This window comes from Cervus elaphus, chromosome 28, assembly GCF_910594005.1.
Source record: "Cervus elaphus chromosome 28, mCerEla1.1, whole genome shotgun sequence".
Lineage (NCBI taxonomy): Eukaryota > Metazoa > Chordata > Mammalia > Artiodactyla > Cervidae > Cervus > Cervus elaphus.
In genome coordinates this window covers 21,673,518-21,935,538 of record NC_057842.1, presented here as the reverse complement: position 1 = coordinate 21,935,538, position 262,021 = coordinate 21,673,518, and the positions used below count along the sequence as shown (strand labels likewise).

General features: G+C 36.6%; 1 protein-coding gene across 2 annotated transcripts; it reads left to right on the top strand.

Annotated features, from left to right (window-relative positions):
- Positions 1-134,632: 134,632 nt before the first annotated feature.
- LOC122685184 (pleckstrin homology domain interacting protein) lies at positions 134,633-255,452 on the top strand. Of its 2 annotated transcripts, XM_043889747.1 has the most exons (40): positions 134,633-134,950; positions 135,085-135,143; positions 135,278-135,307; positions 135,501-135,560; positions 150,710-150,860; positions 150,958-151,056; positions 169,521-169,681; positions 181,549-181,770; positions 182,042-182,142; positions 184,162-184,232; positions 185,628-185,728; positions 185,826-185,866; positions 186,612-186,710; positions 187,495-187,648; positions 188,058-188,192; positions 200,085-200,213; positions 201,268-201,493; positions 202,784-202,921; positions 203,666-203,849; positions 206,912-207,029; positions 212,154-212,294; positions 214,827-214,903; positions 217,567-217,798; positions 221,339-221,458; positions 222,665-222,772; positions 223,281-223,405; positions 223,534-223,616; positions 229,021-229,132; positions 229,313-229,374; positions 231,481-231,636; positions 233,964-234,084; positions 236,573-236,698; positions 239,558-239,627; positions 240,038-240,091; positions 240,346-240,495; positions 243,693-243,845; positions 244,470-244,633; positions 245,088-245,347; positions 245,900-246,097; positions 249,939-255,452. In XM_043889747.1, the coding sequence occupies exons 1-40, from the start codon at positions 134,911-134,913 to the stop codon at positions 250,574-250,576; spliced, it is 5,469 nt and encodes a 1,822-aa protein (XP_043745682.1). In that variant the 5' UTR covers positions 134,633-134,910; the 3' UTR covers positions 250,577-255,452. The 2 variants fall into 2 exon arrangements, with proteins under 2 accessions (XP_043745682.1, XP_043745683.1); XM_043889748.1 differs by lacking the exon at positions 245,900-246,097.
- The last annotated feature ends 6,569 nt before the right edge of the window (positions 255,453-262,021 follow it).

The window sequence follows — 262,021 nt, the reverse complement described above, 5'->3', positions numbered from 1 at the left end:
AAGAACACTGGAGTGGGTTGTCGTTTTCTGCTCCAGGGGATCTTCCTAACCCCGGAGTGGAACCCACGTCACTAACATATCCTGCATTGGCAGGCAGGTCACCTGGGAAGCCAATAGTAAGTTACATTCATGTTAAAATGCTTTCCCATTCGTTGAGAATTTCACAGTTTTTTTTACCCAAGTGACCACATTTGGAAAAGGAGTTGGCCTAGGTGTTATTAGAGCACTCTCTAGGCTAAGAAGTAGGAGAGTGTGTGACTTACTCCACGCCCTCAGGAAAAAGAACAATCCGGACATGAACCTGATCATTTGAAATGCATCCGCCTTAGTCTGTTTGAGCTGCTATAACAAAATAACCACCAACTGGGTGGCTTATAAACAGCAGAAATTTCTTTCTCACAGTTCTGGAGGCTGGAAGTCTGTGATCAAGTGCCAGCAGGATCGAGCGAGGCCCCCCTCAGATCTGAGACTTCTCACTGTGTCCACACATGGGGGAAGGGGCTGGGGGTCTCTCTTATGCACTGATGCCATTCATGGGGCCTCCAGCCTCATGACTTAAGCTCTTCCCAGAGGCCTCACCTCCTACTACCATCATCTTTGGGAGTTGGAATTTCAACATAGGAACTTTGGGAGGACACAAACATTCAGGCCATAGCAGTGTCTTTCTGTTTCTGGAAGGACAGAGGAGCGGAAGAGCTGTTTTCTAAATGCAAATTTGTTTGTTTACATTCCTGAGAAGTTGGGTAACTGCATGAACACCCCAAGAAAAGCTGAAATCTGCGGATTCCTCTTGGATGAAAAACTGGAGAATAGTTATTGCTTGTGCTGCTCTGGGGCTCTTGCACAAAGGCTGTTGTTCCTGGGGCCTTCCATGCTTTTCTCTTATCAACTAAAACAAACTCCCTCCTCCGAGGTATAGTTTCAGGACTCAGAACTTACACCTGTGTCATTGTCCCAAGTTTGGCATTAATCTCCTGCAGATAGGAACCATATTATATAGAGGATAATCTCATGTATAGTTTCTGATTATGAAATGTACCTTGACTGATGAAGGTTAGATATGCCAAGAACTTTTACCCTAAAGGAAAATAGCTGGTATCCTATGACCACTTGACAAAAATATTTTCATCATGCAGTTAATATACAGTTGAAGTACATTTCTGGCTAGCTTCCAGTTCTGAAGTGAAGTGTAAACTTCATAGGTTTACATTTAATTTCTAAAGTGCTGCTGGTGATCTTTTAAAAAAAAAAAAATTACAAAGACATATAAAGTCGAACTCCTTTTTCTCCTTTATATCCCCCACAGATAATCACTGTCCATCATTTTCCCTATTTTACTGTGTGTATATGTGCATATATAAGCACTTGTGTGCACGTGTACATATGTGCATATAATTTTAAAAGAAGGAATCATACTATGCATTCTATTTTTAATTTAATTCAACCAATAGGATATAAAGACCATCTCTAACAGTGCAGCATCGCCAGTAGTGCTGCAGTAACCATTCTTGTACACAGAAAGTTTTGCCTACTTAGATACTTCAACTCAAATAATTTCCTAGAAGTGGAATGTCTGAATCAAAGGGAATATACATTCGATGTTCTCACTGTTGTCGAATAAGTGGTCCCTATCCACTTCCATCAAGAGCATATAAATGCCATTTCTTCCTGCGTTTGTCAGCACCCTTATTTTGGTTAGTCTCATAAGTGAAAAATATGCTGTACTGTTTTAACTTTTAAATTTGTTACTAGTAAAACTGAGCATTTCCTATGTTTAACATCACTTTAATTTCTTCTATGAATTGTGATATTTTTCTCTTGGGGCATCAGTGTGTTTTAAATCCTTATTTGCCATGGCCACTGCTGTCATTCCGTTTAATTCAGACACAGAGGGGTTCTGTAGGCCATTGGTGTACGTCTCAAAGTTATGGGTATTATTACTAGCACATGGAATACTGCAGAGCAGACCGCCACCAAAATAACACAGGAAGCCCGCATTGCTTCCCAAGAACTTGAAGACCTAAGGATAAGCCAAGGGTATGAGTGTGCTGCCTGCAAATGCAGTGAAGGTTTGGGAATCCCATCCACTGCCACATTGCTTACCCCTTCAGTGAACGTACACAAGTTAGAAAAACAGGTGTCCTCCAAAATGCTTGTTTGTGTTCTGCGCTGTGCTCAGTTCTGTCCAACTCTTTGCAACCCCGTGGGCTCTCACCAGGCTCCCCTGTCCTTGGGATTTCCCAGGAAACAATACTGGAGTGGGTCACCAATTTCTACTCCAGGGAAAACGGCAACCCATTTTCCCAGGCAAGAAGACTGGAGTGGGTTGCCATTTCCTGATCTAGGTATCGAACCTGTGTCCCTTGCATCTCCCGCATTGGCAGGCAGATTCTTTACCACTGAACCACCTGGAAAGCCCACTTGTCTGCCTAACCTGCTAGAAAATCATAACTCTTTGGATGTACGGTGACTTTGAGTCAAATCACATGGCCTTATGGTTGAGCAGTGCGCTGCTTGTCCAGTTCTAAGGGGTAGTCCTAAAATTCTCCCTGAGGCCGGCCCATGGATTGTGGTGGAATAAGAGTGGGCTTTGAGAAGCAAGTGGCTCTGTAATTCTCATTTTTATGTTCTGTGAAAAGATCATGTGAACTGAAAAGATACATCAGATACATCAGCCCAACAGTAGGTGAACTGTTGTATAACATCTTGGGTGGACGTTAAAATGATTAAGGATTTTGAAACAGCTTTATGAAACGAAAGTTTTTTTCCCTGTCATCAAATTTTAGGAGATGTTTTTCTCAGCTAGAGGTACAAGTGCTGTCCTTCAGGTTTCCAATCCCAGCAGATATAAGGAGGCCATCTCAATTTCTAGATGTCACCTATGCTAATATATCTCTTTGAATGCCTCTCTCTTAATTGTGAGCTCTGAACTTTTATTATTTTCTATTATTTTATCCAGAACACATATGTAAAATATCTTGCAATAATTATAATGATTAAGATAATAATTATAAGTAGCCACAATTTATTTACTACTCTGTAATAAGCACTTTTCATAAATTAATTTGGGAGAAAATTTGTGAATTCTTTAAATATATTAACATGATGCTCCTATGCCTCAGTAAAAATGAGCCTTTTTTTTCCAATGCCAAATCGAGGTTCAGGCTCTTTTAAAACTGCAAAGGGAATTTGGGATTATACATCTCTCCCTTGTATGAGAAGAGAAAGTGAAAGCTGGTTTTAAGATGATATTTATGAGTAAGCTTCATGACCTTGATGAGGCAACGGTTTCTTAAGTATGAGATTCTAAGCACAGCAACCAAATAAAAAACTAGATAAATTGGACCTCAAAATTTAAAACTTCAAGATAGGTACAATTCACAGAATGGGTGAAAATTTTTACAAATAATTTATCTGATAAGGACTTAGTATCCAGAACATGTAATAAAAATTTTAAAACCCAACAATAAACAATTTTAAAATTTTAAATGGGCAAAGGATTTGAATAGACCCATCTCCAGCAATATGTATCAATAGCCAATATTTAAATAAAGGGATGCTCAAAATTATTAGGGAAATGCAAGTCAAACTCATAAGGAGACAATACTTTGCAATCACTAGGATAACTTTTAAAAAATTGAAAACAAGTGTTGGAGAGCACCTGGTGAAATTGAAGCCTTCATTTGTTGCTGGTGGGAATGTAAAATGGTGCAGCATCTTTGGCGAACAGTTTTGGAAGCTCCTCGGAAAATGAAAGAGTTACCAAATGACCCAGGAGTTCTACCCCTAGGTATATATACCCAAGAAAATTGAAAACATATTCACTCAAAAACTGGTGCATGATATTTTATAGCAGTATTTTTTATTTTCCCAGAGTGGAAGCAGTGTAGATGTCCATTCATTGATGAATGAATGAACAAAATGTGTGTCACAGTGGAATATTATTCAACCATATGAAAGGATGAGGTACTGATACATACTCTCACAAGGATGAACCTTGAAAACATCATGCTCAGTGAAAGAAGGCTGTCACAAAAAAAAACAATTATATGATTTCATGCATGCAAAATGTCCAAAACTGACAAATTTATGACAGAAAATAGATTTCATGGTAGGTAGTGGGAGGGAAGAGTGGAAACTGACTGATAATGGAAACAGTTTCCTTTGGGGGAGATAATGAAAAGGTTCTGGAATTTTTAAATGGTTGTACATGCTTGTAACTATACTAAAAACCACTGACTGTACACCATTAAAAATGACATTTATGAGGCTACTAAAAGCACAGGAATTCAGGAGGTCACCATTGCTCACCTATGTGAAGCCAGCCAGGTCATTTAACTTTTGCTTCTCAGTTTCTCATCCTGAAAATAGAGATAATATCTGTTCGACAAAGCTGTTGGTGGTGAATGAGATAGTTACTGTGAAATCACGTAATGCAGTGCCTGAAATGCAGTAGATTTTCCATAAATGCCAACTGAATGGAAATTGGATGAATACGAATGGGCCTTGTAGGTGTGGGCTGGTGCATATATCAGGTATGTCTGTCACAAGTGGTCTGTCTTAGGTCAGTGTGCAAAAGAAAAAATTATGCTTCATGTCAAAGGCAATATAATATAGTGGTTAAGCTTGTAAACTCTGAAACCAGACTGCCTAGGTTCAAATCCTGTCTTTCTTTCTTACTCTCCATGTAACCATGGATAGGTTACTTAGACTCTCTATACTCTGCATATCTTACAGTTCCTGTCTATAAACGAGAATAAAAATAGTTCAGTTCAGTCGCTCAGTCGTGTCCAACTCTTTGTGACCCCATGAATCGCAGCACGCCAGGCCTCCCTGTCCATCGCCAACTCCCGGAGTTTACTCAAACTCGTCCATGGAGTCGGAGATGCCATCCAGACATCTCATCCTCTGTCATCCCCTTCTCCTGCCCCCAGTCCCTCCCAGTACTTACTTTATTGAGTGTTAAAAGTGTTAAATGATACAAGGTAAGTGTTTAGGAAGTATTAAGAGTCAAACCATGCAGCAGGTGAGATGTTAGTCCCTGGGTGGCCGTGACCGTTGTTCTTTCACCTTTGTCACGTATGGTAAAGGCAGAGTAAATACTTGTTGAACTCAATGTGGTCTTCAATAAACAGAAGAACCAAGCTCAGGATTTTATCATTGCTCTATGTGTCTCCAAATTAAGCTAATTGGACAGTGCAACCCAAACATATGAACCACAATTCAGGCTCATATTTTGGAATTAGTGCAAAAATTAAATCATCTTTATTTTGTGTGACTGTCGCTCAGTTGTGTCCAACTCTTCGTGACCCCATGGACTATACAGTCCATGGAATTCTCCAGGCCAGAATAATGGAGTTGGTAGCCTTTCCCTTCTCCAGGAGATCTTCCCAACCCAAGGATCAAACCCAGGTCTCCCACATTGCAGGTGGATTCTTAACCAGCTGAGCCACCAGGGAAGCCCAAGAATACTGGAGTGGGTTATCTATCCCTTCTCCAGCAGATCTTCCCGACCAAGGAATTGAACTGGGGTCTCCTCAGTTGCAGGCAGGTTGTTTGTATTTAAAGCCTTTTAAAATCCAGTTTTGGGCTTCCCAGGTGACGCTAATGGTAAAGAACCTGTCTGCCAATGCAGGAGACATAGGAGACGTGGGTTCAATCTCTGGTTTGGGGAGATCCCCTGGAGGAGGACATCGCAACCCACTCCAGTGTTCTTGCCTGGAGAATCCCATGGACAGAGGAGCGTGGCAGGCTACAGTCCATGGGGTTGCGAAGAGTCAGACACGACTGAAGCAATTTAGCACACACGTACGCAGGCACATAATAACTTTAGGAACATCTTTTTTGGTTGTGGTACTATTCTTGGGACAATACCAGTTTGACCTGTGTACTCACATTTTCTTTTTTAATTTAGACCCAACTTGACTTCTCTACAAAAATTACACCATGTTCTGTATAATACCTTTCTTTCTAGATTACAAATTGCTTAACAACTTAACAGGAAATATTCACATAGAGATAAATACACCTAGACCTAGGTTGATGGGTCTCACTGAGTTGCTTGAAGCAAGATTATCGACTCTGAAGGTGGGAAGAACCCCTGAGATCATCTTACTCCCTTCTAAGGAGGTTTAAATCCCCTTTACAACATGACAAAGAGTTTCTTAGACTTACTGAGTTCCTTCAGTCTTGACATTATCACTCAAACAGCTCTGTTACAAAGTACTTTCTTATTGTTGAGCTAAGAACTGTATCCTTGTGGGTACCTGCTCAGTCGCTTCAGGTGTATGTGACTCTTTGCAATACTTTGGCTTGTAGCCCACCAGGCTGCTCTGTCCTTGGGATTCTCCAGGCAAAATCACTGGAGTGAGTTGCCATGCCCTTCTCCAGGGCATCTTCCTGACACAAAGATTGAACTCACCACTCTTAAGTCTCCTGCATTGCAGGTGGATTCTTTACCCACTGAGCCACCTGGGAAGCCCTATCCTCGTACCTGCCAACTATTGATGTCAGGTCTCCCAGGATCAGGGACATAGAGAGCTAACATTCTTCATCCAGTGACCCTTCAAGTGTCTGAAGACACCTGTTGCATCCCCTTGGAAACACTTTGGTTTCTCGAACTCCTCTATAAAGATAGGAGGAAAGATCTCTTTTTAAAATATAAGGTACTTAAATTAGTCTCATAAATTCAGACTGATTGAGAAATGAGAGCAGAAAAATTTTAAAACAATCGCATTAGGCCTAACTATGAAATGCCTATCTTATTTTCTCTTTGGACCTTCAAAAACAGCAATTTCGCATGATTCAACTGATCCTTTTCCTCAGTCTTTCTCCTTTGTGGAAATTTGATTTAGTGTGTCTTCTATGAATTCATCCTGATTTGTAATAAGTATGTTTTCAGGACAAAGGACATATCAGGGTTGCACCAAAGTCTGTCTTCCACGTTCATCTATTCATCAAAAACATACTGAACATCTAAACGCTGGGCATTTTGCAAGGTATTAGGGATGCAGCGTTGAGAAGGTCATTGTCCTGATCTTACGGAGCTCAGAGTCTAGTGGGGAAGCTAACATTATTAGTTACTTAGTAACACAAATGTGTATTTATAAAAGCCATTACTGAATCCTAACCTTTTCCACTGTAAAACCTTCATATAATTACTCTAATGGATTTCATTTTGAGAACAGATTTTAGTCACAAACAAACATACATAAAACTAAGTAAGTTAATTTACTGAATAGCACTTTAAAATATTATTTACCTGGTTGCTGTAGAGCGCCTATGAAAAATGACTCCTTGGACTTGGGATAAGTGTTTAACTGTATTTCCAGGAAATAATTGATTTTGAATAATACTTCCTGTGGCTCTTCCACTGATGTCTTTTTGGGCTGGAAGACTCCAGCCCATCACTCAATGACCTGTGGAACTGGAGTGATTTGAAAGGCAAAACGGAATTTGGGGAGAGTAGAGGATGGGAGGAAGGAAACTCAGGTGGAACTGACCTGGATGGGTACTTTTATTTTTAGAGCCAAGTCTCCTTTGAATTCCAAAAGAATTGCTTTTTTATCTGTGAAAATTTTAAGGTCTTTTCATAGTAGGATCTAAATCAGGATAAGGTAAATGTTTACAGTATTCATTCATTCTTTTTGGTTGAATTCAGCTTGAGTAATTGGTAATGAACAGTGCTCTTAAAAACTGGTTTACTTAACATATACAAAGCCCCCAAGAACTACATTTAACCAGCAATTGCTGAGCTGCTGCTGTGTTCTGAGCACTTTGCTAAAGAATTGATAACAACCCAAGAAGAGATGTAATTTGGGGCTTCATTCTTACGAGTCCAGACAGACCTTTGGCCATATACACTTCCAGGTTTTTTGTTTTCTTTTCTTTTTTTTTTACCATGAGTTGAATAGTGATTAATCAAATTGTGTAAAATCTTCAGTTGATCAGTAGCTGTTGAGTGGCTACAGTGTCCCCATGTCCAAAGACTTGGACACTTGACTGATCTTTTCAGTCACAATGTGTTGCTTTGTCCTTTTGCATTCTTAGAGCACCTTCTTGACCTATATTTTATACTGATTCCATTCTGTCTGATACTATAATACCATAAAAGACTCCAGGGTAAAAAATCAATCATTATATATGTGTGCAATTCAGTCTAAAAAAGACTCTAGGAGACCAGAGCAGGGAACCATTTTGAGTAACTGTGGAAGGATTATGGTGGATTATGCACATATGCTCCTGATGTTTGAAGGAGGTCTGGATGAGTCTTGAGAGTAGAAGGAGAACTTGTCAGATGGGAAACAACCTTTACAAGGCTGGAGGGAAGTACGTGGAGTCACATCTGGAGTAGGTTCATCTCCTAAAACCATGTTTTGGGTACCCAAGCAAATAGATTTCACTGTTTCCTGCTTCCATTTTTTTCTGCAAAATGATAGGTTGGGTTTGATTAATGGCTTTTTAAACCATTTTTCAAAATAGTGCATGCTAAGTCGCTTCAGTTGTGTCTGACTCTTTGCAAACCCTTTGGACTGTAGCCTGCCAGGCTCCTTTGTTCATGGATTTCTGCAGGCAAGAATGCTGGAGTGGGTGGCCATGCCCTGCTTCAGGAGATCTTCCCGACACAGGGGTCAAACCCGCATCTCCTACGGGTCCTGCATTGCAGGCGGGTTCTTTACCACTGAGCCACCAGGGGCAGTAGGACACCAAGACTTCTTTTGGATGCTGGTGAGAGAGGTAGAGCCACCCTCACAGCCATCACCTCACTTCTTTGGGCGGCTCCTAAGGCTCGTTGGGTGAGCCCACAGGACGCGGTTTGAAGACTAATGGACCAGGGGAATCCTAGAGGCCTGAGAGAGAGTTTGACTCCTCCCAGCTATCAGTGGCACAGTTAGTGCAGGAAAATGGAAAAATCCCGTGACTGGAGGAGAGGGTTGCTGGTGGGAAGCAGAGAGAGTTGGAGCTGGGCCTGGCACACAGTCAGCACTAAGGAAATGACATGTCAGTGTCCGTGGGAAGGTACTGTTGTAGGCTGGGAATGTGCTGTCCACGTGGTCAGAGAGGCCTTGAATTGTGGTCACCAGTGCTTAGCTTTGAGACATGGAGCCACCCTAGATTCTTCCATGGGGGATTGACAAAATGAACACGGTATGCATTTTCCTTTAATTAGAATGTAGTCTGGATATGACATATTATGGAACTATAGTTAGTTTTCTAAGGTAAAATATGGTATTGTAGTTATTCTTAGGAAATGTGTGGTGTGCTGCAGTTTTTTGGTTTTGTTTTTTAGGGATGAAAGCATGTGAGAGCTGCAACTTATTTTCAAACAGTTAAGATATAGAAATATAACTATATCTACATCTGAATTGTTTGAAAATAAGTAGTGTATATAGTATATATAGTGTATATAGCATATATATACACTATAGTGTATATAGTATATATATGGGGCTTCCCAGGTGGCACTAGGGGTAAAAAAATCTGCCTGCCAAGAGACCTATGCAGGAGACCTAAGAAACCATTTCGATCCCTGGGTCAGAAAGATCCCCTGGAGTGGAAAGTGGCAGAGAAGGAGGACAGAGGAGCCTGAAAGGCTGCAGTCCATGAGGCTGCTAAGAGTCAGACACAACTGAGCACATAGTATACATATAATGTTTATGTACATATAATAATGTATATAATATATGAATATATAATGCATATATAATACATATGAATATATAATGCATGTATATACAATGTGTATTATATGTATTCACCCACTTGTACACATGTATTTATCTACATGGATACTACAAATATGGCAAAATGTTAATTGTTGGATCCAGTGGTGGGAATACAGGTGCTGCTTACCTTGCAACAGAAACATACCTATTAGGACAGTACTTAATCTCTGCCAGTAGAGAATCTGGCCTAGGTCTCTGGCTTCTGAGGGGCAACCTTTACACCTTTGGAATTCTGCAGTTGATACTAGTGTCTTTGATATTTGGGGTGAGCCCCCGGGCCACGTGGTTCTGGTCCAGTTTGGGGGTGGGGAGAATGGAAACCAAGTTCAACCACAAGGGCAATCAATCATCAAACACGCCTCCATAGTGAAACCCCAGTAACACCTCTGCACATCAAAGCCTGGTGAACACCCCAGGCTTGTAATACTCCCTGTGAATTGTCAAGCATCAGTACCAGGACTTGAACACTTCCTGAGGACAATGAAAGCTTTGCCTTTGGAACCCTCCTAGGCTCTTCCCTAGTGGCTCTTTAGCAGGTTCTAATGTGTATCCTTTTTCATAAACTGTAACCATGAGTGTAACTGCCTTCAGTGAGCTCTGTGAGTCTCTCAGATTTATCCCATTATCAAATCTGGGGGTGGGGGTGGCTGTGAGAACCCCCAAAGCTGCTGTTGTTCAGAGGTGAGGTTGGGGTCAGAAGTGGGGATTGTCTTGGGGACCCTGTCCTTAGACTTTGCAATTTGGCTACCTAGGGCTCAAGCCTTTACTTTATACTTGTGTGTGAATATTTAATACTCCTAACATGAGCATTAATGAGTTGTGATGGGGCCTTCTCTTTGCCTGTTTTGCAGATTAGAAAAACTTAGGAACAGATAAGTCCCTTGTCCAAGGTCATGCAGTGAGTAAATGGTGGAACTGGCATTTACCCCTTCCCAGGCTGCACCAGAGCTTGTACCTCTTGCTAATAAGGAAGCAAGTTCATCTCAGGGAAATCAGTGAATAGAATTCCAGAGTAGGTAGGTCCAGGTTAGATCCTGTCTCCTCCATTCTTTAACTACAGTTCTGTACAATAATAATGGACCTTTAGGATAAAGACCCTAAGGCATAATAAGACAGCAAGCCCTGAAAGAAAGTTTCAGTGATGTTTAATACTACACACTTTGTTTGCTAAGGTCATTAAGTGGACTAATTAATTTTGTAAAGAAGCCCAAGAGTTTTAACAGAATGGGCTTTCTCATAAACTTCTCCCTTGTCCAAGTAACGAGACCTCCACATTCTCTAGCCATCCTGGTTAACAGGAGGCTTGCTATAAAATGTCAGTGGCATGGAAAAAATGCTTTAAAGAGAGAGCAGTCCCACACCTCTCTCTACTAATTGATAGTTGACAATAATCCAAATCAGAATGGCATGTTCTTCAGAATTCAAAAATAAGGGTGGTAAAAATTTCAATACCCTAAAGAAAGTATATGAGGGAAGAAGATTTAACAAGTGAAGCTCCCGAACTTCTTTTGCAGGAAAGGTTTAATTTTAACAGGCCACAAATGTCACAATTTTGCAAGCACGTTGGTAATTTTGTAAACCCAACTAGCTGAATGTGCATTAAATTTTAATCAAATCGTCACAAAAGCTTCCAGATAGATGGTACTGTATAGATGCAAGCAAAAAATGTGAATGACCCTCTGCAGTAGTCATGAAGTTGGGCATTTGCTCTTTGAATATGTGCATTGATGTGTGAGCAATGCCCTGACACAGGTTGTGAGGGTGCTATTCTTCCCTGGCCACCCCCCAAAAAGCCTGGAGGTAAGCAATTCACTAGTGGGGGAAAAATTCGGCAATGCCAAGAGCACAGTAAAACAAGAGAAATCCAAGAGATTAAATCTCTGGTGCTGCTTTATTCTGCTAACGTGAGCCTGATGGCGAATGAATCTCTAAGAGGTTTTAGTTTGGGCTCTTCCGTGGGATTCCTAAAGTGGCTTATATTTCACCTAAGACAAAACGAAACCAAAAAACCCTGCAACTTCAAACATTGTGGTTTGAGATAATGCTATGCTCTGATCTCATTTTCCAGTTTTTTTCAATGATTAAAAAAAGTCATTTTCCAATTTTCTCAATGACTAAAAACTTGGTTTCAAATTTTCTGTTTTCCAAATTGTAGTCATTTTCCAATTTTTTTCAATGATTAAAAAAAAAATTCATTCCAAAGTGTTACTAGGCACAGTCCTAAAACCTTATGTAGGAAAAAAAAAAAAAACAGAAACAAAAAAAGAAAAGAAAGGAAGAAAGAGAGAAAGGAACCACCACCAAAGGAAATAGGAAATGGTATTTACGTGTTTCCTCATCTATTAAATAAGAATAGAAGTGCCGATCTCATAGGGCTGTTATGAGGATTAAATGAATTAATATTTTTAAAAGTGCTTAGAAAAAGTGCTGGTCATGTGGAAAACTATATAATTTCATTTAATAAAAATGTTTAAAGACAAATGAAAGAATCTCTGCGGGCACCAATGGAATGAAGTGACCGTCGGAGAAGCTGCCTTTGTCTTCCGTAGAAGTGATTAAGTACCACGAGGCAGTTCTAGAGGCAGAGAGAATTGAGGTGCAGCAAGGAGAAATGTGTTTCCAGCAATTCTTAGCTACGTGCGTTATTCCTGGGTTTATTTTCATAATATGAGTTTTTGATTCCTGTGTACTTTGAAGTTTGCCTCAAGGGAAAAAGTTGAATTGGGACTCTTTGTGACCAGAATCTTTTGGCCTGGCAGGTTGGCGCCTTCAACTGTTTCTCATGCCAAGCCTGGGAGATTCTGTTCCCATTCCAAAAGCTGACAGGAGCTTCCTTGCAATTTTTTCTGAAAGAAATGAATGAGACTAACTCCAACAGATTTCTGCCTTTATGGACCCTTAACTAGCCTAATTAGCTTGGTGAATTAGCAGTGCGAACGCCAGAATACACAGTGCAGTGGGCCCAGCCCGGGGGGTGGAGACTCAGGAGGCTCCCGGATCGCGAAGCAGGAACCTTCCCGCAGCTGGCCGGGGATGCTCACGAAAGGCTGCGGTGAAAAGACTGCAGAAAAGCTGCTGCCATCTTTTGGCTGAGTCCACAGGAATGTGGATTTTGAACTTTGAGCCATGCAAAATTATATTTATACCCAGAAAAGACTTCGTAATGCCAACCCTAGTGAGCGCAAGATATTACATCATTTACACTTTGGGACATAAAAAAAGAATTTTAAGGTCGTTTGCAGTAGCTCTTTTCCATCTCCAAAGGGAGAGGGGGAAGACTGAAAATGGAAAATGGCATTAAACTGTGACAGGAGGGATCCAAGTCTCATACAAAGAAGAACCTCAGGCCTTCAGTTGAATAGTTGTATTCAACCCTATCAGACCCAACCGACTTTGTATAACAAATATTTGTTAACATTCCTTTTACTGTCCTGAGCTAAAGTTCACAGACTACACCACGCCTACAGGCATTCAAAAGTTAACATCATTGGTGGGATTGTAAACTGGTGCAGCAACTATGGAAATAGTATGGAGTTCCTCAAGAAATTAAAACGTGAACTACCATATAATCCTGCCATTCTACTTCTGAGTATTTATTTGAAGGAAATGAAAACAGTATCTTGAAAAGATATATGTTCATTGCAGCATTATTTACAATAGCCGAGATATGGAAACAACCACTGTGGGATGAATTGATAAAGAAGATGAGGTATATTAAAATGGAATACTATTTAGCCATAAAAAGGAATGAAAGCTTGTCATTTGTGACATGGATGGGTTTGGAGGGCATTATGCTAAGTGACCCTTTTGGAAGGAAAGTTATGACCAACCTGGATAGCATATTAAAAAGCAGAGACATTACTTTGCCAGTGGTCATGTATGGATGTGAGAGTTGGACTGTGAAGAAAAATGAGCGCCGAAAAATTGATGCTTTTGAACTATGGTGTTGGAGAAGACTCTCGAGAGTCCCTTGGACTACAAGGAGATTCAACCAGTCCATCCTAAAGGAGATCAGTCCTTAGTGTTCATTGGAAGGACTGATGCTGAAGCTGAAACTCCAGTACTTTGGCCACCTCATGTGAAGAGTTGACTCACTGAAAAAGACCCTGATGCTGCGAGGGATTGGGGGCAGGAGGAGAAGGGGACAACAGAGGATGAGATGGCTGGATGGCATCACTGACTCGATGGGCATGAGTTTGAGTAAACTCCGGGAGTTGGTGATGGACAGGGAGGCCTGGCGTGCTGAGATTCATGGGGTCGCAAAGAGTTGGACACGACTGAGCGACTGAACTGAACTGAACTGAACTGATGCTAAGTGAAATAAGTCAGACAGAGAAAGACAAATACCACACAATCTCACTTATATATGGAATCTAAAAAACAAGACAAGTAAAACCAACAAGAAAAACCAAAATCATAGATAGAGCAGATTGGGGCTTCCAGGGTAAGAGTAATTTGGGAATAGGTCAAGGGGTCAAAAGGTACAGTTTACCAGCCAGCTATAAAAAGAAAGTAAGTCTTGGTAATATAGAGTACAGCATTTGTGTTGCATATTTGAAAGAGAGTAGATCTTAAAAGTCCTCATTACCAGAAAAATGTCTGTGATATTATGGTGGAAGGACACTAACTAGACTTACTGTGATCATCATATAACACTGGATACAAATATAGAATCATTATGTTGTGCACCTGAAACTAATATTGTATGTCAATTATACCTCAGTTTAAAAAAAACAAAAAATCTTGGTAGACTGCTCTAACTGTAAAATAAAGAAGGATGTAAATCAAAGTCATTTATGATGACTTATGTATTTCAATATGTAAATGTTTGGGTGTGACTTCACAAGAAGATATAATAAAGTATAGATAGATGCATAAAATAAGGTCATATCTAAGAAAAGTAAGACGTATTCAGTGAGTTATCAGCATTTTTCCTTTACACTTGAGACTTTAAAATAGGCGATAAATATGTTTATTTCTAAGCTTGGAATCACAGCGATGCAACAGCTGCACTGGCATCAGAGATTCAGATGCTACAAATGGCGTTGCTCTTGCTGATGTGATTTCCTGAAATGGTGCACAATGCTTGTTAAAGTTTTCAAACTAAGCACAACGGTTAAAACTGTGCAAAAAGCAGTTAGGATACTCAGTGTGTAGATGTCAAAACAGAGTTAGATTCTAGGCTCAGAAGCTTATAAACAGGAGTTTTTTTAAAGTCCTGGACTTTCATGTAGAAAAGTGAAAGTCCAGGTGGACACGTGAAATTCATGAGAGATGCAGAAACAATGTGACCTTGTGCAGGACGATTTACATGTGGCAGAATGTCTGGCATCCCTGGTTCCTGCCCGGGAAAGGCCAGTCCTCCCCTGGGGACCACCCTCACTGTCCTCCCTACTCTGGCCGGCCATTGTGACAACTAATAATGTCTCCACACCCTGTGAAGCAGAGTACAGCCCATCTTAAGATGCACTGCTCTGAAACCCCAGTCGCCTCCCCTGCGAAGTCAGGGTGAGAGGTCAGGCCCCGAGGGGTGAGGTCTGTGCTTTTCCTTGGGAGTAGGATGGAATGGGTGGTTTGAGATCCCAGATAAACTTCCTTCTCTATGTTTTTCCATTCTGACTTAAAAATTTTAATTTACAGTAGGTCCCCTACATACGAACAAGTTCCACTCTGAGAGCGCATTCATAAGTCCAATTTGTTCATAAGTCCAACAAAGACAGCCTCGATACCCAACTAACACAATTGGTTATATCATGCTGTACTGTAATAGGCTTATAATACTTCTCACGCAAATAAGACATAAAAAACAAACACACAAAAAACAGAACATTTTTAATATTACAGGATAGTACCTTGAAAAGTACAGTAGTACAGTACAACAGCTGGTATCCAGGGGCTGGCATCAAGTGAGCAGGCAAGACGAGCTACTGACTGGAGAAGAGGAGGCAGGAGATGGTAGAGCTGAGGGATCCTCAGGGGCAAGCTACAGTCGCACTCACGCCTGACTTTGATAGCACAGATTCTGGTTCCTTGCTGGATTCAGTTCTATCTACCCTCTTAAAAAAAAAAAAAGAAACTCTCCAGTGATTCTGGGTAGTAGCACGTTCACATCTTTGAAAGTTCACAACTTTAAGATTCCTGTGTAGGGGACTTACTGTACATTGTTGTTTTTAAACAAATGCTTTAAAAGTCAAGAAGTCTAGTCTATTATTTTAAATAATGGATTTTTTTTTATTGAAGTATAGTTAATTTACCAGTGTTGTGTTAGTTTAAGGTGCACAGCAAAGGGATTCAGTTATATGCACATACATACAGATATTCTGTTTCAGAGGCTTTTCCATTATAAGTTATTACAAGATATTGAATGCAGTTCCCTGTGCTATGCAGTAGGTCTTTGTTGTTGCTCTGTTTCATTTATAGTAGTTGTATGTGTTAAGTCAAACTCCTAATTTATCACCCCTCCCACACCCCAACCCCACTTTCCCCTTTGGCAACTGTAAGTTTGTTCTGTATGTCTGTGAGTCTATTTCTGTTTTGAAAAGAACTTCATTTGTATCATTTTTTCAGATTCCACTTAGAAGTGATATCACATATTTGTCTTTCTCTGTCTGAAAAGTCAAGTAGTCTTAACAGTTTCCTGCTACACACACACGACCCCAAGCCCTCTCCCCAGAGGCATATATTCTCAGATATTTTCTCTCATATTTGCTTCCATAATTCTAAATAATGTGCTTTCCACCCCTACAATGTGATTTCTAAAATCATAATCATTTTAATTACACACTATATATAATAATATGTTGGAGGTTATTCAAATAATTTGTAATCATAAATATTATCTATTGGCTTTCAAATAGGGAAAATAAACTTTCAGAACATGTTTATAGCAGATATTACACCTAAGCTATTCTAATATAGTGTTTTAGAATTTACAAGTGAGTTTACACAGACAGTTATCATGTGACCCTTGCAGAAGTTTTGAGAGGGATATCGTGAGTAAAAGATAGGATATCGTATGTAAAAGGTAGGAAATGGGAACATGCCATAGATAAGTGACATGCCCAAGACCACACGATTGTAAAACAGCAAAGACAGGACTAGACCCCAGGCCGTTTGCTTTCTTAGGCTGTTTTTAACCTTGCTTTGACTGCTGAAGTGTCATGTCACTATTCTGCTTAGATTCCCTTCTAACAAAAACTCCTTTGAGGTCTCGTTCCCGTGGTGCCTTCTTCCTGACACCTTTGGTGATCTTCCCCATGCAGGTCTTTTCTCTGAGCTTCAGTGCCTCCATCTTGGCACTCATCACAGTAACTCATTAGGTGTCTTTTTCACACTGCTCTAAGCAGTTTCCCCCTCCTCTTTCTGTCTGCAGAAAGGTCATCAGTTGGAAGTTGTGGCATCGTCTGTGCCCGGCTACACAGACAACCAGGACAGAACACCTTCCCTCCTTCCAAGACCCCAGCTGGCAAACCTGTGATCTACTCTCTGAAATGGAGACAGGACCAATGACTTCAGTAGGAAAGCTACACAGAGACTCATGTCTTCTCAGATTTGGCTGCTTTGCACTTCAAACTTGAAAGATTAGACGAATCAGACCAAAAGAGACGCATACAGACAAACCCAATTCACAAAATCATGAAGATCCTGCTAGGGGACTGAAGTTAAGGGGAGGCCAGTAACAGTCTTTTCTTACAAGAACAGGGATGGAACATGAGTTTTGGTGAATGGAAGTGATGTATAAGTAAGGCTAACTTTAATCGAGGTGGGAAATGGTAACTCTATGAATGGGCATTTTTTCTGGAACAATATTGAGTAGTTTTATTTAGTTATTTTATTTTGGCTGCCCTGGGTCTTTGTGGTGGCCTGCAGGCTCTCTAGTTGTGGCACGTGGGCTTAGTTGCCCCACGGTATGTGGGATCTTAGTTCCCTGGCCAGGGATCAAACCCACGTCCTCTACATTGGCAGGCAGATTCTCAACCACTGGACCACCAGGGAAGTCCTCTTTAGTAGTTTTAATAATGGAGAAAATATCATTGGCTTTCTAGATGGTCAAGGAGAAAGAGGGAGAGGAACAATGAAAGTGATCAGGTTAGCAGCAATATGGTGAGAAAAAGGAGTGGGATTTAGCACTAAATTAGTAATGGACATGGACTTAAAGGGGGTTGATGAAGTTATCAAGTGCTGCTGAGAAATTATGAAGGAAAAGAAAAGAGACAGTTTTGCAGGGGGTGAGTGATTCTTTCATTGCCCAGTTGGGTAAGAAGTAATGGTGAGGAATACCTAGGATTCACAGTGCCTACTGCAGTATAGTGCATAGTGCATAATGCCTAGTGCAATATTGATAGTGCATAACATATACTATGTACGTAACACATAACATGTTATACCCATGAAAGGTTACACCATAAATGCCATTGAAAAGTGTTTGAATTGCCAGCCTTTCTTTTTCAACCTAAGAAGGAAAACATCCTCATTAACTTTGATAAATAACCACAGTTATGAATAAATAACTGTGAAGGGGTAACCTATTCCTGCAACCAAAGAATAGGCTCTTGATTTTTATCACTTGCCATACACCAGACACAACTAAGTGACTGAGCATGCACACACATACCCTCTGAAGGCTTGTATGAGCCAAGATCAATACCTCCTACAAGCACCTCCTTCCCATGAAAAGACCAGATTTGATGTACATGATTGAATTAAAAACTGGGGGAAAAGTAAAACTGTCTTTATTCACAAACAACAGGATCCTGTATATAGAAAATCCTAAGGGAAACACACACACACATACACACAAACTGTTAGAACTAAGGAGAAAAAAATAAACTCAACAAGATCTTAGGATGCAAGATCAATATACAAAAATCAATTGTATCTCTATGTACTAGCAGTGAACAATCCAATATGTTCTAAAACTGGGACTTTTGCAATGGTTGCAAAACTTGGTTAACTAACCCCAAAAAAATCATTTTTCACTTGAAATGAATATATTTTATGACATGTAAGTTATTCCTCAATAGTTTGTTTTTTTTTAATTGGGAGATGTCAAAAATCAATAGAAGGGTTTTTTTTTTTGTTTTTTTTTTTTTCATAAAAAGAGGACTTACTCATTATCTATTCCTGATTTCTATGTTGTAGTCTCTTGTGTCAAGTACTCAAGCCTTGAGGGGTGAAGCCTGGCCTGGGGTATTTCTAGGTCATACCTGAGTGGAAGTTGAGAGGTGCAAGCATCATAAACCTCAGCACTGACATCAGTGGGCAGGACTTGTTTGTTTGGCAAGGCACTTACGAGCCTGATCACACACACAAAAAAATCAAGGACAGTTCTGAGAGGTTAAGATCGGTATTCCCTGGGGTTGGATTGTACCCTAATGGGACAAGAGGTCCTGGTTGTTTGGAAGGAAATCATATCCTCGACTTCTAAGACACAGTCAGCTGTTTGTACCGGAAGAAAAGCTATGACAAACCTAGACAGCATATTAAAAACCAGAGACATCACTTTACTGACAAAGGTCTGTATAGCCAAAGCTATGGTTTTTCCAGCAGTCAGGTACAGATGTGAAAGTTGGACCATAAAAAAGGCTGAGTGCCAAAGAATTGACAGTTTCAAATTGTGGTTCTGGAGAAGACTCTTGAGAGTCTCTTGGACAGCAAGGAGATCAAACTAGTCAATCCTAAAGGAAATCAATCCTGAATGTTCATTGGAAAGACTGATACTGTAGCTGAAGCTCCAGTACTTTGGCCACTTAATGCAAAGAGCCAACTCACTGGAAAAGACCTTGATGCTGGGAAAGACTAAGGGCAGGAGGAGCAGGGGGCGACAGAAGACGAGATGGTTGGATGGCATCAGTGACTCAGTGGACATGAATTTGATTGAGCAAACTTCAGGAGATAGTGAAGGACAGGGAAGCCTGGCGTGCTGCAGTCCATGGGATCACAAAGAGTCGGACACGACTGAGTGACTGAACACCAGCAAGGGGTCTTGACTTTGACAATCAAAGTGAACAGAACGCACAACTCTCAACATTTGGCTCTTCACAACTCCAAACATCTTTGCACACCAAGTTGAAAACACAGTCCTGAGCACCTACAAAGGATCTTTGCAGAAAATGTAAATGGCACATTCAGTTACTGAATTCCTACCAATGGCCCTCTGCCTTAGGCTTTTCAAAGCCCTAGACACTTTTAATTCAAATCACATTTGTAAACATAAAACATTCCTAGGAACAACTGTAAGAATATTTAATACTTTCATGAAGAATGTGTAGTTCCTGTTTAGAAATATCATGAAAACCATCAGTGGAGTAAATTTACATTCTGGGCTCAGAGACAAAGTTTTCAGATATAATCTCTCATTCTCTGGTGATTAAAAGAAACAGGTGCTCAACAAAAAATTTCTCTCTTCTTTCTTTAATGCAACAATGCAATTCATGAACTGATTCTATGCCATTAGGCCTATATTTAAGCTTGGTTTTGTTATTTTTAAATTTTTTTGTATTTGAGAACTGTTGAGAGACTTATGATAAATACAGTAATTCTTTGTTATCAGTCATATTTTAGGAGTACTATGTTAGCCAAATACTCTGGTTCAAAGAGAGTTGACTATTTGCAAAGAATAATAATAATAATTATACATATATGTGTGTGTGTGCGCGCATGCTCATGTGTGTGTACTAGGCTTTGACATAAACTTGTCCTAATATTGTAGAAATGTTGCAGGAAGGGGAACCCCTCCCAGGGCCTGAAAATGGGCTCTTGTCTAACCTCAGAAATGAATTGTCCGAGGAGACACATGCTGACAAAGCAAGAGATTTTATTGGGAAGGGGTGCCTGGGTGGAGAACAGTAGGGTAAGCGAACCCAGGAGGACTGCTCTGCCATGCGGCTCGCAGTCTTGGGTTTTATGGTGATGGGATTAGTTTCCGGGTTGTCTTTAGCCAATCATTTTGACTCAGAGTCCTTGGTGGTGCACGCCTTGTTCAGCCAAGATGGATGCCAGCGAGAAGGATTCTGGGAGATGGTCAGACATGTGGTGTCTCCTTTTGACCTTTCCTGAACTCTTCTGGTGGGTGCTGGCTTATTAGTTCTATGTTCCTTACCAGGACCTCCTGTTGTAAAACAACTCATACAAGTGGTTACTATGGTGCCTGGCCAAGGTGGGCAATTTCAGTCAGTGTGCTCCCCCCGCAGAATGATATTTTATTGAAACTAACATCTTATCTGTGGTCACAAGGAGCAGCTCATAGATTTTCTGTGCCAGGTATCTTGCTGAACATTTTGCTTACATTATGAACTTTAATCTTCATAATAAATCAAAGAAACATGAATTTAGGAATAATTCTTATCCAAAGCTGTTAATAAAAGTTGTAGAAAGAATCTCGCCAGAGTCTACCTGGTTCTAAAGTGTATCCTTCCTCTCTTTTACATGACATCTTGCAATTCTTCTTTTTTGAGAAAGGATGTAAGATTGTCAACATGTCAAGTTCACCAAAGTTGTCAATGTGAAAATGAATGGTTATACAATGTCCAAGAAAAGCTAGTTGACTATGCTCTCTTTTATCAAAAAATTATCATCATTATTATCACTGATAACAAATATTTGCTATTCACTGCAAAAGTCATGAAACTTCTTTTAATGATATTGAATTGTGAAAATTCCTCAAACATGGCAAGTCAATGGCCACTTTGGATTTAAAAAATGAGCTCAATAAGAAGAGCAGCAAAAGGAAACAATTCTTATAGCTTTAATACAAAGCATTCATTAAAAATGTAATTTATGAAAAAGGCTACTGAATGAACTTCACGATGAAATAATGAATGTTAAATTAGGCTTTTTAAATCTCAAAGGAAGTTGCAGAGTAACCACATACCATACTGTTATATTTCAAATTTTCTTCTTTTATGTAGCATTTGTTTTAAGAATAGTCCATTATTCATCTTTAATGGGCATCCAAAGTTAAATAAACTGATTTTAAAAGAGGGTTTTAATAAAATACATCCGTTTCTGATACATTTCTGTCTCCAACAGTGTCGTTACAGAGTCCAAGAGCTAAAGAGTAATTTGGGATTGTGTCCTTTTAGGACTAGGTGAAATTGCAATCATCTATGTGATGGGGTCAGCACAGGGCCAAATAGCTTCTCCTGAATTAGTGTGTAAAAGGCAAATTCATTGTGTGACTAAACTCCACTTTATTTGCTGCTAGATGACACACAGCTAGAGTGGGCAGAGGGCCTTTTTCCAAAGCAGACCTTTTTCCAAGGAAGCCACACAGATAGCCAACCTGCACATGAAAAGATGCTCAACATCATTAATCATCTGGGAAATGCAAATCAAAAACCACAGTGAGATATGACCTCACACTTGTCAGAATGGCTATTGTTAAAAAGACTAGAAACAACAAGTGTTGGTGAGGCTGCAAAGAAAGAGAAGACTTGTGCACTGTTGGTGGAATTATAAATTGGTATGGCCACTGTGGAAACAGTGTAGAGGTGCCTCAAAAAATAAAAGTAGAATCACTGTATTAATACAATCCAGCAATTTCACTTCTTGGTATTTACCTGAAGAAAACAAAACCACTAACTCAAGAAGATTCATGCACCCCTATGTTCATTGCAGTCTTATTTAAGATAATCAAGAGGTAGAAGCAACCTAAGTGTCTATCAATATGTTGTAGGAAGGGGGACCCCTTCCAGGGCCCGAAACTGGCTCTTGTCTGACACTCGGAAATGAATTGTCCGAGGAGACACATGTGCTGACAAAGCAAGAGATTTTATTGGGAAAGGGCACCCGGGTGGAGAGCAGGAGGCTAAGGGAACCCAGGAGAACTGCTCTGCCGCGCAGCTCCCAATCTCGGGTTTTATGGTGATGGGATTAGTTTCCAGGTGGTCTTTGGCCAATCATTCTAATTCAGAGTTTTTCCTGGTGGTGCACGCATCACTCAGCCAAGATGGATGCTAGCGAGAGGGATTCTGGGAAGTGGACGGACACACAGTGTCTTCTTTCGACCTTTCCCGAACTCTTCCGGTTGGTGGTGGCTTATTCTGTGCTCCTTATCAGGATCTCCTGTCATAAAACAACTCATGCGAAGGGTTACTATGGTGCCTGGCCAGGGTGGGTGGTTTCAATCAGTGTGCTTCCCCTAACAACTCCCCCCTGAGAGACTTCATACTCAAGATATTTCTTGGGAATTGGGGCGGAGGTCTCCTTCTTCTATAACTTCTTCCTGCTGTGCATGGGCGTAGGCCTACCTAGCAGAGCAGAAGGCTCTCTCTACCTAAACTAAGTTGGGGTGTTCCACATCTGAAACCAGCTTTCACCCTTGTAATAACAGCAATTTAGTTTGAAACTGTTGGCTCCTCTCAGAGATGAAATAGACAGGGACCAAACAGAAGACCTAACAGGATGGTCATCACTGGTCCCCAGAAACAGGGGGCAACATTTGGGGTGAAGGCTGCAGGGTTTGTGACTTTTTTTTTCTTTTGATTGGTTGGTGGTGAAGCAACAGAGCTGTGCTCTAAGAATCTTGTGTTTAGTCTGAAGTTACCATCCTCCACCTGGGTGGGGCTCCACTTCTGTAGAAGAACTCAAAGACATTGTTATGCATATTTCTTTGAGTAGGAACCAGGACCCTGTCTCAAGGCTGAACCATCATTTGATTGTTTCTCCTCTGTTTCTGTATCCCCTCCCTTCCCTGATTAGCAATTGTTTGAATTCACCCTTTGGAACTCAGGGAAGGTCAAGGAGGCTGAATGAAGCCTATATCCTACAGATAAGAAATGGAGAACACACAACAGGTCTGTACTCCAGAGCCCCACAGAGTCCTGCTCAGTTTTAATTTAGGGAACAGGGCAACTATGACTGTGATAACTTCCTGTCAAAATGGGGCATAGGACTGCCTCAGCTTGGAGAATAGACCTTGAATTGGAAGTATTCCTGAGTTCCAAGTTCTAGATCTGAGTCTTGTATGATTAAAATCTCTATCCCTTGGTCTGCCATTTTGGTGTAACAGACGCAATTAGAAGTAGTTGGAGGAGTGAAAACTGGAATTTAGTAGACAAAATAAATCTCGTTTCTTTTTAGAAGAATAGGCCTGAAACCCAGTCTGGACCTGGCACTTTGGGGAGACTTGTAGCCAGGTAGCCAGTTGCCTAGTTTTATAAAAAAGTAAGGTTGCAGTTACTAGCTTCCAGCAGACAATGTTTTGAGAATGGTGGCAGCTAAGCCTGACACGACTCTGAAAACTCAAGTGTTTAGCAATACAACGTCTAATCTGAAATTACACCCATAATATAATTTCTCAGGATATCTGGGAAATAGTTATTTCCCAGGATGTCTGAACCATAGCTACTCTATTTTGACTTTTAATTGTAAACTTTTTCTTAATAGCTAAAGCAGATTTCACCGTTAATGATGTCAGTGTTTCTCTAGGTTTGAGAAGATGCAAGAATTGGGATTCATAAAATCTTCTCCTGAAAAGATCTATCTGAAGGCCTGTTCTGCCAGTTTTTTTCCCCAGAGTACAGAGTGCCTCATTCCTGATTTTCACCCTGAACTCCTTTCAGGGGAGATGAAGGTCAGCAGTTGCAGTGGTCATGATTTAATCTTTGTAGATGTAGATGGCAAGTGTCAGTTTTCAGTTGGCAGAGCCCCTTTTTGCTCATAAACTTGACCATGATTCTGATGGGGGACATTTCATGACCATTTTATCCCATGGTGCTGAGAATGTCCATTCTCAGGTTTGGAAAAGATTTTGTCGACAGGCCACTCAATGTGCTGTTACTGGACTATGCCATAAAACAGTATCCAAAATCCTCTGGACCACCTGTCTTACTAGCCTCTTGGTCCAGGAAAACATTCCCTCTTGTTGCTTCTTCCCATATCTAGGGTTACACTGTTACCATCATCGATCTCACGTGGAACTATGTATTATCCTATCAGAGGCCTTAGTCACACATTTGGCAGTGTAAGAAACAGCAATTTTGTAAAACAGGTGAAATACAAATAACATAGCCAGCAGTATTAGTAAAGTCACAAGTAAGACTTAAGAGCTTCCATTAGATGTAGCCCAGTATATCCCAGGTCGTCTGACTTAGTATACTCTGTACGAATCTTTATCTTCCAGGGAAATTATACATTGGCACCACCGTCTATAAGGCACATAGCCCAGTTTTCTAGTGTTACTAAACTGATTATCCTTAGTATGATTTAATTGTTTCCAACACAGAGGAGACTTTAAACCTAAATTACCATAGCCTGGTGTTATCTATATAAATCCATCCTATAATTGTGGGAGATTTTTTCCTCCTTTGCTGAAACTTTGCTTGTTGCTCTGATTGAGCTTGAGTAATAGAAGAAAGCTCAAATTTATGGCCAGAGTCAGAGCAGGCATTATTAATTGGCCTAGTGAGGGGATCCCATCTAGTAATATCACAGTGACCTGAATATGACTATAATTTTATTTTTTTAAGTAAATTTTCCCAGGGCCAACCAGTTAGAGCCTTGTAGTAGAGAAATTTACTAAGGTAACCCAGAACTAGACACAGGTAATTGGCCACAAACCCAACAACTGGATTGATTTCTAAAACTAGCATAGGACCAGGCCTATGATAGAAAAGCATTTGATTTACATGCAAAGGTCTAAGAAGTCAAGAAAACATTATAAATGATCATACTAATCAGGTCCAGCATCTTGGGCAAGGAGTCTACCTCTTAGGTTGTCGTCTTCTCATCCTGGTGTAGTGTAGTTTCTCCTGATAAAAACGTCCTTCCATCCAGGTAGTCCTGGTTGCATGTCGTGAGGCATCTGATCTTCATCCAAAGATAGATTACTGAGATAAGCTTCAGAAACAAACTTAGAATGTTCTTTAAGAATTCAATTAAATTTTACATTAATATCACATTACAGCAAAGAACTATCTAAGAAATGAGTCTTACTACCTCCATTGGTAGACCTCCAATAACAAACTGGGATTTAACATTTATTGAAACATCTTTTTCTCCCTAAAATTACCCTCATTTTTATCAAATATAACCAAATTAAGGCTAGCTTGTTTGCAAAATAGGTCTGTTCTCACAATTTTGGTCTGATGATTTATATAACCATAATTGGTCATAGATTTTTTTGTTTTGCTGAATCATTTATAGACTCTCAGACTGAACTTTTAAAATAAAACAGGGCTGGGAAACTCACACCAAAGGCTTCTCACAGATTTTGCCTAACAAATCTAGGTGAATTCTTCCCTTTTTAAGGTCTCAAAAATTCCTTGAGATTTTTGTACATGTTAGTGAGATAACCTTCCTAGGTCATTTGATAAACTTACGGGAAACCTAAGAGTTTCAAATTTCTGGAGGAGTCAGATAGAGAGAAAATATAATTTTTTTGTTTATAACATAAAATGTTACCAAATTATTTTCATAATTAGTTTGAGAGGAAGGTTTTCCCTACTCCTGGAAAACACAAGATTCAAACGTGTAATTTTTCAGATAGAAACCATGAAAGTTAAAGCATATTCGCTGGTTCATTCAGTCCTTTGTTAACTTTTGTGAAGTCATCAGGTTTTTCATTAGAATACCAGGACATATCAAAATGTTAAGAACTCCATATTAATTTCTAGGATATCTATATTAGTAATTTTACCATACATTATAACATGAGTGGGTTTATTACTCATTTGATAATCTTTTTCATGTAATTTAACCAACCAGATAAACACAGTTTAATATTTCTCTTTGGGATGTTTCAGGGGCCCTCTGAAGCACCTCAAAGTTAGCTAGAGGTCAAAGGAACTTCAAAAGAATTTGATTTAGGAAGTTTTATTGAAAAGATCAATTAAAAGCATTTAGAACATTTGGTCAGATTTAGTCAATGTTGATGGGGGTATCATTTAGCTTGTTGATATGTCACAATGCGCGTAAATACCAAGGTTCAAGGTCTAGTGAAAGTCAGCTCCATCATCTTGGACCTAGTTGGCTCTAACCAGTTTTCTTGTGGCTGTGTCATTCCTAACAAAATCCATTTATCTAACTAATTGTAATCCAATTTTAGAAAATCCTGATCATGCATAACTCTCTTTAGTATTTTTTCATACCTTTTTTTTTTTAACTGAAAACACACTTCCTACTTTCCTTTAGCAACCAAGAACTAACTTTTATATTAGCGTTTTATAGATTGGTGAGCATAAATACCAGTGATAATTTCTAAAACCCTTGCTTTCTTAGAACATTTTAGGATGGCACCAAACATTATTCATTTATAGTCCCAAATCTCTTTAGTTTTTCTGTAAAAGGAAATTAGTGTTTAGTAGTAAATATTTAAAAATCTTATTTTATTTGGAAATGACCTAACTATTCGATAGACTACCAACACTTAGCACACTTAGTACAACCCTTAGAAATTCAAGTTATGCCAATCTTGAGAGACTATTTTAGACAGATATTCCTAAAGAATAATTATTCTTGATAGAGTTTATATATAAACTCATATCTCATTTACATTTTTTTAGACGTTTCTTCACTCGAGGTAATTTCCTTGTTGACAAACTTGTAACAGATATAATATTTAACTTACATTAAACCGAGGTACAATGAAAATATTCTACTTGATGTTAATTACTCTAAGACATGTCTATAATAGATAGGTCAACAAACAAACATTAATATCAGGTATTTAATACTGAATATTTCCCAGTTCACATGAACCTGAAATTTATTGTTTAATTTAGAATTATTTGATTTGTAAGCACTTACCTTTCTTAAAGCTAATTCAATAGAGCTCATTTACAAATTAACCTAAAAAATATTACCCAGAGACAAAGGCATACCAAGACATATTTAAACAGACGCAGTGCAAGATCTAGCTTCATTTTCTAAGTTTAGTCATGAATTAGATATTACAATATAAAATTTACTAGTTTATAAAAAAAGTTGAAATAAATAAAAATTTTTATTTTTTCCCCTTTTTCCCTCAGTCTCAGGAGTTAGAGATGGTCTAGATAAGTGTTCCTGAGAGCCCTGGTCTCAAGGTACAGGGAAAGAAAATCAAGTTCTAACAAAATGGCGGCAGGTCTAAACCAAATGGTGGCCAAACAAAGCAAAATGGCCATCAAAAATCACGACACAGAATACAGAGTTAAAACACACACATATAAACCTAGCAGTCCTCATCAGACACTCCCTTAAATACAAGAATACAGTCTTTCAGAAAACCTTCTATAGAGACACAGAACTTCAGATGTCTTCAAAGATTTCAAAGGGAGGAAAGGAAGCCAGGTTGAAAGAAGAAGGGAGAGGAGGCGGGAGAGGGGGGCAAAAGGAGTGGCCTTACAGATATCTCCTGCCACCTGCAGATACCCAGGCATTATGGGACTTTACCCTGGGCCTCCAGATAAGGGAGGACTGGAACTCGGCCCTACCAGAAATCAGAACCAGAATTCGAATTCTCTGCCAAGAGGAGGTGATCAGTCTCAAATCCTCAGCTCAAGCTGAGGCCCTTTGACCAGATTCCTGCATCCAGAACCAGGGGACTAGAAAAACAGGGAAGGATAGGAAGGGCTAAGGAGAGGAAAGAGAGAGGGGAGGGGAGAGAGGTCAATAAAGTCTCTTGTTCCTTCCCAGTTGGGGCACCCTGGCCAGTTGTCTGCGTCAGGAGGAGACGAGGGACAAAAGGGTCCCAGTTGCGGCCGCTGGGTCTGGTCCATTGGGAGGCAAGCTGGCCCCTGAGTACCCCAAGTTGTCAGGATGTCAGTCTCAGTGAAGAAGAGTCCCCACCAGAGTCGCCATTTGTTGTAGGAAGGGGAACCCCTTCCAGGGCCCAAAAGTGGGCTCTTGTGTAACAGTCGGAAGTGAATTATCCAAGGAGACACATGTGCTGACAAAGCAAGAGATTTTATTGGGAAAGGGCACCCGGGCGGAGAGCAGGAGGGTAAGGGAACCCAGGAGAGCTGCTCTTCCACTCGCAGTCTCGGGTTTTATGGTGATGGGATTCATTTCCAGGTGGTGTTTGGCCCATCATTCAATTCAGAGTCTTTCCTGGTGGCGCACGCATCGCTTAGCCAAGATGGATGCTATCAAGAGGGATTCTGGGAAGTGGATGGACACGCGGTGTCTCCTTTCGACCTTTCCTGAATTCTTCTGGTTGGTGGTGGCTTATTAGTTCCATATTCCTTATCAGGATCTCCTGTCATAAAACAACTCATGCAAAGGGTTACTATGGTGCCTGGCCAGGTGGGTGGTTTCAATGAGTGTGCTTCCCCTGACAAATAGAAGAACTGATAAAGATGTGATATACACACACACACAATGGAATATTAGCCATAAAAAGAATGAAATCTTTCCATTTGAGACAACATGGATAGATCTATATGGCATTATGCTAAGAGAAATAAGTTAGACAGAGAAAGACAAACACCATATGATCTGACTTACATGTTGAATCTAAAAAATAATATAAATGAACAAAAGAAAATGAAACCAAACTTAAAGATATAGAGAACAAACTGGTGGGTGCTAGAGGTTGTGGGACTGGGTGAAATAGGTGAAGTGAATTAAGAGGGACAAACTTCCAATCAGAAAATATATGTTATGAGATATTATACATCATAAGAAATAACATCAATGATACTGTAATAAAATTGTATGGGAACAGATGGTTACTAGATTTATCATGGCGACCATTTTGTAATATATTTAAATATTGAATCACTATATTGTATATCTGAAGCTAACATAATGTTGTAGGTCAACTATATTTCAATTTTTAAATAAATGATTTAAAAAACCCAACAAGGTAAATCAGGGAAGAGTGAGTCTTCTAGTAAAGATCATTTTTCCCTTTATAATATGAAATAAAATCCACTTAAACATGTATTCCTAGAAAAGTTCTTAGATTTTACTTATTCATAATTGATTTGGGTATTAGTAGATGTTATTGAGATGATGTTTCAGCCTGTAGAACAAGGAATATATAGGGATCCAACCTCAGATGAGTCCCCATTAACTACCAAATTCAAACCTAAATTTCAGAATTTATTACTAAAAGGTGACAAGGAACCTCTTCCAGAGACAAAGAAATCAGCCCTCCAGAGAGCAACAGAAAATAGCTTTCATCCACTTAGCCAAGAGAGACATTATCAAGTCTTCACCAAACCCATTTTACTTTCTTTCCTCTTGGGCCCCTTAGCAGTTAGGCTGGGGCCATGTGAGTTCCGGCCAATGGAAATTAAGAGGTAGTAACAGCTAACCTAAACTTTCTGCTACAGATCTTCTTAACAAAGGCAAAGCTCAGTCAAGGAAATCTAGCCTCTGGACAGAGGCAGACCAAGTTGGATTTGTAGGGGAGTATGGAAAAGGGCGTTAGTATTTAGATAGCTAATTTCATGACATTTTACCTTCCTTCTTCCCATCAACACTGGATTCTTCACAAAAATTCATTTAAGAGTTGCCATTCCCAGACTTCCCTGGTGGTCCAGTGGTTAAAAATCTGCTTGTCAATGCAGGGGACATGGGTTCCCCTGGTCTCATGGCTTCCCCATCCCTGGTCTGGGAAGATCCCACGTGGTGCAGAGCAACTAAGCCCACGCATGCGCCACAACTACTAAGCCAGCTAACCACAACTGTTAAGCCTGCGAGCTCTAGGACCCACGCCTTGCAACAAGAGAAGACGCCACAGTGAGAAGCCCAAGCCCTGTAACTAGAGAGTAGCTCCCACTCAATGTAACTAAAGAAAGCCCGCTCACAGCAAGGAAGACCCAGCGCAGCCAAAAATAAATAAGTAAATAAGAAGAGTTGCCATTCTCTTTGTTTTGCTTCTACTTTTCCGGTGAAGAGCAAAGCTGAACACAGTATTGGTGAAGGGAAAAAAGAACTAACATGGAATCAGAGAAAAGGGACCCCACTTGAAATTGCTGGACCCCTTTGATAGTTCCACCCCTGGAAAAGTAGACCCTTCCACTTGCTGAAGTCAGATCACTGGGATCAGCCCTCCCCCAACCACCTTGGGTGGAAGCAAACTGTGTAGAAGGGCAGCAGAGAAGAAGACTCATGCTCACTGTTCTGGGGACCACCTGGCCGTCACTGTGACATACGCTGGTGACAGTCCCCTTCTGTGCACCAACAAATATGAATAGGCTGAACCAGATTTCACCTCCCTAAGAAGAAAACTCTAAAGCCCTTTAAAAGCACCATTTATATACAATTGCAAATATGTTTATTGTGGATCGCTTTTAGCTGTTCATTAAACCAAATTCCCTGGGGCCATTTTATGCCTATGCTTTGGAAATTAGTCCTTGTTACTTTATGTAATTGAAAACAATAAAGCTAAGTGCCTGTTATACTCTTCTGTAATTTGAAACAGGGACTCCCCACCTCCTATCTCCAGGCCCCTTGATGGCCTCAGAGGTAATGAGGGGGATCTGTGCATTATTTTCATGATAGCAAAAAACCTTTCAGAAATGGGAAATTTAACTTAAAGCTGTATGAGCTATCCGTGTGTCAGGTTTCAGTCTTTTGACTGAGATTACATCAGCTTAGGACAGTAATTTATTGTCCCAGAGAATAATTGATTGATAATTGATTATCTCGTGCTATTTGGAAACCCTGAAGTACAGCCATTTAATGTCTTTGATTAAAATAAATGGGTTAGTCACCAATAAAACTTTCATAGAGAACAAATTTTAAGAAATAATCTCTATGTGGAAAAAATGATCAGTTTAAGAATCTGTCCACCAAATGGAAATATAATAATCCAAATGTACATGAATAAATTAAATGTGATATAACTCTACAATGGAATACTATTCAGCCATAAAAAGAATGAAATACTGATATGTACTACAACATGAATGAACCTCAAAGAACCATTATGCTTAGTGAAAGAAGCCAGTCACAAAAGACCATATATTATATGATTCCATTTATCTTGAAATGTGCGTTAGACGCAAATTTTTCAATACAGAAAGTAGATTCATGGTTACCTGGGGCTGGGACGGAGGAGAATGAGAAGTGTCTGTTATTAGGTATGAGATTTCTTTTTGAAGTGAAGAAAGATTTTGCTGATGGTTGCACAACTTTATATAGGCTATATTAAATCATTTAATAATACACTTAAATGGGTGAATTTTATGGTGTATAAATTGTATCTCACAAAAGCTATTAACATTTGTCAGAATCATAAATTGAACTCCATAACTTTCCATTTGACTTTACACCACATTTGTCTGAATTAATGGAATCTTACAGCCTGAGAGTAAAGTTGGGTTCTTGAGAAAGAATGACAAAAGCAAATAATAACTGTATGTCTTGCCTTGGGGGAAAAATGCTGGAACCCTAGCCTTGTCTCCCCACACTCACAGGATCCTCTCCTGCGCCCTGTTTCTTACTCTTGGCAAGAGGCTGTGAGACCAGCCTGTGGTTCAGGAACTGTTTGTCCTAGTGCTCCACCCCCATAAAGGGCGCAGGGCTTCATAAATCTCTTCCACGCAGAGAATAAGGCCCAGGGCCCTTCAACCACACTGAGGCCAATCCTCCTCCTCGAAAATTTCTGTTGCTCTCCCTGAAGCCAGTTTTATCTGGCACTAGATCAGCATCTGTGAAACTTTTTTGTTTTCACCCTTTGAGGCATGTAACAAATTTCTACCAAAGTCATCAAGACACACAACAATACTCTCCTAATGATGTCATAAGTCGATTGTGAAAATTTCAGAAAATATATGAAACTATAAAGAAAAAAAATACAGCCATTACCTAATAATACCTTTGAAAAAACATTTTGGCATGTTTCTCTCTAAAATTATATATATCATTTTCTTTACCTAGTGGAGAGCACACTGTAAATTCATTTTTGTGGCTTATAGAAATCATATAACTCATCACCTTGTAGGCAGTAACTGCTGAAAAGACTAGCATCAAAAGTACAAAGCCTTACAACATTTGTGCTGTGGACAAAACTCACTCCCAGCTTAATTTTATGCTTTTCTATTCAGATTTCTTCTGTCCTACTTTCCATCTTCTCTTATTTCTATATTTAATCTTGTTTTATTATATGTATTTCTATAAAACATTCTAAAGGCTTTCCAAAATAAATAGTTTTTCCATCATAACTATTTCAAGTGTACTTTTTCAGTAGTGTTAAATATATTCACGTTGTAATCTTGCAAAACTGAAACTCTAGACCCATTGAATAACGCCCATTCCCTCTCTCTCTGTCCTCTGGTGATCGCCATTCTACTTTGTGTCTATGAATTTGATTATCCTAGATATCTTGTACATTTCTCCGGTGGTTCGGCAGCTAAAAATCTGCCTGCAATGCAGGAGACCAGGGTTTGATCCCTGGGTCTGGAAGATTCCCTGGAAGAGGGTGTGGCAACCCACTCCAGTATTCTTAGCTGGGAAATCCCCTGGACAGAAGAGCCTGGAAGGCTACAGTCCATAGGATCACAAAGAGTGGGACACAACTTAGCACGCACGCATGCAGATATCTGTTATAAATGGAATGATACTGTATTTGTCTTTTTTGTGACTGATGCTATTGCAAATAGAATTGCTTTCTTAATTTCTTTTCAGGTTGTTCATTGTTCAGGTATAGAAATGCAACTGATTTTTGTGTCGATTTTTATAGCCAAAAACTTTGCTGAACTTGTTCATTGGTTCTAACTTGTTTTGTGTCTGGATTCTTTAGGGTTTTCTACACAAAAGATCAGGTCATTTGCAAACAGGAATAATTTTATTTCTTCTTTTCTGATTTAGATGCAATAAAAAACTTTTAAAATAATAATTGTTCTCCTGTTTGAGATATAATTTATCTATCATACTGTATTTGTTTTAGGTGTACAATGTAATGATTTGAAACATGTACATACTGTGAAATAATTGCCACAACACAAATTTGGTTAACATCCATCACCTCTCATAAGTACACATTTTTTCTTGTAATGAGAACTTTTAAGATAAACTGTCTTAACAGTTTTCAAGAATACAATACAATATTGTTAACTATAGTCACCCACTGTAGATTACATCCCTAGAACTTATTTATATAACTAAAAGATTATTCCTTGTAACCACCTTCACACATCTTCCCAGCTCCCACCTCATGCTTCTGGCAGTCACCTATTTGTTCTCTATATCTAGTAGGTCGATACAAAAGTAACTGCAGTTTTATATCATGAATTTTAAATCATTATATCTAAGCTCAAACATATTTTTATTAATCAAAATAAGAAACATTACAATCAACACAGTTTTGCCAACAAGAAATAAGTTTGCTTATTCCTGTAGCATAAAAATCCGTTCTTTGGGAATCAATTAAATCTTGGAAAGCATTTTCTGCCTCTTGGTGGGTGTGGAAGTGTTTTCCCTGCAAAAAGTTGTTGAAATGCTTGAAGAAGTGGTAACTGGTTGGCAAGAGGTCAGGTGAATATGGTGGATGAGGCAAAACTTCGTAGTCTAATTCGTTCAACTTTTTAAAAAATTATATTTATTTATTTTTAATTGATTGATGATTGCTTTACATTATTGGTTTCATTTCTGCCATACATCAACATGAATAGCCATGTGTGTGTTACTTGCTCAGTCGTGTCCCACTCTTCGTGACCCTGTGGACTGTAGCCCACCAGGTTCCTCTGTCCATGGAATTCTCTAGGCAAGAACACTGGAGTAGGTTGCCATTCCCTTCTCCAAAGGATCTTCCCAACCCAGGGATTGAACCCAGGTCTTCCACATTGCAGGCAACTTTTTCACCATCTGAGCCATCAGGGAAGTGCCATAAGTGTACATATGTCCCTACCCACTTGAACCTCCCTCCCACCTCCCACCCTTTCCCACCCCTCTAGGTTACAGAGTCCCAGTTTCAGTTCCCTGAATCATACAACAAATTTCCATTGGCTATCTGTTTTTACATATGGTAGTGTATATGCTTCCATGCTACTGTCTTCATTCAACTTTTGAAGAGTTGGTTGTGTGACATGTGGTTACACTGTCATGAAGAATTGGGCACTTTCTGTTGACCATAGCCAGCTGTACATTGTGCAGTTTTTGGTGCATCTTATTGATTTGTTGAGCATACTTTTCAGAAGTAATGGCTTCACCAGGGTTCAGAAAGCAGTTGTGGATCAGACGGGCAGCAGACCACCAGACAGTGACCGTGACCTTTTTTGGGGGCAAGTTTGGCTTTGGGAAGTGCCTTGGAGCTTCTTCTTGGTCCAACCACTGAGCTGGTTGTCCTCGGTTATTGTATAAAATCCACTTTTCATTGCTCGTCACAGTCCAATCAAGAAATTGGTCATTGTTGTTGCTAGAATAAGAGAAGATGACACTTTAAAATGATGATTTTTTTTTTATTTGCCTTGCTCAGGGGGCACCCACTTACCAAGCTTTTTCACCTTTCCAATATGCTTCAAATGCTGAGTGACCATAGAATGGTCGATGTTGAGTTTCTCAGCAACTGCCCACGTAGTTGTAAGAGGATCAGCTTTGAAGATTGCTCTTAATTTGCCGTTGTCAACTTCTGATGGCAGGTCACTAACACTTCTCATCTTCAAGGCTCTCCTCTCCTTTGCAAAAGTTCTTGAACCACCACTGCACTGTACATTCATTAGCAGTTCTTTGGCCAAACGCGTTGTCAATGTTGCATGTTGTCTCTGCTGCTTTACGACCCATTTTGATCTCAAGTAACAAAATCGCTCAAATTTGCTTTTTGTCTGCCATCATTTTCATAGTCTAAAATAAATATTAATGTAAAATAAGCAAGTAATAAGTCATTAGCAAAAAAACATGAAGTGATAAATGTGCATTAAAATGATGTATAACATAACATCTATTGAGAACATATTCCAATATCAAATGACAAATTTCAACAGTGCAAAAACCACAATTAAGTTTGCACTAACATGAGTTTTTTTTAGATTCCACATATAAGTGAGATCATACAATATTCATCTTTGTCTATCTAATTTATTTCACTTAGCATAATACTGTCTAGATCCATCAATGTTGTTGAAAATTACACAATTTCCCTCTTTTATAACTATATAATATGCCATTATTTGTATATATCACATTTTATTTATCCATTTATCCATCGATGGACACTTATTTTGTTTCTGTATCTTGGCTATTGTAAATAATACTGCAATGAACTTGCAAATGCAGATATTTTTTCAAGATAGTGATTTCTTTTCCTTCAGATGTATAGCTAGAAGTGGAATTGCTGATCACGTGGTAGTTCTGTTTTTAAGTTTAGGGGGGAAATTCATGCTGTTTTCCACAGTTGCTATACCAATTTGCCTTTTCACAAGCAGTGCACAGTGTTACCTTTCCTCCACATCCTCGCCAACACTTGCTATCTTTTATCTTTTTGATAAAGCCTTTCTAACAGGTGTGAGATGCTGTCTCATTGTGGTTTTGATTTGCATTTCCCCGAAGATTATTGCTTTCTCCTTTTCACATACCTATTGGTCATTTTGTGTGTCTTCTTTGGGAAAATGTCTATTCAGTTCTTCTGCCCAGCAAATATAAGAAATATTTTGTAACCATTTGTAATTACCACATATGAGTTCATCATCCAGAACTGCCATAACTGACACGGACATTTCTCATTCCTCTATTGTTGGATATTTAGATTGTTTTAAATTTGTATTATAAAGAACAATATTCCAATGCATATTTTTATGTATAGTTCTTCAGTCGTATTTAATATTATTTCCTATGAAAGAGTTTAGAAGTGGCACCACTGAGTTAAAGATTATGAATATTAAGTCTTTTGACACATTTTTTCTCATTTCTAAAAAATTATAACTCAAAAATTATTTTTTGTCTTCTAGAATTTCATCATTTTTATTGAAGTATAGTTGATTTACAATGTTGTGTTATAAGTTAAAAAATATTACTCAAATAACATTTGAGACACATTATATCTATCTTCTGAAAATTTACATTACATATGATGTTTTAAAATGGTGTGAAATATCTCATACATGTGGCTTAAAATATATTAATACATGAATTACATTTTTTATAATATTGAGCTCTTTTTAAGTTTATTTTTAATTGAAGGATAATTGCTTTACAATATTGTGTTAGTTTCTACCATATACCAACATGAATCAGCCATAGGTATACATGTGTCCCCCCTCTCTTGAACCTCCTTCCCACCTCCCACCACATCCCACCCCTCTAGGTTGCCACAGAGCACTAAATTTGAGCTCATTTCATCTGATGATGGACAGCTAGGGAACTTCCATGCCCTAACTATTATAAACAGTGTTATAATGAGCATAGGGATTCATGTATCTTTTTCAATTTTGGTTTCCTCAGGGTATATGCCCAGTAATGAGATTGTTGGATCATATAGTAGTTTTATTCCTAGTTTTTCAAGGAATCTCCACACTGTTCCATGCAGACTATATCAATTTACACTCCCACCAACTGTGCAAGAGTGTTCCCTTTTCTCCACAACCTCTCAGCACTTACTGTTTGTAGAATTTTTGATGATGGCCACTCTGAACAATGTGAGATGATATTTCATTGTATTTTTAATTTGTATTTCTCTAAGAATGGGCAATGTTGAGCATCTTTTCATGTGTGTATTGGCCATTCATATGTCTTCTTTGGAGAAATGTCTGTTTAGGTCTTCTGCCTACTTTTTGGTTGGATTGTTTGTTTTTCTGATATTGAGCTGCTTGTGTATTTTGGAGATTAATCTTTTGTCAGTTGTTTTATTTGCTATTATTTTCTCCCACTCTGAGGGCTATCTTTTAACCTTATTTATAGTTTTCTTTTCTGTGCAAAAGCTTTTAAGTTTATTTAGGTCTCATTTGCTTAGTTTTGTTTTTATTTCCATTATTCTAGGAGGTGGGTCCAAAAGGATCTTGCTGTGATTTATGTCAAGGAGTGTGCTGCCTATGTTTTCCTCTAGGAGCTTTATTGTTTCCTGCATTGCATTTAAGTCTTTAATCCATTTTGAATTTATTTTTGTGCATGGTGTTAGATGTTCCAATTTCATTCCTTCACATGTAGCTGTCTGGTTTTCCCAGGACCACTTACTGAAGAGGCTGTCTTTTCTCCATTGTAAATTCTTCCCTCCTTTGTCAAAGATAAGGTGCTCATAAGTGCATGGGTTTATCTCTGGGCTTTATATCTTGCTCCATTGCTCTATATTTCTATTTTTGTGCCACTAATACTGTCTTGATGACTTGTAGCTTTCTAGTATAGTCTGAAGTCAGGAAGGTTAATTCCTCCAGCTCCATTTTTCTTTCTCAAGATTGCTTTGGCTGTTCAGGGTCTTTTGAATTTATATGCAAATTGTGAAATGTTTTGCTCTAGTGCTGTGAAAAATACCATTGGTAGTTTGATAGGGATTTCATTGAATCTGTAGATTGCTTTGGGTAGTATAGTAATTTTCATAATATTGATTCTTCCCATCCAAGAACATGGTATATCTCTCCTTCTGTTTGTGTGGCCTTTGACTTCTTTCATCAATGTCTTCTAGTTTTATGCATACAGGTCTTTTGCCTCTTTAGGTAGGTTTATACCTATGTATTTTATTCTTTTTGTTGCAATGGTGAATGAGACTTAATTTTTAATCACCTTAATTTTTATTTCTGATTTTTCATTGTTGCTGTATAGGAATGCAAGTGATTTCTGCATATTATTTTTATATCCTATGACTTTACTATATTCATTGATTCAGTTCAGTTCAGTTACTCACTGTGTATAGTATCATGTCATCTGCAAACAGTGAGAGTTTTACTTCTTTTCCAATCTGGATTCCCTTTATTTCTTTTTCTTCTTTGATTGTTGTGGCTAGGACTTCCAAAACTATGTTGAATAATAGTGCTGAGAGTGGGCACTCTTGTCTTATTCCTGATCTTAGACAAAATGCTTTCAGTTTTTCATCACTGAGAATGTTTGCTATGGGTTTGTCATATAAATCCTTTATTATGTTGAGGTATGATCCTTCCTCAAGATTGATTGAGATTATCATATGGTTTTTATCTTTCAGTTTGTTAATATGGTGTATTACACTGATTGATTTATGTATATTGAAGAATCCTTGTATCCCTGAGATAAAGCCCACTTGATCACAATGTATGATGCTTTTAATGTGTTGTTGGATTCTGTTTTCTAGAATTTTGTTGAGTATTTTTGCATCTATGTTCATTAGCGATGTTGGTCTATAATTTTCTTTCTTTCTTTCTTTTTTTTTTTTTTTTTGTGGCATCTTTGTCTGGTTTTGGTTTCAGGGTGATAGTGCCCTCATAGAATGTGTTCAGAAGTCTTTCTTCCTCTGCAATTTTATGAAAGAGTTTGAGCAGTATAGGTGTTAACTCTTCTCTAAACTTTTGGTAAAATTCACCTGTGGAGCCATCTAGCCCTGGGCTTTTGTTTGTTTAATGTTGAGCTCTTTTGCTGACTTTTACATTCCTTTCCAAATCCAGCCCCTCCTTGTTGGGGTACCAGACAGCAAGTACTGCAGGTTGGATTCTGAGGGGTCAGACTGGGGTGGAGTTGCTTCCTCTACTTGTACCAGGTAGGAAGCAACCATGGAGCTGGTTTTAAACAAAGGTCTAGGGGGCAAAGAGCAAGGCAGGGAGTGATTTTTCTGAGGAAATGTAAAACTAGCCTGAATGGCCTGAGTTTGGACTTAAAATGCAGAGATGTGCTTTCAGTAAGGCTGATGTAGCAGCTGGGGGGCAACTGGAGAGGGGGGATATTTGGTGTTGTCACAATGATTAGGAGCATAGTGCTGGCATTTAGCGGGTAAGGGCGAGAAACACTAGAGGTATCACATGGCTTGAGACTATTCTCTTAAAGTAATTTTTCAGACCCTAATGTCAGTAACTCTCCCAGTGACACACACTGGGCCAGTTTTGTGTTGATATATCTAAATTCCAAGGGCCACTCTGTATTGTGTTCCTTTTGCCATTAAGGACCATAAAATCATAAAGTAGCTCTTTACTGTACAGCAGAAATGAACACATTGTAAATCAACTATATTTCAATAGATTTTTAAAATGTACATTTCAGTGATGATGGGTTGAGAATAAAAGGAGAAAATTTATATTTATTAAAAACCTATTATGTACTGCAAAATGTTATTAGTTTCCTATGGTTGCTGTGACAGATTACCCTAAACAAGGTGGTTTAGAATACCAGACCTCTCTCACAGTTATGAAGGTCAGACCTCTGAAATCAGGGTGCCAGCTTTTGGAGGGGCTGTATTCCTGCTACAAGCTCCGGGGGAGGCTGCAGCCCCTGCTCCTCCAGTGTCGGTAGCTGCCAGCTGCCCCTGACTGGGGCTCCTTTCCTCCAGTCTCCGACCCCAGTGGCTTCCTCCTCTTCTCTCATCTCACTCTTTTATAAGGACACTCATCATTGGATTTTGGATCTACCTGTCCAAGCCTGAATGACCTTCTCATCTCAAAGTCCTTAGCTAAATGTCAAAGGCCCTTTTCCCAAACATTTACAGACTTTGAGGATTAGAACGTGGCTATCTTTGGGGCTTCCCAGGTGGCTCAGTGGTAAAGAATCCACCTGTCAATGCAGTAGACACAGGAGCCATGGGTTCGGTCCCTGGGTCGGGAAGATTCCCTGGAGGAAGAAATGCCACCCACTCCAGTATTCTTGCCTGGAAAATTCCATGGGCAGAGGAGCCTGGGGGGCTGCAGGTCAGGGAGTTGCAAAGAGCTGGACATGACTGAGCTACTGAGCATGCATGCATGGACACACACGTGGATATCTTTGCGGAGTGGTGAGCCATCTTTCAGCCCACTACACTTTATTCCAGAATTGCGTTAAATTTTCCAGCCATCTTGTGACGGAGACATCATTAGCTCTTGTTGATAAATGAAAAAGTTGAAATTTAGACAGAATAAATACTTGGCCCAGGTATCCTGATGCCTTCCAGAGCTGAGATTCACCCTGAAGCCCCTGCCACCTGGATGCACTGTTGGTAGGCTCCGCCTGGTGCCTGGTCAGTTACAGGGCGCTGTCCTTACTAATGCAAAAGTAGCTGCAGTGTTCACAGGTGACCTTGTACACTCCACTGATCTTGGCCTAAAAGAAGTAAAAGTTCTCTGCTAAAAGAGCATTCCACTTAATATAAGAATAAAATGCAGTCGAGCAATTAAATGTATTCTATCACAATTTCAAATAGGTATCCAACTAACCTAAATTTAGACGTTCATGCATGTTCCAAAAGTGCCTTTTTCCATTTTCTTATCCCCTGAAAAGAAAAAGACACATTTCTTCAGCCCAGTTTAATTTATTCTTTCAACATTTGTTGAGTACCTACTGTAATTTATGGTCTAACCTCCCATGAAATCCTTCTTCCCCTATTACGGACATTTTAATTTTAGTGTAAGAATACATTTGAACTCACACACAAAAAGGTATAAAGATATTCCGGCAGTTTCTACATCCTGAATTATTTTTTAATCTACTTTATGGAGTATTAACTTTTTGTTTTATTCTTTTCCTTTGCTTAAATTTAGGATGTTTTAAATAGCATTAAGATTTTACATAACTGCAACTGGTTAGTTCTAAAAATTGTTTTTCTTTAAATAAAGCTTGTTTTTACAATTTAGATTTAGGAGAGGTTTGTAACGGGTTCAGGGTTCACATTCAAATCAGGTTCATCAAAGCAATTATAAAATAAAGAGAATATCATGATGTTTTCAAAGATCCTTGTCCTTCTGTCAAGGATGAGTTTTTCAACAGATATACATTCCAGTGCCTCAGGATTGAAACAGCTTATGTATTCAAAAAATTGGTAATTTAGAATCATAGCACCTTTTAGGGAAGGGATGGATTTCTTGAAAAGCTTGTGTGTTTAAGGAAATAACATATTTAATGAACTCACACACAAATAACATCTGTTATCACTGATTAGGGAAATTTAGTGGAACTGCAAAAATTGAAATGACATTAATTTGGCCACACTGGAGAGGATCTGCAGAAGAGACCCGTGTTTAGATGCTTTAAAATGTAAATAGTGCCCATCAGGGAACATAGCCTCACTTCACATAATGGGTTTTCAGATAAACAAGTAGGGGGAGTTTGCACTAATTCTATAGGGGCATAATTAAAAATAATTAGAAAATAAACCCCACATATTTCATAAAATGACTTCAAGAAAACAGAGTTTGCATTTTCAGAGGGTGCTAAGCACGTAGCACAGGCTTGGGGTCTGAGGTCCCCAGTGACACAAGCTTCCTTCCTTGTGCAAGCCTGCCAATACACTTTTCAAAAAAGAAAAGAAGAAAACATTTACAAAGGACAGTCTCCAGGGGCAAGAAGGTATGCCTTTAATAATTCAGACCTTGGCAACCATCAATAAGTATGCTAGTGAAAAGTAACAAAGAGTATAATATACATATCGCAAATCAAGGAATATACTACTGTAGATAGAGAGATGGATGGACAGATAGATAACTCATGATGATATGAAAAGGTAGGTAGAATGACCATCGCTCTAGGTTTTGCTATAATGACAAATAATAGCCAAATCTCAGTGCAACTGCAAATATTTATTTCTTGTTCACATTACATGAGGGCTATAGGTCAACTGGACTTGTGCTGAGTTTGGCTGCACCCTATGTGTCTTATTCTGGAACCCAAGTAGAAAAAGCAGCTGCTATCTGGGCTTGCAATACTCATAGTGGAAGGCAGAAGTTGAGAGGCAGAACCAAACCATACTAGGGTGTCATAATTTTCTGCTAAAACATAGTGCATTTCTCCTTTGCTCAACTTCTGTTGACCAAAGCAAGTCCAAAGTCAGCAGGACGAGAAAGTTTGTTGCCTTACAAGGAAGTGTGGCTAAAGTGGAGAGGAATGAAAAGTTGTGAACAAATAAATATTTATCACACCTAACATGTAAAAACAGCACAATAATACGACCAATACATTTATTTTAAAGAAAACATTATGATTATTAAACACTTAGGGAATTCCAACAGAAAACTCCAGTCAGTGGTAGACTCAAGTTTTATGGGGCTTAAATACATGCAATTTTTGTGATCCTCTTTAGAAAATGTGATCAAATACTTCTATTTCAAAACTAGAGACCCTGAAGTTTAAGTTTATTATCTTCATGATAAATTCAATTTTGCCTTCAGAATATATATGTTGGAAAAACTCTGATTCTATTCATCAATAAAATTGTAGCAAAATATATATTGCTGCTTTTCAATTGCTCAGTCATGTCCGACATATTGCGACCCCATGGACTACATCACAACAGGCTTCTGTCCTTCACTATCTCTTGGGGTTTGCTAAAACTTGCATCATCCACTTTAAAACTTTTATTGGCACAAATTCTTTAAAAATAAAATGCTCTAGTTTTTATAGGCAAATGGTCATTTATTAATTTGAATTTAATATAACAAAATAATCTCTGTCTTCCCGAGGCCATAGAGGTCACAGACTTAAGGGAAGGTAAGAATTCCCTAGAGGTCTTCATCTGAAGAAAACGAATTTTGTTCATTCAAGGAATCCAATTGGTTGTCATCGTTAAATATATTATGACCCATGATGACCCCGGAAGACAGCTAATGTGAAGACCCAAGATTTTTACTAAAATTAATTGATGTCTTTTGTCAGCCTATACAAAAAGTAATTTATTTCTTATAAATTTTCTGCACTCCCCAATATTGTTGAGAATAATGAAGGAATGGTATGATTTTCAAGCCAGGTAAGTTAAAACTAAACAATAAGAAGAGAGTAAGGCTGACATATGTTGAAGTGTATGGTGGTAATCCCAGATCCATCAATAGGTTAAGACCTAAGGATAATGTGAAAGATGAAGGCTAGAAAGAACACCTCCCAAGTCTTCATCACTCTACTCTTCACTGGGGGTGGTAGGCAATGTGTCCAAATCTTCAGAACCTGTGAATATGTTAGGGACCTTGCAAATATGGTTCGGATTACAGACCTGAAATAGAGGAAATTATCCTGGAATATCCAGATGGTTGGATGGCATCACCAACTTGGTGGACATGAGTTTGACTAAGGTCTGGGAGTTGGTGATGGACAGGGAAGCCTGGCGTGCTGCAGCCCATGAGGTTGCTAAGAGCCAGACACGACTGAGCAACTGAACTGAACTGATCGAGATGACGTGCTTAGTCGCTCCGTAGTGTCTGACTCTTTGTGATTCCATGGACTATATAGTCTGCCAGGCCCCTCCGTCCATGAAATTCTCCAGGCAAGAATACTGGAGTGGGTAGCCATTCCCTTCTCCAGGGGATCTTCCTGACCCAGGGATCAAAACCAGGTCTCCTGCATCGCAGGAGGTCTCCTGCATTGCAGGTGGATTCTTTACCAGCTAAGCCATCAGGGAAGCCCAGGGAGTATCCAGATGGGCCTCATCTAATGACAGGATTCCTTCAAAGCAGAACCTCTTTTCCAGCTGTGCTAGGAGAAAGAGATGTGATGACCATAGGGTCAGTGAGACTTGGGAGAGAGACTCAACCTGCGGAGCTGACCTCTAAAAGCAAACACAGCCTTGCTGACACGGTGATTTTAGTCCAGTGAGATTCTTACCAGACTTTTGACCTACAGAAGGTCTAAAGTCCCATAAGTGTCCAGTAAGTGTGTCTCTTTAAGCCATAAATTTTGTTGCAATTTGTTACTGTAGCCGTAAAAAACAAAAACACTTGATGAAGCAGGGAAGTGACACATGCAGATGGTGCCCTCCATTTCCTGGTGTGAATGCTCCAGGGAGCTCAAATCCGCCAAATCTTAGCTCCCGTTTCTGGGCTCTCCCAGGTACATGTGCCACCACTCTGCCATGGACCACCACTCAGGCATGTTTTCCAACCCAGAAATCTCTTCTAGTTTATCTCCTCCAGTTTCCTCAGTTTGTGTTTGTGAAGTGACATTTCAGATCCTCTTAGTCTGATTATTCTGTGTGAGATAAAGTGGGAAAATACACTTTGGCAACCCCGTGGGTCACATTCTTCAGTGTGATCAAGCTGTTTGTAGTGGATCAGGGCAATGTTTGGGAAGTACATTCATTTTCCGCTGGTACAGTGTTTGACAATTTGGATTGCTCATACTGCTGAAAACAGAGAGTAGAGAACGTTAAGTGCTTCTGTGGTCCAGGAAATATTTGAACTGTTTGACGGCATTCTGATTAAATCCACTGAAACCTTGTGGCAACGCATGTCTGTAATTTTTTTTGTTGTTTTCTGCTGGACATACTGCTGTGCAAAGCAACTTATCTGTCTCACTCCAAAGGGGATACACAGGAAGAAACCTTAGAGGAAACTTTAATTAAAAACAAAGACAAGAGTGAGTCATTTGGGAGAATTAGGAAAAAATACAGAATAGATGCAAAGGTAAAGAATGGGCTGATTCTGAAGCAGTGTTTAAAATAATTTGAATGAAAATGGTCATTGAGTGGAGGTAAAAAAACAGTCACACATAAGCTGTAATGAATGGTTTACTTTGCACATAAAATAGGCTGAAAAAAGGATTTGAGCAGCAGTGAAGGTGTGTTAAATAAATGGGCTAACTCTACTGAGAAACAACTGAAATCCTCCTGGAGATAGACACTGAAATAATAAAGCCATTTGCCAAATAATGAACCAGAATGATGAGCTCTGTAGTCATTGGCATTATACAGTTACTATATAATATTTTAATATACCTTAATACATATTCGTTTTCAACATCAAAGGATTTAATAATGCTGAAAGGAGTGTTTAGCATCCTCACAGAGCTTAATTTCTGGATTTCAGCTGTGCATCACTGAACAAACAGAATGTAATATTAATGGAGCACGGCTTTGCCCAGAATATTGACTATTTATAATATTACAGTCATTAAAAAGAAGCACCAGTTTACTGATACAATTTAAATACTAGTGGTTGGAAAAGGGGAAGGTTATTTGTGTTCCTAAATTAGAGACATTTATTCATGCCAACTTTCTTTCCACTATAATGGAAGTGGAAGCGACAAGAATATATTGTGTATTTCCCCTGGAGAAACAGCTAAGTGTAACACAGAGATCTGGACTTGGTGCCAGGACACCTGGGTTTCAGTCCCTGTTCCTCTGGTTCTGGCACTGACAACACTTGGATGCTTCCTAGAGCAGGTTCTGTACCTGAAAAACAGCGATAATGTTACCTGTTTTTTGTCTGAGTCACAAAATGAGGTAACATGATATACTGCAAGGTGAAGGTGCTTTGCAATTTTAAAGGGTCCTATCCATTAGGGTCCTTACATTAGGCTTAAAAAATATATAAAATAGTATATAAATCATTGAAATACAAATCCAGCATAAATATATATTGTTATAACACTTGGTAGAGTTTTTAAAATATTTAAGTTTATGATAGTTTCATGATCCAGGCCTTATCATCAACTTAGGCTGTGTTCATTTATAGTGATGTTAACTATACAAGAATATTTGGAAAGTAAATATTGTCTTCTCTATTTTTACCTAGAGTTAGGTTTTTCCCTTTGTTTTGAGTTCTCTTATGTTGGTTGTTGACAGTCAAATCGTATATCCATAAAGGTGTAAGAATCAATGCAAAATTCATTGATTTACTGACCAGGAAATATTAATCACATACTATGTGCCTAGCACTGTACAAAGTACTCTTCAGTAAACTCGCAAAATGAGCAGTTTTATGTTTTCCTCTTCTAAATTGACTCGCTCTTTGTATGAATTAATCAAATCGACCAGTAGGTTTTGGGCTTACTGTAGACACAGCTTAAATGTCACTTTCTATCTTCAAACTGCTATTTTGAGAGCGGGTGATGTGTCGGTGGAAAACACTTTACTATTTAGAAATAGAGTACTATACAGTCAGTCTTATTAGACAGTTGTTTTCACTTTGTAGGTTTCATTTCATTTAACTTTTTATTATGGAAAATTTTAGATGTGCATAAGCATATGATGTAAGAAATCCTCATATACCTAACCAAGGTTCAACAATTAATGATTCACAGTCAATTTTGCTTCACCTCTACCCTCATTCAACCCTTCCCTACCCCATATCATTCTGGATCAAACATCAGTGATCATGTAATTTAACCCTTATATTTTTCAGTATATATTTCTAAAAGATAAAGATTGCCCCCCCAAAAAAATAATCGATATAGCATTAGTAGTAGTGTTAGTTGCTCATTCGTGCCTGACTCTTTGCGACCCCACAGATTGTACCTTGCCAGGTTTCTCTGTCCATGGGATTCTCCAGGCAAGAATACTGGAGTGGGTTGCCATTCCCTTCTCCAGAGGATCTTCCTAACCCAGGAATCAAATCTGGGTCTCCTGTATTGCAGGCCGATCTTTACCATATTAGCTACAGGGAAGTCCCTACTAGTGCATTATTACACCCAAAATAAAATTAATAAAACTCCTTAATAGTATCAAACATTCAGTGCATATTCCAATTTCCACTATATTTTATTTAATATTATAATTTTTGCAGTTTGTTTCATTTAGTATTCAAATAAGGGCCACACATTGCAATTTGTCGAAATGCCTCTTAATTCTATTTTAATCTTCAACTCTCTCTTTTTTCTCCCCCTTGCAAATTATTTGTTCAAGAAACTGGGTCATTTGTCCCGTGGTCTTTTCTACAGCCTAGATATTACTGAGTGCAACCTGTTGTATAGTTTAATTTGTTTTTCAGTCTTATGTGTTTCCTGAATATTAGTAGTTAAAAATATATCTGCATGTAACATCTTTTTCTAAAATAAATTTTTATTTTAGAATAGTTTGGTATACAGTATGTATATACTGTGTATGTGGTATATGTGAAGACAGTACAAAAAGTTCACACCCAGTTTCCCCTATGATTAACATCTGAAATTAGCATGATACATTTGTTATAATTAATAAACAAATATTGATACACTATGATTATCTAAAATCCATACTTTATTCAGATGCTCTTAGTTCTTACCTAATGTCCTTTTTCTGTTCCAGGACCCCATTTAGGAAACTATATTGCATTGAGTTGTCATATCTCCTTGGCCTCCTCTTGACTGTGACAGTTTATCAGACCTTCCTTGTTTTTGATGACCTTAATAACAGTGTTGAGGAGAGACAGGGAGGAGTTCTGTAAAATGTCCCCTGATTGGGATGTCTCATGATTAAACTGGGATTTAAGAGCTTTGGAGAGGAAGAGTACAGAAGTAAAGTGCCATTTTCATCAAAAGTACATTCTATACACGTTTTATCACTGTTGTTAATAACCTTGGTCACCTGGCTGAGGTTGTGTTTGTCAGGCTTCTCCATTATAAACCTACTCTTTTTATCCCCTCTTTCCCTATAGTACCCTTCCAAAGGAAAGCTCTTTCTGAAGCCCCTATTCAGAGTGGAGATTTACTCTGCATCTTCTTTAGGTGGAGTAACTACATACATTATTTTAAATTCTTCTTAATTTTTCTATTTATTGAATATATAATCATTTAATCATGTGTTTATATCGGTATGGGCTCATGGTTATTTATTTTATACTTTCGGTTATGATCCAAAACTATGTTATTTATTTTGTTGCTCAAAATATTCCAGCTTTGGTCTTTGGGAGCTCTTTAAGGTGGTTCATTTGTCAGACCTCCACCATTGTGTGTTGGGGGGAGGAGGCAGGGTGTATGTTTTAAACACTTCCTTACTTTCTGGCACACAAGATACCCCAAGCTCATTATGAATATTTCCTGCCTCCATCCTAGAATCAGTCATTTCTCCAAGGAGCCCTGGTTTCTTCTATTGGAGAATAAAAGATCTGGGCACAAAATTTAATAAAATATTTAAAAACCATTCTTTCGCTGCCATTTAGTCGGACAGGGAGGCCTGGCGTGCTTCGATTCATGGGGTCGCAAAGAGTTGGACATGACTGAGCAACTGAACTGAACTGAACTGAGTTGGTTTTGAAAACTTTGGATTATTGTTACAGTTTTTTTTTATTGTTAATTTTTGATACTTTATAGTTCCAATTTGAAAAAGTCATTTTTAGTCGAAAATTTCTGCCTATATTGAATATGGAGCCTTTTATTTTAAGCAAGTAATTTGCACGGTTTTGTTTCTGTGTATGTCTTTATTAAACTCAGAGTCTGAAAACATGAATTTTTCTACATTGTGTCCATTCAATCAGTTTGAGTGGCTCTTTGGTTAAGTGATGCTAAGTGAATGGGACCTTTGACTGTTTTTTAAAAAATTTTTAGTGAATTGACTAAATATTTTGACATCTTATAATTAAAAGTATCTAAAGAAAGTAGACAAATAAGCAAATTTTATAAGGAGTGATTATGTTTAGTTCTGTGAAAATCATCCAGTTAAAAATTCATGAATGTTTAACCTCTATGGTAGACTTTTCTGTGTAACTAGGTAAATCAGTAGCAAAAATTTTCACCGTAAAATTTATGAAATGCTTCTTAAGAAAATAAACAGTGGAAATTTTTGTACCTTATACCAGAAGAATAAAAGGAAACATTGTCAAGGAGTGTCATTTCTATACAAAATATACTAGCTACATTTTTTTCATTTATTGGTTAGAGGTCTCTTTATATAATTTATTTTTTAAAGCTAGGCTTATAAAAGTTATCAGGATTCCAAAGCCAGGCTACCCTAGCAAAAATCTTACCATCTACAGGGGGCAAGTCTCCTCCGTAAAATGAGTTGTAGAGATAAATTGGTTCATATATATAAAGTGAAAGTGTTAGTAATTCAGTCATGTCCAGCTCTTTGCAATCCCATGGACTATAGCCTGCCAGGCTCCAGAATTCTCCAGGCAAGAATACCAGAGTGGGTAGCCATTCCCTTCTCCCGGAGATCTTTCCCAGGGACTAAACCCGTGTCTCCTGCATTGCAGGCAGATTCTTTACTGTCTGGGCCACCAGAGAAGCCTTGTACATGTAAAGTACTTAATATATACATCTACAAGTATGTGTGATATATGGTATACCTACACATATAGGCATATGTGTGTTTCAAATATTTACATAAGTTTGCTGTGCATACTAAGCACTTCAGTCATGTTCAACTCTCTGTGGAACTATGGACTGTAGCCTACCGGGTTCCTCTGTCCATGGGGTTTTCCAGGCAAGAATACTGGAGTGGGTTGTATGCCCTCCTCCAGGGGATCTTCCCAACCCAGGTATCCAACCTGCACATCTTCTGTCTCCTGCATTGGCAGGTGGGTTCTTTACCACTAGCTCCACCCAGGAAGCCATATATATATATATATATACACACACACACACACACACACACACACACACAAATGTAAATCCTAGCCCTGATGGCTCAGACAGTAAAGAATCCTCCTGTAATGCAGGAGACCTGGGTTCAATCCCTGGGTTGGGAAGATCCCCTGGAGGAGGGCATGGCAACCCACTGCAGTATTCTTGCCTGGAGAATCCATGGACAGAGGAGCGTGACGGGCTACAGTCCATGGGGTCACAAAGAGTTAGACATGACTGAACGACAAAGCACAGCACAGCACAGCCCACCCAAATGTTCAATAACAGTAATCCCGCCATAGTTAATATGCTTTCTCCAAATCAATATTGTAAGGGTATTGTTGAATTTTTCTCTTTTGCATTTCTTAGTGTGTGACCTTTGCTCTTTCTGCCTAAGGCATTAGGGTAATGTTATATCTGGAATGCAAAAATAGAGGCTTTCAACTTACAGCTTTTCGTATCCAAAGCAGGGGTTTTGAATCTGCAGGAAGAAAATAATCCTAAAATCCAGGTTTTGTCAAAAGACTCTGCAACTTTCCAAATTGTTTTAACTCCATGTTGACTTTGTCCACGGCAGTTATCAAATGCCTGGGATAGACGGGATTCAGCACAAGACTTAAGGGAAGACCTCGTAGTTTGCCAAGGCCACAGAGAATTCAGACTATCTCTTTTGTCCTAGGGAAGATTTGCAGCCAGAGGAGAGAGACAGAGATGACAAGAAAGACCCACTCCCAACCATTGCTTTGCAGTCAGAAGCTGCTCCAGAAGGGAAGGTGCTTTAAAGATGCTAAAGACTCTTAGAAGCAGAGGGCCTTTGCTTTGCTTCTTCTGTGGGACTCTGGGAGGAGACATGGGATGGCACCCATAACAGTGTCTGGTGTAAAGAATTTATCTAGAGCTTTAGGGTCTGGACTCGTGGCTCCCCTGGCCTGTGTGTGGCCTGAGGGTTGTGTGGCGAGCAAGGGATCCAGAAGTGAGTGTGTGTCCTGGTGGGGATAACAGAGATCCAGAGAAGCCCAGTGGACCAATACGATTCATGGTGAGGCATAGAGGCAAGTGGTCCACTGGTGTGTGTCCACACCGTGATTCAGAGGGCAACTGCGACCATCAGCAACCCACTGTCATGCATCCGGGGACCAGACCAGGCATTCAACTGACGAGACCAGGGAGGGTCCATGGAGGTCACCATCTGAATCCTCCTCACCACTGCTCCCCTCACCCCCACCCTCCTTCCATGACATCATGACTGTGTCTTGAAGCTAAGGAAGCGGAAGAGAAAATCCTTAAATAATTAGCATTTTTCCAAAAGAGACTGAGTAAACCACCCAAATTCAGTTACAGTGAATCTGTAAATATAAAACCCACTCACTATCAGAACCAGACAAGCAGTGGGCACAGCACAACCCTGGGCCAGGAGGCCAGGACACGGGCAAGAGGCCAGGTTCAGGCCAATTACAAGCTGCCAAGTAGAAGAAACCAGGAGATGAGACCAGCGGATTCAGCTCAGAAGTTGTGAAAGGGAAGCCAAGTGGTGGCAGAGGACCAGGTCTGAACACGGCCTCCCTCCTGAGGGAACAGGGACTACAGTCTCCAAGAATGACAACAGCCTAGGACTACCTGACATTTTCCTTAATTGGGTATGTGACGCAAAAGGTTGTATATCTAAAAGCAGTTTCACCTGGAAGTATGTATTGAGTATGACTATTAGTAGCATGGAGAGATAGCCTTGAATTAAAATTAAGAAGCATATGTCTGAGTTGAGAAATACAGAAGGGATAAATCATAAAGCTAAGTGAGATCAGGATCATTCATTCATGAGAAAATTTTTCTCAAAATTTCAAATTGAGGAAAGAGAGCCTTTGCAAGAATCTGGGGTGGGGTGGGGGAATTGCTTCAGGAATTCTAATGGACCAGGTCGCCATAAATACAAATGGGTTCACATTTATGGCACCTAGGAGATGCCATTTTCTTTGTCAGGTAATAAAGGAGCCCTTGCTAACTATCCGTAGGAACACAGACACATAGATGGACCTTTAAAACAAGCACACAACTGATAAACCTATTTGCAGGGCAGCCATGGAGAGGCAGACATAGAGGACATCGGTAATGGGGAGGAAGGAGAGAGAGAGAGGAAAGGAGAGAGAAACATGGAAGCATACACACGAGTATATGTAAAACAGATAACCAAGGGGAATTTGTTGTATAACTCAGGCAACTCAAACCTGGCTCTGTAACAATCTAGACGGGTGGGAAGGGGTGGGAGGTGGGAGGGAGGTATGAGATGGAGGGGACCTACATACACCTATTACTGACTCATGTTGATGTATGGCAGAAACTAACACAATATTGTAAAGCAATTGTCCTTCAATTAAAAATAGATAAACTTATTAGAAAACGTACAATAACGGGGTGGTATGGGAGTGCAGAGAAAGGACATGGTGGGGGGTACATTTTTTACCCAGCTAGCATGTGTCTAGCTGATCAAACATTTCCTTAATACATATTCATGGAGGACCTGCAATGTGGGAGGTTGTCCTGGAGAACAAAGAAATGAATGCAGGGGGAGATGTTGCCAAAGGGGCTTCCTGGTAAAAGCAATATCTAAATTGAGACCATCACTTCATGGCAAATAGATGGGGAAACAGTGGAAAGTGACAGACTTTATTTTTTTGGGCTTCAAAATCACTGCAGATGGTGACTGCAGCCAAGAAATTAATAGATGCTTATTCCTTGGAAGGAAAGTTATGACCAACCTAGACAGCATATTAAAAAGTAGAGACATTACTTTGCCAACAAAGGTCCATCTAGTCAAGGCTGTGGTTTCTCCAGTAGTCATTTTGGATGTGAGAGTTGGACTATAAAGAAAGGTTAGCACCGAAGAATTGATGCTTTTGAACTGTGGTGTTGAAGACGACTTTTGAAAGTCCCTTGGACTGCAAGGAGATCCAACCAGTCCATCCTAAAGGAGATCAGTCCTGAGTGTTCACTGGAAGGACTGATGCTGAAGCTGAAACTCCAATACTTTGGCCACCTGATGCACAGAACTGACTCACTGGAAAAGACCCTGATGCTGGGAAAGATTGAAGGCAGGAGGAGAAGGGGATGATAGAGGATGAGATGGTTGGATGGCATCACTGACTCAATGGACATGAGTTTGGGTAAACTCTGGGAGTTGGTGATGGACAGGGAGGCCTGGCGTGCTGCCATCCTTGGGATCACAAAGGGTCAGACATGACTGAATGACTGATCTGAACTGAAATTGAGACCCAAAGAATGCACAGGTGAATCAGAGGGTGAAGGTGATCCAAGTCGAGGAAACAGCATGGCCAAAGACCTGGAAGGGAAGTGGGTTGTTCGCTGGGGAATCTGCACATGCTTGAGCCACCCTGAGGATGCATAGAAAGGAGAGGTGGGGATGTGGCAGAAGTGAGCAGAGACCCTCCAGGTGACTGGGGACTCGGACCAAGGGAACCGGGGAAGAGGGTAGATGCAAGAGCTCTTCAGCAAGTGCAAGTAACAGGGCTTGGGACTGAGTGGACCTCGGGGCAGATGAAGAGGAGCTGAGAACCAGTCCAGCTTTCTGGCTTGAGCAACTGGTGGTGCGGTTTACCTGGAGAAGCAACCCCAGAGACAGAGCGAACAGGTGAGCAAGGCAAAGGCACACTAAGTCTGGCTGGGACTTGCTGAGATTGAAATTCCTGGGAGAAATCCAAATGGAGCCCTGGAGAAACAGTTGGCTCCTTGGATCTGGGATCTAAAACGAGACCTGGGCTGGAGATGCAAATCTGACAGTGGTTGGTGTAATTTAAGATGCCTGACTATTGAAAAACAGTGACCATGTCCTGTTCTTTGCCTCAATAGAGCTGTGGAAAATGGTCTTTAATTTTCAAATTGCATACCATAAAAACAAAGTTTCAAAGTATAGTGTGAATATCATTCTTAATATTAAATAGGTACTTAGTAATTAGAAAAGAGATCAGCTTACTGATTTCAAATGTTAGGTGCTTTTTGATATGACATATTTTCTAACAAAAATCATTAAATGCATGTTTACTTTAAATTACATATTGTTCTTTGTAATCTTACAATTAAAATGCTTTAATTTCTCTAATTTCTTATTAATGTTAATGGAACTGGGATATAGATATTTTTCAAGCCACAAATCAAGTTTGAATCATTTCTTACAGAATTCACTTCATTTGTGAGGTCATTTCATTTATTAATATTTCATGTTTTATTGGGATATCATTGGCATATAACATTGTGCAATTTTAAGGTATACGTGAGATTATTTCTTTTAAAAAAAATTTATTTTTTAATTTATTTGGCTGCACTGTGTCTTATTTGCTGCAAATGGGATCTAGTTCACTGACCAGGGATCTAACCTGGCCCCCCTGCATCAGGAGCTCAGAGTCTTAACCACTGGACCACCAAGGAAGTCCCAAGGTTATTTCTTTACAGAGTAGCTTCATCCAAGAATACACGAGTACCAAAATTTTGAGTCTTTCATTGTCAATAAATTGGGAAAATACTAGGATGGAACAACCTTGATTGGTATGATTGGGGCCTTATTTATAGCTGTACAGTAACTTGCCACAAACTCAGTAATCTGCAATACACTGGAAATGTCTTTGATTTTAAAACCCTAATCATTGTTTCTTTTTCCATAGAACCAGGTGGGCGGAAGATCAGGCTGCCGCCTTGAGCCCTGCCCGACCATGAGGCCCTGCACAATCATGGCCTTTGCCCAAGGCTGACACTGCTTGACTGTGAGCCCAGTGTCTACAAGGTCAAGCCCTTACTAAAACCCTGGACAACATGCCCTGTGTTCCCTGTGGGTTTTTTATTTGATGCAAATGGAATAGTTGGGCTAGACAGAGAGCCAACTTATGTAAATGTCTTAAGAAGACAATTGTCTTGCCATGTATGAGTTTTTGTTTTATCATACTGTTACAAAACTTCCAAGGGAATTGTGACATAAGCTAAGCACTTGAAATCTGTTTACTAATCTAATGCATCCAGAATTCTTGTCTACCATACATATTCATAGCTTGGCAACATTCCAGAGGGTGAGAATTCTATATCAAAGCTGGTGTGTGAAAAGTGAGTTTGGGCAACTATTATATGAGAATGGCATGAAAATACTATTTGGCGTTTCAACTTTAAATCCAAATATCAGAGAAACTTAAAAATTGTTAAACTTTGTACAAAAGGCAAAATTTACCTTTCTAGATCTACCAGCTGTATTCATTACTGTTGTTGTTCAGTCACTCAGTCGTATCCGACTCTTTGTGACCCCATGGACTATTGCACTCCAGGCTTCCTTGTCCTTCACCATCTCCCGGAGCTTGCTCAAATTCATGACCATTGAGTCTGTGATGCCATTCAAACATCTCGTCCTCTGTCATCCCCTTCTCTACCTGCCTTCAATCTTTCCAACATCAGGGTCTTTTCCAATGAGTCGGCTCTTCTCATCAAGTGGCCAAAGTATTCAAAAACCAGGAGAAAGTCCCAAAAGAAAGGGGTGGGGTTTAGGGACATCTAGAAAATGTGGCTCACTTACCAGAAAAGAGGTATTTTATTTTTACTTTCTTACGTTAGCTGGGGACAGTTGTTTGCTTGCTTGTTTTTTAGTTTATTTATTTAAAATAGAGTATGAAAAAGATGTAGAAATCAGCTTACACTTTTGGAATAATGATAAAACAGAACCTTTGCAAAGCTATAATCATGTAGATATACATGTAAAAATCACATAGCATTCATTGGGCTTTTCCTAGGAGTAGACTGACTACTGCAAAAAAAAAAATCTATGAAGGAAACAGAAAGCAAGGCTTATATGGTCAACACTTTTTATAGCTAAAACAATTGTTTGATTTAAATCTGACTTTCCTGATGCATTTATTCAGATATGGGTGTAGACGGCTACTGTGAAATGGAACTTTGAAGTCACCTATTTGAACATAGACTGCCAGACAGTTTTAATAGTGTTCTTGAATGAATTTTTTAGCCTGAAATATCCATGTGGCAGCTAATTGATCAAATATCTTATTAATACATATTTACTGAGGGCCTATTATGTGCTCAATTGTTCTAGAGGATACAGAGAAATCCTCTAGAACATTGTTCCTATCTAGGCAGCCTTTGTATTCCAGCAAGATAATAACAGGGCTTCCCTGGTGGCTCAGTGGTAAAGAATCCGTCTGCCAATGCAGGAAACCCAGGTTCAATCCCTGGGTTGGGAAGATCCTCTGGAGTAGTAATTGGCAGCCCATTCCAGTATTCTTGCCTGGAAAATCCCATGGACCTAGGAGTGTGCCAGGCTAGTGTACACAGGGTTGCAAAAAGAGTCAGGCATGACTTGGTGACAAAACAACAAAAACAAGAGCAAGATAATAACAATGTTACATGAACAACAGTCATTTACCATTCAGGCAAGGTGTGATGAGGGTCAAATAGGCTGAAAAGAGTGAATATCTTGAAAGTTCAGTGGAAGAAAAGGTATCTACAGGTTGTGAGGGTCTAAAGAGAATTCTGAAAGAAAAAGTTCAGGCTTTAGAGTGAAGATTTTCATTATTTAGTGATTTCATTATTTAGTGGAACATAATTATACAAAGACCAAAGAGTTACTTATCTCTTACCTGACCTGTATGACTCTGTTGGGCTATTGTGTATGCCATGCTGTTTAATTTTTGATGATTTTAGTTTCTAAATTCTTTCTGTTACCAATGAAAGCCCAACAAAACAATATTTGTCACATGACTATATATCTCCAGATAATGAATCTATATAAACTCATAGTTATAAAAACAAGTGGTACTAACAAAAGACTCTGTAATGAATAAGAAGTTATATAACTGTTAATGATAATGTTATAGCTTAAATCTGGGGGAAAGGTGACCAGTTTTCTACAAATGTACATTGATGAATTTTCCTTAAAATTTTCTTCACATTCACAAGATTTTGTTTCTTACTTAGAAATTAGTATGACCCAGAGTCACTGCTTTTCATTCAAAATAACCACACTTTTTAGTTTTCAAAAGAAGTTTCCTTTTTCTAACCCAAGGAGATCCAGATAGATAAGATTTTTCCCAGTGTTTTCCTAGCCAAGTGTTAATTTCTGGCCAAAGATTCTGTCATAAAGGCTAACTTTGGGGGAGATTAAGCCTTAGGGCAAAAAAGAAGCAATATAAAGAATATAATAGTGTGATTTTAAGAAAAATATTATAGCTATGGGTACTAATTTATTCTTTTAAACTGCCTTAGAATTAAGAATTGGTCTAAAGCAGACAAACCCCACTAAATTTGTATTGGATGGTTGTTCAGCTATGATGGATGTGCAGAGAGGTGACATACCATAGGGGTTAAATGCCCAGACCCCAGACCCTAGAGTTCAACTTGCCTGGCCTCAAATCCCAAACTCATTGAATTTTTAGAACATTACTCTGGGAAGATTGCTTCAACTCTATCATTTTCTCAACTGTAAAACAGGAATAATAACAGTACCTGTCTCAAAAATAAACTGGTATGTGAAAAGCACTTAAAATTATCCCTAGCAAAGAACAATCACTAAGTGTCAATCATCTAGTATCATTCAGTTTTCATGTAGTGATAACTGTAGATACATCGTTTTGTTTCTGTTTTTACTTTTCTGTCTAAAACCTCTTTTCTTTCTTCTTCTCTGCCACCCTCACTCCCATCACCTAGATCATTTGTCTTTCATTTCCATTGCTTAACACGGCACGGTATCTTCACAAAGGTGCTCAGTAAAGGTTGAATGAATGAATGAATGAACCAGATTTCTAGTTCTTGTCTCAGTCTCCTCAGCACCATCCTCAGACCCGGATGCTTTCCGTCCTTCTTGCCCCCATAAGCCCTTATGAACACCCAGTAACTACAGTGAACATTGGAGGCTTGGTTGATCTGTATGACAGTCTTTTCCCTTTGCATTTCTTCAACTTCGCAAGTTCTTGTTTCTCACTTAGGAGTTATTTGAGCCAGAATCTGCGAGCTTCTTGAGAGTAGTAGCTCTCATCTGCATCACCTGATGCTTGGCAAATGATTGACTGAATGAGTGGATGAATGAATGACTGAACTCATCACAACTCCTCAGCAGAGCCCTGATAGTCTCTGACACCTGTCAACTTCCAGGAATTGTAGGCACAGGCCCCTGGCTCCTCCGGAGAGTGGCCTGACCCTGGGAAAGGCTGACAGGAACCAACAGCAGAGAACTCTGCCTGCTACCATCTGACCACTGGATTAATGCAGTTGCTGGAACTTTCTGTACCCCAATATCTTCATATTACAAATGAAGAAGTGAAACCCTCAAAAAGGTTCAACCCCCAACAAGGACCTACTGTGTAACACATGAAACTCTGCTCAGTGTTATGTGGCAGCCTCCATAGGAGGGGATTTTGGGGGAGAATGGAGACATATATATGTATGGCTGAGTCCCTTTGCTCTTCACCTGAAACTATCATAACATTGTTAATCAGATATACCCCAGTACAAAATCAAAAGTTTAATAAATAAAACATTAAAATTTTAAAAAGTTCTAGCTGTCAAGATCTCCTAGCATATTAGAGAAGCAACTGGAAATACAGTTTAGGTCTTCTGGCTTGTACTCTATACATATTCAAGTGCAAAGAGATTTTGCATATGAGATTTGCATGCTCCATGGAAAGCTTAGGAGGAAGGAGCGAACAGAGAAGGGAAATTGGATAAACAGGAAATATTCTTGTTTATCTTATTTGTTATTCTTAACAAAAGTCATTGCTAGTTACAATATCCTCTCGTATTAATGTTTTAACTATTAATGATCAAAGCCATATATAGAGCAATTATAAATAAATATCTTGGCATCTTATATTTTAGAATCTGAAAACATGTACTGCTTTTGGCTACCTAGAATCTTCTCTCCTTTTTTGGTGAATACCCCTAGGTGTCCCATTTGGGGAGTCTGTGTCTTCCTAGCTGCTAGCCTTCTTCATGGTCATTTCAGGGAAGATGTCCAGATCGCCCCAGTAAAGGTGTGGCCTTGTGAACTTCGCTAAGCAGATGAGACTCTCCCCCAGGAATGTAGATCCTGAGCAGAGAGACATTCAGACAGAAAAGGGCACGCACAGATTCATTCCAATAAGCTTTTTAGGGACAGTTTTGGATTCCTCCAAACCTGTGGATTCTATGGTTAATCTATGGATTCCTCCTACCTGGATCCGTGGAACTGTTCTAGGGTCTGTCCTCACCAGGGTGGCTTATCAGCTTTATCTTTGATTCTGTGAGCTGACCCATATCTTTCCAACAAATTTCTTTACTGTTGCAGTGGTAGAGTTTGTTTGCAACTAAACTCTACTGGTGGTCGGACTGCAAGTTGGTTTGCCTACAAAGCAAGTTATCAGAAAAAGAAAGAAAGGTGGAAAAGGTAAGCATGTGTGTGTGTGTACTACTAAATATATAACTGCACAAGAGAAAACAGACTTTGTGCTACTATATATACAAAGTGGAGACAGGCCAACTATGATTTTACCATGGAAATGTGTCTGAAGATGGCCTTGAATTTTAATTACTCAACTTTCCTTGCATGTTTAAAGTTGTCATACTCTTTTACAAAAACATACTATGCAGTATTACAGGTTTCTTTCTATAGTATATATTTTAAATCTAGGTTCTTTGTTAACTGACATATATTTCCCTTACAATTTAATATTTTAAAGAAATCACCTTATTGATATCATAATAGTAAAAACAGTAAAAATTATCAAATTCATAAATTAGAGAAAATAATATGTAATTGTAGCTTAATTTATTCATGCTTATTACATTAAGCTTCAAATCCATTGCATTTTATGAATACATAGATATATGCAAAATTCTGTGTAAATCTTATGTTAATTATTTCACCATGAACTGTAGCTGTTCTTTAATTTTTAATTCCACTTAATAAGCTAGAAAGTTCACTAAAGGTGTTCATGTAAAAAAACATTTATGAAAAGTCTCTAAGAATTAACCTACAAGAATAATCATCTATGCTTTCTATGAAAAATGATTTTTTGGGGGGGGGAAGTGTGACACAGAGGTCTTCAATAAATAATACTGGGGAATTTTTACCATCTCTCCTTTTGGCTGTGAAATTTTAAGACATGTAATCTATTAACTCTTTCTAGGGTGATTATATTTTGCAAGCAGAATGTTACATCAAGCACTGGAAATAATTCTGAAGCAGTATTTATAATGGTAGGAAAAAATTACCTACAAATTCACCAAGAAGTATATAATGCTTATAATACACATCTGTATAATATATATATATACATTCTAAAATTTTTCTAATGGTTAAAATGTCAGCCTCTCTTGGCATACTCTGGAATTTTAAAAAATGCATACAAGTCAATACTAGGTTTTATTTCTTCCTCAATACAGGAGCTTCATACATAATATTTACAACTCAGCAGAAAGATTAAAGAGACATGAGGCTGATATTAATACCATCTCTCCTTATTTAAGGTTAGTTTCCATTGCCTTTCACATCCTGACCTGCAGAACAAGCTGAAATAACAGTTGTCAGCAAGGGTTTACTTTGAGGTTGTACGTGCAATATCGCTTAGCAAACATTCTCTGATAGCACATAGTAAAATGGTTTGGTGAGTTGGCTGAGTTTTTAAGAAGACAGTCCTGGTTTCCTTGAATTCTGTGCTTAGTAATTCTGTGAAAACTACTAGAAATGTGTGTGTGTTCCATTTAGTCACCTGCTTGGTGTTGCTCTTTCGTGCCAGTTTTCAACGAAAGTGGACCTGAAAAAAACTACTTTCTTATTGTTTGTGAGATAGAAATCTTTTTACTTTTAAACATAAAACATATTTTAAGATTTGGAAAAAATATACAGCAACAAGCTATGAATTCACGGCTACACTGGTGGAAAAATGTTTTAGGGAAAGAATGGTCAGGAAGGGGAGAAGAGGAAAGATTTTTTACTTTTAACTCAGGATTTTTTTCTTCTTTTGGTTTTTCAGTAATTTCTTGTTTTGCATTTCTTGTTTTAAACTGAAGCATAGATGATATACAATATTATATTCATTTCAGGTGTAGAACATAGTGATTTGGCATTTATACACATTATAAACAGATCACAATAGTCTAGTAACCATCTGTCACCATACAAATCACAATATTGTCGACTTTTTTCCCTATGCCATACACTACATACTTATTTATTTTATAATTGGAAGTTTGTGCATCTTAATCCCCTTCACCCTTTTCACCCACATCCACTCCCCTTTATTCTGGCAATAAGCAGTTTGTTCTGTATGTGGGTCTGTTTCCGTTTTGTTTTGTTTGTTTATTGGTTTCTTTAGATTCCACAAATAAGTGAGAAGGTACAGTATTTGTCTTTGTGTAACTTATTTCACTTAGCTTAATACCATCTAGATCCACATTGTCACAACTGACAGTATTTTGTTCTTTCTACAGCTAAGTAATATTCCCTTCTATATGTATCTCACATCTTCATCCATTCACCTATTTATAGACACAGGTTGCTTCCATATCTTGGCTATTGTAAATAATGCTGCAGTAAGCATAGGAGACTGGAGAAGGAAATGGGAACCTACTCCAGTATTCTTGCCTGGGAGAATCCCATGGACAGAGGAACCTGGCGGGCTACAGTCCATGGGGTCAAAAGAGTCAGACTTGATTTAGCGACTAAACCACCACCACCGAACATAGGAAGTATACATGGTTTTTAATTGGTGTTTTTGTTTTCTTTGGATAAATACTCAAAAGAGGAATTGCTGGATTATGTGGTAGTTCTATTTTTAATCTTTTGAAGAACCTACGTACTGTTTTCCACAGTGGTTATACCAGTTTATGTCCCCACCAATAGTGTTTAAGGGTTTCCTTTTCTCCACTTTCTTGTCAGTCTTTGTTATTTCTTATGTCTGATAATAGCCACTCTAATAGGTGTGAGGTGATATCACACTGTTACTTCAATTTGCATTTCCTAAATGATTAATGATGTTGGAGCATATTTTCATGTATCTATTGCTCACCTGTAAGTCTTCCTTGGAAAAATATCTATCAGATCCTCTGCCCACTTTTAAACTGAATTGTTGATTTTATTTTTTAATAATGAGATGTGTGAGTTCTTTATATATTTTGGATATCAGCCCTTTATCGAATGTACCATCATTTCCAAATATTTTTCGAATTAAGATTGTTGTCTTTTCATTTTGTTGATGATTTCCATTCCTGTGCAAAAGCTTTTTAGTCTGATGTAGTCCCATTTGTTGTATTTTTGCTTTTGTTGCCCTTATCTTAGCAGACATATTCCCCCCAAATATGGCTAAGATCAATGTCAAAGTTTTTCTTCTATTTTTTTCTAAAAGTTTTATGATTTCAAGGTCTTACATTTAAGTCTTTAATCTATGAGTTTATTTTGTATATGGTGTAAGAAAACTGGCCTGGGAACCTGATGTGGGGCTCAGACCCTGCCCTCCTTGGGGAGAACCTCTGTGCTTATGGGTTACCACACCAGGAGGGTAGATCCTGACTCAATCTTATCTCCACCCCTCCTACTCACCTCATTGTGGTTCTTTCTCTATATCTTTTGTTGTGGGACAGCAGAACACAGGATCTTCCCTGCAGAGTGTGGGATCTTTACTTGTGGCATGCAAACTCTTAGTCGTGGCATATGGGATCTAGTTCCCTGACCAGGGATCGAATCCAGGCCCCCTGCATTGAGAGTGTACCATCTCAGCCAATGGACTTCCAAGGAAGTCCTTCAAGATACACTCAATGTTGACTTACATGGATAGGACAGAATTGGAGGTGGTCATGTTAGCTATTGAATAATAGCATTATCATTGTTAGGCTAAGGGATGGAAAAGAAGTGAAAGGGAGCTGCTCTAAGAAAGTGTCATGTGGGGGCCTTGAGTAGAAGGTTGAAATGGCTGATTGCACTTGGAAGAGATCAGGAGATCTGAAAGATAGAAGTGAAAGTGAAATTGAACAGGTTTCAATCTAATTTGAAGAGCTGCATATTTTCAATCCTACAGTGCTGATAAATGAAATTAGGTTTAGGGGTGATCCTTTAGGGCTAGTGACTTGGAGGCAGCTTTGAAAGAGCTGCCAGGGTACTCAGCGCTCTTTAATTGCTATTCATCCTTAGATCTTTAGGTCTAAAGATCCCAGCAGTTTCCTGGGTGGAAATAGGAGGGTGGAGGGAAGGAAAAGCTTTGAGTCTTATGGAAGTTTACTTTCCTGGCAGCTCAAAAGTTATATTCTCTGGTGAGCTCCACGTATTGATTCATTTATTCAAACTGTTTCACTAAAGACCTATTTTTGTGAATAGGTGAGACCTAAGGATGTGGGATCTAGTTCTTTAGACATGTGGGATCTAGTTCCCTGACCAGGAATCAAACTCCTGGGCTCCTTGCAGTGGGAGTGTGCAGACTTAGCCAATGGACCACCAGGGAAGTCCCTCTCTTCCATTCTTGATTACAGCACTGAATTTGTAACAGGAGACTCAAGTTCCATCCCTGGGTCGGGAAGATCCCCTGGAATAGGAAATAGCAACCCACTCCAGTAATCTTGCCTGGAGAATTCCATGGACAGAGGCACCTGGTGGGCTACAGTTCATAGGGTCACAAAGAGTTGGACACCACAGAGTGAAAGAGTGACTACAGAATGTGCACATTGCCTATCTTTCATACTATTCTTTTTCTGCATTCCAGTCATTGTCTCAGTCTTCTCTTCACTCCTAAAACAGGCCACAGTCGTCATCTTTTCCCCTGAAATGTTTTTTTTCTCTCTACTCTCCATTTAGACAATATCTACATATGCTTCAGGTTTCCAATTAAATATCACTTTTTAAATGAGTTGTCCCCAGATTCAAAAGCCAGATGAGATTCCCTTCTTATATGCTCTATCATAATAATTTAATTTGTTTTATTGCATTTATTTGTTGAATGTATCTTCTCTGTAAGTTCTATGAGGGCAGGGACAGGGGTCTTGGCTTCTTCACTCCTGTCCTCTCAGCTCCCTAAGCTGTACCCCAGGAATCTACAGGCTTCTAAGTCTCTTTATGTTCTTTACCAAAGCCAAGAGAATCGCTGTCTAGTCTGGATAAAGTTGAGAAAACTTCTCTTCTGACACTTTCTACCTTCTTCCAAATATTTTGTCTTTGCCAAGGCTGGTGTTTGAAACTCAAAAGCAAATAATCGATCCCTTTGTTCTCCACATTCTGCTGTTTCAACCTTCTGCAGAGGCAATGGCAGAGAAGTTTGGGGGTATAGGAATGTGTATGAGGGGGAGGGGACCACTCAAATATTAACTCCACCTCATATCTGTAGCCAACACCTGCCCCAAAGATGACACCTATTCCCCACGACTTCTGGGTCCTGTGCTGCAGTGCCTAGATTCCCCTTCCATGACTGAAGGTCTTATTCTCTGGGGAGCCTAGGAATTTTGCCTGCTGACAGCTATCAGCTTGGAGGGAATTGCCCTCAGTAATAGAGGGCCTCCTAGCCTAGGTTCAAACCTCTTCCCTTCGATATTTCATATCCAGGATAAAGGGTGGCTCAATCTCCTAACCTAATCTCATCAGTTGGCTCAAGTCTTGTGATTACAGCCCACCTTCTTAGTCCCATCCAGCTTCCTTCCCTTTCCACATTGGTGTTAATCCCAAGACTCATTCCCAATAAATTTTCTGCACACAAATCTCTATCTCAGAGTCTACTTCCTGGAGGTCTTATCCTGCAACAGTTACCTTTAGGCTTCTTCTATCTATGATTATATGTATTTTTCATCCATCTATCTCTCAATTCCAAACACCTAAAAGTGGGGGGAGAGGATTTTAGATTGCTTGGAATCTTACTTCAAACAAGTCATGTCGGGAAAGAATTATAGCTTATTTCTGTTGATTTTAGATTTGGGATACAGTCAATGGGATACTATTGCAAGGAATGGAAAAGAAGAGGGAGAAAAAAATTTTTCATATTTACTCTTCCTAGATTGCATTGAGGAGGATTTTATGTAGATATATTAGGAGAACTTGTAGAATTAAAAATAAGAAAGGAGTATAAGAGAAAGTTGCTGACAATTTTTAAAGTACAAATTATAAAATCTTATAAAATTCTCTAAAAACCAAAATAACGTGTGTCGTCTTAAAGAGTAGAACTGATGTATATACGCAGATTAGGAAATACCAAGACATTTATGGTCAACTGCTTTTCCCTAGAAAACTGAAGAAAATCAAGTGGAAGAAAAGGTAAGACTAAAAGAGACAACACTCATTGTGTTTTTTAGTGCAAAGGAATAATAATAATTTTATTTTTTCCTGAGAGTTGGAAGGATCTTAGAAGTCATAAAAGTCCTGAACAGTGCAGGAATATCTTATGGGAGTTTTGGACTTTTGCTTAGGACACACAAATATAATATTAATTTTATATTTTCTTGTTTTGAAGTTTAATAATCTTCGCTAAATATTAACTTGGGGCTATATGCACTACACTGCTTTTTCTTATTCCTCAACTGTGTTAATACTGATGCTTTTGCCATCTTCTGTTTAATCTTGCCCCTGGGATCTATTACACTTAGTTAGCACAGAGTGTCTAAAGGAGATACATTGATTTGCTTTGGTTTGTCCTCAAATTCATACTACACTTAACCCATCCATGTTCATGATTATTCAGGTTTTTCCCTCATTGCTGAAAAACTACAAAACTGAGGTGGACAGTGTTCAAGTAATGTAGTATAACAACTGTCTTAAGCATTGCCTCATTCTGGATGGATTATGCTACCAGAATGCATCTGTAATTTGTTTCCCTGTGTGTAAGTACATGTGTACGAGGAACAGGGGAATGTCTCCTTTGACACATGGGTTTTTTTTTTTTTTTTGGCCTCTTTATGAACATAGAGCAATTTTATTCAGAACATGGAAATTAAAGCAAAGTAATAATCATCATCACCTTTTTAAGTGGTTCCTATATTTTAGGCACCATGCTGAGTGTTTTACATACATTTGGTTCACTTAAGTCTCATAACTCTCTGAGGTAGGTAGCTAATACCCATATTTTATAAATTAAAAAACCCCAAGTCCTCAGAGAGGTTTAAGTAATTTGTCTAAATTCGCATGGCTACAAAGTTATCATAAGTCATATCTGATTTTTTTTTTTTTAGCCACTCTTTTCAAAACTCTTTTTGAAAAGAAAATTCAAAGATTTTCACTTCAGGTCTTGACTGACTTCTCCCAAAACAACTTCTGTGCCCTTAACTTTCCCTCTGTGTTTAAGTAACTCAATTCCACAGCTTTTCTTTCTTTCCACATAAAAATGCCCCACACTCCTTCCCTCAGCGTACTGTCTTCCCTTCCCCCAGCCATCTCGCTACTCAGCACTTTAGGTCTTTGTTATCTCCTAGACCTCGCTAACTGGATGACCAGCTGCCAAATAAAATCACAGGAGGAAAAGATAAAGCATCTCATCTTTCTCTCTTAAGCCTTTGCTCTCTACCACTTCCTTGTCAGGGAGTGTTCGAGTTCTCCAGTTTCCCCAGGCAGGCCCAGTGCTAAAAATAGCCCACCCTGCCTGATGGCGCTGGTGGCATTTCCTGGGGTAGAAGAGGCCGAGTAAAAACACTGGTGAGATGATCAGACTCTGAAGCAGTCAGGGGACACCCAGCCCGCACCCACTGCTGAAATCCTGAGACTTGGGCAGGAATTGGTTCATCGTCGCTCTTGGAAGGATCAGATCAAAAGGAATTAGTGTGTTTCCTCTTCTCAGACGAGAGAGGCATAACTTTTCATTGTTTCAAGGGCATAAAACAAATGTAATCATAGAAATATAATTCAAGCCTGTCTGTCCACTCTACTGTTGTTTCAACTAAGCAGAGAAGTTTGATGAGAAGTAAATGTTAATTGAACTGCTAACGTTTAACAAACATAATTAAACTCATTGCTGGCTTTTTCTCATACATACATACATAATGTTTTGGGGCCATCCCTGGTGGCCCAGTGGTTAAGACTCCTCGCTTCCACGGCAGAGGGCACAGGTTCAATCCCTGGCCAGGGAACTAAGATCCCGCATGCCAAGAGATGTGGCCAAACTAAGATTAAAAAATAATAATGCAATATATATTTAGGGCCTTCCCTGGTGATTCAGAGGGTTACGAATCTGCCTGTAATGCAGGAGACTCCGGTTCCATCCCTGGGTTGGGAAGATCCCCTGGAGAGAGGAATGGCAATCCCCTCCAGTGTTTTTGCCTGAAGAATCCCATGGACAGAGGAGCCTGGCAGGCTACAGTTCATGGTGTCTCAAGGAGTTGGACACGACTGAGCAACTTTCACTTTCACTTTAAAGGAAGATTCCATTTTAAAAAAAGACTTCCTGCCAGGACAAAGATGGAAAAGAAATGATTTAAAAAAAAAAAAAATCTGTGTAAATCCATACTCTCTCCAGCTGTTATTATGAGATACAGTTTTTCCACAAAAAAAATAGCTTTATCATTTTTTTCTGATTGAAGTAGTAATATATGTTTACTTCTAAAATTCAATCTGATATTAAAGAAGAAAGTAAAAATTACACAAAATCCTCCACACTGAGAAAACCAAATTTTGTGACAATCCTTTTATGCATACACACCTAGGCCTAAGCCCATGAATTCATTTCCCTCCCCACAGGGACTCAGAAAGGTGGCCAGCTGGGTCCAATGAGGTATGAGAAGAAAATTGCTGTGGTTTTTTCCTTCACTCTAAGAATGGACAATAGGAAAAAATCAACTCTTTTTCTCCCAGCCATTGTCAAGTATAGATGCCACTTCCAGAAAAACTGCTGTAGCCACCTCAATACCAGCCTCTAGAAAGCCAATGGAAAAAAAGAAGGCAAAGATAGGAGAATCACAGAAAATGATTCTGATGAAGACACCTTGTTGTTTGTATGACTTGAATTTTTCAAAACTTGAAGCTAAATGCATCCTAACTAACAAAGATATGCCCTAAGAAAAAGTTTAATATTTATGTAAGGTCAATCCTGTATTTTCTTAATAATTTCTGGCTTACTAATTAGCTTTTAAAAGTGTCTTCAACATGCAGCTATATACATATATATGACTGAGCAAGTGAGCTAAGCTGCTTCAGTCATGTCCGACTCTTTGCGAGCCCATGGACTATAGCCCACCAGGTTCCTCTGTCCATGGGATTTTCCAGGCAAGAACACTGGAGTGGGTTACCATGCCCTCCGGTGGGGATTTTGCCAACCCAAGGACTGAACCCATGTCTCTCATGTCTCCTGTGTTAGCAGGCAGGTTCTTTATCACTAGTGCCACGTGGGAAGCCCTACATATATATGTATAAAAAACATCTACTTCTGCTTCATTGACTACACTAAAGCCTTTGACTGTGTGGATCACAACAAACTGTGGGAAATTCTTAAAGAGACGGGAATACCAGACCACCTGACCTGCCTCTTGAGAAATCTGTATGCAGGTCAAGAAGCAACAGTTAGAACTGGACATGGAACAACAGACTGGTTCCAAATTGGTAAAAGAGTACGTCAAGGCTATATATTGTCACCCTGCTTATTTAACTTATATGCAGAGTACATCATGAGAAACCCTGGACTGGATGTAGCACAAGGTGGAATCAAGATTGTCGGGAAAATATCAATAACCTCATATGCAGATGACACCACCCTTATGGCAGAGAGTGAAGAGGAACTAAAGAGCCTCTTGATGAAAGTGAAAGAGGAGAGTGAAAAAGCTGGTTTAAAACTCAACATTCAAAAAACTAAGATCATGGCATCTGACTCATCACTTCATGGCAAATAGATAGGGAAACAATGGAAATAGTGAGAGACTTTATTTTTGGGGGCTCCAAAATCACTGCAGATGGTGACTACAGCCATGAAATTAAAAGATGCTTGCTCCTTGGAAGGAAAGCTATGACAAATCTAGACAGCATATCAAAAAAGCTGCAACATTACTTGGCCAACAAAGGTCCATCTAGTCAAAGCTATGGTTTTTCCAGTAGTCGTGTATGGATGTAAGAACTGGACCATAAAGAAAATTGAGCACTGAAGAACTGATACTTTTGAACTGTGGTGTTGGAAAAGACTCTTGAGAGTCCCTTGGGCAGCAAGATCAAACCAGTCAGTACTAAAGGAAACCAGTCCTGAGTATTCATTGGAAGGATTGATGGCTGAAGTTGAAGCTCCAATACTTTGGCCACCTGATGATAACTGACTTATTGGAAAAGACCTTGATATTGAGAAAGACTGAAGGCAGGAGGAGAAAGGGACCATAGAGGATGAGATGGTTGGATGGCATCACTGACTCAATGGATGTGAGTTGGAGCAAGCTTCTGGAGTTGGTGATGGACAAGAAAGCCTGGTGTGCTGCAGTCCATGGAGTTGCAAAGAGTCAGGACTGATCAACTGAACTGAACTGAAATCACATACATATCTCTATGTACATACATATATGTATGGTCTATATTTTAATCTTTTAAAATCTTTATTTAAAATTTTTTAAACTTTTATGACTAATGCAATGTCTTTATATATTCTATCACAGCGGTCCCCAACCTTTTTGGCACCAGGGACCAGTTTCACGGAAGAGTTTTTCCACAGACTGGTATGTGGGGGGTGGTTTCAGGATGATTCAAGCACAGTTCTTTTATTGTGTATTTTATTTCTATTATTATTACATCAGCCCCTCAGATCATCAGGCATTAGATCCCAGAGATTGGGGAGCCCTGTTCTACCACATCAACCCTGCCAAAGATGTCTTGATCTCAGACTTCTAGCCTCCAGAACTGTGAGAAAATAATTTCTTTGGTTTAAACCTCCCAGTCTGTGGTACTTCTTTATGGCAACCCTGGTAAACTAATACATCCACTCTCACCCTCAAGCTCAAGCAATCAAGGATCTATATAGTATCATTATAACTTTGACGTTTCTTGAAATTTATAAAAATATTGATAGACGCACACAGTATGTAACACTTAGCATTGGACTCTTCTTGCTTACAGTGTTTTTGAGATTCTTCCATGTTGTCGCTGTATTCATATTTCACTCTTTTTAATGATGAAGAGTTTTCCATAGTATGAATAAATCACAGTGTCTTTATTCATCTTTCAGTGAATGTGGCTATTATAAAATAATGCTCCTGTGAACACTGATGTATGTTCATGTGTAGGCATATTTCACTTAGAAAAATACATAGAAGTGGGATTGCTAGATTCTATGATAAATATACTACTAATCTTATGAAATACTGCGAATCTACTTTCAGAAGTTGGTATCTGTGTCATTTTGCATTCCCACAGGGAAACATAAGAATTACTGTTGTTTCTCATTCTTGTAAACACTAGATGTTTATCATATATTTTATCTTTATTCTAGTGGGTATGTTGTGACGTGTGATTGTGATTTTGATTTGAATCTTTCTGACGAATTGTAATATCAACCATCTTTCATGTGCTTATTTTCCAGCCTTATATCTTTTATTGTGCAGTGTTCAAATTGTGTGCCCTTTTTGGATTAGGTTGTTCATTTTCTTATTGATTAGTTTTGAAATTTCTTTGTATATTCCATATACAGGTTCTTTAAGAAGGATGGCATTTTTCTGTTCTTTCTTTTTTTTACAAATGAGTTGGAGAGTACACAGCTGGAAATAGAAATACCACTTACAAGGTAAATGCAGTGATCAAATTAAAATATCCTCTATCTGTCTAAGAAAATGGTTAAGGAGATGAAAAGACATCAATTCGTTTGAGGGATCTTATTAACAATAGGCAAAATCAATAGGATTTAGTGATTGGAAATGTGGTCAAGTGGGAGAAATAATTGTTGAGGATACTTTTTAAAAATATTCATTTATTTTTATTTTTGGCTGTTCTGGGTCTTCATTGCGGCACAGGCTTTTCTCTAGTTGCAGAGAACAGGGTCTCCTCTCCAGTTTACAGTGCGCGGGAGTCTCATTGCAGTGTCTTCTCTTGTTCTGGAGCTAGGGCTTCAGTAGTTTCGGCGCATGGGCTTAGCTGTTCCGTGGCATGTGGGATCTTCCTGAACCAGGGATTGACCCATGGTGGCTATTATACCTGCCCATTGAGGAATTTAATGTAAAAATTTGGATGGTAGCACCCAAGCACTAAACATAAGCATGCCTGTTTTGGGAGTAGTTGATGGATAGCATATGTTTTTGGACATACGGACTTGGTATGTTAGTGAAAATGTGAAATGGGCAAGTGAATACTTATTCCTGAAGCTCAGGTAAGAAGTGAGTATAACATTCTGAGAACTATTGACATATAACAGTAAATAAAGCTTTGATGGGAAGAAAAAAAAAAACTAACGCAATGTTTTTATGTATCATGTGAGGTAGTGGTCCAACTGTAATTTTTTTCAAATGAATATCTAATTATTCTGCTAACATAAAATGTGCTCATTTGCTAAACCATTCTCTCCCCACTGAAGTGAAATACCACCCTTTTACCCTTTTCCTATGTGGTGCTCCTATATATTCTGCAATTTTTGTTTTGTTCTGCTAATCAATTAGTCTGTCCCTATGCTTTTGATTATGCTGACTTTATAACATTTTAATATCAGGCAAGGAATCTCATCATCATTTTTCATGTTTGTACATTTCTTAGCTTCTCATGGACATTTATTCTTCCATATAAAATGTAAGATAATTCAATTTTCTAAGACCATAGAGATTTTAACTGAAAATTCATTAAATATGTCACAATATGGGCAGAATTGACATATTTGTAAAATTAAATCTTCCCTTGCAAGAACCAGGTACGTTTTTCTATTTGTTCAGCCTTGATGTAGCCCTTTAATAAAATTCTATGGTTCTTTTTAATGGGCTTTGTAGCTTTCTTATTAAATTTATTTCAAAATATTAAAAAAATTTTGTATTATTGTATGTGGCTTCTTTTTCCATTTCTAATTCTATCTGATTATTTCTAGTAAAGAACCACTGTTACTTTTGAAATATTGTGTCTACAGGTTTGTTACTAAATTCCCTTATAATAGTTTTAAAACAGATAGAAATTGGTTTTATATAAGTAGCATTTATCGTATTTAGGTGATTTCCTTTTATTCCTATTCTGATTGGCATTTTAGTAGAAATGGCTACTGGATTTAACAAAATGCCTTTTCAGCCTCTATTTGAATCATTTTAATCCATTAATATACTGGTGTAACGGGCTTTCTTGGTGGCTCAGATGGAAGTTATGTTATTTTAAGAACTCTCTTATTGAAAGAGTTCCTGACAAGAAACCATCTTTTCATCTTGGCAGTACTAGTTCATCACTGACACACTACTGGACTTTATTTGCTAGTTTTTTATTAATAATTTTGCATCTGCATTCTCAAGTGAAATTGGACTATCAATTTTATTATTATTATTTACCTTTACTGTTAACATTATGCCAGGTTCATAAAATATATTAACAAGCTTAGTATAATTTTCTATGATTTGGAATGGTTTAAACAACTTTGAAATTACTTATTCTTCAATAATTTTAAATGCGATAAATGTACTTATGTTTAATTTACATAACAAAAGAGCACCACGGTCAGCTCTAGGTTACACCTGAGAATACATATACTCTAATAACAGTACAAATGGTCGACGTCGAAAAGAAAATGGATGTGTTAAGTTATATGAAAACCCAAAGTAACTTAACCCCCCATCTCTTAGCCCATGATAATGGCTCAGGTGTGTATTCTTCCATTTCCCTTCAGAAAACTTCTCACCTTTTCTTTCTCCAAATCTGCACTTACTGATTCTGCTGAGGAAAAAAAAAAATCTTTTCCCATATGACTTTGGAACTCTTCATTCATGAATACAGATTTTGCTTTATTTCCCCTCATTTTCTTCTCTTCCTCACTGCATTGACTAAAATGTGGCTTTTTCTTTTTCTTTTCTTTCTGTTGCCTGAGCTGTGTAGCAGGTGGGATCTAAGTTCCCTGACCAGGGATGGAACCTGTGCCCTCTGCAACGGAAGCAAGAGTTCTAACCACTGGACCGCCAGGGAAGTCCCAAACATGGCTTTTACTTGATAAAAGTTCCTGAAAACTCTTTTTTTCATATTCATATATACACATATTCTTTTTAAGATCCTTTTCTAATACAGGTTACTGCAAGACATTGAATATAGTTTCCTGTGCTATACAGTAGGTCCTTATTGGTTATCTATTTTATACATAGTAATATATATATTTTAATTCCAGACTCCTAATTTATCCCTTCCCGCACCTTTCCTCTTTGGTAACCATAAATTTCTTTTCTATGTCTGTGAATCTATTTCTGTTTTGTAAATAAGTTCATTTATATCATCTTCTTAGATTCCACATTAAGCAATATTATATGGTGCTTGTCTCTACATGATTTAGTTCATAAGATAATATCTATTTCCATCCATGTTGCTGCAATGGCATTATTTCATTCCTTTTTATGGGTGAGTTTGGGGTCCCAAAGAGTTGGACACAACTTAGTGACTAAGCAACAACAACAAATATTTCATTGTGCATGTGTACCACATCTTCTTTATGTATTCCTCTGCCAGTGGACATTTAGGTCACTTCCATGACTATTGTAAATAGTGCTGCAATGATCATTGTGGTGCACGTATCTTTTTGAATTAGAGTTTTCTCTAGATAGATGCCCAGGAGTGGAATTTCTGGATCACACGGTAACTCTATTTTTAGTTTTTAAGGAAACTTTGTCCTATTCACCACGGTGGCGCACCAATTTATATTCCCATCAACAGTGTAGGAATGTCGCCTTTCCTCCATGCCCTCTCCTGCAAAGGTTCTGAAAACTCTTGAAAGGAGAGGTTGTCATTTTCTTCTGCTCTCTGTCTCAGCAACAAGTTGTAGGGGTGGACAGTATTCCTAGGCCACTAAGTTAAAAGCCTTGAAGGTCATGCCACAGTTATGCCATGCTCCTCTCCTCGTGGTCATCATCTTATGACGTCACGGCATCAACTGAGGATGGCCGTCAACTAGCTCACAATTTTCTTTTTGTCTCCTCAGCATCTTGAGAACACAACAATGCTCACATTCACCAAGTCTCTCATCCTTCAGTTTCTTAACCCCATTTCCACCCACAGTGCTCATCTCCTTACACCTCAGTACCCATTTCCATGGCTGCATAATTTCTGTGTGTGTTAGTTGCTCAGTCATGTCCAACTGTTTGTGACCCCACGGACTGCAGCCCTCCAGGCTCCTCTGTCCATGGGATTTTCCAGCCAAGAATACTGGAGTGGGTTGCCGTTGCCTTCTCCAGCATAGTTTCTACCACTATATTAATAACAATTCACACTTACAGATTACTTTATGCCAAGCACTACTCTAAGAGCTTTATGTATATTGACTCATTCAGTTATCACAAAAATCTTTCAATGGAGCTTAAAATGTGCTATGAGGAGACTGAGGCACAGGAAAAAAGCGTGGCTAACTTGGTTAATATCATATATACCTAGTAAAGGACAGAGCAGCTATTGAAACCCAACAACTTTCTCTTAGCCATTATATTATATTACTGTCTCTATAATAACTTCATGTCTTTTACCCAGTTTGATAACAATAGTCTGGGTTAACTTTCCCTTTAATCCACTAAAATGTCCAGGTTTTTTTTTTTTTAAAGAATCTTTTGCTTCATCAGCCTCCTTCGGGCTTCACTTTCTTCCTGTTTGCATCCAGTGCTGTTGTCATTCAATTTAACTCTACTTACTGAAGCCTCCCTAGTTTTTTAAAGATCTCCTCTTCATACCATAACTTTTCCCCCAAGCCCTCAGTTCAGTTCAGTTCAGTTCAGTCGCTCAGTCGTGTCCGACTCTTTGTGACCCCATGAATCGCAGCACGCCAGGCCTCCCTGTCCATCATCAACTCCCGGAGTTTACTCAAACTCATGTCTATTGAGTCGGTGATGCCATCCAGCCATCTCATCCTCTGTCATCCCCTTCTCCTCCTGCCCCCAGTCCCTCCCAGCATCAGGGTCTTTTCCAATGAATCAACTCTTCCCATGAGGTGGCCAAAGTACTGGAGTTTCAGCTTCAGCATCAGTCCTTCCAATGAACACCCAGGACTGATCTCCTTTACGATGGACTGGTTGGATCTCCTTGCAGTCCAAGGGACTCTCAAGAGTCTTCTCCAACACCATAGTTCAAAAGCATCAATTTTTCGGCGCTCAGCTTTCTTCACAGTCCAACTCTCACATCCATACATGACCACTGGAAAAACCATAGCCTTGACCAGACGGACCTTTGTTAGCAAAGTAATGTCTCTGCTTTTTAACATGCTATCCAGGTTGGTCATAACTTTCCTTCCAACGAGTAAGTGTCTTTTAATTTCATGGCTGCAGTCACCATCTGCAGTGATTTTGGAGCCCAAAAAAATGAAGTCTGACACTGTTTCCACTGTCTCCCCATCTATTTCCCATGAGGTGATGGGACCAGATGCCATGATCCTAGTTTTCTGAATGTTAAGCTTTAAGCCAACTTTTTCACTCTCCTCTTTCACTTTCATCAAGAGGCTCTTTAGTTCCTCTTCACGTTCTGCCATAAGGGTGATGTCATCTGCATATCTGAGGTTATTGATATTTCTCCCAGCAATCTTGATTCCAGCTTGTGCTTCTTCCAACCCAGCGTTTCTCATGATGTACTCTGCGTATAAGTTAAATGAGCAGGGTGACAGTATACAGCCTTGACGTACTCCTTTCCCTATTTGAACCCAAGCCCTCATATAAGCTTAATTGCTTGTTTTTACTCTCAAGTTGGCAATCACTGCTGTATGAAATGACAAACTCATGTTGGCTGACTCCTTACTATAAATGCAAAAGCCACAGACCCAGTTGAGCGTTTACCTCTGCTCTGCAGTTCTTTCCCGTCTATCTACCTGATTCTCTTTCCTATTCTGTAGAGTAACTGTCCCCTTAGCAACTGCTCAATCCTTTAGTTTCCCTCAGTCTTGCCACTCACCTCTTCAGCAGAAGACTTAATTTCAAATATCACAGGAATGTAGTAGCCATCATGAATAAACTGTTTTAACTTCTCCTTTGCGACCTCAACATCATTCTACACTTTGTGTCCGCCCCCCCCCACCCCCCCCACCAAACTTTCCTGCATGTTTCCAAGGAAGAAGTAGCTCCCTTTCTCTCCATTTCTCTTAACTTATAACTTTGAATCCATTCTCTGACTCCTTTGAATTATATGCTCATTAAATACTAGCTTTTAAATTTGTGTTTCAGTCAGGATCAACTGTACTATGCTGCAGTGACAAAACCCCTAAACTCAATGACTTGATAAAAACATTTTTTTAACGTATTCTGTCCACCAAACCTACTGTGGGTCTAGGTTACCTTTAGGGCAATTATTGATGTGGTGACTCATGAATTCAGGCAGCCATGATCTGTGGTTCCTCATGTCAACAGAAGGCCCCCTTAGTTTCTGTGACAGGGGAAGAGAGACACTGGAAAAATAACACAGGGGTTTTTCACTGCCTCAGCCCAGAAGTAACACATTAAACTTTTGTTTACAATGTATTGGCCTGACAATTCCCCTGAGCTTGCCTAACAGCAAAGGAACTGGAAAGGTAGCCTTCCTAGTGCACAGAAAGGAAAAATCTGAAACTAATATGAGAACCATGTAGAACTGTTTCTTTCATCTTTTGTTTTTATCCCTCTCTCTCATTTTGCTGAATCTATTGTCCCTATTGCAAGTAGTGCCAAGTCTAAACCATCTTGCAAAGTGCCCGCCCACCATTTTACCTGCATGCCTTCTCCTTTGTATTCCCAGCATTTCAGCCACACTGCACTGCCTGATGTCACCCATATGCCCCTGCACTCACAGACCTCCTTGTCTCTCCTGTGTGATTCCACCTTCCATGCATGCAGATGCTCCTTCCTAGAACATGCTTTCTATATCTCTTGCCTCTAGAGCAGCCCTGCTCATTCTTCAGAGCCAGTTCAAATCTTCTTTTCGTAGGTCTCCCTAAGTCCTATAAACAGAAAGAAGGCTCTCATCTCTGCAATTTATGAATAATTCTATTTCAACCTATATCATTGTGTATTATCATTTGCATGATTTTTTGACCTTCCAACTATCAGTTCAGTTCAGTCGCTCAGTCGTGTCCGACTCTTTGCGACCCCATGAATTGCAGCTCACCAGCCTCCCTGTCCATCACCAACTCCCGGAGTTTATTCAAACTCATGCCCATCGAGTTGGTGATGCCATCCAGCCATCTCATCCTCTGTTGTCCCCTTCTCCTCCTGCCCCCAATCCCTCCCAGCATCAGGGTCTTTTCCAATGAGTCAACTCTTCGCATGAGGTGCCCAAAGTATTGGAGTTTCAGCTTCAACATCAGTCCTTCCAAAGAGCACCCAGGACTGATCTCCTTTAGGATGGACTGGTTGGATCTCCTTGCAGTCCAAGGGACTCTCAAGAGTCTTCTCCAACACCATAGTTCAAAATGAATAATCATATTTTATTTACCCTGTACTCAGAAACTTGCAAGGGCTTCCCTGGTATCTCAGCTGGTAAGGAATCTGCCTGCAGTGTAGATCCTGGTTCGATTCCTGGATCAGGAAGATCCCTGGAGAAGGTGCAGGCTACCCACTCCAGTATCCCTGGGCTGCCCTGGCAGCTCACACAGTAAACAATCTGCCTGCAGTGCAGGAGACCTGGGTTCGATCCCTGGGTCAGGAAGATCCCCTGGAGAAGGGAATGGGTACCCCCTCCAGTATTCTTGCCTGGAGAATTCCATGGACAGAGGAGCCTGGCGGGCTACAGTCCATGGGGTCGCAATGAGTCAGACATGACTGAGCGACTAAGCACAGCACAGCAGAAACTTGCATACCTGGCGTGTAGAAGGCTTTCAATAAAGGTTTAAATGGCTGAATAAATCAGTAAATACTAAAATTTCTGAAAACTGATACTGGAAGGTGTTGCAATTTTTGAGGTATTATTTATACTAGAATTGTTTCATTTCCGGAGAACATAATAAATAATTATTTTAAAAAATTATTTGATAGCAGAAGTAGAATGAGGCAAAGAATTACTCAGAATATTATAGTGCATCATTTATGCAACATTAAATAAACATAGCATGACACAAAGTACAGATTAGACAAAGTATCCATTTCAAGGAGCTGAAGTCTGTCTCCATATTTATGATACAAGGCCTTGCAATAAAGGCTGGGGTATTCTGGCTTGTCTCCTATGATTGGTGATAATGTTTATAACAGTAATATGAAAGTGAGTTTTACTTCTATGTGAAGTATTGATGTTACAAATGAGCATGTCCCCTCCAATATATAATCTTAATGTTGGAAAAGAGTTGACTAATTAATAATTATAATAAGGCTAACCAATTGTTTAAGGAAAGGTCTTTTTAAATATTCTGAGGAAAATTATAATTATTAGCCAGAGTTCTTGAAATTTGAAATAGATGGTAAGACTAGGGTTGTGAATAAAGCTAAAATATTAGAATATTATTTCAACCACTAATTTTGAATATTTCTATAATGCTTATTCACTTGATTATCACAGTCTACTGTTTCATTTGAATTGCAGGACAAAATGATTATCTTCTGACCCTTTCTTTTGTCTAAAATTATAAGCAAATAGGGGGCTTCCCCAATGGTTCATCAAGTAAAGAACCCTCCTGCAAAGCAGAAGACATGGGTTCTATCCCTGGGTTGGGATGATCCCCTGGAGGAGGGCATGGCAACCCACTCCAATATTCTTGCCTGGAGAATCCCACGGACAGAGGAGCCTGGCAGGCTACAGTCCATGGGATTGCAAAGAGTTGGACACAACTGAGTGAATAAGCAGCACATAAGCAAATAGTCAAGAGGATCCTGGCCAAATAAAACACCATTGTTTTATTCACTCATAATAATTCATCTATATAGAATTTAGCCAATGCTTTTAACCTTGCTTTTGTTAAAAAATACTTTAAAAAATTTTTAATTGGAGGATAATTACTTTACAATGTTGTGTTGGTTTCTGATGCACAACAATGTATATCAGCTATAAGTATAAATATATGCCATCCTTCTTGAGCCTCTCTCCTACCCACCCACCCCAGAAAATGCTTTTTTAAATTAAGGTTTTTTCATAAACTGAGCTCATCACAGTCCCCCAAATGGAGACTATTGATTATTAAGCTTGCCATCCTCCCTTTTGTTAACATATTCTGGAACTGGTTTGAGGTAGCTGGGGAAGAGCCAGGAAGCCATCAGAACAGGTGGCTAGGTATGCAAATATTCATCAAAGGCTTGCCTAGAAATGGGAGTCAGAAACCAAAAAGAAACACGGGGAGACGTTGAAGCCGAGGATCAAAATCAAGTTGAGCCCTAGGAGACAGAAAAATTGAAAAGAAAAAAGAAAAAAAGACCAAGCAAGGAGTCTAGCAAAAACACAGTACAAGAATCAAGAAGGGACAGAGCAGTTAGCTTGGAATGAAGTAGTGCCAGAAAGATAGTTCAAAGAGCAAAGGCCCTTGTTTAGTATTCTGCTGGACATCTCACTCTGCTTCTACTTTTGTTTATTCTTAATCCTCCCATCCTGGGGCTTTTGATCTCAGGTCTTGAGGGCAAGAAGAATGGCTTCTGACATTTCAACTTTCACAAGCATTTTCTTTCTCTTCAAGACAAAGTGTAAAGGTCTTAACATTTCAAACTCCAAAGGTAAAAGCATATGACTGAGACTATTTTTTTTTTAACACTGAGAAATTGTTCAAAAATTCATACAAGTCTTTTTAGTCCTATACGTTGTTTCAGATTCCATCCTAAAAGAGGAATATATCTATATCTATACATCTATACTACATCTATACATGCTTCCATGGTGGCTCAGCTGGTAAGGAATCCACTTGCAATGCAGGAGACCTGGGTTCAATCCCTGGGTTGGGAAGATCCCCTGGAGAAGGGAAAGGCTACCCACACCAGTATTCTGGCCTGGAGAATTCCATGGACTGTATAGTCCATGGGGTCGCAAAGAGTCGGACATGACTGAGTGACTTTCACTTCACTTGATACATACAAGAGGAATGTATCTATATGTACACACACACACACACACACATACATACACACATATACATGCTTTTTCTCCCTGGAAGACAGTAATCAAATACTTGTCAATCATTCTGTATGTTCTCTTCCATCTCACTGATTCATTCATCTTCTACTAAGTAGGAATGAGTGGAAAGTATTCAGGTCAACTCTTTGACATTTTGTTTTTTTATAAAAGATTTGATGGTGCATTAAGAACATGTAAATCTACACAACTCATGGTCATATCTTGCAGTTACTATCCTGTGACAAAATGAAATTTTGGATTCATTTCCAGGAGGAAACTTGGGCCAAGAATTCTTGCATGGTGGAGGCTTCATGGAATTGTCCTCATTAAATAACAATGAAAACCTATCCCAGATGGTGTCTGTGAATGCTTAGAGACAAGAGGGCATCCATCTTTCTCTTGTGTGAGGCTGGCAAATCAAAATCATAATGATTACTACTCTATAGCAGGCACTGACATAGGTTCTTGTTTAAATCTTCACAATAGGATCCTGATAATTAGGATCCTATTAAGTAGGCATTCTTATATGAATTTAATCCTGCAAGGTGAATCTGAAAGAGCCGGCTTAAAACTGGATATTAAAAAAACTAAGATCAAGACATCTGGCCGCATTATTTCATATCAAATATAAGGGGAAAAGGTGGAAGTAGTGACAGATTTCCTCTTCTTGGGTTCTAAACTCACTGTGGATGGTGACTGCAGCCATGAAATCAGAAGACTTTTGCTTCCTGGCAGGAAAGCTATGACAAACCTAGACAATGTGTTGAAAAGCAGAGACATTAGTCTGCCAACAAAGGTCCATATAGTCAAGGCTATAGTCTTCCCAGTGATCACGTACAGTTGTGAGAACTGGACCATAAAGAAAGTGGAGCACCAAAGAATTGATGCCTTCAAACTGTGGTGCTGGGGAAGACTCTTGAGAGCCCCTTGGACAGCAAGGAGATCAAACCAGTCAATCCTAAAGGAAATCAACCCTGAATATTCATTGGAAGGACTGATGCTGAAGCTGAAACTCTAGTATTTTGGTAATCTGATGCAAACTGTTTGATTGGAAAAGTCCGTGATGCTGGGAAAGATTGAGGGCAGAAGAAGAAGAGGGCATCAGAGGATGAGATGGCTGGATGGCATCACCCATGTAATGGACATGAACTTGGGCAAACTTCGGGAGATGGTCAGGGACAGTTAGAGATCTGATGTGCTGCAGTCAAAGAATTGGACATGACTGGATGACTGAACAACAAATAGGCATTTCTATCAACATGATTTAAATGCAAGCAGAGGTTCAGAGAAGTTTAAAAGTTTAGTAAAGGTAACAATGTTAGTGAATGGTGGAATCATAGCCAGTCATAGTCAAACATAGCTCTGGCTCCAAAGTTACGATTCTCACCATAGGCAAGATAGACATTTCCTCTCAGCTTCAGTTTTTTCAACTGTCAAATAGAAATACCTTGCTACAAATTTAAGACAGATCCTGGCACACAATCCCAGGTTGTCTACGGATGAGACCTTTGAACTTGTGTGAACATGACAAAGATACTGGCCTGTCTCTTCCAAGAGTGGGGAGAGTAGTATATTCCAACCAATTTCCTCTCTAAGGAAGCACATATGTAAGAGGCTTTAAGAAGTCATGATTAAGAACACAAAGCTTCCACTTCTTCATCAGTAAAGGGGAGATGATAATACCTGGCTCATGGGGTCATTGTGAGGAGTAAATAAGATGATATTTAAAAGTATTCAGCTCAGAGTTTGCATGTAGTAATCAGTCGAAACATGTTAAAAAGTAGTAATCCTATGATGATGATATTGACTGATGGTGATGAAAAACTACATCTCAATCTTGGATTAGAATTATCAGAGGCAATAATGCTATTAACAGATTCTAAAAATGTAAAAATGCTTAAGTAAGTAGCCCACCAGGCTCTTCTGTCCATGGGATTCTCCAGGCAAGAATATTGAAGTGGGTTGCCATTTCCTTCTCTAGGGGATCTACTGGACCAAGAGATCAAACCTGGGTCTCCTGCATTGCAGGCAGATTCTCTTCTGTCTGAGCCCCCAGGGAAGCCCAAGTAACTGTAAGTTACTTTCTAAATAAATCAGTTTTCATTTACCTAACTTCCTGGAGAATTTTGCTTTGTGGGATCGTTCCCAGGAGAGGCCACTCCAGATGGATGAAAATTCTCCCTGACTTGTACTCAAGGTGCTTGATTCTGAACATATGATTGGCCAGCTTTTGGGCCATCCATGCATGTTTGTGTGAAGAAGTAGGGTATGAAACTCAAGGATGTCAAGGAACTCAAGGATGTCCCATTTCTACTCTAAGCCATTATCAAATTGGACATATTCACAGAGAATCCAAAAACCCACATCTTTGACCTGGGCATAATTTTGGCCACAAGAGCCATTTAATCTTAATGAAGGCTTTTTAAAATTATTAAAGCAAGTTAAATAGAAATAATAGGCAAGTGATTTGGTTGTAATGTATGAAGAACCAAATTAAGCTTTGTTTTTATCATTTAGACTAGGTGAGCATATCCACAGTGGACATGTAAAATACAGATGAAGTATATTTCTGATCTTTCCAGTGCTGCAGACTTCCATATGTAAACCAAATAATTGTTGGATCAAATGACCAATTATTTAAAACTCGGTTATGACAGAATTAAAGTCCACTTCAAATTGTATATCCACAGTTTACAGTGGAATTTCATGGCTTTAATGAATAAGCAAAAGTGAAATATCTTACTATTTCCATAAAACATTCAAATACTATACTCCTACTCAAATTATTTATCATTATAATGATGCTTTTTATAGAGATCAAGTATGAGTAACCTGAAGAAAAAAAACTTAAGCTGTTTCTAAGGGCATAACATTTAGAAACAACATATGGTTCTTGTAGTCAAGAATAGGTTCCTTAAATTAGCCAAAGACATTCACAGAGAGATGAGTTGGAGGAAATAGGATCGTGGGCAAAAGGGAAAAAATTGTCATCACTCTTCTCTCTGCTCTTCATCATCTTTGCCTGGCTGAATGTGGTTTTCATTTTCTACCCCATTCGAAACGTAAAAATAAAACAAGAGTAAGTCTCATAGTGCAAGTTCTCTGAATGCACTCACCTTCTGTTTAGCTACTATTTTAAGTGTTATTAAAATAGAAGAGTGCCCCATATCATAAAATGTAATATTCCATTCATTCATTCAATCAGCAGGCATGGATGCCTTCTCTGTGCCCAGGGCTGCTCCCTAAAGAGCAGGACCTGTTATCTGTTGGCTGTTACAATCCAGATCAAGGGAGAAGGCAGACCTAAACTGGATCCTTTTACTCCCAAGTTCTCAACTCTTTTCATATTACTTACCTGCTGAAAATGTTTCCGTGGCTTCCCATGTCAGTAGAATAAAACCCGTACGGATTGCTTTGTTTCATACGGTCCTGTGTGATCATGCCTCTGCTTCTCCAGGGTCAGCTCTTGCTGGAATCATCCACTGGCCTTTCTTCAGCCTCTCACACTTATTTGCCATGCTTTTTCCATTGCAGGGCTTTACACACATCTCTCCTCTGGAGCATTTACACACACACACACACACACACACACCCATAGCTAGCTCCTTTTCATTCTTCAGACTTCAACTTAAATATCACCCCCTAAAGAGACTTTCCTTGAGACCCACATGTAAAATAATTTACTTCACATGCTTTTTCTTACTCCCTATTATTTCTATTACTACAATGTATAATCACACCACTTACTTACACATTTTTATGTGTGCTTCACATAAAAATCACTCACATTACCACCTGAACTATCCTCCCCACCCATCCCCCACCATGGAAAATCTGTCTTCCATGAAACTGATCCCTGGTGCCAAAAAAGGTTGAAGACACTGGGCTTACTATAACTGGCTTTGTCTGTTTCTCCTTTCAGCTCTATCACTTTTTGTTCTATGCATTCTGAAACTGTTATTAGGTACATACACACTATGTGATGTCTTTTTAGTAAACTGGCTCGTTACTATTATGTAATATCTATTTTTCTTATACAAAACCTTTGTCTGATATTAATGTAGTGAATTCAGCTTTCTCTTGACTACAAAAGTGAAAGTGTTAGTCGCTGAGTCCTGTCTGACTCTTTGTGACTCCATGGACTGTAGCCTGCCAGGTTCCTCTGTCCATGGGATTCTCCAGACAAGGATACTGGAATAGGTTGCCATTTCCTTCTCCAGGGGATCTTCCTATTTTTCAATTCTTTTAGTTTCTGTCATTTTGACTTACCTATGTGTTTGTATTTAAAGACGGTTTCTTATAAATAGCATTTAGTTAGGGCTAGCTTTCTAATTTAATCAGAAAATCCCTGTCAATTTATGTGGTTAACTGGAACTACAGTGTCAGTAAGATAGCTCCCAGCCACATGAGGCTTTGAAGAACTTGATATATCACTGGTCTGAATTGAGATGTAAGTGTAAGATACACATGAAATTTTATAGAACAAAATGCAAAATGTCTCATTAACAATTTTATATTGATTATATGTTGAAATAATACTACATTGCACGCTGCTGCCGCTGCTAAGTCACTTCAGTCGTGTCCGACTCTGTGCGATCCCATAGACGGCAGCCCACCAGGCTCCCCCGTCCCTGGGATTCTCCAAGCAAGAGCACTGGAGTGGGGTGCCATTTCCTTCTGCAATCTATATTGCATAGATGCTGTTAAATATATGATTAAAATTAACCTCATATGTTTCTTTTTCTTTTTTAACATGAGTACCAGAAAATTTTACATACTCTATTCACATTTTAGTTCTAATGAACTAAACAGGTTTAGACCACTTTTATTTAATTGTTAGTATGATTTTATTAAAATCTACCATCTTGCTGTTTGGTTTTTATTTTGTACTCTTTCCCTTTTTCTTCTCTTTCTCTGCCAGCTTTTGAATTAATTCACTATTTCATTTTTATACATTACTGGCTTATTACTTATAATTTTTAAAAATTTTAGTGGCTTCCCTAGGGTTACATTGTAATATATTTAATGTACATGAAGGTACATTGCAGTAAATTATTTACCATGTGTGTGTTCTCAGTTGCTTCAGTCATGGTCGACTCTTTGTGACCCCACGGATCATAGTCCACCAGGCTCCTCTGCCCATGGAATTTTCCCAGCAAGAATACTGGAGTGGGTTGCCAGGCCCTCCTCCAGGGGATCTTTCTGACCCTGGGATCGAACCTGAGTCTCCTGCGTCTGCTACATTTTCAGGAGGATTCTTCACCACTGAGCCACTGGGGAAGCCTCTTATTTACCACAGGCTCTTTTAAATTATGTTATACTTCTATTATACAGTATAAAAATCCTATAACAAGATACTTCCAAATCCTCCCTTCTTTTATGTTATTTTTGTCATACATTATACCTTTACATCTGCTATAAACTTGCAAGACATTGCTTCTATTTTTGCTTTAACAGTCAATAATTTCCTAAAGCAATTTAAAATAGGGAAATGTCTTTTATATTAACTTCATTTTAACTATTTCTGGAGCCCCCATTTCTTTGCATAGATCTAGGTTTTTGCATGGTATCATCTTCCTTCTACATGAAAATTTTCCCTTAACATGTCTTATAGCACAAGTCTGTTGACAATAATTTCATTCAAATTTCATTTTTATGAAAAAAATCTTTGTTTTCTTTATTTTGCTTTATTTTTGAAAAATATTTTTTCTAAGTAAATATTCTAGGTTGACAGTCTTTTCCTTTATTACTTTAAAAATGTCAATCCATTGTCTTCTGGTTTGCATTATTTCTCATGTAATATCTGCTTTAATCACCTCTATCCCCCAGTATGCCATGTGTGTTTTATCACTTGATACTCTCAAAGTTGTTTCTTTATTTTCAGTTTTACACATTTTGAATATGATGGGTGTAGGGTTATTTTTGTTTTGTTTTTTTGTTTTTGATACGTTGGGATTTCTTGGTATTTTCTGAGATTCTTAGTTCTGTGTTTGTCTTCTTTAACTAAGTTTGGCTTTTCTCTTTTCCAAGATGTATTTTATACCATTATCTCATTCTCTTCCTTCTGCAATTCCAGTTACACATATGTTAAACCTCTTGTATATTGCCCCACAGCTCTTGGATACTATGATTTAATTTTTCCGCTTTTTTTTTTCTCTTTGTGTTTTAGTCTGGATAATTTTTATTTAACCATTTTCAGATATTACATCGGAAATTATGCAAGCCAGAAGACAGTGCACTGATATCTTCAAAGTAATAAAGGAAAAAACTGTCAACCCAGAATATTTACAACCCAGATTATTTCCTGTGTTAAGTCAAGTGAGGAGAACATTGAAAGCATTCTCCATCTCTGTTGCTTTTAAAAAAACATTCTAGCATTTTATTAGACTGTTTTGTGATTTTAACTTCTGTACTAAAATTCCCCCTTTGCTCATGTTTGTTGCCCACATTTCATAGTTCAGTTCAGTCACTCAGTCCTGTCCGCCTCTTGGTGACCCCAATGGACTGCAGCACACCAGGCTTCCCTGTCCATCACCAACTCCCAGAGCTTTCTCAAACTCATGTCCATTGAGTCAGTGATGCCATCCAACCATCTCATCCTCTGTGGTCCCCTTTCCTCCTGCCTTCAATCTTTCCCAGCATCAGGTAGTTATTTCATATTTCATAGTAGTTATTTTAAATTCCTTGCATGACTTTCAACCTTTACATCCTATCTGAGCCTAACTCTGTGAATTGCTTTGTCTGCTGAAAATAAGTTGCATTCTCTTCATTTTTTGTGTCTGATAATTTTTACTGAATACTAGACAGTATATGTGGGGCTTCCCTGGTAGCTCAGTTGGTAAAGAATTCGCTTGTGATGCAGGAGACCCCGGTTTGATTCCTGGGTCAGGAAGATCCCCTGGAGAAGGGATAGGCTACTCACTCCAGCATTCATGGACTTCCCTGGTGGCTCAGTTGGTAAAGAATCCGGCTGCAGTGTGGGAGACCTGAGTTCGATCCCTTATTTGGGAAGATCCCCTGGAGGAGGGCATGGCAGTCACTCTGGTATTCTGGCCTGGAGAACCCCCATGGACAGAGGAGTGTGTTGGGCTAGAGTCCATGGGGTTGCAAAGAGTCGGTCATGACTGAGCACACAGACGGTGTGTATAGAGCAATAGAAACTGAGGTAGATAATTATTTATACAGTTGACCTGTGAAAAACAAGGGAATGATGGATGTCAATCCTCCAAACAGTTGAAAATCTAAGTATCACTTTATAGTTGGTCCTCCATATCTGCAGTTCTGCATTCATGGATTTAACCAATTGCATGCAGATGGTGTAATACTGCAGGATTTGCTGTTAAAAAAAAATTCCACGTGTAAGTGAACCTGTACAGTTCAAATCCATGTTGTCCAAGGGCCAACTGTACATGGAAATAGGCACACTTATTCTATGGGCTTTCCAGGTGGTGCAGTGGTAAAGAATCTGCCTGCTAATGCAGGAGATGTAGGAGATGCAATTTCAATCCCTGGATCAGGAACATCCCCTGGAGGAGGAAATGGCAACTCACTCCAGTATTCTTGCCTGGAGAATCCCATGGGCAGAGGAGCCTGGCGGGTTATAGTCCATAGGGCCACAAAGAGTCAATCATGACAGCACACCCTCATGCACTTATAAGATCATGAATTTTGGATGTTGAGCCAATCTAGTCAGAAGTTGAATAAGGTTTTTGGTTTTGCTATTTCTGTGATAACAATTTTCTTCCCACTGGTTTCAGTTTCCTCTAGCCTTACCTTATGATTAGAGCTGGAGACTCTGGGCTGAATGGTTTGAATTTTTGTTCCAATGTCCCTGAAATATTCTCAGCTTTTGATCTTTCCTGTATAACTATGCCACACTGGAGATCTTTCTCCACAATATTGCCTATTCCCCAATGGTAATCAACCAGTCCATCCTAAAGGAAATCAGTCCTGAATATTCATTGGAAACACTGATTCTGAAGCTGAAACTCAAATCCTTTGGCCACCTTATGCGAAGAACTGACTCATTTGAAAAGACCCTGATGCTGGGAAAGATTGAAGGCAGGAGGAGAAGGGGATGACAGAGGATGAGATGGTTGGATGGCATCACCAACTCGATGGACCTGAGTTTGAGTAAACTCCGGGAGTTGGCGATGGACAGGGAGGCCTGGCCTGCTGCAGTCCATGGGGTCGCCAAGAGTCGGACATGACTGAGCGACTGAAACTGAACTGAATCTACTGTTGTTTAGTATTCAGTGTTTGCTATCTGCAGAGAGGGCAGGAAGTTTCGCTGTTGTCCTGATCAGCTCCGTCCTAGCTGTGCACCGTGAGCCTGGGTCTTTGTGGTGGGACTTTCTCATGTTCCTGTCCCTCTTCCTTATGACAGCCAAACTCTGCCTTGTATCCTTAGGGGGTCTTTTCAGGAGTTTCCAGATTCCCCTGCCCACTCCTCTACCTACCAGCAATATGACCCCCTAATGGTATCCACTGACCTAGGATCTGTGTCTGAGACTATTTCCTGCTTTTCTCTTAGAAGTAGAGAATATTTTTCTGTTACCCGTTCACCAGCCACCGTGGCACTTTAGATGCGTCTTGGAAGCATCTGAGTTTGCTGCTTCTACCTCCATGACTTAGGCTATTATTTCCAGGGGTAAAAGTTCCCGGAGGTGCTTTATACCCCTTCCACAGCAGCTCCCAAACCCCTTCAGTGATCCTGCACCACTGAAGGAAGCCCTTTCTGGTCTGCTGTCCTGCCCACAATCTTTCTTGTGAGCACCCAGTGGAAACCCATGGAAAAAGGTTTGTGAGTCGGTGCGGACTCCTCGTGTCTGTGGCTCCCAGGTATCTGTACTGTCATACTAGCCCACACTCAGCCTTTTTATCAATTTCTTACATTTTTAGCTGAATTCATCTCACATGCTTCTGTGATCCATATCTTCTCTTTTTCCTATGCCATGCATTGATAAACCAGTTCTCATGTTCTCTCTCTCCTTGCAGAGCCTATCTGGTTTTGGATTTCGGACCTCATGGTTGCCCTGTAATCTTAGCTCTCTGATGGATTCAAGAAAACAAATGAATTTGTAACTCACTGTTAAAATGTTTTCTCATTATTATGACAGAAATAGCACTCTTTCCAACTTTCTACCAATGTACCAATAGAAAGCAGAAGTTTTCTTCATTATTAAAAGTTTCTTTTTTCTGGGTATAGAAATACAGGTTAAATTTTTTTGATTTATTTTGGTTTCATTTATTTAATGAAGTTCCTCCACAATCTTCTGGACTGTATGTTTTCCGATTAGAAGTTGGCAGTCATTTTTAACTTTGTTCCTTTTTTTTTTTTAATTTGAAAAGCAACCATTTATTAGAACCAATATAAAAGTATGAAAAGAGGGAAAAGAGGAGGGTGGAAGATGGGGAGAGAATGAGGTCTATATCAGATGTCAATTGTGGAAATACATAAATTGACTACTTTTAAACATCTACAGTTAAAAGGCAAATACACACACACATATATGTATATCACTTATCAAAATAAATCAAAAGCAGACATGTTTGCTGAAATAAAACCAAGAAACACAACCAAAACACTCTCACAAACCAAAAAGTTTATAATGTGTCCTGTATCTCCACATGCTTTTGATATTTGTCTTATCAGTGATTTTTAGTAATTTGATTGTAACATGTCTTGATGTGCTTTTCTTCATGTTATACTTGAGGCTCATTGAGATTCCTGGATCTCTGGGTGTACAATTTTCATCAGAGCTGAAGAAATTTTGGCCATTGTTTTCTAAAATATTTTCTGTTTTGCCCTTTCTTTCTGGAACTCCAGTTATACATATCGTATTAGATTGTTTGATATTGTCACAGAGCTCATTAGTCTTATGATTATTTAAATTTTTTCTATTACATTTTGGATAGTTTCTCTTGCTACGTCATCAAATTCACTCATTTTTTTCTGTAGTGTGTAAATACTATTAATCTCATTTAGTCACTTTTCATTTCAGATCATGTGTTCTTTTACACCTGGAAGTTCAACTTGTTTTTCTCTAATGCCTTCTATTTCTCTCTCTTCATGTTCTTGTTTTCTTTACCTTCTTGAACATGCAGCATATATTCATAGTGAACATATTAATATCCTTGTTAGCTAATTCTACTATCTTCTCATCTCTGGGTCTGTATCTATTGATTGATTTTTCTCCTGGTAATGGGTTGTACTTTCTACTCCTTTGCATATCTGGAAATATTTGATTGGATGCCAACAATATTAATGTTCACATTGCTAGATGCTGAATATTGTAGAATTCAAATATTGCTGGGCTTAGTTGCTTGAAATCAGCTTTAAAGATTTGCTTTTAAGCTTTGTGAAGCAGTATGAGCTAATGTGTTCCCATTACCGAGGCATCATCCTTCTGCAGAGTCTATTTAATGCCCCTAAATTAGGAGGTTGTTTCACTCTGGTTAGTTGGAATACAAACTATTGCTTGCCTGTGTGAGCTTAAGGATTGTTTAGCCTTCCTAAAGTACTTTTCTTCAGTCTCAGACAGCTCCTTTCATTTATTCACAAATCAGTATTCAGCCTCAAGACTTCTGGGGAACCCTTGAAAGACCTCTGTAGCTACCACCACCATCACCAAAAATATTCTCCAGTCTCTTCAGCATTTTGCTTCACAAATCCTAGCCACCTACATCTCTCTGAACTCTGAACTCTGTCTCTTCAACTGAGCAAGGCTGCCAGGCTATCTCTCACTCTTCCCAGTCTCTTAGCTGGGGCAATCAAAGGACTCACATTATTAGTCTGCCTTCTGTTAGGGATTAATAGCCTGTACTGCCTATTGTCTAAATGTCTAAAAATTGCTTGTCAGTTTCTAATTGTTAGTGGAAATCAATATACTTTCTTGCTCTATCATGTCTAGCAGTCATTGTAGTCAACTTAAAGCTTTGAAGGTGTAGAGAACATGGGAAAATGTATAGTTAAGTCACTCTAGTGGGAAAATAAAGTATTAATAGGAAGAAAGTAAAACTAGGGACCAAATCAGGTTAAGATGCTAGTAGTCCAAACAAGGCAGCAAGAGTAGAATTCTTGGCAGAAGACATTGGTAGGGAGTAAGAAGTGATGGATATATTAATAATAAATATTTAGAGCAATGAGGTGCAGTGACAGGATAAATTTGAGAAAGTCAAATGAGATAATGAGTACAAAATCATTTTAAAATATCCATATAAACATTTGTTGAAAAATTAGTTTGCCCAGCACTATGGTTAGGTTAAAGATCACATATATAAACCCGGTCTAAGAGAGGTAACAGACTTGTAACTATGGAAACAACATATGCGTGCTTCATGTCATGTTCCACTCTTTGTGACCTTAAGGACCATAGCCCATCAGATTCCTCTGTCCTTGGGATTCTCCAGGTAAGAATATTATTGTGGGTTGCTGTGCCCTTCTCCAGGGGATCTTCCTGACCCAGGGATCAAACCCAAGTCTCCTGCATTAGCAGACAGGTTCTTGACCACTAGTGCCACCTGGGAAGCCCATAAAAACCAACACAGGAACTGCCATGCTGAAAGTGCAATCAAAGTGCTATATTACATAAATAATAGAGCAAAAACAGCTGAAGTGAGACAAAGAAACCCTTAAAGAAGAGGTCATATTTGAGATAGTTCTTACAAGGCAGGTAGAAGTTTTCCAGGCAGATAAGGAAGGAAAGGACACTGCAGGAAAAGAATAATAGTGCTGGTGATGATAATAATAGGCATAGTGATTTCCGGGAACAACAACAGTTTCATTGTGAATGAAGTGCAGAATATGTTGGATAATCAAGGTAAATATCAAAATGTATCATTATTATATCTCTAAAGGATTGATTCTCTGGATATAGAAACGATGTGAAATGTATAAATAATTTTTGGTGATGCTTTGGTACTCAAAGTAAGCTCTGTGTCATTATTTACATACAACAGAAGAAGTCAATATTTATGCCTACTTGCAATCCAGGATACAACAAATGCAATTACTTAAAACGTCTGCATTCATGTACCAAATAATGTTCAGACAGTCCATACACATTAAAAGAAATAGAAGTAAATATGTGAAATGGCTCTAAGAAGTAAAGAAAATTTTATGTAGCATTCATTTCTTAAAGTTCCCTTTATGTGGGTGAATGTCACTGGAAATCACACATCAAAATAATTTTCTTTTTATTATTTGCCTCCGTATCCCTAAGCAACATATAGAGCACCTTCTTGATAATTCAGTGTTAAGCATTTTAATGTTCATTTTGACTGAATCTACCTGTTTTGTATTTGGAGTTCTCATCTTCTTGTGTGCCTCTTGTTCTTCCGTCAAGACCCTCTCTTTAGTCCTTTCCAGAAAATAAACCTTCCAATCTGTTGCTGTGTAGGAGAAGGTTAATCACTTGCAATGCAGAACGGAAAAGGTGCTGTGCTTGTAACTGCTTCTCAAAGAGATTTTCATCCAAGTCTGTTGTTGCCCAGCACTTACCTCCTCTATCAGAGGTGAAAGTGAAGTGAGAGTCGCTCAGTTGTGTCCGACTCTTTGTGACCCCATGGACTATACAGTCCATGGAACTCTCCAGGCCAGAATACTGGAGTGGGCAGCCTTTCCCTTCTCCAGGGGATCTTCCCAACTCAGGGATTGAACTCTGGTCTCTCGCATTGCAGGAGAATTCTTTACCAGCTGAGCCACAAGGGAAATTCTTGTCAGACACCAAATCCTGTGCCTTGGGGTTGGGGGAGGAGATGAGGGACAGGATTTTCTGAGTAAATCAGGCTGCCTCTTGGCTTCTCCCCATGGCAGCCTCAGCTCTCCTGAGACTGGTAATTAGTGGCCATTCATATGTCTTCTTCTAGCTTCCCATATTCTGGTGCTATTATTTTACTCTTGTTTTCTTTGTCCTTGTGGGTTTACACATTCTTTTTAAAAATCCACTTACTATTACTGTAGTGGTCTCTAGGAAGGAGCTAAAAAATGCATGTATTCAATACTTCCTCTTTAACTGGAAGTCCTTCAGTTCATGCTTTTTTAAAAAATGTTATGCCTGTGTTTTTTATAATACATGTAATATATTTGTATAATAATATGCATATCATTTATAAATAAAAATCTACTATGCCCCTGCTCAATTTCAATTATTATTTTTTCTTCTTATAGATAATGATATGAGATGATAAAGGTTTGAAGACCAGTACTTTGCTTGACCTCTAAATGGTGGAGTCCTCCAGGGCTCAGAGCTTGGCATTTTTCTCTTTCTGTGTTCCTACTCCCCCAGGGGATCTTACCTAATCCAAATGTCAGTGAAGCCAACATTTATATGTTTAGCCTAGTTTTCTGCATTCAGCTCCAGAAATACACATTCCCATTTGATATCCTCACCTGTATGTCTAATAGGTACCTCAAATTTAACATCCAAATCAAAGATCTTGATTGCCATAACCCCACACCCTCCACGGACTGCACCTTACCCAGGACACCAGTTGTTCAGTGAAAAAGATGTATTAAATATCTATAGATTCCAAAGCCTGAGAATACAACAGTAAACCAAACTGAAAAGAATGCAGTCACACAGCTTACATCCTCCAGATTGGAGGGGTGAAGGAAGGAGGAGGAGACAAAGAAACTTTTAAAGTAAATAGGTACCTTATTTGATGGTTGGATGGCATTTCCAACTCGACAGACATTATTTGAGCAAGCTCCAGGAGTTGGTGATGGACAGGGAAGCCTGCATGCTACAGCTCATGGGGTTGCAAAGAGTCGGACACGACTGAGCCACTGAACTGAACTGATGTACCTTATGTTTGTATTTGTCCACTTTTATCCAGGTTAAGTGCTGTTGAGAAAAATAAAGCTAAGCAAGTGGAGTGGATAGTCTTGAGTGTGTGTTCTCTGTTATTTCTTTTTTCCAGCTTCCAAAATGCGGTCATTAGTGTCTCCTCTTTTGCTCTCTTTATCTTTTTGAGTCCATGGGCTTAAAATACAGTCATTAACTGCTGTTTAGTGGAGTTCGAAGACAGTGCTGAGGAACGTGCATGTGTTCAATCCCCCATTTTCACTTAGAAGATGAAGTGTAAAGGGTATGTCTTCAGGAGAAAATGATATTCAGGCAGAAACCTGCAAGCAGTGAGGAAGTAAGTGAGGAAGTAAGCCATGCAGATATCTAAAAAAAGAGCATCCCAGATGGAGGCAGTTGCAAGTGAGAAAGGTCCTAATGTGGGCGTATGCTTAATGCGCTCAAGGAACAGCAAGGGGCCTAGGGATGCCAGAGTGAAGCTGATGGTAGGATGGAGAGGGAAGGCGATTTTAGCAAAGAGTGGTAGAGAGGTGGCGAGGGGCTGGGTCATTTATTGGAGGCCATGGTAAGGATTTTGAATTTTATTCAGAATGAAATGGGAAGGCTTTTGATGATTTTAAGCAGACACCATTAAATTACGTTTTAAAGATATCACTCTGACTGCTGTACAATATCTTGTAGGGAGATGAGGGCAGAAACTGAGACATCAATTAGGAGTATATCAGCAAGAGATGCTGCTGCTGCTGCTGCTAAGTCGCTTCAGTCGTGTCCGACTCTGTGCGACCCCATGGACTGCAGCCTACGAGGCTCCACCTTCCCTGGGATTCTCCAGGCAAGAACACTGGAATGGGTTGCCATTGCCTTCTCTGGAGATGATGAAGACTTGAGCTAGAATGGTGGCCATAGATGTGGTGATGTTGCTGGTGAATTTGAGGTTCTTGCTTCATCATGAAAGAATCTGGAGACAAAGTGATAGGTAAGCAGGCAGAGTGTGGGCCATCTCAGAAGGGGAGAGAGAGAGACAGCTTTGAAATATGGCATGGTTAGTTTTTATGGACTGGGTAATTTCATAGACTAATGAGTGGGGGGATTATTCCAATTATTTGGGGGAAGAGGTAGAGATTTCCAGAGATTGAACCAATGCCCATTTTTGGCCTTTTATGGTTAGCCTCAGAACTGGTATGGAGTTGGTGGATGTGTCATTTAGCATGCTTATGTATTACAATGAGCATATAATGAAATCAAATCTTCCACCATCTTGGACCTATTTGGTTCTAACCAGTCTCTGTCATGTCCTGTGGCTATATCCTTCTTTTAATGATTGTGCCCTGCCCTTCCCTCCTGTTTCAGTGAGAAATGGTATGCCTCTGGATATGCTTTGAAGTTAGAGTGAATGAACAGAATTTTACTTCTGGATTCGGCAACAGAAGAGTCAAGCACATTTCCAAGTTTTTGACTTGAACAAATGGAATTGATAGTGTTACTGAAATGATAATGGCTATAAGTGGAACAAGGATTTGGGGGTGGAGATCATGGGGACAGGGGCTCAACTAGACATGCTAAATTTGAGATAACTGTAAGACAACCAAATGGTGATGCCAAGTGGTAGTCTGGGGTTTGAGGGACTGTGTAGGTGGAAGATACTAATTAAGGCTCATCAGTGTATGAACAGGGTTTAAAGCCACAAGGCTGAATTAGATAAACAGGGAGGGAGAGTGGATAGAAAAAGTGTAGAGCTCCAACCACCAAGATCTGAAAGGTTCACATTTACTGATGTGAAGATGTTGAACTCACTGAGGAGAAGAAATAGAGTGGCCAGTGAGATAGAAAGAGAAGAGTGGATGGTGCCTGGAGGGAAAACGAGGTTGTTTCAAGAAGAGAGTGATGGACTGTGTTAAATCTGCTAGGAAGTTAAATTCTGCTAAATATGAAGTCAGAAAAATGATCATTACATTAATAGTTTGGAGGTCACTGATGACTTTGACAAGGATAACTTCAGTGGAACAGAGGGAGTGCAAGCTTAACTAGAGTGCTACAGATGCTGGCTGATGATGCAGGAAAGATAGGCATTATTGTTGAGGCAATGTTCACAATTAGGCAAGAAAGACGGGATTCAGAGTTCAAATGGAGATGGTGGGTTTAGATGGAAGACCAGAGATAATGGAGAAAGGGCAGAAAGGGCCATTTTAAGTAAGTTGGCAGATATAGTCAGAGACATGGAAGCTCACTTTTCACTGAAATAGAAAGCAAGATCATGATCAGCTGAGAAGATGGAGAGTGGAGAGGTAACGAAGGTTAAGGGAGAGAAAAGAACATATAAAATAGTTACTGAGGTGAGCAGAATGATGAATTACCCAGATGTTAGAGAAGGATTGCATGGCAGGACAAAGGCCCATTTGAAGTTTGAGGTCCTGAAGTGAGATCAGTCAGCTTGCACATGTGCTTTTTCTCCATTCATGTTGCGTTGCTCGGGTGCAGATGAAGAGTCAATGGAGATATTTTCAACCAGGTTTGTGGTTTTTCTAGGTAAGTTTGATGGAGAGGTGCAAGGGATTGGCCATCTCAGCAAACGTCCTGTTAATCACTTGGTTGCTCCTCTGTAAGTATGGGTCAACTTTCATTCTTTCCTTTTTTTCATTTACCACAACCATTTCATCAGTAGATCCTGTTGTTACATCCACTATATGTCTGTCTCTATCACCTTTTCTCCATCCCCATGGCCACCACCTTGGCTTAGTCACTTGTCTCCTTTCGGTGCTAGGGTCTTGACTGTCTAACTGGTCTACCTGCTTCAATTCTTACTACCTGGCTATGCACCTTCCACACAGCAGCCAGAGTCACCTTCTAACATCTTCATCAAATTATATAGTCCCTTATTTCAGCCTTTACTGACTTCCCACTGAACTTCTGTTTTAATCCAAATGATGGCCGCCAGGATCTTTGCTCCTCTGCCTGGTTCACCAACCTCCTCTAGCACAGCTTTCTTTGATGACCACCGTACTCCACCCACACTGGCCTCATCTCTGATTTTCAGACATGCATGCTCTTTTTGTCTCAGATTGATGAAATTATTTCTTCTTCTACCTGAAATGCTCTTCCTCTGGCTCTTTTAATTGGTCACTTCTACTCGTTTTTCAAGTCTCAGATCAAATGGTAACTTTCTCAGAGATTTCCCTGAGTTCAGTATTCAAAGCAGTTTTACCAATAATCACATCACTCCATTTGTTTTAGAGAGTTACACATCTGAAATCATGTTTAAACATTTGTTTACCTGTATATCCCCATTGAGACGAGGTCCTAGACTCCTCTCTGTCTCTTTCATTTTCCCGTTTAGTCTTAGAGCAGTGGTTCTCAAATGTATTCATCTCAAAGACTTTCCACTCTCTTTTTATTTTGCCCACACCATAGAGCATGTGAGATCTTACTGCTCTGACCGGAGATTGAACCTGTGCCCTCAGCAGTGAAAGTACAGAGTCCTAATCACTGGACTGCCAGGGAATTCCTAGGGTCTTTTCACTCTTAAAAGCCACTTAGGAATCCGAGGAGCTTTAGTATAGGTGAGTTATATCTATTATTTTCTACTACACATCAGAAATTTAAACTGATAAATTTAGAAAATTATTTATGTATTCCTTTATTTAAAAACAATAATAAATCTACTACATGTTAACACAAATAACATTTTTATGAAAAATAATTCTATTTTCTAAAACAGAAAATATCATGAGAAGAATAGTATTCTTCATTTCTGCAAATACATTTAGTGTCTGGTTTAATAAAAGACATGTGTATTCTCATATCTGCTTCTGCATTCAATCTGTTGTCACATGTTTTCTTGGTTGAAATATATGAAGAAAATCTGTCTTTACGCTGACATATAGTTGGAAAGGGAAGAATATTTTATAGGCTTTTCAGATACTTGTGTACAGATGTCATCAACTTACAATAGGGTTATGATCCAAAAAATTCATTGTAAGATGAAAATATCATAAATCGAAAATGCATTTACTACATCTAACCTATTGAATATCATAGCTTAGCCTAGCCCACCTTAGATGTGTGCAGAACACTTACAGTAGCCTACAGTTGAGCAGAATCATCTAAAACAAGCCCTGTTTTATAATGAAGTTTGAATATCTCATTTAATTCATTGAATACTGTATGAAAGTACAAATGGAATGGTTCTCTGAGTAGAGAACGATTATAAGTATATCAGTTGTTTGCTCTGGTGATTTTGTGGCTGACTCGGAGCTGCAGCTCACTGATTCTGCCCAGCATCTCTAGAGAGTATCATAGGTCAGGCATATCCTGGCTCAGGAAAAGAAAAAGACTCAAAATTCATAGCATAGTTTCTACTGAATGTGTATCACTCCCCATCGTCATAATGTCTAGAAACTGTAAGTTGAACCATCAAAAGTCATGGACCATCTGTATATGCTTAAAGTAGTTCCTTAAAGGACAGTTGCAACATGCGATCTGAAATCACATCAATTTAACTTTTCATTGTGCATTAAAATTCATTGGTCTATTTTGAAATTTGAATGGATCAGTTGCCACTGAATGATTTTGTAACTTCATGCATTGGCTATCTACTAACTAGTTTATGAAGATTTTTCTAATGTGACACAGTTTATTAGGCAATATCAAAAAATCACATTTGTTCTAATCTCATCAGAAAGTCCTTAAATATTGGGAAGTCATCAAGCTCATGGTGATGGATAAAAATTCTCCAAAATTCTAATTTTCATTTGGAAGCTTAGCTTTTATTGGCATCATCTAATGCTTCTTTTGAAATGAAATATTCACTTTTCTCATTTTTTGAGAAAATATTTGCCAAATATCAAGTCTGATAATCATAGTTTGTCAACCAGTCATTTTTTCAATTATTTTTTTAAAAAAACTTTATTACAGTATAGTTGCTTTACAATTTTGTATTAGTTTCTACTTAAAACAAAGAGAATCAGCTAAACATAAACATATATGCTGTGCTGTGCTTAGTCACTCAGTCCTGTCCGACTCTTTGCGACTCCATGGACCGCAGCCTGCCAGGCTCCTTTGTCTATGGGATTCTCCAGGCGAGAATACTGGAGTGGGTAGCCATTCCCTTCTCCAGGGGATTTTCCCAACCCAGGGATCGAATCCAGGTCTCCCGCATCGCAGGCGGGATTCTTTACCATCTGAGCCAAATATACATATAGCTCTTCCTTTTTTAATTTCAATCTCATTTAGGTCACCATAGAGCAATGAGTAAAGTTCCCTGTGCTGTACAGTAGGTCCTCATTAGTTATCTGTTTTATACACAGTATCAGTGGGATGAATTAGGAGTTTGGGATTGACATATATACAATATCTTTTCAATTTTTAATGATATTCTATGAAAAAACTAACTCAGCTTTTAAATGATAGCAAAAGTCCTTTTCCTCAAGATGATCATTGTATTTCAATATGTATACTTTCCATTTTGTCACAAAATATGAAAAAAAATATTCAAGCATCAGATTTGATAAAAGTAATAATCTTATTGCCTCATCAAGGAAATTCTTAATATCACTGGTGTTTTTAACTTTGCTACTATGAATGCATGTCAGTGAAGAACACAATGACTGTGGGACCGTTTGGTGCTATGGCCTTGATTCATGCTAAGACTCTAGCAGTTTTACTCACTATTGCTTTTGTACCATCCATGTAAATGTAAACACTGGGAAAAGCAAATAAATCTTAGAATTGTTATGAATATAATTTTATTTCACAGACCTCTTGGAAGGGTCTCAGGGATCCACAGACCATACGAGAACACATAATAGCCTGCCAAATTTCAAAAGTAGGAAGTCTTCATAAAAATTCTGTAACATAAGCTTCCGGTTCAAGATGGTGGAACAGAAGGACGTGCACTCATCTCCTCCTATGAGAGCACCCAAATTTCAGCTAGCTGTTGAACTGCCATTGACAGAAGGATGCTGAAACCACTAAAAAAAAGATACTCCATGTCCAAGACAAAGAAGAAGCTACAGTGAAATGGTAGGGGGTGCAATCACGATAAAATCAAATCCCATACCCACCGGGTGGGGAAACCACAAACTAGAAAACAATAATACCAAACAAGTTCTCTCAGGATTCTGAAGGTTCTGAACACCACATGAGGCTTCCTAGCCTGGAGAGCCGACAAAGGAACTGGGAATCCCCAGGGAATCTGACTTGAGGGCCAGAGGGATTTGATTATAGGACTTCCAGAGGACTGGGGGAAGTGGAGACTGCAGTCTTAGAGGACACAAACAGAATTTTGTGTCCCCAGAGGAGGGGAGCAATGACCCCACAGGAGACTGAACCAAAACTACCTGCTAGTTGAAGGGCCTCCTGTGGATGTATGGCTTGGCAGGGGCTCACCAGAGGGATGGGAGCACTGGAAGGTCCCCTTGGCGTGAACCCTCTTGCAGTTCACCATTAACTCTACCATAGAGCCTGTAGACCCCAGGGCCAAACAACTACAAGGGAGGTAGTGCAACCCCACCCATCAAGCAGATAATTGGATTAAGTCTCTTCTGAGCAAGGCCCTACCCATCAGAGCAAGACCCAATTTTTCCCGTCATCAGTTCCTCCCATCAAGAAGTTTGCACAAACCTCTTAGCCTCATCCATCAGAGGGCAGACAGAAGAAGCAAGAACTATAGTCTTACAGCAGCTAAAACAAAAACCATATTACAGAAAGTTAATCATGATGAAAAAGCAGAAAGTTGTGTCCCAGATGAAGGGACAAGATAAAACCCCAGAAAAACAACCAAATGAAGTGGAGATAGGCAGTCTTCCAGAAAAAAAGAATCTCAGAATTCTTTTGATATGTGAATGATGATAGTGATACTGAAGATGATCCAGGATCTTGGGCAAAGAATGGAGGCAAAGATTGAGAAGAGGTGAGAAATGTTTACCAAAGACCTACAAGAAATAAAGAAAAAACAAACAGAGATAAATAATATACTAGAAGGAATCAATAGCAGAATAACTGAGGCAGAGGAATGGACAAATGACCTGGAGGACAGAATGGTGGAAATCACTGCCACAGAACAGAATATAGAAAAAAGGATGAAAAAAAAAAATAAAGACAGCCAAGATATCTCTGGGGCAACATTAAATACACCAACATTCACATTATAGGGGTCCCAGAAGGAGAAGAGACCTGAGAAGATATTTGAAGAGATAATAGCTGAAAACTTCCCTAACATGGGAAAGGAAATAGTCAACCAGGTCCAGGAAGCACAGAGAGTCCCAGGTAGGAGAAACCCAAGGAGGAACACACCAAGACACAAAGGAATCAAACTGACAAAAATTAAAGACAGAGATAAAAATACTAAAAGCAACAAGGGAAAAACGACAAATGGCATACAAGAGAACTTTCATCAGGTTCTCAGCTGATTTCCCAACAGAAGCTACAAGCCAGTAGGGAATGGCACGAAGTGGTGAGAGGGAAGAACCTACAACCAAGAATACTCTACCCAACAAGACTCTCATTCAGATTTGATGGAGAAATCAGAAGTTTTCCAGGCAAGCAAAAGTTAAGAGAATACAGTACCACTAAACCAGCTTTACAACAAATGCTACAGGAAACTCTCTAGGCAGGAAACACAAACGAAGGAAAAGACCTACAGAAAATAAACCCAAAAAATTAAGAAAATGGTAATAGGATCATACATATTGATAATTACCTTAAGTATAAATGGATTCAATGCACCAACCAAAAGACACAGACTGGCTGGATGAATGAAAACATGTACTACAAGTGTGCAGTTCCACTTAGCACATCACTCTGCTTGACCCACCCCTCAAACTGCATGCAATTATCTTATACTGTATTTTATATTATATAATATATATTATACCTATATTTAAATTATTTTATATGTTAGTCATGTTCCCATTATGGCTTGCAATTGTAATTACCTTTTATTTTTTGTCTGGCTATTGATTGTGAAAACTGATAAACATCTTTTACTATTGTGATTATGTAACTATTACTCAGTACCATTGTATCATGATTGGCCAACAGAAAAATAACAGAACTCTATATTACTAGGACTATATATTACTCCATACTACTAAAACTAGAATCCAATAGAAAAACCTGCAATCACTTTTTAAAATCCAGATGTATATCAGAATTATCTTGAAATTTTTTGAAAATTACAAATGCTAAGATATTCCTTTTTTTCACCAGACCTTCAGATACATTTCTAATGAGCAGTCATGTTTAAAAACAACTGGCTATATGATGATCTTTTACTTTTATCTAGTTTGTTTCACTTTTTCTATTTCATATTCAGTGCTCCCATTTCATTTAGTTTATATTCTCCAATTTCTCCATCTCTTCATTTTTTTTGATGTTCTTTCTCAAGCCTTTATCAAATGTAGTAGAAAAGCATATATACATATGTATAATATGTATATTTTAGACAACTTATGAATTTTTGCCTAACTAAAAAATTATGACATGTTGATTCCACTTGTTTGACTTAGTATGAATAGAATGCTAGATTTCTAATTAAAAAATAGATATGCAACAAGCAACAAAGGTTTACTGTATAGCACAGGGAACTATAGTCAATATCTTGTAATAACCTATGATGGAAAATAATTTCAAAAATGTTATATGTATATTTGTATAACTGAATCACCTTGCTATGCACCTGAAACATTGTTAAGTCAACTATACTTCAATAAACTATACATGTATTTAAAAATTTTGTAATATAAATGTGGGACTTGATAATTCAAATACTTGAGTGCATTATTATTGGCTCAGCAACTCTTTATTCTAAAAATAATTAGGCCTTAGAATTTATCACTTTTGAAGCATTTCATGAGAAAAAAAGAAATCATTTAATCGAAAGTACGTATCAATATCTATCTTTACAGATCCACTGTGTAGACACTGCACAGATAAAGTTAAACAGATCTTGTCTTGAGTTTACAAACACTCCAGACACAAAGGGCATGAACAGGGCTAGTATTGAACATGTACATCAAATTATTTTAATAATGCCAAATTGTAAAGAGACAACCACATGTTAGGTGTGTGTGTGTGTGCGTGTGTGTGTGTGTACTCAGTCACTCAGTCGGGTCTGACTCTTTGCAACACCATGGACTGAAGTCTGCCAGGCTCCTCTGTCCATGGAATTTTCCAGGCAAGAATACTGGGATTGAACCCAGATCTCTTGTCTCCTGCACTTGCAGATGGATTTACCACTTTACCACTTTACCACTAGCACCACCTGGGAAGTCCTCATATTAGATGAGATATCATTAGTGACTTAGCCTCCTAATACCAAACAGCATTAAAAAAGATCTGAATAAATGGAGATCTAGTTCATGCATATAGATGGAGTGACTTGACAGAGTAAAGATGTCAACTATCTCTGAATTACTCTGCAACCCCAATCCAAATGTCAGTTGAAACAGACAAAAGATGAATAGAATAGATGTAACAATAGATAAAGGAATAACAGGTATAGCAATACTATAAAGGGAACTCCTGGAATCAATAAGACTGAAAGCCCTAAAGAGATGGAAATATATATGAGTAAATAACAAGTATATTTTATCAGTTAGTAGAGAAGAAAATCAACAATGAGATACTATTTTACATCCACAAGATAGGGGAAGATTGCCCACTTCTGTAATGCTAAGTGTTGATGGGGAAACAAGAACTCTTTCACACTTGGACACTGCCATCCCGGAGGACAATCTGACACAGTAACTGCACTTGTACCAATTATCTATGATTATCCAACCACACCCCTAAAGGAAAAGGGAAAGAGAGAAGCTTATAGAAATAGAAGCACATAAGGGAATATATTTTTCACAACATTGTGGAAGCAGGAAATTGGAAATGACCTTGATGTCTACCACTAGAGGAAAAAAGCTGTGGATGCACCCTCCTGAACGTGACATAGCAGACAGAAACACCGCAACTCTTAAGAACATAACGTTTGGTGAAAATGGAAGAAAAAGAGTGAAATCTATGTATATAAATTTAAAATATACAGGAAAAAACTATAATTGAAAAAGACACATGTACCCTAATGTTCATTGCAGCACTATTTTATAATAGCTAGAACATAAAAGCAACTTAGATGTCCATTGACAGATGAATGAATAAAGAAGCTGTGATATACATATACAGTGGAATATTACTTGGCCATAAAAAGGAACACATTTGAGTCAGTGCTAATGAGGTGGATGAACCTTCAGCCTATTATACAGATAAAGTAAGTCAGAAAGAGATATACAAATAATATATGATATAGATATCACATATTAGCACATATATATATGGAATCAAGAAGGATGGTACTGATAAACTTATCTGCAGGGCAACACTGGAGATGCAGACATGGAGGACAGACTTATGGACATGGGGGTGGGGGAAGGAGAGGGTGGGATGAATGGAGAGAGTTCGTGGAAACACATACACTACCATATGTAAAACAGACAGTGGGAATTTGCTGTGATAACCTAGAGGCGTAGGATGGGGTGGGAGGTGGGAGGGAGGTTCAGGAGGGAGGGGATATATGAATAATTATGGCGGATGCGTGTAGATGTATGGCAGAAACCAATGCAATATTGTAAAGCTTTTATCCTTCAATTAAAAATAAATAAATAAAACATATATACATACATACAAACAAAATGACACCACATATTTTCAAAGATGTATTTAAACTTAAGAATGTACATTAAACACATTAGAGCAGTTACCTGTTGGGGAGTGGAATATGTGAGTAACCAATTTGATAAAGGGAGGAAATCCATTTAAAATTACTTTTTTGCCTTGCCCAGATCAATGACGATACGGTGCCATGAATAAAAAGTTAGATTAATTCAACCTCTGCATCTACCCCACCCTCCTCTAAAAAAGATAAGACAAAAAAAGAAAAGAAAAATCTGTACATTATAGGATGGTAACAAATTCACATGGTATGCATTAACAAGAATAACTACAAAAACTTGCTACCTACCAATTTTATGATTAATCAGGAAAATTAGCCAGAGAACTGTAAAATTCTTGAGAAATAAAAGATCTCAGTAAAAGGTTTTCTAGTTTCCTGATTGCAAGTATATCTGTTCCCTGTTGATTTGTGTCTATTCATCTTTGGGAAAGTCATCAACAAAATAGCCTCCACATCTTTTAACAGCCTGTTTTAATATTTAACAAACAACCCTATCAGTAAATTCTTTCTTATTCCGTACTGTATCTCCAGTTTCTTTCCAGTCATTTCTTAGAGAAGATGGGTAAAAATGGTCTACATTTTTGTTATGATAATGTCTCATGTATTAGGAGGCTATTATTATCTCCAGACTAATTAATTCCAACTCCTTCCACCTGTTCTCTTGGGTCTTATTTATTCACCACTTTAATCATACTATTAAAATACTCTGAACTTCTCCACTTCGCAGCATCCTCAAGGTGAGGTGACATAAACTGAATGAAATACTAACTCCACAATGGCCCAATGTGTGACTAATTGAGAGAGAAATGATTTCCAATCATTGCTATTACCGTGAGTCCTTAAAGAAAATAACTCGTGGCTGGGAAATCTCATCAACCTTTTCTTTATGCATTTTAAATATAACAATCCCTTTACACGTATAAATGTTATTGTTACAAAGCACTGTCTTATTTGATCTTCCAACAACTCAATAATGACAGGAAAGGTGTCCTGATTCTCACAGCATAGATGAGTAACGTAAAGTGTGAAGAGGTTAAAGTAACTTGCCTGAGGTCACTGAGCTCTTAGGCACTGGAGGTGGGACTTCTGATTCTAAGCATGTAGGAAGCAAGCTTGATTTCAAGCCTGTGAAGAGCTTGAATGGGAGGCAGCGTAGAGCAAGAGAGAACACTAACTTGCTGCCCGAGGCCTTGGACTGAGACTCGAGCTCTGCCACGGGTAGCCGTGTGACCAAACAGGGATAATAATAGGGTTGATGTGAACATTGTGGTTAAGGTGTCATGAACTCTATAAAATTTTGATTTTCATGTTTTCTTTGTTCTGATGATTTGAATACCTCTGACTTTAAGAAGTTACTCCAAAATAATCTTCCTTTTCTTCTCTGTTCCCACATCACCAGTTTAATAAATGTATTTCTTTTTAATTTATTTTTAATTGGAGGATAACTGCTTTACAATATAGTGTAGGTCTCTGCATGGGTTTGATCCCTGGGTCAGGAAGATCCGTTGCAGAAGGGCATGGCAACCCACTCCATATTCTTGCCTGGAGAATTCCATGGACAGAGGAGCCTGGCGGGCTGCAGTCCATGGGGCCACAAAGAGTCAGACACGACTGAGCGACTGATACTTTCACTTTCTGCCATATATCAACATGAACCAGCCATCGGCATACATAGGTCCCCTCCTTCTTAAAACTCCTTCCCATCTCCTGACCCATCCCATCTCTCTAGGTTGTCACAGAGCACACAGTTGAGCTCCCTACATCATACAGCTTTACTGGTTATTTTACATATGATAATGTACATGTTTCCATGCTACTCTCTCAATTCGTTCCACCCTCTCCATAAAAAAGAAAGCACTTAAGTCAGTCTTAATGAGGTGGGTGAACGGAGAGTCTAATATACAGAGATAAGTAAATTAGAGAAAAATTAATATTGTTACTTAACGCATATATATAGAATCTAGAAAGATGCATTGATGAATCTATGTGCAGAGCAGCAATGGGGACAGAGGCATAGAGAACTCACTGTGGACACAGTGGGGGAAGAAAATATGTTTCTTTTGATGTTATCAGTTGTTTGGTTTTTCTTCCCCTTCCGCCTGGAGCAACATTCTCTTGCTCCTGTTGTGTTTTAGCTATTCATTAACAAAATTGGGACGCTAGGAAACACATTTGCTTTGACACTTTTGTCATTCCTTAGATTATGTAATCAGTCTCAAAATACTAATCAACTATGGACAGAAAATGAAAATCATTAGATATTTGTGCTCCCTGATATTTGTGGGTTTTGAAGCAGTAAAAGAGAGGATTAAATGACCACAGGCATTGAGAGAAAAATAACTAGTATCACTGTAAGCTATGCAGGACAGGGAAACCTGGTGTGCTGCAGTCCATGGGGTCACAAAGAGTCAGACATGACCTAGCAACTAAAAAACAATGACTTTTTAAAACTTTAAAAGTTAGTCATTGGAGAGCAGAATTTCAGAATGTGTCAGTGATCAACTACTACAATGCTGTCTTTATTTCATTGAACATAACTGCAATACTTTACAGAATACAACTGTAGTGGAGGTGATAGAATTCCAGCTGAGCTATTTCAAATCCTAAAAGATGATGCTATTTAAGTGCCGCACTCAATATGCCAGCAAATTTGCAAAACTCAGCAGTGGCCACAGGACTGGAAAAGGTCAGTTTTCATTCCAACCCCAAAGAAAGGCAATGCCAAAGAATGTTCAAACTACTGCACAATTGCACTCATCTCACAGGCTAGCAAAGTAATGCTCAAAATTCTTCAAGCCAGGCTTCAGCAGTACGTGAACTGAGAACTTCCAGAACTTCAACCTGGATTTAGAAAAGGCAGTGGAACCAGAGATCAAATTACCAACATCTGATGGATCATAGAAACAGCAAGAGAATCCCAGAAAAACATCTACTTCTGCTTCATAGACTACGCTAAAGCCTTTGACTGTGTGGATCATAACAAACTGTGGAAAATTCTTAAAGAGATGGGAATACCAGAACACCTGACCTGCCTCCTGAGAAATCTGTAAGCAGGTCAAGAAGCAACAGTTAGAACCGGACATGGAACAACAGGAAAGGAATACGGCAAGGCTGCATATTGTCACCCTGGTTATTTAACTTCTATGCAGAGTAAATCATGTGAAACGCTGGACTGGATGAAGCACAAGTTGGAATCAAGATTGCCAGGAGAAATATCAATAACCTCAGATATGCAGATGACACCACCCTTATGGCAGAAAGTGAAGAAGAACTAAAGGGCCTCTTGATAAAAGTGAAAGAGGAGAGTGAAAAAGCTGGTTTAAAACTCAACATTCAAGAAACCAAGATCATGGCACCTGGTCATGTCACTTCATGGCAAACAGATGAGGAAACAATGGAAACAGTTACAGACTTTATTTTCTTGGGCTCCAAAATCAGTGCAGATGGTGACTGCAGCCATGAAATTAAAAGACACTTGCTCCTTGGAAGAAAAGCTATGACAAACCTAGATAGCATATTAAAAAGCAGAGATATTACTTTACTGACAAAGGTCTGTTTAGTCAAATCTATGGTTTTCCCAGTAGTCATGTATGGATGTGAGAGTTGGACCATAAAGTAGGCTGAGCACCAAAGAATTGATGCTTTTGAACTGTGGTGCTGGAGAAGACTCTTGAGAGTCCCTTGGACAGCAAGGAGATCAAACCAGTTAATCCTAAAGGAAATCAGTCCTGAATATTCAGTGGAAGGACTGATGCTGAACCTGAAGCTCCAATACTTTGGCCACCTGATGGGAAGAACTGACTCACTGGAACCCTGATGCTGGAAAAGATTGAAGGCAGGAGGAGAAGGGGACAACAGAGGACGAGATGGCTGGATGGCATCACCAACTCAATGGACATGAGTTTGAGCAAGCTCCAGGAGTTGGTGATGGTCAGGGAGGCATGGTGTGCTGCAGTTCATGGGGTTGCAAAGACTCACACATGATCGAGTGACTGGACTGACTGACCATAGTATTTATATGGGCTTCCCAGGTGGCACTACTGGTAAAGAACCCACTGGCCAATGCAGGAGACACAAGAGATTTAGGTTTGATCACTGGGTCAGGAAGATCCCCTGGAGTAGAAGATGACAACCCATTCCAGTATTCTTGCCTGGAGAATCCCATGGACAGAGGAGCCTGGCAGGCTACAGTCCATAGGGTCAGCTTTTTGACTCTTTAGTCAAACACAAATGAAGTAACTTAACACGCACACACATAGTACTTATACACCAGATTTTCCCACCTAGAGCGTCACAAGCCTTCACAAATTATAAACGATGTGTAAACTTTATCTTTTGCTACATAGGGAACTTCTGGAAGTGTCTAACACTCCTCTTCTTAATAATAATCTATGATAATATATGTTTCCATGCTACTCTCTCAACTCGTCCCACCTCTCCATCCCCTACTGTGTCCACAAGTTTGTTCTCTATCATTCCCTTCTTCAAGAAAATCCTCTCTTTCTATCCACATAATTAACATTAGCCCAGGGCCTCTGTCTATGTTTCCAGAGTGTTCTGAGGCTCAGTGATTCCTGACTTATGGGTGATTTGGTTGTTCAATACTTCCTTGGATTACAGGAGCCGGTTTATTTTTTCTTTTGCCTTAATGTGGTAAAAACTGAGACCTCTCTCACCATCCAACTAATATCTGCTACAACTAAGGTTCCCATGGTTGAGGTGATATCTCTCAGATGGGATGCTGAGCTGAGTTGGTCATGTGGAAAAGTGCAGAATAGAAAGCATCATTAAGTTGGCAACAAAGAAAAAAATCATTGAGCTTGAGAAGATGCAAAAACTTTATCTAGTGAGTATTAGAGAGTAAATAGTCAGGGCACCAGCAATCTAGTATTGAAAGAACCATTAAGCGAACTGTCTGAAAACTGTCTCTGCTTTTATAGACACTACAAGATATTATTATAAAGTTGCCATTGATTGTGTTGTAATTATTGCTCACATTAACTTTGCTTCAAGTCTTTAACTGTTTCAATGTGCTGCCACAGCTAATATGCAAAAGTGTGACAGGAACATGAAGCCTTGGGGACTCAGACTGACACACAAAAATAGAAAAGAAAGAAGCGGAAATGTTACCATATTTTCTCAATTCTAGCCTTCTCTCTTCACATTTAATGTGTCTAGGGTTGGAATATATTTTATAGAGATGTTTTCTTAAAACCCTGCCAGTGTCAGGAGGCAAAAAAAAAAAAAGTATGTTGTCGTTGTCTGTGTTAGTTGCTCAGTCATGTCTGACTCTTTGCAACCCCACGGACTGTAGCCGTGTCTCCCCTCTCCATGGAATTTTCCAGGCAAGAATCCTTGAGTGGGGTGCCATTCCCTTCTCCAGTGGATCTTCCCAACCCAGGGATCAAACCCAGGTCTCCCGCACTGCAGGCAGATTCTTTGCTGTCCAAGCCACCAGGGAAGCCCTGGTGTCATTGTCTGCACATGTGCAAACTTGTGTTTCAAGAAAATCTGTTCAACTTGTTATTTACTGTTGAATTTTAAGTTAAATGAGGACCTTGTTTATATGCAGTGAAAGTCTCTCACTGAAGCATTGGACATTTATCTGTCAAAAGCTCCAGCTGGCTTTTAAGAGAGGTAATTTTTAATTTACAAAAAAAAAAAAAAAAACACACACACACACAAAACGAAACCCCTATGATTTTACCCAAACAGAAAGCACAGGGAAAACACTGGTATTCCTCAATATGCGCAGAGTCTTCTGTCAGGTTTTAAGATGTTAAAGAGGCAAAGGTCTGAACAGGAATTATGAAATGTAGTGGGTCACTAAAACCGACTTCCTTAGATGTCAAACCTGATGCAAAGAGCAGAATCATTGGAAAAGACCCCGATGCTGGGAAAGATTGAAAGCAGGAAGAGAAGGGGACAATACACAGAATGAGATGGTTGGATGGCATCGCTGACTCAATGGCCATGAGTTTGAGCAAGCTCTGGGAGATGGTGAAGGACAGGGAAGCCTGGCGTGCTGCAGTCCATGGGGTTGCAAAGAGTCAGACATGACTGAGAGACTGAACAACAACAAATGCAGGAGATTTACTCTTAAATTTCTATTTGCTGCTGAAAGAAAGAAATATGTAAATATATGGATAAAAAATGATATTACTTGCAAGTTAAAAGAAATTATTTTAATTTAATATAGCTTTTACCCTTGAAAGCTACTGTAAAATGGGTGAGGTGGCAACTTATAATTGAGGGGTTCATGTATTTTTTCCTGTCCTTCTAACAGATTGCTAGTTGTACCTCTAGTACCGATTTTTCAAATATGTGGGTCTAAAAAACACTGTTGGAATAAATATACCCAGGTCCAGTTGACGTCTCTACAAATAATTTTATTCTCTTCATCCTCTAAAACTGTTTTGTAAGTTTTTGCTACCATATTTTAAAAATTATCTTTTTTAGAAACAGTTGGAAAACTTTTTATGAGAGGTTTTCACCAGGAAGTCTTTGAAAACAATTGGTGATGACTAAATGAGTTTCATTGTCACTTTGGGAATCCTTTTTAAATTGTCATGAAGATTTGAATTAATGGGGGTTGAAACAAAAAGAAATCACCAACTTTAAAATATTTGAATGACCTGGCTCTAAAAAAATAGAAACCTGTAGGCTTTGAGGTGAGTGGCTAGATCCCTAACTGAGACCAAGGGATCATTAATGAGGCAAATAGTAGCTATAGCTGACCATGCAGTGGGTCTTGCCTACCACTGGTTTTCTTCCATTATCAGTTGAACTGACTGAGAACATTTAAGTGATCTTTAGCTCAGAGTTGTAACAGTTTTGAGACTTTTTATTTTAGAATTTCGCATTTAATTGAATTCTATAGCCTATATAGAATTTGTGGCCCATATCAAGAATGCATAGCTTTCTTAAAACCCAGAGATAAACCCATGTACCTATGGTCACCTAATCTGTGACAAAAGAGGCAAGAATAAACAATGGAGAAAAGAAAGTCTCTTCAATAAGTGGTGCCTGGAAACCTGGACAGCTACATGTAAAAGAATGAGACTAGAATATTTCCTAACACCATATACAAAAATTAACTCAAAGTGGATTAAAGACCTAAATGTAAGCCTGGACACTATAAAATTCTTAGAGGAAACCAGGCAGAACACTCTTTGACATAAATTGCAGCAAGATCTTTTTGATCCACCTCCTAGAGTAATGAAAATAAAAATTAAAAAATGGGACTTAATTAAACATAATAGCTTTTGCAGAGCAAAGAAAACCATAAACAAAATGAAAAGGCAACCCTCGGAATGGTAGAAGATATTTGCAAATAAAGCAACCAACAAGGGATTAATCTCCAAAATATGCAAACAGCTCATGAAACTCAATATGAAGAAAACAAGGAACTCAGTAAAAAAGACAAGGAACTCAATCAAAAAATGGGCAGAAGACTTAACTAGACATGTCTCCAAAGGAGACATACAGATGGTCAAGAGGCACATAAACATATGCTCAACATCACTAATTATTAGAGAATTGCAAATCAGAACTATAATGAGATATCACCTCACACCAGTCAGAATGTCCACCATCAAAAATAAAATCTACAAACAATAAATGCTGGAGAGGGTATCAAGAAAAGGAAACCTCTTACATTGTTGGTAGGAATGCAAATTGATACACCCGTGATGGAGAACACAGTATGGAGTTTCTTAAAAAACCAAAAATAGAGCTACCAAATGATCTAGCAATCCCACCTCTGGGCATATACCCAGAGAAAATTATAATTCAAAAAGATACGTGCACCCAAGTGTTCACTGCAGTACTATTTACAATAGCCAGGACATGGAAGCAACCTACATTTCCATCAACAGATGAATGGATAAAGATGTGGTACATATATACAACAGAATATTACTCAGCCATAAAAAAGAACAAAATTGTGCAATTTGTAGAGATGTGGATGGACCTATAGACTGTCATACAGAGTAAAGTAAGTCAGAAAGAGAAAAACATATATAATATTGCTTATTTGTGGAGTTTAGAAAAATGATATATGAACTTATTTTCAAAGCAGAAATAGAGACACAGACATAGATGTATGGCTACTTGGGGCAGGGGAGGGAGGTGGGAGGACTTGGGAGGCTGGGATGAATATATATATACACTACTATGTATGGGGCCTCCTTGTAGCTCAGTTAGTAAAGAATCTGCTTGCAGTGCAGGAGACTTGGGTTCAATTCCTGGATCAGGAAAATCCCCTGGAGAAGGAAATGGCAACCCAGTCCAGTATTCTAACCTGGAAAACCCCATGGACAGAGGAGCCTGGCAGGCTACAGTCCATTGGGTCAGAAGAGTCAGACATGACTTAGCGACTAAACCACCACCACTACTATGTATAAAAATAGATAATTAATGAGAACCTACTGTATGGCACAGAGAACTCTACTCAATGCTCTGTGGTGACCTAAAGGGGAAGGAAATCCAAAAGAGAGGGAATATGTGTATACATATAGTCGATTCACTTTGCTGCAGAGCAATGTTGTAAAGTAACTAGACTCCCACAAAAAGAAATTTTTTTTAAAGTATATATAGCTTTCTTAGATCTTTCATATTTTTGTTTTCTGAATAATTGTCATGATATGTTAATGTTAATATGCCCTTTGTAAAGCAAATTTGTTATGTAAGGATTTTAAAAAAAACTAATTGAATACCTTTATCAAACTATTGATACCTTATCAGGATCCTGGTAAAAAGAAGTGGGATTATTGTAGCTTGATACAACAGATCAGATTCAATGCCTTTCATCTGCTTACGTTTCCACAGGGATGGATCTTAAAATAGTCTCCATATCATGCTAAGATATTGTAGTCGGTCACTTCTGCCACCTGTGCCACCAACTGCCCACACTGTTCATGGGAAGCCACATAAAAGGATGACCAGACTTCATTATCTTTATCACTGTTACTATAGCCCATAAGGTAAGAGAACATATTGAAAGCATTTCCTACAATCATATCCTACTTTTGAGATTACAATTGCTGGTACTAGATTTAGCTTTTTTTGAACCCTGGTTTTTATATCATTATTACATAGGTTAAGTGATAATTTCCTTTTAAGGAGAAAAATACTTTACCCAATACAATGGTTACAATGGGAATAATTAAATAATGATTTAAATTAGTAACTTTAGAAAGAACATATATGAGAGATGGATTTTCATTTTCAAAAAAGACTTGGTATTTTTTAACCAAATATTTACCCATTATACTTATAAAGATTTAAAAAATGTAATTCTTACCAAAAGAGAGAGAGAAAGACTTAGTAGAAAAACTCAGAATATCTAGCTCTATTTATTATATTGGATATTCAGCAAGTAAGATATATCCTCAAACAATAATGCACTAAAACGCCTCAGTGATCAAAGAAAGCACTTCCCCCTTGAAATACATTTGATATTGGTATATTACAGACTTTGTTGTTACAGTGTGAACTGCTTTTTTGATATACACTGCTTAATTCTTGAACTGAATAAACCAAAATGAGAAACTGCCAAAGGGAGGGCTGAGTGTAAGCTGAGTCTGAGACATGACCTGCAAAGTAAAACTATGAATGGATGATGCAAAACAGTTTTAAAATATGACTTCATTATTACCATTCTTTTCACCAGAGAAACATTCCTATGTATCAAAAATTAAACTAAATGGAGTGTTAGGTCAAAATATGGTGCTTAATAAGCATAATTCAAAAATAAGGAAATAGACTTTCTCATGAACATAAGCTGTTTTGGAGGGTCTAGTTTGTTAGAAATGTCATAGAAATGTGTTTCCCCTACATAAATAGTGAAGTCAAGATAAAGTGAATTATTCTAGAATGATTAAAATGACTAGTTTATAGCCTGAGACCTAGTATTGCTTGACTGGAAAGAGGACAGTAGCCAAGAAATGGCTTGCTGTGAGAAAGAATGATGTGATTTTAAAAATATTGCAAGTCTTGATAGATAATGTAATTAATCTTTTCAAACTGGCTTCATGATTTACTGTGGCACTGATAAGCTAACACCTCATTGCTTTCACCTGAAAAGTTAATCATGCAGATGGACAACTTTTTCTTTTTTAATGTGAATGTCCTAGAAATATTTTATAGTCTTAAACATAAGCTTTGCCAGATTATATATTTATTTATATTTTATATTATATATTTATTTTAACATGACAGAAAAAAATAAAAACCAAATACAAGACAGTCACATTTTTAAGGCACCAAAAGATCTGATTAATCTGGTATTAAGCTGCCAGCTATAATTTGGTATATGGCAGGAGATCATCAGACCAAAAATGTCTACTTTAAGGCCTGGGTGATCTAGATTCCTAATTTATCCTCAGAGGATAATTTGATGCGGGTGTCATCCTACAGTACTTTTACAACAGATTTCATTATTCTGTTGTTCTACTCTATATGGAGGACTCATTTAAAAACTTTCTGTGTATCAAATAAAAGTTACAGATTCCATGTACCGGAAATATGCACACAAATGCAAACATCTGCATACAGTTAGAAGATGTTCATAGATCACAAAGCTCTGTGTACCTGATTCCACGTTAAGACATTATTTTGTAATGTCACATATGATCCGAACTTAATGTGAGCACAGTCTTCCCTCTGCCACTGAAGTCTATATAACTTCCATAATATGATAGTCTCGCTTGCTAGTAGGTATAATGCTTGCAGGAGGATAGAACAGCAAAGAAGAGGAGCTTTGTCTGGCAGTAGTAAACTCCAGAAGGGTGCACACCAGCACACACACACAAAAAATGAACAAGCCTTAGACAGTCTGTCATCACTGACAGCCCCAAAGAAGTCAAACCTCAATTTTGTCTAATGCTCAAAGTTTAGTTCTTGATTTCATGGTAGATTTGATATACAAATGTATGCTTTACATAAGTAACTGTAGAATAATTTATATTTGTCTTCTTTTAAATGGTTAAAAAATGTCTTTATGACATTCCAACTAACTAACCCTAGTGGCAAAAAAAAAAAACACAAAAAAACACAAAAGAGAGTATGGCTGGTTTCCAAGCTTTTCTGCAAAGAATAGTGCAGTGATGAAGAAGAATTAGGCACAGCAGTTAAATCTCTTGCTTAGACTTTTTTTTCCCCCACAATTAGAGAATGCATTCATCATACAAAGTCTTACTGTCAAATTGATCCCAATAGCTTACACTGAAGACCTTTTATGAAGCTGATGGGTGAAAATTATATGAGTCAAGTATTGAGATGAATACAAAAGTGAAAAGCTTTTTTCCTCCTTGGGGAAAAGTCACATTTTTTACAGTGCCAAAGTTTTAAAATATTACTAAAAAGATAAGCATAAAGTAAGAGGCATAAGTTAGTCAAATTTGGGTGAGATAAATATTTTAAAAGTTGAAGAATGGACTTTTGCTTTCAGTTAAGATGGAATAATAGAGGCTAGATTTACTTTCCTGCCTGAAACAAATTGAAGACTTAATAAAATATATGATTCATTGATTTTTAAGAAATTGGACATTAAGAAATGAGTTGATTGTGATCCTAAAAAACAGGAAACAAATCACATGAGCACCAAGACATTCTCAGTTTATTGCCTAGAAATAGTTTCTAGATTGTGGCACAGATTGGAAGAATTCAGGTGGAGACAGCGCAGTCTCTTTCAGTTCAGAAAGCATAGTTGGAGTCCAGGGAGGCCAAGGATGCTAGAGCTTTCAGGGCACAAATGGGAGAACTTTATAAACAGAGATATCCTACAGATACTAACAAAGCTCACTCAAGAAGACATAGATCATTTTAATGGTCACCTATCTGCTCAAGAAATTGAGTTTTCACAGAGAAAACTCTAAGTCCAGATGACTCTATTGGTGAATTTACCCAAAGATTTTAAAAAGATAAAAATCTTGTGAATGCTTTATCAGAGAAGTAAAAAGAAAAAAAAAAAACTTCCCAATTCATTCTATGAGGCCAGCTTTAGTCATATATGAAAACCAGACAAACAATTTACAGGAAGAAAACTACAGACATATTTTTTGTAAACATAGATGCAAAAATTCTTAACAAAATTTTAGTAATTGAAATTTAAAAAGTGGGTTCCAAATGGGTTTTTCTCAGGAATGCAAGGCTGGTTTAACATTTGAAATTCTAGCAATGTAATTCATCATATTAACAACTAAAAAGATAAATCACATACTTAGCTGGTGCAGAAAAGCACTGAACAAAATCCATATCCATTCGTAATTAAAAAAAAAAAAGAAATCTGTCCACAAACTAGGAAAAAGAGGAAACTTAATCTGATATTTGATAAAGGACATTTATGAAAACCCCACCGCTAACATCAGACTTATTGGTGGAAGACTGACTGCTTGTCCCCTGATGTCAGCAACAAGGCAAGTATGTCTGCTCTCACCATCTCTATTCAACATTTCACTGGAGGATAGAGCAAGGAAAAGAAATAAAATGAATAGAGATTAGAAAGTAAAATTGCCTTTATTCATAGGCAACATGATTTTCCTATCAGAAAAATTTTGTGGAATAACATAAAATGTTTAGAAGTACTGGAGTTTAGTGAGTTTGAAGCATACAAGTTCATTATATAAAATTCAACTGTTTTTCTATATACTAGCAATGAAAAATTAAAACCTGAAAAAAACTGACAGAGGCAATTGATTTGAGAAAGGATTATCTTTTCAACAAATGATACTAGAAAATTTGGATATGCATGTACGAAAAAATTTTGATCAATATCTCACATCATATACAAAAATTAATTCAAAATGGATCATAGTACTTAATAAAATCTAAAATTATAAAACTTCTAGAAGAAACATACAAGAAAATCTTGGGTTAGGCAAAGATTTTACACATATGATTCCAAAAGCAGACTGTGTGAAAGAAAAAAATTGACAAACTGGGCTGCAACAAAATTACTCTTCAGATGACACTGTTAAGAGAATGAAGAAACCAAGCCATGGGTTGAGAGAAAATAAATGCAAGTAATCATTACATATATCTCATAAAAATTTATATCCAGATATGAAAAAAAAACACCTTTCAGGCCTCATTAATAAGAAAACAAATAACACAATTTTTTAAATGATTTAAAATCTTTAAAAAGATTTCAACAGACACTCTACCAAGAAAGATAAAAGGATAGAAAATAAGTACTACATGAAATGATGCTTAACATCATTAATCTTTAGAGAAATGCAAGTTAAAACTATAAGATACCATCCCATCTCTATTCAAAAGGCTAAGGCTGATTCTTGTTGATGTATGACAGAAAACCACAAATTTTGTAAAGAAATTATCCTTCAAAGTGGCAAAAAAATTCTATGTAAAAAAAAATAATGATCATACCAAGTGTTGGTGAGGATGTGGAGTAACAGAAACAAAAAAACTCTATACCTAGGCATATTATTTAGAAACTACAGAAAATCAAAGATGAAGAAAATATGCTGCAAGAAGCCAGAGGGGGGAAAATACCTTACCTATAGAAAAGAAAGAATTATAATTACATCTCACTTCTCCTCAGAAACCAAGCAAGTGACAGGAGAGTATAGTGAAATATTTAAAGTGCTAAGATTTAAAAAACCCATCAACGTAGAATTCTGTATCCTGTGAAATATCCTTCAAAAGTGAAAGAGAAATAGACTTTTTCAGACAAACTGATATTGAGGATATTTGTTGCCAGTTTTTTATGCTAATATATAAGTGAAATGAATGACAGTAATGATAAAAGGAACTAAAGGGAGAAATTAGGACTATTTTGTTATTATAAAGTATTCACCTGATTTATGAAGTGGTATAGTGTTATGTGAAAATGTATATTGCAAACTCTAGGGCAACCACTAAAAAAGTTTAAAAGATGTAGAATTGATATACATAAAGGGGGAGAAATGGAATGAATAAATGTTCATGTAGAACCACAAAAGGAAGAAAAAGAGCAGAAGATAAAAACAGGAACAAAAGACAAGGACAACAAAAAGAAGATAGCAACAAATATAGCAGATATTAATCCAACTATATCAATAATCACTTTGAATATCAATGGCCTAAACACACCAATTGAAAGACAGATAAAGTAAATCCAGCTATATGTTTTACACAAGAAATCTACTTTCAATATAAAGATACACATAGACTAAGAGTAACTGGATGGAGAAAAACATACCATGCACTAATTAGAACAAAACAGAAGTAGCTGCATTAATTTAAGACAGAGTAGACTTCAAAGCACAGAAAGTTATCAGAGATAAAGATGGGTATTACATAATGATAAAGGAGTCAATGATCAAAAAACCCATAATTCTTAATGTGTATTTACCTAACAATATCATGTCAAAGTACATGAGGCAAAATTGACAGAACTTCAAGGAGAAATAGATAAATCTGCTATCATAGTTGAAGATATCAATATCCCTCCACCAGAAATGGACATAGCAGCAAGCAGAAAACCAAAAGGATATGGTTGAACTCAACACCAACAATCAGCTGGGTATAATTAATATCTATAGACTACTTTATCCAACAACAGCAGAATACTCATTCTTCTTGAGCTCACATGGAACATTCAACAAAACAGTTTACATTCTGAGCCATAAAACATACCCTAATTTAAAATAATAGAAATCAGACAATATTTGCTCTCAGGTGATAATGGGATTAAACTAGAAATCAATAACTGAAATATAACTGAAAATTCCCAAAGTATGTGAAACTAGACAATATACTTTCAAATAATATATGAATCAAAGAAGAATTCTCAAGAGAAATTTAAAAATATTTTCAACTAAGGGAAATGAAAACACATAGCTTAAAACTTGTGAGACACAGTGAAAGTGGTGCTTAGGAAGAAATTAAAAACATTGAATGCATGTACTAGAAAATAAAAAAGAGCAAATTAAATCCAAAGTAAGCAGAAGAAATAACAATAAATAGAGCAGAAATCAGAGAAACAGAAAATAGGAGTTCAATAGAGAAAAATCAACAAAATCAGAAGCTGGTCCTTGAAAACATCAGTAAAACTGATAAACTTTTAATCAGACTAACAAAGAAAAAAAAAGGACATAAAACACTAATATTAGAAATGAAAGAGGAGACATCACTATAGATCCTATAGACATTAAGAGAATAATAGAGGAATACTATAAGCAACTCTATGCCCACAGATTTGACAAACTAGATGAAACAGACCATTCCTTGAAAGACAGTTTGCAAAATTACAAGAAGAAATAGACGGACCAAACCCATATATCCTGTGTCTCCTGCATTGGCAGGCAGGTTCTTTATCACTGGCACCACCTGGGAAGCCCAATATTAGTACACAAATTGAATTGATAATAACTTTCCAAAATAGAAAACACCAGGCCCAGATGGCTTCACTGGTGAAGACTACCAAACTTCTAAGAAAGAAATTATACCAATGCTCTACAATCTCTTTCCAAGAATAGAAGCAGAGAGGATACTTCTTTTTAAAACATGAGACCAACATTACCCTAACAGGAAAACCAAAGACATTGAAAGATCTTTAGTGAATAGATGAAGAGATCTTTAACAAAATATTATTTCTTATATACTAATAATTAAGAAGTGGAATTTGAGACTGAAAACCCAATGCCATTTCTACAACACCCCAAATCACACAATATGTAGGTATAAATTAACAAAATATGTGCATGGTGGAATGAGGAAAACTACAAAACTCTAATTAAAAAAATCAAAGATGAATGAAGAACATAGATATTCCATGTTTATGGATAGAAAGACTCAGTATTGCCAAGTTGTCATTCAAATTTGATCTATAGATGCAATGCAATCACAGTTGAAATTCCAGCAGTTATTTGTGAATACTGACCAACTGATTCTAAAGTTTATACAAGGAAGCAAAAGACCCAGAATGTTGTTCAGTCATTAATTCTTGACTGACTCTTTGCAACCCCATGAACTACAGCACGTCAGTCTTCCCTGTCCTTCACTATCCCCCAGAGTTTGTTCAAACTAATGTCCATTGAGTCAATGACGCCATACAACCATCTCATCCTCTGTCACCCCCTTCTCTTCCTGCCCTCAATCTTTCCCAACATCCCAACATCTCTTTTCCAGAGAGTCTGCTCTTTGCATCAGGTGGCTCTTTGCATCAGGCATTTTAGAGTTCAAGAAAATAAAATCTGTCACTATTTCCACTTATTTCCTGCTTCTTTAACTTATATGCAGAGTACATCATAAGAAACACTGGGATGGATGAAACACAAGCTGGAATCAAGATTGCCAGGAGAAATATCAATAACCTCAGATATGCAGATGACACCACCCTTATGGCAGAAAGTGAAGAAGAACTAAAGAGCCTCTTGATGAAAGTGAAAGAGGAGAGTGAAAAAGTTGGCTTAAAGCTCAACATTCAGAAAACTAAGATCATGGCATCTGGTCCCGTAACTTCATGGCAAAGAGAAGGGGAAATAGTGGAAACAGTGACAGACTTTATTTTTGGGGGCTCCAAAATCACTGCAGATGGTGACTGCAGCCATGAAATTAAAAGACGCTTACTCCTTGGAAGAAAAGTTATGACCAACCTAGATAGAATATTAAAAAACAGAGACATTACTTTACCAACAAAGGTCTGTCTGGTCAAGGCTGTGGTTTTTCCAGTAGTCATGTATGGATGTGGGAGTTGGACTATAAAGAAAGCTGAGCACTGAAGAATTGATGCTTTTGAACTGTGATGTTGGAGAAGACTCTTGAGAGTCCCTTGGACTGCAAGGAGATCCAACCAGTCTATCCTAAAGGAAATCAGTCCTGAATATTCATTGGAAGGACTGATGTTGAAGCTGAAACTCCAATACTTTGGCCACCTGATGCAAAGACCTGACTCATTTGAAAAGACCCAGATGCTGGGAAAGATTGAAGGCAGGAGGAGAAGGGGATGACAGAGGATGAGCTGGTTGGATGACATCACTGACTCAAAGGGCATGAGTCTGAGTAAATGCCAGGAGTTGGTGATGGACAGGGGGGCCTGGTGTACTGCAGTCTATGGGGTCCCAGAGTCAGACATGACTGAGCCACTGAACAGGACTGATTTCCACTTTACCACCATCTCTTTGCCGTGAAGTGATGCAACCAGATGCCATGATCTTCATTTTTGAATGTTAAGTTTTAAGTCGGCCATTTCACTCTCCTCTTTCACCCACATCAAGAGGCTCTTTAGTTCTTCTTCACTTTCTGTCATTAAAGGGGTATCATCTGCATATCTAAAGTTGTTGATATTTCTCCCAGAAATCTTGATTCCAGCTTGTGAGTCATCCAGCCTGGCATTTTGCATGATGTACTTTGCACAGAAGTTAAACAAGCAGGGTGACAATATACAGCTTTGACGTACTCTTTTCCCAATTTGGAACCAGTCTGTTGTTCCTTGTCCAGTTCTAACTGTTACTTTTTGTCCTGTATACAGATTTCTCACGAGAGAAGTGAGGTGGTCTGGTATCCCCTTAAGAATTTTCCACAGTTTTCTTAGATCCACACAGTCCAAGGCTTTCGAATAGTCAATGAAGCAGTAGTAGACGTTTTTCTGGAATTCCTTTATTTTTCTGCGATCCAATGAATGTTGGCAATTTGATCTATGCTGAGTTTTCCAAATTTGCTGGAATATTGAGTCCAACACTTTATCAGCAACATCTTTTGTGCTTAAACTGTTTGAAAACAAAACAGTTTAGCTGGAATTCCATTGACTCCACTAGCTTTGTTCATAGCAATGCTTCATAAGGCACACTTGATTTCGCCCTCATGGATGTTTGGCTCTAGGTGAGTTATCACACCGTCATCATTATCTGAGTAATTAAGACCCTTTTTGTATGGTTCTTCTGTGTATTCTTGCCACCTCTTCTTAATCTTTTCTGCTTCTGTTAGGTCCTTGCCATTTTTCTCCTTTATTGTGCCCATCTTTGCATGAAATATTCCCCTGGTATCTCTAATTTTCTTTAAGAGATCTCTGATCTCTCCCATATTTTTGGTTTCCTTTATTTCTTTGCATTGTTCATTTAAGAAGGCTTTCTTATTTCTCCTTGCTATTCTCTGTAACTCTGCATTCAGATGGGTATATCTTCTTTTTTCTTTGCCTTTTGCCTCTTTTCTTTTCTCAGCTATTTTTGTCCTCCTCAGACAACCACTTGCCCTCTTGCTTTTCTTTTTCTTGGGGATGGTTTTGGTGACCACCTCTTGTTCTATGTTATGAACCTGCATCCATAGTTCTTCCGGCATTCTAACAGATCTAAACCCTTGAATCTAATTGTCATGACGAATAGGTTCAAGGGATTTGATTTATATCATACCTGAATGGTCTAGTGGTTTTCCCCACTTTCTTCAATTTAAGCCTGAATTTTGCAATATGGAGCTCATGATCTGAGTCACAGTCAGGTCCAGGTCTTGTTTTTGCTCATTGTATAGAGCTCCATTTTTGGCTGCAAAGAATATAATTAATCTGATTTTGGTACTGACCATCTGGTGATGTCCATGTGGTGATGTGTGACAAAACGTGGTCCACTGGAGAAAGGAATGGCAAACCATTTCAGTATTCTTGCCTTGAGAATCCCATGAACAGTATGAAAAGGCAAAAAGATATTTTACTGGAAAATGAGCCCCTCAGGTTGGTAGGTGTCTGATCTGCTACTGGGGAAGAGTGGAGAGGTTGCTCCAGAAAGAATGAAGAGGCTGAGTCAAAGCAAAAATAATGCTCAATTGTGGATGTTTCTGGTGGTGAAAGTAAAGTCTGTTGCTGTAAAAAATAATATTGCAAAGGAAGCTGGAATCAATCAAGGTAAATTGATGAGGTCAGGCAGGAGATGGCAAGAGTGAACATTGACATCTTAGGATGTGAACTAAAATAGACAGGAGTGGGCATATTTAATTCAGACAACCATCACAGCTAGTACTTTGGGCAAGAATCTCTTAGAAAAAATGAAGTAGCTGTCATAGTCTAGAAAAGAGTTTGAAATGCAGTACATGGGTTAAATCTCAAAACAACAGTATGATATCAGTTCATTTGCCAGGCAAATCATTCAGTATCACAGTAATCCAAGTCTATGCCCTAACCATTAATGCTAAAAAGGCTGAATTGAATGGTTCTATGAAGACCTACAAGACTTTCTAGAACTAACACCAAAAAAAAAAAAAGATGTCTTTTCATCATAGAGGATTAGGATGCAAATGTAGGAAGTCAAGAGATCCCTAGAGTAATAGGCAAGTTTGGTTTTGGAGTACAAAATGAAGCTGGGCAAAGGCTAACAGACAAGAGAATGCATTGGTCATAGCAAACACCCTCTTCTGACAAAACAAGAGACAACTCTACACATGGAAGTCATGAGACGGTCAATAATGAAATCAGATTGATTATATATTATAGTACTAGTGTTGAATTTTCTAAGTGGGATTAATACATGTGATCCTTGTAAAGTAGATACCCTTTCTCTTGGGAGATATATTCTGAAGAATTCAGGTGTTAAGAAGAGCAACAAGGTACTTGCTGGATCTGGAATTCTAGATTTTGTTGAGTAAGTTTGCATTCACCCTACTCATTTTCACCCTGACTTTATTATATTTTATAGTGTCACCTTTTAGTTTTCAAAGGTATTAATAGTTTTAGTCAATTTCTGGCAGTCAACTTTCTGTATCTTTGTCATTTTAATTATCTTTCTCTAGATGCTTTCTAATTTTATGGCCTTGTCTTCCTTGAGGTGTGGTGACTAGAACCACAAAATATTTCTAATCCTGATGTACAGTATAATGGGATAATACTTTCTATTTCTGATAGTCTTCCTTGTGGCACTTGGCATTAGTTTTTGGTACAAAAGCTTTTTTGGACAATGTTTTATAGGGAATAACCTATAATGACCATAGATCCCTTGTCTAGCAGTTCATTGGAGGAGGAAGTGGCAGCCCACTTCAGGGTTCTTGCCTGGAGAATCCCACGGACAGAGGAGCCTAGTGGGCTACAGTCCATGGGGTCGCAAGAGTCAGACATGGCTTAGCCACTAAACCACCACCACCTAGCAGTTCATCTTAGTATTCTACCATCTGATATCATTGGCTTGGCCCTTTTCTCCATATAAGAGCCTACTATCAACTGGAAATTGATCAATTTTTATGTATTAATATTTGTGCATGCCATCACTCTCTAAATAGGAAACTTGACTGGCTCCAGTGTTGACTGGGGACAGCAACCATCAGGTTCTGCTCTTCAGAAACTTACTAAATTCTTTCTTTTCTATTATTTTCTCTTTGCTAAAATATACTCACCTATAGGTCAAATAAAACATTGATTTTATGTATATGGATGCCTCACATCTTAGGTACATACCTATTCATATGCCTAAGTGTATTTTTGGTACAAGAGGAATAACAAATAAGAGAACAGACTGGAATATAGTAAAAAGAAGATAGGCTTTGGAACAAGACCAATGTCCCCCCGAATTCCAGGTCTGGCTGGGTTGAAACATGGAATCTCTATGGGCATCTATGGCCTTCCAGGCAGGTTGTAAAGAGAATGCATTATGCTTAAAGTAGGTCTTCAGTCAATATTAGGCCTCCTTTTCTTTTTTCCATCTGCAAAACTATGAACATATTAATAACTAAACTTTTTAAGCCCTTATTACATACCTGGCCTGTGCATGAAAAGGGGTTTGTGCATATTAATAACACAAAAGTAAGGTGACTGGCTAAGAGGAAGAACTCCAGAATCAGCCTTCCTGGGTTCAATGCCTGACTTTACCAGTAATTAGCTTCAGGACTCCAGACAAGTTCCTTATCCATCTTTACAGTGGTAAATAATAACAGTATTTTCTTTGGAAGAGCTAAGTGAGATAATATTTGTTATTACTTAACAAGCTGTTAGCTTTTATTGTAAACAGTATTATTATCTCATTCAATCCTCATAGTAACTCAGTGAGTTAAGTGAAATTACTTTTCTCATATTATTTCTGGTAAAATGATAAGTGAGGCAAAATAATTTGTTCAACAATACTCAGTAAAAACCAGAAATAGGACCTGATTCTTTATCTATGATATGAACTACTCAAATTTCTCCTTATTTCTCTCCAAGCCAATTTCTTGTGAGGATTGTTTAAATAGTCTGATATAGGAACTTGTCAAAAGGCTTTTTGAAACTGTAAATATGTTTTCTCTAAATCTCCTCAGTCGTACCTATTTATCCCTTCAAAGAACTCTAGTGAAACCAGCAAATATCATTTCTTGTACAGAAATCATGCTGATTTCTTCAAGCTATGTTATTTTCTCTTAGTTATTTAGCTATATCCTACTCTTTACCAATAACCTCAGAAAGGTTGCAAGGCTGAGACATTTGAAAAGGAGACTGTAAGTTTGGCTATATCATTTTCTCTCTTTGAAAGGGAATCTGGACTAGAAAATCTCTAGGGTTCTTCCATCTCTAAACTTCTGTGATCCTTCGTGTGGCATCCCCATAATTAAAGATGTGGTAACACAGACCCTCCCATTTATTTGCTATAGGAGCCTTGCTGATGCACTATTCCACTTATTTGATATCTTATTTACTTGTATATTTGTTTTCCCCTTGGTTATTTAAGGGACAATATATAAGGTGGAGATAAAAGATATGTAAGAAAAGTATACTAAAAAAAGACAAGTTGAAGTTAAGTGGCAAGGGGGAGAATGACCTGAAGTTGTTCACTTTAGGTTAGGCTTCCTTTTTTTGTCATTATTTTGGTATTCTGTGACCTTCTTTTAGTGACCAGTTCATCCCTTCATTTTATATTCAAATAATACTGGAATAAACACTCTGAAAGGGCAGAGCTGATATCCAAATGTCACATGATTTTCTGGTGTTTCTTTAAGTATTACATTTACTTTGTTTGCTTCCTTTCAATGGGAAAACTATCACTGGTTCATGAGCCTCTGCTAGCCCTGTGAAATCATGGCAAACTGGGGTCAAATTTTGTTTATCTGATAAACATATTCCAAGAAAAAAAAAACAATGAATGTATTAAGTGCTTGTTGTTTATTCTGATTGTTGCATATAACAGGGATACAGAAATCCAAAATTCAGAGATTATCCTAAAAAAATCTTGGCTAATCCATCAGGACAACAAAAAACTATGATATATCTGAAAGCTGTGCTATAGTAGAGACATACAGGAGATGTCCTGGGGATACAGAGGATGAACACCAAGTCATTTGTCTTCTTGGAGGAGAGGTATACAGGCTCATTCAAAGAACTGATGATTGGTGGTGTCTTGAAAACTGCGTAAGAACCGGTTGGATTTTGAGATCAAGATTCTGGAGAGGGACCACCATGTTCAAAAACTGAAAGGACACTATTTGGGGAGCTATTTTCATACAGGAATTGAGAGCGCTCCTGGTCCTGTGGGTAATGGTGAGTGTGGACAGATTGAGAGGGTTAGGTTATGAGGGATCTCACATATTATACTTAACACTGTCCAGGAGTTCATGAAGCATCATTGGATGGGGTTTAAGCAGTTGAGTGGTATGATATTATTTAACATTTACATTTTCAATCAGAACTTCTTAGAAAGAGTTCCAAAGGACCATATCCAGCCAATCAACTTTCAGGGCTTAATACAGCATCTAGAATATGGTAGATGCTCAACAAATGCTTAATTTATGAGGTGGTAAATAAATTAAAGAACCAATCAATGAAAGAATTAAACTCATTAGAATTTGCTTCTGGACTACACACCAAATTATTTAGATGGGCAATAATGACATTTACTTTAAAACAAGAAAAGGGGTGGTTGGAGGATATATACTATAGGATTGTCCAAATGTGGACAATTATGAATGCTGGGAATCTGGTATCAGGAGGTCATACTGCTATTTTCTTGACTTTTTTGGGATGTTTGATATTCTTACACAATAAAACGGTTTTAAAAACTTCTCTTGAGTTAAAGAGATGATGTCTAGACTTCAAATATTAATGTTTTGAAACACAGATAACTTAGTTAAAAAGAACTAAATTTTAAAAGAATGATACTTATATGTGTAACTTTAAGAAACTAGAAGGAAAAGAAAAGCCTTGAACATTATAAAAATTTTCACAGTCAATGCAATTCTTGACTCTAGGTTTGTAAATTTTCAACCTGGCTAGAAATCTTCTCGACTCAAACCTCTTAATAGTTTATACTGGAGAACTAAAACTAATCTGTTAGAAGGTAGTTGTTACATTTTTTAAAAATATGGAAATCATATACTCATTTGAAAACACGTTTCCAAAAAATGCTTTCACATTAATCTATATTGCACTCAATTATTTCACAACATTTTATGTTATCTTGTAGTTAATAAAAATAACAGTGGAATTTAATCATGCTAGTGTTAATATTTATCAAATATGATCATTTTATACTAAAAGCAATTAGGTTAAAACACAAAAACAGTCTAAAAGTAGTTTGTTTCAAGAATGTGAATTCTTTATAGTTAAAATTTGATTGGTATGTATAGCCATTGATTCATATCTCTTGTAGTCCATTCAATAAATTGTTATTGCTGCTAAATAAAGTCAGGTTTTAATAATTGATCATTATCTGGAGATTGGCCAAACTACCATGGAAACCTGTGCTTTTCAGGTATAGCTATCAAAGCAGGTCTCAGTGACTTCAGGTTAACTCTCATCTCTATTATCTGCCTCTAGTGAACAAGGTATCTCCCTGTGTTGGACTAAAGGTCAAACTGCAAACCGCTGTTGAAATGATGGTTCTTCAGCTGATGTACAGAACGCTGCAATGAGGATGCTAGGCAGGAGGAATAACAGACCAGGGAGAGACACTAAAGGTGAACTTTGGATCCTTAAGTCAACTCAAACGATTTTGCCTGGGAGAAAGAAAGATGGCTTCACAGTAGTACAGGCTATGGGAACTTGTGACAGTTTTTATTCCCTTTTCTTTTTCATATTTAAAAACTAAACATATATTAAAATATTCTTAACAATAAAGAGGAAAAAGAAGAGGCCACAAGAGAAACTGGTTGATTGAAAGGGGAAATGACTTTTGTAATTATTAACCTAATTAAAAAAAAAACCGATGTAAACAGACATTAGGGAAAAATATCTTCTGTTTTGCCATGGAAATATGCCATTGTGTTCATCACGGATTTCTTTTTCAAACATTTTTTAGGCATGATGAGATCTGGCCTGAAGTGAAGTGAATTTCCATCCTAAATATTTCAAGGAGGTGAAGTTAAGCAGTATTTGATCAGAGAGTGGTTTAAGTCAATGTAAATCCTCTTCAGCCACTATTAGATTGGAAACTTTACAAACTATAGAGTCTGAAAGATGCATAAATTACTCCAAAAATAATTTTTTAAAAAATCAGTAAGTCCTCTAACTAAGAAAATCTAAAGTAAAGAGGCCACATTTACCTCAAGTTTGGCAAAAATTTTAAATACGAAAAATTGAGTAACACAAAATTGTATACGTATACTTCATACACAAACAATGCTTACCGCTTGGCACTTCATTTCTTTACTTACGGAGAAGTAAAGAAAGGAAAGAAGACTTTTTTTCACACCAGTTATGTAAATGGTTTCTCTAGTCTTCTGTAAAACATCCGGGGGGATAAACAGTAGTAGGGATGTGGAACATTTTAATGTGTGAGTTTCAATTATAAGAAATAAATAATAAATTCATCTTCATACTCTTAGAGCTCTTAGGACATATTCAAATTAATTACATATCTTAATTCCTGTACTTGGTTTACCATTAAAGTTTCAGTGATGAAAGAGAAGGAACATTTCATAGACACCAAAAAAAAAACAAACCCCAAAAGCTGGGGATCAGGGAAATGTAGAATTCTTACAGACACACTTACCAAAAACTCCAAAACACTGACAAAACAATCTAAAGTACAACACGTGCAAACCAGAGAGGTAAGGATGGCAAGACAAAAAGGCAACATATTTCCTTCTTCTCATATGACACCACTTACTCAATATTCTTAAGAAAGATGTTCCTTAATGATATTCAGTTACACCACTTCTGATAACTGTTGAGAGGAAATAACACATATGTTCTTACTAGGAGATTCCAATTAGAGGCTATATTAGTCTTTCTATAAATCGCTGTCGGTTGGTAAGTTTGGATAAGCACTAAAAAATCCACTATAACCACTTAATGTGCACCTTTCTGTGTATTCATATGGAAGCAGAAAAACTCTGAATGCAATGGGATTTGTATCTGTAATCTCAAAATCAAAGTCTAAGGTTTTCTTTTTTTCTTAAATTTTGAACACACATACCTCATTTGAAAGATCTACTTGGTATTGATATTATTTTAAATTTCGTAATTGTATCACAGAACTCATCCTTTGTTTGGGCTAGTTAGCTAATCACCATTTCAACAAATAGGTTATGATTATTCCCATTGAAGAAAATAAACCACCTGAGGCATAAGTCAAGGCGATCTCTACCAAATATAAACATAATATATAAATATGAAGAAAAATAAGGGTAATTTACAAACAAGGTGGTATAATGAGACATGACTTTCTATAAAAATTCAGAAACAGGGAACACCATTTTTGATTACAAAGTCCGTTTACATCTAAATTGGTTTCATTCTCAATTTTTAGTTGGATCTTACTTTGATACGTCTTATTCTCATATTTGAGTCTCAAGGCAGCCTTGTGGGCACTCTGGTGGTCAGCTCTTACTCTTTTAAACAGCCATTCTCCTTCTTTATTAACAGTGTCTACTTTGGTGTCCTTGATTCTGATTATCTAGAAGTCCCTCACTCACTTGTCAGACACACCTGTCCCTTTCCATGAGTAAAATAATTTTTCTTCTTGAGAGTTCTCAAAGTTTACGAATTCATACATATGAAGGCAAGTGACTGCATTAACTTCTGTTCTCAAATTCCATCTTAAAATCACAATAATAATATCATGCTTTGTTTAATACACTACCACTAGTAACTTCTGAAGTCTTGCATCTCTTCTCCTGCATTTTCCTTCTCTTCTTTCACTGTTGCCCGTTCAGTCCAGCCCACTCTCAATCCATCAGACACCACCATATAATAGAACATGCCTACAGACTTCTCCTTTAAGTTTCCTGCCATCTGGAACAGCTTTTTCTACTTCATCCACTGTGTTGCTCCAAATCTTAGGGGAATATGTTCTAAAATTGCTTTTCTCCTTTAATCTTTGTAGTTGTACTGTTAACTCATGAGAAATATATATATATATACATACACATACAGACACATGTTTTTTTCAATTAAGATATGTATTTCTCCTTTTCATGCAACTAAGACTTATATTTAAAAAAATCTAAGCTACTAGAATAATTTAATTTGGAAGAAAAGAAATTAGTGGTAAAATACTAATAACATTTAAATAAGTAAGGGATTATACAGTTATTGACAACCAGCTAATCTTTCTTACAGATGAAAAGGAATTGTGTTCTAATTTAAGTAAAAATGTTTCTCAGTGAGATATGAGAGACAATGTAAAGCATTAAAATAATGAATTAGCTTACTGAAGTTGGTTATCTCTGTTCTTTCTGTAGCAGCCATAGTATACATGCTCACATGGTTCAATATGATATGTATTCAACCTTCGTGATGGAAAAAGAGTATGTATGCTGAGAGGGAGAAAGTCAGGCTGACATGGACAGAAACCATAGTGGGGAGCAATCCAAAAGCAGCAGTGTGGTGTATAAAACTACACTCCTTCGACAATTGTTGTTTTGTTGTTAGGGAAGATGTGGATTAAAAAAGAAGGTGGTTTTTGAAGAGTGTTTTCTACTTTTCCACTTCTATACTTTATAGGAAAAAATTTTTTGCTATTAAAAAAAGCATAATATCACACACACAAAAGATTTAATACATAATCTTAAAAGTTGTAAAGTGTTTTTGAGCTACATATTAATTCACCATACTAGTGAAGGCAAACTAAATTTCATGAATGTGGTTGAATCTTTTTATTTATAAATTATCCAATCTTGTTTCAGAAAGAACTTGAATGGCAGCATTTGATTATTTCATTAGAATAGTCTTCTAGAGACTGTATCATATAAAAACAGCAGTTGTTGACTTTCCAAACTTTTACTATTTTTGTTAGCCTTCTTACAAAAAAAAAGCATGAAAATCTTTTTAAATTGGCATTTTATTTCTGAAGTTCATGAAAAAGTTAAAATAAACAAATAGAAAAGGATATAGATGGAATTTGAACTTATAGAAGTGCAAAAGAGTTAGCTGAGAATGCCACTGCCCTGGAAACTAAAATACAGGACTTCAAAGTAAGATTTTCTTCCTATTTGATATGTGCAGACTTTTTTGTGTACACATGCACAACAAATGACATAATAAACTCTATAGTTAACTGATGATGTCAGATTCCAGAAATGTTTTATGTTTGAAGAAATATTAAAATGTTATAAAGGAGTATTTGTTACATTTGAATAACTTAGTAAAATCCAATTTAACATCTATTGTTAAAAACAAATAGTTTTATTTGGCTGAAAAGTTTTCATTTTTAGCAGTTTAACCTACATTTTCTCATAACAGATTGATAGTTATAAATTAGTTCAAAGGCAGGCTTAAAACTATCTTTAAATTAGGTCTTCAAAAAAGAAACTATAAACATTGTCAAAGGTTAGTCAAAATGATAGGAACATCATATTCAGAAAATTTACAAGGAAAATTTTCCTTAAAATTGTTTTAGGAGCTAAGTACTAGTAGCATACTTAAGAAAAGCTTATATATGAAAAGCATACATGAGATATTCATACTAGCTCTCCATGTTTACATAATACTAACAAGATATATATAGAAAACTTTACCCAGAGTAATTTTATATTCCATGTCATAATTTGGTTTATTTTCCATAGCAAGGATAAAACATCTGTTAGTAAGAATCAGGTTAATACATGCATTTTAAAACTTCAAAATTCTAACTGTAATTTTTAGTTTCTAAAAATCTGTTTATTTGAAGATCATAATGCAAAAAAAAAAACCAAGTTATTGAAGAAAGATACTTCTAAAAAGTTAAGATAAAATAGGGAGCATTTGCCATAGAAATAAACAGAATTTCAAAAAGGCATATTAAATGTCTATCTTTTCAAACCTAACCAGCTAGAAGCAAGCTACTTTACCTATAATACATAAAATGGATTAATGTCTTTAAAAATGCAAATATTTTCAGGACTTGAAGGATAGCCATTTCAAGAAACAACAGGACTCTGATAACTCGGCTGCCATAGCACAAGTCATGGTAACTTCTCTTTTTAAAAACATTTGGTCAAGATTTTTATAAAAGGCAATTTTTTACATCCCATTATTCCAAGGAGGTTTAGGTGTTTTTTCCCCTTTCACATGTATGGTGATTTCTGGCTGTTTCAGTACAAGACATCACACCGGTGCAGTCTTGCAATGCAGCCCACGGCAGTTGCAGCAAGTATTTCCCACTAGGAATGTAAGGAGCTTGGAGGGTACAAGGGTTGAGGAAGCAGTCTAGAGAACCACAATGCAGCTTGTGGGTCATTTCCCCACAAATAACCTTTTTAGACCGGGTCCATAAAATGCAGTTTATTATCTAAATTTTTTTAGGGAGCCTCTTTTGTTAAATGTTAACAAAAGAACCACTATCCTAATTCCCTTTAAAATGCAATCCTTAAAAACAAAAATCAACTCTCAAGTCTTTTTGAAAAGTGCTTAAATCATCTGGAGATAAATATCACTTGGTGTCCTTGTTGCCTAACAAATGGCTTTTTCCATTGTTTCCATTAATTTCACCCATATTCGTTTTTTAAAAAACAAGGCCCTTATCCTCATCAGCAAAGGACAGACGTATGATTTAGCATATAAACCCGGTAATTACATACTAATTTACGAAAGATTAATTTTCTTTCTCTTTTCATCAGTTTTCAAGAAGTCTTCCCCTTGAAACTGTAAACAGGAATGGTTTACACCTCAAATTAGAAGCCATTAATTAGCGTGACGAAGTCAACTGCAAGATACACAGATAATTTAAATTATTTAATCACCAATCACCTCGACTAAAGTGTTCTATACTCTTTCATTATCCTTCGGTTAGGTTATTGATCTGTCACTACATTACCTCCAGATCAGTTAGAGATAAATATTAGCGTTCTTGCCTTTCTCTCAGGTCTACATTACTCCTAGTAAACACTTAAAAAAGCTTTAAGGTTCTTTAACCCCAAATCCCTAATTAGCCATTACTAGCCTTTTTGTAAGAGGAAAAAGAGTCTCTGAAGTACATATCAGGAGTTCGCTATGCCCAGATAACAATTAAAAAAAAAAAAACATTTTAAAAATGTACGCTTAAGGCAATGGCAGTAATAAAAGATATGCAGAGGTGGCTACAGCAAATAACGGGCTCGCAAACGCAAGCGCTTCTAACAAAAAGCGCCTGAAACCTCTATGGCAATATACAGCACTCCAATAAATTACACAACACTTTGCATAGGCTGCAGAAATAACGCAGGACAAGACTTACACAGATGCCCATCCGCAGCATTTATACCCATGCACATGGCAAAGAGACAGAAACCAAACACTATCATTCAACTCGGGCAGGGTAGCGCGATCCCGAGTTTGCCCAGCGTGAGAGTGCTCTCTGCGTGTAGTGTCTGTGCGCGCGCGTGAGAGCGAGACCCGTCCTCGGGGCATTTCCCCTCTTTGGGCAGTTTTGCTTCATTTGTTTCGTATTTCTGCTACAGAGAAACTAACTTCCATCTCAGCCCCAGCCAGCGGCCGCTGAATAGAGCCTGTGCTGCGGCTCCGTGTGCGTCAGATTCCTCCGCGGAGCCGTGCCCGGCCCCCCTCGCTCGCTTGCTCGCTCGCTCCCTCCCTCCCGCGATCGGCCTCCACAGAGAAAGCGCCTTCCAGCCAACCGGCGGCTTCGGCTCCGACATCTTCGACTGGAAATAAATAAATAAATCGCACCTTCGGCCCGGGGAGCCGCGGGCTGGGGGGTCTCGCCGCGCCGGGTTGCGGGGGCGCCGGGGCCGCGGGCGGGCGGGGGGCGGGGGGGTCGGAGGCACTCCTTTTTTTTTTCTCTGTGCCGGGGGTTGGTGGGGGCGCGGGCCGCGGGCCGGCCGAGCCCGGGGCCGCGAAGGGCTGCGGACTCCTTTCTGCGGCGGAGGGATCCGCGGCGGAGGAGGCGGGCGGGAGGGCGGCTGGAGCCGCTTGCCTGAGAGTTGTTGTTTCCTCCTCCTCCTCCTCCGCCTCCGCCGCCGTCGCTTGAATGGTGGAGCCGAGGTTCGGGCTCGTGAACACACACTGACAGCTATAGGGCAGGCGGCGGCCCCGTCCCCGCTTCCCCTCGGCGGCGGGGCGTCCCGCCTGCGGCCCCGAAGTGACCCATAAACATGTCTCGTGAGAGGAAAGGCCTCTCGGAGCTGCGATCGGGTAAGTCGGGGGGCTCGCCGGGGCCGCCGGCGGCGGGGGGCGATCCCGCCCGCGGACCCCCGCCCCCCGCCGCCGCCGCCCGGCCGCTCAGCCTGTGTGTGTCTCCCCCCCGTGTCCCTCTCTCTCCCGCGCAGAGCTCTACTTCCTCATCGCCCGGTTCCTGGAAGATGGACCCTGTCAGCAGGCGGCTCAGGTAGACGGCGGCGCGCGGCGCGGGCCGGGCCGGCGCTCGGCGCTCGCGGCGTGGGGGAGGGCGGCGGCGGCGGGAGCGGCGGGGCCGCGGCCCGGGGCGCGGGGGGCTCAGCTCTCCCCGCTTTGTTGTTGCAGGTGCTGATCCGCGAGGTGGCTGAGAAGGAGGTAAGGGCGGCGGCGGCGCGGCGCCGCGCGACCGCCCTTGGGCCGCCGCCGCCGGGACGCCCGGGGCGCGCGGGGCTCGGGGGTGGGGGGGGTCCCCGGCGGGGGCGCGGGGCGGGCGGGGGAGGGGCGCGGGCGGGCCGGGGCGCGGGGGGCCGGGCTCACGGGGCGTCCTCTCCCCCCGTGCACCCCGCAGCTGCTGCCCCGGCGCACCGACTGGACCGGCAAGGAGCATCCCAGGACCTACCAGAATCTGGTGAGACATTCACGTCGCGGAGCAAAGAAACTTTTCCCCGAGTCGAATAAAAATTGAATTTCCCGCAATTTTTTTTTTTTTTAAACCGAGACAAAAACTTGGCCCCAGAACCCGAAAGCTCCCGAGGCCCCCGCGGAGGGTTGGGGAGGGGCGGCGCGGGGGGCTTGCAGGGGGCTAGTGGTGCGGGGGGGGGACCCGCACCCCGGGGCTGCAGGGGCTGCCGACGATTTATTTGCGATATTTTGTTAACGTGCTAGAAATAAAGATACGTCATGAGAGTTGTGCAGTGCAAGGCCGGAGGAGGAGGGGCCGGCGCGCGCGTCCGTGCGGCCGCGGGCGCGCGCGCGAGGCGGCGGCGGCGGCGGCGGCGGGAGCGGCGCGAGGGAGGCGGGCGCGCTCGCTCTGCACGCGCGCTCGGCACGGCTTTCTCCTGCCGCACACAATAGCTGGTGACTAACTGCTCCGAAGTGGCATTAGCATTTCACAAGCGGGCTATTCAGCCGCGGCGGAACCGCAGCAAGACGTGTGTGCCTTTTTTTTTTTTTTAATCTCGTTTTTTGGGGGGATCTCTCTGACCTTCAGACTTAGGTATTTTTTTGATCGGAAGGGTTCGGATGTGCAATCATCGTGGGCCATCGGCACCTCTTGCATCTATCTGCCCAAGGTTTTTTTTTTTTTTTTCCACGGAAGTGGAAAGCCTGTAAACCCTAAAGCCAGGCGTTGAACCAGGCTTTTTTTCTCCTTTTGCTAATTCTCGCGTTAAGCCCCTCGTTCAATTAAAAGTTAGTGTCGGATGCCACTGAAGGGTTCTGATTTTTTTTTTTTTTTTAAATTTTGTCCGTATACTTAACTGTGGAGTGGAGATGGGCAAGTAAAACTTTTCCAGTTTCTAGCGGGACGTCTTTTGTTTTTTAGGTTCAAAAATAGCTTTGTCTTAATTTTATGGGTTTTCGAAGTGAGTGTTTTAGCCATTTCTAAAAAAATTGAAAGTGGACTTACCACCTTTAAATATTGTGAAGGGCCCAGTAGGATATTTGTATTGGCGAGTTTTGTATTCCGTGCTAATTTCTCCTCTTGAACTCATGGAGGTGGTCTGTTTCTGTGTGTGTTGGGCAGTTCAGGCAGTCACGGGGGCAAAGAGCAAGCCTTTGAAATCTCTGCAGTGCCTTGGATTTTCTAAGATGTTTGCAGCTGATGTTTTGAGACAGTTACAAGGTTACCTCAAGAGGGCTTCTGAAAGGATCAGGAAGTTGCAACTCGCTTTGAATGTCTTCCGTGAGATTGAAGGCATGACAAGATTTTTGATGGCACTTCTTTCATTTGCGTATAGACGAACATCTAACTGTCGTTTGTAAATGTGTTAAGATTTTAATATAGGTTGTTAGTAAGTGTTCCCAGGTATTGAAATGAACGTACTCAGGTTTAGTTAATTTAATGAAGACTTAATAGCGCATTTATTTCCATACAACAGTTTTCAAGTATGTAGTGATTTCGCCTAGTGTTACTCAATACTAGGCTAAAATGAAAGGAATTTGAAGCAAACTTCAAGGTTCAGTAACAGCAATATTTAATTTTTAGGTTTGTAAGTACTTGACAAAAATCTTACATGGGTGTCCATGTTTTTCTTATTAAAGGATTATTAAGATTGTAATACTCCATTTTAAAGAATTGGACAGACAAAACTCATCTTGGCCTGTTTAACCAAACTCACGTTTACATTTCATAAAACCCCACAAAGCCCAAGTCACTGAAGGTGGCCGTGTTTTTTTTAATGTGGAGATTATTGGTTAATGTTATGTTTATATTTTTTTTAAATGAAGCGGCCAGTGCTATCTGGCCAGATTGTGAGACTGTATAATCCTTGTAAGAGTATCATTTGATTTTCCAATAAAAACAAGGTTACCAATGTCTTTGAACTTTTTTGAGCGAATTTCTCATCTCTCAAATATTGATGAGTTTATATTCCTCGTCTCTTCATCAGATTTGGGATACCATAAGTTCTGTCTTTATCTTATCAAAATCCACCTATTTTGGATGGAAGTGGTGTTTCTTGATTAGTGTTGCCAAATGTTTTTACCAGAGGAGTCATGTTGGCATGCTCATGAGGTAGTTAAGGATTCCCATTAGACTTCAGAGTTCTTTGGCACATTTTTTCCTTTCATTTGCTCAGTCTGTATAACTGGATTGGAGGCACCATTTGAGGTGCTTTCTTGTCCGTCAATCTGTGTATCTAGTTGTGTGGTATTTGGTTTAATTTTGTTTGACTTTTGATTGAGATTTAGTTAGCTCTAAAAACATTTTGGAACCCTAGGTATTTGAGCACGTTTTTGTTTAACAGTAGGATTTTGAAATTCTGTGGTGAGCTAGGTGAGCACATGCAAAGCCTCTTGTACAGCATTCTCTATTGTCTTAATTTATTCTTAAGACTGAAAGTTTTATTTCCTATCAAATTGAATTTATTTAACATTGGTTTGAAGATTGTTCTGGTGTTTGAAGCCAAAATAACAACTATTGTTTGTGGTTTCAGTAGCATTTACCTCTACTTGGGAATTCGTTGCTTGTGTTAACTGATAAATTGGGTAATATTTTAAATGTAAGAATTTGTATGTCAAATTGAAATTTCTGGAGAACCTCAAATTACAGCTATTTAGGATAAGGTATAATATTTGTACTGGGGAGCTTAAAAGACATGCATCAGCATCTGAAGTCAGGTTACAGATAAAGTTCACAATAGTTGAGTTTTGACCGAGCAGAAAATGGAGTTTCAAGAGCAGTTTAAAAGTTTCCAGGGTAAAAAAGAAAAATTAATACTTTTATTTCAAGTGTCATTGATAAAGGTATTGTAAAAGAAGATTGTGGTTATTATCCTCTACTCAAGACAAAACATTTTTAACAGTGGATGGAATTTGATAGGAAGTTAAAGCATTTTTACTTTATTTTTAGCCCAGTAGTATATATTTAATCAGATTTTCTTTTTTTGTTTTTTTAAGGATGAGGTTGCTTTTAAATCAAACGGGCATTTTTTTAAACTTTCATTGGAATTCTTATTTTTTAAATGGAGTCAGGCAGGAGGCAAACTTTACAGAATAAGAAAACAACTAATTTTGGGGCTAAGAGACATCTTTGTCATTTATTTATTTTTCAGTTTGGACAGTGAAATTTGTTTATTAAATTTCACTCTCTAGTTGTCACCTTAAGTAGTGATGACATATTTAAGTTGCATACTTAACGAGATCTTAAGGCAGAATTTTTAAGTGTTCTTGCCAGGTTTGGGACTCTGATTACATTTCTTGCTTGCAAGGTATTTTCCAAACTGTTCCTGTTTTGCTAATCTGTTAGATATAATTATAATTTTTTTTGTAGTGGTATTTGCTTTTAAAAAATGATTCCACTTTATTAGAAATCTAAATCTTTGTGTTCAAGGGAAAGTATTGGAAATAGGAAGATTGTGTATTGTGATCCTAGCTCTGCCAACAGTTAGCGTGCAGGTTAACCTCTGACAAGTCAGAAATTTCTCTGGGCTCCTGTTATCTCATTCTTATAAAATAAATGGATTGAAATCTGATTTTTAACTAGAAGTAGCAATGCATTGTTTCGAAGAGCTCAACTTTTAAAATTTGGAGTTACTATGTAAAACACAGAAAAGTAGACGTAGACAAATCATTCATATTAGGAAATTGTATAAACATTTTTTGTAGCACCATTCTTAAGTTGTTGTATCATTTTTCCTTGAAAAGATGAAGATTTTTGAGGCAAGACCACTTTGTAGACTACTTTTTTTTATAATTAGTATGATTTCGCCATGGTTTAAGTACTAGTTTCACAAATCATTGGTGGTTTTAAATTCAGAGATCAATAGAAGTCTTGAATAGGATTTACTTAAGTACTTAGAGTATGCTGATTAATGTGAAAGTGTAGGTATAAAACCTAGGAGACCAGTTTTAAGTTAAAAAAAAAATAGCATGTTAAAAATGATTTTGAATTAGGGATTCGTATTATCCATTTTTCATATCCATATTATCTGGAATGGGAATCCCTAATTCAAAATCATTTTTAACATGTTATATAGTACTGTCAAAATTTAACCAGTTTCAATTTTGGAGGGTGGTGGCGTATAGTGAAGTAAATGTCTTGTAGACTTATTTTTCTGTTTTTAATAGAGTATCAGTGAAATTGTAAGTTTTGCTTGGTAGTCTTCGTAACACAGTTTTAATGTCTCAGTCATTATAATGAAGAAATAATGTTAAATGTAAAGGGAATAGTACATTTCCTTGAAGGACTGAAGTAAAGTTTCAACTTTTCTTACACATGCAGTTACTCTATTGATATTTATGCCATTATTTTAAAGAGTTGGAGGCATTTACAAAAATTTTTAAAAAAGTACTTGTTAAATTCTTAGCACTCTTGAGTTATTGTAAAGTGGCATGAATATAAAGGAGAAGTTCGGTTATCCGTTTCCCAACTGCATAGTGGTGTTTTATGATTGTTATGAGACAGAAACACAGTGTTGGAGTCTGTTTCCCGGTTTTTACAAGGGGTTAATAACAGCTCCTACTTTGTAAGATTATTACGTGAATGATAACTGACTGGTACAAATCAGGTATTATCTAAGGGTTTGTGTTTGCTATGATCAGAACTTTAGTAGTAGTTGTTCCAACTGTAGCTTTATAATGTGCAAAATTTTAAGAAAAAGCATTATTTCAGAAACAACATGCATAACTTTCTGAATATAGTATTTACCATGTAAGATTGGCTGCTTAGAACTTTAAAAGACACTATTAGCAGTTACTTTGTAGATTCAAGGATGAAATAATCAAACCTAAGGTATAAAGAAAAAAGTATAGTAAATGTAAAAAATAAATGATTTTTAAAGCATTGTGGATAGATTTCTAGAAAAATTTTGTTGTTCTATACAGTAAGTCTAACTGTGAACTATTTGTGGAACAGTTAACATTAAGAAATGTTTGGATGCTTGAAATATGCAGAATTGATTAGAGGATATATGAAGCTCTTTCTTTTGGTAATGATCAGATGGCACTTAGAAATATGTGAAGGGAGCTTGGCTGTTGCATCTGGTTCCTTCTGTACAGAGATTTTCATAATTTAAAATCATCACAACAGTTTGTAGTCTTTTGGAAATTTTCAGGAGTTGTTTTGTAATCTGGCTTAAAGATTCTGTTTTAAGCTGAGTTTTAAAAAGAGTTTGTTGAATTTATTCTTGAGTATTAGGTTAAATAAATCCTATGAACGTCAATTTCTTTGTCAGACCACAAGTTTCTGTTTCTTTTATCTAGAAACTTTTCTCACCTTCTGCAGTCATTCTTCTTTCCTAAATTTTGTGGTTATCTATCTTGTCACTACAGAATTAATAGCAAATAAAATTATATTCTGCACAGTTTATTTTGGATAAGTGATACCAGGTAGGTGAATTTCATTGTGACTAGTAGTTTTCACATACAAATTTTAGAATTCATAGAAAAATATCCCTAACATTAAGCAAAGTGGCCATTAGTTAAGAGGGCTAAGCATAAACATTTAGAATAATTTCCTATTTTTAATGTACTTTTGATTCAGTTTAGGAAAGTCAAACATTAAAAATGAGTGTATTAGAGAAAAAGGATATTTAAGTTGCTTTTGCAATTATATCTAAAAGTGATAAAGGCTGTTATGTAATAGGAACCAAATTGAAAATTCAGGAAGTTTTAAATGTGTAAAGTTTCTGTTTTGTTTGTGAGAAGCTATGTTGGTGACATATGAGTGATTTGTGAAAATAAATTACTTTGGAATTAATATGTTATTAAGCATATTGAATATAGAGGACTATAAGTATTTTCTAACAGGCTACGGAAAAGGATAATTTTTTTTCATTGTGGCATTTGAGAATTCAGGATATTAAAAATAAAAAATTGTGTGACATTGAGCAGTGAAATACAAAATTGTGAGAACCTTTGGTCACTACAGAGAATGCAGTCATCAGATGTGAAGCTGGTCCACCTTTAGTTACTTGTCTTACACACACACATGTGCACACACAAAACCAGCTTTATTTGAGCTCAGGGATCACAGATAAGGATGGTTGGATGACAAGTTTTTGGTACTAATAAAGTTGGGATCGCAACATGGTTTCTGATGAAACTTCTACCTTAGTTAAAACTAATTTAAATAGTAAGAGGAGTAAGATTCGTAGTGTAAGGCTTAAGTTGGTTATTGCAGCATGGATGATGGCAGCCTGCTGCAAAGGAAGCACATAAAGAATCCATGTGTTCTGGCCTCCAGATGGCCATGGTCACGGTAGCATGACCCATTTGGTCTCCATCCGGATAAAGAACAGATACATAGCCTGACTTGGCAGAGCTTGTAATATAAATCCCCAAAATACTCACCTTTACTTGTGTCACTGGATTCTGGTTTAGTTTTGAGGTGTGGAAGTACTAAGTTCTAGGCAACTTGGAGAAACACGCGTTTCCTAAAACAGCTTTACACTGCCATTATATGTGTGATGCTAGTTATTTTGAGTGTAGTGTTTAAAACTGAAACATTGCTAAAAATGAAACTGATTTTTCTCTGAAGATTATTTACATGGGTACTTTAAGAATACGCGGTTTAAGGTTTCTCAATCTTTAAGTTAGTGGGTAGTAGCTTTTTTAGCAGAATCATAGATTTGAGTTTTAAATTATGCTTCACTAAGTAACTGATGTTTTAAAGAAGATTTCTTATTTCACAGATTTGCTTAGCAAATGACTTGATTTAAAAACAAAACTTCAAAATGTTTAAAAAGTTAAACTTTGTCATTTTGTTGTGTTTTAAATGATTTTTGTAGAGCATCCTTTGTGGTTTGTGGAAACCTTAAATCTGGATAGAGTTGTTTTTTTTCAAACAAATAAAGCCAGATTGTATAATAATGAATACAGTTTTGAGAAGCAGAATTGCATTTTATTTAAATGACAAATATGTACTGATACTAACTGAATTATCTAAATGAATTCTTAGGTGATTAAACTGTGAATGTAAGACAGTCTTTCAAACATGTTTATTCTTAGTTATTTCAGAGTAAATAGACCCCAGATTAATTTTGACATGTAGTAAGTATGTATTAATTTTACTATACCCTGAGTACAAGTAAATCATAAGCTTCTGAGAGTCCTTCTGAGACTAGTTACCCAGCTTAGAGCATTTAACTTGAAAAGTGGTTATATAGGTTCTGTTAAGTTTGTAATCATAAAGCCTGTTTGGCGATGAGGGAGAAATTCAAGTTTTGAAAAGGAAACTATAATGTGATAGAAATAACACTAAACTTGAAATCAGGAGATTTGGGTTTGAATACTGTTTCTCCCACTTTCTACTGTTTCTCCTACTCATTCTGTGAAATGAGGACAATACTTAACCTTATTTGCTTGTGAAGATAAATAAATGCTGAGAATGTAAGTATTCTATATTTTTTATCTTGGGCTTCCTTGGTGGCTTAGTGGTAAAGAACCTGCCTGCCAGTACAGGAGATGCAGGTTTGGTTCCTGGTGGGGAATATCCCCTGAAGAAGGAAATGGCAATCCATTCCAATATTCTTGCCTGCGAAATCCGTGGACAGAGAAGCCTGGTGGGCTACAGTCCATGGGGTCACAAAAGATTCCAACACAGCTTAGCAGCTAAACAAGAATTATTTTCCTATGTGGAAAAGCTATTCGAGTTTTAAAAAGCTCAGAAAATGTAAACTTGCTTTAAAGAGTATAAATATAATTTAACCTGTGCTTGGTAATAATGGTGTAACATTTATAAATGAAAAGTTTAGAAGTTTGAGATTTTTAGGGACTGGGTTTTAGTAATAGGCCTCAGTGAACAGTGAATAAATTTTTTTTTTAATTTCTGATTTTGTTTATATGCTAGAATAGGACTAAAAATAAGAACTGTATTATGTTAAGCTGACCTTTTTATAACTCAGAACTATAGTAGAAAGCGTAAGCAACTAGCCTTTCAAGTCTGAAAAAATTGTGAGAAAAAAAATATGTGAGAAAATCTGAAAAACTGTTTTAGAACCAATCAGGTGTTCAGTACATTGGGATAAAGTGAAGAGCCTGGTCAAATCAGATCATATTGGTGCCAAAGATTAGGTGGACCTTATTTTCATTGGGACTTCTTAATTACATCCTGAGGAAGGACGGACATTTCTAGGTCTCACAGGTATATCAAGTAGTTGGAATGAATATATTGACCTAGCCTCATTTTTAAAAGATCATTAAAAAGATTCAAGTTTTTTTTTCTGTGTTTAGGTCTAGAAGGATTTTTCTCAACGTGAAAGTATGTAATGTGGAGTGTTTTAACAGCCAACTCTAGTGTCACGTACTGTGACCAGCTCCCAGGTAGTGGTGATGGCAGTCCTAGTTGTAGGGGTCAGGACGTTTTCCTCCCACTCCGCAAATTTAAACTGAGGCTCTTGACTTCAGAGTTCTTAATTCAAACTACTGACCTTTTCTTTACAAACTGAGAAAAGAAATTTTTAATGACAGTGTGGCTGGTGGCTTCCAGGTTCTTTACATTCTCTTCCCACCAATAACACCGTTTACAGTACTTCGCACTGATAATGGCAAAATTTTCTTGGCTGAAAAGGGTGGTCATATATAAAGCAGCATATCAAGCAGCAGCAGATCGGCTTAGCCAAAAATACGCTCAAAGAGCTGTTTCTTCCCTGTTCCTTTCTTGCTACAAGTCACAATTTCAGAAGGTTTTGTTGTAATTGATAATCCTAGAAAACGTATGTGCAGTCTGAGAAACGAGTGACCCGAGTTTATGATTTGGGCCAAGATGGGCAAGGCAAGAGCAGACTTGTATTTGTCACAGAATTCTGTTCCCCTTCTGTGGCGGGACGGCAGGGATCATTCTTTAGATTAAGGATGGGTAAATTCAGGCTGTTGCAGGTCAGTTGTGCAGAAGACCTGTTTTTGCAAGGCCTCTGAGTTGGAGTTACTAAATTTTTAAAGAGTTGAGGTATATATATATATATATATATATGAGATAGTAGTCTTCAAAGCCTAAAATATTTACTGTTCACCCTCCACAGGAAATGTTTACTCACCTCTGCTCTAGATAATGCAACATGTTTACAGAAAGGATGCATTTATTTAATGCATGTTTTAACTTAATTATGGACAGTTAACCAAAGATTGTTGATTTTTCTAATAGGGATTGGAGGTGGCAGGGTGGAGATAGGAGAAATTTGAAAAAGCTCTGTCTCGCCCCCTGAATTTCGGTGGATGACATCATGGTTTACATCCATATAGCAGCCTCATACATTTTCGTGGGGAAAGAGAAATATCTGTAGAAGGGAGGAGCATAGATTTTGAAAAGTGAAGCAGTGCTGCTAAGTGTTCACTTTAAAATTTTTAAAATCGTCATCATAAATTTTATGGTAACCTTTTAATTGTTTAATCTGTTTATATGTTATTTCTAACTTTAAAATTTTAAAATTTCAGTCTTAAAAATTTTGAGAAAGGTAGGGTTGGTCACTTTGATTTCCTTTAACCATTTTAGGAGAGAGTATTTAGGGTTGTCATTACATCATTTATCTTCTCCTTCTATCCTTCAATTTTTAAGTGTTCCCCTTAATCTATAGGAATTTATGTCTTTGTGCAAGTTTGCTTAGTAGTGAAAGTCAACTTCTAAAGCATTTCTTTCTGGCTCACTGTAATGTGTGTGTGGAAAACTATTCAGGATGTCTAGTTTATAGCTTGCACATATGTTAGAGGAAGTAAGTACTTTGTGAGGTGTGGGTGGTGGGCAGTATGATTGTGGCTCTAGAGTTAAACTGCCTTGGTTTGTCTCATCTCCTCCATCCACTAAATGTGTATGACCTTGGGAGGGTTGTTTTTATCTTTTTGTACCATCATTTCTTTATTAATGGGAATAATAGAACATATATCTTATGGTTATTAAGATCATTGAGTCAGCTTTTTCATGGAAAACAGCAATTACCATAAGGGCCTAGGATTTCTGCAGCCAGTATGTGTTCAATAGCTTCCCGTGTGGCTCAGTTGGTCAAGAATCTGCCTGCAATGCAGGAGACCCAGGTTCGATCCCTGGGTTGGGAAGATCTCCTGGAGGAGGGCTTGACAACCCACTCCAGTATTCTTGCCTAGAGAATCCCAGGGGTAGAGGAGCCTGGTGGGCTGCCGTCTATGGGGTCGCACAGAGTCGGACACGACTGAAGCGACTTAGCAGCAGCAGCAGAGCGACTAAACCTACCTATGTTAGTATTATTAGTATTTATCACACTTTACCATTTAGTCATGCTTTTTATGTGTTGAATATCTGAGAGCTTGAAAGCAGTTCCAGTTGTGAAAAGTATGGGCATATTAAAAATAAGAATGTCACGTTCTGTTTTTCCTGAAGAACAGTGTATGGACAATTACTGAGACTCCAGTAATTGGATATCTAAATCCAGATATAGACATTTTAGATTAGGGATTTTATTACAATATCATTTCAACTTACCTTTTAATTATTTACTAGTAAATTAAGTTCATTCAGATGAAAAAACTTGAAGATACAGGTTAATATTTAACGTTAAAGATACAGGGTTCTTAATAATTTGAAAATTAGAAGTCATGTATATATAGCCATAAATGAGCTATTTTAATTATTTTTACATTTTAAATATTGACCATAATTACATGAACTAATATCCTTGAAGCATAATGAGAAAAAGTAGCAAAAGTAAAGTTTTATTGATTTTTTAAAAATATGTTTTAGGGGTGTGTGTGTGTATATATGATGCATTTAGGAATGAAAGGAGATGGTCCCTGTTCTCATATAGTTTATGATGAAGTCAAGAAGAGAAACATTAAACCCTTAACATTGTTGAATGTACAATCATGAACTGGTACATGAATTAAGAAGAAGTCACCAAGAGTGTTCAATCAAGGTGATAGACTGAATAAAGTGAAGGAAAACAAATAAAGTTACATTAAAGGGAAGATCTGAAGCAAATAGAGTGGTCTGGGCAAGGGGAAGTGGAGAAATGCAGAGAGCACATCACATGGGAGAAGCCTGACAGGAGACAGTGCTGGTACAGAACCTGAAAGAAAGCCAGTGTGTCTAAATGTGGGAAGTGGGGCTGGGGAGTGTAGGACGAGGGATGTGCCAGAGAAGGTAGAGAAGCAGTAATGGACTCACATGTGATTCAGGGCTAGTAGACCACGTGAAGGGTTTGGATCTCCAAAGAGACGATGAGCCTCTGCAGTGCTTTAGGTAGAGGTGACGACCAGATCTCTGTTTTGGAAAGAGGGTTCTAATTGCATGGAGAACAGATTTGAAGGAGGTGAAGAGGGTCCATAGGGTCGCAAAGAGTCGCACACGACTGAAGCGACTGAGCAGGCGGGCGGGTAGAAGGCACAAGTGGATGTGGGAAAGATGGATGATTTGAACTTGGATTGTTGTTATGGAGATAGGCAGATGGGTTTGAGGCTAAGAAAGAAACATTCAGTTGGATGTGGTGGGATATTTGGAATGAGGTAGGAGAGGGAAATGGGCAGTGTGAAAAATGTGACTTCTTGATTTTAGATTGAAGAAATGGTAATAATGTTGAGGTAGGGAAGTTGACGGGTGGGGGGGGGGGTCTTGGCATGAGCATCATGAATGTAGTTTGGACGTATTGAGTTAAGGAGGCTTTGGGACTCCAAGGAGAGGACTCTTTTAAGAAAGTTCAGTGAGCAAGCCTAACTTAGGCTGTACATGCAAATTTGGGAAGCTTTGGCATAAAGATTGTCCAGAGAGTATATATAGAGAGAGTACCAGAGCATCTGGAACTGAGCTGTGGGATATCAGACCTTAAGGAACCTCTCCATTTAATGGCTGACGAAGTCAGTTTTTTTCCCTGGCGTATTTTCATGGATTCGTTTATCTTAATAGTTAAACACTTATCTGTAAGTACTTTGTTAGGTACTGGGCAGACAAGTGAACAAGATCTAATCCCGTCTGTTCTTAAGTAGGACATGGACCAAGTAAATTGGCAGTTTTACTCTAGTGTAGAGTCTTATGAACCTCTGAACAGGGCAAGATAGTGGTAGGGACTATATATGTGTTTTTTGGGGGAAGAGGATCATAGCTATCATTAGATTCCTACATCTTAAGAACAATTAATATGGTGTGATAAGTACTACAGAGTTCTGAGGAGTGGGGTAAAGGACTGTTTGGGAAGGAGTTTAATTAGTGTGCTGTGGAAACACACAGAATGTCCACAAAAGAAGGGGCAGAGGCAGGTCATGGAAGGCAGTGAAGCACAGACTGACATGGAGAATGCAGGTGTGGAGGTGCATGGGTAAAGATTTCTATCAGAGGGGTCAGCCTGCATAAGGTCTCGAAGCCAGAAAGCATGAGGAATTGAAGAATTGAAAGTATCTCTTCTAACTTAAAAATGAAACTTGGCTTTGAAAAATTGAAATATAGTAAATAATCAAGGAGCGATGTCATTGGAAAAAGTGGATTCATAATATTTTATTAAAAAGATATAGTTCTGCAGTCAGGATTTTCAAGTTACTACTTGAAATGTATTTTGTAAGAAGACCCTAAAACAGGATCATAACTAAAGTTAACAAGTAGTGAACTTCCTTGTCAAATTAAAAATTGTAAAAAGAATTTTGATCAATTTTAAAAAGTCACATTAGTATAATTATCAGGTACAAGTTTTAAGCTAGAAGGGACCCTATAAATATTGTAGACATTTACTTTCAATTTTTAAGTAAATTATTTTAGGAAGGATTTGAGTATAAATACCACTTAAAATTTTTGTATTTTGGTGTACTTTCTTCTGAATGCTTTTTCTGTTTAAATCATACTAGTGCTTGAAAAAGTATGTTTTGAGTTAAGATGGTATTAGGGGAAAAAGGATTCTGTAACTAGAGTTTGTGTAATTGTGCATTAAACAAAATTAAATAGATGTATCAGGATTTTTCAGAGGCTTTAACATCATTGTGCTTTGTGAATCTCGAAAGCTCCGAGGTAGTATGTATTATTTGATTAAGAACTTCTTTTCCAGAAGTATTTGTTCTACCAGTAATGATTGACCAGACTCTGTATTGTTTTAAATTGTCTAATCAAAGTGAGACAATACGGCTCCATATTGTTTCTATGACAGTATATTAAAATAAAAAGTAAGATAGGTTCCCCTTAATTGGCTTCAACCTAGAGAATGAATATCAGCTAATTTAAAAAAAAATAACATTTACGTTCTCTTGCAGTTAGAATAAAACAGATACTGCAAGATAGATTGAGATCACTTAATCCCTCACTTCCTCAAAATCTATTTTATAAGAATTCATACTAAAGTTGCCATTAATAAGTGGACTTTTTTAAAAATGTGGTCTTGTCTTTTTAGGCTCTTTGACATTTTCTCAGACTTTCCTTTTTATTCCTTTTTTTTTTAAACTGAGGTGAAATTGACATATAGCATTATTTTAGTTTCAGGTGCACAACATAATGATTCAATATTTGTATATATTGTGAAAGATCACAGTAAGTCTAGTTAACATCTGTCACTGTACATACTTAAAGCATTTTTTTTTCATGTCATGAGAACGTTTAAGATCTGTTAAAGCTTTCAGTTGTGCAGTACAGTATTGTTAACTATAGTCACCATGCTCTTCTCCATACCCTTATGGCTTATATATTTTATAACTGGAAATCTTGTACCTTTTGACTCTTCCTCCTTGGGTACGAAATAGGTAGAGTCAAAGGGTGCAAGCTTCCAGTTACTATTTTTTTTTTTTTAATCTAAATGAACTTGAGTGGAAGTTCTCAAACTTTACCTCAGCACCTCTTTACATTAATGAAAATTATTGCAGTTCCTTGGTGTGTATTATGATCTATTCATATTTCCTACTTAAAAATTAAAACGAATTTTAAAATATTTGTTATTTAAATATAATAAACTCATTTCACATTAATACAAGTAAAAAAATTTTTAACATGATTATTTCCCAAAACAAATTTATGAGACGAATGGTATTATTTTATCCTTTTGGGGATGTTTAATCTCTGGCTTAATAGAAGGCAGATTTCTTATATCCCCTTTGACATTCAGCCTGTTGGAACATTACTGGAAAACTTACAATAAACTCATGAGAAAATGAGAGTGAAAAAGCAAATAACATCTTCATATTATTCATTTTTAAAAAAAATTTTTGGCTGTACTGTGCAGCATGCAGAATCTTAGTTCCCCTGACCAGGGATTGAACCTGTTTCCCCTTCAGTAGAAGCATGAAGATTCATAATTTTTACTTGAGAAATCTCTAGGAGTCCCCAGAACACACTTTGAAAACAGCTAAACTAGAATATTTAGATACTGCAGTGAGAGTTTTTTTGTAACTTAATAATCTGAACATAAAGTGAAAACATCGTGTACTTTTTTTCCTAATTTGATTTTCTTTAGATTATTATGCAAATATTATCTATTTAATAAAAGACTTTTCAGGATGGATAATAAAAATAAAGCATTTTACATTTTGGTTTTGAATGCTAGTCTAAATTAAGCAGTACTTTGAAGTTGTTCTAAAAACAGCCCAAACTTTGTAGTTGGTAGATTTATTTTATAGTCAAACTTGTTTCATTTAACAGTTGGAATTTGGCCTTTCTCTCTGTGAAGTTTTTGGTAAATTATAAATTTCAGCATAGAAATTATATAGATGTCTTTAGGTTTTGTAATGAGAACATAAACTGTCAAGTTTCTTTAATCATGAGCTATTCTGGAGATTTTTTAAAATATCATTGGAGATAAAAAGTGTTAGATGATTTTTTGTTTATTTTGAAAATTAAAATATTAGACTGAAACATACCATTTTAGGTTATAGTATATGTTTTTCATTGTTCAGTATTTGCATTGACTAGCATCTGTTAGTTTATAACTTGCTGTATTTAGGTTCCATCAGTTCTTTAGCACTTTTCCTCTTCAGTGGATTGAATCATGGTTGGGTAGTTGTTTTATACTCTGAATCAAGAGGTTTCACAGAATGAATGTGAATTTTTCCCCCCAAATAAAATGAAATGTTGACTAGCAAGAACAAATTACTATGTTTTTTTAAGTACATTTTATTTGCTGTAAATAATTGTATCCTGTATCCCCACTTTGTTTAGCAAACATTTTATATGTGTCTTTCACATAATAGGTGAAGTATTACAGACATTTAGCACCTGATCACTTGCTTCAGATCTGTCATCGGCTGGGACCTCTTCTTGAGCAAGAGATTCCACAGAGTGTTCCTGGAGTACAAACTTTGTTAGGAGCTGGAAGACAGTCCTTGCTACGCACAAACAAAAGTATGAAAATTTCTAACAGCATTTAGATGGTCTTTTTCTCACTTTTTGTCTTTGTGTCCTATCTTTATATCCAATAAAAAATGTATGTGTTTAATAGGCTGCAAGCATGTTGTGTGGAAAGGATCTGCTCTGGCTGCATTGCATTGTGGAAGACCACCAGAGTCACCAATTAACTATGGTAGCCCACCCAGCATTGGTGAGTTGTTTGAGTTCATTACCAAGTTGATAGCCTCTTAGTAAAGAGCTTTTGAAAATAAAAATGTTTTTTACTTGCTGTGAAGTCAGAGAATTTTCATTTTTTGTGTGTTAGCTTTCAAAGAGGAAAAAGCCCTCAGATTTTTTTCTTATGTTAATACTATAGTGAAAAAGTCATAATAATGTGTAATTATGGATTGTAAATATTGTACCTGTCTAATTAACTCATTGGTATTTTTACAGAATATTGTTTATTAAAGACGTATGTCATTCGGTTGATTCAGTAGGCAACTGTATCATCATACAGATTAGTTGTGATAGTTTGGTTACTTTTATGAATAATCATGTATTTTTTTGCCTTTAAAATTTCAAAGAAGGAAAACTGATGCAGATAGTTCTTCTTAAAATGCCCTCTAAATTCATCCTTTTTAACTCCGCTACTACAAGGCTCTTGTCTTACCTGAATTACTATAGCCTCCTTCACACTAGTCTTGCTTCCGGTGTCTTCTCCCTCTCTCCCTTTCTGGTTATGCTATATGTAACCCTGTAATATTACTCTTATTTAATTCTACCACTGCTTTGTCTCTCTTCTGCTCAAGGTAGTATGAGAGGTTGCTTATGCTATTTTAATGGTGTTGCAATTCCTCTACCACCAAGTCTTTCTTCTGACTTTCAGAGACCTTCGTATTTTAATCATAGCCTCTTCTGTCCCTACCCTCCTGCTTAGCCAGAAGTGTTCTTCTCCCTCTTTGTTCCACCTGTCCAGATTATACTTATTTCTCTTCCTTTTCTGGGTAATTACAGTCAGTATTACTGTATTATAAGCTGTCATTATTACGGTTTTGTATAACTTGTTTAATGTTTATATAGAATATGCTTTTCTGTTGTTTTACTTATAGAAGTACTTTTTAAGGTTTTGTGTTTTATCTGGGGCATTTTGTACTTCATAGACAATTTTGATGTATTTGGGTATAAATCTATAACTATTGGTACTGAAAAGATGATCTCTTTTACTTTGGTTGCTTTTAAGATTTTTCTCATTGGTTTCATGAAGTTTGACTGTGATAAGCCTTGGTGTCATTTTTTTCTGTTTATCAAGCTTGAGATTGATTAGGCTTCTTGAATCTGGAATGTCTTTTATTGTCATTGGAAAATTGTTAGCCGTTATCTTTTAAAATATCACGTCTGCTCTGTTCTCTCTCTTCTCCTGGGACTCCAGTTAAACAGACACTAGATTTTCTCACTCTTGTCTTTTCTCTTCCCCTCTCTTTTATGATTCACATCTTTTTGTCTCTGATGCATTCTAGATAGTTTTCTCTGAGCTGTTTTCCAAAGGTATCCTATGTTTGTATGGTGGATAATCATGGGTAATCTTTTTTTTTTTTTTTAAATATGATTGTCCCGGTTAAATAATGATTCCTATGTTGTCTTAGTATAATGAACAACTATAAAACAACAAAGGATTTGACACACAAAGGTATATTTTCACCTAGAAAATTATACTGGGAAGTAGAACAGTTTTCTTAAAAGAAGGGGAAGGTAAATTTATTAGAAGCATCCCCTCTAGGGAAAAGTTTATCGTTTTTTTTTTAAATGCAGATCCATTTAATAAGGGGAATATGTTGTTCTTTCAGTGCATTGTCAGGCAACACTATGGAAGGCAATGAAAGTGCAAAAATGATTGATACCTCTTAACATTTGCTATGTGAGTAATTACTCTGTTTCAGGCTCTATTCTAACCATTTTCCATTTATTTTTATCTTTTAAAACCCTAGATGAGCTTTAGGTAGGAGATACTTTTACTTTACAGAGAAGGAAATTGAGGCATGAAAAGGTTTGGTGACTTGACCAGGGTTGCATGTTTAGTGAGTCATGAAAGTACAGTGACTCCCATTATGCTGTGCCTTATTCTTAGTAAACTAATAGTTAACAGTTGGTTAACACTTGGATACTCAAGAAAGTTGGTATTAGTCACATTTTGGAAAAGGATACCAGATATTTATAAAGTCAGATAAAGTATTTTAGGCCAGGTCATTAATCATGAGATCAGTAAATATTGCTGATGTGGATATAGGGGATTTAAATATGGCAAAAATATCTTGAGCTTTGTGTCACATCAAGAGAAATGCAGCTGGTATATTCAGGTAATAGAATTAATTACTAAGCAGGTAATTGTACCTTTCTGAAAGAGTTTTATTTTGTTTTTAAGGTTTATGATACATTTTTCCATTCAGATTTTCAGGAAGTTGCTCTTCATATTTGTTTCAGAAAAACACCTGTACTGGAACATGAATTTTACCTGATGTTTTTGTATTCACATATAATTTTTGACATCTCTAAAGAGAAGCTGGACTAATCAAAATGACTCTGCTTATTAATAATTGCAGTTTAGTGTCATGGCTTTTCAGTTCACCTTGGTAACAATCTTGAATGTCTTGTCATTATTATGAAAGTGTGAGTGGGATGGTAATAGGAAGAAAAATTCATTAGGTTTTTTGGCAGAATAATTTGCCTGCATAGTGATACAATATATCATTTCAGGTTATCACAGACTATTAGTCAGAAGTTTTTTATTTTTAAATATGAGTGTTAGTATGTTATTTTGTTGATTCGTCTGCTATTTCTGTCTGGCTGCCTCTAAAATTTTCCTTGCTCTTTTCCTTGATCAATGTAGTATTACTGAAGACCTATGTAATAAAAAGACCTTAGCATCATAGCTTTTCTTAAAATACAAATGGAAATGTTTAGTGTAGATTCAAATATTTAAGGTTTGATACATTTGGGAAATAGACTTTTTTTTTTTTTAATTTTGAAATAAGAAATTACTTACTGGAAAGTTGCACAAAGAGCTATTATAACCTGTTGTGCAGTGTTTCCTCATGTTATAGTCCTGTATTATCTAGAGTTCCTTAAAACTACTCCACCAACGTTGGTATGTTATTATTAACTAAACACCAGACCTTATTAGTATCTCACCACATTTTCCAACTTAATTACCTTTTTTTGTTTCAAGATCCAGTACAGAATACAATACTGCACTTAAGGCTTGCACAGTTTTTAAATTAAACATTTTACTATAACTCAGAAAATCATTTTAAGATTGGGGTGATGGTAAATTGGGTTTTCCTTTCTTAGATTTTTTTTCAGGAGGCCTGTGTATTCTGTTCCAGTCCTTTGAATCTGTTCTCCATTGCCGCAGCCACATGTGGGCCTTGCGCTCTTTGCCTGGAGCTCTGCACCCTTCATTCCCTTACCAGCTGAATGTTAGTGTTAGTCACTCAGTTGTGAGCGACTCTGTAACCCCTTGGACTGTGGCCTGCCAGGCTCCCATGTCCATGGAGTTCTCTGGGTCGGAATGCTGGAGTGGGAGATCATTCCCTTCTCCAGGGGATCTTCCTGACTGAGGAATTGAACCCAGGTCTCCCACATTTCAGGCAGATTCTTCACCATCTGAGCCCAAGGAAGCCCGAGTAAAGACTCCGTCGCTGCGTCGTGTCCCACGCCGGCTTAGAGCTGGAGCGCAGGGTAATGAGGAGCGTGGCCTCTGCTCTCCTAGAACTACAGATTAGCCCATCTCCTGCCTCCAGTCTGACTCCTCTCCCCTAGAACTTAGCTCAGAACCAGGGTTTCTACCTTCAGCACTGTTCTCATTTTGAGCCACGTAATTCTGTTTCATGATTGACTGTCCTGTGCATTGTATGGTGTTCATCAGCATCCTTGTCTGTAGCAACTCCAGTGGTAACAGCGGAAATGTCTCCAGACATTCCCAGATGCCCCTGAGGTGAAATTGCCTCCAGTTGAGAACCGCGCTCTGATCGCGTCATGCCTCCTTTTCCCCAGTGACTTTGAATAGTCTCAGCCCTGTAATGTGGCTGACAACACGGACCTTCTCCCACCTTTTCCTGACTTGTACCTTGTGCTGCATCTTTGTACGACTATTCGGCAGTTCTTAAAATCAGCTAAAGTCTCTCCATCCCTTTCTCTCTGCAGTGTCCCTCATCCTGTGAACATTTTATCTATTCGTGCTGTAAAACCTAAATGTAACCAAGCAGAATTAAGTGCTTATACTTACCTCTGCTATAGCTTTTGTCACATAATCATGGCTATTTATTTGCCTTTGTTTTTTCTGCTATACTGTTAGGTTCTGGAAGTTGGAAATGATGTGTTTGTGCTCTGTATAGACCCAACTCCTCAACATTGGTAAATATTGAATAAAGAGGCAGTAGGTAATTGATGTAGTTGGTGACCTTCAGTAGAATAGGAAAAGTTCAGAAATGGGTTGGGAGTGAAAAACAGTAATGGTTGGAAGAAGAGAGAGACTAGTCTCCCAAGGTAGCTGTGAGGTGAACAAAAACCCAAAGCTGGTTTTTAGGAAATAAAGTTTACTAGTGAACTGGGTTATTGGTTCATTGTACCTGGAATATTAAAACTCATACCTGGATAATTTCGAAACCAACTCTCAAGTTTATTTCGGTGCTTTCTTACCCTGTTTTATTATCTGCTTATAAATCTTGACTACTTTGTACCTCCTGTTATTTGGTATAAATGGTGAAAACTGCTTGCATTTCAGGCTCAGGGCAGAAGAACCAGTGTAGTTGGCTCCTTTCCAGCCTTTTACAACCTCCTTTAATAAATGTTTTCGAGAAGCAGAAAAATCAAGATACCATTAATATGTTATCACTAACTTCTGACAATTTTCTGTGGAAGAGTTGTGAACGTGTACTTGGCATGGCAACGTTTACTTTCAGACGTACTAACAAATCTCTGATGTTTGTCCTTTCTCACGTCCTTACCCATGTTACGCCTTTTTTTGAATACAGTTTATTCTGTATTTATTTACCTGATAAACAAACCCTACTTCAATAGTAAGTGACATGGTTGGGGAAGAAAATAGGAGAGGAGATACTTAAATACATTAAGGCTGTTTTTGAAGTTAAATTTGGAGACTGGGATGCATGTTTATTATGTGAAAAAGATTGTATTAAAGCAGTCATTTGCTAATTGCCTTGTTTGCCTTTTTCTTAGATTTAACATGTCAGCAAAGTAAACTTTGTAATCTCTAGGTTTCCCAAGTTTTCATCTCTTGTTTGCCAGATGCTACCATCTCTTTGTTATTTTACTTGTTGCTTCTGCAGCAAAGTTGCAGTGTTGGTGAGTGGAAATAAGGAATATTGGAGAACCTGATTCTTCAAAATGTGTGTAAGGAAACAGCTTTGCCTTGAAAAGCAGCTTTACTCCACAAATATCCAGTTAAGGTTAAAAAGCCTATATAGTAGTTCCTCTTTATTTTGATGGTGGATATGTTCTAAGCTCTCCAGTGGATATTTGAAACGGCAGATTGTACCAAACCCTATATATACTGCTTTTAAAGAAGTATCTGATAAAGTTTAATTTATAAATTATGCACAGTAAGAGATTAACAATAACTGATAAATAGAACAGTTATAACTATATACAGTTGACCCTTGAACAGTCCAGGGATTAGGGGCACTGATTTCTCTGTCCCCTGCAATTATGTAGTACTGTAGTATTTATTGAAAAAATCCTAATAGAAGCAAATCCATGTTGTTCAATGGTCAGCTATACTGTAATGAAAGTTTTGCGAATGTGGTCTCTCACTTTTTCTCTCTCAAAATACCCTATTGTACAAATTTAATGTTTTTTTTTTTTTATCCTCATCTAAGCACTTATCACAGAGTATGACTAGTTTTTGTGATTTGAAGTGTAACAGCAAAACTAGGACGCATTCTTTTTCCTTCTTCACAGTTTCACAGATAAAATATCCATTCTTTTATTTGTTTGGTTTTTTTTTTTTTTTGGCCTCACCTTTCGATTTGTAGAATCTTAGTTCCCTGACCAGGGATTGAACTCAAGCCCTGGTAGTGTGAGTACCAAGTCCTAATCACTGGGCCACCAGGGAATTCTCAGGAATTTTTTTTTTCCTTTGTTTACTCAGTTGAAAACTTTCACCTTTTCACTGAAAGAATGCACTTTACAGCTTCTCTTTGGCTTATTTGAATTGCCCACATCACTACTCTTATACTTTAAGCCATTATTAAGTAAATAAAGGTTACTTGAACACAAGCACTGCAATACCAAGACAGTCAATCTGATGACCGACATGGTCTGATAATTCAAATGACTGCTAACTGAATGAACTGGATATGCTGGACTATGGAGAAGGCAATGGCAACCCACTCCAGTATTCTTGCCTGGAGAATCCCATGAACAGAGGAGCCCGGCTGGATATACAGTCCATGGGGTTGCAAAGAGTCAGGCACAAGTGAGTGACTAACACAACGTGCTGGACTAAAAGATCCTGGGTAGCATGGATCATCAATCACACTATTCAGAATGGTGTGCAGTTTAAAACTTAGAGGAGTTGTTCATTGCAGGAATTTTCCATTTAATATTTTCAGACTGTGATTGACCATAGGTAACTACAAATGCAGAAAGAGAAACCGTGAGTTAGGGAGGGACTACTGTACGTTAAAAGGAGTCTTAAATCTTGTCCACATTTCTAGTTTTCTCTGAGGAAACTAGTTTGAACAAAGGCAGCAAATATTCACTTAAAATTAGTTATGAATCTTGACTACTCCAGATGTGTGGCCTTAGGCAAGTTGTTTATTTTTTCAACCTCTCAATTTCCTCATCTGTAAAATGGAGATAATATGTACCATATTTAGTTATTTAGAGGCTTAAATGAGTAGCAAAATGAGGCACAAAGTAGGTGACAAAAGACGTTATATTCTGATCTTCTTGTATTTAACATTCAGTTAATTATTTTGCAAATAAATCTTTTAAAGAGATTCTTTTCCCTTTTCATTTTCACTGTTATATTTTGCCATATTTTCAGTACTGTATTTGACTTATTCTGAAATGGCTCTTAGCATATGTGGCACTGGGCTAGGGTCTGCAATTGTAGGGTTAATTTTTTTCTTTTATGACTATATTTCTTTCATAGTTCTTAGAAAAACTTTTATATTATTATAAATCTTTGAGCTTTAGCATATAATGTCTAATTTAACATTTGGCATATAATTCAGTAAATTTTAAGATTCTGTTCATTCTTTCCCTAATACTCTACTTAGTCTTGTATCTTTTCCTGCCTTCTATACAATCCATATTTTAATCCTTAGGTGTCTACTCATCACTTATTTGCATACATATATTGCATACTATTATTTTCTCAGTAACCATTTTTCCTTCCAGAATTTATTTTCTTTTGCCATTTTAATCATCTTCTAACTAGAAAATAGTTACATGGTTTTATAATTTGTGGTGTTCTTTAATAACCATTTACATATTTGGGGGGTGGTCCTTGGTTTTATTTTTTAATTTGTCCCTTGGATGATATTTACTGCTTTTAGGGCTGGAGGATGGAGGTTATATTGTATTATTCCTTATAGATCCAGCTCTCAGCATTAGTAAGTATTAAATGAAAAGATAATATATAATTTCTGTAATTGATGAACTGAGGTAGAATAGGAAAAGTTCAGAATAATATTCATATTTTCACTTGTCACAGATTTTTGTTTTTTTATCTCTCTTCTCCCTCACCCCTCCCCTGCTCACCTCTTCCTTCTTCCTTCCTAAAAACAGGTAGCTCTGAGAGACTACTAAAATATATTGCATTTTTGTTTTTTAAGGGAAATAAAACTAATGTCCAATATGCCAAAGTACCAAATATATAAAATAGATATTCATGTTTTTCTTTTGTTTAAAACTTCTTTTCAAATTATAATTGACCAAAAAAGGGGAGGCACTTTGAAGAATGACAGTTTCCTTGGGTGAGTTTGTATGGTTGCTCTTGTAGCTATGTTTTATTTTCTTTTGTAAATCGTAAGGTAAAATTTGTTTTTAGGTTATGAATGTGATGAGAGGTCCCCTCTCCCCCAATGTGATGTGTCTGACATATAATTTAAGTACTAATTAGGAAGCACTAGCCATTTCCTTTTTTAGTTTGTATCATATCTTTTTCCAGATTGATTATTGGGTTTGATGTTAAATTTCATAGCTCTGTAAGTGAAGCAAATTATCATATTTTCTTCATAAGGTCTCTGACTTTTTATTTCGAATTTGTTCAGGGAAACTTTGAAGTTCAGGATTGAACATCTAACTAGACATCTTAAAAACTGGGAAGTCCATGATTAAGCTGAGTAGATATTTACATAAACAGCAGCAATTTGTTCAGCATCTTAAGGGAGATGCAGGGGGAAAATGATCTCACATAAAAGTCTCTTAAAAAAAAGTAAAGGAAAAACAGTAAGATCTGCTTTTATAACATGAAGATTTGACTGTTTAAGGACAGTCAGTATAGACGTTAGTACATAGCGCTGTCAAGTTTATAAAACGTTTTTATTTGCTTTTCATAATAACTGCAAAATACCCCTACCTTTATTAATCAGAAAACTGAAACTTCAGAGAGGTGGTGAGTAACTCAGTTATATCTTTGGGTGTTTTATTTCTGATCTTATGCATTTAGCTTTGATCACATTTATATAGCACCTTTTTACCTTTTCTGTGAAATTCTATGTTCATTAGTCTTGTACTACCCATGTCCCTTGTATTGATTTGGATATAGGAACTTTTTAAATTATGCCCCAGTATATGAATTCTAGAAACAGTAAAACATGATGTGTTCTCTCAAGTTTGTATCTTGCCAGATAAATACTTAAATTTGAGAGAAAATATTCAGTTCCTTGAGAAGGCCTTCTTAATCTTGTTGGCTCACTGATTAATTTTTTTCTAAAATGAAATTTTGTGGTTTGAACCCTCTGATTTCTTTTGTAAAATCACCTTTTGATTTTAGTTACATACCTTCTGATCTGTTCTCATTGTTCTCAAGAGATAAAACTGCAGTTATCCTACAGCAAATCTTTTACCATATTATTCACACTTTTTTCTCCCTAGAAAGCTTCAACTTACTGTCTTTGGAAAATAGCCCAGAATGCCTGGCGTAGCTTAGAAAGCACTCTGCAGTCGGCCGCTTCCTCCTTAGTCCTTCCCTCTGATGCTGGCTCCTTTGTGCTCCAAGTGCTGGTCACACCTGACTTCCTTTTGTTGCTTAAATGTTGCGCTCCTTCCAGCCTCAGACCATTGCACATGCCCTTCCCTCCACCTAGATAGATTATCGCCTCCCCGCCTTCCCTGGCTGTTCAATTTTCAGGTCGTTTAAATATCAGTTTTTAGGGAAGTGTACTCTGATTCCCTGATATCCTCCTGCCCTATATGTTTAGGACCCTTTGCTGTGTATTTCAAGATTTCTCTGTACCTTCTGTTTGATGGAACTTAACATTGTTGTAAGTCCTTGTTCATGTCTTTCTTCCCTGCTAAACTGCAGTCTCCATGATGGTAAGTTCTGTCTTTTCTTTTTCTTTGTTATATCCTTTAGTTCATACTTGGCCCATATAGGTGCTCTATAAATGTTTGTTGACTCAAAATTGAGTGATTAAAATGTTTGGGGGAAAAAAAAACCCTAACTTTTTAAAAAATGAATTTTTATTGAAATAGCTATTAAAATATTCTAAAATACTTAAAACTGAAAATATTACACTATTGTATTTTCTGTATCATCATGAGTTTCCAGGAAAGAAATGAGAAGGAAGAATAATACAAATCAGGGATTGTACAACTCTAATAAATTCAACTTAGTATTGTAATGTCTGGTTTTTTTGTTTGGTTTGTTTTTTTAGTGCTTATTTTTGTATTTGGTTCGTGATTTTTTTTTTTTTTTTTTCTTAACTCTTGAGTGTTTTATTTCAGTTAGTATTTGAGTTCTTTTCAGACATTATTCATATTTGTGACATCTGCTAAATCTTAAAAAACATGGTGTCTTTCAAATGGGGATTACAACGAAACTTGGAATTAAATAGGTAGAGATTTGGAGGGCAGCTGCTGTTCATACTAATTATTTTAGATACAGTTGTAAAAGAAAGAGAGGCTCTCGGGTGTTGTGTCACCCACGCAATTATTTCCCTTTACTTTTCTGTTCTCTCTTGCCTCACTCCCCATCCTTTTTTTTTTTTTTTTGTGGGCAGATAAGCTAATTACAGGATTATTCTTCAAATGTTGAAGCCCTTTGCACCGTAAAGTTGGCATTTTTGTTTGTTATGATCATTGTTACAGAATTTTATTTGTCTTGTTCTTATGTTGGGTCGTTACTAGTTACTTGTGCATTGTGATAGAGACCAGATGATGCTGTGGAAATAAACCAACCTGTGTTGAATTATTTCCTAGATTATCTCTGGCCCTCAATTATGAATATTTGGTTGTAATTTTCTACTAATATCTGTTAGAATTACTGTGGTGAGCTTTTCACTCGTGGCTCTATAGAGAATTAAATGTTACAAGTTCCTCCTTATATGCTTCCTTAACGAATAAAATTTAAACTATCTTTACCATCTTTTACTTTAAAATTTTAATGGGAAAGATTTAGAAACAGACTCATAAACAAAATTGATGACCCTTTGTATTTTATGGCTTCTGAATCAAATTAGACGTGAATTCTTTGTAGTATGTCATTCAATCCATTGTCAAATAGGCAATGGTTATTCTCTATAGTGTATACATTCAAGTACTTTAATATACTTAGTCTTTATGGTTTCTTTTTTTTATGATTAAATAGATTTAAATTCCTTGACTCTTTATCCCTGGATCTGTTTTTATCAGTCTTTGAATTTAAGCTTAATCTCTTTAGACAGTTCATATTTTTCATATTACTCTTGAGCTCCTCAAGGTAGGCTGAGCTATACTTTATTTAATAAAACATTAATCGGGATGTATATATGCTCAGTGGAGAAAACTTGGAAAACAGAACAGCTGAAAAATTAACCAGTCTCACTGGTTATCTGTTACTAACACTTTGGCATGTTTCCTCTCGGTCTTTTTTTCTAATATTCGTCTACTTAAGCAGCATGGTAAGAGTGCACTCTTTGGAATAAGCTTGAATTCGAACCGGGGCTTCACCTCTGGAAAAATTACATTCTGCCTTTCAGTTCTATTATTGGTAGGGATTGTCCCCAGTAAGGGGATAATTGTCGTACCCATTTTAAAAGATCCATGAGGATTAAATCAGAATGTATATGAAGTTCCTTGAACAATGTCGGGCACATAGTAAAAGCACTCAGTAAATATTAGCTATTATTTTCCAGATATGCTACACATCATAATAATTTTCTGTGGCCTTTCCCACCTCCACAAGAATAGCAGATAAGACTCTTTTGTACTAGATTCTTGAAGTCCCCATAAGAACCCCTCTAGCTTCAATCACTGTTGACTTTCATCTTCCTTAATAGGTGTTTTCTCAAGATACTTAATTCTTGGCTTTAGCGTAAGTTTTCTTTTAGAGAGTTAGATAGCTATTTTTTGTGGCTTGTACAGTTACATCATCTTTCCATTCAAACATTTTTGTGATCCTTTAAAAAAATTTTTTATGTAATTTTTTGCGTTAGCAAATACCTTATTACCACACCATACTTTATTTAGTGGAAACCACCAACACCATGTAGAGACAACTTTTTGTATTTCTCATGAATTTGGAAGATTATTTCTATAGAAATTGGCCTCTGATTGTGGATGTAGCATTATTTTGTTGGGCAAGCTAATTATTGTCTAACAAGGTAGATCATTTTTGCAGTTGATTTTCACATGGTCTTGCTTACATGATTATCATTGTTTTTGTACAGGTAGACCTCAGAGGTATTATGGGGTTTTAGACCACTGCAGTGAAGTTAGTATCACAGTAAAGCAAGTCACACCAATTTTTGGTTTCCCAGTGCATGTAAAAGTTTCTATACATAAAATGCAGAAGTAGTTGTAACTTATAATTAATAACCATATAAACAGTTTGTAAATTAAAGTACAAAAGAGAGTAGATTCTGCAGAATCAGTATCTAGATTTCATTTCATTATAATTCCCTAACTAGGGACTGAACCTGGGCCCTCAGCAGTGAGCACGCAGAGTCCTAACTACCGGACCTCCAGGGAATTCCTCCATTTTTTAAAGTACTTAGCAGGTTGATGTTGTAGGGTATTTTGCTAAGTAAAATAAGTCAGACAGAAAGACAGATACTGGATGATGTCACTTACATGTAGAATTAAGAAATCCAACAAACTGGTGAATATAACAAAAAGAAGCAGACTCATAGATACAGAGAACAAACTAGTGATTACTAAGGGAGAGGAAAGGAGGGGGCCGAATATCGGGGTAGGGGATTAAGAGGAATAGGCTTATAAAGTAAGCTATAGGGTATATTATACAACACAGGGACTATAGCCAGTATTTTATAATAAGTGTGATTGGAGTATAGACTAAAAATTGTGAATCACTGTTTTGTAAACCTGTAACTTAACATAATACTGTATAACAAATACGCTTCACCTTTAAAAAATAAGGGCAAAAAGTACCTATTAGAAGGGGGAGGCTTTTTGGAGGGAGGTGGCTCAGAGGTTAAAGCATCTGCCTGCAATGCGGGAGACCTGGGTTTGATCAGGAAGATCCCCTGGAGAAGGAAATGGCAACCCACTCCAGTATTGCCTGGAGAATCCCATGGATGGAGGAGCCTGGTGGGCTACCGTCCACAGGGTCGCAAAGAGTCGGACATGACTGAGCGACTTCACTTTCACTTTTCACTAATATTTCTGCCTTAGTTCTTTATTATCTGCAGAGATTTTATCATGTTTTTTCTAATACTCTCAAAAATATAGTCACTAAGATTATTGCAGATGCTCTTTTCTGGCAGCTACCCATTTTTTCCTCATGAAACTTGGTTCATGTGATAGAGATTTGTCTACAGACTTCCCATGAACTTGATTGACATGGTACAGATTTGTATAGTGAGGAAAACTGAGGTAAATCTGCTTATGTCTGTCTTTTTCTAAAATATCTTCATTGGAAACTTGGCCCAGCTGTAGGATCAAAGTACCATTTCCCTGGATAGACAGATGGCAGCTGTGTATAGGTAAATGAAATTAAGCTTGTATTTCCAACAGATTAATTCTTAAAAACTTTTCAGTAGTCTTCAAACTATATAATTGTCAATCAAGAGTAAGATATTTTTTAGAGGACATGAAGAATAGCCACATAAATTATCACTAATTGTAAATTTAAAGTATTGGCTGTTGCTGATGATGATTTAGTCGCTACGTTATGTGCAACTCTTGCAACTCCATGGACTGTAGCCCACCGGGCTCCTCTGTCCATGGAATTCTCCAGGCAAGAATACTGGAGTGGGTTGCCATTTCCTTCTCCAGGGGATCTTCCCTACCCAGGAATCGAACCCATGTCTCCTGCACTGCAGGCAGATTCTTTACCAACAGAGCTATGAATGAAGCCCAGAGTTTTACTGAGTTGAGTGAGTGAGTGAAAAGTCGCTCAGTCGTGTCCGACTCTTTGCAGTATAAATAAACATGCCATCAGCAGGTTAGTACAGAAATATATATAAGATAATTAAATCATAGTTTAATAGAATAGAGACGGGTTAGTTAGTGAAAAGATTGGAACAAATAGTTGATTATTTAGGGGAGAAAAAATATCTTTAGAGACTCACCTAGTAACATCTACTAAAACTCTGAATATGTTAAGGAGTTAAATGAGAAATTTAAACCACAAATACGTAAAAGAAAACTTAAGTGGATATTTATTATACTGTTGGCTGGTAGAAGAACCCTTCTAAAGCACTAGACCAAGTTACAAAAGAAAAAAAAATATTGATAAAATTGTCTGTGTAAACACGTGAAATTATGAGATGTCAAAGAATAGCATAATATGGAAACCATTCCAAATATTGTGGAAAATGTTTCTGGATGAATAACTTGAGAAGTTGAAGTTGGGAATACCTTGCTTAAAATCTCCGCAGTGTCATGTTTAAATACAAGTCCATCAAACTTAAAGCCTAGTTTTTATTTCATTAAGGAATATGGATGGCATAGCCATTAAAATTCTGTTTATGAGGGAAATCGCTGCAAAATTTTATGTAATTGTTATAGGTGGTAGAATTATGTAAAGACAATATTCTTATTTTCTACATTAAGTATACATTAGTATTATGATTAAAGAAATTAATTCTTGAAAAATACCTTGGTGTGAACTACAAAGAAATAACTTGTGGGGACATTTTATTTATTAAGGATGTATGCACAGAAGTAAGACCCTACTGGCTAGATATATCTAGTTATATACAGAGTTATACCTGTTAATAACTTTAAGAAATTGTGGGTCTTTTGTTTCTTTTGTTTAGTAACTAGTTCTAAATTGTGCACAGAGACTTTGTTTCAAAGGCTGTTCTGAATGATTTGCTACAAATGACACTTCTCACTTTTTGCTCCTTTCTCCATACTTCATACAAATGAATAGCAGTGATTTCTGGAAATTTTATTTCACTTTACTTTTCCATTCACTCAGGAAAGTTGAATAAATATGCTTACCAATCCCCTTGCTTCCAGATTAAGTAAATTTAGCAAGGCAGTTGAAAGGAAGAATGGTATGGAGATACTTTGAATCTGTAATCTGTCCAATAAAGAAATCCATTTTTGTTTTATTCTTAAACCTAATTGTTTTTTGTTGTGTAGTTAATTTATTAAGTCCACCAAATGCATAGCTTCTACTAAGTGCCAGCCACCACTGTCAGCTTTTAGACTTATCAAAGAACAGAACAGACAAAAAAATTGTGCCTGTGTGGTGCTTATTATATTGTAGGAAGGGGAGACAGAAAATAAACAGTGAACATAATTAGCAAATAAAAGGTGATTATTGATGGAAAAAGAGCAGGTACTAAACTACATAGGGGCATCAGGAGTTAGCGGTGGTGGTGGGGGATGGGTTGTAATTTTCACTAGGCTGATCAGGCTTAGGCTTCATTGAGAAAGTGACAGACATTTGAGGACAGATATGAAGAAGGAAGCCAGGGAATTAGCCATGTGGGGGAAGAGTGTTCTGGCCAGATGGAATAGTGGGTGCAAAGACCCCAAGTTAGGAGCATTACCTGATGTGTTGGAAGAATGGGGATGATTAGAATGGTTGGAATAAGATCACACAAAAAGGTGATCAGATAATGGACACAAGATTGTGCAGTCTTGGTAGGCTGATGTATAATGAACTTGGTGTTTATTGTGAATCAAATGAAGAACATTGCAGTTTTGAACACAGGAGTGATACTGTAGGGCAACTGGTTAGGTTACTTTTAAAATTAAAAAATTTTAATTTAAAAGGAAAATTCACTTTTTACTGGAGGAGGTGGCATTTAAACTGGCCCTGAAGGGTAAGAAAGAATTTGCCAAGTTAGGAAGATAGAAATTTGCTTTGGCAGGCTTAATTTAAGAATATTTCCCATCACCATACTTGGGAACATAAATGTACTTTTAAACAAAAGTCGTATATGTTACTTGATTTAAGGTTAAAACTATAATAATGACATATAATGAACTTATTCCTTTGTGACCTCTTATATCTGCTTAACCATGCTCATTTTAAAAATTGATGTTCTAGTTTAATAAAATTTAAGGAGTTCCTATAATCCAAGAGACATTTCTTTTTTACTCAAAAATCCAATTACTGTTAACAATTTCTTGAGGAAGTGAATGATTGCCATTTGCTTTTCTGCCATAAAACTGTAAATTTAATTGAACCATCTTGTGTTTCTTATTATTAACTAAGATTCACTTATGTACTTTTTTATTTAAAAGGCACTACACTCAGTTTCAGGAAATATGAATAAGGCAGAATTTCTGTCCTTAAGGTACTTAAGATCTAGTAGGAGAGACGAGACATTATGTAAATGGTGTAGTAAAAGAAAATGTGAGTTCATCGAATGGGAATCCTACCACATCTTCTCTGCCTAATTGACCTGGTCAGACCTTCAAAGCCAGTCTCCTCAGTTGAACTTCAACTACTGAAGCATACCTGTATTTTTCTCTTTAACCCCCTGTGTCAAGTTTGAACTGCAGCTTGTTACCTGGAAACTCTGCATACTGTTTTCCCTGTATGTCATATCTTTCAATGCTGTTGTACGAGTTTGTAAACTGGTTGGCAGCAAGGACTCTTTTTGGTACCCTTCCCCTTAGGATGCTGACATAGTGTCATTAAAAATACCCAGTAGTTAATTGGCAGCCAAGCATAACATAGGGTGGTGTGGAGTACAGTATTTGACTTAATGTTGTTTCTAAAAAGTTTTTCTTGAAGTGTTGACTGTAGGTAGCTTTTTGAAAGGGATGTTCTTTTTCTCAGTTGAGTCTCAAAGCGAAAATAAAGTTTATCCCAGTTTAGGCAGAGATTCAGTAAAACCTGTGTTTAAGAGAGTAGTAACATTTTCTCTTAAGGGAATTAGTTTTTGCTTTATCAACTCTGAAGTATAGTCTTCATTAAAAATCCATCTTAAAAAATTCTGACCTATATAAAAATGCCTTGTCATCATTAAAATAATAGTTTTGGTATTGTAGTTACCTCCAAAGATCATATTATTGTACCTGAACAGCGATAAGAGATTTTTAAGAAAATTTGACATTTTGAGAATTTTGTAAATTTGGGGTGGAGAGAATTAAACTGTATTGGTAACACAGTACGGTCAACATCTGTGCTATATGTCATCACTTATTTTTCTATAAAATAAACAATAAGTGAGATGTCATTGATCCTTAGTGTTTGGGTAAGATCATTTGAGTTCTCATTTGGCAGGACAGGTGATGCCTGTGGTTTTGTGTGCTCCTGACTCTAAATCTGTTGGAGCTAAAGTGCAGGTGGTTGTCTTTCACCAGACCATTTCTATGCATAAGGCAAAATATATCAGGGTTTATTAGAAACTTATCGAATCACTGTTACTGTAGAACTAGTTTCAGCCTAAGTATACTAATTAACAACTTTCAACAGTTTGTCTTAGATAGCACAGATGTTGAAATAGATTGTATCCTAGAACTTGTCCTCTAACAGCAGGAGATACACTCTTACCAGAATATAAAATAATTGATGTAGGAAAAGATCATGTAAGCACAATGGAATTATTCCTTAAATTATATTTCATTGCTTTAGAACCTGCAAAGTATTCTACCTCATTGCCAGTCTCCACTATTTTCTTTTTTGCTTGTCAGTGTAGTGTAAGCCAAACATCTGTTGTATGTGAATAAGATAATAAGCACTGAGATTCTTTATTATACACCTGATTTATATTTCATAAACTTTAGGGCGTAATTGTAGGCTCTAAACTGGAGTTAAATATTGATAATATCAATACTTTGTACATATTTAATTTGGGGGCGGGGGGCTAAATTTAAATGTGAGAAACTGCAGTGCTTATATTCAAAGTAGATGGCAGTCACAGTCAGGAAAAAAAAAAAAGCCTTGTATTAAAAGATAATCTACAGGGGTGAACATGTGCCTGCAGACCAGTCAGCATGTATTTAGTGAGCACATTCTTTGTTTATAATTCTAATGCTATCATAAATATTGGTATAGAAAACAAAGAACAGTAGTAAGTTAGATGGAAAGGAACATCTTCAGCCAAATTCAGCACATCAGGCTTTGGAGCAGGAGGTAAATTTTGTTCATATCTTGAAAGATGGTTAAAATGGGGGAGGTGAAAAAAGAGGGCTTATAGGTTCTAGAAAAGGAATCATTTTACAGGTCTTTGGCAGGATTCTCAGTTTATTATTTTTTTAAATTTATTTATTTTTGGCTGTGCCAGGTCTTTGTTACTACCCCCGGGCTTTCTCCAGTTGCAGAGAGCAGGGGTTATTCTGTTGTGGCGTGTGGGCTTTTCATTGCTGTGGCTTCTCTGGCTGGGGAGCACGGGCTCTAGCCACTGGCTTCAGTAGTTGAGGCACAAGGGCTTAGTTGCCCTGCCGCATGTGGAATCATCCCAGGCCAGGGATCAAATCTATGTCCCCTGCATTGGCAGGCGGATTCTTAACCACTGGACAACCAGGGAAGCCCTTAATAATTATTATTATTATTTTTAATAATGCAACAAGTTATTCCTCTGCCTTCATTGTTGCAAAGTTTTTAGAAGTGTCATTCAGCGTGTCATATTTAGAGTGTTTAAGAATTGCTGTTTGTTGAAAAGTAAAAAGCACCAGATCCAGTTTTAACTGCTGTTATGAGAAAATCTGTCTCATAGGAGACTTCTAAAGAAATAATATACAAAGTCATTTTGGGTTTTAAAGAGCACTGACAGAGTAGAGAGTAAAGAAGCCTGAGTTTTAATCCTAGCATCATGCCTTACTTCGTGACTTTCAGCAGGTTATTTAACTAGATTTTCTTGTTTGTAAGGTGAAGATAATAGTGCTTTTAACTTATTTCAAGTAAAATAATGGGCTTTACTGACGATTTTGAAGACTTTTAACTAGGAGTCATATGCATTAGAAAGCATCTTTATTTATACCAATATATGAGAAATTGAAATACGTGAATTCTTTAAAAAGGATAATTAAAATTAATTTCTCAATTATACTTATTTCCCCCCCTTTTCTTGGTAGCGGATACTTTGTTTTCAAGGAAGCTGAATGGAAAATACAGACTTGAGCGGCTGGTTCCCACTGCCGTGTATCAGCACATGAAAATGCATAAAAGAATCCTTGGACACCTGTCGTCTGTGTACTGTGTAACTTTTGATCGAACGGGCAGACGGATATTTACTGTAAGTAGTTTTTAAAGTATTATGTTAATTCATATATGAGATTACGGAAATGTTGCTTATAGTTGAACTTTGAAATAAAACCATTGTTTTTTCTTTTAATTTGAAAAACTAGAAATTCACATAAAACTGCTTATTGTAACAAAAGCGTTGCTTAACATTGGACTTCAAATTTGGAATGTTTTTGAAAGACACGTTGTAACACAGTTACAGCTACATTATTGTCCTCGTGGATAAGTAATTCCCAGCATTATATCAGATAATGCAGTTCACATTTTGTAAAATGTCATACAGTGATTTTAATTCTAAACCTAAGGGCATTTTATCCAAAATATATTAAGCACATTAGAGTCTGAGAAGTGGCCCTTAAAGTGGTGATAGGGAAAAGTCTGAGCATATGTAAGGTTATTACCTTTTATCTTTAGGACTTCATCCTTCAGTATATCTGGCGTTCAGAGAATCTCTTTGGGTTTGTTTGTTACTGTTTTCTTTTAACTTGTTGAATGGAGAAAAGCAGAGCTTTTCAGCTTTTAAGTGAGAAAATTGCTTTTGGAAGTATTTCAATTTCTTTTTAGGTGCCTTAACTATTATATCCACTAAGGGTAATATTTACTGCACTACATGGTTGTACTTATAATTAAATGTTACTTATGTTAAATACTGGGCTGAAGGTATGCACTTATTCACGGGGTTCCTATGGGAAGTTGAAGTTAACATGGAAATTCCCATCTCTGCCTTTGAAGAGAGCAGCTGCGAATTTTATACAGTCACAACAATTATAGATTCCTCTTTTAAGTGGATATGCTTGTAAACTGAGATTTATTTATATCTACTTTCTCTCCTTTACCCATACACTCAGTCATCTGTAAAACAGCTAAATGGCAGGATGTGGGAAAGGATTTCCATACTTATCTTTTTCCTGGTTCTAGAATCCTCTTCAGGCATTTGCAGATCATTTCGTATATATTAGTATTCTCCATTTCACTTCCTCTTTTATGTCTGCTATTCTTTATGAAGCAGAATAAAAGTGAAATTTTCAAAATTTTCTGACAGTTTATTACCTTTAGAGTGAGGAACAGTTATCCCTATATTTGCTGAAGTCCTTGATATACCTGCAACAGTAACTTGCTCTCAAATGGTAATGGAAAATTATCTTTAGAGTTAAGTTCAACATATTATTTAAATTTAGCTCTCAAAACATATAGTAAATTTGGCATTTCTAATGTTAGAAGGATTCTTTCAAAAATAATAATAAATTGAAAGAATGAGAAAGAAGCATTACATTGTGTTTATATTTCATTTTGGCATTAAGTTATGTCATATACTGAGATTATAAAAAATATCTTTAACTTCTTAATTTTTTGATGTTTGTAAAGGAATTCTTTGAAAATGAGAGGGATGGTAGGCATTTATTTGTCATACTTCATGAAGCATTGTGTGTGTGTTGATTTGAATTAGATACATAACCTCTTATACTTTTTTGAGGGAAAAATCCAGTGAGTAATACACTGTTGCTGTCTTACAGTAGTAGATTAGTAGGCATAGAGCTGGGAGAGCACTCTGAACCTGGGTGTAGTGAACTACTACCCCTGAGTCAAATCCAGCCCACTGCCTGGTTTTGTTAATAAAGTTTTATTCAAACACAGATGCGCTCAGTTGTTTACATTGTCTGTGATTGCTTTTGTACCACAACATGGAGTTGGGTAGTTATGACAGACTGTATTGCCTACAAAGCCTAAGATAATTGTTATCTGGCCCTGTACAGGAAAAAAAAAAACTGCAGCCCTTGTTCTAAAAACTTTAATTCCTAGTTTTAAGAGCATTTGATATTGGGGGAATAAGAATGATACGTTAAGAGGAAGCTGTTTTCTGATTGTTTTCCTTTAATTGAAGATACATAAATAAAGGGAAGAAAATTATCACTACTATTTTATGTGGCCTTATCAAGAATCTAAAAATGTTGATGTTTTATGTATGTGATATAATTTTCTAATTGTGCCAAACTTACAGTCTCATTTGTAATTTTTTACTGGTGATTCGCAGTGACAGATTCCAAAATGTTACCTTGTGATAAATGTCAAAATATGAGATCATTGTTACTTAAAATTTTTTTGTATTTTTGTCTTGTTATCACTTCAGGTTGAGTTAGAGAACATATGTGTTCACTATTCACATTCTTTTATTCCCCTGGAAACACACTAGCCACTAACTAATGCTTTGAAATCCAGTCTTAAAAGCAAATAGGATAAGACTTCAGGATAGTAGGTTTTGACTGAACAATGAAAGATGCCTGTGGAGCGGCACACTCTTGTTACTTACTACAATAACAATTCAGTAGTGGACGACTCGGTATTTCCTTCTTATGTATTTGGTATCTTAAGACTTTGTACACTTAGCATTAACTTCTAGTGTTAGATGTATTTGAAAACTTTTTCCAAGGGACTGATTCCAACAGACTTTTGAGTCCTTTTGGGCAGGCACAACTAGAGGCGGTCTAGTCCTGTGGTTAAGAGCATCATCTTCAGCATCAGGGGACTCTCAGTTCAGCTCACAGCATTACCATGTCCTAGCAGTGCAGTTTACAAAGACTGCCTCACCCATTTCATCGGCAGTGTTCTCAGCTCTTTAAAAAAGGTAGGGAAGTAGATAATAGTACCAATTCCACAGGATTTTTTGTGGGATTACATGAAATGATGTATGTAATTAGTATAGAACAGGATACACAGGAAGCAGTCAAGTCTCACTTGCTGCTTTTAATTCTATAGATATAAATTGTATCTATTTTATCTTCTTACCTAAAATCTCTTTTTAAAAATGCTATACAAGATTGAAATGGAAATCATTGTGATTGATAAGTGAAATTCTATGTTAGGAAAATTATCCAGTTGTACTAGAATATTTTAATAAATGGACGTTTCCTAGTAGAATAATGAGAAGAGCCCAGGGAGGGAGACAGTGTAATCACCAAGTCTGACTGTTCTCTAATTCTCTCTCTTTCTTAGTTTTCTAAATCTGTTTACTTGGTTTCAGAATCATTGTGTCAAATAATATTTACTAAAGAAAAGCAGAGTTAATTAATTCTCTCAGGAATAAGCCATTCACTCCTAAATGTATGTTGAGGACCATGTAAAAAGATTTCGTTTTTCTAAAACATAAAGTATATCTCTTCAAATTAAGGCAAAAGAGCATAAACTGTTTCCATAAACTCAATAATTTGAAATAAATACTATGAGTTTATTCACTCCTTTAATGAACTTTTGTCTTTTAGGGGGTATACACTGTTCTAAACACTTAGGATGTTGAAATGGGAGATACAGTTATCTGTAAGAGTTCATAGATGATCAACAACACAGTGTTGATGCGATGTGATGAGAAGTTTGATAGAGGCAGCACAGAATGCTGAGGTATCGTAGGAGAGACGTACCTAATTCAGGGTGTGGTAGGAGATGGTTAGGGGAACTTCCTTGAGAAGTGACACTTTCAACTGAGCCAAGCTGGATATTCCACAGTTTAGGGAAAGGAATTTACAGTCCTTGGAAGATTATAATATGCAATTGTGTATTATAAGCAAGAGTTAGAGATGTTATTGGAGGACAAAGTCAAGATTCTTTTGTGACATTTGAAGGGTGTTCTTCCCTGAAGGCGTGGAACAAAAATGATAGCTTTAGAGGAGTGAGTAGAATCTCTCTTTTTAATGATCTGTTGCGCATTTTGCAGAGGATGAATTAAAGCTAAGTCGATATACAGAGGTATTGGTAAAAAGGTTCTAGGAGTGATCCATGAGAGTCACAGTGGAAGTAGGAATGGAATTAATGGGTTAAAAATAGAACTAGAATTTAAGAGGTTCATTTGCATGTAGGGAGAAATTGAGGGGCAATAATATGAAATGACGTGTGTTTTAACTTGTGCAGCTGGTTAGAAAGCCATGTTATTTACTGTGGTAGGGATTTAAGTGGAGAAGTTTGAAGGTTGGGACATGTTGAATTTGAGATCCACACATAGATTGCCAAGTAGAAATGCTCAACAGGTGGTGGGAGTGCAGGAGAGTGATCTAGGCTAGAAGATTCAAGTTGGGAATCATTGAATATGGAGGTTGATCATTTTGCCTCATGTATGTAATGTGAGAAGTCTGAGTCTTCAACTTGAAAGCAAACTAAACAGAAGAGAGAAGTCAGTAATTAAAACTGAGAAAGAGCTGCCTAAGAGGCCACAGGAGAAAAAAAGATGTGGTGCCTTAAAAGCCAGAGGATTTGTATTTTACTAAAGATAGAAACCTAAAGTAAAATTAGAACTGAAAGACATCTTTTGGATTTGGTAAGGGCACTAGTGACCTTAAGGAAAAAATCTTTATTTAGTTTTAGGGAAAGGAGTGAGATTGCAGTGCACTAAGGAAAGATTGGGAATTGAAAATTTAAAGAGACAACATAGAGTAATCCTTCAAAAAGCTTGACGGTAAAAAAATTGGCTGTTTCCTGAATGTGGTGGCCTACCGCTGGACATACTTAAATTGTATTGTATGGTCCTCTGTTGCAGTGAATTTGTTTAGGGTTGGTCTCTATTAAGCTGTGAACTTCTTGACAACAAATCCTTTTTCTGAAACCTTTTTAGATCTGTAGTGCCTTACATTGTATCTGGTGTATACAGTATTGTGTTAGTTGCTCAGTCGTGCCCGACTCTTTCTGACTCCATGGACTGCAGCCCACGAGGCTCCTCTGTCCTTGAGATTTTTCCAGGCAAGGATACTGGAGTGGGTTGCCATTTTCTTCTCCAGGGGATCTTCCCAACCCAGGGATCAAACCCGGGTCTCTTGCACTGCAGGCAGATTCTTTACCGACTGAGCTACAAGGGAAATCTGGTGTATACAGTAGGCATATGACAAAAAAGAAAGATGAATGAATGAGCCAGTCAGTTAGAGATACAGAAGTGAATAATGTCCTTTCTTGTAAGAAACTTCTGTTAAGGAAGATACATATATAAAAATGTCCTTAAGATGAATTCTCTCCTCCTGCTGTGCTTCATTTACACTAGTCTTTTTCTGTGTTTCAAACTTGCAAAGCCCATTTATGGCTTAAAGCCTTTGTACTGTCTATTCCCTTTGCCTGGAATCATCTTCTCTGAAATACTGCTGTGGCTTATTCCTTTTTTTAGCAGCTCTGGTCAAACACTGCATATTTAAGAGACTTTTTGCTGTCTGCCTTCCCTCCTCATACTGTATCATTGTCACGTTACCTTACTGTGTTTTTCTTCTAATATCTATCACTGTCTGAAATTCTAATTTTTAAAATTAGCTTTAATTGTATTTTCTTATTAAAGAAGCTCCATGAGGATGGGTAGGACCTTGACTTAATTATTTATGAGCACTGACTAAAGTAGGCATCCTTGAGTCTATACTGATGTAAATTTGTAAATAATTAAGTGAGAAAAAGGGAAACCGCTTATTTATGGTAGAATGTCAACTGATAGTTGCCAAACCAGCATTCTTTCTGTAACTATCATAGTGGTGGTTGATTCATTGTCATCTTTGGAGGATAGATTGGTTGATACTGGTTTGAAGATCTTGGCATAATCTAGCATATGTTCCCACAAGATACTAATTTAATTAAAATGGGGAAGATTGCAACTTTCCAGGGGGAAAATATGGGAAACACTTCACATGACAAAGTTACCAACTTCAGTAGTGCGGGATGGGGGTTGACATTGCATATCCTCTGAAGTGATACATTGAGGCAAACACAGCATCTTGTCTGTGGGATTCCTACCAAGACAGTATGATCTGACAGAATTTAAAGTCTGTGTTCTTTATAAACTTCTGAGGACATGAAGCATAGAGAAAGCCTCAGGAAATACTCTATATTGAAGAGATTGAAGTGACCATATAACACATGTTGCTATATGGGACCCTGGGCCAAAAAAGAAAAGGGAACAATGTCAGGATAGTTGACAAAATTTGAATGGGACCTGTGGATTGGATGGCATTTTTATCAGTATTAATTTCCCCAGTGTATGGAGATGTGTGTCCTTGTTTTAGAGGAATGCACACTGGGATATTTAGAGGTGATGGGGCATCAAGTCTGTAGGTGTATTATATGGCGAGAAAGGAAAGAAAAACGGTGATGGAGCAAATGCAGTGAATTGTTAGTAGTTGATGTGTCTGGGTGATGGAAGACATTGGTACTGATCTTGAAACTCCCATAAGTTTGAAATGCAAAATTACTTTTTCAAAGTATATGGGAGGTAGTGTAGGGATGATACTGTATATTCAGTAAGCTTGGTAATGAAAGGAGAACTAGAATACGGTAATTTATAAGAAGATAAATTTTTGAAACCTGGGTCGGGTAAGGAACTAGGAGAGCAGATGTAAGAGGAGATAACTGATGTGCAGTGGTCTTTCTGGAGGATAGATAAGTGAATAAATAGATTAAGAACAGTTTATGTGGACTGTTTAGAAAGATAATTAGGTTTACAGTGAACAGATTCTGCTTTTCAAATTGAAATATTTTACATGATGAAGAGTGTTGATTGGGGAATGGGACTGAGTTCTAGAGATGAGTGATAAAACCTGGTAATAGGGAAAGAGTGATGAATAGGGGCCAAAAAGGGTTGCTGATTAGCCTAAGCCATCCGAATAAACAGGAGCTGTGAACTTGCAGTGCTGCAGAATTAAGTGTGCTTGTCTTCTTTTCCATAATGGTCCTTGGCATCTGGGAGCAGGGTGAGAGCAAATGATGGTTATGTTGATAAAAGGTTAGTCAGTGGTAGTTTAGATAGAGAGGAGTGAGAAAATTCAGCCTTGTTGAGATGACTGACTCTGAAGTTTAGGGTAATTTGTAATATAGGTCTGTCTGATAGATTGGTAAGAAAAGCACACAAATAAGGCTACTTTTTTGCTTGAAAAAAAAATGACATTATAGTATGCATAACCATATACATGATGTTTTTAACATTTAATTCTGTTTGTTCTGATGACATCAAGTTGTGAAATCTGACTCATACGCTATGTAGCAGTAGCAAGAGAAATTACAATTCTCTTTTTTGATTCTGCCAAGGACTGCCAAATTCTCCAATATACTATAAGTTTAATAATCACCTAATTTCTTTTATCTTCAGGCCAGAGCAGTGATCGTTGGTTGGCCTGTTCAATTGATGCTTCTCTTTTAGCAGGGAAAAGTTTACAGGTCTGCTTTTTAACTCTAAGGTTGTCTAAGCAAAATTAACCTGCTGTACTGTTGGCCCAAGTGCATGTGGTTTTCTCCTCGCAGAAGTCAACAATTCTTTGTCATTTACTGTTCCATGTTGTAAAGTACTTTTCTTTTTCTTTTTTTTTAAAGTACTTTTCTTCATCATTGAGTAGTTCATATAGTTGTTACAGCTAATCTTCTAGGTTCCAGTTTAAATAAATGTTTACATATATACTTAAATAGTTCAATTAAGCCCTTTAAAACTTGTCTTCCAGAAACTTGAAAGTTGACTTTAGATTCTGCTTTAGTTTTTACATAGAATATAAATGATCGAAGACCCTGTATCTGAAGTTGTTTCGTAAAGCTTTCCTATCAGTAGGTAGGACATTTTTTTGTAGATTTCAAGACGAATTTTAATACCCAAGTGCTCAACAAAGTAGAAAGCAATGTCATAGATCTGTGGAATTTTTCTTGACCAGAATACAAAAGCAAATGGATATACATATTGCTTTTGTATATACATATTTAATTCCTGGGCTTTAAATATGGAAAATGTCAGCATTCATTTTTGTCTATCTGAAATTTGCCTCTCACACTTTTTATTTTGATGAAACTTCGTAGTTTCCAAAAGGGATTCACAAAATAGGGACTTCTTTAGGATAGACTAAGAAGAAGGTGATTGCAGCCATGAAATTAAAAGACGCTTACTCCTTGGAAGGAAGGTTATGACTAACCTTAGATAGCATATCAAAAAGCAGAGACATTACTTTGCCAACAAAGGTCTGTCTGGTCAAGGCTATGGTTTTTCCAGTGATCATGTATGGGTGTGAGAGTTGGACTGTGAAGAAAGCTGAGTGCCAAAAAATTGATGCTTTTGAACTGTGGTGTTGGAGAAGACTCTTGAGAGTCCCTTGGACTGCAAGGAGATCCAACCAGTCCATCCTGAAGGAGATCAGTCCTGGGTGTTCATTGGAAGGACTGATGCTGAAGCTGAAACTCCAGTACTTTGGCCACCTTATGGGAAGAGTTGACTCATTGGAAAAGACCCTGATGCTGGGAGGGATTGGGGGCAGGAGGAGAAGGGGACAACAGAGGATGAGATGGCTGGATGGCATCACCAACTCGATGGGACTCCGGGAGTTGGTGATAGACAGGGAGGCCTGGCATGCTGTGATTCATGGGGTCGCAAAGAGTCGGACACGACTGAGCAACTGAACTGAACTGAAGAAGGAAAGTGGGGGGTGGGTGATTACCTGCTGTGTAAGAGATCCCGTTAAATTCTAGAAGGAAAGGTCATGGGTGCCACCATTTCCATAGTCTGCTTAAAAGTATTAAAGAAATAACAGTGATTCCATAGTAAATGTCTTATTCAGTTTCCTTCCTCTGCCCTAAGCTACAGAGCATGTTGATCATTTTAAAGGCACTTGGCTTTATCCCTGTGGCTATGGAAAAAGAAAATTTATAGGGTACTTTAAATTCATAAGTTTAAGTTCCACCCTTTATCAAGTCTTTTTACAAAGAGATACCTGCACTGTTATTTTCTCAGGATAGAGAAAGTTACTTTTTCAGCTTTCTTGGCATTATCTTTGCATTGACAGGATATCTTGACATGCAAGAGAAAACAGTGTAAATTTGATATATCTCATTTTATTTGGGGATTTATGTAAGTTCTTTTGGTATCTTTATACTCAGTAAACAGATAAATGATAAACGTGTCATTTATCTATATTATGATAACACATTAGGTTACTATTAACACATACTAATGAACACTCTCAGTGAAACTAATGATCCATTGCCACCTTTTATATTTGCTTGGCATTAACCACTAGCATAATATTATAATTTGATTTAAAAATGCATTCCAAAGAAGCATCTTCAGTTTTCACCAGCTCATAGATTTCTTAAAACTTGTGGTTAAAATATTAGAGTAACCATGTCTTACCTGCTTAAAATGCTTCATTAGCTTCCCTTGCCAGGTTAAATTCAAACTCCTTAACAGGCATTTAAAACTGTACCCTCAGTGACCTTTCTCAGATGAAACCTTTGCAGCTTAATTTTTGTTTTTAATTTCCCACTTACACTTCATTTTCCCAGCTTTTCCCACTACCTTGCCAAATCATCAGTCCTAGCAGCAGTGTCTACGTATTACTGAAAATAAGTGAATACTTCTTTTTCCCCTGGGCATTAGAACTTTGTTTAAAAACCTTGTCAGTTCAGGTTTTTTCCTAAAATCATGTTGTCTAATTTTAGCTGGAAGTTCACTGTTGCTTCCAGGATTTTTCCCTTATTGCTTATAAGATTCTAACACATTTTAAAACTTTTCTCACTTTTTTTTGGTTCCTTCTTTTATTTCCCCCTTCTCCTCCTTTGGGAAATAATCCTCAGATATTTGTCTTGGTGCTGAGGTTAGAATCATCTAATTTTTTTGCTGCTTGCTTTACAGTTGCCGTGTCCGCCATAACTCTTCCTCCTCCATGAGGCCTAGGAACCCATGTGTCCTTCCTACCAAGGCTGACACCTATGCCTGTGTTTTCCAACTCTTTCTTTCCTTTCTTCATTTAAGTGACATTACTTTTACTTTCATGTCTGTAACTCTTTTAACGTTTTGATTGAAAGACAGTAATGTTCTATTCCTTGGTTTATTATAGACTTTACTAACATTTGACGTAGGCTTCTATAAAGAATGATCATCTGTTCAAGTTCTGCTTTACAGTTTGGTCTTTTTATAAGGAATAGTTTTATCAGATTTTTAATTCATCCTTTCACATGGTGCTTTTAAGAATATTTTCCTGGTAAATTTGATTTTTCTTCTTGTCTACACTCCTTTTCACGCAATTATTTATGTGTACTTGTGTTTCTGATGGGCTTCCCTTGTGGCTCAGCTGGTAAAAGAATCCACCTGCAACGTGGGAGACCTGGATTCAATCCCTGTGTTTCTGACAGTCATTTTAAAAGAACTTAGTTGAATTTGTCAGATCATATTTAGTTTCACATTCACATCAGAATAGATGATCACAAATAAAGATTCATGAGATAGAAATTGCCTGAGGATGCTTTAGGATTTTGTTTGAAATTCTGCCAGGAGTTCTGGGGATCGGGGGTGAGGGTTGGGGACAGTGTACTACTTTATATCATAGAAGAGGACAGTGAAGAGAGATTTCCCTGAAAGTAAGATGAAAACTTTCTCTCCTGTAATTTAATGGAAGAAAAGAAAGGTTAATTGGGATAATACACACTAAAGCAAATTGTGTACAGTGTTTTTTGGGGGGGTAGGTGGTATTGTGGGGAATTTTTTTTTTTTTGTATGTGTCAATATAAAGCAGAATTATAAGGTTAGTGAACTTAATACATTCATAATATAGTGGGACTTTCTATTCAATATTACATGGTGAAAAGTCACTGGAAGCTGACTTTTAGATAACAGGTTGCCCCCTGTCCTTTTCATAAAAGCTGGCATTTTGATCAAAAAGATGTGTGTTTTTTTGTTTTCTGTTTGTTAACATGTAAGATAATCTGAAAAAATCTTCTGTAGAATATAAAGCAGACTTATTCAGATACATAAGAAATAATAAGATGACAGGATTTTATTCTTCGTGTATGTTCTACCTGTGTTGGCATACTTAAAATTTTATTTTTGTTGTGAATGTAGGTCAGAGCCAAATAGTGCCTTACCTTAGTTTTTAGAAGCAGATACTTCTCTGTGTCCTTGCTGTTGCAGATCCTCTAAGTACTTTCTAATGTCAGATAAAATTGTTTGAGTGTGTATTTTTCAACAAAGTAGATTGGAATATTTATAAAGAGTTGTAACCTACAACCTTTGAAATGTTCTAATAAATTTCAAATCTGGGGAATGGATATATGAGGTTAATGGTAATATATTATACTCTTTGTATATTTAAAACTTTTTAATAGTGAAAAGTAGGGGGGAAGTAGGGAGAGGTTGGTAAAAGAGTAAACTTTGAACTATAAGGTGAATAAGAAAAATTAGAGAAGGAAAAATCTAGAAGTTCTTACTGCTGCTTTGGCTAAGTGAGAGTGAAATGTTTATTTGTAAATACAGATATTCATAGAAAACTATTCTTTACATTTCTCCCTGAGCTTATGTTCCTGCAAAGGGTAAACAGGTAGTATATATATTTTTAATGACTTCATGAAGCTAAAATTAACTTTTTTCTTATAACTGATGGGTGACTTTGCATGTGATGTATTTAGCTGAAGATCAATGGTGGGAAACTCACGTGTTACAGATTTGGCTTTGTAGGAGGAAAAAGTATCAATATGCTTCCTTTCATTTTTATATTAACGTAGATAGGATTAGTCACTATTGCATGTTACATTTGTTTTGCAGTTATAGTTTTGTTATTTTAGAAGTTCAGATTCTTTGAAAAGATTCCATATAGAGACTACCTTGGGTAATGGGTAGGCGCCATAGGTAATTGTTAGTTATTGCTAACATCCTACTTTTCCTGTTAGATGGGGCACATACAAGTATTCTTTATAAGTGAATAATTTATAAAATACAGCACCTTGTGTAGAGGAAAGTTTCTAACACAAGTATTTAATACTTTTTAGTACTTAAAGTTATGAATATTGGGAAGTGGATATAACAGATAGGATTTTTAAAATACCTGTTAAGTATTTGAACTAAAATTTATAGTTAATTCAATAAATACCCATTTTTATTTTAAGGGTTCTGATGACTGTCTTGTGAAAATCTGGGCAACAGATGATGGGAGATTGTTAGCTACTTTGAGAGGGCATGCTGCTGAAATATCAGACATGGCTGTCAACTACGAGAATACCATGATAGCAGCTGGGAGCTGTGACAAAATGATCCGAGTCTGGTGTCTTCGGACGTGCGCGCCTTTGGCTGTTCTTCAGGGCCACAGTGCATCTATAACGTCACTACAGGTAATCATTCTAATCCCTGAAAAATCCTCTGTGGTTACAATCTAAAGTACATTTTAAGAAGTCACCTTTATGATCCATTGTGTAAAGCCAACTAAAATAAAGGAATATTTCTCTTTGCTCTATGAATACATGGACTTTAAATATGAAGGTAACCATGACGTTTGTCAAATTGGAGTGTTTAACCATTATTGTTTGCTATTTGTATGATGAAAATAGGTTTATTGTTTGGACTGTGTTGCTCTTATAAAATTGTTTCTTCTTTCTTTTTCAGTTCTCACCATTGTGCAGTGGCTCAAAGAGATATCTGTCTTCTACTGGGGCAGATGGCACGATTTGTTTTTGGCTCTGGGATGCTGGAACCCTTAAAATAAAGTCAGTTGCTGTTTTATTTCTTAAAATAAATATGTTTAACTTAATGGTTGAAATTGCAAAAGTATAAAGTAATCAACAATAGGAATAATTTTATTTTTCTCCTTGAGTAACATTAGTTTTGGCTCTTCACTGACCTCTCATTCTTATGCTTTCCTTTTTGTTTTCATGCTTTAAAGAAACTTATATGTTAACATGTTTATTTCTTTTTTCTCTTATCTTTTTTCCTAGCCCCCACTTTTTCAGAATATGCCTGTTTTATTACTACTACTTTTTGTATGCTGCAGTAACTCCTTTTGGTACTTAGAACATAATCTTCAGAGTTCCTAGTTCTTTAGAAGAATTGTAGTTATTTCTGTTATCGTATCTATAGAATAGATTTTATTGTGGATCTAGGGAAATTTAGGAAAATGGAATCATTAAATTTTCACTAAACTACATCACGGTAGATAGATGCACCCTTCCCTCTGCCCCATAATAGCATTTTGCATTTATGCTTGTACCTATGATGATATTTTGGTTTATCAAAATAAGTCTGGACAATACTGTGTTTGGGTTCCGGACACTGAGGCAAAGAAAGGTTGAATGACTTTCCTACAGTTAAAACAGTATTTAAAAATGGTAAGGCCAGGACTGTAACATTTCTTTGCCTCTCTGGTTTTGTGCTATTTCATGCTGCCTCTCAAGAGGATCTAGTGGGATAAGTGCTATATTTACCCCATGGACAAATCTGTGAATGGAGAGGTGATGTTCACCTCCATTTTACAGATGAGGAGACTCAGGTACAGAAATGTTAACTTGCCTAAGGTCACACTGATAAGTGGCAGAACTGGGAGCTGAACTCAGAGGGTCTGAATCCTAGGCCTTATCTTAAAATATTTCCTCAAATGTATGTTTAAAAATAAATTATGTGTACCTGCTTATATGTTTTTTCCCTTTAAAAATACTAGCATTTGTTTAAAATGACAGTCTGTATAATTGCTTACATATTCTGATTATGGGTTCTAACTGCTTGTTTGGCATGTGCCAAAAATTAATAAAAATGTACCATAGTCTATAAGATAGTAATGAAAGCAGTTCTTTTTATTGCCTATATGATTTCAGATAAATTTACTTAGGGTTAAATTTTTTCTCTAAGTAAATGTGTAGGTTTCAAGAACATTTTAGTAACTTTCTCTAAACTGTATCAGTTATGCTTAGCTATTATCAGAGCTAATGAATATTAATAAAACTTGTTAAAATGTCGGTTAACAAAATATTCTGTACATTTTTCCCTTAAATGATCAGAAGACTGAAACCATTCTGTGTTCAATAGCTGTGGATAGTGAGAGTTATGCAGTGAAGGCTCTAATAATTTTTTATAATTTTCTCTCCTAATATTCTGAGAAAAACTAGTTTGAAATATATATTAAGGGCTTTAAATGTAATCACTGTATTGAAATTTTTTTTTGTATTGGAATATTACATATATATTGTATATGTATTGAAACTGGTGTGGGTAAAATCCATAGTTTAATTTTTCTTCAGTCTGGTTGATTTTAACAGTGTGTAATGTCAGTACTATTAATATAAACATATAATCTGTAATATAATTTTGTAATCAATGTAAACACAGTTAAGTGTGACCTGTTTTCTGTAGATCACTATTCTAAATGAGCAGTATAGTTGCGTATATATTTGTGACTTTTATCTCCCTGTGTATTTGTGCATTGCTGTGCTGCTCTATGAAACTGAGAACCTGTAAATCCGATTAGAAGTGAGCGAGACAGCTGTTAGGTGGGGCAGCGACTTTCTTTCACGTATAGATTGTTACATAATCAGAAACGCCTATAAAAATCTGTATGTAAAGTTTCCACATGATCCTGCTGATCATGACACACAATGATTTCGAACTTGTTTTTAGAAAGGGCGCCATCTGTTGCTTCTTATTTTGTCCTTCTGTAATTATTTTTTGAGACAGCTGAGTTGTGGTGGTGTTGATCTCTTTGGTATATTTTTAATTAGTTATTTTTTGTATTACAGTCCAAGACCTGCAAAATTTACAGAGCGCCCTCGACCTGGAGTTCAAATGATCTGTTCATCTTTTAGTGCTGGTAAGATTTTTTTTTCTTCCTGACTCTCCACTTAAAAGTTGTATATTTAAAGGCTTCTAGCAGAACACATAAAATTTTGGAATATACCTACTGTTGTAATAGAAATCATATTCTCTTGCATGTACCAGGGGGTGGTCATAAATTAGTTTATAAATATTTGAACTTTATTTGAGTTTAGCTTACATACTCATTTGGTTGAGTGTTTTACTGATTGAGTGTTTCTTTAAGAAGACAATAATTCTTTGGTAGGAGGAAATAGTTTCAAATTTTACTGTTAAAGAATAAGTCTTCGAATAATTATCTCATTGAAAGAAAAGTATTTTAAATCTTTTATATTTTCAATGATTTTGCAGGTACTTATGGCTGAGTAAAATAGATTGATAGACATTTGTACATCTTTATTACTTATTTTGCTCCAGATTGTTCTTATTTGCTCTTAAGAAAACAGCTGTATAGCAGTGATGAAATTCCAGTTACATTTTGAGTTTATGTAGCAGCATTTTGAGTGGATATTAGAATCTTGATAAACAAATTGTGATCTGGAGATTTTAAGTGAATTGATGAGAAAATGAAACATGAATTTTTCCTAGTTCCTAGGAAAAAACATGAACTAGTTCCTAATACTAGTTCTTTGCACAGTTTGCCTTTTCTTTTCCTTTCATAATTGTGGTTAGCAGTAGTACCAGAGACAAGTGATTGCAAACTGATGACATGAGTCTTATTTTTGCTGTAATAATATCTAAACATCTTTAATTTCTGGTTTCTCGATTTCCACTGCTACTGCCATGCAGACGGTTTTACTTCTAGTATTAATACAAATATAGGCTCTGCATATACTTCAGAGTACTCAAGATGCAATTTTATATAGCATTGTTTTCAACACTGTTGGAGAGTATTGATTCTGAGAGAGAGTAAAACTGCATGTACAAATAGCTGTAATGTCGAATAGAATGTATGCGCCCCATGACAAAGTTGTAATCAGAGTTCGGAGGAGAGGAGGCTTATTGGATTGCAAGCCTGGAAGGCCTGTAGTGAAGGAGTTGGGCCTTGAATACTTGATAGGATTTTAGCAGATGGGAAATGGGGCAGGAGAGGGATTTTAGCAGAATTAAGACATGTTTTCTGATAATATTAACATGGTTATGTAATTATTAGTGAAATCATTTGTAGAAGAAAGCTTCTATAAATACTGAAAAATTCCAATCGAAGCTTATGTTAACAGACTGTTAATTTCAGGTTAGATGTATTATGTTCATTAGGATAAATGTGAATAGTTGTAGAATGAAATATTAGTCATAAAGTATTTATTATGATAATGTTGCTTGCATTTCTTATTTAATTTTCAGAGATTTTGAACTTGTGTTTTATTCATAAATGTTTGCTGTTATTCTTCAGGTGGAATGTTTCTGGCCACAGGAAGCACAGATCACATTATTAGGGTTTATTTTTTTGGATCAGGTCAGCCAGAGAAAATATCAGAATTGGAGTTTCATACTGTAAGTATTGTTGAAAAGACTTATATGAGTATGATGTAAATGAGTCTTAACAGTTTATATTCAGGATCCTCTTTTCTGTTCATCTGTTTGTATATAGGACAAAGTTGACAGTATCCAGTTTTCCAACACTAGTAACAGGTAAAATAATTATTTTTGTTTGTCAAATTGAATTCTAGTTTTCAAATACGAAATAAAGACAGTTCCTATCGTCAGGTTTTAAATAGTTTTGTATATTAATTAGCCACCTAGAATAAAGATCTTGACCAGTTATGATGAAAAGTCAATTTTCATCACATTCCTGTTAATGTGTGTTTATGTTTTATCTGTAATAACGATAACTTATTTGGCCTTTTTTTTTTTTTTAATAATAGGGACTTTCATCCACCCTACATATTTTTCTATACATATCAAGGTGTAAGGAAACTTTTAGTAAAGATTGGAAATACATTATAATGTAATATATGAAGCAGAAGTGTTTATTGATAATAAACTTAGATGATATTGTGTAAGTTTTCTCATATTCTTGCATTAAATTTAAAAATGATATTTACATCTTGAGTAAAATGTGAGGAAAATCAGTGTTTTTCTCTTGGAAAGTATCAATTCTCTTTCTAAGGTAGTAAATAGTGGCCTTGAATCACTTTTGAATGTTATGAGACCTAGCCACATACATTAGAATGTGTGCATGTATATAACATTTTAAAAGGCTCTGACATTTCAGAAATTCTTAGATTTGCAAAAAATATCAGGTAGAATAATCTATTATATTAGAAGGCTGTGTAAGGAAAAATGAAAGGTGTTTTTAAAAATATAACTCTTGGAAAGTGCATTTTGGTAAAGCACATGTGATTTTTTTTCCTTTGTGGGGTGGGCTCTTTTGCAGGTTTGTAAGTGGCAGTCGGGATGGGACAGCACGTATTTGGCAATTTAAGCGAAGAGAATGGAAGAGTATTTTGCTGGATATGGCTACTCGGCCAGCAGGGTAAGAGATCACATTTGAAATATTACATAGATATATCTAGATCATTTAAAGTTGTAAAGATGTTTTACATGTTAGTGTGAGACTCACCCTATAAATACGTATCATAATCCCATGTTAAATTGATTACTTTTCTGTGATAATTGAAGGCACTTTTGGAGATGAAAATGTTGATTTTTATAAAATGAGTTTTTGCCCTGTACACAAATTAATGATATTCTGCAGTTCAGTTTTGTTGACAGTATGATAGTACTATAAGAATAGCTTTTACTACTTTTTAAAGAAAACTAGAACATACAATGTTCCATCTGACACAGGGGTGATGTGGTATATCCACTGGTTATCTCTAAAGAGAAATTATACTACATGTTGAAACTATCATTTTTGTTTTAATATTTTAACCTTTTTTTTCTATTTGTATTTATGCATAGTAGTCTTGGATGGGGAGCAAAGTGTCAGGGCATGGTGGCAACAGTCAGAGATGGAGAGTGAGCAGCATGGCACAGCGGTCTTAGGCCCAGAAAGATATTACAGTCAGTCACATGCACTCAGGCTCATCTGTTACGCAGTGTCTTAGCAGCACTGGAGTCCTGATTTTGCTGACTCCATGCAGTGATTTTTGCCATTGTTTTTTGTTGGTTCAAATTATTCTTAAATACTGTGTTAAGCAATAGTTAGTTATCCATGTTAATGAATGTAAACTAAGAAAATACATTTAGGTTTTTGTCATGCTGATATTTTAATAAATAATATCATTGTAAGCAAATACTGCCTCCGTCACTTTCAGCCAAAACCTTCAAGGGATAGAAGATAAAATCACAAAAATGAAAGTAACTATGGTAGCATGGGATCGACATGACAATACAGTTATAACTGCAGTTAATAACATGACTTTGAAAGTTTGGAATTCTTACACCGGTCAACTAATTCATGTCCTGATGGTGAGAAAAAAGACTAATTTTTATTTGGTATAAACTGAAGCTGGTTGTAAAATAGAATGCTTTTGTTAAGAAATAAAGTCTTTTATGTTATCTGAAATCTCTTGCTGGCTAACAGGTCTTTCTGGGAGAATGGAAATAATTTTAAAATGCAGTTAAACACGTTTGGCTTAGAAATGTGTTTCTAGCTATTTTTTTTTTTAATATTCAGGGCTGGATCAGTAAATAGTATTCTCAGGTTTCACTAGATGATAGCAAATCCCTGGACAGTGATATTAGCCCAGCTTTTTTATTACATATTTGATAAATTTGAAGATTTTTTACCACTTACAGAAATGTTGTCATAATGATGTTTGTTTGAATTTTTTTATTTTTTAATATTTATAATTCTTTGACACTTAAAATATTTCAGGGTCATGAAGATGAGGTATTTGTTCTTGAGCCACACCCATTTGATCCAAGAGTTCTCTTTTCTGCTGGTCATGATGGAAATGTGATAGTGTGGGATCTGGCAAGAGGAATCAAAATTCGATCTTATTTTAATATGGTAATTATCAGTCTCTTCATTTGATAGCTGTTAAAGATTTGGGGAGTTGTTGATACAGGTCCCCTGCATATCACAAAGGAAATCCATTTAAGAATTGGTTTAGACATTTTCACCTTAAATTTCAAAAAAGTTATTTATTCCATACTTTTATTAAATGCTAAATTTAAAAGAAAATTGATTGCATATATTACAATACCTGTTTATTGTGATATAACTAGTTTAGTTTTTGAAATAGTTTTAATAGTGAAAGTTTGAAAAACTAACAAGTATGAAATGACAATATAGTTAAGAAAAATGTTTCAAAAACCATGTGAAGAAATTATAAATAAATACTGTGTCATTGTATTTTATCAGCAGTCCTCCAGTACAACAGAATTTGATTCAGATATATCAATTTTAAATTAAACTCAAAGAAACAGATATTCTTGCCTTTGATCATTATGGTATGTTAGATATTTCTTTGGGTTGTGCCCTTTTTCCCTCCACATTTTGTTTCTTAAATAGATATTTGACGTCTTCTGCTGAGTATTTAAGTTGCAGTGGTTTAATATCATATAAAACGTAATGTGCAGTGTTTCACTCCTCTTACTACTCTATAAAGGCAGAAGTGCCCCTCAGATGCTGACTTTGTGTACCTGGACATTTTTTTTTCGTCCCTTACCATATATTAGGGATGCCTTTCAGCAAAGCAAACAAAAAGGCAGGCATGTGCCTACTATTTTAATATGGTTAAATTTAAAAAATCAATTATAAAAGCCTCTAGTAATAAATCATAAAGCAATATCATTAATATGTGTGTGGCCAGAATTATTTTGCAAAAAAACTATTTGACAAAAACCAGTCATTTATAAAATATAATGGCTTGTGAAATTTTTCATAAAAGTGACACTCTACTTGATTGATAATCATAGTAAAGTTATTTCTGTGTAATAAGCAGAATATGAAAGAAATTTTTATCAGTGAAGAAATTAATTTTAGTTGTTTTCAATATGCCTTAGTCTTCATAAGGTAAGATATAAGATTGGTCAGATTCTTTTCTAAAAAGACAGTGTTATTTGGAGTACAAATGTTAGTGATAGATGGATTTCCTTTGTGATTATGTATATAGAGCAGAATTTTTAAAAAAGTAAATCCTTAACTATGCGCGTGAAGAATTTTTTCTTCTCTCCTTCTCTGTCCTCCTGTTTCTGATTTGCTCCTTTTTGGAACATCTCTGTCGAATAAGGAAGTCCTGTCTCAGTTTGCCTTTATACAAAAGAACACAAATTGTGGGCTACACATGTTAGTTTCATGTTTTCAAAGATCTCTGATGTATTAGTAGAGTGTTTGGAGGGAAAGTTTTCTCTCATACTTGAATATTACTCTCACCTTTCAGTTATGAAGGTGAATTTTTCCTCATCAGGTAAGTTGATCACAATAATACTCCACCTTTTCTGTAGATAGAAGAACTACAGCTTCTTGAGGTTGAAGTAACTTGCTCTTAGACCTTTAAAAGCTAGTGATGTAACCAGGAGTAGAAGTCAGCCATATTATGCCATATTAGGCAAGGGGTTAGTTACATTACTGCCTTAAAAAGTATTATTTGTTTAATAAGAGTTTTAGATAAAGCTATTTTCCTGTTCTTTCTGTGAATAAGATAGAAAAAAGCCTATAAAAGGTGGAAGAAACAGATTTTTGTAATAGAATTGGATGCTATCTATAGAATCTTCAAACTATGAGAAAAAAACATAGGCTAAAAAGGGTTAAAATATCTTGCATTTAAAAAACTGGAACTTTGGTTACTCTTCATCTTGTTAAAATATAGATACTCCTTTTAACTTTTTTGCGTGATATTTACAGCTTCTAAAGTACTTCTTCCAAAATGCATAATACCTCATTTGGGTCTCATGAAACCTTGCAGTATAATTGGGGTAGGTTTTATTGTTACTGGTTTTATGAATGGAGAAACTGTACAGAGATGAAGTGATTTGGCCACCTTTATCCAGATCACTAAGCTATCATATGGGCACTTGGAGTTTAAACTCATGTTTTTTGTCCCCTGCTAATGTGTTCTTAATGCTATGCTGTCTCTAGTTATGGTTGGTTGTTTACATATAGCTAACTTCCAGCTTTGTCCTGTTAGTAATATTTCCAGAGGGAAAATATTTTCATAATGGTAGCTTTGAGGTAGATCTTTTGAGATCTTATTATTATTTAGCTTGATGGTTTGTTCCTGTCTCTTAATTTATAAGTTATCTAAGTGCCCTACTTTTTGCTCTTCACTCCTTTGTTTATTTCATTTTTTTTTTTAAATCTATAGGCAGATAGAAGATAAAGCATCCAGCATTGCTATTAAGAAAATAAAAACCATTTGAGGGAGAAGTAGAAGCTTGTGTTCACTATCTGCTATCATGAATGTTGAGTTATTGGCTATAGTTATAACTCTTTGGCTGTGTGTAGCTAATCAGTAAGTTTTTGAGTTACTAAAATAACATAAAAGTTGACAAGTACAAATTCAATCCATGGTATTAAATTGTACGTATTTAATTGTATTAGATCATAAGTTCAACTTACTAAACACTTTTTGAACACCATGTAGAGGGACTCGTTATAGTGCTTTGGACGATTTAAAGGATGAATAATTCTAGTGGAATATACCCCATTTTTAGACTAGAAATGGTAAAAGTTTAACACAAAGTGTTGAGATTAAGTACTATTTCATGTGAGTTTCAAAATTGAAGCTTACAATTTGCCATCAAGCCAGAAAATAAGGGATATAAATTGTACCTTTAAAAGAACAAAATTCTGTATACAAATTCTTAAAAAAAACAAGTATATTTTGAGATGACTGCTTTGAATTTTGTACTTGAAATTTATACCTTTACAAAATGTAATGAAATCATGTGACAAATAATTATTTTGTATTAATCAGCATTTTACTGCACTTTTCTTGCCTGTTACAGAAATTTAAAAAAAATTTTTAAAGTAAAAAATCTTATATCTTCAAAGTATCTTTAAAAATCCATGTTTTACATATAGTAATTACAATTTAACAAATTTATTAATAGAGGTAATAGATTTTAAAATAGGAAACATTTTAGTATGGCACATGATATCTTTCAGATAAATATTCTAATTCCTTTTTTTTTTCCTGTATCAAGCACATTTTTAAAACCTTTTTAAGACCATTTAAATCTGTAAACACATTAAAAGATTTAAGATTGAGAATTGAGATAAAAATGTTTTAATTCCTTGTCTGCTTACATAATTCCCTAACTTACTTCAGAATCTTATAAATAGATTCTCAACTTGCTGGTGGTATTGTCTAGAAAAACTGATGGGGTTATTTTCCTTAACTTTTATTGCTAGCTTTCCTCTTAATAGAGGATCTGCATGATAAAAGCACTTGAGTGGGTGTGTGTTGGGTTTGTTTTTGTTACTTCTAAGAAGTGTATAATGAGTGAGATGGTTTAACTCAGGACATAAAATGGGATAGACAGTACCTGCTCCTTGCTGTCTCCTGCCCCTCTGTTTCATCTTTTAACTAAAAATAAAATAACCTTAACATAAACTTTTAAAAGTATTTGTTGAAAAAGCATACTATGTAAGGCGGAAAGTTTGAGCCCTTTTCTTTTTTTAACTAACCAGAGAAAGAAGCTAAAGAGAAGATTAACATGAGATAATTTTATTCTTCAAAGAACAACAACAACAAAATGCTAATTCTAGGCCTTAAGCTTTGCTTATTTATGTTCATCTAAAAGCTTAGTCAGTTATTCATATTTCAGCTGAACAGATCCTATGTAACTTAAGTATTCTGGGCAGAGATTGAGTATTTTGGGATATTTTATTAAAGGTTGATAGTGTATATTAAGACTATTTCAAACTAATTGCACAGAGTTGAGCAAGCCCACATTCTGTCTTTGGCAGTGGCAGGAGATAAACTTTATCTTGTTTTGATAAGGGTTGTTCTGAATTCTAGTTAAGAGGCTCTAAAGTCCTATTAAATGTGAAGAGGCAGATAAATTAATCCTTCAAATAACTTGAAAATGTGTACAAACTCTCTTAACTAAAGTTGAGGGCTTTTGTATTATTCCCCATTCTCTGAAAGAGATAGGCAAGTTTAGAAGTTTGAATATGACCATAAATATTCCTAAAAACAGAGTTGTTTTTATACCCCTTTTTCCCTTTAAGTTATTACAGTACAGCTAAATTTTAACTACAACTTTAACTAAGTGAATATTAAGTTGATTTGAAAATATATGAAAGGAGACTTTGAAATTTCTTAGTACTAGGCCACTTGGAATTTGTAGATCCCATTTTAGTAGCTTTTGTTGTATGTCTGGCACTTTTGCTGTATCTTTTCTGCTCTCTTCTCTCTATTTCTGTTGTTCTAGCTATGTCTGTCTTTCTTTTCATATCTTTCTATTTCTATAATGTTTTTCAAAGCTCTAGTTTTTGCCTTTTGTCTGGTTTTGATATTGAAGAGTACAATGTCTCTGGCTAGAAAGCAATTTTACTGAATTTGAGTTTTGCTTTGCTTTTGTTGTTTCCTGGGTAAATTCCAAATAACAGTTTTCATTTATGTAATCAAATTTTCCTTATTTTTATAATTGTTAACCTTTCTTTTACTTAAGAGATTTTTAAAAAAATGTTCCAGTGTCCACTAATCCAGAACAATATATTTCTCCTTGCAACGTTCCAAACAAGCAGAGGCTGCCAATCCACCACTCAGAATTTTTGCACATGCATACTTCTGACATTAACATGTTCTCAGTGTGACTTCTGTTTTAGTTTTGGATAATTGTAGCTACATGTATATAGGAAAGGGAGAAATAAACTCGAAGTAGGTGTATCTCGTATTGTGTTTTCTTGTGAATTAAGATTTCAAGACCTTTCTCTTCCTCTCTCTTCCTTCATCTTTTTCCTTTTTTCCTCCTTCCTTTCCTCTTATCTAACCTATCATCATCTAGCAAGATATCATATACTTACACTCTGTTTGTTAAAAAACTTTTTATGCTTCCAGTCTTTGTTTCAGCCTCTCTGCATAAGAAATTACCTTCAGTCTTCTGATTTTAAACTTTAGTTATTGTCATTTTCTTACAGATTTCTGGGATTCTTTTGATTCTGTCTGTCTCTTTCTCATCTATATCTTGGTATGAAAAACATATCTTAAAATTTGTTGCCATGAATGTGAACTTGTCTCTTGCTTGTCATACTGTATTTGGTGAATTACTTCTACATAGTGATTTTTTGATGTGTTCCATGATTTGCTATCACAGGGATATTTGAGATTTGATAGTTTATAAGGGAAAGTATATAAAATTGTAGAATATAAATATGCAGGCATAAACATTTTGATTAGCAGATATTTGAGTGCTTATTTTGTACATAAGCACAAAATGTAGACGTTGTCCTTTTTTTGTCTTTTTACTCCACCTTGCTGTAGTTTTTGGGGAGATAAAATATACCTGAAAAGGTAAATGTGGCTAAATAGTTAGAAATGATAGATAGTTTATGAGGAAAGATAATTGGTACATCTAAAGATGTGAGGATCACTTCGGGGTGAATGGTCAGAGGAGGAAGAAGTAAGAGAAATACATCAATAACCAAATAAAAAATGTTAAGACATGTTCATAGAGTAATTTAGAAAGTTTTTCTGGAATAGATTTTGAAAAATGGGTAATAAAATGAAAAACACAAAGTGAAGTGGCTTGTTGGTACCCTCATATTACTTGTAAAGAATATTTAACTTAGTGGGAGTTAATTGGCAAATTAATTTGTAAATTACTTTATATTCCAAAACTTAAGAGAAAAATAGGTTGGTTGCCAGTGGTAGTATTTCAGGTATGAAATTGGATTAGGTGGAAATCTGCTTTCATCAGTGAAATCATAATGAAATATTGTAGGAATGGGTAGTAAATTTGTGAAAGAAAATTATATAATAGTGTTTTGTGATGACAAAAAGATTAGAACTAGAGAGTAACAAAATTTAATGTATGGAGAGTGTTGAGCTTATGTAATCTTGACAACAATAATACTATCAATGGAAACATGAAAGATGTGAAAGAAAACTGATATTTTCATATGTTGTGATATAGTGTTGGGCTATCTTTGTGTTAATGGACAGCCAGCACTTGGAGATAGACTACTTAGAAAGGCTACTTGTAGAGAGAAAGAACTATGCTCTTCCATGTAGAACACTGTCTAACTCATAGAGACAGGACAGTGTAGCAGGTTTAAACGTTTAGAAGTACAGTTGACCCTTGAACAACATTGGCTTGAGCTGTGCAGGTCCACTTATGTGCAAATTTTTTGTCATAAATAATACAGTGTACTACCCTAGAATCTATGGTTAGTTGAATCCATACAATGCAGACTGTTGGGATAGAGAAACTACATACATGCAGGGCTGCTATGTTATATGTGGATTTTTTGTGCAGAGGGTTGGCAGACCTAATCTCCTTCATTGTTTTAAGGGTCAACCCTTGAACAAATTGAGCAGAATGGAGAAGAGATTACAGTCTCTAGAAAGTGTGTTGGAAAGACAGTATGCTATTACTGTGTCATAGAGTCCAGAGGAAGAGAATAAATTTCAAGGAGGACCTGATTAACAGTTTTATTTCCTCAGATAAATCAGAATATGGGTAAACAAAATAGTGTTAAATTTGAAAATGAGTTATTTATTTCGGTAATATATTTTTCTTTTGGTGAATGTTAGAATTCCTCAAAATCTCTTTTATATGTTTACTGGTTTTATTAAGCCAGTTACAACAGTTTTCTTTTTTATATTAACTTATTTATCTTGGAGCCATTTATTTTAAACAGCTATCTTTAATTCATATGTAATAATGTTGCCATTAATTAATTAAAGAATTTTCAGTGTTAAAGTAAATATTTAGAAATAATCTTTTAAAGTAATTTGATACCTGGACCATTGGAGTGTGATAGTTTCCCTTAAGATATATTATTTATTTACATTTAACTACAGTAGTAGTTAGAAGGTGACCAGAGCATATTTTAATCATAGGTATGACAGTGTCTGTCTCTACTATCTCATGCACATTCTTAAGTTTATTCTTTCCCGGGTTGATAAGCTTTAAAGGTTCTTTATACATAAGGAAGGGCTTTTTACAGGTAATTTTTAGTATAAATTTAGTTTCTCAGCTCTTTGATTCTTGGGATATGAGTCTGTCTCATAAAAGTATTAGGGTATTTTTTAAAATTCATAATTTTAAATTGTGGAATATTTTCTAGGTGAGATACTTGTTCCCTTCTAATCAATAGTATATTTTTTAAAATGATATATTTTAAAGTGAAAATGTTAGTCGCTCAGTTGTCTGACTCTGTGGGACCCCGTGGACTGGAGCCTGCCAGGCTCCTCTGTCCATGGAATTTTCCAGGCAAGAAGACTAGAGTGGATTGCCATTTTCTTCTCCAGGGGATCTTCTCGACCCAGGAATTGAACCCGGGTCTCCTGCATTGCAGACAGATTCTTTTCCAACTGAGCTATGAGGGAAGTACTAGAGTGGGTAGCCATTCACTCCTCCAGGGGATCTTCCCAATCCAGGGATCAAACCTGGGTCTCCTGCATTGCAGGCGGATTCTTTACCGTGTGAGACACCCAAAAATTGACCCTGGTCATAGACTTGGGGTAATGCCATTAAAAAGATGATTCTGCCTAAGAAAGCCCATATTTAACCATCCTGATTGAGTTCCTTTAGGAATTCATACTTCTTGTACATACTTCTTGTATTCATCTCTGTATGTGTTCCTCACAGTTGATGTAACCTAGACCCTGTAATTTTAGTCTGCATCCTGGTGCTTTTAGCATACCTCATATCCAGATTATCCAGTTCTTCCAAAAGCTTTCTTGAAAATTAGGTGTAAAGGATATTATAATTGGATAGGACTCTAGTGATCATTTAAATGATCTCTGTCATTTCCCAGCGATACTGTGATGTACCCATTACTAGAGGAGAGGTCTTTTCATTCTTGGGCCTCACTCTTCTGTCTCCTTTAAGTATTCATCTTTCTACTTCACAAGAATTATATTAGAAGTTCTGGATTGTATTCTGTCTTGAAAAGGGTATTAGTATTCTTCATTAAGGGCTTCCCATTAACTCAGCGGTAAGAATCCACCTGTCCATTCAGGAGACTCGGGTTCTATCCCTGGGACAGGAGGATCCCCTGGAGAAGGAAATGGCAACCCACCCATTCCAGTATTCCTGCCTGGGAAATCCCATGGACAGAGGAGCATGGAGGGTTACTGTCCAGGGGTTGCAAGAGAGTCGGATACGACTTAGCAACTAAAACAACAACATTATTCATTAAATATGACAGTTCTGTCATCAAAGCTCTTAATTCATAAGTTTTTGTATTGATTCAATTTTTTCCAAGTTGAATATAAGCCTCTAACAAGATTGTACTGCTCATTTCTTGGAAATATTTCTAGAATTCTTCAGTTAGTATGAGAATTTTCCTACAAAGGAGTCATTTTAACTTCTGGTCTTTTCATCTTTTACTTTAAAAAAACAGAATAAAATATCCTTATCATAGTTACTGAATATATTTTTCTGTTTATTTTCAACTCCCATTCTTGAAGTTTTTGCATTAATAAGTAAACATTGTCTCATTGATTTTCTCAGTTTTCTTTATTGTGATTTAATAAGTATGAGTTTTATTGTGTGGTCTTCGTTTGCATATGTCCCAAATAGTGTGTAGCAAGCATGCTTGATATTATTAGGGGAATAGTTCATCTTAACTTTACTTACTTTGAAAATTTGGTGGGGTTTTTTTTCCTGTTTTTAAACTTACTGGAGCATGATTATAAGTACTAGAATAAGTTATACGTAATAATAAATTTTATGTTGACTTATTCTGTTGAGCATTTAATTTTATGATAGGTTCATTAACTTTATTTCCTACATATATTTTTTAATTGAAGTATAGTTGATAGATAATATAGCTTCATTTAACTTTATAGTTTTAATATGAAGAGAGAGGATATTTATTTTCTTCCATTTCATTTTTGAGTGTAGGTTCATTGATTTCTAGTTAAACATGCATATTCAAACACTGCCTTCATTATTAAATTTTTTCTTTATTCTTAATCATAAATATTTTGACCCTGGTTTAAGAAGAATCTGAGAAATATTTCTTTTCAGAGAGAAGTACTGAACTATTTTTTGTGGTTGGTATAGTTAATCATAGCATAAATCATAAAAATAGCTAGGGTATATTTAGTTATATGTGTGTGTGTGTGTGCACTCCATCATGTCCAACTCTTTTGCGAGCCCATGGACTGTAGCCTTCCAGGCTCCTTTATCAGTGGAATTTCCCAGGCAAGAATACTGGAGTGGTTCGCCATTTCCTTTTCAGAGATTCTTTCGGACCCAGGGATCAAACCCACATCTCTTTTGTCTCCTGTGTTGGCAGGTGGATTCTTTACCACTGTACCACCTGGGAAAGCCCTATTTAATTATATAGGAAAATATTTTCCTACTTTGTATCAACTAGAAAGCCTAGACTGCATTTTGTAGTTAGGACTGTTTATTATCTGAGGACCTTTTTCTAAAGATAAATTTGGCATTTTAAATAAGGTGGTGATGGGCACCTTTTCTAATTGGTTTGTAAGTAGAGCAGATCTGTTTTCTTTAGTGAATAGTTAATCCAAATAATGTACTTTTGAAATACAATTTCATATTCTCCATAACTCTGGAGTTATACAGATGGCTTATCCCAAGAAAATCAGTACCATCGTGCCATATTCACAATGGCAATTGTTACTGTATAAGAAAACAGTGGTCTTCAATAGGATTGCTAGTTTTTTCTTTCCTTTTTTGAAAGTTCACCTCTCCCAGGTATTCTTTTAGAGATCTTCTGCTAACTGTAAACATTGGTAGATAGCATGGATATAGGGTTGATTAATCCTCATGACAACTTCCCTCAGCCACCCCAAAAGGAAAATGTAGAGCAGGATTGCCTAAACATTATATGAAGGATGCTATACTTAGGAGTGTCTGTCAGATATCCTTTAGCATTGCTGAGTCAGACTTGCAGATCTCTTCCTCTATTCTGCTGCATACGTAGAATTGGAAGCATGTATTATGTAAGATTTATGAAGTAGTTGGGGTTTTTTGGTTTGTTTTCTGTTTGTCTTTTATGAAATTTTGAGGGAATTGAGGTAAATAAAATGTCACAACACATGGTCAAGACAGTTTTAATTCTTTGGTCTTGATTTTCTTATGTAAAATCCTATTTAGAGGTAAACTTTGTTCATGTGATTAGTTATTCATTTATAACAGTTCGTGTAATGTTTTATTTCCCTAGACAGCACTGAAAAATAGAGATGTGAATCCAGACATTTCTACTTGTAGCCTTTCATGTTTTAGAAAATACAAAGTTGTCTGGCTACTAACACACTTAGCTTGATTTGGAGAAGTAGTTCTTCTCTTTCTCAGTTTTGAATAGTTTTAAAGTAGAGTTGGAATCAGTTCCTTCCTCTGTTATCTTATCCTCCAGGATTCTTCACAACCAGGAAATGATCCTGTTTCACTCATTCATTTTCTTGCTTTCATGTATATCTTTTAGTGTATTAGACATAGATTGTTTCACCAAGTTTCTTTCATGTGATTAAGTTTTAAGGAAGGTTATTGCTTTTCTATTATTATCACCATTCAAAACAGTGTTAGTAAGCGCCAGTGTCCTCATTCCTTCATTTCAACAAGCCACAGGAAAAACCAGTTTTCTTTTTGAGGTAAACCTGTTTGTTGTACTATGGAAACCACAGCCCTTCTTTTTAGAACATTTTCTCTTTTGACCAGAATGCAAACTTGACTAGAGAAGTCAACTATTCTTCCTTGAGAAGTCAACTGTTCTTCTGAGTTTTAATTTCACTCTGTACTTGGTGAACTATACATTCATCCCTATGCCATATTGTTAACACTACAGAAAATTACCACTTCTCTCTTTTCCAAGCATTTACTGGGATTTTGGGATATTACTAATAAAACTCAATTTGTTCTAGATCAGTGGATACCGGAACAGAGAGGAGGTATTTCTTACCTGATAATGTGTGTGTGTTCCGATTCTGCTAATCCAGAAATCCAGTCACATTTGTTGAAAATCATCCTTAGTTGTTATTTGTTAGGGAGTCAACTCCCTATTTTAGTTGTTTTCTGAAATTCAGTCCCTAGATGTGCTTTAGATAGGGTAGAATTTTTACTCTTTCAGAACACTGCTAAAGAAGTTTTCAACTGGAACATAGTCTGAAGAAGCACTGAGAGCAAAAAATTCAGAGTGGTGATTGGCCACCTCTGTTTGATTGACAGGTTGCAGGGAGAAACCCATTCGTTCTGGATTAATGGAACTGGAAAACAGAAAACAATTATCAGGTAAAAAAAACCTTTTCTTTAACCTTTGAAATTCACCATTTAAAAAATGAGTCAGACCATCAAGGGAATTTATTACCAAAAAGAAAAATTTAGTGTCTTGTGAGCAGTGATCTCTGGCTGTTACTTCAAGAGTTACAAAAATCACTACAGTTACTCCACATTGTCAGCCTTTGCTGAAACGGCTTGATTAAATACAGATAAGATGGACTGTAAGGTGCAATTACATTTTAAATCTGGGTTAAAGACATGAAGCAGAATTCTATGGGTGGGGGAGAATGGTGGTGTTCTATTTCCTGACTTGTGTCTGGTCTATGGATAAAGCTAATACATTGGTTTTTGAGGCTTTTAGTCTGGCACTTTTCATGAATATTCACAAATTTTGTACTATACTGTGTTTTATCTTTACTTCAATAGGAAATATACTTATATCTTTTACCATAAAATTTTAGTAACAATAGTCACCAATCAGTTCTTTATATTTGAACGGCAGTTTTCTGATTGTTGGTTAAATACGTTTCAGATTGAAGGCCAAGGACATGGTGCGGTGTTTGACTGCAAATGCTCTCCTGATGGTCAGCATTTTGCATGCACAGACTCTCACGGACATCTTCTAATTTTTGGCTTTGGCTCCAGTAGCAAATATGACAAGGTAGAGTATGATGATGCCTCTATATATCTCCTCCTTGTAATTGTTTGTTTGTTTGCTTGCTTTTAAATCCATAGATGTTTAGGGGTTATATTTCATGGAGGGAAGTTATAATTTTTATATATCAGAAAAAATAACTTTTTACTTAGCCAGCTAGAACAATCTAGATAGCAGTTCTTAGGTTGGGATATATAAGATATATCTTTTATATATATCATATATATATATGAGATATATCATATATATATATGAGAGATGTTCATAGAGGGATTTGTTGAAATTTTGTAAAATGTTTTACTTATGTGGATAATATGCATTTATCTGGGTACAATCCTGTGGCTTTTATGTGGTTCTCAAAAAATGTATGGCCTACTTTGATGGTAGCTAATTTAAAAAAAAATTAAAGATCCTGAGACTAGTGACTAAAAGGTTTAAATTATTTGTTGTAGAGTTGTTTAAAATGTTATAATAAAAATGGAAGTTCAGGTTTAAGAAATTCCAAATGATAAAATTGTGAAGTTAGATGTGTTAGGTATGAATTTTTATTTCAGAAATTTTAGAAATGTCAGTTTTTAATATTATTATATAAACCATGCTTACTGTATACTTATGGATTTTCTTAATTTGTATTAGTTTGGCTTCATTCAAGAGTTTAATTCAAAGAATAAATTGATTTTTCATTGTAAAATACTAAAAGAATGACCATACGTAGTTATTTTAGAAACAAGATAAATCATGGTAGCTCTGGGAAAGTAAAAGTATTGTTGAAAGATTTATGCATAGATTTAATTTTACCATTTGATTTCAAATTGTTACTTTTAATGTTTTTTATGAATACAGTCTCTTCCTGTTCAAGGGAAGATTTCATAGTATCTACTTTTCTAGTCATAAAATTTAATGCAGAAAGTACAGATAAAGATTTATTTACAATTTAGAAATTATTATTCTTTTATATTGTTTAATACCATGATTTATATGTAAATGTTTGCCTTCCATTAGAAATCTGTAATGATAGATTTTTCTTTGTCCAGTCTTTTATGGGTCTTTCTTTTTATAGATTGCAGATCAGATGTTCTTTCATAGTGACTATCGGCCCCTTATCCGTGATGCCAACAATTTTGTATTAGATGAACAGACTCAGCAAGCCCCTCATCTCATGCCACCCCCTTTTTTGGTTGATGTTGATGGTAATCCTCATCCATCAAGATACCAGAGATTAGTTCCTGGTCGTGAAAATTGCAGGGAGGAGCAGCTCATCCCTCAAATGGGGGTAACTTCCTCAGGTAAATGACCATTTGAATAGACATCCAAATTTTCCTTTTGAAATCTTTTAAAATGGATAATTGGGTAGAACTTTGTTTTTAATTGTTTTGAACAAATGAGTAAAAATGATTTTTTTATATTCTTTTAAAAGTTCTTTGAATAATACTTAAGTATTGTAAGACAGTTAAGGAACACTGGAGGTTTAATTAATTTGGGGCTATATCTATTTATAACCTTCTGGGGACTAATAGAGTAAGTCTATATTTGGTATGGGATGAGTTGGTTCACTTATTCATTTGGCAACATAAATTGTAAATCTCATCTGTCCCTGACACTTGCTAAGCTGTGGTATTCAGTAGTGAATTAAACAAATGCATTCCTTGTTCTTACGGAGTGAGATAGGTTTGTAAACAGTTATAAACAGATACATAGTTAATTATGATGAATGTTATTAAGGCGAATAATATAGTGTGATGTGAGAGAGCAAATAAAACTAGCTAGCCTGTTCACATTGAAGATTGTTTTAAGAAGTGATCAACTTTTAAAAGTTTAAAAGCAAGATAGGAATGAAGAGTGTTGCTGTTTTGGAGGGTGAAATTTAACATTAGTTGAAGATTCGAATGGGAGTTGATGATTTTCTCATCACTTTCCTTATGTTGACAATAAGAAATCTGTTAAATAAAGCGGTAAAGGTTTTTGAGAAAGTGGATAATCCGGTTTGCCTCTTTTTAAAAGAAGATCTAAGATTAAATCCTTGTTTTGCCACTTAACTGGATGTATGACTTTGAACAGTTATTTTGGTTTTCACTTTATAATACCATATATAAAACCATGGTGAAATATAATACCATAATCCCATAGGTACTATTAATTCCACTTTATAGGTACCACTTTATAGGTATTATTAATTCCTTACAATATCCTTACAATATTCCTTACAAAATCCTTACAATATCACAATTCCATGGGTATTATTAATTCTATAAAGTAGAATTAGTTCTATAAAGTAGAATTATTTCTATAAAGTAGAATTAATAATACCTATGGAATTGTGATATTGTAAGGATTTTGAGTACCTGAATCATGGTAAACACTTAGTAAAAGTTATGTCATCATTGTTATTTTTAATAAATTAAATTTGAAGGGAGTATGTTTCCTTTTTTTTTTCTTTTTTTCCTCTCCCCTAACATTTATAGTTGCTCGTTTTAGGTCTTTTATTCAAGCAACATTTGTGTTTAATTCTGGACTCAAAGTGAGGTTGATGAATGAAATGATTTGAAGTATCCTTAGCATTTTTGTGATTTACATAGGACTGAATCAAGTTTTAAGTCAGCAAGCAAACCAGGAAATCAGCCCGCTGGACAGTATGATTCAAAGACTACAGCAGGAGCAAGACCTGAGACGTTCTGGTGAGGCAGCTACCAGTAATACCAGCCGTTTAAGTAGAGGTAAGCAGTGACTGTTTTAAGTGCAATATTTAAAAAATTAAAACAGTCTAAGCCTATAACACACAATTTAACAAATGTAGTAAATCCATGATATGAACTATTTGACTGCCAAAATAAAGAGTAATCATGCTTTTGAAGAATATTTAATGACCTAAGAAAGTGCTCATAATACAAGGTTTCAAACTATGGACAATGAGTTTTTTAATAGGTATATTCTTACAAATTTCTTGTAATGAACATGTTTAACTTAGAAAAATGTTAAAAATAAATTTCTTCAAATAAAGTTCTTGAATAAATTTCTTTGATAGTGGAATACATTCAAAGCCACATTCTTGAACATCTCATCACCCTTATTGTTGTATATTAATAAATTTTAGAGAAAATTTAAAGCAGATTTATGAACTATAAATGTCCTTGGGTTTGTCTGTTTTTGCTTCTTACATGGTTTTCCCCAAAACATACAGTGGGCATTTTTTAAAAATAATGATTTTACATCTTTGGAGATAGTAGTTACGATTCATTAACTTACCTGGTCAACTAAATAACCTTAATTTTGTTTTCATTAAGCTTTGCTTGTGATTTAGTTCCTGATTTGGTAATTTGATTGTTTGCCATAGTATGAAGTTTCATGTGAAAGATAGTATGGATTTTTTTTCTCATGATATTTTTTTGGTTTGTTTCCTGTTATAAGCTAATAGAGAAATATCTCTAAATAGAGCTTTCTATATTAATTTTTGCTCTTAGGCTCTACAAGTTCTACCTCAGAGGTTCATTCACCACCTAATGTAGGACTACGGCGTAGTGGTCAAATTGAAGGTGTACGGCAGATGCACAGTAATGCACCAAGAAGTGAAATAGCCACAGAGCGGGATCTTGTAGCTTGGAGTCGAAGGGTGGTAGTACCTGAGCTATCATCTGGTGTAGCCAGGTAAGGGGACTTAAGAATTGTGATGTACCACAAGTTGTTTGTATTCATTTTGAGTTGGTCTTCAGAGTACCTTTCCAGCTCTTAATTTGTCTTAAATTTATCTGAAAAGAGCTAATAATGTTTTAAACTATTCATGACTCTGAAGAAAAGTTAAATTTCAATAAATGTCCCTTTCGAGGATGATTCAAGTAAATGATACTTAGGGGGGTGGGAGTTGTTAAGGTGAATGGGGGGAATTATAAATTTGGCTTGAACAAATATGCAAGATTTTACTGAGGAGCATATTTGAACTTTAGTTTGTCTTGCTTAATTGTATCTTAAAACATAAAGTTTGTTGCAACTGAATTTTTTATGGATTTTACTAATCATTCACACCATATCATTCACAGGCATAGTGAAAATACATTATTTATTGATAGGTTATTATTGTTTTTTTTAATATTGAAAAATATATGTGTGTGTGCTCAACGGATTCAGTCATGTCTGACCCTTTGCAACCCCATGGGCCGTAGCCCACCAAGCTCCTCCGTCTGTATTTTCAAGGCAGCAATACTGGAGTGGGTTGCCATGCCCTCCTCCAGGGGATCTTCCCAACCCAGTAATCAAACCCATGTCTACTGCATATCCCACGTTGGCAGGCGAGTTCTTTACCAAATGAACCACTGGGGAAGCCCATTTAAAAGTATACATGTAAAATTAAAAAGTGTTGATTTAATGTAATCCTATTCTCAAGGTCATTGCTGTGAGAGAAGTTTATATCCAATTCCTTTTGATTCTTTAGTAATGAAATACTCATGAATGAGGTCCATTTGAACCCCAGCTAATACTTCCTGTATATTTTAATACTGTACTGTAATAAAAAAAATGGAACAAATTTGATTTTAGGATTATCTAGTTCTTAATAATTGTATAGTTAAAATATTTTTAATCTGATTATGCCTTTTTGATGGGATGATACTTCAAATTTGTTTTAAGTTTTAGGATTATACACTTTGTAAAGTTTAAATTTGAACCATAATTTTATCTGATGACAAATACACTCAGATGAACATCCTCTTAGTGTATTTTTAGTTATATTCATGTCTACTTGTTAATTATAATGTTAAGGTTTGAAGAGGGTGCAGTAATAAGTAACACCCATCATTTTAAAAAAAGATCTGACTGATTGAAAAATAACTCAGAAAAATAAAATAGGAAATCACAATATTACTTCTATTATTGATACAGCTGTGAAGAACCATAACTTTTATCTCCATGAATGTTTGCTTCCTTATATTGAACTTCAATACAGGTAGCACTGGGCCACGGTATTTCTCTCCATGTGAGGCAGTGGTTTGCCTCTTTAAAATGCAGAACAGAATGTATACATTACAAACAGGCATAGAACTGGGCCATTCTAAAATGGATTTTCCTTCTAGAGCATGCCAGTGAAATTGGTTCACTCTTCCTACCCAGCAATGCATGTAAAACAGTGCAGCCCCTCTGGAACAGTTTGGCATATTCATAGAAACCTAGACTATCACAAGATCTATTGATTGCACTCTTGGGAACTTACCCCCAAAGAAATTAAACTTATTTTAACCCAAAAACCTCTACACAAACGTATAGCAGCTTTATTCGTAATAGCCAAAACCTAGGAATACTCTAGATGTCATTCAATGATTGTATAATCAAACAAACTACAGTATATCCACACCATAGAATACGACTTTATTAAACAGAAACAACCTATTGATACACATCTTGATTGAATCTTGAGGGCTTTATGCTGAGAATGTATTATTCCATTTAGGGACTATTCTTGACATGTCAAAAGTATAGAGATAGAGAACAGACTAGTGGTTGCTAGACCTTGTGGGGAGGAGGGGCTGAGGAGAGAAGAGTAAGGTGGATGTGATGATTAACAGGGCACACAAGAGATCTTTGTGGTAATGAAAATGTTCTGTATCTTGACTGGGGCAATGGATATAGAAACCTACACGTGTGATAAACTTGGATAGAACTAAATACACACATACACACATGAGTAGAATAAAACTGGGTGATTCTGAATATCAGTGGGTTGTGTTCAATATCCAGATCCAGATTATAATTTTGTACTTTAATTTTAGAAGATACCTTTGGAGGGCACTGGGTAGAGGATATAAGGAACCTCTCTGTATTATTTCTTAGAACTGTGTGTAAATCTACAATTATCTCAATAAAAAGTTTTAATTAAAAAAAAACAAAATTAAATCCAAGGCTTTTCTTTTCACAAGATTTAAGTTCATTCATTTCCATTCAGAATTCCAACCAACTGCATTAGAGGTTCTGCAGTTAAGTATAAAATAACAGCATTAATTCACCTTAGTAATAAAATATCAACATTATAGGGCACTTCCAAGTTTGAATATTAACTTCCTTCCAACTGTGTTAACTCCAGAGAAAAATTATAATTCAGAGATTAAATACCCTTGTAGTTCAGAAACTTTGAAGTTTTAAGGAATTACAATTCTAAAACAATTCTCTTGTCCTTGTGAGTTCAGGTTCTATGAAATTAAACTTCACAGTTAATGTTCCCCAAAACTTCTGTTCCTCAAATTCAGCTTGACACTTGGATAGAGTTGAAGTTTTCTCCGTGACTGAGGCCTGACCTTGCTTTCACTGGAGAGAATGCGGTTCTTTCAGGGCGTTGGGAGTTAGTAGTAGATCTCCCTGTGTTTGTTTGAAGATTCCAACTATCTCTGTGACACACTAAGATCACAGCATAAACCCAACACTGTTATAATTAAATTCTGTTTTTAATGTTTGACAATGTTCCTAGATGCTAAAACTATATTTGCCAAAGACCATAGCAGAAATGGTAGTAGCAAGTTCAAGTGGACAGTGTTTGTTTCCTACTGAGAAGACATCCAGTCATTTAATACTAAATGTCTAGAACTCACAGCCTCTGAATTGAAGCTCATAAATCTTTATCACATGCCTCATCTGAAAAGAAAACATTGATGCCTGACATTTCCTTTGGGGAGAAATCGATTACAGAAATTATAGATTAGGATATGTGGTTTTGAATTCTCTTTCAGTAGGCAAGAAGAATGGAGAACTGCAAAGGGAGAAGAAGAAATAAAGACTTACAGGTCAGAAGAGAAAAGAAAACACTTGGCAGTTCCAAAAGAGAATAAAATGCCTGCTGTCTCAAAGGTAAAGAGTGATCACTTTGATGTTTAGCATTTGCTTCATTAATGTAATGACCATTAAAGGCGGTTTTGTAATTAAAGTTGTGAACATTATAGACAGGCTATTTAACTAATGAAATAAAGTTAACATAGTTAATTCTCAGTTATCTTTAGATTATCTTTGAATCTTCATACATGTCATACTTTCTAGTGTACATTTGTCTCAAATTCCAATTGTAATATACCTATTAAATCAAACCCTTATACCTTAACCCTAAGCAAAATCTTTGTTTAGTTTTGCTTTTGATGGCATGCTCTAAAACAGTGTTTTGGTTTAAATTTTTGTCTTTTTTTTTTTACTGTTTTGCACCAATTTGTTATTGCAGATAATCAAGTTAGCTATGTTGCTATAAATAATAGTTTTCATTTTCTCCATTAAGAGAGGTAAATTGTCCCTCCTAGTTTGCCCTATTGATTTTTCTGTCATCCTACTCTGGAAAAAATTTTCAGTCCAGTGGATTTCAGTTGGTTATGCCCTAATCTGAGAGAGAAGAGAGATGGACTTAACTGCTGGAGTGTCAAAGGATGACTGGTCTCTTGACCCAGCGTTGTACTCCATCCTCTTATCTGAGCTCCTCAGATGTTCTGAAGTAGTCTCCTTTATTATAACTTTCTCTTCTCTTTTATAACCCTTCACAGAACTCAAGTAGTCCTTTGCCACTTTATGTTTCCCTGTAGGTAAGGGTATCCTACTTTGGCAACAGTAGGACCCCACCCTGCTGCAATTTCTGTTAGTATAATTTTGAAATATTCTTTTCTTTTTTAAGTTTTTTTGTTGGTTGTGGTGGTGGTGGTTTTCATGGTGTCTGGAAAGCATACCTATTTTTAGTTTCCTTTCTTCTGACTCCAAGGATGTGGACATGAACTCGAATAATGATTGTGAGCTATTGCTACCACTTTTATGGAAAGGATATGGTAATATCTATACAATTGAAAGGATGTGCTTATCTTTTAATAGTGGTTCTTCAAAGACTTTTTTAGAAAGGAAAGGATTGATGTGAATGTATGTATGTTTGTGTGCATGCAGATATTTATTGTCTCTGGTGGCAAACACTGAAATAATTTTAGTGTCTGTTGGTAGAAGAAAGGTAGGATGTCATGACATATATACATGGAATATTATACGGTGTTTTTTTTTTTAAAGAAGTTAGAGTTCACTCCATTGCTGTGGAGAAATACTCATGATGTATTTGTTTAGTGAAAAAAAGCAAGTGTAACAATAATATTTATAACATGACCTCATTTTTGTTTTTCAAATTTTATGAGAAAGGAGAAAGGATTGAAACCACTTACCATGAGACTAATAACATTGATAATCACAGATGTACAAATTGTGAGATGCTACCTTACACCTCAGAGCTGTATTAATTTCTTCCCTCTAATAATAGAGGGTACTGACTGTGTAGGGGAGTTGTACAAGTTAATGCAGAAAAACTGTTTAGAAAACAGTTAGAAAGTTGATTTTGACAATAAGTTTGGTCCCCAAATGAGAATGTCTTAAATTTATTTTTCTTAAATACTTATTTCCCTTTAGGGAAATGTATTTCTCTCTGATATAAAAGCCTTGGTAGGTGGTCAAGGTCTGATGTGATGTCCTCTGTGTTGGACACTGAAGCTCTTTAAATTTTTCTGATGTTTCTTTGTGTGTGAATTTGACCTCTGACCTCATGCCTCAAGATAGCAGCATTTTCATGTAAGGCTTCAGGAGGGAAGGCGATTTCATTAAGGAAGGTGCAGAAGGTGCATGTGCTCTCCTGATGAAGGTTTTTGGAACTTGTTCTGCAGCACTGTACCAGATAGCCATTGGCCACAATTTAGTCACATGAAAATCTGACAATGAAAATTTCATTTTCTGTGCAAGAGGAAGGAAACAGATGTTGGTTGACAGCCGGCTTTTTCTTCTGCATTAGATATAAGTAATGTTCTTTGACTTGGAATTTATCCTAAAGAAATAAGAATTGTGGCTAAAACTTTACAAAATGAAACAAAAAGCATTTTTAATGAAGTAGTTTTAAGTAGGTAAATAATATTTATGTTAAATGAAAGAAGCAAGATCCGTTACATTTTTAACCATAAGTTACTGAAAGCATATGAGATATAGTTGAGCATCATTTCCTTTTTTTTTATAGCTTTTACATATTTTCACAGAACTACAGATCCTTCAGTAATTCTTTTAGAGAGAATCTGCGTGGAGTAAATTTTGAATGCTAGTATGAGAAGGTGTGTTTAATTTCACTTGGCTTTTACAAGTAACAGCCCCAGCGTGAGTAGAGCTACAGTGCTGGAAAGACGTGAGGAGACTGGTTGTGGGGGGAGCTGCAGAGGGGGGCGGGTGGCAGGACAGGGGTGCTTGGACTCGGGTTTGCAGCATCACAAGTCCCGAGGTACACACCCATCCCTCATGCATATTTACAGACGCTTTCTTAGAAGAGAGAGCAAGACTTGGATATTATTTTTTCTTTTTCCTTCCCTTCAAAAGTGGCACCCAACACACTTGTGAAACCAAAGTCAATCATATTCAGGTACTCAAAATAGCGTATTATTCTGAGAGTGAGAAGAGAGGATGTTGGAAGCATGATATAGCAACAAGCTGTTTTGGGGAGTGTTCTGTTGGAGAAATTAGGATGAAACCTGTTGTCCTTGAAATGGAGAATTCAGTGGATGAGTTTAATAGAAGAGTATAAAACACTGAAAAATGAGTTAGCTGGAATATGAAGAACTCTTCCAGAATGTATCAACAAGGGATAAAATAATGGACAGAATGAGGGAAATGTGAGAACCATGTATATATGTTTTTTGTAAATGGTGTGTGTATACACACATACATACACACTAGAAGTACGTAGTAAAAAAGCTTTATTTAGTAAGAGTCTTCGAAGAAGAGAATGACATACAGAGGGAGCAAAGAGTTGAAAAAAATAATGAACCAAAATTTTCTAGAATTAATTTCTGAGCGAATGCATAGTATGCCAACTAAAATAAAGAAAACATAATGTAAAATCTAAAGATATAAAACCTCGGTTAAGCACATTATAGTGAGATTTGAAAACATCTAAAAGGAAATATCCTGAAAATTTCTGGAGAGAACAGGAGAATTACCTTAAAATAACCATGAACTTAACTAATGTTAGTTTTTGTTTGCTGTTAAAATGGGTTCCACTGAGCACCCTACGGCGAGAAGAGTTAAGAAGATATTAAGGAATTGATTTACATTAAGAAAATTGTCTGCAACCCCAACACAGTAGTGTTTATGCCAGTTTCTTATTGGAATGGAGACAACATGCTGGAGCCAAGTGCTAATAACATGTCTTGGTTCAGGGGTTGGAAAGTCACCTGTAATGATGGTGATAGCAATGGAACAAGGAAGCTGAAAGCTCTGATGGCATCCTACCACCAACTTGTCTGACTGACGAGCCCTTGGTGCCTGCCCCTCCAGGTAGTACTGGACCTGTCCCTGTGGGCAAGTCACAGACTGGGGTTCTCAAATGTGGCATGTGGTCACCTTTGCTCCAGTTGTCATTACAACTCAAGTGAAAAAAAAGGTCTGTTGAAGTGCACTTAAAGCCTTGAGTGAAGCTTTTCTGAGGACAGTGTAGACATAAGTGTCAAGAACGTGTCTGTCAGAGATGCTTGCCATGGCGTTGTTGCTCCTGAGAGCAAAAATAACCCATCGATGGAAGCAACTGGCTTTGCAGCCGAAGTGATTATCCTGAGCCAACCAAGCCAAGTCAGCTGTGCACCTGTTCTGGACTGTCCACAGCTAACATAGCTTGGAGGATTGCTGACTTGAAGATGATGATGGTCACTGTTCTTGGAAGAAGCTTCTGAAAAATAGCCCCAAATTCTTGAAAGGTGTTGATGCTGCCTGCCACTTTTGGTAAGGTTCCGGGCAAGCCACCTGTGTGTTAAAAACTCCCCTGAGTGTCCTCTGGGTTGTTTTGCTATTTGTGAATGAGACAGAGACTTACTATGGTGTCATCAAAGCAGTGGACAAGAAGGCAGCTAGAGCTGGCAAGGTCACAGTGTGTGCCCAGAAAGCTCAGAAGGCTAACTGAAGGTCATCGCCTATACCTGGCACCCCCGTCTTCATCAGTGGTGGAAGAACTGTCTCAGGACTGTTTTGTCTCGATCAGTCATTTAGCAAAGACCAATTAATGATAGCAATGATAACAAAACCTTGAAGGAAAGGAGAATGTTTTGTGGACCATCTGTTTTTCAACTGTGTGGCAATTTTAAATTACTAGTTTTTAAAGCAGTACTTTTTAATGGAAACAACTTGACTAGAAATCTGTCACAGAATTTTGAGAGCCTTATAAAACAATGAGAAGAGCGAGGGGGAAAAAAGTGAGAATATAATTACAGGTTCAAAGGAGTGAGGATATAAATAAGAGTTTCAAAACTATTTTCTGTTAGCACTTTGAAGATAATGTTCCTTTTTTATTGTATGATATATTGCATGATGTATATATAAGTCTGACGTCAGTCTTTTTGGAGGTAATTTTTAGTATTTTCCATTTATTTTTTATGTTCTTTAATTGGGTTTCTTTTTCAGGTGTAAATTCTTGAGTTTTTTCATGTCTATAACTGTGTTGGACTTTCATTTATTTTGATTATTCTTAGTTGTTTTCTCTGCTGCAGAAGACTTTCCCCACATTTGCTTCCCACATTTGCCTGCAGCAGGAGAGAGCGAGCCAGTTACCTTGGTATCCAAGCCTCGTAGTGACCAGTTAGCTTTGTGATCACTGTTTTGTTTCCTAGTTTGCCTCTGCCTGTCACCTATGCCTCACAGTCTGAGGTCCTCTTTGCTTTATCTATTTTATAGCTTTGATGTGGATACAAGAGAGTTCAATATTAGAGTTAGTCTATTTTTATGAATCCTTAATCAAAAAAAGGTTTTTATAACCTATCAATCAGCAAGTGAATTTCAACCAATCACTAACCTGTGTTTTAGCTTAATGTTAAAATACTTGAGCTGGTATTATAGTCTACTTCTGTGAGAATCTTAAACATGAATGAGAAAAAAAATGTAACTCTTAAAAAGCATTTTCTTTAAGCATACTGTAAATAAATTGAATTTACTTTTTTCCAGAATCATGCTCATGAACATTTCCTGGATCTTGGAGAATCCAAAAAGCAGCAGGCAAATCAACATAATTACCGCACGAGATCTGCATTAGAGGAGACTCCTAGACCTTCAGAAGAAGTAGAAAATGGCACAAGTTCTTCAGATGTGAGAGCTCAGCACATTCATAAATTTGTTTTCATTTTGACTTGTTTTTTTAAATATAACCTGTATTCTTTGCATCCATTGATACATTTGTAGATGTAGCTCAAACATGATATGTCTGGGTCTTAAAATGACAGTGATAGCTGAAGACCATAGTGTGTGTTCAAGGCATGGCGTTCAAAACCTCAGGTCCACAAAACAAGTGCATCCATTATGAGGACTCTGAAGTTCAAGATGTTTAGATTACACATTTACTTAACTATTAAATGGTAGAGTACCAGGTTCCTTTTACTCCAAAACCAAGCTTTTTAATACCATAAAGCTCTACTCTGTATAATACAACTGATGAATAGACAGTCAACAGTTTTGGTTACTTTATAATCTCTGTACCAATTTATAGCTTTCTCAATGTAAATTTTAAAATACTCCTTATGTATATGTATTTTCATAAATATCATTGTTCCCACAAAACTATATATTCTTTCAGCAAAGGCAGTCCATTTGCCTTTACAAATCAAGCTTGCTTAGACGTACAACTGTCTTTCTTCTCCTGCCCCACTCTGCTTATTACCCTTCACTCACAGTTAAGTCAGCGACTGATCTGAAATGTTGACAGCTATACATTTTTGAAGTCATCTTATGTTTTGCAGTGGCAGGCATGCATGGGGATTCTCCACATATATTGTCTATGGACAGGGTTATATTAGCTCAAACTGAGAGTATTCTAACCATAATTTAAAAGTCTCTGCTGGCTTTAGGTCCTAGTTTCAGTTCAGTTCAGTTCAGTCACTCAGTCGAGTCCGACTCTTTGCGACCCCATGAATTGGAGCACGCCAGGCCTCCCTGTCCATTACCAACTCCCAGAGTCTACTCAAACTCATGTCCATAGCCAGAACAAAATGATATGTTTAATCTGGCAAAAAGAGAAAACACGCTCTTTATATAAACTTGACATTCAGCAACTTAGATATACCACAAAACATAAAATCTGTGTGTGCTAGTTGTTTGCATTATAAAGTATTTCTTTATTTTTGAAAGATTAATAGTATTCTCTTAAATAAAAGTTTCTATAAAATTTTTAAAATACGAATCAACTAAAACTGTATTTCCAGGTACAACTGTTGCATAAGAAAATTACAAATTCTTTATTTGTCTTCAAAATTAATTTGTTTATACCTTAAGTTTGTAGAGGAGAATAGTGAGAACAGAATATCACCTCTGGCACAATATATCATTTAAAAATGAAACAATTTTGGGTTTTTTGATTCAAATATTTTGTAATTACGTATAGTACTTTTTTGTATTTAGAATATAGAAATATGTTTCTGTCCTCCCTCTTTAAAGAAGTAATATACTAAAGGTGGGAATAATCAGATAATTTGTCTAGTTTCTTTTCAGTTAGTGAGCAGAGATTGTTTGCTGAATAAAATTTGCTATTAGATTTTGATCTTTACATATTTGCTTGATTTTCAAAGCTCTGTGGAAGTTATGCAATTACATTCTTCATTTTTAAGACATGATAATGGGAAATTTTTTCTCCCCAAAATGTAATATTTGATTAGTAAAAGAATATGTTTCATTATCCTCATGAAAAATTATCTGAATACGTCCAGCAATTAATAACACTGAACCGTTCTTGTTAGAGTGGGCTTAAGCTTTGAAGTAAAATGACCTGAGTGCAAAATAGGCTTTGTTGCTTATTAATTGTGCTGCCTTGGATAAATTTCTTAGCCTGTTGAAGTTTTGGTTTCTTTTCTTTAAAAATCTATTTCCCTGGAATCAGTATTATACTTGCTGGTTAATAGAGAACCACAGATTTCAATATGTTAAAATAATGAGATAATTTTTTTAAATGGTAGGATAGTGTAAATAGAATAAAATAATGAAATATATTTCAGAAATCACTTATAACTGGGGGAAAAAATCTGTTTCCTCTCACCAGTCATTGTTTTGTCTAGATTAAATGGGATGATATATAGAGTGCTTAGAACAGTTTCTGACCTATAGTAAAATCTTAATTAATATAAATTGCTATTTTTATTGAAGCAAGATTTTGTGACCACAAAACAATTTTTATAAAGAAAATGGCTTCACAGGTAGCCTGTGTTGACCAGTGAATATTTGCTAAGGAGAAACAGTGTTCGGGTAGTTTTTAATCTTCCTTATGTGTATAAAATAATACTTGAATTGGAATATGCTTTTTTATATGATAAAGCTATTTTAATAATAATTGTAATAAATAAAACCTAAAAGTTTGTAAATTTAAGTTTACAATCTAGAAGTTATGTTTGAGGCTTTAAAAAGTTAATCCATCCAAGAGATTGCCCTGAAACATTATTAATAAGTATTTATCTGTGTATACTTTTGTATAAAAACAGGAGACTTGTATTTTACAACTAATTTAAATCAGATTTTAATAAGATATCCTAATATGATTCATACTACTAGATATCACTGATATTTTCTATTAATATAATCATATAGGATGTTATTCTGTAAAGCTACACAATGAAATATGTATTCACTATCTCTTAGGAAGGTGAAGTTGTTGCTGTCAGTGGTGGAACATCTGAAGAAGAAGAGAGAGCTTGGCACAGTGATGGCAGTTCTAGGTAATTTAGTGGATTGTTTTTTCCCCACAAGTAATATAAATTCTTTAGAAAGGTAAAGATTCTTTTCTACCAGAAACATAGTTCAGAGTCCCTTTGGGTTTAAAATTGTAGCTAGGTCTACAAAATGATGCTTTTAACTTTTTTCCTCAGTTGATATTTTATCTTCTGAATGCTGTTACTATTTGTAATTCTGAACCACAAACTAGTTTCTTTACTGGTTTTGAGAAATACTTAAGCATTAAATTATGAAAGTAATGAGATTTTGTAGAATTAACTATCTTTTATAGTGGAATTTGTTAAATGCTAGTAGTATTTTCTTCTGGCAGTGAGAATAAGCTTTCCCTTTTTCCTGTTTTTCCCATCCCATTTGATCATGTAAGCAAGGATTCCTTCAGCCTCATTAACTGGTGATTCATATTGTTACAGAGCTTAATGGCCTTGTCTGACATTGTGAGGTCTTAGTAGCAAGGAGGAATAGAGCCTTTGGGAATGGTAATTATGTTTAGCCCTTGATACTTATTCCTTGACAGCGTTAGTTCTTAAAATTCCAAAGAAACCAGGAAGCTATGTATAAAAATTCTTCACCTCTTATTACCACAGACATTCCTGTTTCCACAGTAGTTGCTCCCAGTAATGATATGCAAGTGTTCATCATTATGTCTGGTAGTTTCCTATTTTTAAAATAAGACAGCAGAAGAAAAAGCCACTTTCTCTTGGTTTAGCAGTGGAAATAGAGTATAGTTACACCTTGGAATACCTCAGGTTTTACTCCAGATCACCACAATGTATATTGCAGTAAAGCAAGTCACATGAATTTTTGTTTTCCTAGTGCGTGTAAAAATTACATTTTCACTGTACAGTGAGGTGTGCAGTAGCATTATCTCTGAAAAAAAGTTCAACATTTAAAAAAATGCTATTGGGAAAGTGGCACCAATAGACTTGCTTGATGCCAGGTTGCCACAAACCTTGAATTTGTAAAGAAGAAAAACCACAGTATCTGCTAAGCACAATAAAATAAGTTATGTTTGTATCTCATACCATGCAACAGCATAGAGGTTCTTGTTTTGAAAAAACAGTGTTCACTTCAGCTGTTGGAGAAACTATTGTAAGGAACATGGGCCTCTGGGATTTGTCGTTCTGTGCTGGCAGCAGCAGATTTTCTGTAAGAGCTGAGTGTCCCATGGAATAGCAACAGTGAGCAGTTTGGCAAATGCCATTTACAGTGGCCACGGCTGAGGTCCGTGTAAATAAACGCTCCTGAGTTCCGTATGGCCGGTTGGATAGCTGTTTGCCCTGCAGATATATTCCCAAATATCCAGAAGAGTTTCTGAAAATGTTTTTTATGTAAGTTTAAAATTTTAACTTTTAAGATGAAGTCATGAAAATCATACTAGAAAACACCTTAATTACTTGACTTTTATCTGCAATGATTATTCTTAGGGCGATAACAGATAAATTGCCCATAAAAAAAGACACTTGAGCCAGAGGGACGAGGTAGTAGAATAAAACTCCAGAAAAATATGACTTCATTCTTGTCAGTGATATTTTTAGAGAAGTGAGAATATACATCAGTAAGTCTAGGCAACCTGATAATTGATTTTAACATAGTACAATTTAGATTCCATTAAGGCAATTATATTTATAAAACTAAAAAGTCAAGTAATTAAATATTCTCGTGTTCTAAAACTAAAGCAGAAGACAACTTAGTTGGATTCTTTATTTTGCAGCGTCAGTTTAGTAAAGCTTAGATCTGTTAGTTTCCAGTGAGATACAACCAATGGCACACATGATTGATAGTGATACATAAGATACTAAGGCCTACATTTTTCTGAATCTTACTATGCTTTGAAGCATAATATACACCTCGAGTGTATGTAGATGCTTAGTAAAGTTTGCAGGCACGATCTTCCCACTGGATAGAATACTTCTGACCCTGCCAGGTCGATATCTAGCTACTAAGACGCCACTGGTGCTCTACCATGGGAGTTCGCATGTCAGGAGTGCCCACCTGCCCTCAACAAGGGAATCCTTAAGCTTCTTCTCAACGTTGATGCCTCCTATACTATCTAGAGCTCTCTGTTGGTACTAGAATTGAGGAAATTGACCATCTCTCCTTACCTTTGTGACCCCACAATATTTTGAACACAGGTAGCACTCAAATCTATATTTTTGTTAAAATTATAAATGGTATTTAAATTTGTTGTTTAATCAGAACTACTTTAATTAGGCCTCATTTATCCTAAAAAGTTTTGGAGATATTTAAGTAAGTTAACCCTGCAGACTTCTAAGAAGCTATTTAGAAGATGAGTTTAAAGCTAGGAAGTATTTTTATATAATTTAGTGTGTACTATTCTGTCATTGTCTGTTAGTCATTCAGTCGTGTCTGACTCTTTGCGACCCCCTGGACAGTAGTTCACCAGGCTCCTCTGTCCAGGAATTCTCCAGGCAAGAATACTGGAGTGGGTTGTCATTTCCTCCTCTAGGGGATCTTCCCAACCCAGGGATCGAACCTGGGTCTCCTGCATTGCAGGCAGATTCTTTACCATCTGAGCCACCAGGGAAGCCCATTACTTTTTATTATGATCGTTCCTTACATGTGCATACAGCAAAGTCTTAACGTATGTCTTGTTCTGTATATTTTTTAAATCCCTCTTTCCTTTTAGTGACTACTCCAGTGATTATTCTGACTGGACAGCGGATGCCGGAATTAATCTGCAACCACCAAAGAAAATTCCTAAGCATAAAACCAAGAAAGCAGAAAGCAGTTCAGATGAAGAAGAAGAATCTGAGAAACAGAAGCAAAAACAGATTAAAAAGGAAAGGAAAAAAGTAAATGAAGAAAAGGATGGACCAGTATCACCAAAGAAAAAGAAGCCCAAAGAAAGAAAACAAAAGGTTGAGTTATATACTTAAATATGTATTATATATACATGTTCTTATATATATAATCATATATATAAATGATATACATATTTTATATATATATCTTTTCTGTGAAAACAAACTATACATTTTAAAAGTGCAGTGGATAAACATAAAGATTGTTCAGGTATACCAGTTAAATAGTAATAGAAAAAACATGGAGTTACACAGTAGTGAAATAAAGCATATAGAGATCTGTTTAGTTTTCCTCAATTTTTAAAATGTTTAAAGTGTGAGAGTATTTACTTGTAGAATTAGCATATTGTTATAATATTGAGCATTTAATCTGATGAGCAGAATTTTCTTGAGACTCCAGGAAAATTTGTTTATTTATGTAAAATAAATAATGCTACAAAGCATATTTTATTAGCCTTTAATTGCCTTTGTCTTTGAACCATCCTTACAAACTATCACTGCTGAAAATACTACTGTGGTAACAAGCCTTCATTAATTTGCAGAGCCTGTGAGCCATCACTAGTCCTTAGGGCAGTAGTATTGGTTTGATAAGTATATCTTTAGTCTGTGGATAATTTGAGACAGATCAAAGAAAAGGGATAAATGTTATGGGAATAAGATGTTAGTTCTTATGGGGTCGGAATATTTTAAAAACAAGAACTGTTTTAACTTTTGCTCTAAAGGAAGTGAAATACAAGGACATATTGTCTATTGCCCAAAAGACTGTAAGTTGGAAGCACATTTGGTGAAACAAACGGAAAGTTTTTTTAAAAACCACTGCCATTTTTAGAGTTAAATGGAAGATGTTATCTGTAGAATTAAATACTAGGGAGACTATAGGATGTTTATCTTTAGAGAGCTTTGAAAAATTTCAAGACTACATCTGTCTTAAATGTTTATTTTATCTGCATCAGTTGAGCTTTGTTTGTTTCGGTTATGTAATTATGGATTATGGATTACTCTGCCTTTGTCTAGGGACTATTTACCAGCGAGAATGCCACACTTTACCACAGTATTCCTCCTCTTCTTTGTCTGTGATGGTAAATGTTGGCTGACCCATTATTTTACATGATAGACAGAAAAGCTGATTTAGCCATGTATCTGGCAAATGAAGTAAAGATTTTTTTTTCCATCTCAAGATAGTTTTGGAAACTTTGGGAGGTTTGCAGTGTTACGTCCCATAATTCTTTTGTCGTAAGAATGCAGTTTACTTCACCTGCTCCCCTTTTATTTGATAATTATCCATAAACTAATACCTCAGGCTGCTTCTTACATGCCACATTTGGACCCATTGTTACTATTTGGCATATTTTAATTTCACTCTTTTGCTTAAAGTATTACCCCAGGGTCTGTTTGCCACTAATTTGTTTGGTACCTGTTTTAAATAGTTTAAGGTTAGGGTATTACAGGTCACTGCCTGTAATTTGGCTTTTGTTTACATGGCTTGTTTTCAGCCTATCACTGAATCTGACAACAGACAGAATTGCTCTTATTCTTTAGTCATCTTACCTCAGGTAAACACAGTAACATTTCCTTTCTTCTGCATAGAGTTGTAAAGCTGAAAAATAACTGAGACATCATTAGTTGATGTTTATTGCATCTATGAAAAAGTAAAATATCTTCCATATGGTTAATTGTTTGAATCAAAAAAAAAAAAACCTTGTTAGGCACATGCTTATTAAAATAGAATTCTCCTGAGATACAGTACAGTTATCCCAGATAGTATCTGACATATATCCCTATGTTGTTGGGGAGCTCTGGAAATCAGAGCAATGGGTTTTCATCTAGTGCCTGCAGTACAGTCAATAAAAAGAAGTGTGAGACATAGTACTTACTCCAAAAACAATGTGTGACCACTGTTTTTTGAATCCCCTCCCCCCAAAATAGGAGAAATATCACATGATATAATGCATTTAATTAGCAAAGTAATTTTATAGATAATAACTCAGAAACCAAAGGGAGACATCTTAGAGTTTCAGATAAGCCTTCCAGAAGAAATCAGATTTTAGGTCGGCCTAGAAGAGTTGCCATGGATAGAAAGAAAATAGATTAATTACCTTTATCTCCAAAATTAAATCTCAGTTTATGAGGCTGGAAATTTAGAGAACTATCGATGTGTTTTATCCCATAAATGACTATCAGTACTGACAGAAATCTAACCAAAACTTCAGGAATCCCCAAGAATTGAGTAAGATTTGTTATCATAATGATTCTTGGCTATGCCATAGTCCTACAGTTATAAATATGGTTACATCTATTTAATATCCAATTTACCTGGCTTCAGGTAAGAGCTGTTAGCTGTCCCACTCTGGGAAGAAATACTTGAGTAGTATAGCTAGTAGTTTATATTGAGGCTGGAGTTAGTAATTTTTAGCCTTTTCCTGCCTTTTTCATTTTACCTAGGTCAAAGGAAGCCTTTTTCAAATACTTTAACTGAACACCTCATTATATATAAGACTGATACATCTGTGGATATCAGTACATGGGATGGATTCATCTCATGGATAGTAAATGCCAGAGTCCTTTATCCCTCTGTTCTTCTCCACAGACTGCTCCTAATGTGTTAACAGAGAAACACAAAGGTGGTTAATAGGAAGAAGAGTTGGTAGGAAAATGGATACTGAGTAACAGCTAAAGGAACATGCTGCAAGTAGTACTCTCTGATATCCCATTGTGACCATGTTTCTTTTTATGAACTTTCATTAACTCACAGTGATAACTACCTTACAACTTCCCTTTTCTTTAGCAAACAAGAGAATAAAATTTGGAAGTCTTAGTTTACAAACACTGAACCAAAACATTTTTAATCAGCTGCGTGATGTTTCTCTACTTACATATGTTAGGTTTCAGCTCTTAGAAAACCTGTTTTTCCAAGTCTAAGGTAACAGTTTCCAGCCTATCATGGCCACTTGTAGGTGACCAGAAAATTTAAACTTTTCTTAAAGGCCTATTCAGAAAGTTAAGAAGTGAGAGACCTGGCTTGAGAGCATTCTGTTTGAAAAAAAAGGTTTTTTAGAAGCATATGTATGAAATGGCTACTTTAACAGGGCTAGGGAATATTCTTGGGCTATATGCAAGTATAATGTCCAGCCCATAAAAGTTAGCCTTCTGTATCCTGGCACTGCTCAGCTCATATAAGAATATCTTTCTTACTTCTTAGCAACATGCTATGACTAGGGTTTTTTTTAAAGAAAAACCTTGAATATGTATTGATTTGTTACATGGTATGTTTATGAAACTGAGAGAATGTTTAGAGGAAAAGCAACTACACAGAGCTTCTGTTTTGTTTATGGGAATATCTCATCACCTATTTTTGTTTTGAATATTGTCTGAGGAGCTTTGGTTGATGTAGTACTTTTTTATGGAGTGAGTTGGTGAGATTGAATGTAACTATTTTGCCACTACTGCCATCTTCCCAGAATAAGGTTTTTTAATAGTTAAAGAACATACATTTTGGTACAAAGATCCCTTCCCCCTTTTGTGTTTTTAACTACCTGGGCAGACTGATAGATGAATGCTTTCCTGATAACATTATTTGATACTGTTTTACACTTTTAGAGATTGGCTGTGGGAGAACTAACGGAAAATGGGTTGACGTTGGAAGAATGGTTACCTTCAACATGGATTACAGACACTCTTCCCCGAAGATGTCCATTTGTGCCACAGATGGGTGATGAGGTATTTTTTAATTTCTAAAAAATATCCTTTGTTTCATTCAAATAACTTTAAATACTTTTTATAGCTCTTGAAACAGATTTCTAGAGAATTGTAGCAGTTTTATGAAGTATCTCTGTTTACCTTTTGTAACTCTGTATGGAAAAAAGGAAAATTAAGAGGAAAGCTTTAATGGTAATGTTTTCATGGCTACTATAAAAATTGCAATAGCAAATTAAATATTGTAAGAGAATAGAGGTTTATTGGCATTTTAAAAACTGGTATGTATTTTTTAATAAGAGGATGTTGTGGCCAAGTTTTCTTTTTCCTAAAATAAAATATATGGTAAAGGAAAAGCAAAATTCAGCATTTGTTTAGTTTTAATTGAAGGATAATTTTGTGTTTTATTTTTATTTCATAGAAGTATTTTATCAATGTTTAAATAACTATAATGTTCATAATATGTTTCTTAGATCTTTAAAAAATGTTATCTTCCAATTATTTAATTTTTTAAGAAAATATGATTAGTCTTCATTTTGGACTATGTTTTTGTGAATTTGAAATGAAAATATAAGCTACTAGATAAAACTTTTCCACTCAGGAGTACGTCTCCTTGTTTTTTCTATAAATGTTAAGAGGCAGGATTATCTGGTATTCAATAGGTTCACAGTTAAAAAGTTAGGATAAACTTGGATAGCATTTTTTAACAAGCCCAGCTGTTTTAGTTGCGGGAAGAACAGTTGGTATCAGAGTGCTATATTCACATACCAGTTCTAGTGGTAGTCAGGAGTCACTTGTATTTGACCTCCATAAATGAGAGTAAATACATGCCTTGCTGTCTTCATAAGGATAAAATATATGTGAAAATATATTTGAAAATATATTTTTCATTTTAAAGTTCCCTGCCTTTGTATAAACTGCTTGCTACAAAAGTAGGTAAACAATAAACTAAACATGACCCCAAGTTACAACATACTTTACAATGTAAAATAAAGTGATGAGACCAAAAAGCCAAAAAATAACTGCTTATCCTTAACCTTTTAATGTTATTTAGAACATTTTGGTTATTATCAAGTAGGACAGCTCAAGGAAGAGGAGGAACGATAAAATCAAAATACTAGAATTTCTTTTCATTTACAGGACATTAAATTCTCTACAGTTTTAGCTGATACTGTGCATCTTGGGTTGAAACATTCAGGTTTTAAAATTGTGACTTTATTTACTTTTTAGGTTTATTATTTCCGACAAGGACATGAAGCGTATGTTGAGATGGCCCGGAAAAATAAAATTTATAGTATAAATCCCAAAAAACAACCATGGCATAAAATGGAACTGCGGGTATGGTGTTTATAATTTAAAGCGCCAAAAGATGTGATTATAGAGAAAATTGTATTGAATGTTATTTTTGTCACTATAAGAAACTGTATCATGAAGATACCTTTTTCTTTTAATGGAAACAATTCATAGGCATAGATTTTTAAAGAAACTTAAGATTGAATTATATATATTCTAATAATTTATAAGTTGGGAGTAAAATGTAATTATGGTGAGAATTGGACAACATTAACATATTAAGGCAAACTTCATCTTTGTAAATTTGAAAGTATTTCTAGATTTATCAGCAATAGTTTAAAATTATTTCTCAGTCTTTGGAACTGTATTAGAAAATTCTTACTTCAATAAGGTTTTCTTTCTTTTTTTTAAATTGATATATAGCTTGCATACTATCAGAGTGCACCAATCTTAATTACATAGCTCAGTGGGTTTTTATACATACAGAATAGTCACCTAGTGTTTAACAGTTTATTTTGTGAATATGATTTCTTATTTTCTATATCTTCTTCAGGAACAAGAACTGATGAAAATAGTTGGCATAAAGTATGAAGTGGGATTGCCTACACTTTGCTGCCTTAAACTTGCTTTTCTAGATCCTGATACTGGTAAACTGACCGGTGGATCATTTACAATGAAGTAAGGACTGTTGAAAGAGGCAGTGGTTTCTTAGTATTGTAGATTGTTTTTCAAGATTTGGGTACATTTGAATGTATTTTGGATATCTGTAGCTATGTGACCTGATCAATTCGTTTCTGTTTTAATAGGTACCATGATATGCCTGATGTTATAGATTTCCTGGTCCTGAGACAACAATTTGATGATGCAAAATATAGGCGGTGGAATATAGGTGTGTTATTTATTTAGAAGTTGCAATTCTTGTTTTATCTAATAAGTGACTTATATTTTTCATAATTTAGATAATCAGATAAATATTGCCATTTGTGGCAGTGTCATAGGAAAGTAAGATATTGTATCAGGAATTTGGGGTATTTTTTTGTTTGCTTGTCTGTTTTAAAGAATGTTAATACTTTTAAACTAGGTGATGCTGAAATTTGAACATTTTTTCTCATATTTTGTAACTATGTATAAGATTGTTTATAGCTATTCCTTTTGTTAGTACCTGTACTGAAATAAATTTTTATCCAAAAGAATTAATGACAGAATTTGAACTTGAAACAGAAGAAGTCTTCCGTTGAAAATGTTTAATTGGACTGGGACTAAAACTAAACTGACGTTTTTCTTTTATTGGTTACCTCTGTTAAAACTAATATTGTAACCAAGACTCAAAAAAACTTTAAAAAACCTTAAAGGTCTCCAGGCATTTAAGGTACTTTAATTTATGTACAGATGGTTATGCTATTTACTAGAGTATTTAAGCATTTCTAAAAGGACCACTCTGGAGTAGTGTATGGTGCCTTTATGCTATATTTTGCTTTGAGAAAGCACCTCAGTTGATACAGCATTTCATTCCTCCTCCAGTACCATTGGAAGGCATTAGTGTGGTGACTTGTTTATTGTTTGGTCTTGGTAAATACAGCAATTTACATGTGTGCTATAGTGAAAGTCATTCAGTTGTGTCTGACTCTTTGCAACCCCATGGACTGTACAGTCCTTGGAATTCTCCAGGCCAGAATACTGGAGTGGGTAGCCTTTCCCTTCTCCAGGGGATCTTCCCAACCCAGGGATCGGCCCAGGTCTCCTGCACTGCAGGCGGATTCCTCAGCAGCTGAGCCACAGGGAAAGCCCAAGAGCACTGGAGTTGGGTGTACATGTGTGCACAAAAAGAAAGATTACGGAGATGCAGTCATTAAAAACAAGGACATGGAAGCTGCAGGAAAAATTTACATCCCATGTACCATTTCTCTGAAAGCTTTGAAAGATGTGTTCCATCAAATTTTATTATTCAGTCGCTCAGTTGTGTCTTACTCTTTGCGACCCCATGGACTGCAGCATGCCAGGATTCCCTGTCCTTCACTACTTCCTTGGAGCTTGCTTAAACTCATGTCCATTGAATCGGTGATGCCATCCAACCATCTCATCTTTGTTGTCCCCTTTCTCCTGAATTCAATCTTTCCCCGCCATCAGGGTCTTTTCCAGTGAGTCAGCTCTTTGCATCAGGTGGCCAAGATACTGGAGCCTCAGCCTCAGTACCAGTCCTTCCAATGAATATTCAGTGTTTATTTCCTTTAGAATTGACTGGTTTGATCTCCTTGTAGTCCAAGGGACTCTTCAGAGTCTTCTCCAACATCACAGTTCAAAAGCATAAATTTTTTGGCACTCAGCCTTCTTTATGGTCCAACTCTGACATCCATACATGACTACTTGAAGAACCATGTCTTTGGCTAGTCGAACTTTTGTTGGTGAAGTAATGTCTCTGCTTTTTAATATACTATCTAGGTTTGTCATAGCTTTTCTTCCAAGGAGCAGGCATCTTTTTAATTTCATGGCCGCAGTCACCATCCGCAGAGATTTTGTTTGGAGCCCAAGAAAATAAAGTCTCTCATTGTTTCCCCATCTCTTTGCCACGAAGTGATAGGACCTGTTGACATGATCTTAGTTTTTGAATGTTGAGTTTTAAGCCAGCTTTTTCACCTTCATCAAGAGGCTCTTTAGTTCCTCTTTGCTTTCTGTCATAAGAGTGGTGTCATCCGCGTATCTGAGGTTATTGATGTTTCTGCCGGCAGTCTTGATTACAGCTTGTGCTTCATCTAGCCTGGCATTTCACATGATGTACTCTGCTTATAAGTTAAATAAGCAGGGTGACAATATATAGCCTTGACCTACTCCTTTCCCAATTTTGAACTAGGCCATTGCCATGTTCGGTTTTTCTATCACATAAGGAAATAATAAAGACTAGGAATCTCGGTAAGAGACAGGAAATTGAGGACAGAAAAGTGCCAAAAGAAATTCCCAAATAAAAAGAGTGCCTCTTTCACAAAACCAAATGCTTGTCGGCCAGTATACTTTTCAAAGGGAATCACTGTTTTTTGCTATTTTTTCTACTATCTCTCTTTTCCCTTCACCCAAAGCCTTCCCAAAATTCATCAGCAAGCATTTGAGGCCTGTGGTGTACTAGACACAATTAAAAAAACAAACCACTTCGATTGCATTTTAATTATACCATCTCTATTTACCCAGTGTCTTGGTTTTGAATGTTTTATTTGATGCTTGAGTTTGAAATCTTTCCCAAAAGACAAAACTACTCCAGTGGGTAAAAGCTTTGTATTTTGTTTTATTCATAAAGGGGGTTATTTGATATTTTTAAGAAAGTACTGTCTTTAAATACTCCATCTTTGGCCTGAAAATAAATATCCCTTACTTGTATAGACCCCAAGCTGGAGAGCTTTCCTTCTGTCATTTCCCCTTTGCTTTCGCTACGACCACATGTTTTCTGTACCAATCACTTGGGAAAGAAGTGAGCTCTCTCCATTGTTTTAGAGTTTTGCTTGTCTATTTAGCATTCCTTTTTGAGTCTCAAGATTTATGGAACAATAAATGTCATTTAATGCTGTAAAAAAAAAAAAAAAAAAAGAAATTCCCAAATAACAGTCAGAAGTCTCAGAATACAATCTGTCTGGCAAGTCTGTAAAACAGTCCAGAAGACACTGTCCTCTTAGAGTGAAATCTTTAGGAGAAAAAGTAAAACCAATAAATTGTCTAACATGTTTGACTTTGACTTTATTGTCATTATTGTGGGAAATTATCTATTGAAGAGTGTTTTATATAGTTTGAGCTGTTAGAGAATGTGGGTAAATGTATTCATAAAATTCAGAGAAAATGAAGTGATTATACAGATTTTTGCAAGAAAGGAATTGTGTGCTATTTGACTCATTAGTGAACAATATTTATACAGTATAGTCATGACAGAGGAGAACTAAAAATGGATTAAACAAAATGCACATACCCTTTATATACAGTTATATTTAGAGAGGCCAATACTTAATGTCTGAACTTGATAAGTAAAGAAATAGCTGTATGCTCATTTAGAAAACTGTAGGTAAATTCAAGAAGAAAGAGTTAAAAGTTCTTGGTTTTGGATATAAGCCTTTGGTACATGTGATTTTTAAAATTATTTACATGTGTTGATAAGATTAATTTCATCTCTTTTTAAAATTTTATTTATTTTTGGCTATAGTGCATCTTCGTTGCTGCATGGGCTTTTCTCTAGTTGTGGAGAGTGGGCTTACTGTCTAGTTGCGATACCCAGGCTTCTCATTGCAGTGGCTTCTCTCATTTCCGAGCACAAGCTCTGCGTCCTGTGGGCTCAGTAGTTGCAGCTCCCGGGCTCTGGAGCACATGCTCGGCAGCTGTGGCGTTCAGGCGGGCTTAGCTGCTTTGCGCCATATGGGATCTTCCCGGATTAGGAATCGAACCCCCGTTTCCTGCAATGGCAGGCGGATTCTTTACCACTGATCCACCAGGGAAGCCTTCTCATCTCTGATTTTTAAGGACATGCATTTGCCAATGAGTCAGCAGAACAAATATTACCAGTTAGAATCCAGGAATATTCCAGAAATGTACTGACAACATAAGTAAGGAGAGAGTGGCAAACATTGGCCATATTGAAGAGAGATTTCAAATGGATGTACATCAGAATGTTCTCATTTGGAACTTACAATTTTAAATGTATGGGTTACTGTTAATGTTTCTTCTAAAGTTGGTGCTAGTTAATCTTCTATTTCTGAAGACGTTTTTACCAACTGCCATTTAAAATTACATCAGTAATAATTACTTCGGTCAGTCCTCAGATACACTTAAGGCCTACTCTGGTAGACTCCATTCCTTGCCTAATTTTATTGCCATTATCCTACAGTATCATTCATTGTGGTTAGGCACATGTTATCCAGTTCTTCCTCTTTAGCATAATGTCATCAGTCTAAATAGGATCATAAGAAATCGCATATGTTTACTTTTAGGTGTTGGTGATGTCAGTAATGCTGTTTCTTAAATTTGTAGTATCTTCTCACTAAGTATAGCGTCACTAATATGCATCTCAGGAGCAATTAGAGACTCTCTAGTAATAGCTCATGTTTCCCTGTTAATACTTGGTGTTTGAATGCTTGAATTTGAACCTAAATTTGATCCCAGTGCATGCTCACCCAGAATGTATATATACACACATACAACTCAGCAACATGCAGTTGTGTTCTATTAACTTAGCCTAGTTCCAACTTTCCTTTTTTGTCATTAAATTTATTTTTTTCAAAGTGTTTTATGCTCTACAGTTGGCCCTCCATAGCCACAGATTCAGCCAACCTTGTAGCAAAAATATTGTGGAGAAAAAAAATTCCAGAAGGTTCCAAAAAGGGAATTTGAATTTGCCTTATGCTGGCCAACTATTTACATAGTATTTACAGCTATTTTGATAGCACTTACATTGTATTAACTATTATAAATAATCTAGAGATGATTTAAAGTATGTGGGAAGATATACATAGGTTATATGCACATACACATGATTTTATATATGGAAATTGAGTATCCACAGATTTTGGTATCTGAAGTGTCCTGCTGCCAGTCAGTCCGCCACAGATACTGAAGGACAACTACATGTCTTTGTACCTTGTTAAATCCTTTTTGGTAAAAAAAAAAAAAGTAGATATAAACACTTTTTTTAATGGGTTTGAAAATGAAACTGATTCAGATAAGATTAATTTGTTTAAAGTGACATGGATAAGTTATTTTAACTCAAATCTTTCAGACTTACCAGGAGAAAAATCACTTAAGTACTATGAGAGCTAAGAAAGGGGAAAGCGTAGCAAAAAGGCAGGGAGTAGTTAACAGTTTTCATATGACATAGAGGAAAGGTGAGGGAGATAGCTTATTAGGGTCTTTGAGGAAAGCAGTTTTCAGTAATATGACAGTAGTGGAATGCAGTTGGCTAAGAAAAGGTTATAAAGAGTGCTGTCTGTTTTACAAAGGTTTTGTTTTTTCTTTCTGTAGGAGGGAAAAGTGAGTGTAAAGTGGTAGATTGGTAAAACTGTTTAAAATAAGAGTGAATTTCTCCTTACCCCATAGTAAAAGGTAAAAAATGGTCTGAAAAGTGATAAGTCACACTTCAGGTGTGCTTTTCTTCTCAGTATTGCTGATTTTATTTATTTACTAATTTATTTTGGAGTGTATAGGTCATTTTTCATAGATCTTTTAATAATAATACAGACTTCTTAGTATCTTAAAGGGATACTTTGGGAAAGAAGAGCAGCAGCAGCGTTTCATTTAAGAGTAATGAGATGGCTTTTATTCTTGTCCAGGTGACCGTTTCAGATCAGTCATAGATGATGCCTGGTGGTTTGGAACAATTGAGAGCCAGGAACCACTTCAGCCTGAGTACCCTGATAGTTTGTTCCAGTGTTACAATGTTTGGTAAGGAAGTATTGTGTTTTGGTTCAGCCTGACTTGCTTTGAATGTTTTCCCCATCTGTTAAAATGCTAAAGATACTCCTTTTAAACACTGAAGTAGTTATTTTATTTTTCAGTGTGATTTTATTGAAATTGCAATGCGGTGTTTAGATTTTTTAATATAAAGGTTTTCCTTTCTTTAAGCTGGGACAATGGAGATACAGAAAAGATGAGTCCTTGGGATATGGAGCTTATACCTAATAATGGTAAGTGTAAAGTTTTTTGTGTCTATGTTACAGAATTCATTTCTTAAATAAAAATCTGATTTGATAACTTGTAGGTACAAAGAGTTCTTGATGAAGAACAAGTAGAAAATATTCATTCCACATGCATTTTTATTGACCCTGGAGGTAGGGGAGGCATAATAGTGAATAGACTAAACATAATCCTTGTCCAATTGGAATTTGTAGTTTAAGAGGGAAGGTTGAAGATAATTAACAGCAAAATATACTGATTTGCTTGTTATTATTCACTGTAGAAGATGAGCACTTGGGAGCAAAGATATTTTTACAACTCCAGTAAATACGTAGAATACAACATAATACTGAGAGGTCAGGCTTTTTTGAATGAAGTATAGATTCATATCCTAGCTCTGCCGTCTTTTCTCTGTGTCATCTTGACAAGTTCCTTTAAGCCTTGAAACTCGAGATGCTTAGGATTCAGTCTTTGAAACTATAAACTAATACTTTCCTTACATGGTTGCTGTGAGAAGTAAATGATATCATATGTGTAAAGTGCTTATTATAGAGCCTGACACATGTAAGGTCTCAATGAGTAGGTAATTATAATTAATAATAATAACTGTCATCTTGCTTTTGGCCTGACACATCGCCTTAGAATTTGGGAGTTAGCCTTTGGCAGTAAGTATGACATCTTCCTGGAACTGAGAAAAGAACAGTGTGTCTAAAGCCTGGATATTGCATTTTCTATTTCATTGCCCATATTTGTTTCAGTTTAAGAAAATAAAACACACGCAACTGTATATGTCTAAAAAGGTTTAAAGAATAGGGGATATGAGGACTTCCACAAATTATCTTTAACATTACTTTTTTTTTTTTTTAATAATGTGTTGCTTTTACTATCAGATACGAATTAAAAAAAAGAAAAACAACCTGACTTGTAACATAGTGGAAGTGATTATTTATAAATGGAATTCCTCAATAATTACTATATTCAAAAAAATCAGAAAAAAGATAATGTGAAAAAAGTAAACCCAATCTGGTAAATCTTAGAAATGAGAAAATGGTCATGCTGATGTTGATTAAGACTAGTTCTTTCTAGAAATTGTCACTTTGAGAGACCAATACCAATAATGTCTTTTTCATCTCATTGCTAAATTAGAATTGTTTAGTACTATAAAATATCTTAATCAGCTTGTAAATGTAATACATGACTTACCTTCCAGTTCTATTTCTCTCCTTTGTGAAGGTTTGAATTTGAAGTCACATCAGACTATTGTGAATGTGAGAGAAATGAAGCTAATTGATGTAATGCCTGGGGTATTTCTTGAAATGAATGAGTAACAGTAATACGCTGTTGTTTCCTACCTCAATATATTGCTGTGTGTGATTTTTGTTGTTTTTGTTCTTTTCGGGTATACATACATAGGCACTCAAGAGTAATTACATTTCGAGAAGAGGAGGAGTTGCATTAACAGATAGTAACATATTTCCAAATGTTTCTCTCCTGAAGTCTAGTTCAAAGAAAAATTGCCTTGGCAGATTTGTAGTTTCTATGTTACCACCACCCCCTAATTATTCTATTAAAGATTCAGACATGCAGAAAGCATACCTTCATCATTTAAGAGCAAAAAGCCTAAGCATCGTCTGTCATTATTCATAATTCTGACTGTCCTTACACTTTTATAAAAACAGTGAGGCTTTAATTAAAACATTTATGAAAAAAAAAAAATAATACCACTTTTGTTCAAATTCACCTGGCATGTTTTATCAGTAAATATAGAGATTATATATTATGAAATGATTCAGAAATTTTTTTAATTTTCATGATTTTATAGGAATACTTTCTCCTTCACCTGTAACTGATAGCAGAGCAAGTTGTGAGGTGTAATTTTGGAGAAGTAATTACATGCTCATCTAGAAAATTAATTATGAAATTAATGTTTTAAAGAACAAATTTTATTGACTTGAAACATAACTTTCTTTTAATGAAAATAAAGAATAATACTTACCAAATCTTTACAAAGGTATAGTTTAATTTTATAAAAATGTCAACTCTGATTTCTAAAGGTAACTTAAATATTAGTTACATTACCACATATTTTCATTAAATCTCATTTCTTTCTATTTCAGCTGTGTTTCCTGAAGAATTAGGTACCAGTGTTCCTTTAACTGATGTTGAAACCAGATCATTGATCTATAAGCCTCTTGATGGCGAATGGGGTTCCAATCCCAGGGATGAGGAATGTGAAAGAATTGTTACAGGAATAAACCAGTTGATGACACTAGGTAAATAATAGTAGCTTATGAATATATATATATATATTCTCTATATGTGTGTGTGTGTGTATCTATCCATCTACATATATATGCATGAAGATAGCTAGAAAATGTTGCCAGTAAGCAAAGGATAGAAAAACATTTTTATTCAGGCAAAATTTTTTTTTGTAATATCGTAAGTCAGTGTTTTCAAATATTTTTAAGTGATTTTTTAAATGCAGTTTTACACAAGACTCAAATATCTAAAACACTTAAAAATGCTTTAGTTGAATTTCAGTGCCTGCCAAAAGTGTTCAGACTACTGCACAGTTGCACTCATTTCACATACTAGCAAGGTATATGCTCACAATCCTTCAAGCTAGGCATCAGCCAGTATGTGAACCAAGAACTTCAGATGTGCAAGTTAGATTTAGAAAAGGCAGAGGAACCAGAGATCAAATTGCTAACATTCCATTGGATCATAGAGAAAGCAAGGGAGTACCACAAAAACATCTGCTTCATTGACTACCCTAAAGCCTTTGACTGTGTGGATCACAGCAAACTGTGGAAAATTTCTTAAGAGATGAGAATACTAGACCACCTTACCTGCCTCCTGTGAAATCTGTATGCAGGTCAAAAAGCAACAGTTCGAACCAGACATGTAACAATAGACTAGTTCCAAATTGGGAAGAGAGTATCTCAAGGCTGTATATTGTCACCCTGCTTATTTAACTTCTATGCAGAGTACATTATGCAAAGTGCTGGGCTGGATGAATCACAAGCTGGAATCAAGATTCCTCGAAGAAATATCAACAACCTCAGATATACAGATGATTCCACTGTAGTGGCAGAAAGCAAAGAGGAACTAAAGAGCCTCTTGATGAGGGTGAAGGAGGAGAGTGAAAAAGGTGGCTTAAAACTCAACATTCAAAAAACCTGAGATCATGGCATACAGTCCCATCACTTCATGGAGAAGAGATGGAGAAAAAGTGGAAACAGTGACAGACTTTATTTTCTTGGGCTCCAAAATCACTGCAGATGGTGACTGCAGCAATGAAATTAAAAAGATTCTTGCTCCTTGGAAGAAAAGCTGTGACAAACCTAGACAGCATATTAAAAAGCAGAGGCATCACTGCTGACAAAGGTCCCTGTAGTCAAAGCTATGGTTTTTCCAGTAGTCATGTTATGGATGTGAGAATTGCACCTTAAAGAAGGCTGGGCACCAAAGAATTGACTCTTTCAAATATGGTACTGGAGAATACTCTTGAGAGCCCCTTGTACTGCAAGGATATCAAGCCAGTCAGTCAATCAACCTGAATGTTCATTGGAAGGACTGAGGCTGAAGCTCCAATACTTTGGCTTTGGGGATCAGCTGACTCATTGGAAAAGACCCTGATGCTGGGAAAGACTGTGGGCAAGAGGAGAAGGGGGTGACAGGATGAGATGTGCTTATGGTATCAGTAGTGCGGGACAGGGAAGCCTGGTGTGCTGCAGTCCTTTGAATACAAAGAGTCGCACACAAATTAGAAGTTGAACAACAGCAAACTGAATTTCAGAGTGAGGGCTCCAAAAATGCCAGGGCTACCAGTGAAAACTGTAGATCCTCCAGAACCTAATTTTAAAACCCTTGACATACTCAGGCTGGCATGATGTAAATTAGAGGAGAGGAGAGTTGAAAGCTGAGTTATGTGGGTAGCTCTGCCATTTTCCTCTTAACTTGATGTACATATACACAGTGGAATATTGTAAAGGGAGAGATGAGGGTATATGAACTGCTTTGCTTTGTTTGAAGAAAGAACAGTGACCGTAGATTTATCTGAACTCTGGGTAGACAAAATACATACTCTTTGAGTAGGGAATCTGCTTCAAAGAGTCTAAGGCAGAAATTACTGTGAATAAGAGCTGAAGACATTGGAGACACATATTGGATGATATTTTCATCTGATGTCTTTTATAAGATGGCAACTCTTAATGAATTACTGTCTCAAATACTGTCTTAAGTAATTTTAGTAATTATGTCAAAACAATTACTGCCAAACACATAACATAGGTTCAGGAATGACCTGGTTTTAATTATGGAAGTACATGTGGATGTTCTTTAATAGGTCAGATTTATATATTGTCTATCATCTTTGCCAAAGAATCTTTGAATAACATTCCTAGAACTTTGCAGTGCAAATGCAGATATAATAAAAAATGTATCTGTGTTAGCTAGACTATATGTTTTTTCTGTCAAAAGATAGTGGTAGACTAATAGTTATGTGGATTGGAACTTAAGGCTTAATTCAAGCAGAATTGTGAAGTACTTTAAGCAATAAAAAAATGAATTTATAAACTTAATTGTTTATTTATTTTAGATATTGCTTCAGCATTTGTGGCTCCTGTGGATCTGCAAGCGTATCCTATGTATTGCACTGTAGTGGCATATCCAACGGATTTAAGTACGATTAAACAAAGACTGGAAAACAGGTTTTACAGGTTAGAATCATTTGCTTGCTGTAGCTACTGCCAAAAGAAAGCTAAATGATTCTGTCACCCATTTACTGATCCTCCGTAGCAGTGTTTCTCAAATTTTAATGCACATCCCATTTAACAATGGGATCGTGTTAAAAATGCAGAATCTGGTAGTAGGTTTAGGGTAGACCTGAGATACTGCCTTTCTAACAAGTTCCCAGTGGTGCTGGTGCTGCTGGTCTATGGACCACACTTAGAAATAAATATGAATTGACGGTCACTCTCTTCATACTGTGTTTTATGAAGTAGTCCAACGTATTTTTATTTTCTCCTAGAGCACATTGAGATATTTGTTCATGGATTTTTCATAGAACAATATTAAAAGTTCTTCTCTTATTAATTTAGCTTAATGAATACTTCTTAAAAGTGAAATTAGGAAAATTTGGGCTACTTTATTATAGTTGTAGCTTACTTTGAAATATAACTAGCGTTTTTAAAAGATATAATTTCATTTAATTTGCATCTGCTACTTAGCAGTATTGATAAACATTGAGTTCTAATCTTGGGCAGATTTTGTAGGTTTATCGACTAACATGTCTTAACAAAAAGTAAGATTAAGTTCATTTTTTTGACAGAAATTAAATCATCCTTTTAGCTTTTCATCTTTCTTAATGACTTTTGCTTAGCAGACCAATAGCATTTTAACTTAACTAATACTGCATTAAAACTTAATTTTTGTGACCTGTTTTATATTACTGCAATTATTTATACTGCTATTTATTTAAGTTACTGTTTAACTTAAGGAAATTTTTCATCATATTTTGTATTCATATTTTTCTATGTAAATTTTTTTCTATATTCTAATAGTTGGACTACATCTACAAGGATAAATTTCTGCCATCTCCAACCATTGTTAAAAATGTACTTTCTCATAGAATTCTGCTCAGCATAAGAATTGCTAAGGTGTACTCTTTACATTGCAACTTAATTATGCTTTTTGGCTTTAGCCTAGCTTAGTAATCAGTTGAGGAAAAGATCTTTTGAAACAGAGTCCTTTCTTAAATTAGAAATGGCCTGATTTTTAACCAGATAATGTAGTTATAGACCTAAGTTATGTCTTATTTCATAATAATGAAGCCATCATGTGCTATTCCACTGTTTCAGGCTCTTTTGCTTCTCCTCTGCTCATTGGCTTCAGACTTCCTACAGTTTATCGTTTCCCTCTTTGGCACTTCTAGTTCACAGTCTTAAACCACTATCAGTTTGCCCTACTGATAATAAATCCTCATGCCTTACTTTACACATAGTTTCTATGGGGTACCCTGAAAATGGCCTGTGATTCTTTCAGTAAAGAATGAGCCATGGAGATGCTATTGAAAACTTAAAGAAGCTTTTCTATATGCTTTTATATGCACAGTTACATACATGTAGTTTTTTAAATTCCATATAATTGTTTTCTGTTTACACATCATTAGGGTTTTTTGAGTATTTTCTTCCATGTCATTTTAAGCTGGTTGATATTCTAAAAGTTACCTTTGGATGTTTCTTTAGTTAAAACTGAAGTAAAATAAAACTCCAAAATTTTAGTACAGTTGACTCATGAACAGCCTGGGTTTGAATTGCACAGGTCCACTTACACATGGATTTTTTTCCAGTAATACCTGTACTGTGCTGTGCTTAGTCACTCGGTTGTGTCTTGACTCTGTGTGACCACACAGACTGCCAGGCTCTTCTGTCCATGAGATTCTCTGGGCAAGAATATTGGGAGTGCATTGCCACGCCCTCCTCAGTAATACCTGTAGTACTACGTAATGCATGGATGCAGAACCTTGGATAGGGAAAGCCAATTCTAACGTTGTACCCAGATTTTAGACTTTGAGGAGGGTCAGTGCCCCTAACTGCTGCATTGTTCAAGGATCAACTATATCATTAATTTAGTGTAAAAAAATTTTTTTTTCAGTTCAATAGATTTCTTAGTATACTTAATAAATATAAAAACTAAGTTTTTGTATTTTGTGTCCCTTAAGCAGGCTGTTAGCTTTTCACTTTTAAATGTTACTTGATTACTAGCAATAGAATTAGATTGAAATTGGTTGTTTCCCTTTTTATGAAAAAGTTAGATATGTTTATTTTTAAAATTGACACCATACGTGAAAAGAATATATAAAGGAAAAACTAAAACTCCACTGTTTCTCTCCTCTTCATGCTCTCCTTATAGTCTCTCTCCCTAAATGAAGGCCCTGTTGATAGTCTAATGTGTCTAATCCAGACATTTTCTATGCTTATACATAATATTGCTACTCTTTTTTTACCCTATGACACAAATGAAGTTCAGTTTTTTTTTTTTTTTTTGGAAACAGTTTTTTAAGGTGTGAGTTTTATAGTTGATTTAAGACTGTGAGTTAAGACTGCAATTAGAAAGTCAGAATGTCTTGGTTTTAAAATGTGTTTATGTATTTCTAAGTTTATTCTAAAGAGGCTAATAAGACTTCTGCGTTTTGTTTGTTTAAAGGCGAGTTTCTTCCCTAATGTGGGAAGTTCGATATATAGAGCATAATACACGAACATTTAATGAGCCTGGAAGCCCTATTGTGAAATCTGCTAAATTTGTGACTGATCTTCTTCTACATTTTATAAAGTGAGTTATTTTTTCATACTTAATTATATTACTGTAATAATTAATGGTGGTATTTTAAAATGTAAAATGTCAAAACAATACAATCATTTTTTATTATACATCTTGTCATACTACACAAATATGTGCTGTGATACAACCACAGGTCCTCTCAAAATAGGAAGCATATGTAAGTTCATTGGCTGATAATAATTATGAAATCATAGAGATTGTATTACAGTTGTGTTCTGATTTACATAAGAAAACATGGATGTCTCTCTAAATCCAATGTTAGATAATAATAGCAAGCTTTTATTGAACATGCAATGTTTAGCTAAATAAGCTCTTCTAAGTCAAATAAAAATCTAACAGGTGGGAGAGGTCATTATCTGGAATTTACAATTAAGAAAATTAAATCTTTTAGAGGTTAACTTGTTTGATTTTCACAGTAAATGAGTGTCTGCCATTTTATTTGAGAACCTTTCACCTTAATATTGTATTATCCCTGTCAGATTGATGAAAAAGTATTCAAATAGGTCAGCAGGAAACTGAACTTAACATTCAAGCTTTTTTTCTTCAAAGTGAAGTTTATTTCCTCATTAATTAATCCCATACCAAGAGTGATAGCTATACTTCTTAAGACAGTAGGGTTTTTATTTCCTTGTCTTACGGATTTTATGTATTCATAGAATGAGTTGAGTCTTCTAAATTGAAGCTGGAGGAATGGATCATACGTTTTGTATAAAATACAGCTCTGAATTCATATTAAGGTTATTTATATTTGATAATTTTTTCTCATTAATAGAATAGGATATTTTATAACTTAAGTTTCAATACTCTCCTATCAGCTTCCATTTTTATATAAAGGGATTATTGAGGCTTTTTATTTAAACATCTTCAGCTTCATTCTCATTACTCAGCTTAATCGTAGGGTCCCTTTTCTTGGTGTTAGGTGGGTTTGTTTTTGTTTGTTTTGCTAAGGAATGTAGGTAATTCCAATATGAAAAACCGCCAAAGAAAATTAATACGGTAAGCTTAATGCCCTTCCTCTACCTTATTCTCTAAGGAAATGCTTCGCCTTTCAAGTAGTTCCAGGGCTGTTGTTGCTAGGCCTTTGCTGATTTTCAGTAAAATTGATAATCAACATAATAAAGATTTAGTTATCCTCAGAAAACTGTTTATATAACTTGGTTATAAAGTTTATAATATCTTAACTAAAATTTTTAATTTTGTGTTTTATTGTGTATGTTATGACCATCTTTTTTCCAAAGAAATAGGGATCAGTAGAATCACATGATAAATTGATATTTTAGCAAATTAATCACATCTGGAATAGGCTTTGAAATTGTATTTCTTTCAAATAGTTATTTAGAAATGCCTCATGAAAATAGATTAAAATAATAGTGCTTTTATGTTGTATATTATCTAAAAGCGGTTTTAGATATATACAGTTTTTTAATGGTATATAATTGTTAAAAACCACTTTCAGCTGGCAGTACATTTCAAGATGTTTTGTATGTCTTGAAATTTTGGTAACGACTTTTTAATTGAGTTATTTGGCCAAATTTCAAGTAATAGATACATACAAAGTGCTCTAATAGATACTTGGAGATAGAGAGAAATGCATAATTACCCTCTTAATACAGCTTTATAGGGTAGATAAATAAAGTAAAAAGAGTTTGTGTGAACGTTTGGATGAAGGATAGGGTCACTTCTGGCTGTGAGAGTGGGATTTCAGGCACAGGGAGAAGTATGTTGAGACGTATGGACAAGGCAGATAGCGATTCAGAAGTCAGATGAAAGCAAAGCACTTCCAGGGGTGGGGAATGCCATGAGGGAGAGAAGTAAGGATTTGTTAAGGGAACTGAGTGAATTGAAATCAGGTGAACTAGAGAGTACATGAACAGAAGTAATAGTGGTAGAAGTGCTGAGCTTAAGTCTGGACCGTATCACAGAGGATACTTAAAATAGGAGCATAGGGAGCAAGAGGCTATTGAAAATATTTGTGCATGAGAACAGATGAGGCATGCTGTGCCTTAAAAATACTGATTTGACTGCAGTGTCTAATGTTAACTGATGGGGAAGAGACAGAAAGCGAAGGACTATTGAAATTATTTTAACATGAGAATAACATGATGCAAATTGCCTTAAAAAATACTAATTTGACTGCAGATTGACGTCTATAGCTGACTAAGTAAGAAGTGATGGGAACTTAATTTATCGAAGTGAGAAGCAGGCAGATGTCGAGAGATTTTGAAGGTGGAACCACAGAACTTGACCAGTGATTAGGTATATAAGGAGGAGGCAAAGGAAGAGATAGGATAAACCATTCATGACTCTGTGAATGAAAAAAAGTTGAAAAGGGAGAGTGGGAAATGACAATTGGGTTTAGACATGGGAATTTTAGATGGGTGGTAGGAATCACCTGAAGAGTCAAACCAGGTTATAGGAATTTGGAGTTCATTAACACAGAAAAACTACAGATATATAAGATGATCTGGGCAAAAGGTATAGACGATAGCTAAGGACAAAATTTTAGGGAATGCCTACACTTAAGAATAAAAGGAAGAAGGAATAGAAGACAGGAGGTAAACTAGCTATCTCTTGTAGACTGAAGAAGGAGGGAAGGCGTTCTAGGCACAGCAGTGACCTGAGCAATACCTGAGATGGAAATTGGGCTTGGTGTAATGAAATGGGCCAGGGTGGAGGCTTCACGTGGAGGGGAGGGGCAGTGGCAGATGTATACATCCGTTTTTGGAGTTAACTGATGAAGAAAGTCTTCAGCTCAAAAGTTTTATCTTAAAATCTGGTTTTAGTAACAGGTTTAAAGGACAAAAATCTAGTGACTCCAATCTTGTATACTAACATTTCCTTGTTATTTAGGGATCAGACTTGTTATAACATAATTCCACTCTACAATTCAATGAAGAAGAAAGTTTTGTCTGACTCTGAGGTATTTAATATTTCTTATGATTGCTACATTGGTTGTGTCCTATATAGAAAAAGAAATTTACACATAGTAGTTTTCAGACAACTGCTATTATGAAATCTTTTTTTTGCCTAATGCTATCAGTTAACTTTAAAAAAAAATGAGAATTGTTTCAGTTAAAATTGTTTTAAACAGTGGGTGGAGGGAGACTTTTTTAATGAGTCAGTTAAGTGGACAGAGGAGCCTGGTGGGCTAGAGTCCATGGGGTCGCAAAGAGTCGGACACGACTGAGCGGCTTCACCTTCACCTAAGTGTTAGAGTATTATATATACTATGGGTTTTCCAAAATGTAAAGGAGATAATTGGAATTAAAAGACTGTAGAATATAGTGGAACCTTGAATATTTTATTAATCTGATAATTCTTGCTTCAAAGGAAGAAGAGAAAGAAGATGCTGATGTGCCAGGAACTTCTACCCGGAAAAGGAAGGTAATGAATTTTTGTTTTAACAAAGTACTTTATATGAATTAAAACGTATTGAGCAATTTTTTTACTTTTAGTAGTTTCAAAGATAAAGTATTACTTCCAAATCAGCTTCCATCACAGAAATGCATGGTTTTCAGAACTAGATGAGTGATGCTTTCTTTTATCTGAATTACTCTATTATTACCTAGTTATCCAAGATTAAAAATGAAAATTGTATTATATGTTATTTTATTGATATATTGGAATATTTAATTTAGGACCATCAGCCTAGAAGAAGATTACGTAACAGAGCACAATCTTATGATATTCAAGCATGGAAGAAACAGTGTCAAGAATTGTTAAATCTCATATTTCAATGTGAAGATTCTGAGCCTTTCCGCCAGCCAGTAGATCTTCTTGAATATCCAGTAAGTATTTTTGAAAATACTTGCCACTTTGATTTTTGTGTATATATATGTATCTTAAACATGACAGTTTACTATTTATTTTTATGATTATAGTTTATTTATTTTTTATTTGAAACATGTTCCCATTATCCATCTGATTATGTAGAGCATCTAAATTGAACAGTGTGGTAAAAAAGAAGTAACCCTGGACTAAGACTCCAAAGAATTGAGTTATTGTCCCAGCGCTGCCTCTTACCAATTCTACAGTTTTGAGCAAGTTACTTAGTTTTTATATCTGGTATATTTTTACCATTTCCTTTTCCATTCTAATTTTATGGATTTATTATGGAAATTATCTAGGAAACAAGAATAATACTTATTAATAATTATTATTATAATATCTAAGGTTAATATAAATCTCTAAATCATTATTACAGTTACATAATTACAGTTACATAATTATTACATAATTACATAATGTAATTATTACATAATTACAGTTATAGAAATGGAATATTACTACTTATTATTAAACATTAAAATAGATTTTAAACTGAAACACTGTATGTAAATGTAAGGTGGTGTTATTGTATATGTAGGTTATGCCAATTTATGGAATTCATGGTAAAAAGTTTGAGTAAACATGTTATAAGTTTATTTTTTATTGCAATCTTAGCAATCTAAATTTAATTTTGAGTGATTTTTGTATTCTTTGTTTCAGTTATTAAAGATTGTATGGTTCAGATGACATTCATGGTTTCAAATGAAAATTAAAATTTTTATAAGAGATCATGACCTGGTTGTGGTATCTGTTGTAGCTTTATAATCTGTTTTGTTATGCATGTATTCTAATTTGCAATGGTGAAAATAGAGAAATTTCATCAATAGATACCATAAAATGACTTTTTTTTTGCCATTTAAAAATCAAGAAACATGTAATCTTAAATATAGAAGATAAATCTTTAATTCCAACAGTGTGATAAATTAGGCTAATTCAAACCCTACCATCTGAAAACCTTTAGAAGAAGTAAGCTAGTGCTGCAGGGCTCTGGTTTTCATGTCTTTGTGTTTGGAAACTGTGGGTCTCCCTTTGTTTCTTGCAAGCCCAAGTATTGTTTCATAATCTTTAAGCCCAGGTATCCTCACTGAAAAATTCTGCCAGATGTTTAAAGAATTAACACAAATTCTACACACTCTCTTCTTCAAGATAAGGAATGCTTCTATACTTATTTTATGAAGCTAATTATTATCCTGGTGTCAAAAACAGACAAAAACTGTACTAAAGAAGAAAATGCAAAAATTCCTAATAAAATATCAGCAAACAGAATTCACCAGTATATAAAAATGATTTTGTACCCTAAGTGGGTTTTTTCCCCAGGGATATAAGGCTGTTTCATTATTTAAAAATCAATCATTGTAATTAATTACTAAGGAAAAAATGACATCATATCAGTGCAGAAAAGGCATTTGACAAAATTCAGAACGCATTTCTTTTAAGAATGTACACGTTGGGGTATGGTATGCTGTAATTGTTGTGGCCATGGGAGGAAATGAGAATGAGTCTTGGAAGGAAGAAATTTATTATATTGCTTGTCCCAGAGAGGGTTTAACCAGATGCCACCTAAGGCTCCAGGGCAAGCACAAGGTTTTAGTCTGGTTGCAGAAGATACGAGGAAAGGAAAATCTTAGGCCAGAGCATTCCATGAGAGGCAAGGCTGGGCCTAGTCATTAGCCTAAGATGGGCTGGTTTGAATTACTCCAGGGGACTTCGGGGTAGGACGGTGGTCTCTAGTTGTCTTAATATTAATTCCTGACCTGGGATGATTCAGGGCAGAGGAAATGCTGGTTGGTGTGTGGTTGCTTAAGGACATGGTTAGTTTGCATATGAAAGATATATTCCTAGCACAACCCTTTGCTATTTCTAAGAATTGCCTAGTCCTTGGAAAGAGGCAGTCTCTCCTTAGGGCTGTATGGCCCTCCCAAGTGTCAAAAGAGTATCAAGAATACAGAAAGTAAGATAATTAGTATAGTTGGCCCTATGATGAATGGATATCAACTAGACCTACATAATGTAAGAAAACAACACCAGTAATGATAAAAACAAACTCTAAAGAAAACTAGGAATAAAAGGGAACTTCCATAACTTGATAAAGAACATCTGTTAAAAAACCTACAGCTAACCTCATGCTTAAACATGAAAAACTGAATGCTTTTCCCCCTAAGGTTGTGAGTGACGCAAAAATATCTACTGTTATTCTCACCACCGCTATTTAACATAGTACTGCAAATTGTAGCCAGTGCAGTAAGAGAAGAAATGAAAAGAAAAGGCATTGCAGATTGTAAAGAAAGAAAGAAAACTGTTCCTGTTGGTAAAAGGCAATTTTACTGTTTGCTTTATGATCAAACATACTTGATCATAATTTAAACTAGATGGGGTAGAGTCAAGTTACTATATTCCAAAAAATACAATTACATATTCTGGGGCTATGGAAAAGGTATAGTATTATTTATTCCTCTTAAAAAGTAGCATGTTTAGATCCTTTTATACTAGTCTGTTGCTTTTTTCTGATTTCATTTGTCTATTTCTATTACTTCTAATTTGTTGCTTTATTTTATACACGGTTGAGTAGGGGAGATTGAGTGATTGCACTTTCCTCCATAAAATGAAGTTTAAAGACTTTGTGACAGATGTTTTCATTCATAATTCTTGATTTGTGCAAAGTTCCCAATTGTACTATTGTATTACTGAAGTTGAAGTTACTAGAACTAAGCCCTTCACATTAATGTGATGTTATATTTTCGTTGTTTTTATGTCAGTTTTAAAGATACAATTATGTTTCAGTGAATAAGCAGCCTTACGCGTTTATGTGTAGCATAAAGTTTTGGGTTTTTTACATCAAACTTATAGTTTTAGAATTGAGTTTTTCAATATTGTTTTAATCTCCTTTTCCCAACAAAACTCCATGCTATACCTCTTTCTGAAGGCAAAAAAAAAAGAAAGCAGAATTTATAAGTTCTTGAATGAGAGAAATCCTGTGGTGCTAATGGACATGAAAAATAAAAAATGATTTGGGAAAAAAGGAACCTTGAAAAGGGAAACAAGAAATGATTATTAATAGTTCTAGTAGTTGCAGTCATCACAGAAATTGTATATGACTCTTTTATGAGAAATAATGCATCATCATTACTATTAATATGACCTGTTTTCCTTCTCTTAGGACTACAGAGACATCATTGACACTCCAATGGATTTTGCTACCGTTAGAGAGACTTTAGAAGCTGGGAATTATGAGTCACCAATGGAGTTATGTAAAGATGTCAGACTTATTTTCAGTAATTCCAAAGCATATACACCAAGCAAAAGATCAAGGGTATATAATTTAATTGTTTTTTTTTCTGTCTAAATTAAATGAAATTAGTAGAAAAGTATTTTAAGTAACTAGATGCTATATTTAATTAAAATTTAGAGCCGAATTGACAAACTATTAGGTTCTTAACCTAGTGGAAAGAAGAATTCACATCTTTCTATTTTATTCCTTCTGTGAAAAACACTGATGTCATTTAATGTTTAGGAATGTTACTTGTCTTGAAGATGGTATAGTTGAATAGATACCATGTATGTACTGTCCTGATACATGTTAGAGGGTCCCTGTGCTTAACTTTTTCAGCTATGTTCTGCTTTAGTGGAAAGGAGCATTTTTTCCATTTAATGCTCTTATAATTCAAAAAAAAAATGATTCAAAAAAAAAATGAGTAAAACTATAAATATCATTAACCTTTTTTTAGCCAAGTACAAAAATAATTTGTCATAATGCTAAATAAAAAAATAATTGTAATAATGCTTCAGTTTTAGTGTTTGTCAAAAGAGATTGAGAAAAAGTAGCATTTTAAATTCTAAAAGATTTTTGCTAGAAAAATATTTTAATTTATATGTTAATATTTTCTGAACAGCCATTTTCTTTGCAGAACATTTGAACAGTTTTTTTTCTTTCCAGATTTACAGCATGAGTTTGCGCCTATCTGCTTTTTTTGAAGAACACATTAGTTCAGTTTTATCGGATTATAAATCTGCCCTTCGTTTTCATAAAAGAAATACAATAACAAAAAGGAGAAGGAAAAGAAATAGAAGCAGCTCTGTTTCCAGTAGTGCCGCATCAAGGTATTTGATTTCTTTTAAATATGAGCAACTGATCAATATAACTTTGTCATCTAAGTAGAACTTAGTGTTTTTTAATACTTCCTTTACTATTCCCTATATTGCAGAATGATATATTTGACATGCAAGTTCCTATGATGTGGAGGATTTTTAATCTTTTAACTAAAGCTATACTAGTGTAAGTGCTTAAATTCAAACTGCTAAATCTGTACAGTTAAACAGCATTTTTAGGATAGTGATGGCACCATGCTTTCTGTCATATAACTATAGCATTTACAGCAATCCTTCACTAAATATTCACTTTTCAAAGGCTCACAACCATATGAAATCCACTACAAATCTCATATTTTAACATATTTCATAACAGTACAAATATTGAATCCAGCAGTATTATAAAACTATTTTATTCATCCACATAGAATTATAAGAATGACTAATGATACTATTTTATTTACAGCCCTGAAAGGAAAAAGAGGATCTTAAAACCCCAGCTGAAGTCAGATATTACTACCTCTCCATTCTCTGCACCTACACGGTCAATACCACCAAGGCACAATACTGCTCAGATAAATGGTAAAACGGAATCCATTTCTGTAGTTCGAACCAGAAGCAATCGAGTGGTGGTAGATCCAGTTACCACTGAGCAACCATCTACTTCTTCAGCAGCAAAGACTTTTATTTCAAAAGCTAACACATCTGCAGTGCCGGGGAAAACAAGTAAGAATCAGCCACAGTTTCTAAACTGAAGTGTGTATATGTAATGCATTTTTTAATCTAAGTACTTACTTCGCCAAATGGGATATATTAGATTTAGTAAATTCCAGCAGACACTGGATTTTTACTTTTCTTTATCATTAGTTTTCCTTTTCTTTATCATTTTTGCACTTTTTAAAAAATTTTGTTTTATTGATAAAGATACTGAGGTTTAGGAGTGTCAGTATAAGATGATGCTTAAAATGGTGGGGAAAATGGCCTAAATTTAAAAACTGCCTAAATTTAAATCCTGGAAGCCAGACTTGATAGCAGTTTGCCAGCACTTGGCCTTGATAATCTTCTGGTGACTGGACAGCTTCTGAAAGCACTGAAATTATTATGTATGCCTTTTCCCTTTTTGAAAGTAGATTTCTTACAGAAGGTTAAGCATCCTCCAGGTTTTGTCTTATTGGCTAATTCACACAATTCACATTAGATGTAATCTCAACCTTCTTGCTTGTTTGAAGGTTAAATAATTTAACTCTTAGCTTGTAATCTCCTGTATGTGTGTTTTAGTTCTAGAGAATTCTGTGAAACATTCCAAAACCTTGAATACTCTTTCAAGTCCTGGTCAGTCCAATTTTAGTCATGGCACTAGGAATAATTCTACAAAAGAAAATATGGAAAAGGAAAAGCCAGCCAAACGTAAAATGAAATCATCTGTGCTCTCAAAGACACCCCCTCTCTCAAAGTCATCACCTGTCATTGAGCAAGGTACCGTAGACTTACAAATGATGATTCTATTGGAGATAACACTTACATTCATTTTTTAGGTTGCTCATTTAAAAGTCACATATTCTGTATCAGTTGATAAATTTACTGAGACATCTTTTGATTTGTACCAAAGGCAAACGGTAAAAGCCACGAAAAACTTTCTGTATGAAAAATAAAATCATATTCTAAAATCAGAGGCTTTTAATGATACAGATTTAGTAGTTTTTAACTTCATTATTACAGAACCCAAAAAAGTATCTCCAAGAAGTTTAAATAAGTTGAATTTAGTTAACCCAGTATAGCATTTAAAAAAATTTTTTTTGAGTTTTTTTATATCACAAAATTCAACATATTGATCTTTAAATAATCCATATTCTTAAATCTTAAATTCTTCAGATTCTTTTGTCTGCAGATTTTCATTGTAAAGCCTTTATGTTTGAAGGATAGAGAAAGTAACTGATAAAATACACCCTATAACATGTTAAAACAATTATGTCTTCTTGGTAGCAGACAGCTCAAGGATATGCAATTTTTGTCATGACTTCCAGAGTATGTCTAGACCATTTCCTTTTCCGTATTCCCCCAAGAAACCTCTCACAATTTAATTTTTGTACTGAAATGACCCCATTTTGATTAATGATATTGGGATCCACCCACCTAAATAAGCTTAAAATCAGTGAGTCATCCTAGCCTTCTCTTTAGCAACCAAATATGCTTGTTTCTTCCTGCCTCCTTCACATCTCTGAAGTCTGTTTCCTCTGTCCCATTTTCACATCCACCGATTGTCCTGCGCTCATAACTGCTGTCCCTGCCTCAGTTCTCAGCTCTTCCTCAGTCCATCTTCCATGTTTCAGTGACCTTTCTCATCGTGTGCACAAGACACACACACACAGAATTAAGATCTTTCCCTTCCTTCAAATCACACATGGAATCAGAATTTAATGTTGTTTATGTCAAGCAGTGAAGAGTCTTGTATAACAATGCTGCCTAACATTCTGGCTGTCCTTACTTTTCTTTCTCCCTTTTCTGTTCCAGCCATCCTAAACCACTTGAAAGTCTCTAAATATTCTTGTCATTTCTTCCTTTTTTGAAATTTTTTTTCCCTACCTGTTGTTTCCTATTCATTGCCTTTGTGGCCCTTATAATATTGATAGAGTTATTCTTTTTTACATTGTCTATCTCCAGAAGAATCTAAACTCATGTTTGCTCATATTATAATTACCTGTACTTAGTATATAGTAGATAGTGTTTAAATAAATCAGCAAATGACTTTATATGTGAGTGTTTTACAGTTTTACATTAGCTTCCTTTCTGGACTGAATTCAGAGTTTTGAATGTTATATTGGCCTTGCTTCTGTTAGTCTTGAATTCTGGAGAAATCAAATGTATAAGAGAATTGGGTCTAGCATTACGATAGGGGAGGTTCAGTAGCCAATTCACTCGATAGGTTTTGGGTATTACGTATGCCAGTACAGTACAGAAATATGATAAGCTATTACATAACTCATTAATGATGACTTACCACATACATATTGGCACTTGAATTAACTATTAGAAACGAGCAGTGCTCTACAGTTGAAATACAACACAAGCCACCTGTGTTCTTGTAACCACATACAGCAACAGCAAACAGGTGGAATTACCGGGTAGCAGTGTATTTTATTTACTCCATTGTATCCAGAATATCATTTCAGTGTGTGATCAGTATTTCAAAATGTATACTACCTCAATATTCAAATTTAATTAAAAATTCAGTTCCTCAATTGCAGTTACATTTCAAGTGCTCAGTAGCCACATGGTTAGTGGTAATACTATCATAGGATAGTACAGTTCCAAATGAATGATTTCAAAAGGTTTTTAGCTCTTGAATTCCTTTTTAAAAGAACTGCATTGATTCTTAACCTTTTTAGGTTTTGTAAAGTTTGAAGACCTTGTAGTTTTTTTCCCCAAAAAATGCACATAGTCATATACACAGAAAATTTGGGCCAATTCAAGGGCTTCCCTGGTAGCTCAGATGGTAAAGAATCTACCTGCAAGGCAGGAGAGCTGGGTTCGATTCCTGGGTCAGAAAGATCCCCTGAAGAAGGGAATGGCAACCCACTCCAGTATTCTTGCCTGGAGAATCTTATGGACAGAGGAGCCTGGTGGGCTACAGTCCACAGAGTCACAAAGAGTCAGACACGAATGAGCGACTAACATACACACACACCTACATACTACACCCCATCCCACCCGCTTACCTCCTGGAGTCCTTGAAGCCACTCTGTAGAACTTTTGTAGGACATATTAACTGGGTATTTATTTGACATTGGTCCTATGTAAAACAAATGGAAGGATAGCACAGAACCTAAGAGTCCTCAGGCAAATTAAGGGTATTAGTTAGAAAATATCTGACTACTTTATGCACACACACATTTCTCCCATTCACCACTCCCCCTGTTATGCAAAACCACTAATCTGAAGAAAAGTTATTAGTACTGTGGGGTCAGGGTTTGGGGACATTGCCTTCTTCCCCTGCTCTTAGTTCAGAGACTCCTCCTCTGAGACAGTTATTTCTTGAAATTTACAAAGCACTCTACGATTGAAGCCCCGGACAAAAAATGAAGAAGCTTGCTTTTTAATGACACAAACTGTAGAATTTTGGAAGAAAAAAACTGGTAGTGCATGTTTGTCATCTTTTTCTTCATCTCAAAGGGTAATAAGCATTTTTTTTTTTTTAACCATAGAAAGGCAGTTCATGATTTGCAGTTCCTACAAATCTAGAATTTGATCTTTGGATTTTTTTTTTTTTAAATAAAGCATAATAGCCTTTATTACAGGGTTTGTTATAATGGGATTTTAATCCTGATGATAGTGACACACACAGTGGATTTGATTGATACATGCAACTAGTATTGCTTTTGATGATAAATCAATCATTTCCCATTCAGTAATATAAGGAGATAGGACTGTTCCAAAAACAGCTTATGAAGAAAACTGCCATTTAGTTGTTTTTCTTAACCCTCTTTTAAAAATTCTGTGAGCAAGAGTAACTTATTTCTACTCTTGTAAAAAGGATAGATGTATCAAAGCTATAGTAGTGTCTATGGAGAACAACTGGTATAAATTATTCCAGTAATGTATTCTCAAACCTTTAGCATAGGAGTTAGTAGAAGAGGAAATCTTTTTTTACTTCTGAGGAATGTAAAGAAATATTTAGACTATAAATTCTTCTCTGATATCAGAGAGGTCATGGTCATCACATCCAGTCTAGGGTTAAATAAGCATTAGAATCATTCCAGTTTTGATAGTCCCTTTTACCACTTTCATCTGTAGTAGCAAAAATGATTAGAGGAAAGTTAGAGGGGATGATAACGCTTATTTATTCATGATTGAGCTACTTGATAGTAGGAATATAGGAAGGTCCTGTTAATGAACTAAACCCTAAAATGCTTTGTTATGGTGAAGTTCCATATGAGTAAACAGGTTACTTTCTATAATGAAAACAATGCTCATACACTAGAATGTGTAGTAAAGATAGTAGGAGTAAGAAACTTGGCTAATTCTAGCTTTATCATAATTTGCAGTGTTAACTTAGGTAATTTATTTGCTGATTTTCATTTCTCTCTTGTCAAGTCATCAGTGACTTCATTAAGGATGTGTCTCCTCTGTGAGTTTTAAATAGAAGTTCAATAATATCATTAAGCTATTAGCTTTTCGTCAGTTCTTTTTCTCAAACTAGTAAAAAAAAAAAATGAGGATTCTATCATTATGTGTAAGTATAGCAGTGGACTTACTGACTAGTGTGAGGGTCAGAGAAGAAGCAATTTCATATGTTAAGTGCACTGTTGTTCCCTTTCAGCTGACTGTAGAAACAATGCTCTTGTACCTGGAAGCATTCAAGTCAACGGCCATGGAGGGCAGCCGGCTAAGCTTGTGAAGAGGGGGCCTGGGAGGAAACCTAAGGTGGAAGTTAATAACAGCAGCGGTGAAGTGACGCACAAGAAGAGGGGCCGGAAGCCCAAAAAGCTCCAGTACACAAAGCCTGAAGATTCGGAGCAAAATAGCGTGCATCCCATCAGAGATGAAGTAGTTCCTTCCTCAACCTGCAGTTTTCTTTCTGAAACTAATATTGTAAAGGAGGATTTGTTACAGAAAAAGAGTCGCGGAGGCAGAAAACCCAAAAGGAAGATGAAGACACAGAAGCTAGACTCAGATCTCATAGTTCCTACAGGTGTTAAAATGCTAAGGAGAAGTAACCGGAAAAAGACAGATGATCCCATGGATGAGGAAGAGGAATTTGAGGAACTTAAAGGCTCTGAACCTCACATGAGAACTAGAAATCAAGGTCGAAGGACAGCCTTCTATAACGAGGATGACTCTGAAGAGGAGCAAAGGCAGCTGTTGTTTGAAGACACTTCTTTGACTTTCGGAACCTCTAGTAGAGGACGAGTCCGAAAGTTGACGGAAAAAGCAAAAGCTAATTTAATTGGGTGGTAACTTGCACCAAAATATTTTACTTCAAAGTCTGTAAAGCAGGTACAGTTAAGGAGTATGTAGAACTAAGGCTTCTGCTTCCTTGCTGCTATGACGGATATGGGAATGTTATGATTTGATTTGCAAAAAAAAACAAACAAACTTACAAGACACTTCACTTCTTTAAATGAATATATATATATAAATATATACATATATATTTTAAATGTTTGCTATTTATTGCCCTTAGATAGGTTATGCATTTCAACATTCATTTCATTTACTGTTCAAAGCAAAAGAAATTGAGGCTCTATAATGAACTCCCAATTTTTTCTGGAAAAGACATTCTGCTACACTCTTAAGGAGCGTATAATATTCCTTAGTGACAGAGCATTTTATGTTAAAATGAATTATTTTTGACCAAGCCAGGTACATTTCTGTTTATACAGAAGTCTTGCCCCTAGGAGGACAGGTGTTAACCAGAGTAGCAGTGAATTAAGAATTGTGTTTCCTCTAAAGATAAATTTAAAATTCCCACCATTTGATACCCTGAAAAGTTTAATTTTAATTATAGAATGTTCATCTACAGAGAATCGAGAGGAGGCTTTTGCTGTATTCCATTTCTGCCAAACTTAAGAGAAAAATGTACTGATGAAAAGGAAACATATCCACATTGGAAAACATTTGACTGTCTAATTTTTCAGACCTTGATTCTTATGTCAATCACTCAATCTCTGTTTATTGTGCCAAAGACTGAGAATCAGTGCAGTGGAAAGCCTGTTTTTGACTGTCAGGACAGCATACACTTTTTCAATATTGGAAAGGCTATATATTATTCTAAAGAGCAAGTTATTAAAGAGTTACGCTGAGATGTATCTTTTTTTGGTACTAATAGTAGAAAATAATGCACTGGTGGGTCCTTTGACAGAGATGTTTTAGAGAAAATGTTTAAGTGGTTAAAGGATTCAAGGAAAATAACAGGAAAAAGGTATGGGATTTGATGTTTACTTGTTAATCTGGATTAATGTCATTTCTAAACTTTAGACATATCTAATAGGCTAAAATGACTTACAAAGAAATGTGTCTGTGTGTGTATGTGTATATATTGACAAATGGGTATAATTGAATATATATACAAACACATACTTATATGCTATTACCCAGGTATAAATTCTTTTATCAGGATTTTTTAGATAGTGGTAGAATAAAAATAATTTTAAAATGTCATACTTTATAGTTTAATTTTAAGGGGAAGATTGGTTATTTTCAATTATTAAAGGTTTAAAAATAGGCCAAATCACTTTTTATGCAATCATGTTTTATACAGTGGTCTCATTGCACATTGTGTTTTTTCTGCACTTTTTACGGTATCCTTCACGCTGGTATGTCAGTATACACCCTAAAGAAAAATTCCATTTAATGATTGTGCCTTGTATTCTATTATTTTTTGCATCATTAGTAAAATTAAGTTGTCTATTGTAAATGATAACTATATGACTTAGGAGAATGTATTGCTATATGTACTGCTATGGAAAAGGAAAGCAGTTATTTATTTGTTTATGGTACAGTTAGTTATTTTATACCTTAAAAACCAACATAAATACCATTTCTATTGTTTAAAGATTATTGTCCATTTTTTTAAAAGTTTAAAGAATGTAGTATTTTCTGAGGACTGGTATGGTACAAAAATGTAACCAAAATTTTCAGATACTACATTTTTAAAAAGTGAGGATGGGGAAAATATGTATCAGCATGGCCCTGGTGTAGAAGAATAAAGTCTTTAATTGAACCTTGGCAAAATACATTACATAATTATTTCTGTAATATTTCTGGTAGGGATAAATGTTAGCTGTCAGTTGATTATGTCTTGAAAAAGAATGGAAAGTCATGCATTTGGGCTTTTTAGATTGTTTGTAACTAAATTTGTACAGAAATCCTCCTGTGAAATTAAGTAAACCATTTTCCAGATCTTAACTGGATTGCTGTGATTTTGCAGTTGAAAATAATTTCAAAATTTTCAGGTTTTTTGTATATTTATTTTTTTCTAACAAATATATTTAACTATATAATTAAAGTTCAGTAGTTAAACTCTTCATAATGCAGAAATGGATGGCTTGGTTGTATAGTGAAACGAGTCTCTTGGTTACACCATTATTGAATATAATAGTGTGTATGTTTGAAATTTAAGTCATTAATTTGTTGCTTTTGAAGGCAATCTATTTGAAACATGCAATTTCCTGATGATATCTGCATTGTATTAGAAAATAAGGCTATAAAATCCACTTTTGTAAAAAATATGTGTATAGTTTTAAGGTGTGTACAAAGAAAGGAAGAGCGTACAGTCTCAAGAGTGAAATTTACTGCCCGTAGGGTGTATTAGTTCTAACACTTGAGCAAAAAAACGAGTATTTACCATCTTACCTGCAAGAAGTAAATGTATTATTCTAAATACATTCTAAAGGCACTATATACTTACCACCTTATTTGCATATTATTAGACACTGGTTTCCTAGGCAAAAATGACTTGGATCAGCTTCTTTGTAATTGAAACACTTAAAATGTATTAGTAATAACCAGATATATCTAGATTTTATATTTTTATAATTTGGCTACTATACACTGCAAAAGTTGAATTGAGAAATTTAAGTCATCACCATAGTCTTGTTCTGTTTGACCGCTAGAAAAATCTCTTCTTTGAGTCCGTTAACACCAGGTATATATTGTTTATAGGTCAAAGGAAATGTTGGCAGTTGTCTTAGATGAGCAATAAAAGAATACTAAGTTTATTCAAAGTTTCAGAATACAGCTTTTGGTTACATTCTTAGAAAATGTGAATCAGTTTTTGCATTTTTAAGTACCTAACCCTAATATTCTCTCCTTTGACCCCAACATTCTCGAGTTCCAGTGAAATGTTATAAAATTAGAGAATGTTGTGTATGAGCAGATTAAACAGTCTGATTACAGTCTGATAACTCTGGGCAGTAGACATACACTTTTTTAAAAAATTGTATTCTTTTCAGTCAACTATTATGGCATTGAACCATTTTCTGCATATATTCATGAACTAAAGACTTGGCCTTGTTTTCATTGTTTTTATTATTGCACAACATCACAAATTTGAAGACTATTTGTATTGTAACAAAACGATCTTCCTCTTTAAATTTATTTAGATAAATGTGCAGAGTATTTGTGAGCTTGCTTAGGTCACATCTGAGACACGAAGTTTGGTTGAATCTAGTATCACTTGGAAATGAATTATGTAATATACAGTGATCAACAAAAGATCCTTGTAGCATGTATGTTAACATTTTAAACTCTCCCTTATCTGCAATGCAGTAGATTAATCAGACATTTTAACAAAAGTATTCAAGTAACATTTTTTGCTTATAATGATAGTAGCGTTATTTACATGTTTTGATATATGATTTGTAATATAAATTAGCTTCTCCAGTTTATAGTGTTTAATTCTAGCATTCCATTTTATACATGCATATATACCTCTCTCTCAGATGTCAACTGGAAGCAATTTTGACTGTTTTCTACCTAATGAAGACAAATTATTATTCTGAATGTTTTTGTTCACCTGAAATTTATTTTTGAGTAGGTTGAAAGGACCAAGATACTTGAGTGTTAAAAGGGCTTTAAGTGTCCTCCATATATGCAGGAAATACATGATTTTAAAAGTCACAAAAGGGGAAGTACTTTTATGCTCTGTGAATTATCCCATATTTAGTTTTTTTAGTTTGTTTTGAAACAGGTTGAGAAGTGGTTTAGTTAAATTTAGGTGACAATTTATTTTCTAACTAAAATTGAAAAATATACCTTTTCCTTACTTCCCTCCTTGCAGTTCCTCTCATGTCCCAAGTTTCCAAGTGATTTGAACTAAATATTAGATTTATTGAGAAGCTGTTATTGTTCTCAATTATACTGAGCTAGGCACTCCAGATGGAAAGTCATTTTGTACTGTGTACAATACCCAAGAAGAGGTCACATTGAGTCAGAAGACTGTAAGTACCACTTTTGACGCTCCAGATACTAGCCTTGTACACACTGTAATAAAACAATTAGAAAATATTATGAGCTATAAATATATATATATATATTATTTTTAGTTTTGATAGCTCCATGTTTAAATACTTTTTTAATGCAGATAAAATCATCAGGAAATTAACCTTATATGGCACAAACCAAATACATAATAGTGGGTGGCTCTGAGTTTCTACGTTTAAGGAGCTAAGAAAATAGGTTTGAGATGATAAATAGTACGCACACCTATGATGCAGATGTACACATGCTCGTTACTTTTAAGATTGTGCTGTGTTGATAGATCACAATGAAAGGTTATAAATTGAGACAAAATACAAAGTTACATTTTTGGACCATATTAAAACTGCAAGAAGATGGGGTCTTATTTAAAGATCTTTTAGACAACTGTTAAATCCTGTCACATGATATTTAGACGTGTAGAATGTAGCTCAATTTTTGAAAAGTAACTGACCTAGAGGGTTAATGTTGAAACTGACACATTTTCAAATTAAAATGCTTATTTTGTACAGAAAACAGCGTTAAACACAAGCAGATCTGTTGTATGTAATAAGTAACAGAGTTTTAAAAAGAAATTAATTATTTAGCTTTATTGAGGTTTTTGGTTTTTCTCTCTGGAAACCTGAAGTACCATGTTATAAACGGCAGTCTCACACCAGAATAGCAGCGCCCTTTCTTTTTGTACATATTGATTGGACCTTTCTTTACTGTTAGGTGGACACTTTCTATGTTAGTTTTGAAGCATAATTCTTTGAATCCTTTTATACAAACTAGAATGTATGTGTAAGAATTCCTGTCCCTGCAATGTAGTAACTACAAACTTATTTTTAAATAAATAGAAAACTTGTTTTTCTAAGCTATTTTGTAGAGCCTCCTTTCTTTTTTTTTTATTTTTATTTTGTAACACAAAAAGCACTCAGTACATAATTTCAAGAGGTGTTACATAAATGCTGTTACGTTTAGTGTTCCCAGTGCCTTATCTGCTTAGCAAAATGTTTAAATGTATTAGCTAATTAAAGGGTTGTGGGTCCCCTAATTTAATTTCCAAAAAAACCCCAAAGGTTAGGAATGTATTTGCTTTTCAATGTGACAACTATATTGATTTGCTACTATGAATAAGTTACCATACTAGGTGTAAATCTTCAGTATTCAAACTTTGCTGTGAGACATATTTCAAAGGAATAGTAAGTATTTTCTCAAAAATATGAAGTGAAATTTCTGGGAAAATTAAATGAAAGAATGATGAAAACGTTTCATTTGTTAAGCAGTTACACGAAGTGAGATTCATAAAGCTTTGGCTGTTTTTCTAGACATTTGTTCAGATCGGTATACATTTTTATTGACATCCTGAGAATCCCAATTTTAGTACAAAGAGTACAAGACTATAATAAATGACAACTCCAGTTAAGCACGAGATAATTTGTGTTTTTAGTGATCATTTCTCCTTAAGAAATTTTGTTTAAATGACTGTAGAAAACAAAATTTTAAGTTGAGGAAAGCAGATAAATGTTTCCAGGTACCTTTTCCTGAAGCATGCTGAAAAAGTTTATTTTTAGCAACCACTTTTTACTAGTTTCTCTTGTAATAGTACCAACTGTATGTTCTAGGCTAAGCTTGTTCATTATTTGAGAACAAAAAGATGAAAAGCCAGAGCTCAAAATTTCTGTTCTTTGCAATAGAATACCTTGTATTTGTAATCTCTTTGCTTTTAACATATTTACCATATATTGATTGCTCTTTCGGGGTTTTGTTTGGTGGGAAAAATAGTGGAAAGGTTTCAATTCAGTACCTTTTTGCCTAATATATTAGGCATGTTGATAATAGAGTATTGTTGGTAACACAATTGTCATGGGAAGAACTGGGTTTGGAGTTGTGTCATTTTACCTTTTGAATTTCACTTTTCTCATCTGTAAAGTTAAAAAAAACAAACACTGGTTAGACTGTGTGCAAGGTCGAATTCAAGTCAGAGTTCACGGTTATTTCTCACGTGTATGTTGCCTTGTGTACTCAGGGCTCAATCGTGGCTTTTCTGTTTGGTCCCTAAATATGTGATTTAATGTGTAACTTTCAGGCAAATGTCTTGCGGCCATGACATGATTGTAGTAATTACGAGATCTTCTGAACCCTTAGTTTCAATGATACTGTTGTAACACACCATAAATTGTGAATTGAGTTCAAATATTTGTATACTAGTAGTAAGTACAAAAGTTTATGATTTTCCGAAGGGCTCTCTGAGGAATCTCAAAGACTGTAAAATGCATCCTGAAATTTCTATTTAAGATCCAATCTTTGGAAAGCAAAAACAAGATTTTGAGGAAATTTAATCGCTTGTGCCTGAGCATAGTGGTTGGTTTCCCATTTAATAAAAAATGAAATAAAATATTTCAATATAGAAGGCAGAACTATTTTAAGAAAACTTAGATCTTTGACAAGTGGAAACATTTTATTTTGGTCTTCATTTTAATAAAAAGGACATTGTAAAGTCAAAGCAAAGCAAATTATTCTGATGAGATATGGAAAAGCCAAGCAGATTATGTAGAAGTTAAAGAGCAACTCAGTCTGTTTTCAAGCTCTTTAAGAACATGATCATTGTAACAGAAAACCAAATTCTAGTTTGGTTTTGACAGTACTTAGCAGTAGAGGTTTTACAAGCTCTTCCCTTCTTGTGAGTAAGTGCATCAAAGCTAGGGAAATTGTCAAATTTTTAACACACTTTATTTTCTGGTTCTTTTTCTCTCTTCTTAAATGTACTTCTTTTTCACATTTTGGAGCATATAGATGCTTCAGGACAAAGCTCTTTGTCCTAGGAAAACTCATTCCATTATTCTGGTACTCAGTTGTATTTTTCTGTCACTATTTGTTCTTGGTCAGCTACCAATATTAATTATAAATTTTAACCAAAATAACTTTGATTTCAGAGAAAATTGAAAGTAACTTGAAAACTGTCATATGTAAGCCTTTTTTTTAAGAGTCCAAAGCTCACGAATACAGATAATTTTGAAATCTTAAAATTTGAAAAATAAACATGTCCGTTACATATATGACCGAAAGATAGCCCCTCCGTAGTACGTAAATACAAGCAGATATATATGAACTTAAAACTATGCGTGGCAATATTTCGGTATTGAATCTTACAATTAGGTGCTCAGTGATTACAAATCATTGCAAGTAGGTACCCAATGATTATCCATTGATTTAGTTTAACATTAGTCCAAAGTTTTAGGTTACCTGAAGATCTTGAAGATTATGTTCAAGTTGACATACCACAGAACATAACTGATGTTATAAAAACATCTGTTGGAATTATGATTCAATTTACTTGAACATGTATTTTACGTTTTTAGCTCTTCCAGATATTATGTAAGAGTAATGCTAACTTACCTAGTCAGTAAACCAGCGTAAGAAATTTAGGGGCTTCAGATTAACATGTCTCTTCTTGAGACAGCAGACTGAGTTCTCACTTAGAAAAAGTACTCTTGCATTATACTCCATATAAGTTTAATTGGTCCAACATTTGCCTTGTTTTTAAATTTTATTTATGTATTCCTGGCTGTCCTGGGTCTTCATTGCTGTGTGTGCTTTTCTTTCATGGCGAACAGGGGCTGCTCTCCAGGTGCGGTGTGCAGGCTTCTCGTTGCGGTGCTTCTCTCGTGGCGGAGCACGGGCTCCCGGGTGCCCAGGCTTCTGTAGTTCGGGCTCCCACGCTTTAGCGTGCAGGCTCACTAGTAATCGTGGCACACGGGCTTAGCTGCTCCACGACATGTGGGATCTTTCTGGATCAGGGGTCGAACCTGTGTCTCCTGCATTGGCAGGCAGACTCTTTACCACTGAGCCACCAGGGAAACCCAAGATTTGTCTTAATTATATGAATTGAAATTCTTAAAATACTTGTGTTTCTTGCTTCTGTAAGATTGTTTTTAATGTCTTACTTAAAAGTAATAGAAATTTAGTTTCTCTATTTTCTGTGAATTTGGGAAATAGTTTATAAATGAGTGAAATCGTGTGGTAGTTTGAGCATTCTTTGGCATTGCCTTTCTTTGGGATTGGAATGAAAACACCTTTTCCAGTCCTGTGGCCACTGCTGAGTTTTCCAAATTTGCTAGCATAGTGAGTGCAGTACTTCCACAGCATCATCTTTTGGGATTTTAATAGCATCATCATTTAGGATTTAAATAACTCAGCTGGAATTCCATCATCACTAGCTTTGTTCATAAGAATGCTTCCTAAGGCCCACTTGACTTCACATTCCAGGATGTCTGGCTCTAGGTGAGTGACTGCACCTTCATGGTTATCCCAGTCATTAAGACCTTTCTTGTGCCTGTTCTGTGTATTCTTGCCATCTTTCTTCAATCTCTTCTACTTCTATTAGGTCCTTGCTACTTCTGTCCCTTATTGAGCCCATCTTTGCATGAAACGTTCCCTTGGTATCTCCAATTTTTTTTTAAGAGATTCTAGTTTTTCCCATTCTATTGTTTTCCTCTTATTTCTTTGCACTGTTCACTTAAAAAGGCTTCTTATCTCTCCTTGCTGTTGTCTCTGAAACTCTGCATTCAGATGGGTAAATCTTCCCTTTCTCCTTTGCCTTTGGCTTCTGTTCTTTTCTCAGCTATTTGTAAGGCCTCCTCAGACAGCCACTTTGCCTTCTTGAATTTATTTTCTTGGGGATGGTTTTGGTCACCACCTCCTGTACAGTGCTACAAACCACCATCCACAGTTGTTCAGGCCCCCGGGTACCAGATCTAATCCCTTGAGTCTGTCTGTCGCCTGCACTGTGTAATTTTAAGGGGTTTGATTTAGGTCATACCTGAATGGTCTAGTGGTTTTCCCTACTTTCTTCAATTTAAGCCTGAGTTTTGTAATAAGGAGCTCATGCTCTGAGCCACAGTCAGCTCCAGGTCTTGTTTTTGCTGACTGTATAGAGCTTCTCCATCTTCAGCTGCAAAGAAAATAACCAATCTGATTTCGGTGTTGACCGTCTGGTGATGTCCACGTGTAGATTCGTCTCTTGCATTGTTGGAAGAAGGTGCTTGCTATGACCAGTGCATTCTTTTGGCAAAACCCTGTTAGCCTTTGCCCTGCTTCATTTTGTATTGCAAAGCCACACTTGCCTGTTACTCCAGGTATCTCTTGACTTCCGACTTGCATTCCAGTCCCCTGTGATGAAAAGGACATCTTTTTTGGTGTTAGTTCTAGAAGGTCTTGTAGATCTTCATAGAACTGTTCAACTTCAGCTTCTTCAGTATTAGTGGCTGGGACATAGGCTGAAAAGGGCAGGAGGAGAAGCGGGCAACAGAATGAGATGGTTGGATGTCAGCATCACTGACTCAATGGACATGAGTTTGGGCAAATCCGGGAGATAGTTGTGGGGAAAATATCTAGACAACGGGACGTCAGTTAGGCTCTCCCCACTCCCTCACTCACTCTTCCCTTGTGTTCAGTAAACAATATTGCTGACCTTGCATGGTTATGCAACGGCTATAGCACTGCGCCTGTGTGCCCACTTGGCCATGGGCTACTTTTGTTCTGTCTCAGTGTATCCATACTACTTGAGGACTCCCAGCAGCTGCTGCCCGGAGAGAAGAAACACATCTGCAGTCCCCACGGCTCTTCGAGTCTTCTTCCGGCTTCCCCGGTCGTGCCTTATCTACCCCGGGTTCGGTGAACCGTGGGAGCAACAAGACAACAGTGAAGGGCAAGGAAGCAGAAGCAGCCAGGGTGGGGTCTTCATCCCTCTTCCCACAGGATGGTGGATGGATCACTGACAGTGGGGAATTGTAATAGGGAAGAACCTGTGTATTCTATTACTTGAGCATTCAATCACTTGAGCATTTAATATACAAAGGAGGTCTTGGCCAGAAAGAGTGATTGGACATTCTGGCACGTATGAGAAACTATGTTTCAGAGTGAGGTCTATCAGAAAGTTAATCAGTTCATTCCCGACTGTCAGTTGTCCCCAGGGTTCCTATGGGGAAATTAGAATGGGGATACCTCAAATCCAAGGGGGCCCCAGGGCTTGTTCATTCATCAGAGTCTCTTTCTTCCCTGTGAGAGGCTCTTGGCTTTCTTCTTTTGTTTCAGCCTAGGGCAATCTTTTTTCAGATGACTTTCCGCCCTGTAGTAAGCGCATGGTTCCTTCCCCGATGGTGACTAACCTGTCTTTTGGGTTACTTGCTTCTGAGAAGTCAATGATGCTGCCAGAAAAGTGTCTTTTTGTTTAGCATCTTTATTCTGTTGCTCTTCCCTTTTGAACACTTTAAAAGCAACATCTACCAACTGATAAAATGTTCATTCCAAATGCACCATCTAATTGTTGCAATTTTCTACTGATAATCTGAGGCACTTAGCGCCCGCAAAAGGTCAAATTTACCATTCTAGTATGTTCAGGGGCCTCGGGATCTGCACTCATATGTCTGTGAAAGTGAAAGTGAAGTTGCTCAGTCGTGTCTGACTCTTGGCGACCCCATGGACTATAGCCTACGAGGCTCCTCTGTCCATGGAATTTTCCAGGCAAGAGTACTGGAGTGGGTTGCCATTTCCTTCTCTAGGGGATTTTCCCAACCCAGGGATCAAACCCAGGTCTCCAGCATTCCAGGCAGACACTTTACCATCTGAGCCACCTACATATGTCTGTTAAATCCTTTCCGTAAATTCAGAGGGGTCTTCATTTTTTTTTTTTTAATTTTCTGAGTTTCTTGGATTTTTTTCAAACACTTTTGCTTTGGTTCCCCTTTTCAAAGCCCTGCCAAGCTGTACTAACAAGTAGAACTCTAATAAGGGACTTCTTCCCTCCTCGGGGCCCCAAGTTGGTTCAGCTATGGGTATCTGAAGTGGGCTTCAGATGCAGAGCCTCCTCTCTATAAGGAGGTTTAAACTTTTCCAATTAAAAAAGCCTAAGAAACCCAGCCCACTGGCAGTTTACATTTAGGACCCCTGTGAGGTAACAGTCTAAGAGAAACTGGTCCATCTTGGGAGTGGCTCTGACCCAACTTGGGTGCCCGGTTGGGCTGGGTCTTAGATGGCAATGCCAGATCAGGTCCCTGTGCCCCAGAAACTAACACAGGCTTTTCTACTTGCTTCCTAGAAGGAAGGTGGAGCTCTGAGTCCCAGTGTCAGGAGTAGGGCTTGGATAGGAAGGGGAAGTGGTGGAAGGGGTGGATATAGTGGCATAGCAGCCAGAGAAGCTGAGATATCCAGATCTCTGAAGGAGTTAAGGTCTGAAGCAACATATCCTCACTGTCTTCTTATTTTTCCTGAAGTAATGGCACAAATGCTCGTATGTAAAGGATTTCATCATTCTTCCCCGCCTCTTCGCAGAATAGCTACAGAGCCATTCAAAAGCCACCATAAAACCGTAAGTAGCCATTGATCATCTCTAACCATTAAAAGGGTGCCTTTTTGCCCTGGAATCAACCAACCAGGCTCAAT

What these genes read in the sequence shown, in the direction of transcription:
- LOC122685184 (XM_043889747.1), top strand. Translation starts at nt 134,911, where the DNA reads ATGTCTCGTGAGAGGAAAGGCCTCTCGGAGCTGCGATCGG. An exon ending in TTTTCCAACACTAGTAACAG is followed by an intron (nt 185,867 to 186,611) that starts GTAAAATAATTA and finishes GCTCTTTTGCAG; the next exon opens with GTTTGTAAGTGGCAGTCGGG. An exon ending in ATGGCTACTCGGCCAGCAGG is followed by an intron (nt 186,711 to 187,494) that starts GTAAGAGATCAC and finishes CGTCACTTTCAG; the next exon opens with CCAAAACCTTCAAGGGATAG.